The sequence below is a fragment of the Barbus barbus genome (assembly GCF_936440315.1).
Source record: "Barbus barbus genome assembly, chromosome: 37".
Classification (NCBI taxonomy): domain Eukaryota; kingdom Metazoa; phylum Chordata; class Actinopteri; order Cypriniformes; family Cyprinidae; genus Barbus; species Barbus barbus.
This window is the reverse complement of record NC_136715.1, coordinates 18,310,457-18,598,814: the sequence shown is the minus strand read 5'-3', so window position 1 is coordinate 18,598,814 and position 288,358 is coordinate 18,310,457. Positions and strand designations below refer to the sequence as shown.

The window sequence follows — 288,358 nt, the reverse complement described above, 5'->3', positions numbered from 1 at the left end:
ATCAGCCTTCTGAACATTGGAGAATTCCATATCAGGTAAGTTTCCATTTTCAGCAGGTTCTTTCGGGCTAGGACATTCTTTATCCTTTTCCATCACAGGTTCAGCACCAGGTAAGTGGACGGTCCTTCTACTTCCAGTGGAAGAAACAGGTTTTGGGTTTGACAGAACTCGGGTTTCAATCTCGAAGGACCTTTCAGGAGCATAATGGTCAACTGGATCATAGTCTGACTCTGAACACTCGCTCACACTCTCAAACTCCTCAGGTTCCTCAGCACATCTGGCTCTGGTTCTGGGTTTACGAATCACTTTTCTTTCAACAGACTCATCAGATATCCACAGGAATCCACAGGGCAACAGCAGATCCCTGTGCAGAGTCCTCAGAGGTCCATTCTTTCTTTCTGGAGTCACCGTGTAAACAGGTAAATCTCCTGCCTTCTTGATTACAATGTAAACGTCAGGCTCCCACTTGTCTGCTAACTTGTGTTTTCCTCTCAGGCGTATGTTTTTCACCAATACACGATCACCAACTTCAAGGGTGGAGGCAACAACATGTTTGTCATACCTCTTCTTGTTTCGCTCCGCTACCTTTGAAGCATTTCCCGTTGCAACCTTGTAGCTTTCTTCAAGTCGCTTCTTGAGATCTTGTACATACTTGGAATGGGATCCAGACTTATTATTGACAGGTAACCCAAATGCCAGGTCGACCGGTAGTCGTGGTTGTCTCCCAAACATTAGTTCGTATGGAGAGAATCCAGTCACATCACTCTTAGTGCAATTGTATGCGTGCACAAGTGGTGTGACATAATCTTTCCATCTTGATTTTTCCTTGTTGTTCAGGGTTCCCAACATCTGCAGCAGCGTTCGATTGAAGCGTTCAACTGGATTGCCTCTCGGATGGTATGGAGTGGTTCTGGTCTTGGATATTCCAGCACATTTGCACAGTTCTTTAATGGTGCGAGACTCAAAGTCAGTACCTTGGTCACTATGGAGTTTTTCTGGGAATCCGTAGTGCACCAGAAAATTGTCCCATAGACATTTGGCTACTGTCTGAGCTTTCTGATTCCGTGTCGGTACAGCAACAGCGTACTTGGTGAAATGGTCTGTTATTACCAGTATATCCTTGGTGTTACTTTGGTCAGGCTCTAATGACAGGAAATCCATACAAACTAGCTCTAGCGGTCTGCTAGTTCTAATGTTCACCAATGGAGCGGCTTTCTCTGGTAGGGTCTTTCGTCGAACACAACGTTCGCAGGTTTTGACCTTCTTTTCCACTGCTGAGGCCATTTTAGGCCAGAAGAATCTTGATCGAACAAGGTCGAGAGTCCGTTCGATGCCCATGTGACCCATTTCATCATGGAGCTCCCTTAAGACTGCAGAACGAAGATAAACAGGTAATGCCAGCTGGTATGACGAGTTTCCTTCCTTTTGGCTTCTCCTGAATAGCACACCATTTTTCAGTTCCAGCCGATTCCATTCTTTGAACCATAGAATTAATTCAGGTGGAATGGTCTTGAAACAGGGCTTGTCATTTAACTCCAGCTGTCGGATAACTACTCCAATTTCTGGATCCATTCTCTGTCTTTCCCGCAGGTCCTCCTCAGACAACTGGGGAATCTCCGTGAAATTATAAGTATCCTCTTGTTGGAAGGCTTGTGGTAAAGCTTCCACATCAATAGCAAGGGATTCCACCAAGGTCACTGGAAGATGTGAAGAACCAGGGTTACCACACAACTGACCGAGATGGTGACGTTCACAGATAGCTTCAACGGCTTCTGCAGAAACAACCATTGAAGGGTCTTCTGTCAGATGATGGTGAGTGAACTGTTTAATTCTCTCCATCTCTTTTTGTGTCTCCAGGTCATCTAGAACTTCCTCTTGTGGCCTTCTAGATAGTCCATCCGCATCTTGATTTCTACTCCCAGCTCGGTATTGTATCTTGAAAGTGAATGTTGACAAACTTGACAGCCACCTATAGCTGGTGGCGTCTAGTTTTGCGGAGGACAGGATGTAGGTCAACGGATTACTGTCAGTTATCACAGTGAAATCAGTCCCGTACAATTAATCGTTGAATTTGGTGGTCACGGCCCATTTCAATGCCAGAAATTCTAACTTGTGGGCGGGGTAATTTGCTTCACTCCTGGTAAGTCCTCGGCTTGCAAAGGCGATGACTCTCATCTGTCCGTCTTGCTCTTGGTATAATGCTGCACCAAGCCCGGTGGTACTGGCATCTGTGTGCAACACATATGGGAGTTTGGGGTTAGCAAATCCTAATACTGGAGCAGAAGTGAGTTTCACAATGACAGTATCAAATGCCCTTTGACTTTCTGGCGTCCATCTTTCACCAAACTGTTCCTTCGAACTGAAATACTGTTTTGCTTCGTTTGTCTTTTTCTTGCGAACTTTCTGTAATGGAGGATACCCAGCAGTGAGATCATTAAGAGGCTTCACTATTTTCGAATAATCTTGCACAAACCTTCGGTAATAACCAGAGAATCCGAGAAAAGCTCTGAGCTCCTTAAGCGTTTTCGGCCTTGGCCAGGTTTTGAGGGCTTCCACTTTCGCTGGATCAGTTTCAACTCCACTCTGCGAAACTATGTGGCCTAAGTACTTGACAGAGATTTGGCAGAACTTGCACTTCTCAGGTGAAAGCTTTAGCTTGAACTCACGCAACCTTTTGAGCACTTCTTTCAGACGAGCTTCATGTTCTTCCAGAGTTCTTGAGAAGACTATCAGATCGTCAATGAACACAAGCACTTCCTTCCGATTGAGATCTCCCATACAACGTTCCATCAACCGTTGAAACGTGCTAGGTGCGTTCGTGATTCCTTGTGGCATCCTATTAAATTCCCAGAAACCTAATGGGCATACGAAAGCGGTCTTCTGCTTATCAGACTCTTCCATTTCAATTTGATAGTAGCCCGACTTTAGGTCGAGGACTGAAAACCATCTTGATCCGGTCAAGACTGAAAAGGCTTCTTCCAAGTTAGGAAGGGCGTATGCGTCTTTGATTGTCTGGGAGTTTAATTTCCTGAAATCAATGCACAATCGCACAGAATTGTTCTTCTTTCGCACCACAACTATAGGAGATGAGAATGGAGACTCTGACTCTCTGATAACCCCAGCTTCAAGAAGCTCTTGGAGATGCTGCCTGACTGCATCCACGTCTTGAGGGTGAATTGGTCTGGCTCTGTGCTTGAATGGTGTCTCATCACTAAGCTTTATCCGATGCTTCACTTGGTCAGTGTGTCCGTAGTCCAGATCGTGTAATGCAAAGACATCAGGCATCGAATTCAACAGTGATGTTATTCTCGCTTTCCACTCTGGCGTTAATGGAGACTCTCCAAAGTCAATTGGAATCTTTGACAGAGGTGGCTCTGTCTTCTCACTTCCAGTATCCACTTTAGAAGAATCTTTTTCCATCACTCGCTGGACTGCATGGATTTCAGCTATCACAGCCTTTGATGGAATTACTAGATCAGTTTGGGTGTCATTCTTCACTACTACTGGCAACTGAGCAAAGCGATGCCTTGAAGGTAGGCTGTGCAGACAACTTGCCACCATAAGACCACCGGGTAAGGAAACTGTGGTGGGCGGCTCCACTACGACCCATTTTTCAAAAAGAGGACTTCTCACTTGGACTAGTCCATCCAGAACTACAGTGCACCCTGCCGGTACAACTTCTTGTTGATTCCCTTTCAACTTCACACATCCCACAGTTCCACTGGAAGCGTGCAATTTCCTCTTCTGCAGCACATTTATCACAGCTTGATAGCCATAATAAAGTGACTTGATAACACCCGTGCCCCTTTGAGTGCAATCGGCATACAACACATCAAGCGAGTTGGTACCAATTAGAATCTGTGGTATGTTTGCCAGGTCTGGGACTATCAGAGCTAGCGTCGGGACCTCGGCTTGCACCCCCAGGAAACTTTCGGGAAACTTTAAGTTGAGCTCGACATAACCCAAATAGGGTACGGCTTGTCCGTTGGCTCCTTCTACTTCAAGGAGATGCTCCAAGGATTTCATGGGGTGCTTGCACAGGTATTTATCATAGTAGGACTTGGGAATGGTTGTCACCTGCGATCCAGTGTCTAGAAGGCAGTTCACTTCTCTTTCTTCAATTTGGATTCTGGCGGTGCACCTGGTCCCTACTAATCCAGTAGGTAATTCACAATGTGGAGATTCATGAGCATGCTGGTGCAACAGATATTCATTCTTATTAGGGCATTGTTCTCTTCTTCCCGTCTCTGTCCGCCCCGCAACTGAGACGGATTTCAGTTTAAATGGTTAGTGTTGGAGACGTTCTGCAGATCCCATCTGGCCTGTCGCTCTCTTAACTCACGGCGCTTCTCTTCAACCTTGCGAGGGTTTGGTTCATTTTCACAGTTAACAGCAAGATGTCTATCCTCTCCACAATGGAAGCAATAGCCAGGACGGGGTCTGCTGTGCGATTGCCAGGTGGGTCTTGAATTTCTATCCATCTCAGGTCCCATCGGTGTGGGTCGGTACTTTTCAGGAAAAGTGCTCAAAACCGGAGACTCTTGATATTCCCTCTGCGCTCTTGGGACAAGATGAGCTTGAAGTTCAGCTATCTGCTGCCTCAATTCAGAGAATTCCTCAACAGTAGGACTGATCTTTCCTTTACGAACTGGCTCTGGTTTCATCGCGGAGATCTGGGCTTGGAGTTTTGCAACCTCCTTCTTCAGGGTTTCGACTTCAGACTTTTCAGCTTTACTTTTGGACTTGGTTGACTTCGGCTTTTCACTTGACTGGCCTGACACCTCGTAAGTGGAATCTTCAGATGCATCACTGTAGCACACAACCTGTTGATGGGTCGCTGTTCGTAATTTAATTGGAACAGTAGAATGTCTGGTTATTCCGAGATGCTTCCTCATCCTTTCTTCTTTTAAAGTCTGTTTGTCCTCTGCAGTACGAATGAGAACTACCAGCTCAGCGAATGAAGGGGATGTGACTCTCTTTCCTTCCAGCTGCAACTCAGTGATTAGGCTGTTGTCCCAGCAACCTCTGCAAAATTGCTTGAGAAGGCAACGGTTCCGTTCAGCTTCAGCAACACCACCTCGTCTAATTGCCACACTCAGCATTACATGAAGACGGTGAAGGTAGGTGGAGGATTTTTCCCCTTGATTTTGCAAGGTGCTAATGAACTTCGCAAACAATTCATCTCCATCTTCCACTGAGCCATATACTGACTCCAACAGTTCCAAACACTCTAGTGGCAGGGCATACGGACCGATGTGTTTGACAACATCCGAGGCTGGAGGCAGTAGGCTGTCGAGAATCTTCCCAGTCTTGTGTAGATCAGAGAGAGACTTGTCATTCAGTAGGAAATCCACACTCGCACGCCAGGTGTCGAAGTCTGGTTCATGGCTTGGGCGAGGGATTCTTCCTGAAAAGGATTTCAGTCGGAAAGTAGCATGCGAAGAGGACAAGGATTCACTGGTCTTTACTACATGCTCCATCACTACTCGTTGGATTCCTGGTGGACTCAAAGCACTAACAGGTAGGTTCAAGGAAATGGTCTCTGCAACACTGGCGTCAGAACTCTGTATGTTATGAGGGGACTGTGCCAGGGTGCTCCCCTTGGCTGGGTTTTCAGGTCCTTGGGTTGGAACACTCAATAATGGAAAGATCTCTGGTGAGGGTATTGCAGCTGTTTCTGCTTGTCCCTGTTGCGCATTAACAGATAGTCGACATTCCGGATTCAAATTTGTGGGGGTACTCACTCGCACACAACTGTCATCTGCAGGCTGTTCACTTTCTGGAAACATCAACGCAGATATCTTCTGCAGCTCGCACTGGAGCACTTCCTGCACAGTTCTTCCACTGCCTCTGGCGATGGCCTTCAATTCTTCCAGGTACTCTTCAGTGATGTTTCCACCCGTTTCAGAAGTGTATACACTACTCAGGCTGCGTACCTGGAACACAACATTAGCATCTAGTGTGCTTCTGATAGTCAAAGGCAGTGAGGCTTCTAAATTGTGCATGGCAGACTCGTGTGAGAATTCCACAATAGCACTGTGGTGATACTCTGACTTGGGATCGTCAATGATTACGTTGCGTTTGATGGACCCATATTTTAGCAAGCAGTCTTCTATTTCTAAATCTGGGTCAGGAAGTGTTAAGCCACTTACAATGACTGCTTTCTGGACGTTAATATTCTCACGTTTCACTATTTCCATATCTGCCTGTTTAACTGATTTCCTATAGAGCAAGGGAACGTATTTTTCTTACTTTTCACTTAAGCTCTTTGTCTATTTGTGATTATCAAGTTTTAACTTTTACACTTTGCTGCAATTTTGCTCCTGGCTGGCTCTCGCCAAGTTTTACATGTAGCGCATGGCTCGGTTTCTAGCTCTTACAATTTCAGATTTTGGACCAGACTCAGAAGATTTTTGGAACGACTCACAGAAGCAATTATTAGCAAAGATGATAGTAAGAATTAATAAAATGAATGAACCACTCAAAGTATTGGTATGCAGCTAGTTTATGAAAAGGTAAGTGTATTTTTTTCTTTGTTTGATGTTTTGCATATGTTGTATTTTCTTTTCGAAATTGGCAGAAATGAAATAAAAATAAAAACAAATGGATAACAGTAACACACAGTATTTGAAATGGATGATAAACACAGAAACAGTTCCCACACACAATTCCCAATGTCAGTTTCTGAAATTTGACCTCAGTGTCTGAATTTCAAGTTCTCAATCTCAAATGTCCCAAAAAAATATTAATGTTCATCAAAAATGAACTAACGAGCTCAGTCCATGAAGAAGGAAAAAACTTGAATTCTTGACTTCAGGAAAATCCAGGTAAATTGGAAAAAATATGCAATGTGTGTAGTTTTGTCCTACCCACTCAGAACTTTGTTTCTCACAACACTTTTTACAGGTTTCCAGGGACGAAATGATGGGATGGCTCGCCAGTCCAACCTGGGATAGGAAATCCACAGCAGGACAGAAATCTCGGAATCGGAATGGAACGGAACGGAATCTCAGCAGCAATCCAGGAACTCTCAACAGAGAATTAAATCAAAGGAAAAAATATACCAAAACAAAAAACCCGGCCTTGAAAACAAAGCCAAACACAATTATTAGCATCTCATTCAAATAAACCTTTTTAAACAATCAATATGACTCTCTTCAATCATTTAAATACATATGCATGCTAATCACCATGTGCTCGATTAACACATTAATCTATATACAGAGCTAGCAAGCTAGCACCGCATGGCACACACTTCCCAACAGAGAAAAAAAACACAATCTCAACAAATAATACATCTCTGCATTATTTAACGTAAGTACATACAATCACATAGTATATTATAAAACATTTTCACATTTTTTTCATATTATTACCCACTTTACCAATGCGTTGTTCACATTACTATTACAAAACAATATTCTCATTAGTCAAACACACTTCTCATAAAGAAAATAGTACTCACCAAGGAGAAATATGGATCAAGGAACAAAAGAAAAACTATTTTCCAAAGGAAAGATTTGAAAATTTCTCCTATCTGTTCAGTTCACAGCGCGCTCAGTTTTCACGAGGCACTTCTCACACGCGAGCTCTCTAAGAACTAATAACTCACAAATCTACTGTGCTTGTTAATAATTTATTGATAAATTATCACTGTTCATTCTTTACTCACTCAATTGATTTAATATCACTCGTGTCGTTCACAATCTCTCTCATCTAGTCTCAGCTTGATACCGATCTTTTTCTGGAAGCTTCTCAACTGAGGGCGGAGCTAACCTTTCACCTCACCAATCAAATTAATTCAGAAACGTTTTTATATTCTTTGAATTATTTATAATAAAATAAATACAATTTATGTCTTATTCTTCACTTACTATTAGTTTCATAACGATATGAATAAACTAATACTAATTAATTAATACTAGTGATCCAAACTAATGTACTGGGTTACACTTTCCTCAACAGACATTCAAACTAATGATTTATTGTGAATATGAGATCGAGCTGAAGAATGAATACTGTATTAGATCTCTTTCTCATAATATACTGTACTCTAAATAATACAATAACCTTTCAACTTCAAAGAAGCAACTTGGTGTTTTTGAATTCATAACGCTTGGGCTCATCTGTTAAGGGCCGTTCACACTGAACATGTTTTTCCACTCCGTTGCGCTACTTTTCCAATGTTTTTCCTGCGTAAATGCGCTTTGCGGTACTTATCTCAAGACCCTGTGTTTTTCCACGTTCCACTGCCCCTGTCTCGCATTTTTCAAAGTAAAAACGCATTCTGCGTGAACCGGCAATTAAACTGTTAACTTGAGAATCTGTTGCGGAAGGAAGTAGTTCCTCACACTCCATTGTTGTTTCCTATTTATTTACACTCTTATGCTATCAAACTGTTATATAAAAACAATATTGTTCTTATAGCCATGCAATATGGCTCTATATCAGCATGGCTGTGTTTACCTCTTACACCACTTGGCTTGTGGCCAAATCACAGCCAATATAGGGCGATATGGCACCTATAACAAGGAGCAATATTTTTTATCAACCACCATTTGCCTTTTAATACTGCTTCCGATCATCTTGGACTATAAGTTTTGAATAGTCTCCAGTTGAATGTCATCTATGTATAAAAACATCTGCTAGTTGGTTTAGAGATGTTGGGGAATTAGGATGTTGTTACCTAGTTTTTTAGACATGTATATACTCCATGACCGAGAGATACCATCCACATTAAACCTTCACTTCTAAAAAAATAAAAGCTCTTTATTGGCATTGGTGGTTCCATGAAGAACCTTTAACATCTATGGAACCTTTCCATTCCCCAAAAGTTCCTTCAGAATATTACAAAGTTTTTCACACTAAGAAAAAAATGGCTCTTTTAAGAACTTATTGCTGACAGGTTCTTTATTGAAACAAAAATGGTTCTTTAATATTATCTCTGCAAAAACCACCTCTTGGAACATTTATTTTTAATAGTGTTTCCAACACAGCTAATATTGGCCCACACATGCTAAAAAAGTCAAATATCTGTTTCTACTTGTTGGATCATTTAGTTAGGTTACCAGATTCACATTTTTGAATCTGTCAATGTTTAACCTGACCTCTCACATTATTTGCTTTTGTATGGATTAAACCATGTACTTTGGCCATTCCAAAACATCTGCTCTGAGTTCCACTGCACAAGTCCTCCTTCATGTTTGACCTACTAAGACGACCAGAATAAAGCATTTAAGCATGGGAAATCATCCCTGTACTCCATCTCCAGCAACTATAGACAGTATTTACAGGGTTGCCCAGGACAGTGGGATCATTCCTGACATCACTCTTGATGGCACCGTGGCAAACCTCCTGTCCATCAATTCCAGCACTGCGCTCAACCTGCAGTACGCAGCCGTCCAGCAAAGCTTGACCACAGACCAGCTGGCAGCTTTAGACACCAACCTCACCTCTATTTTCGGACAGAGCACCAACGTATCTTATGGAGGTGTTGGAGTTGTGGCGCTCGCTTTATCTTTCCTTTTAGACGCTCTAGTGTCCAGTATTGTCAGTCAGATGGATGGAGTGACCACGGACCCATTTAAGAAGCCATTCGGATTAGATAACTCTTCGGAAATCTGCAGCATTGCAAGTGAGTACCTCAGACTGGTGTCTAACAGGGCCAATGACATCGATGAAATGGGAGAAATAACCGAACTCTATGACCAGAAGCTGAAATACGCTCTGATCGATCTCTATGAGAGCATGACTGTGGATCATCAGCTGAACACCTATAGCATTAAGCAGTGGATCAATGGGGCAGCCATTCACCTGCACATGAGGATTCATGGGATTCGTTTGGCGTCCGTACCTAAAGGCACGGCCGAATCGCTGCGTTTGTCGTACCGAACGGGGTTGGTGAGGATAATGCAGCTCTACACAGCTTACTTGAGGCAGTACGTAAGAGAAAGGTCCACCATGCAAGGTCCTCCGCTAAAGGCGGGATTCTTAATCATTGAACCCGGAAAGAAGGTCAGACACCGCGTGGTCCACAACACCTGCCAATCACAGGCTATTGCCTCTGCGGTTGTGGCACGAATTTTATCTGTGCAGAATATTGGAAAGATAGAACGATTTTTTGATGAAGCTGGTCAAATCTTAGACAGCTTGCTTCAACAGAGGGACACATTTGAACTTCACAGACGACAGCGAATCAAATCTTAATTCTGTCTGAGGTGATTTATTGAGCTGGTTTTTTTAATGCTACATATATTCAGTTGTTTAAACACTACAAACTTTCGGAATAGTTACATTTCTGTTGTTTTTGTTGAGTTTAAATAGCATTGCCATTGTATGCTAACTATGTGCTGGATGTATTAGCATTACTTAATGAATAAGCTTGCCGTTAATAAATAAAGAAGATAAAAGCAGTATCATGGTGGTGTTGTATTCAATAATAATTGTTACTTTTGTGTTGCTTTTCTTGAAATATAGCCTATATTTAATGTGCTATTAACCCACTGAATGATGCTAATAAAGATTATACATATCATTTGTAAAACTTTATAAATTAAAGTATATCTTTCAAGTAATGAAACAGCCTTACCTTAATTCTTGACAAAGAATAATATACTTGTCAAGGACATTTACTGTTGCTCATACTTAAGCAAACAGCTAAACTAAAGGTGCTGTAAGTGTTTTTAGCCATTTTGCTAACTTATGCAGTTTTGTTTATTTCCACCCCACAGAAGCACTGTCTAAATCACATAATCAAGTTTTGATGTTTTGGCCGGTTAGTATGGGGTTAGAATTGTTTTGTATTTCTAAATAAATAGATTACGATCCACAAATTCATTTGAAAAGATTCACAAAAAATAAGAAAATTTACAATGAACAAGATGCACAATTACATAGGAGTTTCCCAATAATCAAAATCAAATGATATTTGCAATAAAAAAATGTAGAATGTAATATGATTGGTCAGCATATGTGGCTGCCATCTGATTGGCTTGTGTAGAGGGTGGGTGGAGTCTACCAGTTTGTGACTTGAAAGGTTTCACAAACCATAAATGCACAGAAAGTGTGAAACTTTATATATATATATATCCTCATAAATGAGCCGCTGCTGATGGATGTAAAAACTGCACCAGCTGGCAGTCAAGCATCTTTCTCTATTGACAACCATTCAAAAAATATCTGCATTCTGATTATTTTTAAATATATAACTGTAAATATTGAATATAGTACATGCTTTATTACAGATTTTTGCAGGGCTATTAAAAGCACTTAATGGATTATTTGAAAAGGGACCATGTACAATTTTAACATAAATGTTTCCATTTCATGCATTGTACCGAATTTAGCCAATGGCTAGTTTTAATCCGTGGTCCCTTGGCAGGTAATAATAATCATAATTAGACATAAAAACATACAGTACAGTAATACTTGTACACATCATATCAGAGCCACACCATAACAGTGTCAATGTTTACAGAGTTGAGTTTTAAATAAGATTTTAGTTTCAATTTAAAAATGTGCCAATAGACGTGCACATCCTTATGTCTTCTGGTAGTGTTCCAATGAGTAATAGCTTTCACTGAGAAAGACGAACTGGAAACACAGTCACTTGTGGATGATGATCTAGTAAATCTTACAGAGACTGTAGAACGAAAGTGCACAAAATCACAAAGTATGGAAGGGGCCAAACCATTTCAAATTGTATAAACCATACATAAATTCGAGAAAAGTCTAAAGTTGTCAAAGCTCAGAAAATTGGATTTCTCCAAAACCCTACAATGGTGATATTGGTTAGACGTTTTGTCCAAAGTTTTTAGAGTCTGTTTGCAAGGAGAATTTAAAGGTTTAATAACAGTTTCTCCTGCTTGACCCCAACATGTCAGACAATATGACTGATGAGAAAAAATTGTAGCATGCATAAGAGTCTTAGCTACATCAGTAGGTAGACATTGTCTAATTTGTCTATATATGTCTAATAAGTTTATCAAACTATATTTTATAGTCCTCACCAATTTCTTTACATGTTTTTTAAAACCAAGGTTTGAATCCATTTGGATTTTGGATTTTAGCTTTTATTTTCCTTGTCTTCTGCCTTTGAAGTTTTAGCTCATGTCGCTAATAAAGGGTTAGAGATTGTGTACCTTCTTGTAGCGCTATCAAGTGTTAATATGATTCGTGTTTCCAGAGCAATTAATTACACAACATTTACACTCAGATTCTGCTTTTTATTTAGTTGATAAATGTTTTATTTGATAGTGCATAAATACATTCATTTTGCAATGAATACAACAAACACGTTTTTGTTTTCAGCATTCAGTTATTACAATGTTTTCTGTGTGTGTGTGTGTGTGTGTGTGAGATATAAACTGATACAATTATAGAAATGTACACTATATACTTAGAAATTAATTTTTATGCTGCATTTACTCGAAATTCAGTAAAAATATTTCTGTGCTAAGAAGGCATGGTAATCAGCCAAATATCAGCTGATTTATAATTAAATCTGGATGTTGGAAATCTTCTCTAGTTCTCACGAGTGCTGAATGTGAGTTTAGCTGATCGGCCCGCCGGTCGTGACAAGTTTGTAGTACGCACCCTTCAGGCCCATCAGATAGTCGTGCGTGCCCTTCTCGATGACATAACCTCGTGACATCACAGCTATAATGTCAGAGTTCTGGATAGTCGAGAGACGGAGAGCTTTCTTACCACACGTCCATTGTTAGGATCATAGAATCGCTCCAGTAGTTGAACGCTGGTGCTCTTACCACAGCCGCTGCTGCCCACAAAGGCCAAAGTCTGTCCCGGTCTAACACTCACACTCAAACCATTCAGAACCTGAATATCTGGCCGGGACGGGTATGTGAATTTGCAATCTATAAACTCAATGTCCCCTTTAAAATTATCCTAAAAGAAAGTGAAAGAGAGAGTGAACTGTCACTTTTTATGTCTTTACAGTCCCTTTTAATCAATTTCATCATGTGACGCTGAAGACTGGAGTAAAGACTGATGAAAATTCTGATTTGCATAACAGGAATAAATTACATTTTAACATATAATCCAATAGAAAACAGCTATTTTAAATTGTATTAATATTTCACATTATTACTGTTTTGAATGTATTACCCATTTGTCTCCATCATTGCTGTAGACGCTAATTTTGGGAATGCGGTCGAGTAACTGGAAGAATCGTGCGGCAGAGATCTTGGCTTTGGCGTAGTCTGGAGTGTATGATGATGCTCGGCCAAGCGCTGTCCCACTGGTTACAATGGCTGAAATCACCCTGTAGTGATAGAACCTCACCTAACTATGCCCTCCAGAAAGGGCAGGAAGCACAGGATGACCAGAGTGAGCTTCCAGCTGAAGTAGAAGGAGATGATAATGGCCACACCGATGCTGGTCAAAGAATTCACAATCATGCCAATCTGAGAACCTGTGGCCTGGGGTGAGAGTATATTTAGTGTAATTAAGCTTCATTTTATTGAAACGGACCATCTAGAAGGCAGTAAAAAAGGGTCTGCTAAATGTTTTCCTTACTCCCTGGACTTGTGAGGCATCGGTGGCCAGTCATGTGGTCAAAGCACCTGGGCTGTTTTTGTGGTCATCAAACCAGCCGATCTCCTGTCCCAACATCGCCTGAAAACCCAGACGCCTCAGTCTACGAGTCAGCAGCTCCCCAGATTTAGAGAACGCATAGCCCTGAAAGTAAGAACAAAGAAGTAGCTGTAATGAATACAGATCAAATCTAGATATTGTGAAAGCAAATGTAGACCCAAGGTGCTACCCAGCCACATGAAAGCTAACACTTCTAGCAATTCTAACAATTCTGAAATGTGCTTGAAATGTAATTCAGAATGGAATATGTGTTGCATTCTCAGTGTGGCCAAAATAACGTATATTAGTAGCCCCCTACAGTTTTGCCTTTTTTGGTCAGCAGCTGCAGAGGAACAGTTTGAAGAGAATCTTGCGAAATAAGATGCTATGGTAGAAACTTCCATTTGCTATGGAAGAAACTAACTGAAATCAACGGGGAAAGGGATAGTTCACCCAAAAATGAAAATTCTGTCATTAATTACTCGTTCCAAACCCATAAGACCTTCATTCATCTTCAGAACACAAATTAAGATATTTTTGATGCATTCTGATAGCTCTTTGACCCTCCTATAGACAGCAAGGATCCTTACACGATCAAGGCTCAGAAACGTAGTAAGGACATCGTTAAAATAATCTGTGACATCAGTGGTTCAACCGTAATTTTACAAAGCTACGAGAATACTTTTTGTGTGCAAAGAAAACAAAAATAACGACTTTATTTAACAATTCGTCTCCTCCACCTTATAGCGCCATTTTGGAGAGTATCACATACGTAAACAACATATGCTGTTCTGTGTCAGCAGCATCCTACGCGTATACGCTGTTTATGTTGTTTACGCTTTGATCAGAACGTAAACAACATATTGACGTATGTGATATTCTCCAAAATGGTGCTATAGGGTGACGCGGAGGAGACGAATTGTTGAATAAAGTCGTTATGTCTATGTCACATGGATTATTTTAACAGAATTTCAGAATTTTCATTTTGGGGTGAACTATCCCTTTAATAACTTGCAACAAACTGAAATCCAAAAGTTTAAATAGTAAAATTACTAGAATTAAAACTGAAATAAAAACAAGTGAAAGTTGAGTAGAAAAAAGTACAATAAAAATGACAGAACCACATAAAATTAAAATCAAAGTAAAAACTAAAAATATAAAAATAAAAGCTATTTCAAAATAGGAATTAACGCTATATAGTATGTAAATAATACCAAAATAACATTGCATCCTATTTCCCTACCCCAGTTCCCTTTGTATTTAAGTTAGCCTTCAGTCACGCTAACAGTTTAGCCTAGTTGCTGAACACATTAAGCCTAACACATTAAGAAATTTGTAAAATTAAAAAGAAAAAAAAATAAGATATTAAAATAATGTGCAATATTTATTATTATTATCAAGAATGGAGACAGTATTGTGCATGAGACTGACTTATACTGGCCCAGGCATTTGAAGGTAATTCTGTCGCCCCCTTAAGATTTGGTGCTTCCACAATAAAATCAAAAGAGCGCATAGAATTGTTGATCCATACTCTTAAAAATTAAGTTTTAAAAATGGGTTTTGACTGCGATGCAATAGAATAACTATTTTGGGTTCCCCGAAGAACCTTTCGGTAATCAGTTACTAAAAGAACCATTTTTTTCTTAATGTGAAGAACATTTAATCTAATGAAAAATGTCCAAAGGAATCTTTCCATAGATGTTCTTCATGGACCCATCAATGCCAGTAAAGAACCTTTATATTAGCTAAAGAGCTGATAAAAATGTAAAAACTGTAACTTGACTGCAATGTAAGTCGCTTTGGATAAAAGCGTCTGCTAAATGCATAAATGTAAATGTAAATATTTAAGAGTGCATCTGTAATAGTTCACAGTCATTTCATGAAAAGGCTTAATATGAAGACAAACCTGTCAAATCTGAGTGAAAAACCAAACCAAACCAACGACTACAAAAAACAGACAGATTCCATTAATTTCCCTCCGTTGTTCAAGAGGGTCAGGCATCGAGAAGGTCTGCGGGTAAAGAGAAAGTCACACTTCATGAAAACACATGTACTATAGGAGAACAGCGGGCAGAAACCTCACCGCCAGGATTTGGCTGAAGAGGAGAGAGTAGACGGGGTTCACCCCTTCATTCACAGCTGCCCCAAAGCTTCCAAAGAGCATGTAGGGCCATTCAGGAGCGTTGTATTTCAGAATACGAGCCACTGCAGCTGGTTCCACCCCTTCTGAATCATCATCAGGAAGGCCGCTCTACACAGACATACAGTACACACATACATGAGATGTTTATGAGATACTCTATGTCAGGCCAATGGGGTTGGAGAGCTCTAACCTTTCCCTTGATCTCCTGAGGAACGCGGGTTTCGGAGTATGAGCGAGGGCCCAGCTCTCCAGCGATGGCCACAGACGATTCTGGTACAATGTTTGACAGCTGCGATCGAGATCTTTGGTGAATAGAAGCTCTGCAGAAATAGTGAAAGAGAGAGAGCGAGATAGAGTGAAACACTATAATATTGATATTTCCATATATCTAAGTTCTTACCATTGCATTACCAATGGAGCTACCATGTTTTTAGACATTAAAAACACTGTTAATGCTAATGCAGCTAATTAGTTGGCTGCTAACACTCCTAATTCCAAACAATAGGAAACAAAATTAGATTTTCAGGTTTTCTAAAGAAAATATAGAGCATGACAGTTGGGTTCTAAAAGTAAAAACTCTATTCAATTGCTCCTGTTGATAGCTCTGGGATTGTTATTTGATTTTATGTGCTTTTGTTGAATCTGTCTGTATTAATTCAACTTGTTTTCAAAACAATCATGTTTAACAGCACAATTTGTGGTGAACAACTACATGACCCATGATGCTCTACAGAAAATTCCACCAATCACAGAGTCGTACGTAATCAGAAAAGTGTGCCAGAAGAGATCTTTAGCTCTGCCCGCTCCCATGAATTTATGCATACACATTTTGCATATTGTTTCCATAGATACAACCAACAACTTTAAATGAATAATTTTATATTTATCCATTGTTTATTCGATTGTCATTTGCAGTGCTTCATGGGATTGTAGTTCTTTCCCTCACTGAAGCTGTTAAATACACATCTTGTACCTTTGTCTTTTTGTCTGATATTCATATTCTTTTTTGATTCAAATCATAGTTTGTAATGTTGTAATTCTCACTATTTGTACCTTAAGCTAGCACGATAGGTTCCTGCCATCACTCTGGAAAGTGTCGAAGAGATTCTGGTGTAAGATAGATGTCAGACATGCAATAATACAGCTGTTTTCTTTTGATTTGCTCCTGCATTGAGCTTGCTGGGCGTTTTCATTTCACACATGCTAAAATCCAGCACAGGAGGACTTTAACACTCATTTGTCATCTGTGTTATATCATTTTTTCATAATGTGGTCAAAAAGTCAAATCAGATTTTTCTAAATAAATATAGTTATTTTTATTATATTTCATTTTTTCATTATCAGACAAACATTTTTGTTAAAAACTGATTTTTTAAAGTTAATTTTGTTAATGTGTTAATATATCTTATTAATTTTACATTACTATCCTTAGACAAGCTGATTATTTACAAGTTTAAATTAGATTTTTAGTATGATTTTAAAAATTACTTTTATTCTACAATTATTTGTGATTATAATAGTTATTATTATTTTGAATAAGCTTTTATTTTTCTACTTTTGGTTTTAATTATTTCATTAATTTTTGTTACAAACAGACTAAAAAAATAAAGAAAATAAATTTACAGGTTTAAATTAGATCTCATTAAAGATTTTCAGTGTGATTTTTATTTTGCAAACAGTTTTAGATTGTATCAGTTTTATTTTAGTATTATATATGTATGATTATAGTATTTATTTGTATTTTGAGCTTTTATTTTTCTTCTTTTTTTGGTAACAATCAGTTTAAAACGTAAAGACGTAAAAAAGAAAAAAAAACATAAATGTGTTCATATTTCTTATTCATTTTACATCACTATCCTAAAACAAGATGATGATGTCAAGTTTAAATTAGATCTCATTAAAGAGTTTGTGTGATTAAAAACAGATTTTAGATTTAAATGATTATAGTATGATTAAAGATTATTATTTTAAATTAGCTTATATTTTTCTACTGTTTAAATTTTTTCATCAATTTTAATTAAAATTTTAGACATTTTTATTAGTTTGTTTTTATATTTCTATTTAGCTTTAATTTACATTAATTTACTTATTTCCAATTTTCGCTCAGGTTTTTCTTTCTTTTTTTTTAAATATATGTGACCCTGTCTGAGAAAACCCAACTAAAGTCATTTTTTGTGATTTATTGTTTTCTACATAAAATCATCCTTCATAAGGTAAAGAACATTCTTTGAAAATGTGTGTGTATATATATATATATACACAACCCGAATTCCGGAAATGTTGGGACGTTTTTTTATTTTTATTATTTGAATAAAATTAAAACTAAAAGACTTTCAAATCACATGAGCCAGTATTTTATTCACAATAGAACAAAACAAAAAGTTTAAACAGAGACATTTTACACTTTTATCCACTAAATTAGCTCATTTCAAATTTGATGCCTGCTACAGGTCTCAAAAAAGTTGGCACGGGGGGAACAAAGGGCTGAAAAAGCAAGACATTTTGAAAAGATTCAGCTGGGAGAACATCTAGCAACTAATTAAGTTAACTGACATCAGGTTTGTAACATGATGTCTTAGAGAGGCAGAGTCTCTCAGAAGTAAAGATGGGCAGAGCCTCTCCAATCTGTGAAAGAGTGCAAGAAAAGATGGAATACTTTTTGTGGAATTGTGGAATACTTTAAAAACAATGTTCCTGAACGTCAAATTGCAAAGGCTTTGGAAATCTCATCATCTACAGTGCATAACATCATCAAAAGATTCAGAGAAACTGGATAAATCTCTGTGCGTAAGGGACCTTTGTTGGATGCCCGTGGTCTTCGGGCCCTCAGACAACACTGCCTCACTCATCAGCATGATTCTTTCATTGACATTACTAAATGGGCCCAGGAATACTTCCAGAAACCACTGTCAGTAAACACAATCCGCCGTGCCATCTGCAGATGCCAACTAAAGCTCTATCATGCAAAACGGAAGCCATGTGGGCCTGTGAAGTCCTGTGGGCCAAGGCTCATTTAAAATGGACTGTTTCAAAATGGAAAAGTGTTCTAATGTCAGACGACTCCAAATTTGACATTCTTAGTTGGAAATCACGGATGCCGTGTCCACCGGGCTAGCATGTTCTCAGCGTTCAGTTCAAAAGCCAGCATCTCTGATGGTATGGGGGTGCATAAGTGCATACAGTATGGGCAGCTTGCATGTTTTGGAAGGCACTATGAATGCTGAAATGTATATAAAGATTTTAGAGCAACATATGCTCCCCTCCAGAGGACGTCTATTTCAGGGAAGGCCTTGTGTATTTCAGCAGGACAATGCAAAACCACATACTGCAGCTATTACAACAGCATGGCTTCATAGTAGAAGAGTCCGGTGCTGAATTGGGCTGCCTGCAGTCCAGATCTTTCACCTCTAAAGAACATTTGACGCATCATTAAATTAAAATTATGTCAAAGACGACCACAAACTCTTCAGCAGCCTATATCAGAAACCTATATCAGGCAAGAATGGGACCAAATTCCAACACCAAAACTCCAGAAACTCATAACCTCAATGCCCAGATGTCTTCAAACTGTTTTGAAAAGAAGACGAGATGCTACACCATGGTAAACATGCCCTCACCCAACTATTTTGAGACCTGTATCAGGCATCAAATTTGAAATGAGCTTATTTTGTGCATAAAATTGTAAAATGTCTCAGTTTAAACATTTGTTATGTTATCTATGTTCTATTCTGAATAAAATATTGGCTCATGTGATTTGAAATTCTTTTAGTTTTCATTTTATTCAAATGTAAAAAATGAATATATATATATATTAGGGCTGTCAATGTTAACTCGTTAATGCATGCGATTAATCTAAAAATTTTAACGCGTTAATATTTTGTTTACGCAAATTAATCGTTTGATAAGGTTTGACCCCAACTTCTTGCAGTCATCGCAGCGCGGAAGGTAATCATTGCCTGCGTCCCAAAGTGCACACTATCCATCCTAAATTCTATGTGATATTAGTATTTTTCAATACTATTTAGGACAGATAGGGTGGATAGTATGCACAATGGGAAGCAGGGATTGTGTGATTATGAGGCGCCGTGCTAGACAAAAGTGAAGTGAACGCGGAGAGAGAGAGCGAGTGCCCGAGAGAGAGAGAGAGAGAGAGAGAGAGAGAGAGAGATGTATACTCATATTAACAAGGGTACTGCGAACCAGTGTTGCCAGGGTTGCAGTTTCCCTGCACAATTGGGCTATATGGAAAATACAGTCGCGGGAAAAATTACAGAGCCGTGGGTTGCATTTTGGGCTACTTTTATAATGTACTGCGGCCGCCCAAAGTGTATACATATGTGATCACAAAAGTAAGTTACTCCAAACACTCGATGGTGGTTTAAAGTGAGTTCTGTGTAAAAGTGTTTTAATTTAAAGAAATTTATTTAGAAATACTTTTGATAATAGTTGGGTAAATGTGTACTGGGATTGAAGCGATGTGGCTTAGTAAACGTTTTATTGCCAGAATAAAGGACTGTGATTAACGCAATAAAACATTTTAATCGATTGACAGCACTAATATATATATATATATATATATATATATATATATATATATATACACAGTTGTAATAATAGCAATGTATTTAAAACAGAGAGTAAAGCTCAAAATCCTTATAATAACGTTTACTTCAATACACACAAATGCATTGGGAACATTGCACATTCTGTTCTAAATCAAAACATATAGAAAAATTTAACAAATTTGTTATTACTTTACAGAGAGTGAAGAAAAATGAATATTAGGCTGTTCAAAAAAATAGCAGTGTCTGCATTTTTCTTTACAAAGTCAAACATTTACTGTATAAACAGAAAAATGCTTGAAGATTTAACTTTCTTGTGAATAACTGAACTAACATTTAGTTGTATATCCACGGTTTCTGAGAATCTTCATATCTGTTTTGCATGGAGTCTGGCACCTGTGAACAGTATTCCAGCCCAGGATGATTGCACTTCAGACCACAATTCCTCTGCATTTCTTGGTTTTTGGTTTTGCCACAGAAATTGTATTGTAAAAATGTATTTCATCATGTATATTTTTTATTTCAGCTTTTTGCCAATTGGCTAAAAACATTTTTAATAGTTTTATTTTAATTTATTTTAATTTTAGTTGACAATAACAACAGATATTAGTATTTTTTTTGTGATGTCAGTACTACATGCTACTGGTTTGGGTGATGTGGGTTGTCTGTGGGGGTTCTTACGCGGTCTATGGTCTCAAAGATAATGGTGGCTGCTCCTCTTCCAGCAGCAAAAGCCTCCAGACAAGGAGACGCCTGGCCCAGATTCAATGCAGCAATGAGCACTCCAAAAAATACCTGCAAACAAAACATGTGATATCCAAACAATGAATAACAATACCGTCAACCATGATGGTGAGTTCTTTTGCATGAGAGATTATGTGTGTGCACCTGCAGCAATGTCCCTGGACTGTACTCCTGTGTGTCCACTACTAGGCTGGATCCATACCAGAAGGCCAGTGCATAACACAAGAAGATGATAAACCACAAATACCCAGTGAAAAACCCCATGATCAGACCTTTTCTGATGCCCCATCGCTGATCAGATTACGGTCATACCTGCAGAAAATGCACATTTAAAGAGTTCAAGGCTTAAATTATGGTATCAGTTCAGAGAAAATAGCACACAATCAGAAGTGATTACAGTGTAGTGTGGGAGTCATTATGCGTGAAGATGATGGTTACCTCTGCACCTCTTTCTTCTCACCGCTGAATGCTGCCACCGTGCGTACCGAGGACAAAACCTCATCCGCCACAGCACCTGCTTTAGCGTATGCCTGCAGCTCCATTCCCGTCAGCTTTGCCACAAACTAGACAAGCACACGTAAACAAAACAAGTATTAATGTACTGTAATTAAAGAGATAGTTCACCCAAAAATCAATCATTTGTCATCATTCCAAACCTGTATGAATTACTTTATTCTGTTGAACATAAAAGAAGATATTTTCATAAAAGAAGGTTATTGGTAACCAAAAAATTGTTGATCCCCATTGGACAAAAATACGTAAGTCGATGGGGATGGTTACCAGCATTCTTTAACATATTTTCTTTTTCCCACAAATCTTGGCAGAAGAAAAAAGTCATACAGGTTTGGAACATCTAGAGAATCACAGAATTTAAATTTTTGTTTGAACTATCCCTTTAAATTAGGCTATACGCCAGTCATCCTGTATTAGTTGTGGGGATCTTTAGTTACTTTTTCTGCAGACGTTATGACTTGTTCATTCAACGGATTCATGTTAAAATCATTGATTGACCAAACACCACTTATATTTGTTGTTCGGTTCCCTCTGTTTTGATTTCGTTTTAAAGCCATTTTCATTTACGTTGCAAAAAAAGATGAAGTAAAGGGCGATAATAACAATAGCTATCATGTTTGGGGATTGAGAGCTGAGATTGGGTAACTGTGCTGCAGTTGTACGTTCGATAAAGGGCAGACCAGCCACTGTTTCTTGTCTATTTAAGCTTTATACTGTGGTTTAGTATCTTTTTTTTATTCGATATTGATGATTAATGTGATTATATTACATATTGTGTGTGTTATTTGCTTTTTTTGTTTCTGTGGTACTGCTCTCCTCTTTTTGTGTGTTACAGTGCTCAGTGACTTTGTACAGGGCCGGGCCTGCATCGATACTAAACCTCCTTCGGTGTAGGTGATTTAGGTGGAGTGGCACTGTTGTGTGGCGTGTACTAGAAGGTTAGCACTGAAATGGTTATATATTTGCGGTGTATGCTGTGGGTTTTCTTTTGTTTTTCTTCTTTTGTCAGAATCAAGTATTGTGATTTGTGAAGGGCTCCTCCTGCCATTAATAAGGAGGTGGCGTAGTCAGCTTATATTTTCTACACTACAGTTATATAGATTTTTCGATGTTCACACAGCCATAACGATAATGGTGAATTTGAGTAACGACAATACATTGACAGCCAATCAGAATTCAATGCAATATATCGACAGATGAAATAACGACAGCACACGCATATAATCAACCGAGACTTAAAAGTAGGCTACGTCGGTCACATTTTGTTTAAAATTCACGAGCAAAAAACGGTACATTGTCTACTGTCAAAAGTGTGGCGATGTATGAAGCACTTGTCTAAATGGTTCCATAAAGAACCTTTAACATCTGAAGAACCTTTCTGTTTCACAAGAGGTTCTTTGTGGTAAATGAAGGTTCTTCAGATTATAAAAAGGGTAAGAAAGAGATGGTTCTTTAAAGAACGTTTGACTGAATGATTCTTTGTGAAACCAAAAATGGTTCTTCAATGGAATGGCTGTGAAGAACCTTTCAAGCACCTTAATTTTTAAGAGTGTACCTATATCATCTGAATTGGGAGTCCTGATGAATTTTCTTTTCTCACCAGAGCCATGAGACCTGCTCCGAGCCCAATGAGAGGAGACACTGAGATGATGACCACCGCTAGTTTCCAGCCCCTTGCAAAACCCATGAGGAAGCCGCACACGAGTGTAGTGAAGCGCTGGATGAAGATCCCCACCTGATCAGCAATGGCATCGTTTATCTTGTTGATGTCACTAGCATCATATGGAGGCACACATGAGACTACACAATATTAGGTAACTTGTGTTTACTTGGAGTGTTTGTGCTCTGGAAAGTGTCTCTAAATTAATTATGCATTTAAAAAGTTTGGTCTATCAATTAACATTTTATGATTGTCTAGTCTAAATCAGTATAAATATACACTGTAAAAAGTGATAAATTGCCTTAACTTAAATAAATTGAGGAAACCAGTTGCCTTAAAATGATTATGATGAATCATAATGTTTGTTTCCCTTAAGTTAAGTTCACTTAACTATTTTTTTATAAAAAAATGTCAAAACTGCATTTTCATAGATGTTTCTTGATTTATCATTTGTGTCTGTGTGTTCCCAGCTTTATGCTTTGACAGCCCTGTTGGTGGTCCTATTTTACATGGATAGATGGTACCAGGACGCTTGAGAGAGTTTGAGTCTGTGAGTATGAGTATGTTTTCATCACAGGCGGTGGCGTGCTTCAAAACGCTCCTTGCAAGCCATCTGGACATGTGCGAAGCGGCAGCGTGCTTGAGAGGAGGAGCTGGGAAACCATGTTCATCAAGTGTGTCCACCATCCATCTGGATGACATGAAGGTGAGAATATTGATAAAGCGTGCTAAAGTTCAAAAATTAGGGATTATTTAATGTTTTAAAAGAAGTGTCTTATGCTCATCAAGGGTGAATTTATTTGATCAAAAATACAGTAAAAACAGTAATATTGTGAAATATTATTACAGTTTTCTGCTTTCATATAATTTCAAATATAAATTATATTTTATATTTGATACAAAGTTGATACAAAGTTGAATTTGTATTTCATGACAAAAAGTTTTTTTTTTCCTATTTGATTTTTTCTTTTTTTCCCATGTTTGAGGAAGAACTGTGTATTTTTCTGGTGTGGTGTTCTTGTGCATGTAATGTTCAATATCAGTGTAAATGTGTACGTAATATTTCTATGGAATATTTTTGCATATGAAGCAAATCCTAATTTGTGCATTGTGCTTCCAATGTGTCTAACTGGAAAGGTGATGAAAGAGAATTTCTCTAAGGTGCCAGATGGTGAACTGCATTGAACATGCCGTCTCAGATGTGCAGCCTGTACCTGTTACTCAGGGTGAGATGCACGATTCCTGTTGCTCTTATTTTCCCACCTGCATCTCTGACTGTTGGGTGTTCAAAGGGGCTGTTTTTGCTGTATATTTACTATTGTTACCATCAAGACGACTTGCTGTACAGTATTAATAGTAAAAAAAAAAAAACACATTAGGATTTTCCAGATTATAGTCAACTTCAGAGACCAAAGATGAAACACTGATGAATTTGTATTGTCTTAATCTACTGATTGGAGGACTTCTGTTTTGATGTTGAAGTGTTTAGTTGCAATATAAAGTTGTGTTCCACCTTTCAGTGAGTGCTTATGCAAAGGTGAGTGAGCTGATATCCAACATGGCATACTGCTGATTTGGATTTGTTATGGGAGATTGACAGTAGCCACTGCCACATTTCGGTGTTGCGCAATAGCGTCACCACGTGGCCAGTTGTTAATAAGGCTCATAGTGCAGTAGTCACGCTTTTACCGATTTGAGCTCTGCTGGGGCACATTGCGAATCCAGATTTAGACAGCACAAAAACATTTGACTTTAGCAGAAGATCTGCAAGGCCTTGCTAGTTATGTACACATATGAAGAGGTTGCTGAAACTATAGATGTGACTTGTTGAAATAGTGGTTTTCCAAACATATTCATTCTGAGAAGAGATTTCATGCAAGAGAAGGCTTGTTTAACATGAGTCCACATGGGACTTTCAGTTAGCTGTTCTTTATATATCTGGTTTGTCAAAGTCAAATATATATAGTTGTGCAAAAAAATGTGGTGAGGGAGAGCGATTCATCCAAATAGGTTCAAAACTGGCTCTTCCTTATTTTAGGTTTATTTATCCCAGCATGCAATACAGTTCAATTTTGTTCCACTTTGATTAGAATGGTGTCTTGCATGTATAAAAATGACTTCACAACAAAACACGGTAACAGGTTTCTTATGCAAGTCAATACTTAAATCTTTTTAAATTTTGGTCAGGAATCAACACTGGAAGTATTTTTAAAAACTAAAAGAATTGTTTTAGTTGGGTTTTAAAACCGTTAAATCGATTCAACTTTGGTTAAAGTTCAGCAGCTGCTCTTGAAATATTTTAAATTAAAGCATTTAATAAATATACATTCATGACACCAGGCTTTTACAGATAATTTAGCATGATATTAAATTGTGGTCATACTCAAACAATATTGTGCTTTCGATGTTAGTTAAGGTGATCAACTTAAAGCCTTTGGGGGGGGGGCGCGAATGTAGGGGGCACGTAGAAGAGGGTGTATGTGTTTTTAGCCACATTTTGATAATTTAGAGGCCTTAATGTATTAAATGTGATAGTAGGCTTTATAGCGTTACACAGTTAGAAAATACACAGGACCAAGAGAAATGGTTCACGGTAAGAGTTTTATTTCCATCTTCACAAATTGGAAACATTAAATAGAACTTCAGAATTGTTTTTGAATGTGACATTACAAACCAAGTTGCTCCCTTTCATTCAACCCACCCAGACACGTTTAAACCGACTCGTTTATGAATGCTCCTCAGCCAGCTTCTCTGCCTTCTGGACGACCTCCTCGATGGGGCCCACCATGTAGAAGGCCTGCTCGGGCAAAGAGTCATACTCACCTAGGGAAACAAACATTGAGCAACACTGAATAAAAACCAAATACTAGATTACCAAAAGTGGATGTAAATCGAAACGGTCAAGACAAAATAGAAGGACTTGAGGACTGACCACCCAGAATGGCCTTAAAGCCTTTAATGGTGTCTTTCAGGGGCACCAGCTTGCCCAAGTGTCCAGTGAAGACCTCAGCGACTTGGAAGGGCTGGGACAGGAACCTCTGGATCTTACGAGCACGAGCCACAGTCAGCTTGTCCTCCTCAGACAACTCATCCATTCCCAGAATAGCAATGATATCCTGCAGGGACTTGTAGTCCTATGATGAAGAAAAGTGGGAACAAGGTCACTGATTGAGATTCAAAAACAGAGTTAAGTGCTCAGATGAAGCCCATATTTGTTGGCGCTCACCTGGAGAATCTTCTGGACGCCACGGGCTACGTCATAATGCTCAGATCCCACAATGTTGGGGTCCATGATACGGGAAGTGGAGTCCAGTGGGTCCACAGCGGGGTAGATGCCCAGCTCAGCAATGGCACGAGACAACACGGTGGTGGCGTCCAAGTGAGCGAAAGTGGTAGCAGGGGCAGGATCAGTCAAGTCATCAGCAGGCACATAGATGGCCTATGAGAGAATGACACTGTAGAACATGAAGAGATCCAGGAAGTGCAAGAGTGTGTGCCATGCAAAGAAAAGGAAGCGTACCTGCACAGATGTGATTGAACCCTTCTTGGTTGTGGTGATTCTTTCCTGCATGGTACCCATGTCAGTGGCCAGAGTTGGCTGATAACCCACAGCAGAGGGGATACGGCCCAGCAGGGCAGACACCTATGAGAACAAAAGCCAGTCAATAAACCGCTCAATTTAGGGAAAAAAAAAAAAAAAAAAAAAAAAAAAAGGGTCCAAGTAATCCTGACACTGACCTCTGATCCAGCCTGGGTGAAGCGGAAAATGTTGTCGATGAAGAGCAGCACATCCTGTCCCTCCTGGTCACGGAAATATTCAGCAACGGTCAGTCCAGTCAGAGCCACTCGGGCACGGGCACCTGGGGGCTCGTTCATCTGTCCGTACACTAGCGCCACCTAATGGGAACCAAGAGGACCTTGTATCTTGCTGGTAGAAGATTTGATCTGGTGTATCGGAGGAATTTTAGATGTACCTTTGAGGTGGTGTCCTTCAGGTTGATGACACCAGACTCGATCATCTCATGGTAGAGATCGTTTCCCTCACGGGTTCTCTCTCCCACACCAGCGAACACGGAGTAACCGCCATGAGCCTTAGCCACATTGTTGATCAGCTCCATAATCAATACAGTCTTTCCCACACCGGCACCACCGAAAAGGCCTAAGGAAATGAGATGATGCCTTTAGTTATCTAAAGCATAGCGGGGTTCAAAACAAGCACAAGCAAATTATAAGAGTCCTTACGCCAGCATTTCATTTAAAGGAATAGTTCACCCAAAAGATGACAATTGTCATTTACTCAATCACATTGTCACAAGCCTGTAAAAATTCATTTCTTCTGCTGAAGACAAAATATTGTTTTGAAAAACACTGGTAACCAAACAGTTTCTCATCCCCATCGACTTTCCCCCTATACTATAGAAGTCAATGGGAACCAGCAACCGTTTGGTTAGACATTCTTCAAATATCTTATGTATAACAGAAGGTAGAAACTCATGCAGGTTTAGAGCAACTTGAGGGCGAGTAAATGATCATTTCATTTTTTGGTGAAATCCCTTTAAGGCACAGAAGTTTCAAATGTTCTTGAAAGTTCATTTAGAAGACCAAACACAATAGAAACCGTACTATTGTGGAATCACTATAATTTAAGACAACTTCGCATTTAATATGCTTTAAAATGTAATTTATGCCTGTGATGTCAAAGCTGAAGTTCACGCTAGTCTTCAGTGTCACATGATCCTACAGATATTCTAATATGCTCATTCAGAACTCAAACATGGAACTAGATACATTCTCAGAATTCTATGATGAATACAAATCGAATTAAAAACAATTTATAACACCATGAATGTCTTTTACGGTCACTTTTGATCAACGTAATGCACCCTTTCTGGATTAAAGTCCTAATTTTCAAATTAAACTTAATCTTTAACAGTAGCATATACACACATACCGATCTTGCCACCCTTGGCATAGGGTGCCAGCAGGTCTACGACCTTGATTCCTGTGACCAGAATCTCCTGCTCGACACTCATGTCTGTGAATTCTGGGGCCTCAGCATGGATGGGGGCAGTCCTTGACAACAGATCACATACAACTTTCAATTACCTACTTTACAAGAGGACTAGCGCTCCTTAAATGAGCTTGCAAACATTTACTTCAATGTTCATAATACTCACTGTTTTGTGGTAATTGGTCCTCTCTCATCAATGGGCTCACCAATGACATTCATGATCCTGCCAAGCGTCTCGGGTCCCACAGGGATTCTGATGGGGGCACCGGTGTCAAGAACCTTCTGGCCGCGCACCAGTCCCTCAGTACCATCCATAGCGATGGTGCGGACAGTGCTCTCACCTAAAGAGCAAAAATAGTTACTTTGCAAATCGGTCATGACTTTACCATTCAGATTTTCTTGAGTGGGTAAATCTTCAGTCTCGTTACCCAGATGCTGAGCCACCTCCAGGACGAGCCTGGTGTCACGGCCGGCCACTTCCAGGGCATTGAGAATTGGGGGCAGACCCTCATCGAACTGGACGTCCACAACGGCACCAATGACCGCGACGATACGCCCGCTGGCGGCGGCAGCAGCTGCGGCAGGAGCGACATAATCCCTGCCTGTGAAAGAGAGAGAGAGGGGAAGAGAAACAGCTGAATATCGCATGAAACTGACCATCTGTAATATAAACATGCATATATGCATACACACGCACGAAAGCTTAGATTGATTAGTCACTATAGTTTGTTTGCTCGGTGTCCTGAGAAATCAAAACAGGCTAATGAATGAACAACGCAAGTCGATGTTGTGGATTTTAAAAATAAAAATCTAAATCTGTTGGGACTTACCTGCAATCTGCACTTCTAGCTTGTAAATGTTTATAAACGTGTTTGCATTAACACGTGGTCTTATTCCATATATTTATCTGTACCATGACCTCGCGAGATGCGAACAAGCTAGCATGACATAAAGGTCATTCCGGTTTTCACACCAAACAGACTTGGTTGTTGTCCTCAAATGAAGTATTCCGCTATGGCAGGTTATTTCCAACAGGAAACAACATACATGTAGCACATCTGACGAACGCAATCATTGAAAACGTTGACGGTAACTTTGCGGCCTTGCTGTCCGCATGCTGCCATTTAGCGGTGACGCTCCTGTCTGAAGAGCTGCTTTAAAACCAAGCGTTTCGAAAACCAACGAACTCTACTTACGAGAAAACAGTGCCGCTGGAGCTCCGTTGAGAGCCTTCAGGGGGGTCACCCCGGGCTTGAGAGCTTGCAAAGCCCCAGTGCAGCAGCGTCCCACAGCTCCCAACATCGTTAAAATGGCTGAAGGTGGAACGGGGCAGAGGCTCGGCAGCTTATATATAGTGCCGCTTGAGTCCGACAATGCGCATGCGCAGCAGACATGGCGACACCGGAACTGAGCGTCTGCGCATGCGTCAGTGTTGAAGGACAGACTAGGCATCGTTACAATGAACTGAAATAGCTTTATAATGCATGTGCAGGAGGAACAATGATGTGGAAGATTTTGGCCTATAGATGTATAAGTTTGCATTTACGTAAAAACAATGGATCAATACCAAAACGCTTTAATATTATTATTATACAGAATGTATTATACAGGTGGCAAGTATTTAGGCGTGGTCCTCATCTGTTTTAGAGAATAACAAATATGAAATGCTTTTTAGCAGATCATATATAAACACGAAACACTATAGTTTTGCCAATGTCAGTAGTGCCGATTATTATCGTATGTTTACCAGTCTGTGACCTCTAGGTGTCGTTGTTGTATAAACGTTATTTAGTCATCAACACTGAACATTTATTGGTATAGATATGTATGGGTGACAATTGTTAAGTTGCTCTCTCTGTCAAGAAACACCTTACATCTTATAGTATGCATACTAGAAGTAAAATGTTGTGGTTAAAGGCCAATAGGCCCGTTATGATTTGTTCTGACAAAGAAATTATTATATATATATAATATAATAATAATATTATATATATTATTCTAATGTTTTGTTTGATGTAATACATACAAATGATTCTAAACTCAGTGTAGTTTTCTTTTATTCATATTTAGATTAAAACAGGGTTACAGAAAAGTCATACAAAAATGTCAACAAAAAAATTAATATCAGAGCAAATACTTCAAAGGCATAAGAGACAGCACATTACAAATGAAGCAAAAAATAATCATATTACATATATTTTTGATTAAATACATTTTTATTGATGAAACTCATTCAAATAAATGTTAGTGGGGGTTAAATTGGTTCAATTAAAGTTTACGGACTAAACTCATGCAATTATGCGCATCTGAGTAACATGCTTTATGATAAATTTTATGTAACTTATATGAGATTTCGCAGTAGGCTGCAAGCTGGTAAAAAGAATGCTGTTCTTTGATACTGTTTGGATATATTTTATAATGGGTAAATCTTCATATGTACTTATGTGTAGGTTTCTGTACTTTGTATAAAATGAACTTAGAACGGCTTGTTTTACTCTCTATAATCATTAATTAAACTTAATCAGCAAAAAACACCTCCATCACCATCATCACTAACATCAGTTAGTAAGGAATGTAATTAATTACTAATTTCATTGTGTATATAGTTTTAAAAATTATATTTTAGTATATTAAAATTGTGTTTACTGAACAGATCATACCACACTCTTCTTGAACGCATAACCTATAATGCTTCAAAGTGCTGATCTCATTAAGACTGTTTAATGATGCAGAACAAGCAATTATTGGCCTGTGAACTATAATGCCATTTTGTAATGTCATCCAGCCATTGATTGTGTGCACAAATATTCCACACAATCCAGAAAGATGGGTGAAAATCTCTGCTAAGTAGGTCAACAAACGTTTCAGTAAGCCTCATGATGAAGGGATCAAAGACACATAGAAGTCTGTTACATTGGCTGTACCCTGAAGTGCACATGTAACAAATATTGATGTGTCTGAAGCAGCAGTAATTGTGTTGTGTGCACAGATGGTGCAGCAGCACAACTGAACAAACAGGCCTGAGCTGTCATGGCAATGCCTATTCATATTTGTGCTGTCCGATAAGAGATTTCAGTGTTCGGTGTGATATAAATCCATTAGGGACAGGTAGGGTTTAAATAATCCCTCTCATATCAGAGGCTGATTTTACAGTAGTCTTGTTATTTGTGTAGATCTTTGACTGGTGTGAGGTTTTTGTCTGTCAGGGTTATCAGGAGGAACAGCTGTCTTAGTCCTTCCTCACTTAACTTAACCATGCGCTTATCATTTGTTTCATCACAGTTTATTCAATCAGGTACTGAAATCAAATTTTGCCATTGTACCAGACTCATTAACAGTAATTACTGAGTAAACAGACAGACAGGAAGAACAGCAGATATAGTGTTGAACGTGACACTGAAAGACACAATAAGACAAACTCACTGAGATGATTTGAAATGGGTTACAAATCATTAACAATTTGGAGAGACATGGCCTAAGTCAGTTTGAAATGTCCATTATATTTATTAATTACGATATACAAAATGAAACAACAGAAAAAATTATAAATTCTTGTTTTACACTAGCTATATTTGTGGATTTAAGTATAAGGATGCACAATATATTTGCACCTAGTTGTTATCAGTTGACAGAATCTTTTTTACATCAGTCAATAATGAATCTTTAATTGGTTATGTTTATTTTCTCTATTTGCACAGTTATATTACATTTACCATCAGTTAATGCTCGCTTAATCTTTAATAACACCGTTAAATGTAATGTTTACTGAATCTCAAAATGAATCTCCATTTTTCAAACTGGACATTACAGTGTTGCGATGCTTGAATTCACTTGTAGCATTTGCTATTAGTGTGTTTTATTTGTAATTTATGTAGACTAATAATATCGAATTTTGATATACCGCGGCCACAGCATGAAAATATTAGCAGCTTATTAGTATTGTCAAGAAATGTAAAATCTGTGCATCTCTAGATTCAAGTGTTTATATCATTACATATTTCATAAAATAATAATGTGATAGGTACAACTAAACAATTTTATCTTCAAAAACAATACAATCAGACACGTTCCACATTCACACAGATAGAAATGTTCTTTAAGTATACATGTGATATGCATGCAAAAAAAGGGAATGGAAAATGCATGCACGCATGATAAAAAAAAAACCCAGAGGATTCATGTAAATAAGTAAAATCAAGCATTTCCACTGCAATCTTGCAGTGTATACGGTTGATCTTTTTCTGCATGAACTAAATTCATCTCTTACCAGCCAAAATTGTTCACGATTTCTAAGGGACAAACTTAAGCTCACAGTCAATTTGCCAGATCTGATTTGTCAGAAAGGATGGTAGCGCTGGCTCAAACACTTTCAAACTGATCCTGCAATAATCCTTTATCAGCCAGTTTTCTTTCTCATATTATTCAGAATCAGAATGAGGTTTTATTCTGAGCCTGAGATGATGACATTATGATATGCTTTTCTTATTTCACCACCAAAGTCTTCTTCCAAAGGTCTGACTGACCCTGTGAGCTGAATTCATAACCGCCTCCATCAAATAATTCATCCCAAAGTGGTTTATCACATGTCTGCTCATGCACACTAAGAAACGTCTCATTTTAAGACCGTTATGTGACCGTGGACCTATGCAAATTTGCAGAGTTAGATGTCCAAACTATGAGTACGAATCATCTACTATGGGGTTTTGTAAACTCACATTATTTCCCATTGAGGACACACAGGTTTCTGAAGAGTGGGGCGGAGCTCCGGGAAGGTGGGTGGGGCTGCAGCGGTTGGAGGAGCTTGGAGAGTTTGTTGGACTGAGCTGAATGGCTGTGGTGTCCTGTAGGGTTGGCTCACTGGTCTCTATCTCCAACACGGCTCCGCCTATCCTCATCAACGGCCAACGGTCCCGTCCGGCAGACATGTGAGAGCTTTGTCCGATGGGTCGCCGACTGCAGATGCAACACGCCCCAAAGAATGAAAAGGCCACTAAGAGGAGGATGGGCCCGATGATGATGGGAGGGTTATTTAAGGGGAGGAGTTTGGTAAAAGCGAGAGCGCCCACCAGGGTGATGTTAATGCCTGCCAGCATGATGCAGAGCCCACATGCGCAGCAAAGAGCCGGCGAGGGCAACCCCTGAGAGCGGAGCGCCCTCCTCTCACCTGACTGCGCATCTTCATTAGAGAAAACCATCCTCTCTAAATGCTGCTGAACTTTTCGGCCACTGCATAAAAAGGGGAAATTAGAGAGAGAGAAAGCAGCGAAGGAGGCGGAGAGCAGTAATGAGTATTATAGCGATGTGCTGGTCCTCCAACATCCGCCTGCCTGTTTGTGTGTCATCAAAATTTAATTAGTGCCAGCAAGACCAGATGAGTCTGATGATGTTAACGCTTTGGCTGAGGAAATTACACTACTATAAAACTTTATTACTCAGTATGTTTGCATGACAAAGTGTAACGGTTATGTAAACGTTTTAATCGGATGTTATGTCTGCATAAGGAATTTAATCATGAACATCGTGGTTATTATTTATTATATTTACATCATATACACCATGTATATTATGCTCGGCTATTAAAAATTCTGAATTATCTAGCAAATTTCACAATCAAAGTTAACATTCTTATAAACTGTTGAACTGATAGCAATAGACAGACAGATAGATAGATAGACAGACAGACTATAGTGAAGTGACATTCAGCCAAGTATGGTGACCCATACTCGGAATTCGTGCTCTGCATTTAACCCATCCAACGTGCACACACACACACAGCAGTGAACACACACACACCGTGAACATACACCCGGAGCAGTGGGCAGCCATTTTATGCTGCGGCGCCCGGGGAGCAGTTGGGGGTTCGGTGCCTTGCTCAAGGGCACCTCAGTCGTGGTATTGAGGGTGGAGAGAGCGCTGGACATTCATCCGACCCGAGACTCGAACCCGCAACCTTCGGATTACAAGTCCGACTCTCTAACCATTAGGCCACGACTTCCCCTTAAATCTATCTATCTATCTATCTATCTATCTATAGACAGACAGACAGACAGACAGACAGACAGACAGACAGAAACAGTGGCATGCGAAAGTTTGGGAACCCCTTGCAGAATCTGTGAAAATGTGGATAATTTTAACAAAATAAGAGCGATCATATACAATGCATGTTATTTTTTATTTAGTGCTGTCCTGAGTAAGCTATTTTCCATAAAAGATGTTTACATATAGTCCACAAGACAAAAAAATAGCTGAAATTATTCAAATAACCCCATTCAAAAGTTTGGGAACCCTTGGTTCTTAATACTGTGTGTGGTTACCTGGATGATCTACGACTGTTTTTTTGTTTTGTGATGGTTCTTCATGAGTCCCTTGTTTGTTCTGAATAGTTCAACTGAGCACTGTTCTTCAGAAAAATCCTCCATGTCCTGCAGATTCTTCAGTTTTCCAGCATATTTTGCATATTTGAACCCTTTCCAGCAGTGACTATGATTTTGAGATCCACATTTTCACGCTGAGGATGATTGAGGGACTCAAACACAACAATTAAAAAAGGTTCAAACATTCACTGATGCTCCTGAAGGAAACACGATGCATTAAGAGCCGGGGGGGGGGGGGGGGGGGGTGAAAACATTTGAACAGGATGAAGATGTCCAAATTTTTCTTATTTTGTTGAAATATCATATTTTTCCATTTAGTACTGCCCTTCTGACGCGACAGAAGATACTTGCATGTTTCCTGGAAGACAAATTAAGTACAATTTACCTTGAGCTTCAAATTCAAAAAGTTTTAACCCCCGGCTCTTAATGCATCTCTCTTATTTTGTTAAAATTATCCACATTTTCACAGATTCTGCAAGGGGTGCCCAAACTTTCGATCCCCACTATAGATAGATAGATAGATAGATAGATAGATAGATAGATAGATAGATAGATAGATAGATAGATAGATAGATAGATAGATAGATAGATAGATAGATAGATAGATACACTCAGTGGTTTAGAGACGTTTTGACATTGGCCTACTTTTAATAGCCTATATTTAATCTAAAACGACATATTAAGAGATACAATCAATATGAAAACATTCAAAGTCCGTAATTGAACTGCGGGCGGCATTACCCTGAAAATGAACGACTTCCGGCTCAACAGGTAAACATAAATTCTTTAAACTCACCAGAAAACGAGATTTCGTAGAGTTGGCTTCTGTTATCTTCTATTTTAGCGAATCTTTGGGAGTTTCAGGTGATTCTTCTTCAGGCTCTTCAACCTCAGCCGCTGGAGGAGCGCATCTGGGCGGTTTGAGATGGAGCGACTCTGAGTCATTCCGCTCATCACCGGCGGGAGGCGCTCTCGAGTTCCGCTTCATCACTCCAACATACAGATCATACACGAATCCCGTTTCTGTGTTAACCTTCAACGCTTTCAGGTTCGGCTAAAACATTACAACTTACACGATGCACAATATCTAATCAAACACGGCTAGTAGAATATAAATTCACTTGGAAACAATCGTTAACCTCCAGGTTCTCGTGACACTCATATCCAAGGACACAAGTCCTGTCTGCTCACAGTGCTCAGTCTCAGGAATAAAAACACGTTCTTTTCAGTGCAAGAAAGCTTTGAGAAAAGGTTTAAAGATAGTACAGTGTGCTTTTCTTTATTAGTGTGCTCATAGGCGCTCAGATGCTCGTACCATGGCTGATCATGTTCATTCAGGCCTTGTACACGAGGATATCACAATCATTACATTTCTGTTGTTATCCACAACAACAATCCACAATATTGCTGTATAAAGTGCATTGAATAAAGACCCAAGTGTCAGTGTAAACTACTTTATTTCTCAAATTGGAAAAACAAATTAACACCCCTGGCCTATGATCTGTCCCAGAGTGTTTAGGGTTAAATGACCACTCCATAGACAGCATTTCTGAAATATGCCTTTGGTACTTCATTAGAGTATCACACAAGCACTGAATAATGAGAACATTGATGTGAGGTAGCACCCTCTAGTGTCATCCCTGGTACATGAAATGCTTCCAAACACTTACTCATAAATGTACAGAATACATGGACAACCACTAAATTCTTACCATTTCATCTTGCCTCTAATAGCATTTTAAACAACAAATAACAGGAAAAAAATAACGTGCATGTTTTATCATTTGAAAGGCAACTGAGAGGTCATTTAGTTGTTTTGCACATTAGGAGCTCTGCCCCCCCAAAATGGCACAATTTACACTAAATACAAATAAAAAAATAAAATGTACTCCATCTTGTAACTGAATCGGCTGCAGGACATGCTCATCACCCTTATGCATAGAAAAATAGTTCACTTTTACAACAAAATAAAATTCAATACTCTAAAAGACATAAAGCGGAACCATGAAAAAATATACATAAAATGAAAAATGTTTTAAGTATAAAAATGCTAATGTAGATTAAAAGCCTCACTGATGCGTCAACATTAAAATCAACGTCTGTAAATTCCCTCAGAGCTGAACACCCTTTTTATATCAGACTGACAAACACTGCCAGCCATAAATATTTGTTAATAAATATTTTTAAAAAGCACAACTTCTGATGCTTAAAATACACAAAACTCACATTACACAGAGTAAAAGACCTGTAAATAAATGAGAAAGGTCTGAATGTTTTTGGTTTGTATATATAAGGTTACTCTGTGCTACAAGTTGGTAGCACTGAGCCTGTGATGGATATACATGCGTGTTTGCTCAAGAACCCATTCAGTTCACCAGAGAATGTATGCATATGAAGGCTTATAACGCACTATGGTGTGCAGGAGTATAAGCGGAGCACCTGTCGGGTGGGCGGGTGTCAGGTATTGGTGCGTAGTGCTTGAGACTGTGCTCAGCGACGGGCTAATCTAGAGAGATGGAGGAGAGAGCCTCATGGAGCAGACCACGGCACCGAAGTCCTCCTGCTCTTCCTCCTTTTGAGGGTAGCAAACTGTGTCAGATCTTTAGTGCTGCAGTTTCTGTGGGTTCAACCAGAGAGACGGTTAGAAACATTACAAAGACCGGAAAATATACTTAATCTACAGCATCAAAATCAAATACCTGTGTAGAACACGAGGGGTTCGAAGAACTCTTTCAGGTGCATTCTGAAAATTTAAACGAGTAAATAAAAATGTAATAAAAGTAAAAATATACATAATAAATTAAGTTTTTTAAATGGTTTTGAAAAACTGTTTTGAAAAAAAAGGGAGTATGTTTTTACCAAAAAAAGAGAAAAGACTGCATTAAAGAAACAGTAATATTGTTACATTATTACAATTTAAAATGTTTTATTTTTTAATATATGTGACCCTGGACCACAAAACCAGTCTTAAGTCACTGGGGTATATTTGCAGAAATAGCCAATTAATAATCAAAATTATTGATTTTTCTTTTATGCCAAAAATCTTTAGGATATTAAGTACGGTACTGTGATAACTCGCGCGCCCTGAATGAAGTAAAGTTACAAGTGTTTGTTTTTTAACGATTCATTGGCGCGACTCGTAAAGCCACATTATGATGAGCTGACCTTAGTAGCTATTTGAGCTCCTGTAACAAACCAGTTATGTACACAATTTATGAATGTTTAAAATATATATATATATAATTAGTTTATATTTGTATATTTCCTAAAATTTGTAATATTGAATACATCTTCATGTAGTTGTTCTCACAGTATAAGCAATGTCATAAATTAATATTTCATTGTTATGAGAAACTTATGTTTTGGATTTTCCAATCCATTTAAAAAAAAAAGTAAATAAATAAAAATAAAGAAGAGAGAAATATCATTTAAAATGTTTGTATTTAAAACTTGCATGCAAAAATACATCGGCAAAAACATCACACTGTCAGAACAAAATGTCTGAAATAAGAATAATACCCTTATTCATCATCAGTCACTAGCTATGGTAATAGTTTCTTACTGCACACATGCCCTGGTTAAATAAAGATACTAGCAAATGCTTCTGCCCCTGCACTGGCACAGAACAGAAGTTTTAGACATGCCATTTCCAGACATGTTTTCCTCAGGAAAAAATATTTTAAAAGGTTCTTTGAAGTCACGTGGAGAAATGCTCAAAAGTGTTGGGTGAAGTCAGTTAAAATGGCCTATATCAGGTAAAAGGGACAAATAAGGTTGTAGCATCATATCTCTTTACATTTTTACAGAAACTCACAATGATCTTGTATTGTCACTTCAACACTTGTTGACATGTAACAATCATTTTTATTGGTCTGAGTTTTTTAAGGCAGGCAGGGCAGAGTATTACATGAAGCTTGTCAGAGAAATTATAAGGTAATTGAGCCTGACATAGAAAATTTCATGAATCACTAGTAATAAGGGTACTAAGCTTACCAACAAAGCAAAGGTTTATGAACAATGTTTTGACATGCATACACACACACACTTTTAGACAGAAATTGATGTTGAACATAGGTTCATAGGCCTAGATATCTATCCATTCAAAATCTTAACAGTCTTTAAAAAAAATTGCATTGCAAACAGTATGGCAGGAGGACAAGCAAAGAAAGGAAACAGAGAGACGAGAAGAGAAAGAGAAAGAAAGGAAGATGTCAGTAAAATGGTCTGCATACACACACACACAGAAATTGAGGGTGAAAATAGTTTTATAGGCCTACTGTAGATATGTATCAATACAAAATCTTAACAGTCTTTAAAAAATTACAAGCGTACACTCATACATGCACACAAAAGACACCAATGCACAGAAACACACGTCTATACAATATGATCAGTTCATTTTTAATTGCATTGTTTAATTAAATATTCATTCAACTTTCTATTTAATGAAATACATTTATGGTGTTGCTATGGCACACTAAAGACAATAGTGTCAATTTACTGCGAAAAATAAAATGATTTAAGCTGAAATTACTTGTGTTGTTCTTTTTTTATTTTGGCCCATTTTAACTGAACAGCAGCCCATTTTATCTGAATATCGTGTTGTGGCTCAAGAAGGTACTTGCTAATACTCTAGCTCTCATCGTTTTAAAACTTATACTTTTTCACATTTTAAATATATAAATACATTTAAGAGACCCACGGATTTTATAAGAATATCATTAGATCTCCTGCATAACATATGTGATGGTATTATAAGTAATTTACCAAAACGTGGCCCATTTTAGCTGCCTTCACCCTATGCAGAATACTAAGCAATCGGTGCATCATTTCAGAACACAGCTCTAGATTTGAGATACAGTACATGATTTAAACATTTACTGTCTCAAGAACATGTGTTAAATTAAGTATTTCAGTAAGAAGCACAGATGCATTGCATTTTAGCTCATTTGTGAGTCTCTGATCTCGCCTTTGGTCTGAATGTTTGACATTTGGATTACCATCCGTTCTCCACATCTTTCAGTTACAGATCTTCGCTGTCATTTCTTTCTGTGAAGACAGAAAGGACAAAGTTATTAGGACATACATCACAAGCATTTGCAATGTGCTGTCAGCATCTAGTTGTTCATAAAACTTGCTAGTTAGCTAAAGCAGAGTTTAATCTGCTAACTGCCACTATCGCAATTTATTATTTTGTGTCTAATAACAGTAACACATTTGCAAGATACACACTTAGCTAAAACCGGTTGTCAGTTCACTTTCAGTGCTTATTACTGTTCTGTTCACACACAGTTCAGTAATTTACAGGAGTGACAGCCGAATTCTACAACCGTATTGACACCCGAAAAAGTGACAAACGCATTTGAAATTCTACGCAGCGTGTGCACAACCAAAGTGAACAATTAGTTGTTAATGACGAGTGTAAAATAGTCTAACTGATTGCTTTTAGATGGAAAAGCTGCCCATAACTCCTGGTCAAGGATCTCTTTTCTTCATAATAATAGCATAACGAAATAGATTTGGCAAACGATCCAGTGTATCTTCTGCTTTGGAAAGCGTCAAATGATTTTACAATGCATTTGCTCGCAGAAGGGAGCAAAGTAGCCAATCAAAGACATGTTTGTTTATTTCTACAATGCATTGGCCAATCAGAGGTGTTTAGGTTGGAATCCATGCACTCACCGCTTTTTGTCCAGCGCCAAGTTCTATAATGCTTGTAACTTCATTTAAAAAAAAAAAGTTTCATTGTGGGGTCACATTAATTGGTTAAAACGGAACTTTGTGAGATCGTGATGAATGAGTGACAGTTTTTAATAAATTTAAAGGGAGCGCTCTTGCTGTATACTATAATATATTCAGAATTTAAATAAATCTTTTTCACACTTGACAAGAGACCACGTACGACACAGAGATAGCTAACTACTAAACTATATAGATCAAGATAATAATTTCAGAAGTACAGAGTGACGTGATTCTGCAACCGACCCTGGTCCAAACGCTGGATTAGGTAAGGAAACTATTATTAATTATTATAATAACTATTTTATTAATTATTTGTATTGGCTGCCATGCCAAATCATGCTCTTGCTTGCTTTTCTGTTTAATTTAAGTGTTAGTGAATTATTGTAAAGTGTTACCCAAATAATGCATTTTGAGCGGTTTACCAACCGCACCCCTGATTCGGCACCCCCAACAAATATAAAAGCCCCCCTCCAAGTCGTGCGTCCTGGCCTGCTTGTTTGGTAAACTTCTTTTATGAAATAATCCCCAGGTTGCCATGTCTACTCATTATAAGCACTGCTTATTAAGTGTTTTAGGCCTTGTTGTTTGGGCTCAGCTCATTTTTAGAGATCTATGGTGTAGGTCATGATATTTTGGTATGTGGCTTATTTCCAAGATGACATGTTTGGATCTGGCCTTTTTTATAGTAATATCTGGCAACACGGAGTCTAGATGTACCTCCTTCCCTGTGATTTCTTGCACCACAACTCTGAATTAACTAAATTAGATCATTTAAAAAATTAACTAATTAACCGCATGCTTTTTCTGAAATTAATTGTGATTAATTTTATTCTTGATTAATCATGATTAATCCCACCTAACAATAAACTTTTTAAATATACTTTTATATTGCAATAATTTCACATTCAATTTTCAAATTAATGTAGAAACAACATAAATACAGTATATTTTTAATATTTGATTAATGGCATCTTTTTTTATGACTGAAGGCCAGTATCTTAACTTACCATGACATTGGTACGACATTAGGTCTTAAAGTCTCTACTAATTATTGAGCTGATGAGTTGAATCGGGTGTTTTAGATGACTAGAAGACTTAACTTACCATAACATTGGTACGACATTAGGTCTTAAAGTCTCTACTAATTATTGAGCTGATGAGTTGAATCGGGTGTTTTAGATGACTAGAAGACTTAACTTACAATAACATTGGTACGACATTAGGTCTTAAAGTCTCTACTAATTATTGAGCTGATGAGTTGAATCGGGTGTTTTAGATGACTAGAGGACTTAACTTACCATAACATTGGTACGACATTAGGTCTTAAAGTCTCTACTAATTATTGAGCTGACGAGTTGAATCGGGTGTTTTAGATGACTAGAAGACTTAACTTACCATAACATTGGTATGACATTAGGTCTTAAAGTCTCTACTAATTATTGACCTGATGAGTTGAATCGGGTGTTTTAGATGACTAGAGGACTTAACTTACCATAACATTGGTACGACATTAGGTCTTAAAGTCTCTACTAATTATTGAGCTGATGAGTTGAATCGGGTGTTTTAGATGACTAGAAGACTTAACTTACCATAACATTGGTACGACATTAGGTCTTAAAGTCTCTACTAATTATTGAGCTGACGAGTTGAATCGGGTGTTTTAGATGACTAGAAGACTTAACTTACCATAACATTGGTACGACATTAGGTCTTAAAGTCTCTACTAATTATTGAGCTGACGAGTTGAATCGGGTGTTTTAGATGACTAGAAGACTTAACTTACCATAACATTGGTACGACATTAGGTCTTAAAGTCTCTACTAATTATTGAGCTGACGAGTTGAATCGGGTGTTTTAGATGACTAGAAGACTTAACTTACCATAACATTGGTACGACATTAGGTCTTAAAGTCTCTACTAATTATTGAGCTGACGAGTTGAATCGGGTGTTTTAGATGACTAGAAGACTTAACTTACCATAACATTGGTACGACATTAGGTCTTAAAGTCTCTACTAATTATTGAGCTGATGAGTTGAATCGGGTGTTTTAGATGACTAGAAGACTTAACTTACAATAACATTGGTACGACATTAGGTCTTAAAGTCTCTACTAATTATTGAGCTGATGAGTTGAATCGGGTGTTTTAGATGACTAGAGGACTTAACTTACCATAACATTGGTACGACATTAGGTCTTAAAGTCTCTACTAATTATTGAGCTGACGAGTTGAATCGGGTGTTTTAGATGACTAGAAGACTTAACTTACCATAACATTGGTACGACATTAGGTCTTAAAGTCTCTACTAATTATTGAGCTGACGAGTTGAATCGGGTGTTTTAGATGACTAGAAGACTTAACTTACCATAACATTGGTACGACATTAGGTCTTAAAGTCTCTACTAATTATTGAGCTGACGAGTTGAATCGGGTGTTTTAGATGACTAGAAGACTTAACTTACCATAACATTGGTACGACATTAGGTCTTAAAGTCTCTACTAATTATTGAGCTGACGAGTTGAATCGGGTGTTTTAGATGACTAGAAGACTTAACTTACCATAACATTGGTACGACATTAGGTCTTAAAGTCTCTACTAATTATTGACCTGATGAGTTGAATCGGGTGTTTTAGATGACTAGAAGACTTAACTTACCATAACATTGGTACGACATTAGGTCTTAAAGTCTCTACTAATTATTGAGCTGATGAGTTGAATCGGGTGTTTTAGATGACTAGAGGACTTAACTTACCATAACATTGGTACGACATTAGGTCTTAAAGTCTCTACTAATTATTGAGCTGACGAGTTGAATCGGGTGTTTTAGATGACTAGAAGACTTAACTTACCATAACATTGGTACGACATTAGGTCTTAAAGTCTCTACTAATTATTGAGCTGACGAGTTGAATCGGGTGTTTTAGATGACTAGAAGACTTAACTTACCATAACATTGGTACGACATTAGGTCTTAAAGTCTCTACTAATTATTGAGCTGATGAGTTGAATCGGGTGTTTTAGATGACTAGAAGACTTAACTTACCATAACATTGGTATGACATTAGGTCTTAAAGTCTCTACTAATTATTGAGCTGACGAGTTGAATCGGGTGTTTTAGATGACTAGAGGACTTAACTTACCATAACATTGGTACGACATTAGGTCTTAAAGTCTCTACTAATTATTGAGCTGACGAGTTGAATCGGATGTTTTAGGTGACTAGAGGACTTAACTTACCATGACATTGGTACGACATTAGGTCTTAAAGTCTCTACTAATTATTGAGCTGATGAGTTGAATCGGGTGTTTTAGATGACTAGAAGACTTAACTTACCATAACATTGGTATGACATTAGGTCTTAAAGTCTCTACTAATTATTGAGCTGATGAGTTGAATCGGGTGTTTTAGATGACTAGAAGACTTAACTTACCATGACATTGGTACGACATTAGGTCTTAAAGTCTCTACTAATTATTGAGCTGATGAGTTGAATCGGGTGTTTTAGATGACTAGAGGACTTAACTTACCATAACATTGGTACGACATTAGGTCTTAAAGTCTCTACTAATTATTGAGCTGATGAGTTGAATCGGGTGTTTTAGATGACTAGAGGACTTAACTTACCATAACATTGGTATGACATTAGGTCTTAAAGTCTCTACTAATTATTGACCTGATGAGTTGAATCGGGTGTTTTAGATGACTAGAGGACTTAACTTACCATAACATTGGTACGACATTAGGTCTTAAAGTCTCTACTAATTATTGAGCTGATGAGTTGAATCGGGTGTTTTAGATGACTAGAGGACTTAACTTACCATAACATTGGTACGACATTAGGTCTTAAAGTCTCTACTAATTATTGAGCTGATGAGTTGAATCGGGTGTTTTAGATGACTAGAGGACTTAACTTACCATAACATTGGTACGACATTAGGTCTTAAAGTCTCTACTAATTATTGAGCTGATGAGTTGAATCGGGTGTTTTAGATGACTAGAGGACTTAACTTACCATAACATTGGTACGACATTAGGTCTTAAAGTCTCTACTAATTATTGAGCTGATGAGTTGAATCGGGTGTTTTAGATGACTAGAAGACTTAACTTACCATAACATTGGTATGACATTAGGTCTTAAAGTCTCTACTAATTATTGAGCTGATGAGTTGAATCGGGTGTTTTAGATGACTAGAAGACTTAACTTACCATAACATTGGTACGACATTAGGTCTTAAAGTCTCTACTAATTATTGAGCTGATGAGTTGAATCGGGTGTTTTAGATGACTAGAAGACTTAACTTACCATAACATTGGTACGACATTAGGTCTTAAAGTCTCTACTAATTATTGAGCTGATGAGTTGAATCGGGTGTTTTAGATGACTAGAAGACTTAACTTACCATAACATTGGTACGACATTAGGTCTTAAAGTCTCTACTAATTATTGAGCTGATGAGTTGAATCGGGTGTTTTAGATGACTAGAAGACTTAACTTACCATAACATTGGTACGACATTAGGTCTTAAAGTCTCTACTAATTATTGAGCTGACGAGTTGAATCAGGTGTTTTAGATGACTAGAAGACTTAACTTACCATAACATTGGTACGACATTAGGTCTTAAAGTCTCTACTAATTATTGAGCTGATGAGTTAAATCGGGTGTTTTAGATGACTAGAGGACTTAACTTACCATGACATTGGTACGACATTAGGTCTTAAAGTCTCTACTAATTATTGAGCTGATGAGTTGAATCGGGTGTTTTAGATGACTAGAGGACTTAACTTACCATAACATTGGTATGACATTGAGAAAGAGCGCACAGTTCCGTTTCCGCACTCGTTTGACTTGTGCCTGGTGCTGAGGCAAAGTGAAGCGCGTGTCTGAAACGTCTCCCGTCCCATTTGATGTGGACGTAAAGACGTTCTGTGACTGTCTAAATAATGCATTTCTTATCAAGAAAAAAGAGATGGAGGCAGCAGTTGTGAGTGGGTTGCCAACACTAGCCCTGCCCCTGTGTTAACGGCGTTAAATATATTTAACGCGTTAAACTGAAAAAATTAATCGGCTGCGTTAACGCGCTAATTTTAACAGCACTAGTTTAAATACTAGTTCGATTCAGTTCTGAACACACTGCATAGAATTTCTGTAAATGCGGTTGCCACTATCTGAATTTTTCTGGAGTCATTTTTTTTAACTGTCACTCCCGTAAATGACTGAACCGTCCATGTACAGAACAGGATTAAGCGCTAAAAGATGAAAAGGTAAACTGAAAACTGAATTTAGCTGCAGTGTGCACGTGGTCACAGTAATCAAAGCACAGCGCTCTCACAAGCGGCTCCAGCTCCGAGTGGTCGATGAGGCTGAACTCAGAGATGAAGTAGTAGTAGTGTTTGTAGCAGGTGTTGATGTGGGCCTCAGCTCCCATACTACAGATCATGTCAAAGTGATGGATGTACACGTGTACAAACACCCGAAACAAGCGGCTCAGTATCTTCTTGCACACCTGCTGAAAGTTCTTTGGAAAAGGGACTCCTAAAAACAGAAGAAAACCAGCATTACATTTAAATCACATTCACATGCCACAATGTCTCGAGGGTTTTCGGCCAATAGTTCAGTCTGTGGAATTATGAATTGTTGGCAGTGCTTATAAGTATAGCTTATGTAACTCTATCCAGTAATATTTTTCAGACAGAAGTATGTGTCTGGTGTTCTCTGGCCCCACAAATTATACAGCAATTCCTGAGAAACGTAACTGGATCATTTCTCTAGCCAGTTACCAATTAATATTTCTATGTCTAACTGTTTTTGTCTTATTTCCATTTATTTGTATCTCTGCTCATTTATTAATATACTAAGCTTTTCATAGCGATTTACTGAAAGAGCTTAAAGGTAAATGACAAATAGGAGTGTCCACGATAAAGAAAAGGAAAATCCAGAAATGCATATGTGCTATGTTCTTAGAAATGAGCTCTTTGTATTCATGTTGGTTTTCTTATGGTTTTGATGTTAATCATCACATAAAATGGAATAACATATTTTCCTTATACTGTAAATACTTGTGATTTAATTAATTGTTTTCAAAAATGTTATTATATATGAAGAGTTCATTTGCAAAAACCGATAACTCAGTTTTTTGCAATTCTTTTTTTCATTGTGCTTTCCAATTATTCAAACTGCCGTTGGGTTATTTTGACTAAGTAAAAAACTAACTTTAAAAAACAGCGAACTAACACAATGAAAACATAATAACATAATAAAAAACATGATTTATGAAAATTGGTAAAAATTTAGTTATGTATTTTTGCAAACAAACTTTTCATATATATATATATATATATATATATATATATATATATAGGTACTTTAAGTATTTAAAAAATATATGGCATTTTTTATTTTCATTATTAATTCATAAAAATATTATAACATTTTATTTATTGAAAAGGGTAAATTATCTGATATTTAACTGTATCTAAAATTTACCTTACAAAACTAAACTAAATAAACAAGTAATAATAATAATTTGTTACTTGAAATTAAATAAATGTTTACAGAAATAAAAAAAGTAAAAAATGTCCTATTTCAGGTAGCTGCCAAGGCAACATTTCTTATTTTAATTTAGTTTAAAGCTGCAGTCCGTAAGTTTTGCCTCTTTGTCGCCATCTCTGTTTGAAAACCTGGAATTGCAGCTCTGTGCAGAATTATCTTCCGTGCGTGGGGTTGTGCTCCGTCATGGCTCCAGTGCGGATGAATCTAAAGTTTTGAGGAGTATGTGTCAGTCTGTCAGTCACCGCACCGGTGTGGATACTGTACTTAGGAATCACAGATTCTAGCCTACGTCTTGGAACATATGACCCATATAAGAATTTTCACCATATATTGCCATCTGAACAAGTAACAAGTGTTTGTTCTGAGGAAAAAATTACATTACAACAAATCGCGCTACCAATGGTGATTAAGTGTAACGATCGGTTAGCTCATATCACATCAAACCGTGCAAATTATTATTATTGTTATACTTTAACTGGTTGTAATCAGTAACTATCTGTAATCAGAAGCATATTTAAAACCGGAATATAATTTAATTTCATTCACATGTGGATTACAATCAACCATCAAAATTATTTTTTGACATTTAATTATTCTAGCTGCTGTGAGAAGATAGCCTACTAGCCGGGACAACTTCTTTATGTTTACAGACGTGACGTAATGACGCAGTGCCATGCTCGAATTTCCCGCGAAAACCTACCCGTACCACTCAAATTAGAAAACATTATTATAAACTAACCGTTGTGAATCGGTCTAAAGTAAGGCTATAGTTTTGAACACTGGCTGGTTATGTACTTGCTCAGAATTTTGAATTTGTATAATTATTAACCAAAAAATGTTACGGACTGCAGCTTTATCATGAGGTACTAAAATAACTAAAACTAAAACTGAAATAAAAATTAATAAAAACTAAATAGACATATATCGCACTACATGACTTGAAGGTTTTTCAAATATCAATAAGCAGTGAAACAGTTTTGTTAAAATATTTTTATAAGAAATAACAATAAAAGATAAAGAATTTTGAATAAAGCATGTTTCTATATTATGATATTCAAACCGTTATCCCACACTGACATTATTTTAACTTTTAACATAATTTTTTAAAAATGAAAGTAATAATTTGAAAATTAACAAAACTGAGCCCTATCACAGTGATTTGATTAGTCTGGAAATCATATCTGACGTCACGCACCTACTCGTGTAGGAAAGATGTCCTCGTTGTTGATGAGGGACTCGATCCAGTTCATCAGAAGGTTCATGTATATAAGAGCAGGCAGTTTGGTGGGCTTCTTGTATTGATCCCCATCCTGCCACCTGTATTCATAGCGTGGCCCTCCAGACATGATGGGACAGCTCTTCTCAGTGCAGAACTCGCTCACGGTCCCGTAGATGAGGTTGATACGATTGAAGAAATCCACCACATGCACAGCTATCCAGTCATTAATGTTTTCCCCGTCCGGCAGCTGCACCACTTTCCTCAGGTCCAGGCCTGATTTCAGAGATGCCTGGGCTCTTTTGTACAACTCAAAGCGCTGGGTTCCAGGTTCAAATCGCTTTCGAGGCCGAAATGTTTGGTCTTTGCTGAAAACCTGACCCAAGCACAGAGCCATTGCTGAACTGAGCAGGGCGACGGAGTCGTCAGATCCAATCAGGATCTGGAAGATTAGGATTTTTCACTCGTATGATTCCCAGGGCCCTCGTCACATCCAATAGGGGACTTTCTAGAGAGCAGAAAAATATATAAATGTATATTTGAATAAAAATAATAATAATAATTTGAATAAATAATAAGTAAAAAAAAATAAAAACATACTTATAAAATATACTGATATTACACACACATATTATATATATATACTGTATAATACATTTAATGAATGATGTGCTGATTAGATTGGGTTTATGCAACTGGGAAACTGCAGTGGATAAAATTTATGACAATATTTATGACACGTGTGATAAATAAATAGGATTAATAGCTGTGCTGAGATCCTGACAGTTTATATAAACAGTAATATTGTGAAATATTATATTATTATTTAAAAGATGTGATGCAAAGCTGAAATTTCAGCTTTCAAGTAAGATTTTTCAAGAAACCTTTCTAATTATTATGAGTAATATTTTTAAAGTATAATTTTTTTAAGGATTCTTTAATAAATAGAACAGCATTTACTTGAACTAGAGATCTTATAACACTATGAAAGTTTAACTTTTTTTTACTGTCACTTTTGATCAACTGAATGCATCCTTACTGAATAAAAGTATTAATTTCTAGAACATAAATAAATAAATACAGACCACAAACATTTGACAGACCACCACAAACAAACATTTTTTCCTCTCTATGCATTCAGTTTCCCTTTGTGTTGTTTCATTTTCATAACTTCCCGTGTTTGTTTGAAGTGGCTGAAATGAGATACATTTTTCTGTGGATTTCAGAGCTATTCAGCTGTACACCCAAACCCTGACTCTGTTTCCATTTAACGTTCTGGCAGTGTATCTGTGTTTGAGTCCATCCTTTCTTTGTCTCTTTGCTAAGTCTTGTTTTTGTTTCTCTCTCCTCCCACAAATGTATTCACAAAAAAACCTGGCTACTATTTCTCTCACCTCACGCTGACACATTTTGCAGAAGGTCTGTTTCTGACACTTGTTGCTGTAACTAATAATGAAGTATTTCACACCATTAAAAGTCACTTAAAAAGCCTGCATTTCCATAATTGTTTTTCATATACAAAAAAGAAGATTTAAAATCTTTTATATATTTTTCAAAACCAACATATCACCGTTTCTAACCCATCTGTTAAATATCCAGCCACTTTTTTAGGTAGACTTTACACAAACAGAAACGGTCTCACTTTAGATGTTAGCCTTAACTCAATTCATTCAACATGTGTGGAAGCAAAGAACAGAGGAGTTATTTGTCCACAACAAACACTGACGTGTCTGTTCATGCTTTTTCACACAAGCTCTGACGTTAACTCAGACAGAAAAGTAAAAATGTAGACCTGGCTTTAGTCCTGCCGTAGACACTTGGAATGTTGTGGGAAACCTGAAAAGATCTCCGCGCTCTCCTGTTCTCTCCAAGAGGGAGCAGAGCAAATCCAAAGAGTCCCGTGAGGATCCTTTCTCGCACTCATCAGCCGGTCTTTTCCCTCCAAAACTCACTTAGGAATAGGGTTTAGAGTGAAAAAGCAAGACAAAAAGTTACTTGGCTTCCATTCCTGTGTTTGATGTCATATCCTGATCTTGTCTGCTAGGCCCCGTTGTCTGTTTTTGTGTGCCTGTGTGTGCGTGTCATGTGCGGTCAGGGGCAGCGTGAAGTTAAAAGGAAGGATTTGGTTGCTGGTGGGAGGAGCAGCAGTGAGTCCCACATCCTCTGGCCTGCCCACTGCCCAGCACCACACCCCCTCCCCAAACTCCATTGTGTTTGGCCTTTAGTACGAATGGAAACTTTAGGACTGCATCCCAGCCCGTCTCTAACTATAAATTTCACACTTTCCTCTTTCTCAGACCATCTAAATCTTGGATAGTATTATTTTTTTTTTTTACTAACTTTTAAAATATATAATTAATTAATTTATTATTAAATGGCAAAAAATAATATATAATGTATTCATAAAATATATAAAAATTAATTCAATAAAATCATTTAAAAAATCAATTTATGTTTATTATTTAAAATGTATTATGATATAGTAACCTACAGTTATTCATGATGATTTAAACAAATATTTGAAACTTTAGAATTACATTTTTTTCATTAAAATTAGATTACTATTCAAATTTGATGGGTGATTATACACTATTTTGTTAATAAATTGTTCACAGAATTGCTAAAACTGATAAATAAAGAAAATCTGAACACTATTAATTGTCAAGAAATATAATTACTATTAGTAACCACTAGATGGAAATAATGTTTTAATGTATGTGGGTACCATTTCCTGGTTAAATAACGGTTGAATAAAAATAAAATAAAATAGTTTCCTAAATATTGATAGTGGCACACTTTTTAAAGCGAATCTTTTATAAACTTAAAAACAGTAGCATATGGCTTTTAAGACCACTGGAATACCTTTCTCTCTTGAGAAATAAAGATATTGTACTGAAGTTAAAAACAAATACATAAATGTAAAAAATAAAACATTTTACAAGAAAGTTTTTCTAATTAATTCAATGTGTTACTTGCCATTTCTTTGTAACTGTTTGTGAAATTTACTATAAATTTCTGAGTTGTTCTTTTCAGAATAAGTTGAGATGTGGTTAATAGAAATTTATATAAAAATGTTTTGTGTGTTTGTATAGATTATTTATTTTAACATTTGTTTGTAAAAATGTGAAAATCAAGTACTACTGAGGCACAGAAATGAAATCCATCATCAATAAGGACATGACATATTTGGTTGATTTATTACTTGAAACCAGATGTGCGGTTGTGTCATCCTGAGCAACTATTTTAACTATTGCGCTGACACCGTTTCAAGCTTGTCTTATCTGTGCTGGTCATCTTACTTGTCATGTAACAATTTCCCTTTACTTAGGTGTATGTCATTCTGGAAGGAACGTGAATATGAGGTGTATGCCACTTATGTAACATGAATATGACAATAATATGTCATTTTAAATGCCAGTTCTGAAGAAAATGTACTTTGTGGTGTACTACCTTATATTTAATCAAGGGAATACATAAGAAACAATGACTGAGATATGTGAATGTGTGTAATGTTTTCATTTTCATATCAGCTGCAGACAGCACTCACTAAGAACAAGAATTCTCCAGAATGTGCCTCGCTGCCTCCAGGAATGAATAGATGGCAGAACAGATAGTTAGAACAGACAGATCCATAGACATATTCTAGCAGATAGAAAGACTGGATGGATGGATGGACAGACAGACAGACAGACAGACAGACAGACAGACAGACAGACAGACAGATAGATAGATAGATAGATAGATAGATAGATAGATAGATAGATAGATAGATAGATAGATAGATAGATAGATAGATAGATAGATAGATAGATAGATCAAAAAATTAAGTATAAAAGTGGTTTACCTGGCTGACTCGTCGCTATATGGCTGTGTGTCAAAACCTATGCTGCCTACTTAGAAAGATACGTAGAAAGAAAGTGTACGATGCCCAGAAATGCAGTCTAGGTAGGTAAGTAGGTTTGGAGACACAGCCAGTGCCTATGCTCGCTCTGTCTCATAGGGCTGGGTTGAGACTACAAAACACCTGAGGGGAAATGCGAGAGTACAGTTGGTTTTTAGGGCAGGACTAGTGAACCATCATTCCCACCTAAAGAGCTCCGAGACGAGCCCTGCTTCATAATTTCACAGGTTGGTCTTTCCCGAGAGATTTACATCGTAAAGAAGGTAATATTTGTGGAGAGCTTAGAAAATGAACGTGCTTTTTTGTGGTGCCGGGTTAGATAAACAATGCAGCCGTTCATTATAGCTTTTAATCGTGTGATGACTTTTAATTTACGCGACAGCTTTAAAGAGCGACCTTTCAGTTCACACGTGGTTTTACGCAGAAAAGTGACATTTTGTAAAAGTACAGCAAATTCAGTTTACTCCGCCTCTCAAAAGCTGCGATTGGTTTAATCTCGGCTCATGTTGGCGTTGTTTCCTGTCTTTTGTTCAGGTGTGTCGCAAGAAGTCGAGATCTGAAGGAGCCAGAAGCGTTATAACGATCTCCTGATAGCACTTGAACCGTTTAGAGGTGAGTCCTGAATGATTTTGACCTCTTGCGTTGTTCAGTTCTTTAAAACTACATCTGTATTGCCAAAACATGTGCTGAAGGGCTATTCGTAACGTTACAGTGACATTATGCATCGTAAAATACCAGAAATGCAGCTAATATTAACAAATGAAACGAAATGCAAAGTTTTATATAACAATAAAGTGAACAAACGATGAAGTAACAGTGCAGAGCACTAGGACAGTAGCAATTACATTTAAAAATTGAATGAATCATGAAGAAATTAAAAAAAAGATAAATGATTATGAAAAAGTGGTGTTGAGAGTGCGTTGGCAGACAATATTTTCTCAATTTCTCACTAGATATGACATATTTATAATTCTGCAACGTTGTGACATCAGATTTTCTTTGTTTTGAAGCACAAGATGCTCCTTGAATCATTCTGAAACCCTGCTGGAGAGCATGATCAGAAAATGACCAGAATAAGAAATGAACACTAGAAAATTATGAAGTTGATCATACATTATCGTATACGTAGCCCTTCAGTTTAACTGTATCATATTTATTCCTAGATGTCAGTGTATTATTTATGCATTGTGTCAAAGTTGCTTGGATGCAAGTTATAGGCAACCATGCTTTCACGTGTCTGCTTGTTTCCGTGTCATACTGGCTGTCGGTTTTATCACAAGCAACTTACGGTGCATTGACAGTATACATTGTAATGTGGGAATCAAACCCCCTTACTAAACCCGTGCACTTCAAGTAGAGCTGCAGGATCAAGAACATGAGTTTATACTAGTAAAACATCACGGTTTCATCTCTTCTTTCAATTCTGCTACTTGTGTCAAACTGCTAGACGATTGTTTTATAGACTACAAGTTATAAAGGATAGTTTACCCCCAAAAATGAGACTACTTCGATCATTTACTCACCCTCAATGTCGTTCCAAACCTAAATGATGACAGAATTGAATTTTTGAGTGAACTATACTTTGAAGCTCCACTTGTCTGTATTGTAATAAGTGATTTATATTGCATCTGAAGAAGAGGTGGCAGATGTTTACTACCAGGGTTCAGAGACGAAAACAGGTTTTCAAGTATCAAAACAATAAAAGTGTGTTGCAGCTTTAAATTTGTTCATTAGAGTGTGTCCCGTTTAATTTTTTTCCTTCTCTGAGCAAAAAATAATGACTATCATACATTTTTACCTTGATTTCGAGAAGGCATCCACTAAAATGCATTCTCCACCGAGTCACAGATAATGTTTTAACCAAACCTAAGAGAAGAGCTTCATCTCAGCTATGTTGAAAGACTGTTTCACTTGCTAAGTGTTTTGTAAGTTTCCTCTTTACAGTTTTGTTAGTTTCCGCCGAATGGATGAATGACACCTTGCCAAATATTTAAGCTAAGTAAACGCCCGTTAACATTTTGCATTCTCTTTGTGGGCTGGTAGGCACTTTGTTATTATAAGAGGAAAGATCACACCGTAACACTTATGTTAGTCAAGTTTCACTTGTTAGTGTATTGTTGTATGCATTTTTGGATGTATTTCAATGTTTATGTGCAACTTAATCAACTCAAGTCGTTTTCACCGGTCAAAGGTCTCTTTGGTTAGAGTCACGAGGGTTTTCTGGAACATTCAGTGTATAGAAATAGTTCAGAAGATAAATTTTTAAAATGTGCTATCTATTTTAGAAATGCATGTCTTATGCAGCTCTTATTGCAAACAGAATATGTTTAATAAAACATAATTTAGTCTGCTTTCTGATGATCTGTTACAATTGGATGTACGTCACAATGCAGAAGAAAAGATCTGTCGCTACTTCCGTTTCAGTGCAACGTTAATGTAAGATTCTCACTTCTTTATTTGTCATTTGCTTATGGAAGTGAGAAATGGGGAAGTTCTGGTTTGTAATAATTTTGTGTGATACAAAATCTGATTTAAATCTTGAAATAGGAAGGTTTTTAGAACTGTGCAAGTTAAGGGATAGGAATAAAGAGAGAGTTCACCCAAAAATGAACATTCTGTCATTTAATTTACTGATTTACAGGTTCTTCCAAACCTGTATGAGTTCCTGTCCTATTTTGAAAGCTGTTTGTAATCTAATAGCTGCTGGTTGACATCCATAAAATGGAAGAAGAAAAAAAATACTATGGCAGTCAGTGGAGACTAAAAATACTTTCTTTTGTGTTTAGCATTAGAATATAACTTATATAGGTTTGGAACAAGAGAATTTCCATTTTTGTGTGAACTGTTCCTTTAAAGTTGATGATGCAAAATAAACAAGAAACATGTAAGATTCCGAACAATTTCCAGATCAAAAAAGCTAAATTGTGAAATCTAAAAAGTCCCCCAGATGCTCTGAGTCATTCTGAAATCATTCGGGAGAACAGCTTTTAGACTTCATGCAGTTTGAGTGCAGTGAACCAGATTGTAAAGAAATTCTCAAATACATTTTTCACTTAAAGTATTATGCAGATATTATGATTTATAATGATTTTTGTATTATTGAATTAGAAACATGTTAAATATAAGCATTTTCTGTAGTGGCCTCAGACTTTTTGACCCCACTGTATCAGATTGCAATGTTAATATCAGTTACTCTAATGCTTTGTGGTGAAGAACTACTTAAGGGAGTAATGGGATGTTTGGTGCATGTGTCACTGACGGTGTTTCGGTGCATGAGGTGTAAGCGCTGACACTCCTGCACTCCAAACGCGTTTCTCAGTCTTGCTGAATCAAACAATTACATTGTAGTTAAATTCCATTCATTCCTGAAACGAGGCATTCCCCTATGACATACTCATTCTTCACTCATTCCTGTCATTGTACAGCACTGAATAAGAAGGATCAGAGCTCTTACCAAATGTGACAGCTCGCACGCTTTTTCAGTGTGTCCTCCTATAATCTGGTTTATTTCAGGGAGAGCACCTTTTAAAATATTTCTGAGTACTTTATTAATTTCTTTGAAAGAAATAATGGCATACAGGGGTGTTCTTTGTTTGTTTAAAAATTCAGTGCTTCCTTTTAATATTAGGCAACCTTAAAGGGAGAGTTCACCTTAAAATTAAAATCCTGGTGAACTATCCATTTCAATATTCTGGATTACGTTTAGAAAAATGGTCATGTACGGTTTTCACTTAAAGGGATAGTTCACTCAAAAATGAAAATTCTGGTCCCAGTTGTTTTCCATAGGTTTTTTTTTTTCCAGTGGGGACCGAAATGGTTGGGTTACCCACATTCTTCAAAATATTGTCTTTTGTGTTAAGCAGAAGAAAGAAACTCATACAGGTTTGGAACAACTTGAGGCTGGGTAATCGATGATAGAATTTACTTTTCAAGTGAACCATTCCTTTAATGCTCTGTTTTTTTGTGTTGTTTATTGGTCACTTCTTATTTTTGCCCAGTTCACCTAGAAATGAAATGTTTTTCAAATACTGTATAATCCTTTCTTCTGTGGAACACAAATAGATTTATATCCAAATTCCAAGCTGCTCTTTTCCATACATTAAAAACGAATGGTGACCATTGCTGTTGATCAAACGTTTAAATTACAGGCTATTCCTCACATAAAACTTTTGCATGTTTTGGAGTTTGACATTCCCTGGTCCCGATTCACTTTCATTGCATTTGGAATAAAAAGTCATAACTTTGAAACAGCTTTGGGATTTAATGATCCCATTTTTCACTTTTGGATCAGGTTTCTGTTACTAAAGAGTTCCTGCACTGGCTTTTGAATTGAGCACCTGTTTTCATAGATTAGTTTTGCGTTTTGGAGGCTTGACAGGGGCTAAATGTCAGACTGGTTGGGCTTTAGGTTATTTTGTTGCAGTGATGAAGTATATGTGTGAATTATTTTTCTTTCATGTACCACAGAAATGGAGAAATGCCTGTTTGCAAACACTCTTGGCTATGTATGTTCATATACCACTGACAGGTTGATTTAACCTGCTTAATGCAACAATGCCTGACGAAAGTCTTTGTTAAAATGTCACCAGACCCTTTATAGCAAGATTACACAACGTACATGTTTTTTGCCGTGTAAGCAGTCCCGCATGTAAGAGTGGTTTTGCTAACAGGGGCTGCGTTTATTAGTTCCCACCTCCCTCTGTTCATGCCTGCAGTTTTCTTAAGCACCCCTCCAAACTGAACACTGGCCTTTGTAACAGCACACGTTGACACAACTTATTACAATTACCTTATTACAATCACCATCTCATATTTATTAACCACTCTGTAAACACACACCCTTGCATTGTGCTAATTATTCTGTGACCTCCAGAGTAGTTCACATTTTAATGCAGTGCTGAAGTTGAAGGTAGCACCGGTGAGCCCCTCAATGCCCCCATTGACATAATGACATAGCATTTTAGTGAAAATTTAAGTAACTGAATATTAGCATAAGATATAATATAATATAGTCAGTAATATACCTTATATTTTATATGAAATATTATACAAATTCACATCACAGCCTTTTCTAACAATTGTAGGGAAAGGTTTACTAAATTCGTATTTGTTTATCTAAAAAGGTATTATGTTTTTTGTTTTCATTTGGTAATTTACTTTAAATAAACTAAACAATTTTATGTATGTTTGGCTACATTTACATTTACGCATTTAGCAGACGCTTTTATCCAAAGCGACTTACATTTTGCATTCAAGTTACAGTTTTTACATTTTATCAGCTCTTCAGCTCTTGTGAGTGCTTTAATAAAGAATGTTGATGTTTTTGAAATGATATTTTTGATCTAAAAATAGGCTTCTGTTGCATAATTGCCCTGTTTTAATGGAGTTTTTGTCATAATTTTGCGCAGCGATTATTAAGGTTTAGCCTCTATCTAGGGGTGCATGATTTGTGAAATTAATTTAATTTAATGATTTATTGTGATTTAAAATGTGATTTAAATTATTTAAAATAATAACAATAATTGTGGTATAAATGGTTGTCATTTAAAATGACAATACTGTTTTTTTCATGGCTGTCTTCATTTTTCAAACGTTAAACCATTGGTAAATTGCAGGGACCTCTTAAAGCTTCTCTTTTTTGGCAATAGTTTATAAGGGCTTCTCATCTGAAGTTTGGGAAGATGGTTGGCGCATGTTGTGTATAATTAAATCTTCGCCTTTGTAATTTGTTAATCACACTAAGCCATTTCACGATTTCTGTTCTACCTCTATCCCCACTTAGTCTTTAGTGATTGAAAACCTCCTTCCTTACTTGTGCTATAGAAATAATCTATAATAAAGTGAAAAATCATGATAAGACTTATGTTTTGTCAACATACCCTAACGGAAAGCAACTGTATTTTGCTAAGTTGCTCCTCAGGTGAACGTAACTTCTGTTTGAAGTTCAATGATAACCACACCCTCACCTCAGCAGATCTCTTAACACCTGCACAGAGACCATTTGTAATGGGATAGTCCCAGATTTCCATGAGTACAGTAAGTGGAAGGCCGGGAGTGTTTTTGTTTAGAAAGTTTGTGTAGAAAAAAAGGGGGACAGAGTTTCTCTCCAAAGCCTAGTTGAGATGTAAAAGGAATTTACAGATGAAACTTGTCATTTAAAAGCAGTAATAATGCAAATGCAAAAGCAATAGGAACTGGAGTAATGTCTCTTCTGTCAAGCCTGTCGAGTTTTTGGTCTTGACTGGCTGGAATGAGAGTAATTTCCTTGTTTCTGTGTCGTTACTGACGGGGCTCTTGATTCACGTCTTTGAAGGAGAGCTGTACTGTCTTGTTTTTGAAAGTCTCATGCTCACTAAGGCTTTATTTATTTGAAACTGTGAACAGTTAGCTATTACAAATTAAAATAACTTTTCTATTTGAATATGTTTTAAAACGTAATTTATTCATGTAATGCAAAGCTTTTTATTTTTTGCATTATTACTCCAGTCTTTAGTGTCACATTCACTAAAGACCGTTGTTTCTCAAGAAACATTTATTATTATTATTATTATTATTATTGTAATTGTCAGTGTATTATTATCAAATATTAAACCAGCACTGCTTAATATTTTTGTGGAAACTGTGACACATTTTTTCAGGGATCTTTGATAAATATGAAGTTCAAAAGATTTATTTTTAACAGATTATGTAATGTAAAAGGCTTTACCATCACTTTTGATCAAATTAGTGCATTCTTTCTTAATAAATGTATTCATTTTCTAAAATAATCAACACAATATAATTTACTGCCCCCAAACATTTGAGTGGGTTTTTCAATGGCGATATCTATATGTATTGTGTCAGTCAATTTATCATAAAAAGCATCAACTACATATGTAACTACAAACAAATATACATACTGAATAAAACAAAGTGGATAAAACAAATCTTGATGTTACCGTGTTTTGACTTTTTAGGGCAGCATATGTATCTTTATCACTACTAACTGTAGTAAATATCAGTTTTCTAGTTTGATGTGGTGTCCGATGCATTGCGTCTTTGCATGCAACTGTGGATGCTTCTGTGTTTGTGTGTCAGTTACAGTAGATATAAAAATAGGGTGATAAGAAATCAGGGCATACCCCAAAAAAAAGAGAATGAATTAGATGTTTTAACCTGATCTTTCTTCTTGTGACCTAGTTCTGTTTTAGAGCCGCTTGAATTCACACACTCTCAGCGGTGCCAGTGAGGTGAACCTTTCTCTGAAGAATTGATCACCTTTTACCACTTATGAGAGTGCAGATTCATTTGAGACTCAATGAAACCTCACATTCATGCGGGGGTGGTTAGATTCCATGTGCTGTGTGAACATCTTGTTGTTTCTCTGCCTTTGACTTTTTTTTCTAGTTCTGAGAAGATACTTGAAGGTTCACAAATTTCATATTTTACTGTGATGGCGATTTCCGTGCATTTCCAGTACGGCTTGTTTGGCTGAAAATTATAAATGCAACACTTTTGTTTTGCCCCCATTTTGCATGAGCTCAATGATGTATGACTTTTTCTATGTACACAAAAGGCCTTTTTCTCTCTCTATTGTTCACAAATCAGTCTAAATCTGTGTTAGTGAGAACTTCTCCTTTGCCGAGATAATCCATCCACCTCACTGGTGTGGCATATCAAGATGCTGATTAGACAGCATGTTTATTGCACAGGTGTGCCTTAGGCTGGCCACAATAAAAGGCCACTCTAAAATGTGCAGTTTTGGGGTCCGAAAACCAGTCAGTATTTGGTGTGACCACCATTTTCTTCACGCAGTGCAACACATCTCCTTCGCATAGAGTTGATCCGGTTGTCCACTCGTCTTCAAGTGCTGTGCGAAGTTGGTAGGGACTGGAACACGCTGTCGTACACGCCAATCCAGAGCATCCCAAACATGCTCAATGGGTGACATGTCCGGTGAGTATGCTGGCCATGCAAGAACTGGGATATTTTAAGCTTCCAGGAATTGTGTACAGATACTTGCAACATGGGGCTGTGCATTATCATGTCAAGTCAAGTCACCTTTATTTATATAGCGCTTTTAACAATACAGATTGTGTAAAAGCACTTAACAGTATCAAATTGGAGGATAGACTGTCAGTAATGTATAATAATAAGATTAAACACTCAATTTTCAGTTAAAGGCATTTCATTATTGAATTCAGTGATGTCATTGTCTAGCTCAGTTTAGTTTAAATGGTATCTGTGAAATCAAATTGATGATAATCGTTAAAAAATCAAGCGTCCCCAACTGAGCAAGCCAGAGGTGACAGTGGCAAGGAACCAAAACTCCCTCTGTGACAGACTGGAGAAAAAAAACTTGGGAGAAACCAAGCTCAGTCAGGGGGCCAGTTCTCCTCTGACCAGGATATTATTGTTTATTTATTGTTTAATTATTGATTTAATTAAAATTTTAAATGTATAAATGTATTATTTCTATTTTTATATTGTTCCCGTTTCTAACAATAATAGTATTATGTAGTTAGGTATTTTATTATATTTTTAGATTTATTGTATTTTTAGTCGTGGTCTTCATTTGGGATATGTCCCCGTGGCTAATCCAGGTGTCCGGCCTCCGCCGACGATCAAGGCCGCAGACTTATCATCTCCCGGCGCCGATCCACCATCTGATCCGGACACGGACTGAGAAACAGAATAGAAAAAAACAGACAAATATTAGCGTAGATGCCATTCTTCTTATGATGTAACGAGTACATCGTGTGTTATGAGGAGTGTTGAATAATAGAAGTGTAGTAGTGTGTTATGTGTAAGCCAGGTTAAAGAAATGTGTCTTTAATCTAGATTTAAACTGACAGAGTGTGTCTGCCTCCCGAACAGTGTTAGGTAGATTGTTCCAGCGTTTGGGTGCTAAATAGGAAAAGGATCTGCCGCCCGCAGTCGATTTTGATATTCTAGGTATTATCAAACAGCCAGAGTTTTGAGAACGCAGCGGATGTGGAGGACTATAATGTGATAAGAGCTCGCTCAAGTACTGAGGAGCTAAGCCATTCAGGGCTTTATAAGTAATTAACAAGATTTTAAAATCTATACGATGTTTGATAGGGAGCCAGTGCAGTGTTGACAGAACAGGGCTAATATGGTCATACTTTCTGGTTCTAGTAAGGACTCTAGCTGCTGCATTTTGGACCAACTGTAGTTTGTTGATCAAGCGTGCAGAACAACCACCCAGTAAAGCATTACAATAGTCTAACCTTGAGGTCATAAATGCATGAATTAGCATTTCTGCACTTGACGTTGAGAGCATAGGTCGCAATTTAGATATGTTTTTGAGATGGAAAAACGCAGTTTTACAGATGCTAGAAATGTGGCTTTCAAATGAAAGATTGCTATCAAACAGCACACCTAGGTTCCTAACTGATGAAGAAGAATTGACAGAGCAGCCGTCAAGTGTTAGATAGTGTTCTAGGTTATTACATGTGGGGTTTTTAGGTCAGATAATTAGCACCTCTGTTTTTTCAGAATTTAGCAGTAAGTTACTCGTCATCCAGTTTTTTATATCGACTATGCATTCCATTAGTTTCTCAATTTGGTGTGTTTCACCAGGCCGTGAAGAAATATAGTGCTGAGTATCATCAGCATAACAGTGAAAGCTAACACCATGTCTCCTGATAATATCTCCCAAGGGTAACATGTAAAGCGTGAAAAGTAACGGCCCTAGTACTGAGCCTTGAGGTACTCCATACTGCACTTGTGATCGATATGATACCTCTTCATTCACTGCTACGAACTGATGGCGGTCAGATAAGTACGATTTGAACCATGCTAAGGCACTTCCACTAATGCCAACAAAGTGTTCTAGTCTATTTAAAAGAATGTTGTGGTCGATAGTGTCGAACGCATCGCTAAGATCCAGTAGAACTAATAAAGAGATACAACCACGATCAGATGATAAGAGCAAGTCATTTGTAAATCTAATGAGAGCAGTCTCAGTACTATGATACGATCTAAATCCTGACTGGAATTCCTCTCAGATACCATTTTTCTCTATGAAGTAATATAATTGTGAGGATACTACATTTTCTAGTATCTTTGACAGAAAAGGGAGATTTGAGATCGGTCTGTAATTAACTAGATCCTTGGGGTCAAGTTGTGTTTTTTTTAAATGACAGGCTTAATAACAGCCAATTTGAAGGTTTTGGGGACATATCCTAATGACAATGATGAATTAATAATAGCCAAAAGAGTATCTATGACTTCTGGAAGTAGCTCTTTTAGTAGTTTAGATGGAATAGGGTCTAACATACATGTTGTTGGTTTAGATTATTTAACAAGTTTACACAGTTCTTCCTCTCCTATAGTAGAGAATGAGTGGAATTGTTCCTCAGGGGATCTATAGTGCATCTGTTGCGATACTGTAGTTGATGGCTGCATGGTTACAATTTTATCTCTGATGGTATCGATCTTGGAAGTAAAGTAGTTCATAAAATCATTACTGCTGTGCTCTTGGAAAATGCCAACACCTGTTGATGCTTTATTTTTCGTTAATTTAGTGACTATATTGAATAAATACTGGGGGTTATGTTTGTTTTCTTCTAGAAGAGACTAAAAGCAATCAGATCCAGCAGTTTTTAATGCTTTTCTGTTAGGATAGGGTACTTTCCTGCCAAGCTATACGAAACACCTCTAGTTTTGTTTTCCTTTCCTTAAATCAGGAAGATTACTTACAAAGCAGTCTTTTGTGCTTTGTCATGCTGCAACATGAGGTGATGGTCGTGGATAAATGGCACAACAATGGGCCTCAGGATCTCGTCATGGTATCTCTGTGCATTCAAAATGCCATCAATAAAATGCACCTGTGTTCGTAGTCCATAACATATGCCTGCCCATACCATAACCCCACCGTCACCATGGGCCACTCGATCCACAACGTTGACATCAGCAAACCGCTCACTCACACGATGCCATACACGCTGTCTGCCATCTGCCCTGTACAGTGAAAACAGTGATTCATCCGTGATGAGAACACCTCTCCAAAGTGCCAGACGGCATCGAATGTGAGCATTTGCCCACTCAAGTCGGTTACGACGACGAACTGCAGTCAGGTTGAGACCCCGATGAGCACGACGAGCATGCAGATGAGCTTCCCTGAGACAGTTTCTGACCGCTTGTTCAGAAATTCGTTGTTTATGCAAACCGATTGTTGCAGCAGCTGTCCGGGTGGCTGGTCTCAGACGATCTTAGAGGTGAAGATGCTAGATGTGGAGGTCCTGGGCTGGTGTGGTTACACGGGGTCTGCGGTTGTGAGGCCGGTTGGATGTACTGCCAAATTCTCTGAAATGCCTTTGGAGACGGCTTATGGTAGAGAAATGAACATTGAATTCACAGGCAACAGCTCTGGTGGACATTCCTGCAGTCAGCATGCGATTTGCATGCTCCCTCAAAACTTGCGACATCTGTGGCATTGTGCTGTGTGATAAAACTGCACATTTTAGAGTGGCCTTTTATTGTGGCCAACCTAAGGCACACCTGTGCAATAATCATGCTGTCTAATCAGCATCTTGATATGCCACACCTGTGAGGTGGGTGGATTATCTCTGCAAAGGTGAAGTGCTCACTAACACAGATTTATTCAGATTTGTGAACAATATTTGAGAGAAATAGGCCTTTTGTGTACATAGAAAAAGTCGTAGATCTTTGAGTTCAGCTCTGAAAAATGGGGGCAAAAACAAGTGTTGCGTTTATAATTTTGTTCAGTGTGTGTGTGTGTGTGTGTGTGTGTGTATATATATATATATATATATATATATATATATAACTAAAAGAATTTTAGATGTTGAGGGACGTTGTTTTTAACTCTTTCCCCGCCAGCGTTTAAAAAAAAAAGTTGGCAGCCACCACCAGCATTTTTGATGATTTTCACCTAATTTGAATGCACCTAACTGCATTCAATAAACAGAACAGACAGACGCAGACACACACCCACATTTATTCACACAAACACACACATATATCCTACATGCATACATATACATACTGCACGCACACACACACTCATTCAGATTGACTGGTTATCTTAACGAGAAACTTTGCGCATTGCGTTCATATTTTGCTGTTCTGTAGCCATGGATTTGCGGGTCTTGTCTTTTTCTCCTACAGATGACTTGCAGGACCCTGTTCGTTATTGTATTAAATTAGTTTTAATCGTTTAAGCACCACAGCATCTTTGTCTCCAAGTGACATTGTAATTTAGTTTCTTTTTTCTTGTCTTCACCACCTGGCTACTGTTGTAAAATGTTGAGAGAGTCAAACAAAAAATAATAAATAGAACAAAATAAAAAAATAAAAAAGACTGCAAGTGATGTCACCCACGGAAGTGAGAGTGCAAGTCTGAGCGTGCAAGTGCAAGTCTGCAGCCAGACCCTATTGACTCTTTCACAGATTGGAGAGCCTGTGCCCATCTTTACTTCTGGGAGAGTCTGCCTCTCTAAGACATCCCTTTTATGGCTAATAATGTTACAGACCTGATATCAATTAACTTAATTAGTTACTAGATCAAACAGATGATGAACACCATTAACAGCAATGAATTATATGTTGCAATCAAAATTTGGTAGTTATGTATGTTGTTTCATGGTTTGCATCATCTGAGGTCCTCTGAGGGGTTGGCATCATCTCTTCTCAGGTGTTCTGGATCCAGACTGGAGCTTGTGTAATTCCTAGTTACCTGGCAGAAACAGAGAAACAAATAGAGACATAATTAGCATAGCTGCTGTTCCAGCCAAGAAAAAATTATTTGTTCAACCCAAGCTAAAGAATAATAATATGCATTTGATCAGATATAACTGCAGCACAAGATTATGAGATGCATTACGTGAATGCTTGGCTAAAGAGATGTGTCTTTAATCTAGATTTGAACAGATAGAGTGTGTCTGAACTGCGAACATTGTCAGGAAGACTGTTCCAGAGTTTGGGAGCCAAGTGCGAAAAAGCTCTACCTCCTTTAGTGGACTTCGCTACACTCTAAAACAAAAATGCTAGGTTAAATAAAACCTAGTGCTGGGTAAATATAATTTGGTTGTTTTGACCCAGCGGTTGGGTTACTGCCCAGAAGGTTGAGTTAAATATTTAACCCAACTGTTGTTTGAAAACAACCCAGTAGCTGGGTTTGTCCGTATTTTACCCAGCACTGGGTTGTATTTAACCAAGCATTTTTTAGTGTATCCTAGGTACTACCAAAAGTCCAGAGTGTTGTGACCTTAGGGAGCTGGATGTATTGTAGCGAGATAGAAGACTAGTTAGGTACGCAGGATCTAAACCATTTAGGGCCTTATAGGTAAGTGGTAACATTTTGTAACTAATACAGCATTAATAGGTAGCCAGTGCAGAGATTGTAAAATTGGGGTAATATTATCATATTTTCTTGATCTGGTAAGGACTCTAGCCGCTGCATTTTGTTTATATCTGTTGCTTGTTTATTGAAGATGCAGGACAACCACTTTGCTAGAGGTCACGAATGCATGAACTAGCTTTTCTGTATCAGAAACAGGTAGCTTGGCAATGTTTCTAAGATGGAAGAATGCTGTTTATGTAACACTGGAAATATTTTCTCAACATGACATTCACAACATGGTCACAGTCTTTCTCTGAATTTACACACACACACACACACTATACATCCTTATTGATACATCCTTATCGTTGATACGCAGGTCCAACAGGCTTGAACAGTCTGAGACACCGCTCTCCTGTTTACAATGACTCTCTAAGTATTTGTATTGTACTGGTGAACTTGTCTCAAAGTCTAAGAGCCCATCTCCTCAGGCATCTCACCTTTCACCTACTTGACATCCAGCGGGCCTCTAATCCTGAAGAGCGGTTGTGTCCGTTTACATTCATGTATGCAGTCTTTGTGCATCTGCTAATGAGTAAAATGTTATTGATTTCCTAATAGACCATCCCCTGTGGTTTATTGAATCTGCTAATGATTACTCTCCAGCCCTGCACCATGGAACAAGACCAAACCTGACTATGTCTTCATAAATTTTATTTTCATATTTGGTGTGGTCTTGTGTAAAGCTTTCTGCAGTGAATCACAAGTTTGTTTTACCACTGGTCTTTGGTCAAATTAGATGACGTGGAAATCCTGAAGTTGTTCTGCACTGCTGTGTCTTAAGGCTCATGTTCACATAGTTAGTCATTAAATCAGATCAGTGTGTTTACTTTCTGGTGTGTAGCTGCATTGGTTGATATAGTATTGGTGACTGTGAAGGTTGAATAGCACATTATTTTGAGTGGCTCTCCTCTCACCACCATCTGTGCTGTGATGTATGGAAAGCTGAGAGTGTGATTGTATGTATTGTAGATCTAGGAAAATAGCTGCTGACATCTCATTCTTACCCACTATGTCATGAGGTTGATGAGATAAAAAATGCATGACTTGATAAAAACATGAAAAAGAATTGCATGAATGTTTCTATGTATTTCTGTTCACACTACATAAAAGAGATCAGGTCAGAATCTGAATAGCCTTGGTAAAACTGTTTACCTTGTAGACAATTTTTTTTTCTTTTTTTTTAATTGGTGCAAATATTAAGTCAAATAAAAGCATTTTATTTGAGTGTAAACATTCAGTCATTGTAAAATATATTGTTATAATTGTAAAAAATTATTGTAGTAGTTTTTTTCTTCGTATTTGGTTTTAAACACTTAGTTTCAGCCAAATATTTAAATGCTTTTTTTTTAGGATGTTTTTAAAATCAAGTTTGAAAGGAGTTTTGTGTTAATGTTGATTATCATATGGTTAAAAAAAACTTTTATACTGTTTTCAACATGTTTTAATTTTAGTTTTGATAATCTGTTTTTTAAATTCTTTTTAAAATTCCATGTAAAAGTATTATAATTTTACGATAAACGATCTTTGCATGCTGATCAATGGCACTAAAGGTCTGAAATTCTTGTCCTAAATTTCCGCACTTTAAAAAATAAATACGACCACACATTGAGTCAATCACGTTTACACACTGCCTCCGAAACTTTCATCCATCGTAAAAAAAATTAGTATCAGATTAAATTTTCTGCGTTTTCGCATCTGTAGCAAGCATTTGGATAGGAAAGGATGACGAATATGAAAAAACTAAAAAAACGCATACAAAAATTTCGAACTCAGTGTGCAAAGACCTTAAGTATTCATATTTGGCCCTGATGTGTTTTAGTGTGAAAAGCAAGTACATAGAAACATTTCTGCATTTAAAAAAATCATTTATGAAGCATATATGACATCATAAACATTTCAGTGTGCAGATTATTTTTCTTTGTTTTTTATTAATGTAAATTGTGACTTATTGCAGCATTAAACCACGGGGTCTGTGTTGAATGTGCCATGCCAACAGAATTGACTGTAGTGAAGTCTGCGTCTGTATTTGATGTTGCATATTCAAGATTAAGGCTAATATATTTAAAATCCTTTGGTTTTGAACACACCCTATACTACGAATGTTGCCTTTTTTCCCCCAAAAAGATGCATCTCCACACAGCTTTGCTTGTATGTAAACGGAGTAGGCCTATGCAGCCTGTTTATGAATCTTTACATAAACTAAAAAAAGGTATGCAGTCATGTATGGGTCTGTCCAAACCATCCGTATATGTGTCAAATTTTTATGCAGATTTCTTTTCCGACTGAACATAGTTCACATTATTTGCATGAACATGACAGCTTAGCTTTTAGATTTAGGTTCTACAAAGCAAACACTGGGTGTTTTTAATAATGGTCTGTGTATGGTTACTGAGGGCTGTGCTCTTGTTAGTCTGGAGGAGATTTTTGTATTTATGAGGGTTAGTGATGTTATAGATGCTGGCTTTGTGTTGCAGGGTGTGTTTCTCTGTTGTCCTTCTGGTTTGAGCGGGTGGTGTGCAACAATAGCCCCCTTCATCGTTACAGAGTCACACTGATTTCTCGCTGCGGCTTGTGAATAATATTATAGGCACGGGTTGGGGGGGTAGTGGTCTAGGCAACTTGCACTTCAGTTTTCAGTACTACAATAAACACACTATACTGTAGATTCGTGATATTACTGGTGATATCGTGATTATTTAGATTTTCCTTTTCATGTGACTAGTTGCATTGAAAATGAATTCAGTGTGAACTCCCTTAAAAACATCAGTAGTAAAATCAGTGTTATAGTTGGTATGTTTAATTAATCACTGAGTCAGTTCAAACTGTCTGATTCAAGTATTTGTTTGCATCATCACTCAGAATCGTTCACTGTATCTGCATTTTATTTTCATGTTTTAAAATGTGGGGGAAAAAAGCCACTTGTTTTTACATTGCTATATTAATCCGTATGAATATAAAGGATACATTTTCATGTTTACTTGAAATAATTTTTGGATATTATTTGTATTAAATAATTAAGCCATTTTAGAAGAATAGACTAATATTGATTAGAGAAAAGATCTTTATGTATGTCTTATGAAAAGCAGTTTGTTCATATACATTACCATTCAGAGATGACAGTAAAGACATCAAAGTGCATCTCAAAAGCAATGTGTCTGACATCACTGATATTTGCTAGTTAGTACTGATAAAGATAAATATTCTGCCAAAAAGGTGAAACACAGTAACATTTTTATTTTTTTAATTTGATAAATTTGACACAAAATTTTTTATGTTCTGTGTTATAGAAGTATAGTAATGTATATCTGTGCTTTTTGTGATGAATCAACTGATTTTTAGCTAGATATCGGTATTGAGAAACCTACTGAGAAGTTTGGGGGACAGTAAGATTTTTTTATTAATTTATTTTTCAAAAGTAATTAATAATTTGATTCAGCTAGGACATTGATCAGAAGTGGCGCTAAAGACTTTTACATTGTTACAGAAAAATTCTTTAAAGAATCCTGAAAAAAAAAGTTTCCACAGAAAAATTAAGCAGCAGACCTCTTTTCAACATAAGAAATGTTTCTGATTTCTGGAGGATCATGTGATACATGAAATGTAAAATGTATTTTAAATTGTACGAATTAACTGTTTTTTGGTAATTTGATACAGATAAAACTGTAAAACTCAATTAATTAGACCGGCTTTTTGATTAATAAAATTTAACAAAACTGACTTTGGAAATAAAACGGATTTCATAGGGCCCTATAATTATAATATTTTTTTTGTGGTAATAAAAATGGATTTAAGTGAACAACAGCTTTTAAAATGACTTAAAGTACATATATAATAGCAATGACGCAATAATAATTAGTTCAAATAAAGTATCAAAAGCAAGAAATCATATGGTTTTATTGAACAAAACTGTTAAAATACATAATGTATTATAAACAATAGAGCTAATGTAGATTACGCATCACAACAAAGGCCTGCAGGGGCGCTGACGGCCTGACGATTATTTTTACACACTACTGTTTAATATTGACCAAGCACCATTTAATTCAAACGTACACTTAATCTTTAATATTTGGCCATTTCTTTAGGACAGAAAGGCTACAGCCGCTGTAATTAAATGAATATGTGGACATCAAACCGTGTAAACTCAGAGTGAGGGGTTGAGCTTTTATTTTGAAATCACGATGTATTCTCCTGTGTTTGCATAGATTTAGAAATTATTTACCTTACAAACCTGATGAAATGGCGCGTGTTGCGTTCTCAGATGGACGTTATAATAAACCCAAACTCACAACAACATGCAGAGATGAGTTTGAGACGCTCCACATGTTTCTGTGGAGCCGCTGTGAGACGCACGTACTTAACTACACGCATGTAAATAATTAAAGAGCATATACTATGTGAACTGCATAGCATATAATTATTTAATTAAATCATAGCGTTTGTGAATTCACAATTCTGCTTAATTATTATTTTTAAATGGATTTAATATATCATGCAGCCTTGGAAAATAGTCTAATAATGTGTTTTATGGATTCTCGTCCGTGAAATGCGCCACTTCCAGTATTTTGCCGGTTAGTCGATGCAGCAAAATGAAGTCGACGATTTTTAATAATCGACGAATCGCAACAGCCCTAGTTTCTATGTAATATCTTTTCTAGTGCTGTCAAACGATTAATCGCGATTAATCGCATTCAAAATACAGGTACATCTCAAAAAAATTGAATATCATTAAAAAGGTCAATATTTTTTGTCACTCATTTCAGAAAGTGAAACCCATTTAATATATAGATTCATTACACATAGAGTGAAATATTTCAAGCCTTTATTTCTTGAAATTTTGATGATTATAGCTTACAGTTAATGAAAACCCAAAATTCAGTGTCTCAGAAAATTTGAATATTACATAAGATCAATAAAAAAAAGGATATTTTAAACAGAAATGTCAGGCTTCTGAAAAGTAGGTTCATTCCTATGCACTCAATACTTGGTTGGGCCTCCTTTTGCATGAATTGCTGCATCAATGCGGCGTGGCATGGAGGCAATCAGCCTGTGGCACTGCTCAGGTGTAATGGAAGCCCAGGTTGCTTTGATAGCGGCCTTCAGGTCATCTGCATTGTTGGGTCTGGTGTCGCTCATCTTCCTCTTGACAATACCCCATAGATTCTCTATGGGGTTCAGGTCAGGCGAGTTTGCTGGCCAATCAAGCACAGTAACACCATGGTCATTGAACCAGCTTTTGGTACCTTTGCCAGTGTGGGCAGGTGCCAAGTCCTGCTGGAAAATGAAATCAGCATCTCCATAAAGCTTGTCAGCAGAAGGAAGCATGAAGTGCTCTAAAATTTCCTGGTAGATGGCTGCGTTGACTGTGGACTTCAGAAAACACAGTGGACCAACACCAGCAGATGACACGGCAGCCCAAATCATAACTGACTGTGGAAACTTCACACTGGACTTCAAGCAACATGATTTCTGTGACTCTCCACTGTTCCTCCAGACTCTGGGACCTTGATTTCCAAATGAAATGCAAAATTTACTTTCATCTGAAAAGAGGACTTTGGACCACTGAGCAACAGTCCAGTTCTTTTTCTCCACAGCTCAGGTAAGAAGCTTCTGACGTTGTCTCTGGTTCAGAAGTGGCTTGGTAGCCCTTTTCCTGAAGACGTCTGAGCGTGGTGACTCTTGATGCACTGACTCCAGCTTCAGTCCACTCCTTGTGAAGCTCTCACAAGTGTTTGAATCAGCTTTGCTTGACAGTATTCTCAAGCTTGCGGTCATCCCTGTTGCTTGTGCACCTTTTCCTACCCAAATTCTTCCTTCCAGTCAACTTTGCATTTAATATGCTTTGATACAGCACTCTGTGAACAGCCACACCTTTCAGTAATGACCCTCTGTGACTTACCCTCTTTGTGGACCCTCTTCAATGTTCGTCGTCTTGATCATTGCCAAGTCAGCAGTCTTCCCCATTAGTGTGGATTCAAAGAACAAGAGATACCCGGAATTTATACTGTAGGGATGGTCATTAATTGAAACTTAAATATAAATATTCTAATATTTTGAGATACTGATTTTTGACTTTCATGAGCTGTAAGCTCTAATCATCAAAATTAAAACCAAAAACCTTTTGAAATGTTTTACTTTACATTAGGGCTGTCAATGTTAACTCGTTAATGCATGCGATTAATCTAAAAATTTTAACACGTTAATTTTTTTAATGCAAATTAATCGTTTGATAAGGTTTGACCCCAACTTCTTGCCGTCATCGCAGCGCGGAAGGTAATCATTGCCTGCGTCCCAATGTGCACACTATCCATCCTAAATTCTATGTGATATTAGTATTTTTCAATACTATTTAGGGCAGATAGGGTGGATAGTATGCACATTGGGACGCAGGGATTGTGTGATTATGAGGTACCGGGCTTGACAAAAGTGAAGCGAACGCGTAGAAAGAGAGCGAGTGTCCGAGAGAGAGCGACAGTGCGCGAGAGATATGTATACTCAAATGTGATAAGGGTACAGTGAACCAGTGTTGCCAGGGTCGCGGTTTTCCCGCACAATTGGGCTATTTTGAAAATACAGTCGCGGGAAAAATAACAGAGCCGTGGGTTACGTTTTTTTGGGCTACTTTTATAATGTACTACGGCCGCCCAAAGTGTATGCACGTGATCGCAAAAGTAAGTTATTACAAACACTCGATGGTGGTTTAAAGTGAGTTATGAGTAAAAGTGTACTATTAATCTCATAAATTGTCTTATGTAGCATGATGCTAATGTTAGCTCTAATGCACCTGCAGAACAAGTTCAATTCTTCTTCATAATGCATTTTATCATAATACTTCATGTAAGGTCGCGAGAATGTTTTGTTGCATTTATTTAGAAATACTTTTGATTAATAGTTGGATAAATGTGTACTGAGATTGAAGCGATGTGGCTTGGTAAACGTTTTATTACCAGTATAAAGGCTGATAATGGCTGAATAAAAACAAAAGAATAATAAGGATTATGTCTCATTCCTGGCGGAGGTGTGAAAGGTTCTGTTTCCTTAAACTAGTTTGTCATGCATTCCTTTTATTTCAACACATTTACAGGTAAATCCTAGTATTTTAAATTTGCGATTAATCACAGTCCAGGACTGTGATTGATGCGATTTTTAAATTTTTTAAGCGATTGACTGCACTATTTTACATGTAATGAATCTAAAATATATGAACGTTTCACTTTTTGAAATAAGTTACAGGAAAAAAATTACTTTTTCACAATATTCAAATTTTTGGTAACACTTTAGAATGTTGTTTCTTACTTACTGCATAACTAATAAGAAATGATTGAAGAACTAACAGGTAATTATTCATTAACACTTGACACACTACTGTTAACTACTAAGGAAGATGTGTTAACTAATTAGTATGTAATCAAATTTTATGATTGTGTTAAGTAACAGTTAGCTAATCAATAACTAATGTATTCATACCTCCTGAAGAACTAATAATAATTATCTACTAGTTAAGGTTCAAGAAAAATAACTATGAAATAATTGATGAACAGTTAAACGATAATAGTCACTATAATAATCAGGTTGTGGCCCACAAATCAAGTACTTGAGTAAAAGTACAGATACTCCAATAAAATATTACTCCAGTAAAATTATAAGTAGGCCAATTCATTTTCAAAATTACTTGAGTAAAAGAACAAGTAAAAAGTACTAATACAGTAGCAGCTTTGTTACAGTCCACTTCTACTATTATTAGCCTATAATGGAAATTAAATATGCAATTTTGTTTGCTGCACACCCAAAAGGACTCATTACTATAATTGTACATACTTTTTTGCCTGTATGGTAAATAATTGCTTTGTGCGCATATTCTGTAGGAAATCTGCTTCAGAAAGGAAGCCCAACTCCACTGTTTTGCCATAACTATAAGTGAAGAGAAGTGAAGTGACATACTGCCAAGCATGGTGACCCATACTCGGAATTCGTGCTCTGCATTTAACCCATCCAACGTGCACACACACAGCAGTGAACACACACACACACCGTGAACACACACCCGGAGCAGTGGGCAGCCATCTGTGCTGCGGCACCCGGGGAGCAGTTGGGGGTTCGGTGCCTTGCTCAAGGGCACCTCAGTCGTGGTATTGAGGGTGGAGAGAGCGCTGGACATTCACTCCCCCCACCTACAATTTCTGCCGGCCCGAGACTCGAACCCGCAACCTTTGGATTACAAGTCCGAATCTCTAACCATTAGGTCACGACTTCCCCTTATGTAGAGTTAGTAAAATGGTGGTTTGTTTATTTATTTAAACACTGGGATGAAGCTTTTGGGTCATATTTGTTTTTTAGTCTTGGGTAGTTTTTGTGTTGTGTTAACGCCTAACGGCAGAATTATTTGATAATTATTTATTAATTACTAATGGTTCCCTATATTTTCACTTTAGAATACTATTTCAGATTCTAAGTAAGTCTTGCGGAATTATCTAATAATTCTTTATTAATTATTAATGGGTTCCCAATATTTTCAGTTTAGAATAGGCCTACTGTTTCAGGTTCGAAATAAGTCCTGCAGAATTGCTTGATAATTCTTTATTAATTACTAATGGTTCCCTATATTTTCACTTTAGAATACTGTAGCAGGTCCTAAGTAATTCTTGTGGAATTATCTAATAATTCTTTAATAATTATTAATGGGTTACCTGTATTTTCACTTTCCCTCAGTACTTGCCTTACATACAGGAATTGAATTAATGGTAATATGGTATATGCTGAGGAGGCACACATACAGTACTGTATACAAAATATAAAAACTAAGGTAAATTATCGCAAGGCACTGGAGTGGTGGTGAGGTTCCTATTGGAAGCTGATTTCTTACAAAATACACTCACAAAACAATTCACTACACATGCAAAAACTCTATAAAATGTATTGCATTTATTAATATTGCATTTTCATGCTACTACTACTGCTAATAACATTTATATGAAAGGGTCACAAGTCTTTCCACAACAATGTAATTGTGTATGACTGTTCATTATTAATTACTTCATAGTTATTTCTCTTGAACCTTAACTAGTAGATAATTAATGTTGTTCAGGAGGTTAACTATTACTTAACACAAATCATAAAATTGTATTATACTGATTAGTTAACACATCTTCCTTAGTAGTTAACAGTAGGGAATTAAGTGTTCTAAAGTGACAATATTTTAAAAAACTTTAGACAATATTCTAAAGTGTTACCAAATTTGTACCTGTAAAAGTTTTATTTGCATAATATATCTGTGTGTACTGTGTATATTTATTATGTATATTTAGACACACGCGCACACACACACACATACAGTATATATTTAGAAAATATTTACATGTATTTACTTTATATTCATATAATTTATATTGTGTATATAAATATATTTAGTATATAAATGGAACATTTTTCTTAAGTATATACATACATGTGTTTGTATTTATATATACATAATAAATATACACAGTACACATACATATAGTATGTAAACAAAGACTTTTATTTTGGATCACAATTAATCATTTGACAGCACTAATCTTTTTCTTAATCTGCTCCAGTTCTTGGGCCACTAACGTATCGCCACAGCTGTTAAACTGCAGGTTAAAAGTTTTACCTTACTGGCAGTGAAGTCAAACATACACAGAGACTTGATCTCTCAGAGCCAGTTATTCATCCACCGAGTGAGTCAGGGTGGGAGGGACCAGGAGGCCAGCCGTACCAGTCACACCGTCATTTCTCTAACACACACACTTATCCTCTGTCTCTTTCCTTCCACTTCTCCTCCTTCTCTTTTCCTGCCCTCTCTCTCTGTCTCTTTGCCTCTCCCTCTTTGCACTCCACTGTCCTGGTTTCTTTCTCTATAAGCAGTGAGGGGCAGACGCTGAAAGAGAAGATAAGAGTCAGGCCGCCGGTGCTGATCAGGACTCTCAGAGAAGGCAGGAGTTTTTTAAGGTGAGACTTTTTCCATCAGTACTTTTTCTAGTGCTTTCGATTACAATAAAGTGGAGACGTCGCAAACAGCTTATATGGCACGATTCTTCTTTCTTTTGTTTATGATTAACTCTAAACGTGTTCCTTTTTTTCACTGCATGATTCACTCACAGGATGCCTGTTGCCGCAGACTGTGTGTAACCCCACCCTTACCTTTCGCTCTTCGCGAGCTTTGCTTTGACTACTTAAAACTTTCCCCTCTGCCCATAAATGGAAGTGTTATTCAGACGTGAACTTGTTTTGCAATCATAATTGAGTGATTTGTGCCGTGTCTCTGGCTGTGTAGCGAAGGGAAGACAGATTATGAGTTGTTAGTGATTTTCTGCTGTCTTTTTCTTCCTGTGGATTTTGACCTGATGTGTTCTGGTCACATGACAGGCGGACTGAGAGCAGGGTGGTTTCCCCGTCTCTACTAGCAACGGTGTCATTTTACGCCTGACCTCTAATTCTCACAGAGCAGACTTAAAGGGCCGGATATGGGTTTATGCTTTCCTTATGCTGAGAGATGGAGAGAGCGGGGGGGAAGTGTGATGGAGTAAATGAGAACGAGGGACTAGACCTCTGATCCTAAACGCTAACATACGGGGATTTATTTTTGCATTTGAAGAGCTTTGATGAGGGTGCTGTTACCATAAATGGTCATTGTGTTGGTCTCTTTTTCCTGTCTTATCTTTAGGGACCAGTGCTGTGTTGTGATGTTTGGCTGTGGCTTTCACTCAATGACTAGTTGATTGTAATCTGATTTTGTTTATTCGGGTTCAGTACAGAATGACAATGAAGTTGCCAGTTGGTCTAGAGACATTGAATGACACTGAAGTGAAGTTCATTCTGGTGAAATGTGTCTGGGTCATATTTCCCTCAAAAATCAATTTTTTGTCTAAAAAAATGAGTCTACTTTAGAGGAATTAAGATTTTTTTTAAATCATTATTTGCATGAAAACTAAGCACTTTCTCTGTTCTCGTCACCATAACGTAACAATCTCATTACCATTACTGTAATGTTGAAAAAATATATTATTTTAACCAAACATTTCAGAGAAGGTAAAATATTGTAGTAGTATAGTAATTTTACTGTAATAAAATAAAAAGCTATTACAGTATTAAGAATTACTAGAGGGAATAATCACAGATTAATAAAGAGTTAAAATGTACAAACTCGTTACAATGAATGAAAATGCAACAAGGAAATGTGACTTCATTTTTAAAAGTCATGACAGTGCTAATAAAAAAAACTATTATTAACTGAATTTTATCATCCATTACGTGTGTTCTTTCTCTCCTGTGTTTTCATCATTTTGTTATAATTTGATTTAATTTGTATCAGAATTTGTCTTTTCTCATGAAGACACATTCACACCTTTCAGTGAGTTTGTGTTCGGTATAGACCTCTTAAACTCACTGTTTCTTGTGTAAATTAGAGGTTTACTAACCCTGAGTTTTACTAACATTGTGGCCGCTCATAGTGTTGTCATTATGAAGCATGCACTCCTCCCAAGAACATGTTTGCACAACGTTTCATCAGGAGAGTCAATCCAGATGCAAATACAAATACAACCCACTGGGACATAAACACCAGTTAGACCCGGCCAAAGCAAAGCTCTTTTGTGTGTCTAGATGTGGCTTCCATGAGTTTCCATTGTTGGACTATTTAGTTGCTGAGGCATGTGTTCCATCAGCCTTGCCAAAACCTCACAATACATCCACACAGCCATTGACAATTCTGAGATGTCTTACAGATGCCTCTCATATCTTGCACAATTAGATTACCCCCACACTGGCAACCGTGATCAGACACTGCTTGCATTCAGGTTTTTCCCCCTATACTGTGGGGTGTGTAAATGTTCAAGCAGGTTTACCATACGTCCTCTTCGGCGAATTTAGTTCCTAACGGATTTCTAAATTCCCTATTGTCTAAGTTTGACTTTGCTTTCCTATTGTCACTCTCTCTACAGTCCTCATACAATGCATTGCTTCCAAAGAATATTTCTCTGTAGATCCTGCTTTCTTTGCACTCCACAACTGGTCAATTGGGCACAATGCCTGCACACTATTAGTCAAACTACTTTTCAGCCATTACGCTCCACAAATATGAAAACAATACGAAGACAAATCCAAAAGCATGACCGAACTTAATGAATCATTATTTGTGCCTCCCATCCAGAAAAATCTACTACTTTTGATATGAAACAAAGTTTCACTACATCTTTACAACAATTACATCACAAAGTAAACATGAATGAACATCATAAGGTGTGTTTAAAGAAACTGAAGTACTTACTGAAATGTATAACGTCTCATGTCATCGCTAAATAGTATTTCAACTCCAGAAAAACGTCAACGAAACGGTTTGTAAACCTCATAAATGCAGTTCAGTGATCATGAACTTGAAAATTTGCTAGAAAAATGAACTCTAGAAAGGACTAAATTGCTAAATATATAAAAAAAATCAAATATTCACGTTATGAACTCTTGTAGAAATGTATTATATAACACAGATGTATTGATAACCTAATTTTACTATAAAAATGTGCAGTTTAAATGTTTGTTTGTGAATCACGTTAATATAGTACTAATTGGTTTTATTGTGTAGTTTACCGCATAAGAGAGGTTTTTCTTTCGTTAATTGACATGTACTGCACCTGATTGCCTGTATTTCCATATGAATCGATTTTGAATTGCGGTCAGAACTGAATCTTGTAAATCGAAATAGAATCGAATGGTGAAATTTGTCTCAATACCCAGCCCTAGTCACTTCATGTGTTTTGCACAAGGATGATGTTACCGCTCTGTGTACAGAAACCAGTATGGACCGTGTTCTGTTCCTCCTGGTGCCTCTTATCGTTAACTGATTTTCCTCATTTGATGAACTGAATGTTCGAGCTCTACCACACCTGGCTGGATGAAGGCTCATTCCAACACACATTCTGAGATAAGAACCGCTCTGAAACTGCTGGTTTTTTACTTTTGTGCGAACTTCAGTGCAAAGGCTGAAAGGAAGGAATATTATGATATCGGTCGGTCAGTTCAGATGCATTTTTGTGTGCATTCAATCTGCGTTTCCTTTTGCTGAACTCAGTTCTGCTCTAATCTTATCTCAGGTCTTCCGCTCGCAGATCAATATGATGCAATAGTTTAAATTCTTAGATTTTCCTCACAAAGCAAAGGAATGTTATCATCTTTTTACAATCACACTGACTCCGTTTAACCTGAAGGTCGCAGCACGTTTCCTACGAACCTCTCTGTGTGATACGAAACATGGCCCATGATTCCAATCAGCATCTGTAGAAACCTATTAGTCTGTGAATGTACTTGATAGCCTACAGTGGCCTATCACTGCCATCTTAAATGACATCTGTGTGCTCCATTCAAGTAATATGTGAGAGAACCTGTCTGGGTATGTCAGTTTTCAATCTGAAGCATTGAAGACATGTTGGGTGCTATTTAAGAGAAGTTTCCACCATTGCTTTAGAGCAGGTGTTGGGCGGCAGGGAGGCAGAGCTGTTTGTTCATGTGTTTCCTTGGAAGGTAAAGCATTTATTGACCTTTTATTTATTGTTCCCTCTGGTTGCTAGATTAAATCTTACCTTTGGATTAAACTAATTTTTTGGACCAATGAGAGACAGTCGTTCTGTGTATATATGTTATCAGAAGGATAATGTGTCAGTGGCTCATATTTCCCAGCTGATATGGGCACATCATTGCATCTCTGGGCTGTAAATGAGTAATTTACTGCTAATCTTATCTAAATGTACAGTTATAAAATTATATTGTCATATACATAACTACTGAATGGGTCTGTGAACTAAATTTGACCAAAAAGTAGCCTTAGCTTTGAGTGTTTTTCTTTCTGGTTTTATTTGACTGTTGTTCCAATATTGTTATTAGTTATTAATTCTTTATGGTTTATTTAAATATTATATGAACTATAAATCTTTTTATTTTGTAAATATATGACTAATATGTAATTTTCTTAAATGCATTTTATAGTTTATGTAAAATCTCATGTTTTATATTTATTTTTAAATATTTGATTATACACATACACAAAAAAAGAAATTATATGTATATGTGTGCATATACAGACACACACGCATGTTTTCCATGTTTTATGAGGACTCTCCATAAGCGAAATGGGTGTTATACTGTACAAACTGTATTTTCTATTGCCCTACACCAACCCTACACATAAACCTACCCCTTACAGGAAACTTTATGCATTTTTAGATTTTCAAAAAACTTAATTCTGTGTGATTTATAAGCTTGTTTCCTCATGGGGACCAAAAAATGTCCTCATTTGGTCCCCATAACATGATAAATGCAGGTGTACACACACACACATATTGTACAATTTTTCGTTTTTTTTACCCAGACTCTTGGATTCTGTTTAGTGAGGACAGAGCTAAGGTGATTTTTACACCTCTTTTCACTGCATTTGTTAATCTTTAACATTTGGTTGGTGAATAAACCGTGAATGTAGGTAGTTTGCTGTAGTGTTTTCTGTAGTTCATTGTACAGTCCTTTCCTCACAGCTTACTTTAGGAAGTTCTTTGTTTTGTTGAAAAGAAAGACTTCAAACTGAAGTGCACGACACACCTGAATCCCTCCTGTTCAGTCGATACACAGATCTGCGATAAGAGCAGTCTCTGCTTCCTCCATCTGTGTAGTCAGCTGTATAAATCCAGACGTGTGTTTACAGCATCAAAGCTCAAGCAGTGATATATTCAGTGGAGGTGACTGAGCGTTTCATCAAGGTTAATGTGAGGCAAGCATTACCTCACTGGTGCCGCTCCACTCCCTTCTGCGGCCACACCTCCAACATCAGACCATATCAGCCAAGAGAAAAAAAACACATGGAGGAGGGAAATAGGGAGACGGAAAATGATAAAGAAACAGAATTTGGAATAAACAAAGTCGAATAACTCTTATGTTATCCATGTCTTGGTGGTAGTAGTAGAGTAAGTGGATTCATTGTTAAGGAAGCATCTGGCTAGAGGATTTTAAACGGCAACGAGATGAACATCACATGTTTCCAGCGTGAGGTTCAAGGTCTTTCATTTTCACTGGCTCAGCTGTCGAGGTCACCTGATACAGTGAATTCATTCCATCCCTTACAAATACTAACTGCATTTTATTTTCAACTGCATTTAACTCAGTTAGCCAACTGCTGGTAGAAAACCCAGTGTGGAGATGTACTGATTGAGGAATCACACTATCTGCATTCATGCATGTTTTGCTCCACGAGACATTACGCACTGAACTGACAACATCTCTGTTTCTGCCCTCACAGGTGCTTTTGTGTAGTCAAACGTGAAGCTGACGTCAGTGAAAATGCTGGAGACGGTGAAAGACAGAGTACTGGAGGTCTATGACAGTCTCTTAGCAGGAAGAGGTAAAAATGCATGTTACATGAAATGAGTCCACAGTCAGTCCTGAAATAATGTATGCCATTCAGACTAGTGGTCAAATGATTTGCCTTTTTTATTTTATTTTCTTCTTTTCTTCTTCTAATGGCCGATGATCTTGTTAGCCAGAATACCAGGGAGGCAAACTTGACACCTTACAACAAAAATCACTGTTTTCGATTCCAAATGGGTAATTTGAGTTGTCAAAACAGTCTACCTGAGGTTTTCCACCCAAATAAAAGCTCTATTATTTAATAATTGAAAGTGGAGATTTTTTTTATTACGTTTTATTTTACAGTGCGATAGTATTATTATCAAAGTAATGTTTGTTATAATTTATAATCCAATAATTATATATTATACAAGTGTGTGTGTATGTATGTATATATGTATGTGTGTGTGCGTGTAATTAATTGCGATTAATCGCATCCAAAATAAAAGTTTTTGTTTACATTATATATGTATGTGTTCTGTGTATATTTATTATGTTTATATAAATACACACAAATACAGTATATATTTTGAAAATATTTACATGCTTATACATTTATTCATATTATATTTTATATTATATATATTTCATATGTAAACAACATTTTTCTTAAATCTATACATGCGTGTGTGTGTGTTTATATTCATATAATTTATATTCTATATAAATATTTAATATATAATCATAACATATTTTTCTTAAATATATACATGCGTGTGTGTGTGTGTGTGTGTATTTATATATACACAGTACGCAGATACTATGTAAACAAAAACTTGTATTTTGGATGTGATTAATCGTTTGACAGTACTTATACAATGTGTGTGTATATGTGTATATATATATATATATATATATATATATATATATATATATATATATATATATATATATATATATATATATATATATATATATATATATATATATATATATATATATATATATATATATATATATATATATATATATATATATATATATAATACACATTATGTAAACAAAAACCTTTTTTTTTGGATGCAATTAATTGTTTGACTGTGTATATGTGTATATATATATGGAAGTCGTGGCCTAATGGTTAGAGAGTCGGACTCGTAATCGAAAGGTTGCGAGTTCGAGCCCCCGGCCAGCAGGGATTGTAGGTGGGGGGAGGGAATGTCCAGCGCTCTCTCCACCCTCAATACCACGACTGAGGTGCCCTTGAGCAAGGCACCGAACCCCCAATTGCTCCCCGGGCGCTGCAGCATGGCTGCCCACTGCTCCGGGTGTGTGTTCACGGTGTGTGTGTGTGTGTGTGTGTGGATTTGTTCACTACTCACTGCTGTGTGTGTGCACTTGGATGGGTTAAACGCAGAGCACCAATTTCGAGTATGGGTCACCATACTTGACAATACGTCACGACTTTACTTTTTTACATACATATATACTGTATGTATGTGTATATATATATATATATATATATATACACACACATGCATGCATACAGTGCCGTACAAAGTATTGTAACAGTAAAGACAAAATTGCTCTGTTGGCTGTGGAGTCAACACATTTACAAATATGATTAAAAGATGAATATGAGACAAAACTACAGAATGTCACATTTTATTATTGGGTGATTCAACACATAGATGTTTTACCAGCTAAGAAGTTCAGCACTTTTAGAGTTTCATCCCTCTATCTGACGTGAGCATAAGTATTGAAACAGTTGCCTCACAGGTCTTTCTAAGTGATCAGCTGTGTCCTGTTGCATTAATTCTTCAGATATTAAAAGCAGGGAATGTGTCGTATCAGTTATATCCATTACTTCTGCATTCTGAATCTTGCATTCGATGATGACACACACAAACCAGGATGAAGACGAGAGAGCTGACTTTGAGAGAAAAGCAAGCAATTTGAATGCTAAAAGAAAAGAGGAAGTCAATTAGAGCTCTAGCAAAAACAAAGGGCATGGAGAAATCAAGAGTTTGGAAACCAGCAAACAACAACTACCTGATCGGCTTGATAGTTGATGACAGACAAATCATAAAAGCTGTGAAAAATGAACCCTAAAACACGTGTCTGTAAAATCACCAACAACTTCCAGAAAGCTGAGGTGATGCTCTGATAATCTACTGTCCTCAGGAGACTTTGACAGAATTACAGATGCTACACAGCAAGATACAAACCTCTGACCAGCACCAAAAATAGAAAGGCAAGATTAGAGTTTGCAAAAAAGCACAAAGGTGAACCAGAAGAGTTTTGTAACTGTGTTTATGGACCGATGAGACAAAGATCAACCTTTATCTAAGTGATGGGAAAACAAAAATATGGAGAAAACAAGGGAACTGCAAATGATCCCAAGCATACAGCCTCATCTGTAAAGCATGGTGGAGGTGATGTCATGGCCTGGGCATGCATGGCTGCCTCTGGAACAGGCCCTCTCAACTTTACTGATGACTTAATGTATGATGACAGTAGCAGAATGAATTTGGAAGGGTACAAAACCATCTTTCCTACCAATATTCAAGAAAATGCCACCAGATTCATTGGGAAGTGCTTCATATTGCATCAGGACAATGACCCAAAACACCCTGCCAGTTCAAAAAGTCTTAGATTGGAAAGTCTTAGATTGCCCAAGTCAATCTCCAGATTTAAATCTGATTGAACATGAATTTCACCAGCTGAAGAGGAGAGTAAAGGCAGAAACTCCCCAAAACAAGCAACAATTGGGATTGTCTGCATTAAAGGCTGGGAAAAGTATTTCAAAGATGAGACCAAGAGTCTGGTGATGTCTATGGGTCACAGACTCACTGCTGTGATCGTGCGCAAGGGATCTGCAACTAAATAATAGCTTTTAATCTTTTATATCTGCCTCATGTTCAACTGTCCCAATACTTATGCTCACATCAATGAGTGGGATCAACTCTAAAAGTGCTGCTCTTTTTATTTGGTAAAACATGTTTGTCTCATATTCATCTTTTAATCATATTTGCAAATGTGTTGACTCCACAGCCAACAGAGCAATTTTGTCTTTACTGTTCCTATACTTATGGAGGGCACTGTACATACATACATACATACATACAACAGAGTTGTTTTGGTTGATTTTTCCCTATTTCCTCAAGCTAAAATCCCTGGTATACACAATACAATTTGAACAAATTGGTAAATGTTAGCAGGAAACTAGCAAACTATAAAAATGTCAGCATGTTTAACAAGATTGTTTTAAAACCATTTATCCGCCATGATATTAGCTCTTGTGAGAGGGAAAACTGACTGTAATAGAAGCAACAAAATTACCAAAGTCTTGAGTTGTGGTTTGACACATTTCCGAACACAATGCAACTTGCTGCTGACTGTTGCTAGAAGTGTTAGTATTCATGTGCTTGTCTAAAATTAACATTTATTTTAGACAGTATACTCTATTTGCTAAAAAAATTGAAATCAGAAATTGTTAATCTTATACAAGAAAGCTAAAATTGCTGCTGCCAAATAGTCAAAATAATCTAAAAATGTTGGTCAGTTAAGTGTATTTCTCCATCACTAATTCATAAAAGTCAGATCCATGTGGGAAACTACTATCAATTCTAATAAATGAATAAAATATAGAAGATTTTAAGTAATATTAGCTGTTACTATGTGTAAAAGTGCTGTGTTTTGTGTTCCTCTCTTTTTCTAGACCCACGGTTGAAGGACTACCTCCTAATGGAGAGTCCAGTCAACATGTCTGCTGTTCTGCTTGCTTATCTTTTCTTCGTACTGTACGCTGGCCCTAGGTTTATGGCCAACCGCAAACCCTTCCAGTTGAAAGAAGCTATGATCATCTACAACTTGTCCTTGGTTGGCCTGTCTGCATATATTGTATATGAGGTGAGAATCAGGAGATGTTGGTTCTGTTAGGTGGTGTGATCTGACTAATGTGTTTGAACTTGAGTGTTTGTTTGTCCGCGTTGACTCAGAGAGAGGTGTGTTATATTTTTATTCATTATGGAGACACTATTCAGGTTTTGAGTTGCTCCTTAAAACCAGTTCCTGAATATAAATTGATATATTAATTGTTTGACGTGTAGTTCTTGATGTCGGGTTGGGCGACAGGATACACGTGGAGATGTGACCCATGTGATTATTCAAACAGCCCTCAAGGACTCAGAGTAAGATTTGCTTTCCGTTTCCTGTAATATGCTCCAATATTACTGTGGTTTGTGCACAAATAATCAAATGGAAGCATATTAAAGATGTTTTTTTGTTTTTTTTTCCCCAGATGGCAAGAGTTGCCTGGTTATTCCTGTTTTCAAAGTACATTGAGCTTATGGATACGGTAAGATTTGAATAAAACGGCTGATTTTAAACTGGTTTAAAGCAGATTGGTTGATGTAGTGATGCATGCTGCTGTCGTCCTGTTCAGGTATTTTTTGTTCTGCGTAAGAAACAAAGTCAGATCACCTTCCTGCACATCTTCCACCATTCCTTCATGCCCTGGACGTGGTGGTGGGGCGTGAGCTACGCACCTGGTGAGTCCATCCGAGTCAGTCAGCAGGTATTTACATGATATGCACGTGAAAGCTCAGTGACGTGAAGCTGTTAATGGAACCTGACGGATTTCTCTTCCAGTCAGAGATGGGTTTGCTGTTCCACAAGCCAAGAGATTTTGCATGTGCTAATGGTTCTTGTAAATAAAGCTCTTGGTGTGTTGATGGTTATTGGAGTCTGTTATTGTTAAACTGCCTACAGCATAAAATATTATATTTTTTTCCATATACAGTATGTTTGTATAATAATATTCATTTACCATTAATGAGTAATGACTAATGTAATGCCAAATGACTAAATTTAAATAGGAAGGAAATGCTTTCCAAATGTTTATTATATCTTGAGAATGAATGTCAACTTTTCAAAATTAGGTTTTATTTTCCTCAATTCTTTTTTTTTTTTTTTTTACTGATTTATTACAAATGTATCAAATGTGTTAATTTCATTAATTCATTAGTTCATTAAACAATTTAAGCAATCTTTTCAAATTGAATCAAATGAAAATATGATTTCCAACAAAATTTAACAAAAATCTGACTCTGAGAGCAGCTCTGGAGATGAAGTTTGTGTGTTCATGTCTCATATATTGAGACGCAATGCTGAAAACACTGAGCATCGTGTGTGTTTGAGTTTGTGTAGTATATGAAGCTACACAATTCATTCACACAGAGACACACAGAACATGCAGACTCAATAGCAACATGCACTGATTAACAGATGCCATGTTTATTTCTACTGTGATCAGCTGTTAGATTAATACATATCAAGTAAAAATGTTCAGAGCTTACCATCATTAATGTCATAAACGTAAGCTATAGTAATGTCATATTAAGCTATCTTAATGATATTATCACCATGTGTGACTTTAAGACTTGTTGTAATGTTTCTTGCAGGTGGAATGGGCTCCTTCCATGCCATGATCAACTCTTGTGTCCATGTGATCATGTACTTCTACTACGGCCTTTCTGCTGCAGGACCTCGCTTCCAGAAGTTCCTCTGGTGGAAGAAATACATGACTGCAATTCAGCTGGTATGTTCATTCGGTCTGTAAAGCAGTATAAATCTCACCCATGATAATGGCGAAGGGTTAGTAAAGCCAAAAATGTGTCATTTACTCATTTACCCTCATGTTGTTCCAAACCCATTTTCTTTTGCACAAAACGATCAATCTTCAAAATACAGCGACTGTTGTAAGTGACCATAGTTGTCAGGCTCTGTATTTTTGTGTGTGTGTACTTCAGATGCAAAAACCTCTTCAGTCCATCTAAGATTTTTCTTTTACATGAGACATAACATTGGACAAAATAAGGCATGACAAACGGACTAATAACCTTTTCTTTGCCATTCAATTTAAATGACTGAACCTAAACATAGGAGCCTGATAAAAATGAAATATAGTTCACTGGTTGAAAAACCTCTAAATCAGTCTCCAATTTTTTAAGACTTCTGAAGTTGAGAAGCAAATTGCAATGCAAGTCATTATTCATAGACATAATCCACTCAAGTGAAATGTTGAATTTAAATCTTGGTCTTAAATGTTTGGTCTTTTAGTATGTATTTATTATATGTCAATTATTAAAATATAAGGAATTAAATTTTATAAATGTTTATTAAACAATTTTAATTTTATTTTTTCAATGAAATTAGATGTAAATGTTATTTCCTACAGACACACTACAGCAAAAGAAATAACTGACTTAAAACCATTTTTTAGTTGGTAAAAATACTAGTGCTCTAATAATTTTTGGTACCTCTGTGTGTGTGTATTCATTCATTTTATTTCTATAGCACAAATGAATACAACCATTGTTGCCCAATGTGCTGCACAAAAATAAAGAAAAACATTTTCATAAATATAAATAAACAGTAACATCACACCACACAGAAAAAGACACAAAGAACATAACTCAGCACCCAGAGAGATTAAAAGCCTGCGTTAATAAATAAGGTTTAAACAATGATTTGAAACTAGAGCTAGTCGGAGCTGATCTAATACTCACAGGTAACAAATTCCACAGTTTCGGTGCAGCGACTGAGAAAGCATGATCACCCTTAAGTTTTAATCTAGATCTGGGAACTGTTAAAAGTTGCGCATCAGAAGAGCTCAGGGAACTAGCAGAAGTGTGACCTTTTACTAATGCATCAAGATATGTTGGAGAGAAGCCGTTTAAGGATTTAAAAAACAAACACAAAGTTTGTATTCTATTCGGAAACGAACCGGCAACCATTTGAGAGAAAAGTAAATCGGTGTAATATGCTCATGCTTGCGTGTACCTGTCAGCAGCCTAGCTGCCGCATTTTGAACTGCCTGCAAACGCGCCAAAGCTGTCTGGTTAACTCCTATATATAGTATTACAATAATCGAGTTGTGAAAAAATGAAGGCATGGATGAGTTTCTTAAGATCAGTAGCAGACAAAAGTTTTTACTTTAGCTAGAAGTCTTAGATTAAAAAAGCATGATTTAACAACATTGTTAATTTGAGTTCTCTGTCAAATCAGACACCTAAATTTTTCACAACTACCTTGTTGTAAACAGCCAGGGGACCCAAATTTACATTTACAGAGGCCAGATTTTCAGTTTGTCCAAAGAAAATAATCTCTGTTTTATTATCGATAAATTTCAGAAAATTTGAAGCCAACCAGCTTTTTACGTCCCTTAAGCAATTCAGAAGTGGAGTTAAAGCATTCGTTTATTTATAAATATATATGCACACACACACACACACACACTCTCATACCTTCTTACTCTTTATTACAGACTCAGTTTGTGTTAGTGTCTCTTCACGCAACCCAGTGGTACTTCATGGAGAGCTGCGGCTACCAGGTGCCTCTGTTCCTCCACCTCATCTGGATGTATGGGACCTTCTTCTTTGTGCTGTTCTCTAACTTCTGGTACCAGGCGTACGTGAAGGGCAAGAGGCTACCGAAGAACACCGAAAAGCTCGCCCAGAACGGCACGGCCAACAGATCCCCCACAGTCGCCAACGGCTCATCGGTGGTTTCAAATGGCCACAGCCTGCACAAAAACGGCCTGAACAATGGGAAGAAACACCACGAGAATGGAAGCACTCTCAACGGCAAGATGAAGAAAGCCTGAGAACTCAGGAAGAGAAGACCCAAAACGGATGACCAGGAGAACCTGCGCTAAGCACTATGTAGTTCAAAGAGTGTTTTGGGACTTTTCATTTCAAATCTTTTTTTTTTAATGTGTACGTTAAATAAGTACATGGGGATATGAATCCATCTGACCCCGTTTGTATATTTTTTTTTTTGTCATTAAAGAATTATTATTGAGCACAATGTATGAAGAGAAGAGGAAGAGTACTGACTGGATCCATCCTCCGCTGATGTTGCTCATGACATTCATCTCAACAGAATGAATTCACAGATGGGCACAGACACACACACACGTGTGTGCGTGCGTTTCATACTCCCCCCAATAGCAGACACTGTACAGCCAACATCAGTAAACTTGAATTACACCTGTAAATAGTTTTACCTTATAAACTAACGGGATTGATACGGTAAAAAATATCGTTACTCTTGAATTAAGTGCAAAAAATAAATTCCATTTTAAAATACACAGTTATCCGTTTATTTCACGTTATGCGGTTTGATGGCACATTGTAGTTCCTTCTTGAATAAAACCAGTGCAAGTCATCTGACCTACAAGTCCAGCTGAAATTTGCATGTGGCATCTCCGATGCAAATGCTTGCCATATTAAAATACTTTTTAATCATTTACAAGAATGCAAGAGTACCTCTGCGTCTTCGCTCTTGTCGTTTCTCTTGTTCTGTTTTCAGTCGGTCAGCTTTCATCGGATGCGCTTTATAAAGAAACGCAGTGTGTGCATGCCGCATTTCTCCTTCATAATCTGCATTTGTCATCTCAAGTATGTTCAGCATGTTGAGTGTAAACAAAGTCCATTCAGTTTCTGAAAAGCAACAGAGGAAGACCAGATGAGCAAGCATCCTACGCCGTGTGTGTGTGAGGGAGGTCAGAAGAGAGTTCAACAAGGTTGTGTAGGAACAAATGACTTCGAGCTCACAGTGCACGAGAGTTTGTGTGTATAATACGCGCTCCTGTTTATCCAAGCGTCATCTTTGTTTGGCTGAATACCTAGCGCCTTTTTTTCCAGGCAGGTGTGCGTTAATGTAGGGCAGAGGTCAGGGCGTTCCTCTCGGCAAGCTGGGGGAACGGAGGAATTACATGGGATTTGTACAGTGACTCAGGAGGAAATCATCCTCACGCCTCTATCGGGAAGTACAGCAGAGATTGCCAAGGCTACAATGAGTTATACATGTGGAAGACTAGAAGAAACAGTCTCTCTCAATATCATGTCATGCTCATAAATCTCATTCGCTCTGGAATCAGGTTTCATGTCGCACTTTGGTCCTCGTTTGTCAGCATGTTTCAGGCCTCAAGTTTCAAATCCTGTTTCTGATCAAGCCGAGGTCTACAGAAGGAGTCCAGACTACAGTACAAACTACAGACAGCTACTTCAATTTGTCACAGATGAGCCTTTGGCCATGACTAGAGGTCGACCGATGATGGGTTTTGTGGTATCGTCGCATTTAAATTTTTTAATTAATAGAATGTTTCAACTGTGAGATATATTCATAATTAAGACGGTTAAAACACTTTGCTTTGCTCTGAGGTGGAAATAAAATCATAATTTTGAGTAAAAACGAAATAGTCAAAATAGCAAGATATGAGGCTGCAGTTATAAGAAATACAGTCATAATTGCGTTATTTTTTTACTCTGGTGGAAATAAAGTAGCATTTATTAGCAATAAAAAGTAGCAATTAAGAGATTCAAAATCGTAATTATGAGAAATAGTTTTATAAGAATTAAAGAACTCGCAAAAAACCTGAAATTACAAGTCACAATTGACCCTTCGCCCACCTTCGTTACTGTTGCTATGTCCGACACGCCATGGCGCCCTCACTCCACACCTCACGTTCTCACGCAGTGAAAAATACACTGCGGAGCAAAGAGGAAACTGACAACACACAGACAGACAAGATATTAGGCATGAAACAAAGTCTCAGCTTTCCAAATTTGTCACTTTTTAAAGAAATTCCAACAATAAATACCGTTTTGTGGCTCTTTAATGCGTTGTGACAGATCGATGTAGCGCCTTCAAGCGGCATGTGAATCAATCATCTTTTCATATTTAGTAGTTATAGCATGAAATGAACATCACAAGGTATCTTAACTGTAGAAAGACGTAAAAACACCACGGTGGTGTATCGGACTTGAACTTGAAAAACTGTATTGATGTCTTTCTACGGTTGATACCGTCTGATGTTCATTCATGTTTATTTTGCGCTATATCTAGTAAAGAGAAAGAGATGATTGTTTCGCATGCTGCTTGAACTGAGGCAATACAACAATCTGTCACGACACATTAAAGAGCCACAAAACGGCATTTATTGTTAGAATTTCTTACAAAATGGCAAAATTTGAAAGCTGAGATTTTTCAAACCAAAAGTAACCTGCTCCGTCTTACCTGTCGGCACATTGTCACTGTCTTCTTTGCTCTGTGATGTATTTTTCACCGTGTGAGAACATGAGATTGCCATGGCTTGTCGGACATAGCAACAGTACGTAAGGTCAATTGTGAGCTATAAAGCTATAATTATGAGAAATAGTTGCAATAGCAAGATATGAGGTTAAAGTTGCAATAACAATTAATAAAAAGTGACGAATTATGAGTCACAATTATGAGAAATAGTCACAATATGAATATGATGCTGAAATAAGAAGAAATAAATTTGCACACATGAGATAAGTGCAACTGAGAGAAATGGTTGCATTTTGTTTCCAAATTGTGAAATATTAGGTTTTACGAGAAATCAGTTACTAGAAGTCATTGCAATAGCGAGGTTGCAGTTATGAGTAATACCATGAATTACATTTTTACAATTCTGAGGCAGAAATAGGCTTTTGCAAGTGTTCATTTTTGCCGTTATTCAATATTTCCAAGAGCTGTTACTGGTGTCGATTGATCAGCTAAAATGATACATCAGTTGGCCTCTAGTGATGACTGAGAGATATTAATAATTGTTGTAACCCCAGACCCTTTCACAGTGAGCAGTAGGGTATCGACTAAACTACTAAAATAAGCTGCCCCATGGGGACGTCTACTACATTCCACTTTCAAATGATACTGAACTCAAAGGTTTTGCTCATGAAGTTTCTGGGAGTGTTGGCACATGTGACAGTGGGTAGTCTCTACGATGTGTCCTCCAGAATATAGAAGATGAGCTCCAGCTGGCAGGCGGCGAGACCCTGGTACTGAGAGTTACTCTGCACCATGGACGTTAATGATTGGTTAAGACATTCCTGGTACGGAGCTGGAAGGCGCTGCCCATTACTGCCTGCCAAGAACTCCATCTGAAAGATTAAAGAAATGATAAGAAAACTTTTGTCCTTTGGTGTCTTGACCTTTGCTCAAAACCCCAGAGATTCAATCAAAATACAGCACTAATAGTAAAGCAGAAGGTTGTCGTAATTGAGGAGAAAGTCACGCAGATTACACTCACATGCTAGACTCCTGACCAGCCCTTACGCAATACTGAACAACAGTAATTACAACAACTGAAAGTCTACATGTTATATCTGAGATCCAATCTGAGATTGAGAATACAGTTCTGAGTGCATAAAGGAGTAATAAAACTACAAAAATCTAATAAAGTCTAATAGCCTTGGAAAAGTCAATAGATGAGGTATAAGTGCATGTGATGAGGAATAGGGAGTATTTTTTTTTTTTTTTGAAGGACAGAGGTAGAAAATGTGTAAATATATACTATAAACTCAATCGCGCGCACACACACATATACATATATATATATATATATATATATATATATATATATATATATATATATATACATACATATATACAGAGAGAAATGTGTAACTGAGTAAAATAAATGTATGAGTATTTTGTACCAATATATCTAGTTTAAAAATATTATACACAGAGAGCGAAATAATTCATATTCATAAAACCAATATATTTATTAACTTTAAAAATATTTATAATTATGATAAAAATGAGTACAATTAATTGTATCAAAATCTTTATTTAGTCTAACATATATCTCACCTTCTGGCCGTCCAGGATGACTCTCAGTGCCAGTTTGGTCATGCCATCCTCCTTCAGTAAACAGAGAGACTGACACAGTGCCAGGCAGAACGCCCGCGCAAGACACTCTGTCAGACGGTTATGGCTGGTGTGGTTATTAAGACCATTTGGATGTTGATCTTTCAGCAAGTAAAACACCTGTAAAGAAATTCAAACGGGAATTAACCGGTTGTTGAAAGTGGTTTTTAAAAGCATTTTCAGTAACTGAAATTAAATCAAATTCAGATTAAACCACTAAAATGCAGCAAGCACTTAATCCATAAGCATAAATCCAAATAAAGGCATTAAAAAAGCCCTCTATGTACTCTATTTTCCATGTTTTTACCTCTATAACACTCTGATTTGACTCTAAACTAAGCCGAACGGCAGTGCTGAGGGTCAGATTAAAAATTGTGGAAAGAATAATATAATATAAATATTATAATTTGATATATGTTTTATAATTACATATCATAGTGTTTTGTTTGTTTTTATGGAAAAATATATTAAACATTAACTGAAAATATATATATTTTCTATTTTTTATGTTTATATTATTTTTTTTAATTAATTAATGATGACAATGTTCAGTTTTGGGTGAACAATCCCTTTAAGATTCAAGGTTTCTAACTATCCCTAACTCTAAAAATGAGCAAACTAAAAACACAAACACTCCACAAGTCACAGGTAAACCTGCTTGCCTCTGTCCAGCGTATGAGCTTCCCATTGGCTCTGTATTCCAAGCGCTGATGGGTCTTGATGTTTGTGAGAGACTCCATAGACTTGCCATCGATGGGGCTGATGATGCTGTGAGATACAGGACAGAATGAGAGGAAACCAGCACAGATTTAGACTAACTGTATATGTATATATATTTGTTTCTAACCCTTTATTGAAGCGCGGCTCTTCGTCCTGCCACTGAATGTGAACATATTCCTGCCTCTCTGCTGGGGGGAGTTTTCCACAGGTGACGGTGAAGTCCTTCATATCCCGTAGAGATCGACGTAAGTCAGCCATGGCCTCCATGGTTACCTGCACCATCAAACCATCTGTAACATTGAGCAGATGCATGGAATCTTAGCACATGCACATATACTGTATACAGTACACCTAAACTCCTGCACATTCAGTTCATGTGTATTGATGATAACTATATATTTTCTAACAGTGATTTCTTTAGAAATATCATGTTTTATTCGTTAAGAGAATGCATACTAAAATCACACATAGGCTATATTTTGCGCACCCCATTTATCAATTTGCTTGAAATTGCCTTTAAGTCCCTTAAATTACAGTTTTTGTCTGCTCGAGTTCAAAATGATGAATTAAAATATTTGAAAAGTCAAGACATTACATTTATTTCTACAATCTAAATGCCTTAGAAAAATAGATTGGGTTTAAATTAAATTTTCTTTAAAATAAGAGTTGTGCTGCTTTAATGAAACACAGAAATAAACAAATCATAACCTTCCACAATGCTGGACTTGGCCAAGTACCCTGATGAAGATTTGAGCGCTCCACTGAACACAAAAAAACAGGAGCCAGTGACTGAAAGGTGAACAGAAACAGATTTAAATTCAGTGAGAGAATCCAGCCAACAAACGACCGAAAGACTGTCAGACAGCACCCTCAAGTGAACGTTTAAGGAAAGACACAAATTAATCAGTCCTTTGTTGATGTATATAGTGTATTTAGAATTTACGGTTTTGTTTGTCATATTAAATAATGTAATAATATTAAATGAATTATAAATTAACCCTTGTGCATCAATTAAAAAAAAGGTACACAGAGTTCCTTGGAAGACAAGCATGTCTGTGTCCAAAAATAGTCAGAAAAATATTTATATTTCTACTTTCCCTGACTTTTTTTTTTATCCTGATCATAACTGCCAAAATTCTCAGGATTTTATCCCTTTAAATGCCATTTAACACAATGCAACACAAAGGGAAAAAAAACACCATAAAATTAATTACCATATACTAAATGCTAAGCAGTTTTTTTTTTTGTTAGTTTGTTAGTTTGTTTTTGGAATATTACAGTTGTGTATATGTCAATTATTAGCAACAACATTAATTTAGAATTAGACAATGTCATCATCAGGTGGAAAATTACAGATCGCCAAGAGAGCTCAACGCGTTACAACTTCAGAAAACACATGCAAATGGAAAAAGCACCAGCAAATAAAGAAAACATCATCAGTTTGACAGCAAATGTGCTGCAAATACTCGTAACACAACTAAATAAAGAAATGCACAGCAAATACTAACTACCCAAATACAGAAACGTGCAAGTAGCACAGACCACAACAGAATTACCTCAATAAAATGAAAATCAAACATTTTTTTTTTTGACGGATTGATTATAACCACAGTTGTACAAATACCATGGTTACTATAGTAACCATTTTTTGTTTTTATTTATTTTTTTATATAATAAATGTATTCATTCATTTATTTTAATACCCTAGGGCCTAGGCTATGGTTAATCTTTGTGAGGGAAGTTGTAAAATGATGTGAAAAACCTTTCACAGTTACAGTAATTGTGTATTTCGTCAGATTATTTTTGAAAAATATGTCTCAGCCATGTTCGTCACTTTGTTGTTCCCTTAAACATTTCGATGTGGTCTGTGCCTCTTTGCAGCCTGCTTGTGCAGCGTGTTTCTTTATTTGTTTGTGTTGTGACTATTTGCAGCACGTTTCTGTTTTTGCAACGCGTTTCTTTAAAAATAAAAAAATAATTTGAAAAATAAAAGGATGCATAAAAAGATTTCTACAGGTGCCACAGGTACTCAGTTCAATGATTAATCATTAATCAGTTCCAAAAGGAAACACAAAACCTGTGCTAACTGGAAGAAAACAAATTGACAGAGAGATCAAATCCAATATTTCATGATAAGAGATTATACTTTTTTCGACCACTGTACTAATACTCAAAACAAAACAATCAAGGAAACAACAGATATTTGTTTGCTCTTACCTCTGCGTGGCTGGCTGTGAATGCTGATGGCCTGCGTCTGGTACTGTCCATCTGCAGTCTGCACGCAAATGAGATGAGAGTCTGCCTGCTCATTAAAGCAGGCGCCCAGGGCCAGCACTCTCTCATTAGACTTATTCAGAGCCTTCAGCAGCTAAAACAACAGCGGAGACAGAGACAAGACCCTCATTACCCGAAGAAATTAAAGAATTACTCTTTACCTCAGGTGTGCTAATCTATTCAACTCCATTTTGATGATAAACCTTCTGATACTCAAGTTACAAGCAACCAAAAGTATCATGATCTTACCATCTACTTTGGAAATGATACATTGGTGCTCCTAATGCTTTTTCTATTCGAAACCATTCACGGTTATATTTGAGATGATTTTAGGTTGTAATACACTAAGGCCGTGTACACACTGTAAAGTTTCAGGAGTGACAACCGCATTTAAATTAGGGGTCGACTGATTATCGGCACCGATATTAAGCATTTTTATGGTTATCGGTATCATCATTTTCAAAACGATATGCCAATAAAATAATTTAAAAGCATTTAAATTAGGGGTTGACCAGTTACCAGCCTGGCCGATTATCGGCACAGATATTAAGCATTTTTATGTATATCGGTATCGGTAATTTTCAAAACCAATTTGTGGATAAAATAATTGAAATGCATTTAAAGAAAGTTTTTGTCAGAGGCCTTATCCACTAAATCCACAAATTTATCGATTTGTGTGTGTACGGAACAGAACGTGCTTTAAAAATTGCAATGAAAGCATGGTAACTTTTGCAATGTTCTGTCGTCTCACATGTTTGGTATCCGCCATTTTCAACCAAAGTAAAATTACAGCAACCAAAGACTTGTGGTGTTCAACAATTTAGACTAAATCACAGTGAACAGAGCCATTGTGTTTTGTTTATATTTGGAAGGCTACTTCACAGAGCTTACTCTTTAAGGGTTGCCATACTTATTATAAGCAACACGTATCAAGCGGCTCATAAAGCAAACCATTTTATGGAGTTAATAAAGTGGGCCGGTGCAGGTCACTATATTGTGGGATGTGGCTTATTTCCAAGATTACATTTTGGATTTGAGTTTATTATTGACTTATTCTCATTTGCTGTTTATTTTTTCTAGCAAGATCTGGCAACTCTGATTCAAAACGTATCCTGTGCACCAACAGAAAATACTAAACTGACATGTTTTTCAACTTGTCATTAACAACTAGTTGTTCAGTTCAATTCTTTACACACTGTAAATTTCTGTAAATGTGGTTGTCGCTACCTGAAATTTTCAAGAGTCGATTGTAGAATAAGGTTATGACTGTGTGTGAACAGAACAGGATTAAGTAACTCAAATCTGCTGAATGGCTCTGACATTTTGTCAACTAGCATCAACTTGTCCAGACTTGCAAAAATCTGTGCAAAATTTGTATAATGTATTCCAGCGTATAGTGATATAGTACCTCTGGATGACGTGTTTTAGGGATCCTTATACAGCTACTTCTAGCCTCTAGATCAACCACGAGCCCCGGCACTGTTGGCAGTGTGTAACGGTAAAAACGGAAATCCTTTGAGAATAAAAAATGGAAATCAATTAAAAGACATCAAATGAACTAATCAGGAATCAGTATGACAAAAAGAGTAATTGAAACGGGTCACAAGTCTCACCACTAAGAGTCTCATTATACTGTTGTTGACAGGTCCAAAGAGAGGCTCTCTGAAGCGCACACTGAACAAGGGACAGGGATAGACTACAGGACAGCAGAAAACACAAAAAACTCAATTGCTATGCTTCCTGAGACCATACAATAATGCTCACAGAGAAAATGAATGCTTTTCACAATTTTGTTTTTATTAATTTTGTAATTACGACAATGAACAAATAAGACCAAAAAATTAGAGCTGTTAAGATCTTAGAAATCATAACTCTGCATCTCAGTTTACGTATTTTCACTAAATAGTCTGCCAAATACGTAGCTGTCCAAAACCATAGTATGCTACCATTTCAAAAGTCTGGGATCAGTAAGATTTTAAATGTTTTTGAAAGAAGTCTTTTATGCTCATCAACACTCATCAAACAATGCAGTAAAAACGGTCACAATTTATTACAGTTTAAAATGCTGCTCAAGAAACATTTGATATTATCAATATTAAAAACTGTTGATATTTTTACATATTTTATTCAGGCTCTCTGATGAACAGAAAGTTCAAAAGAACAATATTTATTTGAAATAGAAATCTTGTGTAACATTATAAATGTCTTTGTCACTTTTGATAAATTTAATGTGTCTTTAAAAAAACAAAAAAGAGCATTAACTTTGAACATGACTGGAGTAATGGTTGCAGAAAATTTTGCTTTACCATCACAGAAATTAATTACATTTTAAAATGTATTCAAACAGAAAACAGGTTTATAAGGTATAAATATTTCACAACATTACCATTTTTACAGCATTACAGTGAGACTTCTTTCAAAAACACAAAATCATAAAGACCCAAAATTTTGAAAGGCAGTGTATATTAATCTTAGTTTTATTTAGTTTTCTTACATCTGTACTCCGCTCCTAAACGCAGCATGAGTCTCAGGGGAACGGCTTTGGCCCATGGAGCCTCTGCACGGAGCATGAGGAGCCCAAACAGGAAGGGATGCGCAGGTAAAGGCAGGCCCTCCAGAGACTGGAACGTTGGACGCACGTAAAGAAAGCCAGCGTGCTCGTTATTACCCAGAAACCCTCGGGATACCAAAGAGTGACTTAGGTGATTCAGAAGCTTTCCTGCTGCTTGAAGAAAAAGCAAGATCAAGAACTATCAAGACATTGCAGATGTCTGGTCTTAGTTTTATGGTTGAGTAACATCCTGTGCAAGGTTCACCTGTCTGGGCATCCCAGTAGATCTGAATGAAATGATTGAAAATATCCGTCGGGAATCTCTTCTCTTCAGGCAAACACTGCAGTAAAATGACCACCTCTGGCTGTCCCACAGCATGCATGCCCTTCGACATAACACACCAACACCGCCGGTTCACATCTACAGGAGCACAAAAACACCTTAGTGATCACATGAACACACTAGCATATTGTTATCAGAAGTTAGGGCTGGGCGATATGGATTTAATTATTATTTTTTTTTTATCATTATAGCTTTTCCATATCATAAAATATAAGCAAATGCTTTCCACAAGTTTGTTCGACCTTGAGAATGAATGAAAACATTACTTGTTTGTTCACAAACTCCACAGAGCTTTAATTTAGGGCCCCGTGAAATCAGTTTTATTTTTCCCTAAATTCTTCCATTTCCGTTTTCCATTTTATTTTTTCTGCAATCTGTGCTTCATAATGTAATAGAAATGTATCATAAAAAATTGTGTATAATAAAAATAATAAAAAAAAAAACTTACAATTCACAATTCAATCAACCTATTTATAGATTGAAACTAAAATATAATTAATTTACAACAAAAAATTGCATTTTAATTTTTGTCAAATAAGATTATAAATTAAACTCTATAAATTAAAACATGATTAGCATGATATTCCTTAAGAAATAATAACATTATTATCAGTAAATCTGTAGTACACAATAATATATTTCTGTCTTATAATTTCTTAAACCAAACTTATTTAGGCAGTTTGTGAGTTTCAGTGTGTGTTTGGTAGTTTTTCTCAAATGAAACAATGAAAAACTTGTGAAGTGACTGTCAGAGCAGCTCTGGAGATGAAGTTTGTGTTCATGTCTCATATATTGAGACGCAGACGATGAAAACACTGTGTGTTTGAGTTTGTGTAGTAGATGAAACTCATTCACACAGAGACACACAGAACATGTAGACTTAATAGCAACATGCACTGACTGACAGATGTCACATTCATTTCCACTGTGATCAGCTGTTAGATTAATACATACCAGGTAAAAATATCCAGAGCTTATCATTAACACACATGCACACACACACACACACACACTCAGTGACAGACTACAGAACAGGTTCAATCACAATATAATATACCATACCGATTCACACGTCCACGTCAAATCACCAAAACCAAAAATGCAGTAGAATGAGACATTACAAACATACAGCTGACAATCTTCACAACGGCCAGCAGGTTTGCGTTGAGCACAAACACCAGAGGCTCTGCAAGACCTCTCTCCAGCTCCTCTAAGAGCGACGACTCCGTTCTCTTCTCCTCCAGAGTGTAGTCTGCAGAAATAAACACAAGAACCAGTATCTGAAATCTCAAAATCACTCATGAAATGATTTAGAAGTATCGATAACATCTCGTGACTCTCTCTAGCGATGGTTTACCCAAATATAACACTTTTGTCATTGTTTACTCACCCTTGTGTTGTTCCCACCATAAATGGACTACTTTAATGGCATTTTTGGTGCATAGCTGCTTGTGTTCACTGTATGCATTCATTATATGGAAAATCTTTTTGTTCCATAGAAATAAGTAAGGAGGGTTTGGAAAAATGATTTTGGGTGAAGCCTAATTAGTCAGAAATAGTGTGCTTATTAGGACCAATACCTCCTTTGACCCCTGTTGATGTCAGAATAGGGGGGAGGTCCTTTGGTGGATTGGGTTTTGTAGAGTTGCCACTGACTTCATCTCCAGCTCTAAGGTCAGATACTTCCTACAGTATAAAATCATTGACAATCATTGTGCTAATAAAAAGTAAAAATTTAATAACTTTTTTTTTCTAAAGGTCACTTCACAAAATTTAAATAACAATAAAATAAAATAGTGATTAAAATAAACATCCTCTCAATAGGGCCATTGTAAAAGTGTAAACAAATAAAAAATAAAAATAAAATCATACAATGAATAAAATAAAATATCCTCTCTATAGGGTCCTTATAAGAGAATTTACTTTTCAAAGATTAAAGGGAATTTAAAATAAAAATAATAAACAAATAAAATAATTATTAATATAATGAATAATAAAATATAATTAAATTAAATTAACATTTAATCAAATAAAATATCTCTATGGTGTCATTACAAGAGTATATAAGTATTTTTTAAAGTTACTATACAAAGACTAAAGAAAAATTTAAACTTAAATGAAAAAAAATATATATATACACCCTATAAAGTCATTATAAGAGTGTAATTTTTTTTTTAAGTTTCTTCACAAAGACTGAAGGGAAATTTAAAATAAAAATAATAAAGAAATAAAATAATGATTTAAATAATGAATAATAAATGAAATAAAATAAAATATCCTCTCAATAGGTTCATGACAATTTCTTCATAAAGATTAAAGGGAAATTAAAATTAAATTAAATTAAATAAATAAAACATCTTCTCTATAGGGACATTATAGAAGTGTTTAAGTTACTTTACAAAAAATGAAAGGGAAAATAGAATAGACAAGCAAAGAAGCAGAAACATGTCCGGTCATACTGCCTGGGCGAGCTCAGCCCTCTCTGTGTGGGACACACTCCTGTGAATGGGAGAGCTGTTGGCACTTCTACTCTCAGACTGAGGAAGGAGATTATCTGCAAACCAGACCTTCTTCTGGTCCTTGCGAAGTGTCCCTGATGAAATAACATCATTGTAACCGTATAACTAATGTGTGAAAGCTCATAAGCAGAATCCACCACAACACTCACGGTTCATTAAAGTTGAATGACAGGTGACACAGACACGTCCCTCTTTTCCACCGAGATGAGTCAGTTTGAATCTGAGGTCACAGCACACCACACAAAACACCTGCAAAACAAACAGATGTTCATGTTAAGGAGAATGACATCTTAAAGGGATAGTTCAAACAAAAATTAAAATTCTGTTATTTTATACTCACCGCTTTCCAACATTGTAAACCTGAATAAGTTGGCAAAACTCAAACATTTTAGGCAATCAGTTACATCATACAACCCTATTTTCAGTAAAAAAAATAATACTTCTCTCTAAAGACATTGGAAGTTAGCATATGCAAGTTTTCCTCCAGTGTACAGTGCAAGTTCTCCAGTGTTTTACCACCTGAATAAGTTTTCATTAAAGATATAACTCATTGTCATGTTCTAGCCCTAGCTTTCAATAAAAATATCAAATTTTATGCCCTTAATGTTGAGGCAGTTTTTCTCTGTGGTATCAAAAAAAGATATCTAATATCAGTATTTTTTAAAGATATATCAAATTTAGAAATTCCAGTATCCTAACACCACAACCAGCTATAGCTAATTCAGTAATTGTGAACGTGCTAATTGGTAACACAATGCTTTGATTAGCATAGCAATCGCTGAATGCGTAAAGCAATATAGAACATTTAACATATCTGTTCTCACCATGATGGTAACCCCATAAAAAACCCAACATAGCAGAAACTCTTAGCAAAACATTAAACTATACAAAATCTCCCATTAACATTAATCAAGTACAGAAAAGGTTTATATAACACTTCATTTGAGCATTTACACTCCCTTTCAGTTTCAAAAACAAGTTCATTAAACTCAAAATAATGAAACAAGTCCAATTATTTAAAATGTGTCAGTTGTGTGAAGTCAAAAGGCGAGTAAATGATAGTTTCATTTTTGAGTGAACTATCCCTTTAAACTTTGTTAAATTTCCACATGCATCTCTCACCTTCCCACACGCTCTGCAGTGATGACGTCTTTTGGTGAAGGAGAATTTGGATCCACATTTCATGCATGCTGGTGCCTGAGAATCAGGGACCCACTGTGGGGCCGTCGTGCCCAGAGAACTGCAGCGCTGCATGGGCAAAGCACCAAGTGAACCTTTCCTCCCACCACACACTAGTGACGCTTCCATCCCACCACTCTTCCTGCAGTCCAGCATGGGGTCTGAGGGTTCTGTGCTGCCCGTTTGGTGGGTGTCCTCCACAGGAGAGGATGGAAGTCCCAGCACAGCCTCCAGCTGCTCCTGCTCATTCTCGGCGCGCTCTTTCTCTTCAATGACAGAGTCCTCTTTCAGACCAGGCCTCAGCTTGCGCTCGTCCAGCAGTGACTCGCTGGAGTCCTTGAGGGTGGAGTATCCGAAACGCCTCTCACCCAGCACAGACAGAGTGGCGGTTACTGCTTGCCTCATAGTCTCAGTGGAGGGAGCTCAAAGCGAGAGGGTTACTGATCATACTTTAGCCCACCCTGAGCTTTGTTTTACCCTCAAACCATCACGACGTGGCCCACATAATGTCCTGCCAAAAAATGAGTCAGATATATTCATTTCCAGCAGCCCAGTGGATTTATCAGGGATGCTTGGCTTTTTTTATTTTATTTTAAAAACGTAAAATATTAGAATCCATTTTAATATTTTTAAGATGAACATGCTGGACTGAGTCAACTTTGGTGTTATAATTTTTTAGAAAAATCATGCTAAAATGTGAGCCCAAAAATCAGGTTTTTGAGAAACGGTTATTCGTTCCTCTCTCAATTATCATTGAACTGCATTGCATTATATGTTTTGAAACTACAGCAGTGTTCATAGAACCAAGCATTTAAATATCATCTTACCAAGACATATTATTAGGAGATAAAGAGTGACAAATAGTCTGCTATACTGTTATAAAAAAATCTCATTGATTTATATCACAAGCTACCAGAATTTCATCTTCCTTTTCAACCATATACATATCAGCTTCAGTTTCAGCCTCTGAATAAAACTGGGGTGCTTTTTCCTACGTATGAGCCTTACAAGCCTGATATATCAAATAGGATGCAAACTTTTGCTTTAGATTTTGTCTAAAAATTAGAATTTTGTCAGGCTTTACAGGGTTGAAATATAAGAAACTCCCTGTGATGTATATCCAAGTGTATATTTAAGCTGAATGTTGCATCTCAAATAAAATTAGTAAATAAATATATTACATATTATAATAAATGGTAAACATGAAATGCCAATTCTTAAATATTAAACTGAATTAAACAATATTAAGCAATGTTCAAATGTGAAATACATGACTCTGTACCTAAATAATGACTCTTTTTTTTCCCAGTATAAACAACATAACATACTACACTTAAATATAAGTCGTATACTAGGCCTATACGAGTTATTATGGACCAGGCTTTGAACACTTACATTTATACAACATGTATGATGCACCATCTATTTATCTACTATGATAGTCTACTTGGCCTCAAAGGGGTTGGTGTTTATCTACATGGTACTACCATGTGTACAAAAACTTAAGGCATTTCAGCATTTGTTTTATGCCACACTCTCAGACACAGATTCTGCATCACTATTTCACAGGAGGATTTGCTGAGTGGACAGAATCGATGGATGCATATGCAGATACACATATTCATAATCATGCATGAACGCAACTAAATGCAAACACTAATGCATTTCAGTGTATATTATTTACACAAATACAGATACATAACTACAATAACAGTTGCCAAAAAAAAATGCTTTCTGATTTGGAGTCCGAGTTTGTCGCCTCACCCCATCTCCGCTGCCAGCGACGCGACAAACTAGCAATTATATGAGCGTTCAAGCCTGCGAAGTGTCACAACATCCCAGCATTATATAGTCTATTCTCGGGAATTGTGGCCCAAAAGTTAGTGTAGCATCTGTTACCGCAGAGAGGACTGAATACGCGTTTGGTTATTATTCTCTCAGCACTGCATTGCAGAAAAGCCGCCGCAACCTTCACACAAGACAACATCTTCAATGCGTTTGACATGGACACAGATGCCCGTGGTAATTCAGCATCACTTCTGGTTAGCAACAATGCAAACGCACATGTGTTCATATATAGCTGATGTGCATCACTCTCGCCTGTAGCTGGCTGCTGGTGACTACAGCAATGCGACACAGTACCGTCAACACTCACTTACAATAATGATCTCAGAATAAAACCCCGACAACTCCCACAAGAACCAGAGATTATTTTAGCGCTAGATAGTGACACAACGAAGGAATAAATATGATAAATGTAAGTAAATACCAGGATCTCTGTATCCCATCGCCACCTCTGTGTGCTCGTCGTCAGAGGTCTGCGCGAGGCTGCACAGCGGCGCGAGATCAACGCGCGTTCACAGGGGCGTCGCAATCACTCGAGAAGTCAGAAGGACACAATGTTACGATACGAGTTTTTATCAGCGCTGAAAGCACGTTTAGTATTTTCTTAGGTCTCCTATTTATTTCACATTATTAATATAACCAGTCGTTGTCTTGGTATTTCTATTACTTGTGTTTACAAGCTCTCATTATTATAGATAAACAAGTCTTTAAATCAACCACAGCATGGTCACATTAGAGAAATAAGCGACCATGAACCACAAATCATAAGGATACATTTTGTGAAATTGAGATTTATACATAAAAAGATTTTCATTGATATGGTTTGTTAGGATTGGACCATATTTGGCTGACAACTATTTGAAAATCTGGAATCTGAGGATGCAAAATAATCAAAATATTGAGAGAATCGCCTTCAAAGTTGTTCAAATGAATTACTAATAATAGGAAACTTATAAAATATCTTCATGGAACATGAGCTTTACTTAATATCCTAATGATTTTTGGCATAAAATCGATAATTTTGACCTATACAATGTATTGTTGGCTATTGCTACGAATATAGGCCCTATACCCGTGCTACTTAAGACTGGTTTTGTGGTCCAGGGTCACATGTGGAAGGCAAAAAGGTCCACAATACAGCACAACTCACAGAGAAAAGTCACTTTAATCCAAGCAAATTTGTGTTGGTAAGCGTCGAAATCGTCTCTGCAATTTACAGCGAAATATACGAAATGGATTCCTATTGAAATGACTGGATTTCGCCTGCGAAAATTTGCAGAAAAACTGTGAATGTGAACACCTTAACTCACTGTAAATGTTATGATTATTGAAACATCAAATAAAAATACAGCCAGTTTGCAAACATTGATCATGGGTCAACATAAAAAAAACAAAAAAAGTATAGAAATATCAGGTAGGCATATTATTTTTAATCATATTTAGATCTCAAATGAAGCCTATTGTTAAGGTGCGGTTACATTTACTGTCAATTGGCAAAATCCAAGTGATTTCAATAGGAATCAATGCAAATGTGAATTTCTTGAGGGGAAAGATTTCTACATGCACATCTTGCATTGGTTCAAGCTATGAATATCGGCATTTGCAAATTTAATGATCATTGACCATCTTTCGTGACTTTGCTGACATTTTTAAAATAAACAGTTTCTAGGTGGCTGTTATACTGCAAAAGTAAAAATAAAAGTGATAAAATTTCAAATACATAGGAAATTATTAATCAATTGTACAACAATTTTGGCCAAAGGAACTAGCAATAGTGTTTAGATGTAACCTAGTTAGCATTTCAAGGGTTTCAACACATTTTACTCTTGTAATAATAATAATAATAATAATACGACGCCTAATGATACTACAGACCCCATGACAAATATTTTCAAGCATCTAGAGGAAAAGCAAAGCACCATATAGAAACGTTTTATGAGCTTTATTTTTATTTAACAGAAAAAAAATAATTAAGACTCCTTTTTGCAGCCATCGCCTTCAAAACTAGCAACATGATAAGATTTATAACCGTTAAGCATTCAATAAACCGTCCATCTTTCTGTATAAATGCAGAAGAAAGGTCAAGAATGGATCTGGAACAACCAATTTACGATATAAAAGTCTCTGGTTTCACTGAATAGTGTTGAAATGATATGCCTGTCACTCAGTAATTTAAAAATACTGCAGGAGACTTTGTCCTGAACAGCAGTTACTGAAGGTTCAATGCTCAGTTTGCCTCGTTCTTTGATGCCTCGTCGAAGTTCTCTACAAGATCTGCGAAGAAAGAATAATGTGACTTAAATTAGTATTGTACAATTTACAGCTTGTTCAAAAGAAAAAAAACTTCAAACTTCATACCTGGGACATCATCATCTTCTTCATCGATATCTTCTGCTTTTGGAGCTTTGTTGTCGAGAACTTAAAAAGCAATGAAACAACGATGTCAGCATCAACACTAAACTGTAAATTCACCCCTATTTCAAAGCCCCCTCTTTACCCACCCTGTCTGGGAAACTGCTCGGCGAGTTTGCGCAGACTTGTAAGACTGTCAGCCCCGAGCTGACTGAGGATCCCTGGGAGCATTTCCGTAAGCTGTTTGGTCTCTGCGTGGCCTGTGATGGCGAACGTATTGGCAGACAGAGACGCCTGCACTTTGGGGTTATTGAAGTGAATGACTGTGCCATCATCTTTAATCATATTCACCTGCAAAACAAGATCGAATTCTCAATTCTCTCTGAACAGGACAGAATGAGATGAGCGGAGAAAGACTAGAGAGCTATGGATCTACCTCTTCAATGCCAGCTATGTTATTGACTGCAAGCTTCTTTAATGAACTTTGAAGTTTCTTGTCATCAGCTGTTGCTGTTCTGTGCACCACCTTCTTCTTCCTGCGTGCTGTTCCCTATAGAAAACGAATCGAAACAGAGTAAAGAAACAACAGCAAAACCACAATGTGTCCAAAATCATTATTGTTTAGGGTTCATTGGCGATACATCTTACCTTGCCCCCTATCCGGACCTGGGCTTGAAGTTTAGCCAATTTCTCCTGGTTCATAATGACTTCTAAAAACAAACAAATCCTTCATTATTCAAATGCTTTAAAAATCTCAAAAAAAAAAAAAAAACACTATATACCAGGGGTGTCCAAACTTGGTCATGGAGGGCTGATGTCCTGCAGAGTTTAGCTCCAACCCCAATTAGACACACCTGAGCAGCTAATCAAGCTCTTACTAGGCATACTAGAAACTTCCCAGCAGGTGTGTTGAGGCAAGTTGGAGCTAAACTCTGCAGGACATCGGCTCTCCAGGACCAAGTTTGGGCACCCCCGCTATACACTATCCTCCGATCTCAGAGAAAAGGCTTAAAACTAGTCCCGGATTAAAATGCAAGTTTGAGTTCTCTACTGAAAATATCTTGTTCTGACATATCTTAAAATACGTCAGTGCCTTTGTTCTGTCTCAAGATGCACACCTATAACATTTCCTTCCGAGGCATTTTTATAAAAGCTGCTTAAACGCCTTCATTTGACTAAGGCCTAGTCCTGGTTTAAGCTAAGCCCCATCTGTGAAACCGGGCCTAAATCTTGTAAACAACTAGAATGATAAATATAAAGATAACGATAAAGATATTACCGTCCACACCAAAGCATGATAACATTGTTTATTGTAGCATTTCCTGCGGTTTTGTGGTCTGCCACTTTAAATGTCTGAGCTCTTTAAAGCAGTAGGGATTCTGATTGGCTGTCAATGTTTTGATCATCAATTAGGTAGAAAGTGATTTCAGTTAAATCATTCCTCTATGCCATTGTTATATTTGTGCCATGGACTATTTTTATAAACTATATCTTTGTTATAGTTATTGTCCTTAGTGTGAATTGATCAGTTCAGATCAGATTTACTATAAAATGTTCCATGGATGTTAAACGTTCTACATAAAACCATCACTGCCAATAAAGAACCTTTAAATGAATGTTGAGCATGGGTAGATGACAGAATCTTTAGTTTATGGGAAATCTGATCTGGATTTGCTATAAACTAAAGATTCTGTCATTTACCCAGAACCTTTGACATCCATAAAACCTTTCTATTCCACAAAAGTTTCTTTAGATTTTTAAAAAGTGTCTTTTTTTTTTTTTTTTAGAACTATTCACTAAAAGGTTCTTTGTGGAACCAAAAATGGTTCTTCTATGACAGTGGTTTTCAAACCTGTCCTGCCAGCACCCCTGCCCTACACATAATCGGTGCGTTCCAAATTAGATATATCGCCCTCTGAAGGGCACTTCGGAGTGAAAACAATCATGGCTGCCATATTGAAGTGTCGTTCCAAACCGAAGTGATCAAAATTAGCCACTTCAAAGGGCCCTTCAGAATGAAGGATTTTGAAGGGTACAACTGATGGACACTTTGGGCCCCCATGATCCTTTGTGCTGATTCTTTGCATGATGACGATGCCTCCATGTAATGACGCAGAAGGGCACTTCAAGAAACAGTTGTTTGGTCCCCTACACCCTTCGAAGCACTCACTCCAGAGGGTAAACTTTTTGAAAGGATTAAGGCATAGGGATGAGCCCTTCCGAATGGAACGCAGGGTTTGTATGTCTCCCTTATCAGACACACCTGCTTCAACTCATCAGCTCGTCAGTAGAGACTGCGAGACCTGAACTGGGTGTGTCTGACAAGGGAGACATACAAAATGTGCAGGGCAGGGGTGAAAACCACTGTTCTACGACATCAATGAGAAAACCCCCTTTTGGAAATTTTCCAGACCCCCAAGGAATACACTATCAGATGACAAAATAAATCTATATAACTGAAAAACATGGCGATGTGTTGCTGGTTTACTAAAAAGACGGCATGTACAGTTTGGATTTCCCCCTGCAGGCTAAATGAAAGCTGTATTATTCAACTAACAGATCTTATATGTAAAGCTGTGCATTAAAATCCAATTTTGCCTAGACGTGGAGGCAAAGCAAAAAGAATACATTTCTTTAGATTAAATATTTTTTTTCCCCATTTGGCCATGTGCTTTCTTGACTAGAGCACCAAGAGAGCCAGAATTGCCACACACACCCTCCAGACAAACAGATAGTCAGGCAGATTGAGAACAAGAATCATTAGATGACATTAATAAAAAAAACTATTTACTTTACCAATCTATGGCACTACCTTCAAACCACTAGTATATCGTTTCATTTTCACATGTTACGCTGCGAATAACAATATTTCACCCATATTTTGACATTTTTTCACAAAAGTTATTTGAAACTTTAAATTAGACGTTTGCATTTAGTGTGCTTTTTATGTATAAAAAAATCATTTTTGTCAATTTAATTGTAGCAACAAAATGTATCGTCTCGTCTTTGACTCATATATATATATATATATATATATATATATATATATATATATAACTTATATATATAAAAAAAACACATCACCAAGCCTGGCAATTATATTTTGGGTGAGGATGCCCTGCCTGGAAGGTTTTTTTTATGATTCATCTGTCTAAAAGACATTTTCAAAAAAAATGGTTATTACTTTAAAACAAAATGGCACACGTAACGTTACATCTAAACTGTAACTAACTACACCAGCACACACCGTGCTCTTCAGTGGAGTGAGATGCGCCTGTCAGCAGGCTACAAACCCTCAGATGACACGGTATATGGGGAAAGTATCTCGTAAAAACGGCTCAGTCGTCGGATTGAGGAATTTACCAGGCTATACTGTCTTTATCGCCGTTTCTGTCCCTCGCACATGTCGCAGTGAAGGAGAATAAAGACAAATCCTGACGGTGCATAATCTGAGTGAGTGCATCACTCCAGCATAACACACATCTCACAATCATCCTGGATGTAGTCTATTTAAGATAAACACATAACGGTGTTCATTACTGACCTGATAAACACAGCTGCTCAGAGAAGCATGCGTTGAATGAACAGGGCGGAAGTGGTCAGACTAAACCCGTCACGTTGTTTTTGTTGTTTTAAGGGTGGACAACAGTGATGCTGCCCTCTAGCGGCTCGGCTTTAATAATAGAAAGAGTAAAAGACCTGAACCTGTTGCTTGCATGGTGTGACAGTATGCATATTTTATATAGGGGAGAGGGGGGTGATTTGATCCTGCGGGAAAATTGAGCCTCCCCTTGTTTCTAGGCAACCTTAACCAAAATTGGTGATATGACCACAAAATATGAAGATTAATCCATTTTACTCACCCTATGATGAAGAGAGGCCCATACATTTAGGTTTTTGTAGTTCAAAGTGATTTTTTAATGTTCAAGGACTCACGCATCTGAACAATTGCATGATTTGTGCTTTAGGAAGTTTACATTTAGTCATTTAGCAGACGCTTTTATCCAAAGGGACTTACAAATGAGGACAATGGAAGCAATCAAAACCAACAAAAGAGTAATGATATGCAAGCCTATAACAATAGGCTCAGTTAGTTTAACGCAGTACGCGTAGCAGTATATAACAGTAGTATATATTAAATAAAAATAAAACCGATAGAATAGAAAAAGAATAGAGCAAGCTTGTGTTAGAGGCCTATAATATGAGTTATAATATGAGGCTATACTGTTAGCTCTAAACTGCTGGATGATACAAGTTTGTTCAAATGGTGGGGTAATTTGATCCAGTGGATCAGCCATTCTTATAATTATAAAGTATTATTTTATTGTATACATTTCATTCATTTTAGACCAAACATTTTTTATTTTATTCTGTATTTTATTTTTTTCCTGAAAAGTTTAAATAGACCTTGTTTATGAAAATTGGCCATTTAATTTTTTATGCAATTGCAAGGCTCCAGTCCATCATAAGGCACACACACAGATTTTAACAAGTCATTTTATTGAATTCCTTTTCATATAGCATGAGCTGAACATGTTCAGCATAATCAGTGGCATCATGTGGCAAGTTGAACCAAGAGAACACTTTTTTTTTTTTTTGGAAAGCCTTATTTTGAAAGCAGTTTATTTTAGACTCAAAGTGATTAAACCTAAACATGCACCACATCCTGAAATGTATGTACATATTTAAATTGGACTCATTACTGTCATGCGCTCACTTTAAACACACCATAGGTAAAAACTGGCTCAACTCACCCTGCTCTCTCCTACACTCTTAAAAATAAAGGTGCTTTTTTAGTTCCACAAAGAATCATTCAGTCAAATATTCTTTAAAGAACCATCTCTTTCTTACCTTTTTATAATCTAAAGAACCTTCTTTCACCACAAAGATACTTTTGTGAAACAGAAAGGCTGATGTTCAGATGTTAAAGGTTCTTTATGGAACCATTTAGACAAAAGGGTTCTTCTATGGCATCGTGTAGCACCTTTATTTTTAATCATATTATATACATACACATAAATTATATTATATATATATATATATATATATATGGACAAACATATACAGTTGAAGACTGAATTATTAGCCTCCCTATGAAATTTCAGTTCTTTTTCAGATATTTCCCAAGTGATGTTTAACAGAGCAATTTTAATACAGTATTCTACTTATATTTTTCATCTGCAGAAAGCTTTATTTTTAGTTTGCCTGGAATAAAATAATTATTTTAAAAAACAAAAATAGCTAAGGTCAATGTTATAAGCCCTATTAACTAATGATCTGTTTGATTGGCTACAGAACAAATCACTGTTGTTCAATGACTTGCCTAACCAACCTAACTTAACCCTCTAAGCCCAATTACACTGTAAACTGAGGATTAGTATCTTTCAAGCAATTAGTAAAATCTTTTGTACTGTCATCATGGCAAAGACAAAAAAAATAGGTTAGACTAACTATTAATGCTCACATAGGAGGAGAAGCATATACACGTTTATCAAAGCATTTTCAAGTGTCAAGAACAGCCGTGAGAAGTATTATCAAGACGTTAGAAGAGACTCACACTGTGGAGAACAGCGGCAAGAAGTGAAAGATTTCAAAAACGTTGTAAAGAAAACTATTGAGATAGGTTTCTGAAGACCCAAGAACAACTGCCAAGACACTATAGTGAATGATTTAGTCAAGTCTGGGATTGTTATCTCAATGAAGACGGTCACTAGAGGCCCGGACAGGAATGGACTGTGAGGTTGCAGACCAAGAACACCTCCAAGCTAGATTGAAGTTTGAAGGACAACCTGGAGAAAAACGTGTCCTTTGATCGGATGAGACAAAACAAGAGCTCTTTGGCCATAGAGATGTTGCCTATGTTTGGTGTAAGAAGGGACAGGCGCTCAACCCAAAGAACACCGTTCCCACAGTGAAATATGGAGTTGGGAGTATAATGCTGTGGGGATGTCTCAGTGCATTTGGAACTGGGAATCTCATCAGAGTCAAAGGAATTGAGAGAACGGAAGACTATGAGAAGATTTTGAAAGAACCTCAGGCAATCTGCAACAAAAGATGGTTTGGGTTGACATTTTGTCTTCCAGCATGACAGCGAGTCAAAGCACACCCCATTTCTGGTGTAGAACTACCTCCAAATGAGCAAAGTGAATGTCCTTGACTGGCCTGCACAAAGCCCAGACTTCAATCCAATAGAAAATCTGTGGGGCTCACTGAAGACCAGAGTCCGGAGACCAACAAATCTGGAGGAGCTTGAGAGATTTGCTAAAAGGAATGGGGTTGTGACTCCTCAGGAGACATGCCTGAAATTGTTGAGAACTACAACAAACAACTAAAGGCTGTTATCAAGCAAAAGGGATACACCATTGACAATTAACATCAGAGGGCTAATCATTTTGGCCTGTAGTAATAATATTGTTTCTATTTGTATTACAAACATTTCAAGCTTCCTAAATAAACTATTATGTTTAGAAATGCTGTGTTGAAAAAAAATCTTCTCTCTATTAAACAGCACTTAGGAATTATTTAAAAAATAATGAAATATTTGATAGGGGGCTAATAATTTTGCATTATATACATTATATGTAACAAAAGTTGTATATTTATTCTGACATGTTTATATTTTGTAGTGCTTTGAGACAGACAAATTATGGATTTAAACAGTTCTTTACAGCAGCAAATTATGTTTACATTTCAAGACACTTTCATAAAAATGCTCAAATCTATAGATACCATAAAATACAAACATCATGATCAGAAATGTGTGTGTGTGCTGTTAATGAGACAATGAAACAACACATATCATGTTTGAAACATTTAACCATGATCATCTTTTAAACTTGATTTGTTTTTTTTTACACGAGGCCTCAAAACCTGCTTGCTTGAAGCAATAGACTAAAAACAAGCCTTCAAAAGCACCTATACACCCCACTTATTTGAACAAATTGATTAAACTTTGGTATGCATTACATTTGTATTAAATTTTCTTCTGGCACATTGTCCTTATGCTAATGAAAACCACTCTGTGATTGACCTCAGATTTCAAATGAATGCTGATTTCCTCTTCAAGACAGTCTCTTTTTCCACTGTAATGATCAAATATCCTAACCCCCTTCAGCGGAGGTTATCTGACTGGATGGCAGTGTTTGGCAGGAAAGGTCCATGCAGGCAGATGAAGTCTGGTCTGCTGATCACTGAGCTGCTGGCCTCCATGCTGCCTTGCCACTGGAAACGAAAATTGGAGTAAGGATAGCAAAGTCTCAATGCCACCTGAAAAAGTTTCCTCAGAACAGCTTTGCGCAGGAGGATGTACACCCACGGATCGAGGATCTGGTTCCAGGTCGCCATGCGTACAACCAGGAGCATATGAGTGTATGATGTCTGATCCTCACCGTGATCCTGCAGGCTGAAGATGATGCCTGTTATCTGGGGAACAAACCATGATGCATTAAACATTTCACACAAGAATTATACATCTGCATGTGTGGCTCCAAACAGAAATAAATAATTTTTCAATATGCTCAGTCAACCAATCATATACATTGTATTTGACTTTTTCTGCATTCTGCAAGTGAAGGGCGCATTATAGTGCCACCCCAAAGAGGCACAAAATCACTTTCACAGACTCAATCAAAGCAGCTGAGCCCTTATCCATCTTCAAGAAACACATCTCCTCCATCTACACTTGACCCTCTAACACTATTCTTTTTCTATTCTATCTAGCTACGTTTTCTTTTTATTTATTATAAAAATTACCCTCTAACAGTAGTGTTCTCTATTCTTTTTTTATTCTTTCGACTACAAAATGCTATTAAAAAAAAAAACCTTGCTATGTGTACTGCGAGGCTTGTCATGGTGCTTACATATGCTCTTTTGTTGGTTTTGATTGCTCCTATTGTCCTCATTTGTAAGCTTCTTTGCATAAAAGCAATGGCAAATTTAAATGGCTAAATATAATGTAATATTTCATTCAATAAAAAAATTGTTGATATTTTTTAAAATGAAAACACCGAAAAATACTGTTTATTAAATTACATTTTTTACACATTTATTTTTATTACATATAGATTTATATACGTTTACATACAGTGCCCTCCAAAAGTATTGGAACAGTAAAGACAAAATTGCTCTGTTGGCTGTGGAGTCAAGACATTTGCAAATATGATTAAAAGATGAATATGAGACAAAACTACAGAATGTCACATTTTATTATTAGCCGTTTCAACACATAGATGTTTTACCAGCTAAGAAGTTCAGCACTTTTAGAGTTTCGTCCCTCTATCTGATGTGAGCATAAGTATTGGAGCAGTTGCCTCACAGGTCTTTCTAAGTGATCAGCTGTGTCCTGTTGCATTAATTCTTCAGATATTAAAAGCAGGGAATGTGTCGTATCAGTTATATCCATTACTTCTGCATTCTGAATCTTGCATTCGATGATGACACACACAAACCAGGATGAAGATGAGGGGGCTGACTTTGAGAGAAAAGCAAGCAATTTGGATGCTAAAAGAAAAGAGGAAGTCAATTAGAGCTATATGGTGGTTGGGGTGTCTAGGGCCTCAAATTTAGGCCCTGGCCTGAGACGCTCAGGCCCTGGCCCGGCACGTGTCCAAGAGCTTAACAGAATTACCGGCCTGAGTCCGTCCCGAGCCCGTCTTTTCCCCCTTCTCCCAAATCAGATTATACTGTTTCAGCTATTAAAATAGTTCAGTTTTGTATGTAATGGCAAAGTGATTATATTTTGTTTCGGTTTTTTTTTATAAAGTTAATTTAGAAAAACGTTTGGAGCATTTTTTTGTTCGTTAAATACGTTTTTTTCTTTCTAAAAGTAAAGACCAAGCGGCCAGCGGCAGACCGGTGGGCTGATCCATGTTTGATCAATTTAGCCTTCTCAAATCATCACGACTTGCCTAAAATAAAATCTATAGATATACTAAAACAGTTCAAGCATATAACAATGTTTAAACGTTAAACCTAGATAAATGTGCGCTGCATCCAGTTTGTGCAGAGAGTGGAAGTTCAAGCGCAGGACATGGAGGCGCCAGCGCAATCAATTACATTTTTTTTTAATGGAAACAACGCAATTTTTGCTCATAGAATTAAGAGTAATACATCATTCGTAACTGTAAAGGGTCTACTTTTATTTGTGTGCACTCACAATATCAACAAAACCTTTTATAAAATATGTAAAATAAAGAAAATGATGCGCCGTCTCGTCTTGAACAGGAGCGCTTCACAAAAATAAACCGAAAGTCAGCGAATACATGCCTTACAGACATGATAAATATATCTATATAAAGCTTTAAATTACTAATTAACGAAATAAATCTAATCGAAAACAAAAACTCTTTCATTATAATCCGTGAAGATGCACTTCTCTCTAAAAGCACGTCTAATGAGGAGATGGCGAATCAGGATCATCATCTTCATCTTTGCAACACTGACACAGAAAAATCTAGTTTATTAGTGAATAATTCTTATATATATTCTTATATATATTAGTGAATAAATATCTCCTTACTATTTCCCCCCGACACATTCATGGTAATTACTTTTGCTGGGGCTTTGCAGCAAGTTTCAGCCTATTGCTATAACTCTTCATCTGTGCAGACGGCACTCGCTGCTGCTGCGGGACTCTAAACACCGTCGAACCGCTCTTGACAGTCGCGGCACGGTCTCGTGTTGTTTCCACCAGGGCGGCAATTTTTTTCATCACTAATTGATGGATGCCTAAAATATAACAGCCAGAGGCCCGGCCCGCGTCTGAACTATGACGTGAAAATTGGCCCGAAGCCCGGCCCTAGAGGTGTAAAAAAGGCTGAAATGCAGAGCTCTAGCATTCCCCTCGGTAGAAATCATGTTTCCCCCTCGGGGGGCCCCTGCAGATGCAACAAAGCAAGATGCAAATCTCTGACTAGCACCAAAAATAGAAAGGGAGGATTAGAGTTTGCAAAAAAGCACAAAGGTGAGCCAGAAGGGTTTTGGAACTGTGTTTATGGACCGATGAGACAAAGATGAGATGAACCTTTATCTAAGTGATGTGAAAGCAAAAATATGGAGAAAAAAAGGGAAGTGCAATGATCCGAAGCATACAGCCTCATCTGTAAAGCATGGTGGAGGTGATGGCATGGGCATGCATGGCTGCCTCTGGAACAGGCCCTCTCAACTTTACTGATGACTTAATGTATGATGACTGTAGCAGAATGAATTTGGAAGGGTACAAAACTATCTTTCCTACCAATATTCAAGAAAAGGCCACCAGATTCATTGGGAAGTGCTTCATATTGCATCAGAACAATGACCCAAAACACCCTGCCAGTTCAGTCAAGGAATGTATAAGGGCAAAGAAATGGAAAGTCTTAGATTGCCCAAGTCAATCTCCAGATTTAAATCCGATTGAACATGAATTTCACCAGCTGAAGAGGAGAGTAAAGGCAGAAACTCCCCAAAACAAGCAACAATTGGAATTGTCTGCATTAAAGGCTGGGAAAAGTATTTCAAAGGATGAGACCAAGAGTCTGGTGATGTCTATGGGTCACAGACTCACTGCTGTGATTGTGTGCAAGGGATCTGCAACTAAATAATAGCTTTTAATCTTTTATATCTGCCTTATGTTCAACTGTCCCAATACTTATGCTCACATCAATGAGTGATGAACTCTAAAAGTGCTGATCTTTTTATTTGGTAAAACATGTATGTGTTGAAACGGCTAATAATAAAATGTGACTTTCTGTAGTTTTGTCTCATATTCATCTTTTAATCATATTTGCAAATGTCTTGACTCCACAGCCAACAGAGCAATTTTGTCTTTACTGTTACAATATTTATGGAGGGCACTATATATATATATATATATATATATATATACATACACATACATACACACAGATAGATGTATTTGTATTTTTTATTGAAAGTCATATATTACTTAATACATTTATATTTATTATATATATATATGTATATATATATATACTGTATGTATATTTGTGTAGATAGATAGATAGATAGATAGATAGATAGATAGATAGATAGATAGATAGATAGATAGATAGATAGATAGATAGATAGATGTTTTTATATTTTTTACATTTATTGAATTGAATTTATGGTGAATAAATCTAAATTTACTTAAATTTGACTTACATTTATTATTTTTAAACTTTTTGATTAATTTTACCATTTAAATAAATTTATATTAATAAATACATCTATATAGTTACATCTATATATGTTATGTTGAATTAGGATATTATTATTAGATAGAATTAATTATTTATTCAGTGGGAGGTGATTTTTTTATTCTCACGTTTATTGATAAATAATAAAAATATAAATAATTACAGAAACTTTTCTTTTTTTGCTTTTTTATTTGTGTGTGTGTGTGCGTGTGTGCGTGTGTGTGTGTGTGTGTGTGTGTGTGTGTGTGTGTGTGTGTGTGTGTGTGTGTGAAAAATAGGACACATTTTCTTACCAAAATTGGCCCCCAGCACACACAAGAAACCAGCATGATTGCCAAAAGCTGGCAGACCATCTCAGAATGGTGTGATGTGTTACGGCAATGACGATGATGATCTCGGTCAAGTTGTACCCTACTCCGCAGGAGAGTGAGAAAAGTCACAGTATTGCACACCAATGAGACGAGGAGAGCCAGCAAACCCAGTGCAGAGAACAGCATGGGCAGAAGCACATCCACCCAATCGCGCAGCCCCTGCAGGCGGAAGAAGCACCAGCTTCGTGAATGCTGCACCTGGTAGGACCGCTGAAGCAGGAGGGGCAGCAAGGCCACCAGCAGACCCAGCAGCCAGGTTAAACCCAACAACCTCCTGACGTGATGGGACCCCTGCACTGTGACGTGGAAGAGAGGACGGGTCACTCCGATGCAGCGCTCCACCGCCATCAAGCCTCCGAGCAGCAGAGGAGTCAAGCCAAAGAAAGCCATAGAAACTCCAAAAAAGTCACACAAAGACTTGTGAGGGTCAAATGTTTCCCAGTCTTTCTGTGAGGCGTATACGTAAAGAGCCAAAGAGCCATTGATCAGGTGTCCGAAGAAGTCAGTCACCACCAGACCACTAGCAAACATGAGGAAGGCTGCTTTAGACTTCAGTCTGAACCTGCGGTAGGCTTTGATCAAGATGAAGAGGGCCAGAGTGTTGGAAACGATGCCCACCGTCATCGAGATGGCAGTTGGGGTCACAGAAACTTCCTTTTTGGTACAGCTCCCATTACTCACATCACTTGACACCAAGCATCCAGCATTAGCCGAACCATTATAAAGCATGATCAGCACTTCTCACTGCAAACAAACTAAATATTAGTGATGTCATTGGTGTTAAACAAAACTGATAAGAACTGTAGACTGTCCTTATTCACAGTATAGAAACCCAAGTGTGCAATTACAATGTTCTCAGTGCAGCCAGACTCCAAAATCAACACTAAACAGAATATGTGTAACTTTTGTTCAGTTTTATTTCCACAATTAGTTTCACATGTATGTGAACATTTTTAAATTGTTCCTAACATTATACTATTCTAGATTTCTACCCATTTATGATCAATCTGTTGTGAAAAGTTAAAATATAAATTGTGAAAATATAAGTAGGCTAGTGAATAGATTAGATAGATAGATAGATAGATAGATAGATAGATAGATAGATAGATAGATAGATAGATAGATAGATAGATAGATAGATAGATAGATAGATAGATGGTTAACAAACTATTTATACAAATATTGTTTATTCAAAGTTGTTAAATAATAATAAATTGCTCTGCAAAAATAATAAAATGTTATGTCACTCTAAAGATTTCCAAAAAGTTTAGTAATTTTTATACACAATCTAAATCTTCATAAATATCCTATATGAACAGGTCTTGAGTTCAGAATTTTATTGAAAAGTAGTTCCATAATTTGAACTCAAAAAATGATTGAACAAATACATCAAATCAATACTGCTTCACTTTGTAAAACTATTCTTTCCAAACAATTATTCCAGTTTATTACTCACCGTATTCTGCTAATCAAATGAGTCTCAGTGCTCCAGGTTCATTCACTCTTCCCGTATAAATAACGGCTGCTGGGGAAATCCACGGACTGTGCTGAAAGAGCAGTCTGTGATGAGCGCGCTCTGAATTCACCACAGTAAATGTGAGTTCCCCATCGTGCGTGGTGGTGGTATGAGATGATGTTGCGATATTGCAGTCCTATGGGTTTTGGTCTACCATTATAATATAATGACCCGAACAGAGATGAACACCCGTTGCGCATGCCAAATCTGCCATTACGCACTGGATATTTCCTGGGGCATTAGCTATTATGAAACGAGGTTTATTTATTCATTCATTCATATTTATTGATTGATAGAATTTTATGTTTACGTATTAATAAACTGCATAGAAATTGCATAAAGGGCCATTTGTTTTATGTGTAAAGCAAGTCATTGTCATTATGACAAAGTTTTGCTTTCTATCTTTATTTAATTCTTTCTTTAATATTAAGGGGGAAGGTGATGGTAACAGGGTTGACGCACAGCCTGGGTGGTAATAATGACACATTACAATTAGTGCTGTCAAAATTAGCGCGTTAATGCAGGCGATTAATTTTTTCATCTTAACGGTTTAAAAAATATTTAACACAATTAACGCAGGGGCGAAGCTAGGGTTGGCCACCCCACTCACAACTGCTGCTTCTGTCACAATTTCTCTTGATAAGAAGTGCATTTATTCAGTAGCCGAAAATGACCACATCAAACAGGAGACGTTTAAACGCGATCTCCAGCTTCACTTCAGCGCAGGAGCGAGTCAAATGGTACTGCGCGGAAAGGTACTGTGCTGGCAGCGCGTGCTGTTCAATTGCAAGCACAAAGGCGCCTGCGCGCATGTATCATTTCATATCAAAGCGCGAAATAAACTACGTGCATGCATTGTCGTGGTCAGTTAAGTCATGAAGTTACCAAACAGGCGAATAAAGCTGCCATTAAACGGAGCATGCATGTAATATATTTTACATGAGTCACATTTAAGAATGTCTCTGAAATGGTTTTCAAAATCCGTCCTGGAGCAGCCCAGCACTGTCTCCCTCATCTAACAGTTCATTACTGAAAAGGTAAGAAAAGGTAAAGAGAGTTGAGAGAAAATACAATGCGTGTCAGATCCGTGTCAAGTTCAGCAGCAACAGCTCTTAAAGAAATAGCAATCAAATAACCTAATAACCAGCTGCTGTGATGTCATCAAAAGAAAAAGGAGGAAGTCAACTTTTGTAGCTTTAAGGATTCATCTATATTTAGGGATTAGAATTAAATTATTGTTTGATAACTTCAATTAAATTTTTTGTAGGCTATATTTCTGCTGAAGGGCACAGGTAAATATATGGCATTTAATATAATGGGTTTATAGACTGTTTTAAATTCACTTAAATTAGAAGTTATTTTTATAAGTCTAATAAATGTTAAAAATGATAGCTCTCAGTTATACTGTAATGTCGAATGGCTATAGTCAATGGTTAAATATTAGGAGGAAAAACTATTTTATAGAGAAACCTGTAGTACTGGTATCAGTGATACTGGCCTTCCATCATAAAGACGGCAGTAAACAAATATTAAAAATATACTGTCTTTATGTTGTTTGTACATTAATTTGAAGTTTTAATCTGAAATTACTGCAATATAAAAGTATATTTAAAAACTTTTATGTTAGGCGGGATTAATCACGATTAATTTCAGAAAAGAAAATGTGATACATTTTTTTTAATTGATTGACAGCACTATTTACAATATTTGTTTCATTTGTTAACATTACTTAATGCATTAACTACACTGTAAAAAAAAAGAAAAAAAAAAGAAAAGTTGAGCCAACTTAAAATTTTAAGGCAACCAGCTTCAGCAGATTTTTGAGTTTTCTCAACTTGCTGTATTAACAAAAAGTTTAGAATCTCCTACAAAAATAAGTTGAGAGAACTCAAAAATCTGCTGAAGCTGGTTGCCTTAAAATTTTAAGTTGGCTCAACTTTTCTTTTTTTTTTCTTTTTTTTTACAGTGTAACATGTAGACAATGAGCAATACATTTGTTACAGTATTGTTCAGTGTTAGTTCACAATAAATAATGTAATTGACAAATGTTAACAAATTAAACCTTGTAAACATGAAGAAAAAGACAGCACTATTTCTACATATTTTTATTTCATCAAAAAGCACAGCAAGATTTTTTTAATGAGGAAGACAAATGGCACTTTTTTGTAGAATGATATGGAATATTTTAGTTGACTAAGTCAGCAGGGTAATAAATTATTTTAAGTTTAAACAACTGTTTCAAATTAGCTCAAAGTGAGATGAACATAATTAATCATAATAGGTTGTCATCAATTATATATTAATCTTAAGGAATTATAGCATTAATAGTACAATAAGATTATTTGTTTGTCCGCAGTATGGACAGTTTTAATCGTCTATTGACTCAAAGGAAAATTATTTCTCTGGCCACGAAAAATAATTTCCTCCCTAATACATTGCTCATCATGTAACAAAACCGGAACGTGGAAGTGTCCTCGTTCTGTGAGAAGCAGACACCGACAACCAAGCGTGAATACATATGGATGTTTATTAAACTACACTACAGGGGAACATGCAACATCGAACTAGACACAAACATAGACACATTAAACATAGAGGCCAACGCAAGGAAGGTATGGAGAGAGAGAGAGAGAGAGAGAGAGAGAGAGAGAGAGTTGCGTGTAATGGCAGGTAAACACATCAGCTAAACAAAACCTGTTAGAACCATCAGAGAATCACATCACCTTAATTAAAAGGGGTCGAAGCCTAGAAGCACATCTAAATAGTAGACAAGCGGTTACTTGCATATTGGTTTTGTTGGTGCTGTGTAAAGTGTCCTGGTGCATGTATAATTCGTAGCTTCATCATTCCAGCCATGGGTTGATTGGTCCGAAGTGAATCGACAAAGTTACTGGACTTAAAACTGTCTAAATAAAGAAAATTTCTCTACGTGTGTGTATGTTATGTATCTTGTAATCGTGGGTGTAGTCCACTGGTCAGCCAGGCCTGGTACTGAGGCTCATTTAGTTCTCTTTGGAATTTGTTTGAAGTCCGATGGAGAGAAAAGATAGTCAATCTGTTTAGCGTCTTTTTGACAGTGAGGGGACAACCATTGGCAATTTAGTATCCATATAAATGTTGAATGTGGGGCCAGGTCTGTGAATTATATGTAAATGTTAAAAGGCTAAAAGGAGTATCTTAAGACATAAAGTCCCAACGACCATCAAGGATCATAAGCAGATGTTACACAACTTTTTTTTTTTTTTTTTTTTTTTTACAGTGTTGGCAATTAGCAGGCATTTTATATGAAGGGACTAAACTCAACCATTACTGTTCTTTGAAGTGTTCAGACAGCAGTATTTTATAAAACTGAAACACATGAGGAGGTTATAGATATACATAGCTACAGACCTCTCTCTCTCCTTCCATTCATAGCAAAACACTTGAACGCGTTTTTTTCAACCAGGTATCATTATTTCTTTCACAGAAGAACCAACTAGACATTAACCAGTCGGGGTTCAGAAGTGGCCATTCAACTGAGACTGCATTACTCAGTCACTGATGCCTTGCGGGTTGTGAAAGCTGATTCCAAATAATCAGTTCTTATTCTGCTGGATCTATCTGCTGCTTTTAATCTGCTGCTTTTCTCCTGTCCACCCTCTCATCACTGGGCATCACAGATTCCATTTTGCTGGTTTCAATCCAATCTCACAGGTAGGTCTTTCAGGGTGGCCTGGGGAGGGGAGGTATCCAAAGAATATCAACTGGTCACTGGGGTACCTCAGGGATCAGTTCTTGGACCCCTCCACTTCTACATATACACTACACAACTGGGACCCACCATACAGGCACACGGCTTCTCCAACCATTGCTATGCTGATGACACACAGCTCTATCTTTCATTTCAACCAGATGATTCAATGGTAGCTGCACAGATTTTAGGCTGCCTGGCAGACATCTCGGCATGGATGATAGAATATCACCAACAGCTCAACCGAGCAAAGACTGAGCTTCTTGTCTTCCCTGACACCCCAACACTTCAGCACGATTTTACCATCCAACTAGGTTCATCAACAATTACCCCACCAAGTTCGGTCCGAAATCTTGGTGTAATCTTTTATGACAACCTGAGTTTCAAAGACCACACTGCAAAACCGCTTGATCTTGCAGGTTTACATTGCACAATATCAAAAAAGATCAGACCCTTCCTAACGGAGCATGCTGCACAACTTCTTGTCCAGGTCTGCTAGTGAATAAATGTAAATGTAAAACTAGTTTAACATAATGCTTAAATTTACATTTAACAGATGCTGTTGTGCAGAGTGAATACAGTATAAGTATGAATATTATCAGTATATGCATTTCCCTGCGAATGGAATCTATGACTTTGGTGTTCCATTTGCTCTGTCTGATGTTTTTGAAATTATTATAAAAAAAAATGGTACAGAGTACAATTTTGTTTTAAAGGTTTATAGCCTGAGAAGCAACACATTTGAATACTTACATTATAATAATGGTTAAACAAATTTTTATCATTTTAATTTACCAGATTCAAAAAAGTTAAAATTTTAAAGGAACAGTTAATCTACAGTGGTGTGAAAAAGTTTTTGCCCCCTTTCTGCTTGAACGATCCAGATCTTCAAACACATTTTAGTATTACACAAAGATAACCCGAGTAAATACAAGATGCAGTTTTATTTATTAAGGGAAAACAAGCTGTCCAAACCTGCCTGGCCCTACTTGAAAAAATAATTGCCCCCTAAATCTAATAACTGGTTGTGCCACCCTTGGGAGCAACAACTGAAATCAAGCGTTTGCCATAACTGGCAAGGAGTCTTTAACATCGCTGTTGAGGAATTTTGGCCCACTCCTCTTTACAGAACTATTTTAATTCAGCCACATTGGAGGGTTTTCAAGCATGAAAGGACTGTTTAAGGTCATGCCACAGCATTTCATTTGGTTTTAAGTTCGGACTTTGACTTGGCCACTCCAAAACCTTAATTTTGTTTTTCTTGAGCTATTCAGAGGTGGACTTGCTGCTGTGATTGGGATCATTGTCCTGCTGTATAACCCAAGTGCACTTGAACTTGAGGTCACAAACTGATGGCCAGACATTCTCCTTCAGGATTTTCTGATAGAGTGCAGAATTCATGGTTCCACATTCATTTGGTTTTAAGTTCGGACTTTGACTTGGCCACTCCAAAACCTTAATTTTGTTTTTCTTGAGCTATTCAGAGGTGGACTTGCTGCTGTGATTGGGATCATTGTCCTGCTGTATAACCCAAGTGCACTTGAACTTGAGGTCACAAACTGATGGCCAGACATTCTCCTTCAGGATTTTCTGATAGAGTGCAGAATTCATGGTTATAAGAATATGAATACATTTATTCAGCAATTTTTAAAATTGATTTAAAAAAGGTTTAAATGTTAGGGAATATTTCTATAATTTTGCAAATCCCTGTCAGGATTCAATCAATCAATCCTGTATAAAGTATCACAGGTTCTAGAAAAAATATTAAGCAGCGCAATTGTTTCCAACACTGACAATAACCTAGTATCAAATCAGCACATTAGAATGATCTCTCTGAAGGAGAACAGATCATTACAGAAGTAGAAAAACAATTATTTTATTTAATGTACAATATTTACAAATAATACTATTATTATTTAATAGATCAGTACATATTGGAATTAGCATTAGACAAGCATAAGTGGCTTACTGGCCCTAGCCCCCAGGAAAAACCCTCACTGGATGGAAGAGGGCATGGCCATGGGAATGGTTTGCAGGAGAACGGTTGTCACGGCAGATGCCTTCGACAAAGGTTGGGGGGCGCTGTGCGAAGGCAAACCGATTTTCGGCCATTGGTCGAAAGTGGAGAAAAGGCTTCACATCAACTGCTTGGAAATGCTAGCAATATGTCAAGCCTGCCAGTTCTTCCTGCCAGACCTGAAGGAACACCACGTGCTAATCCACTCGGATAGCATGTCTGTGGTGTCCTACATAAATCACCAAGGAGGTCTCTCCTTGAAGTGCCTTTGCCTACTGGCAAAACATCTTCTGGAATGGGCTCAACCTCATCTGCGCTCGCTGAGAGCGGCGCACATTCCGGGCAAATCCCGGAGAAATGTTCCCTCAGAGGAGTGGACGCTCCATCCGCAGATCTTTGGCGAGGCCGAGGTAGACCTCTTAGCCTCAGGAGCCAACTCTCACTACCTGATTTATTATTCGAAGATCGAGGATGCGTTGGCCCACGAATGGCCCAAACTCCTCCTTTACGCGTTCCCCCCGATCGACCTGATTCCACAGGTTATCAGTTGAATCAGGGAGTGGGGACACAAGGTCCTCTTGGTGGGCTCCCTGTGGAAGAATCAACCTTGGTTGTCAGAGCTGACTCAGCTGCTCATAGCAGCCCCGTGGCCCATTCCTCTGAGACGGGACCTCCTGTCTCAAGCAAATGGGACAATTTAGCACCCTCGGTCCGATCTGTGGGCCCTGCACCTTTGGCCGCTTGACAGGAGCCCGCGAGCTTCTCAGAGAGCGTGCTAAATACCATTTCTTAGGCTATATCACCGTCTACGAGATGCCTCTATGCCCTTAAATGGTCTGTGTTTCTCCACGTGGTGCCTAGACCGTGGTGAAAACCCGTTTACCTCTGACTTATCGGTGGTTCTGTCCTTCCTGCAAGAATTGCTGGATAAAGGACATTTCCCATCCACACTCAAGGTCTATGTAGCAGCTATAGCGGCCTCACACGCCCCTATAGCAGGCCAGACAGGAACACTTCGGTTGTCCGCTTCTTGAGGGGTGCCAAGAAGCTGAATCCGCCTCGGCCCCTCACAGTCCCTACGTGGGACTTGCTCACGGTATTGAGGGCCCTCCCTTTGAGCCGCTATAGTCCACTACCCTTCGGTCACTGTCGCTATAGACTGCTCTGCTCTTAGCACTAGCGTCGGTCAAGCGAGTAGGAGACTTGCAGGCGCTCTCCATTAGCCCTGCCTGCCTGGAATTTGGGCCTAACGACTCCAAGATCGTCCTGAAACCAAGGAAAGGTTATGTGCCCAAAGTGCTTTCCACTCCATTCAGATCTCAGGTCATCGCGCTCTCCGCGCTTCCTCCCTCTGATGAGGACTGAGAGTTATCCTTGCTCTGCACTGTCAGAGCCTTGAGAATCTACTTTGAGCGTTCCGCCCCCTTTAGGAAGTCGGAACAACTCTTTGTTAGCTTCGGTAACCGTGCCAGAGGGCGTTCGGTTACGAAGCAGAGGCTCTCCAGATGGATAGTGGATGCCGTTATGCTAGCGTACTCATTCTTGGGCCTACAATTCCCCATTGGAGTACGAGCCCATTCCACAAGAGGCATTACCTTATCGTGGGCGTGGTCTAGTGGTGTGTCTATTACAGAGATCTGTGCGGTGGCCGGCTGTGCCTCGCCGTCCACATTTGCTAGGTTTTATAATCTGGACATACCAGCCTTACAGGCCAGGGTCCTCTCTGCTTAATGGCACATTTTTTACATGTGATCTTTCTGACGGAGAACTCTTGGCCGCACGGCGCTCAAGCTCTCTGATTGGTTACTTGTATGTTTCGGCCCAGGGTGCCGAAATGCAAGAAGTTCTGGAACGATTATCCAGGCCGGGCATGACCTCTTTGAGTTCAGCCTGCTTTAGCCTTGGAGTTACTGTTATGCTTCCCTTAAGCATTGATGCTTGAGGAGGTATAAATTGAGTCGTTCCTCTATCAGCACGAAGTGACTGAACTGTGTTCATAGCGTCTTTAGACAAGATGCAGTACAAAGTGGAGTATCTCAGGGAACTGAGGTTACGACAGTAACCGAGTACGGTTTCCTTTTTAGAGCTACCTAAAATCAAATACAAAACTGGTCATATATGAGTTTTTAGAGGGCTTTCATTTTTTTAATGAAACATCAGATTATCTTGAAACTGGCTGAGTGACACCCTGGGACAGTGGACTGTCAATCTGAATTGAAATTGTTCTGTGGAAACAGGGCATTTCCTTTTTAGACCCATCCAAAATTACAGGCAGAACAGGTAGAATATAAGATTTTGGAGGGCTTTAATTTTGTAATGCAACATCAGATCGTCTTGAAACTCGTTGGGAGACACCCTGGGGCAGTGCACTATTAATCTGAATTGAAATTCTTCTGTGGAAACAGGGAGTTTCCTTTTTCGAGCTACCTAATATCAAAGACAAATCTGGTCATATATGAGTTTTTGGAGGGCTTTAATTTTGTAATGCAACATCAGATCGTCTTGAAACTCATTGGAAGACACCCTGGGGCAGTGCACTATTAATCTGAATTGAAATTCTTCTGTGGAAACAGGGAGTTTCCTTTTTAGAGCTACCTAAAATCAAAGACAAAACTGGTCATATATCAGTTTTTGGAGGGCTTTAATTTTGTAATGCAACATCAGATCGTCTTGAAACTGGCTGAGTGACACCCTGGGATAGTGGACTGTCAATCTGAATAGAAATTCTTCTGTGGAAACAGGGAGTTTCCTTTTTAGAGCTACCTAAAATCAAATACAACACTGGTCATATATGAGTTTTTAGAGAGCTTTCATTTTTTTAATTAAACATCAGATCATATTGAAACTGGCTGAGTGACACCCTGGAACAGTGGACTGTCAATCTGAATTGAAATTGTTCTGTGGAAACGGGGCGTTTCCTTTTTAGAGCTACCTAAAATCAAAGACAAATATGGTCATATATGAGTTTTTGGAGGGCTTTAATTATGTAATGCAACATCAGATTGTCTTGAAACTCGTTGGGAGAAACCCTGGGGCAGTGCACTATTAATCTGAATTTAAATTCTTCTGTGGAAACAGGGAGTTTCCTTTTTAGACCCATCCAAAATTACAGGCAGAACAGGTAGAATATAAGATTTTGGAGGGCTTTTATTTTGTAATGCAACATCAGATCGTCTTGAAACTGGCTGAGTGACACCCTGGGACAGTGGACTGTCAATCTGAATTGAAATTGTTATGTGGAAACAGGGCGTTTCCTTTTTAGAGCTACCTAAAATCAAAGACAAAACTGGTCATATATGAGTTTTTGAAGGGCTTTAATTTTGTAATGCAACATCAGATTTTATTGAAACTGGTTGGGTGACACCCTGGGACAGTGGACTGTCAATCTGAATTGAAATTGGTCTGTGGAAACAGAAAGTCTCCTTTTTAGTGCTATCCAAAATTACAGGTAGAATGTGAGTTAATTTTGTAATGCAACATCAGATTGTCTTGAAACTGGTTGAGTGACACCCTGGGACAGTGAACTATCAATCTGAATTGAAATTGGTCTGTGAAAACAGAAAGTTTCCTTTTTAGAGCTATCCAAATTTACAGGCAGAACAGGTAGAATGTGAGATTTGGAAGGCTTTTATTATGTAATGCAATATCAGATCGTCTTGAAACTCGTTATTTATAAATTAATGTTATTTCCAGGCCAGAGGGATCACCCAACCACCGAGTAACAAGGATCTAATTTTAATTTCGACTTTTTAAACAGCAGGATTAAATTAATTACATACTGTGGGGTATGTAAACCAGTGTTTAAGAAACATCACTTGCTGTGCAAAATGTACCTGCAGTGCAGTTCAGTCAAGGTGCTTGGACCAGCATAGACATACCATTGAAAATGTTTGCCTTTGCAGCTTTTGGTCTTCTCCGTAAACGCACAGTATGGCCAAATTCAAATCCCATGACAGGCCTTCCTTTGGTCTTCCCTTTCAGCTGAAACAAAGAGAAATATATACATGTTGAGATAGTGTGTTAAAAATGATCTGTGACCAAAATATTTAAGTTATTATTAACACATAAAATAAGGATGCGTTCATTAAAGCAAATCAGTTAAAGCTAAATGTCTTCAACATTACTGTGAAGGGTTGAACCTTTGAAGGACTTGTTCAGCCTCCTTGACAGCTTCTTTAAGATCAGCATTGGGAGCTTGGTCAGAATTTGATTCTGAAATTTAAAAATATGTCATGATGAACCATAGAAAGAGAGGGAGTAAAACTATGTGTAAATGATTTATAAATTACAGTTCGGAAAAATAGGAAAGGAAAAGCTGAGAGAGAGAGTCTCCAGCACAGCCTGGCCCTGCTGCAACAGTACTGTGAGGAATGGGCACTGACGGTCAACCTGGACAAAACCATGGTCATGGTCATGGTCTTCCAGAAGAAGGCCAGGTCTCAGGGAAAGATATACCAGTTCACTTACAGAGGAGAAGTTCTCAGGCACAGCACCAGCTACACTTACCTGGGAATTGAGGTCTCGGGGCTTCAGTCTGGCTGTGAAAGCCTTGAATGTGAGGGCCCATAGGGCATTTTATGCCATAAAATCACGGTTTGGCCAACTAAAATGACCAATTAAAACATGGATAAATTTATATCACACAATCATTAAACCAATTCTACTGTACGGGAGTGAAATTTTGGGACCAATATTAAAGTTTGAAAATTGGGATAAAACTTTAACAGAAAGAACACAATTGGAATAAAAACATTCTAAGGATAAACAGAGGCACTTCTAACAATGCCTGCAGGGCTGAACTAGGCTTATACCCCTTACACACTGAAATTAAAAAAAGAGCTATTCAATTCTGGCATCACCTGAGTCAATCTCGCATTGAATCTTTCAATATAAAGCTCTTCTTGTCAATGAAACCCCCACAGTGACTCATCCTCTAAACACACTCGTCCTTCAACTAATGAATGACGCTCAAGCTGAGTCAAACTCCAACCACAACCCCAACATTCATAAAGAAATTGACAAAAATCTGAAGTATAATTATGATGAAAAATTAAAAAGCGAATTTGACCTCCAAACCAAACTCCAGTGTTATTCAGCCCTAAACAGAACCACACAATTGGCAAATTAATTATCAATCAAACAATTAAAAGAAAGACAAATCCTTTCAAAATATCGACTCCGCGACCATGACTTAGAAATCGAAAATATCCTGGATACCAAGAGAACAATTATTATGTAAACACTGCAACTTAAATCAAATAGAGGATGAGAAACACTTCCTTTTCTGCCCCAAATACACCACCCCAAGGGAAAAATTCTTTCTACAATTTGAAGTATTGAACTGTTTGTTTTTTTCTCTGGATGACTACGCTATATACTCGGAGAGCATGAGATGGCAGTCAAACTAGCTGCAAAATATGCATACTCTATACACACCATATGAAATGGTTAATTTATTGTATCCATTTGATTTATTTGACATTCTTCATTGTATATAATTGTAATTATTATTATTAATAATATTAGAAATACTGTCTGCTATTGTTATTTGTATTTTATTGTATTTATCCATTTATTTTCTCTCATTTATTACTCATTTATTGTCTCCTTTTTTACTTTGAAGGTGTACTCATATTCTATATTCAAATGCTTTGGTAATACTGTAACACAAATGTCATGCCAATAAAGCAATTTGAACTTGAACTTGAGAGAGAGAGAGAGAGAGAGAGAGAGAGAGAGTATAGTAAGTGTTGTTTATTGTGCTCCAACTACAAATACCACAGTAAAACTATGGTTACTCTGGTAAGCCCATAGTATTTATTGTGGTTATTGTGCTTTAACTACTAATACCACAATAAAACTATGGTTACTGTGGTAAACCAGCATATTGTTATGGTTATTGTGCTTTAACTATAAATACCACAGTAAAACTACCGTTACAGTGGGAGAAGCATGGTAAATATGCTGTAGTTACTGTGCATTGGCTACACATGACATGGTCGAGCAACAGTTACTATGGTAAAAAATATGGTAAATGTGTGGACTTTTTACATGATAACGCTTATCACGCGATACTGGGTTGGTTGATTTGTAGAGCTGTCATCAGCCACGTCTAAAAGCTGAAGGCCTATTTCACAACATGATTAAAAATTTTTTTATTTATTTATTTATTTAAAACGGCAAAAGGTCTATATATAATCTAAGTTAGCTTAACCTGTTAACCTTCACTGCCATTTGTGGCCTCGCAGGTGAAAATAACCTACCTAAATTAAAATGGTAACAGTTTGTGACAAAGTGTGCTTACACAAACAAATTAGGTATCTTTGGAAAGAAGAGACTCTGGGCTTTACTATCTATCATCCAGAGTTGATAATGCTCAAAAAGATAAAAAGTTATAGGCACTGACGTGCCTTGAAAAATATTTTTCCACACTGAATGTTTTTTTTATTTCATATACAAATACATGAAATAAGTCCTGGAGCAATCCAGAAAAGTAATGGATCGAAAGCCACTGGTCTCATGAGTTCATATTTCAAATTTGAAGAAGATACCATGAAAAATGAGATTCCTGCAATATTTTTTCTGAAACTATTTATAGTGCCCCCCACCCCCCTGTTTGAGGAAAAATAACCACCAAATGGATTGCAGAATTATACAAGCTATTTTAGTCATTATACATGTTCCTGCATAGTTTTTCAATTATAAAATAATAGACAGATTTATTTGAGCACTAAAAAATACAAAAATAATTATTTGAGTAATAAAAAGGAAAAAAAATAGAAAAAAATGCTTTGTATATAGTATGTATACTGAAGTATTCTTCGTTATTCGTTATTACAATGATAAATATCACTGCCAGACGTGAAGTGATATTGCCAGACATGGTCATAGAGTCAGTAAACACACGCTGATGTGCTTCCATTCAGATTATAATCAAACAGATGGGCCATATAATCAATAGCTGATCAATGAATCACAATGATAGCCGTCATAGAGTCGCTAATAAACACGCTGATGTGCGTCCATACATATTATAATCATGCAGACACGGCCACATTCCCCACACAATACACACACACACATATAAAAAATGTAGAAGAAAAAAAAAACAGTTTTTTATGGATAAAGCAGATCGCTAAGTTACGCCCCGCTCAGATGACAGAAGCGTCATAGCCCGCGTCAGAGCTCGCAGGAGGGAGCGCCAAATTCAAATAATCTATATTCCGCTTTTCTGAGACTTTTTTTTCCGTAGACGGTCTCATTATTTTTGTAAAACCGTATGCTGTAACATCGTTTTGTTTTTTTACCACCAAGACGCTGTTTTTGAGCGTAATTTATTCCATAACGGACGCGAACAATAACTCTCTGAAGAAATGAAACGTAAACAAAGGAATATTCATCCTTATTACAACGTTACTGTTTCGCTGGACTAAAAGTGCTCGCTGGGATGTTTTTCTGTGGACCCTTACCTCTCTAACTAAACTGGGATTTCAGCAGTGGACGCGTTTGTGGCTCGTTATTACAATGATAAAGGTACGTACTGCTTTTTTATTCTGCGTGTTTGGATGTGTACTGCTTACACAAATGTAGCAAATTTGTGCCACTCATTCCTTATAAGCTTTCCATCGAAAAACAGCGATCTGTCGTCGATGCTTGAGGCTTAGACCCTCAGAATGATATATAGTTTGACAAGATTAACTTTGTCCCGTTTCATTTATTCTATTAGAAAACAATGACACATGCAAACAAAGATCGTTCAGTGCGAGGTCGCTCTGGTGAACGTTAACTTAATGTCAATTGTAGGCTACCAGCTGTGCTAACCATAGACTGTAAAAAAAAAAAAAAAAGATGGACAACACGTCTCCAATTCCTTCCACTATAGAAAAGGGAAGCCAAAGCATCTCAGTATGGCCGCTACCATCTTGAGAAAATGACATCATTTGGAGCCAGAGTCTACTCAGTAGTGTTGTGAGGTGGACCCAATCAACCATAACGACACGCCCCATTTTATAGCATTAAATTACTAGCTAAAATTAAATTTAACACAAAAACGAACAATTGAACATAATATCAGCATGATAACAACCCATTCGTTTATATGGAGAGATCGGGGTTTATGACCTGTACTGCAACCAGCCACCAGGGGGCAATCAAAGAGCCCAATAACTGTTGTTAGTTTCGTTTCGTTTTAGTTTTTCAAATATTTTGACACTTTTATTTCAGTTTACGAAATTGTTTTTTCATCAATCGTTTTCGTCTTAGTTTTCGTTTACGAAAATAACCTTGCTGCAGAGGATCCAACGGTGAAGTGATATGTTACATTTCTCCAAATCTGTTCCCATGAAAAAATTTCAGCTAATTTAACATTTTTCATGAACTGTTCCTTAAATCATTGGTCTCAAACTCAATTCCTGGAGGGCCACAGCTCTGCACAGTACTAGAAACTTCCATGCAGGTTTGATTTAGAGCTGGTGTGACCTAAACTCTGCAGAGCTGTGGCCCTCCAGGAATTGAGTTTGAGACCACTGCCTTAAATGGCATGAACAAATGTCTTTCTAATGGTTCTCAGCAACCTCTAAAACAACAGGTGTATCCATGGACACAGCATATACTGGAAAGGCCATTAGGTTCGCATGAAAAAGCAACCAGTTGTTTAATCCTCTGCCTCAAGTCAACATTATCTCAGCTTTTTTAAAACTCCCATGATGAACCAAAGTCCAAAAAATAAATTGTAATTTATTCTAATCAGGGCTAAATTGTACTGTATAATCTGTATAGATTATAAATATAATCTGTACTGAAAAAACCTGAGCTGCAAATTGTTTTAATGACTACTTTATGATAAGTCATCCTGATGTGTCCAAAGAAGGACAATCTCAGACGAAATGCTGGACAAGGCAATATATTTCTTGTGGCAGGTTGTATTTACCAGAAAAGGCTTCTAAGTGGCCTGATACAAAAACCTAAAAATAAATCTATGGAGGTCTCCATACTTGTGAAAGTTAGGCCATTTTACAACATTAACTTGATTGCTTCTGGTAAAACAGCGTGGCCAAAAACCAAATAAGAAGTGGGAATAAAAAGGGCAAACATAAATAAATAAATAAATAAGACACCTCTGGCTCTGAAATATGTAGGCTATAACACAGAGCACAAAGAGAAAAGAGAGGATACTTGTGCCTTAGCAGAGAACAAGGTTTGTAATACTAAAATGAATCATGACCTAGAAGTTTCAAGCCCTGAAAACGAGAATGAAGAGTGTCTCTCTCTCTTTAATGTAGCGAGGCTGTTTTTCTCAGGGCAGGTCAGAAAGAATCTTTGAATGAGCAAAAGTACACACTGAGATGAGCTGCATTATACTCTTTGTAACACATAAAACTGCAGTGTGGTTTTGTGCTGTTCATTTCTCCAGACTCTATTACTCTAGGACTCTAGAAGAAGAAAAGTTGTGTTAATTAATCTTGCTGGAATCCTATCGTGTTTGTGCACTATAAATCATTTAAACATAATACAAGAAAAATGCAAATCTAAAATACATTTTTAAAATGTATCCGTTTCTGCCGGTCAAAAGTTTGGTATAGCTAAGATTTTTAATGTTTTTGAAAGAATCCTCTTATGCGCACCAACCAAGGCTGCATTCATTTGATCAAAAATACATTAAAAACAGTAATATTGTTAAATATTATTACAATTCGAAAGAACTGTTTTCTATTGTAATGTATTTCTTCCTTGTGACACAAAGCTGAATCAGCAGCATCATGCCTCCAGTCTTCAGTGTCTTGATCTTTCAGAAATCATTTTAATATGCTGATTTGCTCAAGAAAAAATTCTTCTTATTATTAACGTTGAAAACAGTTCTGCCGATTTATAGTTTTGTGGGAACATTTATGTCATAACCCATCTCTTGCCCCACTCCGCTCAGTGGTCTGTCTGTGATTTCACAGGTTCTCTGCATACCTAAGATGAATTTTCACATATCGCTGCTCCGAGTGCTGTCTGAAAGCATGAATATGACAGTAGTTATAGAATCTTTTTCATCTAATAATATCTCTGAGTGTCTGTCTGTAAATTATACTGCAATACGATCAGGTTCACAGTGACCAAAAAGACGTTAGAGGTTCTCGAAAATTAAAATGACATTTTGATTTTACAAGACGCCTCATGTCTAGATGTGAAAAATATTCTTACTCCAGTTTTAAAGTCATGGACAGTCGTAGTAATTGATGAGAAAGTCTTTCACTTTAGGCTGGTGGCCTACAGATCTCCATTACACAAAGAAGGTTTAACTGCAAAGTAGAAGTTACACTCTTAAAAATGAAGGTGCTTAAAAGGTTCTTCACAGCGATGCCATAGAAGAACCATTTTTTGGTTCCACAAAGAACCATTCAGTCAAAGGTTCTTTATAGAACCATCTCTTTCTTACCTTTTTATAATCTGAAGAACCTTCTTTCGCCACAAAGAACCTTTTTGTGCAACAAAAAGGTTCTGCAATGTTAAAGGTTCTTTATGGAACCATTTAGACAAAAAGGTTCTTCCATGGCATTGTGAACTTAGAATTTAAGAGATACTAATGACAATCCTGCTCTCATTTTACAGGAAACTTGAAGGAGGCATGTCAGTTAAGGTACTGTAAATCACTTATATGGATAAAATCAAATGGTAAATAATAAAACTAAATTTATAATTAACAGGTCCACTTTCAGAGCTCTTCATTCCTGTAAGCAAGTCAAGAGCCACTAGAGGGCAAAGTCTGTCTATGTAACAGTCATGTATGCAGAAAATCCAGCCTAACCTCCTTTTCTTGATCACCCCATTATTTCACACTGCTTTTGGAACAGTACTCTAAAATACTACTATTTCTACAAAATATAATAGGCATACTACAGGATGCAACCAGAGCATAGTATGTAAATTGTCTAAATGATCCACTGCATTTGACAAAATATGTGGGACATAGCAGTGCACACTGCATTAAAAGTCTCCGAATTCAAGAAACTCGACGAATGATGAATGAACCGAATGAAACAATTACAGCTGTTCTTGTTTTTTTCTTCTTTCTGACACTAAATGATAAATGATACCACTAGTAATTCTACTATATCTAGCACTGCATACACACTGCTGCACTTACTAACTTTAAATCCCCTCGAAATATAGCCAGAGATTGCGTAATCAGATTTAAAGGAATAATTCACCCAAGAATGAAAATTGTCATAATTTACTCAAATTTATCCAACAGTTGTTGGTCCCCTCCCCACTGACTTCCATAGTATGGAAAAAAATACTATGGAAGTCAATGGGGAGAACCAGTCTGGCTACCAACATTCTTTAAAATATCTTCTTTTGTGTTCAGCAAATGAAAGAAACGCATACAGGTTTGGAACAACTTGAGAGTGAGTAAATGATGACAGTATTTTTATTTTTGGATGAACTATCCCTTCAAAAAGGCTGAGCAGACTTTCATTTATGCAGGAAATGTTTTTTTTCAAAATTGTACTTTCAGGTTAAAACTTGAAGAGGATTTTGTAAGATGAGAACAAAAGTGGTGTATAGAAAAAATAAATGAGTTTAAAAAAGACTAATAAATCACATCCACCAATTGTCAGTAGTGATATTCCAGCTGCTACCTTCAAATTCAGAATGCAATCAGAAAGGAAAAGAGAAGGGCCTTACACAGGACATCTTGAGCTTTTATTATACAGCGCAGCAGTGTAAGAACTTACACCGCAAACGAAACAACAACATCCAATTTTGTCATTTAATTAGATAGTGGAAAACCATATTATAGGAAAACAATAAGAACTTTCAGAAGCAGCATCGGTGTGGGTTGTGCAGGTGTGTTCTTGAGCTGATATTGCTTTTGTTAAAAATATGTCATACTTTTAATCTGTGGGTGGCCAGATCTTATCCATATCTATTTCTGTTTCTTATTAGGGCAAGGAAAGAAGCACCTCTCCGAGACATCTGTCACCACTGTCAAAAACACAAGAGCAAAGACACAGAGTGCACACTGCTCAGCCGATGCTCTTCTCCGACCAAACATCTTACAAATCAGCCACCTTTCACTCTCTCCTTCCTTAGTGCATTTTACGCTCGCTCTCTCTCTCTCTCTGTCTTCCTCTTTGTCTCTTTACGTCCTTGCTGGGTCATTGCACCGCTATTGGAATCAGTTACATGAGAGCTCTGGTATTTGCTGACTATTGTCTGGCGGGATATTGGAGTCAACGACCCTGCAGATTCGCCAGAGGTCATCAGGAAAACCCGATGCCTTTTTTTGTTTAAATACAACGAAGCTGGTTAGGATATTGATGGTCATATAGCGTAGAGCAAAACCACTGGCAGCTCATCCATCACAGATATCCTCAGGGTTGCAAATATATTCATCATTTATTAAAATAATTATATATAATTGATAATTAGTGGACTCTGATGGCGATCCACTTTCCTTGCCTTTGGCCACTCTTATTTTGATATGTTTTCATATATAGTGCTGAAATACATTATAGGCCTTCTGGCAAATTCAGTTGGCGATTCATGAGTGTAGACCAGGGCTGATGTTAATGAGTCCAGCTGAGTTTGACAGATCCCTGCTGTCTGGCACTCCAGCGTACTTAGAGCAGGAATAATAATATACAAAATAATTCATTGTGGTGAACCCATTCATGGCATCCTAAAATAGTTCAGGAAGCAGGTTAAAGTTAGTCTGTTATACTGTATGATTATTTTTCTGACTATGCATTATGGTTGCAAATGAACACCCCATTTGGCTTTTTTTTTTGACAAATCACAGTAATATTAATACTTCACTTTTGTTTTTCAGTGAGTCTTAAGTTGAAGTCTTCAACTCATTTCCAACACAGTGGCTCAACAATATCGTGAGTTGACACTTCACCCGTTAAAGAAAGCTTAAGATAGCAGGACTGGGAGTTTGATTAAATGTCTTCAGTGTTGGTTTTCACCTGTGGTGTTTGATCAAGAACTGTTTATCTGGTCCTGATTGGAGAAATAACAATTACATATTGCAGTTTATCAAAAGTGACCATCTGAATGAGAATCCTAAAGCCCGTAATTTGGTTTGTCTTCACTGTCAGAAGAGACCGTGCCGTTAATGTCATTTGTCAAGGTCTGGAAAGCATCCAAAGCCCACACTGCATAGCCTAAAGCTTCAGAAAGACACTCCTCATTTGATATTTGGGTCTGCAGCTGAAAGATTCGAGCTAAAGGTCTTAAATAGTGTATTCCTGCAATTATCACAGATGTATTTTCATAAAAGTCCCACTGGAACCTTAACTAACAACCTCATCAGTATTACAGCAGGTGACCATACTTTCATCACATGCAGGGGAAAGATAAAAAGGCATTTGTGATGCTGATGCATATAAAACAATCTGCTGAAACAGACTTAAATGCATTATGCACTTATCGTGTGTAAATGAAATCCAAGAGTATCTACTGAGCCTAAAAGACCCAGCAGTTATACGAATTAACATCAAATCAAAAGATACGTCCTGAATAATGAAACTCTAATGAAATTCATTAAAGCTTCACATGTATTGTATGAAATACATAACAGAATGAAAGGCAACCAAATAAAATTATTCATTAATATACGGAGTGTTTCAGATTGTATCATAGAAGGCAGCCGATTTCTATACAGAAGCTCTTGCATTATTTAAAACTTTCGGCGGAATAAAGAAAATAATAATAAGTATGAGCAATAACAATAGTGAGTGCCTTGCCTTTGGCAAGCACCCACTAATAAAGTGCTACCGCAAATTTAAATGTAATGACTATACATATTCTGTGTGGTGTGGTGTAGCCTAAACATCAAGTATTGACATCATTATGTCTTTTGATGTAAAACATAAGTTAATTAATTTATAGTTCATTAATATTCAGAAATATTCTTAAATTTTCGGGTAGTCAGGGATCCTCTTTTTAATATAGATTCCAGTTTTGTTTCCTTTTGTGGTTGTTTTGCACACTTAAACACATTGGTTGCACCACATGATTTTGAGTTTGCGTTATTTAATTTGCAAAAAAATCTATTTTTAACAATTCTCAAAAATCATGTTTTTTTTTCATTGTGCATTCCAATTAATCTCAATCAAACTGCAGTTGGGTTATTTTGAGTAGGTCAAAAAATAACTACAAATAAAGCTAACTACAATAAAACACAATAAAAAAAACATGTTTTTTTAATAGAGACTCTTATGCTCATCAAGGCTGTATTTATTTGATCTAAAATACAGAAAAAAACAGTAATATTGTGAAATATTTCAAAGATTGGTTTCCTATTTTAATATACTTTAAAATATAATTATTTCTGTGAAGCAGCACTTATTATCAGTCATCAGCAATTTTCCTCAGCTGTTACTCCAGTCTTCAGTGTAACATGATCCTTCAGAAATCATTCTATTAAGCTGATTTATTATTAGTACTGAAATTGTTGTGCTGCTTAGTATTTTTATGGAACATATCTTTTTATTGGAACCTGTGAATGTTTTTTACATTCTTTGGTGGATAAAAAGTTTAACAAGAATAGCATTTATTTGAAATAGAAATCTTTTCTAACAATACTTTACTATGTCTTTACTATGACTTTTTGTCCATTTAACACATCCTTGCTGAATAAAACTATTAATTTCTTAAAAAAAAAAAAAAAGAGAAAAAGAAAACATTTACTGACCCAAAACCTTTGAATAGTAGTGTATATTGTAAAAACAACATTTTTATTTTGAATAAACACTGTTCTTTTTAACTTTTTATTAGTGCTGTCAAACGATTAATCGCATCCAAAATAAAAGTTTTTGTTTACATAATATGTGTGTGTACAGTGTATATTTATTATGTATATATATAAATACAAACACATGCATGTATATATTTAACATTTAACATATAAATTATATTAATATAAATATAAACGTGTAAATACATGTAAATATTTTCAAAATATATACTGTATGTGTGCGTCTTTATATATACAAAATAAATTATACAGTAGACACACATATATTGTGTAAACAAAAACTTTTATTTTGGATGCGATTAATCGTTTGACAGCACTACTTTTTACATATAAAAGAATCCTGAAAAAAGCATCACAAGTCCCAAAAAATATTAAGAAGCACAACACTGATTATAAATCAGTATATTAGAACGATTTCCGAAGGATCATTCTCAAGGATGCTGAAAATTCAGCTTTGCTTCATAGGAATAAATTATATTTTAAAGTATATTAAAATAGAAAACTGTTATTATAAATTGCAATAATATTTCAAAATTTGTTGTTTTCTGTATTTTTGATCAAATAAATGCAGCCTTCATGAGCATAAGAAACTTCTTTAAAAACATTAAAACCTCAATGATTTGAACAGCACTGTATGCATATATATATATATATATATATATGCATATATATATATATATACACACACACACACACACACATACATATATTCTTATATTTTTGTGTACGTGCAAAAAAATAATTATCAAAATGAATTCTGAATAATTAAAAGCACACAAAAATGAAAATTGTGCCATCATTTGCCTTCATGTCATTCCAAACCTGTATTCATTTTTTTTATATAATGAAAGGGTTCAAAAACAACAGTAAATCTCATGAACCTTCATTTAAAATGACATTTTTCCAAATATCTTGTTTTATTTTCCACTTGTTACAGAAAGTCATATGTTGTTTGGAACAACATATGGATGAGTAAATGATGGCAGAATTTGAAAGATCCCTTTAACAGACAGGACAAAAGATAAGCGTCATGTCACTGACCCACATGTTCAAGCATACAGTCAGAGAGTATGGAGTGCTGCTGAGGTCAGAGGTCATACATGGACTCAGATGTGCTGCTTGTATGTAATTCTGATTCCATAATGCAGAAATAACCGTGATGAATTACGGAGGGCTGACATGTGAACAGGTGTTGTGACTGGATAACCCATCTACAATTATTAACAATGATTAACAATTAGTTGTAGTTCAGTAAGTTCAAGGTGAACATGACATTCAGTGAGTCCACTTACTTTATGAGTGTTGCTGTAAGCTTGGCCATGAATTTAGCTTTATATGATGCAATTCAGTATATTAAACTCATATTTCTGTCTATTAAAGCACCATTGAATTGCTCTCTCTTATGTAATCCTGGTTCAAGTCATATCCGCCTATTGATCAAAGCTGACATGATATTACAAGCGGTTACATTAGATAAGCATTCAGGGTGTGGAAATTTTAGATTCAATAGGATGATATTGATCCTAAATGTCTGATTTTAAGTATATGTGAGTGAGTGAGTGTGCGTTTGTATGTATGTGTGAACAAGAGAGAGAGAGAGCGAGAGAAGGATATCTCAGTCAGGTCTTTTCTCTCAGCACCTTAATGAAAGTCTGGATATTGCGATTCAAGGTTGAATTCATTCGCGTGGAGGACAACATTCTCTGTGGGCATTTGCAAATGGCATCTGATGAAACAAATTATGAATATTGATGACCAGGGACGCGTTCACAGCCAGAAAATAGCTCTTCGCAGCTGGTTTGTGTCCAACAATTAGTGTTTGTAGGTAAACAAATAGGTTACATGGTCTTGCTATTAGGTCAAGTGATCAGTCAGCTGTCAACTGTGAGGGGAAAACATTTCATTTGTAGCATTTGAAAGTATTGCAAGCTTTCCCTGCATGTCCAGTTCATATCTTTATTATTCATAAGGAAATTGTGGGTCATCCATGGCTGATTTATTGCCTCTCCAGACAGATGGTTAATCAGTCTCTTGGATAGGCTCTTGGTGGATTGCAGGTGTGTGCTGGATTGGAAACAGCATGGATAAATATTTTATTTACTCTCTTTTAAAATGCTAATCTTCACCTGATTTGGTGGTTAGTTCTTTATAAGACATGCATCATGGTTTTCTTAAAGGGCCAGTTTACCGAAATATGAAAATTATGTGATCATTTCATTATATATTAATATATATGATATATTTTAATATAATTGTAATAATTTGCATAATAATTTAATATTTTTATTTGTATTATCAAATATTATTATAATAATAACAATAACAATAATATTTTTGGATGGGGCAGATACTAATAGTATATATTATATATTAATATTATATATTTTCATATATTATAAATGCAAGACTTTGTATAATAATTTAATAATTGTATACTTTTTATATTATTTAAAACATAATATCAATAATAATAATAACAGATTTTTTTTGGGGGGGGGGCAATAATAAATACGTATGATAAATGTTTGTCATGCATAACAGCCTTGCAATTTTCTTAAAGGGCTGGTTTACCCAAACATGACCATTCTATACATTTAATTATAATATATATATATATATATATATATATACACAATGCCTTGCAAAAGTATTCATACCCCTTAATTTGTTTTCACGTTTTATGTTGCTGCCTTATGTTAAACTGCTTTAAATGACTTTTTTCCACATCAATCTACACTATAATAACTATAATCTACATAAACTATAATGGTAAAGCAAAAAAAAAAAGAAGCTTTTTAACATCTTTGCAAATTTATTACAAATAAAAAACTTAAATGATTCCATTGCATAAGTACTCATACCCTTATCTGGGACAGTTGGAATTTATTAAAGCATTCATATTGCTTGTAGGTGTTACTAGACTTTGAGTGAAGGTAACCTGTGGCAAATTCAATTGAATGGGTATGATTTGGAAAGGCACACACGTCTTAATAAAAGGTCCAACAGCTGATAATGCATATTAGAGCAAAAACCAAGCCCTGGGGTCAAAAGAACTGTCTGTAGAGCTCAGAAACAGGTTTACATCAAGCCACACATCTGGGGAAGACTTCAGAAAAAAACAATTCTCCTTCATTGAAGGTTCACAGAAGCATGTAGTCTCTGTTACCCTTGATGGAAGAAGTTTGAAACAACCAGGATTCTTCTTAGAGCTGGTCTCCTGGCCACACTGAGCAATTGATGGAGAAGGGCTTTGGTTAGAGTGGTGACGAAGAACCTGATGGTCACTCTAGTTGAGCTCCATGATCATATGTGGAGATAGGAGAAATCTACAGAAGGACAAACATCACTGCAACACTCCACCGATCTGGGCTTTATGGTGGTGTGGCCAAACTCAATCTTCTCCTCAGTGAAGACAAAAGAAAACACACTTAGAATTGACAAAAAAATCACCTAAAGGACCCTCAGACTGTGAGAAACAAGATTCTCTGGTCTGATGAACCTCAATTCTAAGCATCATGTTTGAAGGGAACCAGCCCTGCAGAGTACCATCCCAAAAGTAAAGTGTGCTGGTAGCAGTCTCATGCTGTGGGGCTGTTTTTCAGCAGCAGGGACTGAGGGACTCATCAGAATAGAAGAAAAGCTGTGCACCAAAATATTGAGATGATGAAAACCCAGTCCAGAGCATTCAGAACCTCAGACTGGGCAGAAGGTTCACCTTCCAACAGGACAGTGACCCTAAGCACACAGCAAGAGTAGCTTATACACAACACTGTGAATGTCTTTGAATGGCCCAGCCACAGCCTGAGCTTGAACCCAATCAAATATTTCTGGAGAAACCTGAAAATGTGCGTCTGCCTCCATCCAACCTGACAAGAGCTTGAGAGGTGAAGAGGTGAGGAGACAAATGGCAGATAATTGCCAAATGCTGATGAGCAAAGCTTGTTGCATCAAACAAAAAAGACTTGAGGCTGTATATTTAGTTAAGGGTATGAATACTTATGCAATGTACTTATATGAGTTTTTTTATTTTTAATAAATTTACGAAGTTGTGACAATTCTGTTTTTGCCTTGTCAACATGGTGTATGGAGTGTAGATTGATGTTTGGCAAAAAAGTCATTTAATGCAGTTTAACATAAGGCAGCAACATAAAATGTGAAAAAAATTAAGGGGTATGAATACGTTCACAAGGCACTGTATATATATATATATATATATATATATATGATATTACTAACGGATAAATAAATGTTAAGCTCACAGTCTAACAGCACAGGTTCATCCTATCAGGGACAAATGCTGAGCGTCTCTTGTAATTCATAGGCAGAAAGCATCCTGAGTTTGGCTGCCACTGCTCATCTGCACCGCTAGATCACTTCCAGACACATTTCAGTCTGTTTACGTCTCCTTTCCTTTGACTTTCCATCCTCTCTCTCTCTCTCACGCACACCTGCTTGCTCTTTTGATCCTGGATTTTTGCTATCTTAAATTTCTTTAAAGCCTAACATAAAAAACATTAATAGAGAAATGCAATTAAAAACCATTCATGCTAATGTAAACATATCAAAAACTTTTAAATAAGGCATTTAGCCACATAATTTTAAGGATTTTGTCCTCAGTCAATATCTTCTGCCCTCTCTCTCCCTCTGTGTGACACATTCTTATGTATAAGGCAGAGCCTCCAGTGCATAACATCTACTCAGCGTAATAGGCAGTGATTGGAAGGTGGAGGGGCCGGAGAGGAGAGATACTGAGAGTGAAACAGCAAAACACAGAGAGAGAGAGTGAGAAGGTAAGAGAGAAAGGGGAGGGAAAAGAGTCTAATGACAGCTAGAGAGGCATTCTGAGGAACTCCTCACTTTTACAAGAGGTTTGGACACTGAATGACTTTTTGTGGCTGCTTTCAACTTGCACTTTAGGGGTCTTTTTTCTGTTTAAAGATAGATGATTTTTAAACGGAATTTTGACTTTTATTAGCGTAATTGGAAATAGTCTTCTGTTCCAGTGGTGAAATTATTGCAGAGTGGGCTATTATCTGGAATCAGGTGGACAAGATGAGAACAGCGTGGAGTGTCTTCTTTCTTCTTTCTGTCTGTCGGCAGCTGGTATATGGTAAAGTCTGACCTTCAGTTTAACTTTACAAGTAACTCGCTGCAGTTACACAATACCTGATTTCCTGTTTATGTATTGATGCCGTGTGAATGAGGGGGTGTGAGCAGCTCAGTGGCTGTTTTGCCACAACAAAAAGACAAAAAAAAGAAATAACTGTAACTATAAAAATAATACTTATAATAATACTATATATACTATACTATAATAATAATATACCATAAAACTAATACTATATCTATGATAACAGAATTAATATTACTTATAATTTTGATTATAATGCTAAAATAATAATAAACGGCATGTTCTGCATGTTTAATGATTGCTTGGAATGGAAACAGCTTTTATCCAATTGTCATGATGTAGAGAAGATTTAATCAGCGCTGTGGAAACTTAGCTTTTTTTATCCTCTCACCAGTGTTTTCCAGCACTCCAGCTCGTGCCCATGCGGAAGAAAGACTTCTCCAATCTTTGTTTAGCAAATACAACAAGCTCTCACGTCCAGTAGCACACATCTCAGATGTGGTTCTGGTCCACTTTGGCCTGTCCATTGCTCAGCTCATTGATGTGGTGAGTCTCAGATACACTCCAGCACAGCAACATCCTAATTTTACAAAAGAAAAAAAAAAGTGAACGATGCTGTATTTTTCTTTGAAAATGTGCAAAGTATGCTCACTGTAGAGTTACCCACCTCTCTTATTACTCTCTTCTGCATGGATGTCCTATTTTGCTTCATAATAAACCAGGATGAGAAGAATCAGATGATGACCACAAACGTCTGGGTGAAGCAGGTAGGTTTTCATCAAAAAAACAGCCCATAATTGTGCATTAATGAGATTTTTAATTGGAACTGGGCTCTTGTTGCTTCAATCTCCACCCCTGTCATTCCTGCTGGTTGTGAGCGGTGATGAGCGCACATGTTTCCCTGCAGGAGTGGAACGATTACAAGCTGCGCTGGAACCCAGAGGAGTATGAGAATGTCACCTCCATCAGGATCCCCTCCGAGATCATCTGGAGACCAGATATCGTGCTCTATAACAAGTGTGTGAGGCTTTTAATCTGGAATTCAGCCAAATCCATTTCTTAAAAATCTACATCCTCAAACACTGTTAACCTCCCGCAGTTCCAACATTGTAAGGTGTTCACGCTATTCTGTTTGATGGCAAACTGCACTTTGGGTGCCTGTTAACGGATAACTCTTTTCCTCAGGTGCTTCTTATAGAGGAAACGAGTGCATAATATTTGTACTCTTTAATCCCCCTTTAATCTTAATTCTGTAAGTCTTCTGTTCATGTAGTGATAACTAGAAGACATGGGAATTAGACTGTGAGGGTTTATATGAATATTGATCTGTGCTGCCTTTATAAGATACCAGGTTGAAGCGAGTGAAATTACAGACAGTTCAGATAAAGGTGCATTGTGTGTGGATTTTGCACTAAATGAAATATTAGGTTTTAACGAAAATCTTATTCATACATTACAATTACTGATCAGAAGTGGGGTATAACTGGTTGCCTGTTTTAGAAATCTACAGTTAAAATGTGGGTCATTCTTCAATTGGGGTGGCAAATGAATTTGTAAAAAAAAAAAAGGCAGAATTTGTAAAAAAAAAAAAAAAAACATTTTTTCTAATAAAATATATTGCTATGCATTTAAAATTAGTTTAATATACTATATCCATTCAAATTAAAGCTTAAGAACATTTTGATTTTTAAATAATTTCAATCAAACACTTGTGACACAGCCACTTGTCTGTCATTTTGAAGTAACACCACAGACTTTATATTGCAAGTTACTATATAGGCTCTGTGGTGTTACCAGAAAAGACAAATCAACCTAAATCCAGACTTTTCTAAAACCGAGGCTGCCATCATGATGATTTCATGATCAGGGGACATTTTGGAAATATTAACAAGTATGTATTTATCAAAATTTTGATTAAAATATGTCAGATCTGCAAGTTATCAACAACACCACAGACCAGTGTGACACATGAAATTGTCAGGCATGTAGCTAACTTTAAACAAATGAATAAAAAATAATATACTCCCCATGGCACGCACCCCTCAGATCAACCAGCACCTGCAGTGACCTTTACACACAGGAAGTAGTCCAAATAGAATTCTCCCTTTTCTTAAAGGGGTGACATCCATTGTTGTAACACCACAGACATGCATTTGGGGGAGAAAACGTTTTTCTTAAATATAACAAAATATGTATTTTTTAAAACAATTTAATAACATTGTACATGTTAAATGAAATCTATATTCACAATATAACCACTTTATCTGTGTTAAAAATGTTATATTGTTGCAATTACATTCCATGATAAGGTATGGCGGGAACATCCATATTTTGTTACAAATGCAATCTCTAAAACTCAATTAAATATGTATTTTAAAACAAAAAATTTAACTATTAACAGTACACAAATTGTGTTTACCCTACAGAATACAAACATTTTATGATTTATTGGTATTTAAAGTTAATTTCAACTGTTGTAGCGTTCTTTGTCAAATCTACAAAATTAGCATAAGGTAATGTAAAGTAAGGATTTTTTATATAAATATATATATATATACCTTGATGTTACACTGACTTCATAATAAAACTACTAGAATTATTACTTTCAGCTTTTTGATCACACAATATTTAAAATTCTGTCATTTTTTACCTGGTATCGTTTGCAGTCTGGATTGAACGACAACAACATGAGATAGAAAAAACACCGCGTGACACTAAATAATGACAAGAAAATAAGCCTTTCGTTCACGCAGACCAATTCCGTCAAGTGACTCTGAGGCGGTTCTCTTACAAAATCTTCCAAAAAGACTCGTGAAATCAGTAGTTAGCAGATTGAATCAGTCTGAGTCGTCTTTCTCGGAAATGACTGAACAATGACTCACTTCAACAAAGTTACCGTTTCTTTCATTGATGAATGGTTGTTCATATGGCGTGTAGTTAAAGATAAGTTAACCATATCATTTAGGCTGTATGTTTGTTTGTTTGATGAAATGATGTGCTGAAAATCCTTTTCGGTTTTTTAAAAATTGCTAGTAAATCAACACACAGACACACACATAATTTAATCATTTTTAATGGAAAATAAAAAACTGAGTTTCATAAGCTCAGATCAATCAGTTCCAAAATAAAATACAAATCCTGTGCTAACTGAAATAAAAAAATTTGGTAAAAAAAAAAAAAAGATTGAATTCAATATTATATTTTTTGGAGGCCAATAATTTTTGACCAGGAACATCACAAGTGTATAACAAAGTGGGAGGAAAATATATGCTTTTTTGGGAGTTGTAATATGCTGTGTGAGTGAAGTCAGAAGGTTTTAGTCCATTGATGTGATAATATTAACTTGTATTTTTGAGAAACTTGATACAAACAATGACAGAATTTTTAGTTGAACTGTTCATCTGCATGCGCTCTAATTGCACATTTGCATTTTTAGTGAATATTGAAGCTATAACAATTACAAACTCTCTAAAATTCTCTTGATCCAATATATTTGCTCTATTAGGAAGAAAGTTCTGAAAGTTGAATGGTTAAACAATTCTGTCAAAGGCTTATTGATGGTTTGGCTCACTGTGATGACACCACTAAAGCTGTCTTTCACGTTGCTCCACCGATATTTCATTGCAGGATCTGTCTGATAATTTTGTGTTTAATCTGCAGTGCGGACGGAGACTTTGCGGTGACTCACTTGACTAAAGCCCAGGTGTTTTACAACGGCAGGATCAAATGGAAACCTCCTGCCATTTATAAAAGCTCCTGCAGCATCGATGTCACCTTCTTTCCCTTCGACCAGCAAAACTGCAAGATGAAATTTGGCTCTTGGACGTACGATCGGGCCAAGATCGACCTGGTCAGCATGGCCAGTGACGTAGACCAGATGGACTATTGGGAAAGCGGGGAGTGGGTCATAGTAAACGCAGTCGGCACTTACAACATCAAGAAGTACGAGTGCTGTACGGAAATCTACCCAGATATCACCTACTCCTTCATCATCCGACGTCTGCCTCTATTCTACACCATCAATCTAATCATCCCCTGCCTGCTTATATCCTGCCTGACGGTACTGGTCTTCTACCTTCCCTCAGAGTGTGCGGAGAAAATCACGCTGTGCATCTCTGTCCTCCTCTCTTTGACCGTTTTCCTCCTGCTAATCACGGAAATTATTCCCTCGACCTCGCTAGTCATCCCGCTCATTGGCGAGTACCTCCTCTTCACCATGATCTTCGTCACTCTCTCCATCGTCATCACTGTGTTTGTGCTCAACGTCCACCACCGTTCGTCCCGCACGCACAGTATGCCACACTGGGTCCGCCAGCTGTTTCTAAACCTGGTGCCCCGTTACCTGTTCATGAAACGACCGCCTGCCTCGGGTAAGAGGAACTGTGGGAAACTAATCGAGATGATGCACAAGCCAATGGCGTCACAATCCATGTTTCTGAGGAATAACATTCTGGATATTTCTCCGCAAAGTCCACTGCCCCATTTGGATGTGACCTCAGTTGCCCAGTTGGATCAAATTCAGCAGGACTCTTCCCCCAAACCCATGTTTTTCTGCAGTTCTCCCAGCAGCCAGTATTCCATCCTGCAAGAGGAAATGTCGCAAACACCTGCCCTCGGTTGTACATTCACATACACAAACAGCATCTTTGCCTCAAGCACAACTTCATTTCCAGATACTATCCTTGGTACTCTTCTACACACCATCCCACAGGAAGGAGCCGAGTGTACAGACTGTGATATCCAAGGCCAGAGTGCTGAGAGTGTCTTCATGGAAGCCAAAGAGAGCGTTCTGAGAGCAGAGAGTTGTCAACACAGTCTTGCACCTGAGGGGACGAGTCTGCAGAAGCTTGATCACGAGGAAGCCGAGAGGTGTACCAGACATAACTTGCCCAATGCTCAGATCTTCAACTCTGACAGCACTACTGATCTGAACGCAGCGCAGTCGGGGAGCAATCTGTCGCAGTCCCTGCTCAAAGCCTTGGAAGGAGTTCAGTACATTGCTGACCATTTGAGAGCAGAGGATTCAGACTTTTCAGTAAGTTTTACATATTAAAAGAGTAATTCACCTTCAGGACAAATGAAAATTCTGTCACCATTTAATTACCAACATGTCATTCCAAACCTGTGTCACTTCCTTTCTTTGGTGGAACACAAAAATGTCAACATTAGGGCAGTCAATTTAACACGTTCATTTGATGGAAAACAGAAAATTGATGGAAAAAAATGACTTGTTAAAATGAACACATTTAATGCACCCTGTCCCGTCCCGGCCCAGACCTGTACGTCATCCATGCAGTTGCTGAAAAAGATGATGCAGAAGATGACTGACTGCATGCTATAGCATATGAGAATGCAGTTATGCGCCCTTAAAATTCAAGAAAAATGAGGGCAAAGAAATTGAAGAATTGTTTGTCTTTAGCACTAATACACGAACACACGTGTTGATTTTCCAAAATATCTGCTCAGCTGCGCGTGGTTATTTCAAACAGCAAGATATTAATATTATGTTAAATTTTAGACACAATATTGTCAATTTTTCTGTTTTGCCAAAAAACAGTTCCAAACACCTGAACTCTTGAGTTTTCAACAGTGTTTTGTTACTGACTGAATATATGTTTTTGAACAAATCAAGTGAGCCAAGGATTCAGTGAATCATTCATAAAGACATTTGCTTCATGATTTATTCAATCAGTCTGAAGAAATCAGTTGAATGATTAACTGAATCACACATTCACTCTCGTTCTAAAGCTACTTTTTGTAACACAATAAGGATGTTTTGGGGGGTAATTCTTCAGCCAAAATTGATGCGGGACTAATTAATCGGCACATCATATAATTAATTAGATAAAAAATTGTAATCACTTGACAACCCAAGTTCACTCTGATCTTTTCTATCCAACAAAAGCAAACTGTCCAAGGCCTGTGAAGATCCAAACATGACAAAAAGCACAATAAAATATTCATAAAAGTAGCCCATATGGCTAAAGCTTGTGTGACAAACAACTGAAATGTGATAATCTTACATATAAAACATTTTTACATTCCTCATTGAAAAAACCTGCAAGTTAGCAAGTCAGATTTTGATTCAGTAACAATGATCACTTCAATTCAGTTATTCAGGATAACTAAAACTGGTAACTCATATTTGTAAACTGTTCATTAAAACAACCAACCTATTAATTCAGGAATCAGACTACCCTGATTGTATTATGTATTTATGATTCACTAAAATGAACCCGCTCATGTTCTTGAATCAGACGATACAAACTTACAGCTCAGGAAAAATATGATTTCTTCAGTCGTTGTGCTGAAGATTAGATATAAAACAGCAGGAAAACCCTGCTGTATGGTTACATTCTTGTAACCGGAAGTCGTGGCCTAATGGTTAGAGAGTCGGACTCGTAATCGAAAGGTTGCGAGTTCGAGCCCCCGGCCGGCAGGAATTGTAGGTGGGGGGAGGGAATGTCCAGCGCTCTCTCCACCCTCAATACCACGACTGAGGTGCGCTTAAGCAAGGCACCGAACCCCCAATTGCTCCCCGGGCGCTGCAGCATGGCTGCCCACTGCTCCGGGTGTGTGTTCACGGTGTGTGTGTGTGCATTTGTTCACTACTCACTGCTGTGTGTGTGCACTTGGATGGGTTACCAATTTCGAGTATGGGTCACCATACTTGACAATACGTCACGACTTTACTTTACTTTTTTTTACTTTACTTTAGTTTCAAGTCATATGGGTTTGGACTGATATGAGGGTGAGTAAATAAATTTGTTTTTGGATGACGTATTCCTGGGAAAAAATGCAATACAGAAAAAAGTAAAATAAACACAAAGACAAAAGAACTCTAAAGGTAAACAGACTGTAAAAAAAAAAAAAAAAAAAAAAGAGTATCCAGGATTGAAAAATTTGCAATAAAAACCTTGAAACATTAGATTCCTCTTTAGCAAGAGATTCTCCTCAAGTTCTTCTGAGGCACTTTGAACTGGCCTTTGATATTGGTGTTATTTTTTTATCACTGTTTTTGCTATGCTACAATAAAAAAAAAAAAAAAAAAACAGAAAACACTGTGGTCTCACAGGAAAGCAGTCATCCAAAAAAAATCAATTCTGAGAGGGAAAGACACGAGTGGAAAATATATCATGATATCTGAAACGAATGAATCTCCTTTTTCCCCACCAGGTGAGGGAAGACTGGAAATATGTTGCCATGGTGATTGATAGAATATTCCTCTGGATGTTTGTGCTGGTGTGCATTCTGGGGACCGTCGGACTCTTCCTCCCACCGTGGCTAGCTGGAATGATCTAGATCCCGGTGTGAAGTCTCTGATTGGCTCTTTGTGGATGGGGAATGGCCTTGTCAATCACACTTGACTTCAGTGACCTCATTAAACATCCGCTGTCATGGAAATTAAGTCATGTTTAATGTCAGTGCTTCTCGGTTTAACAGGAAGTTAGTAGTGGGATTCTGTGCACTTAAAGGACTGTTTTGGGTTAAATGCAAGTTAAAGAAAAATTCAAATGAAACTGATGTGAACATTTACTCTTTCAAAATCAATGTGGAAAATATGGAGGAGTTTCGAAAAGGATTGCTCTTTTCCATCCAAATACAATGTAGCTTTGAGATTTAACAGTTCACCCAAAAATTAAAAGTTTCCTTCTTCTGCTGAACACAAACGATATTTAGAAGAATGTGGGAAACCAAACAGTTGGTCCCCATTGACTCATCATTAATCTTTTTTGAATGAACTATGAATTTAAAAAGCACACAAAAGCATCATTAAAGTGGCACATACGACTCATTTTCTATATTCCGAGTCTTTTGAGGTCATCAGTTTGTGTGCAGTAACTTGCCCTATTTCACCTGGAACCTTCCTTTAAAGAAAACTGAGTGAGTTGATTCAGTCTGTCCCTATATAAATATCTAAAACATAGAAATAAACAAAGAATATAAAGTTAATATAAAGAGATGATCCGTTTATGTGCCGCTTGAACTGAGGCACTACAGCGATCTGTCATGACACCTGAAAGAGCCACAAAACTGCAATTTCTCATAACAAAATGATGAGTTCTGTCTTTTCTGTGAAAAATACATCGCTGAGTAAAGAGGACACTGACAATGTGATGACAGACAAGACAGAGCAGGTTACTTCTGGTAAGAAACAAAGTGTCAGCTTTCAAATTTTGTCATTTTTTAAGAAATTCAAACAATAAATACCATTTTGTGGCTCTTCAATGTGTCGTGACAGATCGCTGTAGCGCCTCAGTTCAAGCGGCATGTGAACTGTTCTTTTAATATTTACATTAAGCATGAAATAAACATGAATGAACATCAGAAAGTAGTTTATTTAAACTGTGGAAAGACGTCCACCATTTATCGACTTTAAGTCCACCCCACGTTTCCTGTCTGGTTTGTTTCCCTGTTGAAAAAAAACAGCATATGCTGGTTAGGTATATTTTGAAGCATGGCAGCTGGTCCTGAGCAGGGGCTAACCAGCTTAAACCAGCTCATGACCAGCTTAAACTTACTCAAACCAGCTGCCATGCTTCAAAACATACCTAACCAGCATATGCTGTTTTTTTTCAACAGGGCTGTCAGACAAAATGGTGGATTCGACATTATGATTGGTTAGATCGCCTGTCAATCAAGCTCCCTGCGAAGGGTGGCACATGGATTTCAGTGTGTGAGAATGACTTGCAGATTTCAGCTGTGAACGGTAAAGTAGGTGACAGCAGATACAATTGTGCAAGAGTTTATTCAAGTCTGTCTTGAATGTATTCATTAAGATCGTTTCCCAAGGACTGCTTGTACATCAGCTGTTCACCTTTACAAACACTGAATACATAAAAAATGAAGATGCTCTAAGAAGCAGGTCCATCTTCATTTGTACCGACACTATTTATGTCCATATTTCGGTAACAGCTTTTAAAGGGATCATGGTAACACTTTAGAATACTGTTCCATCATTAATGAATAACTACACAAGAACACATGAGTAACGCAATATTAGCAACTACTAGTAACTAACAAGAAACTCTGATTAATGAATTAGTAAGTAATAGTGCTTAGTCGAATGTGGTAGTTCACTATTAGCTAATTGGTAACTATTATTTTTTCACACCTCCCTAAGAACTACTAAGAACTACTGTATACAGGTTCATAATTAATATGAATAATACATAATGTATAATTAATTCTAAAGTAAAGGTCATGGTAACCCACTAGTAATGACTCAAGTATTACCAAATTCTTCAAAAGGAATTACTAATTATTTGTATCAGTATTATAAAGTGAAGATTATGATAACTCCCTAGTAATTACTGAAGTCATTGTAAACTTTTAAGGTTTTTGTAAGGTTTTGGTTAGTAATTCATTTTGCTAGATTTGGTAACACTTAAATCATTACTAGTGGGTTACTGTGATCTTCACTTTAGAATACTGATCCAAATAATTAGTCATTTCTTCAGAAGCATGTAGTAACACTTGAGTCATTACTATCCAAAACCTTACATATATCTCAAAAGCTTTAAATCACGTCAGTCAGTATTAGGGAGTTATGATGCTTTTCACTTTAGAAAACTGATCCAAGTAGTTAGTAGTTCCTTTAAAAGAATTAGATAATTCTTGAGTCATTACTAGTGGGTTACCATGATCTTCATTTTAGAATTAATTATACATCATGCATAATTCACATTAATTATGAACCTGTATACAGTAGTTCTTAGTAGTTCTCCAGGATATATATAAAAAAAAATAGTAGTTATTGATTAGCTTATAGTGAACTACCAGTTTCAACTGAGCGCTATTACTTACTAAATCACTAATCATAGTTTCTTGTTAGGTAATAGTAGTTACTACAATGTTAATAGTGCATTAGTGACTTGTTCCTGTGTAGTTATTCATTAACAAAGGATCAGTATTCTAAAGTGTTACCGGGATCATATGATGCAGAGTTACAAAGTCTCCCACAAAAGGATTTATTCTATCTAAAAGAGAAGGCTGATCCAGACCAGGCTAAAACGCCTCATTCAAACACACCCCCATGTGGAAATATTTGCATAATGCCACCCAAACGCAAAGAAAGAAGGCGCAACCGCAGTTAGTGTTGATGCAGCCATGTCAGGGAGACATAAAAGCACTTTATTTGGCCTTCCGAAAGTAGATGCAATTAGGAATCATTGGGGAGGGGTCACATCACAGTGGAGTCAGCTGTCTTAACCACGGCTTGTATACTGCAAATACATAGGAGCATCATCACTGTGTCTGTCACGCGACTCTGTTCCCCTTTCGGGCTTGAACTGATGGTAAAACTAAGGACATTATTAACTGTCTTTACTTTTACTTTGAAAGCTGAAGCTCGTGATTATGGAAAGGGGCGTTACATTTCCAATGTGTGCTTGTGGTGTTCGGCCAATCACAATGCACTGTGTCAGCTGGCCAATCAGAGCAGACTGCGCTTGTCGGAAGGAGGGGCTTTGTAGAAAACGACGCGTTTGAGAGAGGCTGAGCATAGAGGAACTACAATAATGAACAGTATTTGAAAAATAATGTGTTTTTTGGACATTAAAGCATGTCAACATATTCCGTTACACCAAATACACAAAATAATGATCAGTGCTCATCCTGCACTGTTCCCCTGCTGACTCAAATGTCTCTCTTTGCACATGTACAGTATTTGTGAAGCATTTGTATAGTTTGTATTTTTTATCTTCTATTTTTTAGTTTGTATAGGGTAATATTTATGTGAAGCATTCGTATAGTTGTATTTTTTTATCCTTTATTCTTTTAGTTTGTATAGGGTAAATACTTATATATAGTATACTTATAGTTAAATCTGTTAGTAGTGTATAGGTTTATAGTGTTTTTTACTTCATTGTTGTATGTCTGTATTTATGTAGCACCGTGGTCCTGCGAGACACGACATTTCGTTCCACTGTATGTCCCCACATGTAGCGGAATGACAATAAAGCTCGACTTGAACTTGAACTTTAAAAAAGCATCATAAAACAAACACTTTTCACAAACAATTATGTCAAATGTTGCTAAATTATTCAATTCAATTAATTTGCATAGGCTATTTATAACAGGCTATTTATAACTATTTAAAATGTGAAAATTAGCATTAATAAATGTCAGATGATTTAATAACTGAATGTTAAGATGTCCACTGAAAAGCCATATGGACGAGTGATGAAACGTCTTCAAAAGACAAGAAATGAGTCCAGTTATAGCAAATGAAAACCACATGAGATTTGTGTTTTAAGTCTGTCTTTCAAATATTTTGTGATGGATTTAAGATTGTGCCATTAAATGCTGACATTTCCCAATGAAAGGTTTAGTAAGACATGTTCCGTTACCTTCCTGAGAAATACAGAAATACCTGTCAAGGAAAATCTGCTCTAATACCACTCTCTCCTCTCTGGTGGTGGATGAGTTGACCTACAAGAGGAGAGGTCACAGGTTGAGTTAAATCAGTGCCTCAGGGCAGATGGAAAGCTCAGGCTGTCAGAATGAACCAATGCTGTCGTCCTCTTCAAGAGCATCACACACCTGCAGCACCAATATTGGATTTCACCATCCACACCATAATGAAAGCTGTCAAACAACTGAGTTAGGCTGCCACTTTAAAACATGTACTAATTTGTATTCCTTTATCTATTGGGTATGTCTTTGTAAATAAATATATTACTGATTCAATAATATTCTTCATCATTTCTGATTCAAACATTCAATACCCATGAATTTTTAAATGTAACATACCAGAGATTCAATTTCATATATATAGCTTCATATAATATACATATATACACATATACATACTGTTCCAAAGAAGAAAATTGGTTGGATGAATTAAAGCAATACCAATATGCATAGGCAGTTCATCCTGCTTTGGTTCATAAATACCTAAATGTCCACCAGCCAAATATAAATGATCTGCATTAAATTTAATGATTAATGATTTAATTAATAATAACTATTTGTTTAGATTTTGAGAAAACTGAGCAATGTTGTTACTTATAAATACATTAATGCATTTTCTAAATGACATTTCAAGTCTGATTCTAGGAGATCACTACCTCTTACCAGGGCTGGACTGTATAACCCACAATTTCAAAAGGGAAATCCCCTTTATCCTGCTGAAAGACCAATCTGCTCACCAGCATGTCATGTTTTGGATACTGGTGTGCTGGTTTCTGACATTTACCTTGGTCAACCGGTTTCAGAGGTTACTGTAGGTTTTTCTAGTTAAAGGAACAGTTTACCTAAAAAGGTGTACCAAGATGTAGATGAGTTTATTTGCTCATCAGAACAGATCTGGAGATATGTAGCATAACATTACTTGTTCACCAATGGAACCTCTGCAGAGAATGGTGCCGTCAGAATGAGAGTCCAAACAGCTGATAAAAACCAAGTGGTTCGGGGCACTGACAACATACAAGACAAAGCTTGTAATGGTTCCTTTGCTTTTAAAACCAGTTATTTGTTTTGAATGACCTATGGTCATTTCTCTCATTCACTGTGACAATAAAATTTCAAAAAGGTCTAAAATCAAAATTTTTACTAAGTGTAATTTTGTAAAGCCATGCTTTGGAAGGTGGATTTCTCTCTCGTCAATTTTGTTACTTTTAACAAAGTTTTAAATAAAACTGAAAATGTTAAATATATACCTTCAGTTTTTTTCATTAAGTTGATGATCGTCTCCATAATAAGCTTAACATTGAGCCTATCTAATAACACATAACAGCCTAATATTTATTATTCTGGAAGCCAGAAAAGCTTTGATGGGGGCAGTGTGATAATTTTTCAGCATGCAAAAAAACGAGAGCCCATGAGACTGTCTGCAGAAGGACAATGCACTAGGTCAGTGTGAAAAAAGACGGCAGTGGTTCATTATTTTCTCCCATTCACAAGTTAGACTGTGATCATTTCGAATTCCGTCGTCTTCTGCCCCTGAGCATTCAGCTTGCAAACACAACAGAATCCCAAAGGAGAGAAAAGAGCCAGAACAACTCATTCTATAGTGTGAAAAGGAACAGCAGACTGCAGAGGAACTGGAAGAAATAATGAGAGAGTAGTGAATAAAGAGAAGGGTAAAAAGAGGAGAGGTGTAATGAAGGAGGTGAAAGTCTACCTTCTATTCCATCTGCTCAGGGATTCAGTGAGCAACAGGACGCGTCTCTCCACCTGAGCAACCTGGAGGAGTTGTCTCTAGTGTTGTTCTGCTCCTTGTTCTGATCCAGTAACGGATCAGTTTAATGAGTAGAAAAAGGTAGCTTGAGCTTTATAAGTTCAAGTCACTGAGTCTCATTCTAATAAACTCACATTAAAAATTGCATGGATTATTCCTATTTATATGCACAGGAGAACTTATCAAAAAAACTTCTTAACCTTGATCTAATATTAATTTAGCTAATTACCCAAACTGCCTCGATATAAGGGCTTTCCACAAAACCTTTCCTAGTTTCCCGGCTAACGGATGATATTGTCAGAACTTTGACTAACGTTCTGGCAAGGTTCTCTCAAAGTTACGGATTTATCAAATGAAATGTTCCTTTTAAGTTTGCGAGAACCGGAAGTTGCGACTGACTTCAGTTAGTGAATGAGACTCGCTGTTGTTATATGGCTTGTCAATGCAAAGCATTAAAGTGCACCAAAGACTATAGATATACAAAAATGGGTCCGTTACTCCTATTACTTATGAATGGGAGAAACTGCAATGCGCAATATGGTGGATTATGCCCCGCCTTCTAAATGAATGAGTCAATCGCTGATTAGTAAAGTCATTGCATCACTGCAGCAGCTGTTAGAAGCTCCCACAGAAACCAGAGACTCGCGCTCATGACTGCACATGCACATTCACAAAGTTTTATAATGATGTTTGAGCATAAGGAACTACATTTATGGGGCAGTTCATTTCATATATTGCTGTGAGTTCAGCAAGCAGTATTTTAGATTTCAGGATCCCCCCATTGATTTAGATGGGTCTTGGTCTTGAATGCCTGAAATAGCTGTCCGAAGGCATGGCTGCCGAGTAAACAAACTTTACTTGACCGTTTTTGGCCGTTTCTCAAACGGAAGGCTGCATCCTTCGGAGGAAGGCATTTGTAGGCTGCATACGTCATAAAGATCATCTCGTTTTAGAATATTGACAGTTATAAATTTGACCATTATTCTTAGTTAAGCATAAATTGTTGTAATATGCTTATGACTCACGAATATAATGCTTAGTTAAATGAAATAAACCAGGCTTGATGATGTATGCAGCCTGCAAATGTGACCTCCGGAGGATGCAGCCTTCCGTTTGAGAAATGGCCTTTGAGTGCACTCAGTAATATTTATGCTGCACTGGCCAATATGGTCATCTTAGACTTATACTGACACCTGGTGGTGTGGATGAAATGATGAATTATCAAATAACATTCACAAATCCCACCTGGACACAAGACCCGCAATAACCAAAGGCATCTGACCAGGTTTGAATGTGTACAACCATAAGTGAGATATAAGAGCTATACTGCAGCAGCCGTAAAATATCACTTTTTACTGTTGTCGTTTGATTGTGGGGTGAAATATGACACAGCCATGCTTTTGACAGGCTTCGTGAGCTTCACCCACACAGATCTGTAAGGTGTTGAGGTAGGAGGAAGCTGATCCAGAGGCTGTTATGAAAACAAGTGTCAAAGTCTTGAACTAAACTCTACGTACAAGCCCAAAAGTCAGCAACCTTAGTTTGAGCCAACGTTTTTTTTTTATATTGTAAATTTTTCATGGGGTGTTTTAAGAATTGCTTTTTTGGGGGGTTAATTTCACATGCTAAGAATGACAAAAAAAAAAGGGTCACAAATGTATGATAATCAGTTTTCTCTAAAGAAAGATAAGTTTCCAAGGTAAATATTTTGTAATAATGCTATACTATGAGCAGATGTTTTCCTCAAAGGGTTTATTGTAAGAGAGTACTAGTTAACCTAATACGCCTCATAGCGCAGACCATTGGATCTAACCTTGTTGCAAGTGGAACATGGATGATAATATTGTCATCAGACAGATCCTGACCTCCATCTGCAGTGTGTTTGTCTACATACAGGGGGCAGTAGTACAGAACCTGGGATGAGGAATTACAGTGCAAGCTTTCAGAGGAACAGATCCTGTCACCTCTATTCTCTTCAGCACTGACCCAAAGGAGTGGAAAAGGGGAAGGTTTGGGGGACTCATCGTCTTTAAGAACTCCAGATCCTGGATCCCACAGCGCCCCCTGCAGCTCCAGTCCAGACAGACAAACACCACTTTTGGGTGGAGAAGTGGCTGATACCGTATCATGAAGCACCTGAGTAACAAAATGAGAAACAAGCAGGGTAAATCATGCATTAAAAGTAAAATTCTGTGTTTTTTTTATTTTGAAGTGAGAACTATATGTTGGATAAACTATTACATAGTCTCATGCCTATGTACCATTGGCTGAACGTTTGCTGTATAAGGCACCCAAAATGGGAACCATTTCAGAACTTTCAAAGTCATTATCTGGTTCGATGAATTATACAGGATTTTTGGGAGATGTATGTGTTTGTTGCATTCCGAGAACAAAGGCCACCTGGAAACAAAGCTACTGAAACAACAAATCCGCTCATGGAAGAAGAAAGCTGTCGTGTTTACAACTGTGACAATAATCGCTAATCAGGATCAACAAAACACTGGATTTTCAAAAATATGTGAAGTTTACAGAATAGGCTCTGAGCCACTGTTGCAGTAAACTAGCATGACATTTTTGAATAAACAATTTATTGGTTGTGTGGCGGTCTATTATTGTAGGGATATCAACTATACATTTCCATGCCCCTAAACATGGCGCTGAACAAAACTAACTGTGAATGGTTGTTTTATATGTCTGTCAGACGGCCCTCTGGTCGGTCCTTGGCCAATGAAAGCTGCGATGAAGTTCAGACCTTCTGCTGTCATTCTAAAGGTCTAGCTACAGTATATGAGACTAACTTATAAAATAACATGAATTTATTCTAGTATAAGGAGTTGCTAGATTCAGTTGCAGTTCAAGCCCTTTTACTAAAGTTATTGTGAGTGAAAAAAAAAAAAGTATTTAATTCACGGTAAATACAAGTTTATCGATTATTAGTTAAGTCCCAAACTAGCCATCCCTTGCTAAGTAAATTTAATAAATACAAATTTGCTATTTTGTTATACACTCTGGCACAGTTTACTTTTTAATTTTATACATTGTGCTATTTAATTTCGATAATCAGAATAAGATAGTAAGAATAATATATTTCAGATTTCTAGAAATGTAAAGAGCTAAATATTTACCAAATGAATGTTAACCACCTTTTTTTTATATGACTTTATATGAATTTATATGACTTTTCCAGTCGGATAAGGATTTGGTGACAAACAAGCAAACAAATATTTATCTGGTGTATCTGTCCAGTTTGCGTTTGAAAAACTGAGATTTACCTTAAAATTCAAGCCATAAAGACTGATATCCTTGTGTTGGATGTGGGCTGCATGTCTGATCAATGCAGCCAGAAAGCCTCTGGGATTGAGAAAGGCAGCCAGTCGATAAACACGAGGTGTAATACTGGATGACTCCTCCCACAGGTATGACCTGAGCTGGTCTGCTTGAGTCTCCAGACGTGAGAGAGCTGATGATGTTAGATACGCAGCAGTGGAGCGTGTCATGTTATATTTAACTGGCTGAAAACTGTCTAAAAGGAGAGAAGACACCAGCGCATCCAGACGCTCCCGCTCTGCCTGGAAGAAACAATGCAACGGACAAAGAGAAGCAGATTCCTTTCCCATGCCAATGTTCATTTTCCTCAACTTGTCTTGTAAAGTTAGCAGCCTTTCCAAAGCTGTCCTATAGTCTGGATGCTCTTGAGCTTGCATGAAAAGACTGGTGTCTCCTCTGACATCAGCAAAGATATTCTGTGATTGATGCAGAAGAATGTTGAGTCTATGACTTTTTAGTTTCACCAGTTCACTTGCCATACCTGGACTAAAGCCCACAATGTATGGGTCTGTACTGCTAGTAATGCACTGAATACGACATCTCAAGTCTTTCAACTGGCCCCCAGCTTCTGCAAAAATATGAGTATGTGACAGTTAAGAGAAGCATTTCAAGTACAAAGTAAATACCTATATCTATATCTATATATATCTATATATATATATATGTTCACAACATTTTTGACTTTTAGGCCCACCAGTGCCCCATGCAGGCTAATATGTAATAGGTTCCTCTGGTATGTCTGCCGTAATGACAAAGTTTTGATTTTAAGAAAACAGAAAACTAGAAGCATCCATAGATAAAAATATCCAACTAAAATAATTATAATTTAAAATAATACAATTTCATAATGTTTTAAATATTTAGCAAATTAATTTGAAACACTTTTAACCAATGAATTTATGACTCTACCAATCATTTATGGCCTAGGATTAAGGAGAATTTAATTTTTATTTTTCAAATTTCCACCCAACAAAATATATATACGAGAATGAGATATGAGAAATGTTGCCTTAATAGCTGAAATAAAATAAGCTTTATATATTATGTTATTTCAGTTAACATTTATTTTATTTCAAGTAATGAAAATGTTTTTTTAATGGTTTTAGTTAACTCTAATTAGAATGGGCTGTTTAAGACTGTATACTTAAAAAAAATAATGATAATTTTATTTATTTTAAAGCTTGTTTTGTCTTTATTTTTTAATTGCTAATTGCTGGTTCCCAGGTCTTCTGGTTAAGAACCTCTGCTATATAGCTTATTATGGAATTTTAAGTGATAGAGTGTTTGCATACCAAATATTCCTGTAAAGTTAATGATATCTGAGAGAATGTGTTGGCCACGCCCCCATAATGTAGATGGATCTCTTAGAGAAGCACTGATCACACTCTGTACAGCTGCCAGATCAGCATGGTCTGACACGTGGCTCCCATAAACCAGGTGACCTGTGGAGAGAACAGAACAACTAACATCATCAAGTTCGTATTGAACCAGGCCGATTAATTTAAAAGCATTTCATGTCCCAGCAGTACCTGCTAGGTAATCCAGTGCTGCAGTGGGGTCACTACAGTGTTTGGTTATGCGACCATGTGCATCATTCAGAGCAAGTAGGTCTTCCTGAGTCCTATAAATGTAAAAAAGTTTGAGTTAGAATGTTTTAGAACTTTCTCGCACCGATATCTGTTGAAATCCTCACCAATGGTAAAGCCGCCCTTGGCCCAGGTGTTTGAATGTTTGTCTCTGCAGCAGGACAGAGTGCAGGACGGCACACTGAGTGTTCACGGTGTATTCATGAGAGGAGAAGGGGTGTGTCTGTTTTACTGAGGACCACAATTCATCCCTCAGGTCCCAGGAGGAATCACACACCAAGTGCAGGGCTCCAATCCTAACAGCCACTGTATCAGATGATAGATCATACACATCAGAGAGCATTTGTATGCTGCATACGGAATCAACTGATTTACTTTCTCTTAATAGGAACACAAGCTTTTTTTAAAAAAATTTTTATTTAGACCTGCTCTTGTTACATTTCCAAACATTCAAAAGTCTGGGGTCGGTAGGATTTTAAAGGGGACATCCCCTTTAAAATGTTTTTGAAAGAAGTCTCTTTTGCTCACCAAAGCTGCATTTATTTGACTAAAAATGCAATAAAATGTGTAATATTGTGAAATATTATTACAATTTAAAATAACTGTTTTGTATTAATGTATTTTACTCCTGTGATGCAAAGCTGATTATTAAGCATCATTAGCAGTTTTCAGTGTCACGTGATCCTTCAGAAATCATTCTAATATGCTGATTTGCTGCTCTAGAAACATTTGTACTATTATCAGCAATAATAATTCTTCTTATTATTTTATTTTTTGAGGATATCTTTATGAATACAAAAAGCATTTATTTGAAATAGAAATCGTTCATAATATTTTAAATATTATAAATGTCTTTACTGTCACTTCTTAAAAAATAGAAATAAACTTCTGTATTATAATTGCAGTGATTTCTCTCATTTACAGTCTGGGAATATTCTGAGAAGCTGAAGTGAGGTCTATAAAGATCAAATTAAATTTTGTCAGTTTTTGGTTTTAAAAGAACACTCCACTTTTTTTGGAAATAGGCTCATTTTACAATTAAACAGTTGAGTTTTACCGTTTTTGTATTCATTCAGCCGATCTCCGGGTCTGGCGGTAGCACCTTTAGCTTAGCTTAGCATAGATCATTGAATCGGATTAGACCATTAGCATCTCGGTCAAAAATGACCAAAGAGTTTCGATAATTTTCCTATTTAAAGATTGACTCTTCTGCAGTTACATCGTGTAGTAAGTTGCGATTTTCTAGGCTGATATGGCTAGGAATTATCAGCCTAGAAAATCGCAACTTTTTATTTTCCATCGGTCTTAGTTTCGATAATAGGAAAATTATCGAAACTCTTTGGTCATTTTTGATGACCAAATGCTAATGGTCTAATCCGATTCAATGATCTATGCAAAGCTAAGCTAAAAGTGCTACCGCCAGACCCGGAGATCGGCTGAATGGATTGAAAAACGATACAAATGAGCCTATTTCCAAAAAAGTGGAGTGTTCCTTTAACATAATATGATATGATATTAAATAACTGTGTTAGCTATTAAAAATATCTTAGAACGTCTACATTACCTACAGCAACAGCCTAAACAGTGCTTAAAAAGATATTATGAGAAATATTGCGGAAACAATATTATATTATTTTTATATATTTTTTTTAAATAACTTTCACTCATGAATTATTCACAGTAAGTCTAAATGCACAAAACATGCATTAAGGAAATAAATACGGTTCACGTTGACAGTATTCATTATAGCATAATCCAGACGTTTCACCCATCATGATGTGTAATGAGCAGAGCATTGCCTACCTGGGACAGAGTGAAGTCTGTCACCTTTGGTTATGAGCCACAGTCTAAACTGGGGATGCACAAACCTTCCTGTACTTCCAGCATTTAGAAGCCGGCCATCTGTCTCCAAATCTGTCAGACACCCAGGTGGTTTAGAATGAGTTAATGAAGTCTTGTAGGTGTAGCTTGCATGGTTATTAGAGTCACCTTTTGTAGTGCTGTGCACTACTTTTGTTAACTTGTTCACAACTCTGACATCCCAGCAGTCCAGCAGATGACAGTTGTTCAGGACTAACCAGTGGCCATTCTGGACAGCGCTGTCTAATGCCGAGAGAACAGCATCTTGATGACAACCAGACCCGAAAGAAATAACACTCAGCTTCACCTGTTGACAATAATGACAGGCTGCTACATAATTTAAAAGTACAGTTATATTTCATAAAAAAATTATTATTTTATGATGAAAGTAATGATCACCCCTAGCATTATAGCATTTTATGACCATGTTTGGATAGAGAGAGAGAGAAAGGTCAGGAAATGATGAGGAGAGGAGGGGAAATGTCACAAGTTGGATTGAGCAGTGCAGAGCACATGTGTGTTGACCACTAGGCACTTTTAAAATTAGATTTTATTCTTTATTCAACTTTCACGTGACCAGGCCAGTTAAATATGTTTTCACGACATAAGTAGAATAGTGCCATGACCTTATTACAATAACAATCCCCCTGAAGCAACCTGGTGGTAAGTATCTTGCTCAAGGGCACAATGATGGCTCCTCAAAGGACCAAGCTTCTGGTTTCCAGTCATGAGCCAAAACCACTAAATCAGGAAGGGAACTATGGTTTTATATGGTTATATATGGAGTTTATGCACTAGCTGTATATGCTAGTATTTGCATCAAAGATAACTTTAATTACTTTTGTTTTTGTCATTTTTAGTAGTTTTTGTTTTATATATTTTAAAATAGTTTTTCTTCATTTGCACTCCAGTTTTGGGTTTAGTTATTTTAGTATATCAAATTACAGTAAATTAAAATGAGAAATGTTGCCTTGGCAACAAGCCAAAATATAAATGTTTATTATATTTAATTATTTTTCAGTAAACATTTACTTCAAGTAATGAAAATGTTTTTTTTTTTTTTTATTTGTTTAATTTTAGTTTCTGGTTTAGTTAACCACCCTGGCTAGACCATCTGATCAACGCAAGGACACCACATCAAATTTCAATTATAGGCCTGTTAAATACAAGTTAGTAACTATATTTTCAGGTTTATTCAAAATAAATACCTCACTGAGCTGATATGCAATTGGAAAAGAGAGAAGCATGGGATCAGAAAAGGCAGACTGAAACCTGGGTCAGTCCCTTTATTAATATATTTAGTTTTAATTTATTTTTTATTTAAATTTTAGTTATAGCACTTGGTTAGTTACCAATACAACATTTCTAATTTTCATTGAAGTTTTCATCGAATATTTATAATTTATTTAATTTAATCTTTAATTAACAACAACAATATTTAGTCATCAAAAACAAAACTGCTGTGACAGTAACTTACCATTTTATATTTTCTGCTTTCATTTTATTGTATGTTTACATTTTATTCATTTTAAGTCATTTTTATTTTTTCAATTTAACTTTGGTTTTATTTCTTTCAGCTTTAGTCATTTTACTACTTTAACATATTTTATTTTAGCTAGTTGCCAAAACAAGATTTCTAACTGTCATTTAAGATTTTATTTGAATACTTATATATATTATTTCATTTCACATTCATTTTATTTAGCAAAAACATATTTTAGTTGTTTTAGGTATCAAAAACAACACTCCTGTTACAGTAACTTACCCCTTTGCTGTCCGCTTGGCTCTGTGCAACTTGTTTAATCAAGTGGAGAGGGTGAATGCTTACTGGCACTTCTTCATTTTTCTCTGGTAAACATACAACAACAGGACCTTGATTTTTGGACAAAAGGCCGGAGATCATTTCTGCAGAGCTCATTAGAGGGTCTCCAGGATATGAATGCAGCAAATATCCCTGTGCACAGGCTGAAAGATCCTCTTCCACCGCTGCTAGCCAATGAGGACACAGCGTCTTCCAGAGAATAGCCCGATGCATTGTGGACAAATGAGAGTGAGATTGACAAGGGACCGGTCCAATCACAGTGGACGAAGGAAAGCGCAGATATTCCCGCCATAGCGTGGACGAATTCACCAGAGATGATACAAGGCCCCAGAAGGGTTCAATCCTCTCTAATAGATAAATATCATCTCGAGAGTGAGTTTGAATCCAACTTGGCAGCTCGGGGACAGACTTTGTGGACGGTGATAAAAAATGCTCTGAAGACTTCAAGTTGCTTAATCCTCTGAGGAAAGTAACTCGTTCTACCTCAGGGCATCCCTCATTGTGCACAATAACGGCAACAGATACCAATAATCTGAATAAAGCGGAATGGCTCTTGAACAAGCGAGGTTTATACTGAGAAAAGACATGAGACACAATCCTGTAGGTTATCTCAGAAATGACTTCTGTAGGCTCCATCTCTCTATGAAATCTCATGTCTGGGTTCTGCAGGGCTAAAGCTGACCGTAAAGTGAGCAGGAAACCGTGAAGAGGGAAAAGATAACATGGGGAAAGTCGGGCCATGTCCTGCAGAGCGTTGTAAAGGGCTGTGGTGAGCTCTGCTATTCGATAAAAATCAGCCATCAGGGCTTTGTGCTGATCTATCTCTTGGGATAGATCCTTGATTTCAGTCTCAAGTTCAAGAGAAACACTCTGACATGTACACACATGTGGAAGGAACTTGGGGTCCTGGAGAAGAGCTGTGGATGCATGCATGACATAGTCCATCAAGGAAACCTGCAATCATAATAAAATGGACATGTGCTGTTAGGAATATTTCATGAAGCTTAGCTTTCCAAAAAAGATCTAAACTTCTTCACCAGCCAACCTCGTTTTGAAAAAGTTTATACTGAAGTGTCTGTTTTTTTGTCTGAATTTGGCAATGTAGAGTCCACAGAGCTGAACACTCAGTCTGCATCAGTTCTGTCAAAAAAAGGTCCTGAACTTCAGATGTGCTTGGAGACAGATCAATCATTTGAACCTCCTCCAGGAATGAAGTGTGAATTTCTAGCAGAAAATGTGGAGAAAAAAAAAACATAAGGCAACATCTTATAGCTATTCATACTAGAGTCCGTGAAAATGTGTGAGTGAAAAAAACGATCAAAGTTACCATGAATACATTTTCATGAGATTAGTTCAAATGTATTCTGTTGACAGTTTTTACAACAAAAAAGTTTTTTTTGTTTTTCTAAAAAGGCATTTGGGAATGTCTTGTATTTGTGTACTTTTCTACAAAGTTTCTCCTAACCACAGTTGCCTTAATCGTGCTCAGTTGAGGGCTGAAAGGCAACATTCTCTGTACAAATGCTTTTTGAACTATATTTATTGTTCAAACCAGATGAATAATACAAGACAGGTGATATGAATGAACGAAGATTCAACAGGAACTACCAAATAAGGGCAAACAGGAACAAACACGTAACAACATGTATGTGTACTGTATATATTTATTATGTATATAAAATACACACACATACAGTATATATTTTGAAAATATTTACATGTATATATATATTTATATTCTTATATTATATATAAATATATTTAGTAGATAAACATCATATTTTTCTTAAATATATAGATGCATGTGTTTTTTATTTATATATACATAATAAATATACACAGTATACGTATATATAATGTAAGCAAAGACTTTTATTTTGGATACGATTAATTGTGATTAATTGTTTGACAGCACTAAATATAATATATTACATGTATTTTAATATAAATGAGGTATACATGAAAATACATAGATGCCTTTTTTAGGAAGGGGATCCTATAATCATCAGCAGATTTGGGGGTCTTGGTTGGAAACTTTTTTGTAGACCCCTGCTTCAAAGACTTCAAAAAGAATCATACTATGAGTATCCTGCAGAATCAATGCATAACACATACTTAATCTCTCACCATGTATCAGCGTTTTGACCGGAAGGGAAGTACTCATAATGAGGCGAAAGTCCGGATGAGCAGGTTTAACTGGGCAGCTCTGACCAGGGGAATTTGCTGGTGTAACAAACGTCTGAAGGATTTGTAGGTTTGATGTCGCTCGTTCAATATGCATCACCAATACTCTTAGACCTGAGGTGGATGAAAGCAAGGTGAGCTTAAACCATTCACAGTGTAGATTTGAAAATGAAACTGAAGATCAAAGCAAGATTTTACAGATGGCTGACCTTCTTTTGCTCCATGATTTAGTTTATCAAGTAACTGTGGATCATCAGCAGTAACTTTAAGTCCATATTTATCCTCCTCGTCGGCTTTTTCTTCACATCTTGTAAACTGACCTAAAAACAAATCTCACCAAGTAATTGACAGAGATACTGAATTTATGATCCATATTGTTAGTTTTTCAATTATTATTTGGGTTTATGCCCAGTCATAAAACATACTGTCCATTCACAATGGCTATTGTAAAAAATATATTTTTAAACATCATTAAGGTCCTATACATGTTTCTTTATGGATTCTATTTAACACAAAAACAAGTTCAGCTGTTGTTACACTCTTAAAAATAAAGGTTCCAGGTTTTTGCAGTGATGCCATAGAAGCATTTGGGCAACTTTCAGTGATCAGTTTTTAAGAGAATATTTTTAAGAAAGTATATTTGAGCAATCTAAAGAACTGTTTGCAAAAGGTTCCATGGATGTTAAAAGTTTTTCAAGGAACCTTCAATCCCAATAAACAACCTTTATTTTTATGAGTATACAAGCTGAAGAACCCTATTCTGGTACTGTTTAGAAACATTTAGTTTTTTTAGTGTGTAAGATATATAAAAACACACACTGTCATACTGACCAGGAGGAAACAATGTCTGAGAACTGGGTTCCTCATCTTGATGATGACCTGCCAGTAGAGGGTAGTGCTGAGACCAAGCAAATCGGTGCCCCCAGAGAAGAACACTTCGGACCAGATCAGCGAAATCTCCATGGACTTGATGCAGATCTAGCCCAAGTATTCGATTTAAGGCAAGTTGAAATGTCTTACTGATGGGAATAGCCACACAGCGGTCACAAGTGAGTGAAGCATCATTGAAAATTGTTGCACGTAGGTCCTCCAGTTCCATATTCATTTCACCAGTCAGACAAAGTTTGTGCCACTTTTGGAGCAGCTTCTGTCGAACATCAGGCCCGAATGGACCCAAGTATGTAACAGCAGCCGCTAAAATCAGGGCATCACCTGGAATGCTGCTTTTAGCCAACTTTCCTTGCTGTAATACATAAAAATAATGGGTTACACACACATATTGCTTGAATAATTCTGTTAACCATCAAGAATTTTAGCTACCTTTCCTGCTGACATCCAATCTTTAATGTGACGTCCAACCAGTTTGAGAGCAGCACATGACTCCCTTTCTTGAGCTTCTGAGGTACTAAGCTGTGCCTTCAGCATCTCCATGTCTTGTCTATTGAGCTCCAGCCTTATCTCCAATTCTTCTAATCTTTCCCTCTCTGACTCCTCCTGCAGCCTCGCAAATCTCAACCTCGCTTGACTCTCAGCCATGAGCTCATCTAAACTGTACTTTTTAGCATTTTGAGGTGAAATGCGGCGCTGTATGCAAGCACACTGGTGTACCGCTCTCACCCAGCGACACAAAGACTCACAAGCCCGGCTTGCATCTCGCACAGACCTTGGCTGAAAGCTTGGTGTCTGTATGATCTGACCCAACTTATGAATCATTTCATCAGTTAATTTAGAGCAGTCGAAAAATTCCAGATCCTGGTGGAGCATAAAGTGGAAAGCATTTAAAAAATCTAAAAAAAATATTGGGTTCAGTAGGTTATTTTTTATTTACCTGAAAGAAGCTGGATTGCATCAAAAGTTGTCTGCTACTCTCCCACCCACAAGGATGGTTGAATAACATGCATATAAGATCCATGACCATGACAACTCCATCAGGTGGCATCCTGTAGTGCCGTATCTCATCCAAATCAGACTGGCTCAAAGCCTGCACAGCTGCTCGGTGCAGCGGACTTACCTGCACAAAACCAGCAACAGTGAAAATCCCATACCAGTGTCCAATGTGTGTTATAATAATCATAATAATCAAACCAGACCTGTTTGAAGCCCTCTTCAACTTGTTGCTGAACTCGGTGTGAGTGATCCTCTAGATTGGAAAGCCATTCTTCTTCCAGTGAACTTTGGTGGTGGGTTTGTTCCCAAATTTTGTATGCCACATCCACCGATTCCTGCAGCTGGTCTAGACACTACAACAGACACATCAATGCATGCAATAGTGAGAAAAAAATTATGATTTTGAATTTCGGATCTGACCGATTGACACAAAGACCAACCTTTGCTCCATTTCCTACCAGTGTCTGAGCAAAGTAAAATCACTAATTTTCATCACATCCTATTGCTGCTCTATTAACCATTGCTTCTGAGACGTACCTTCTGTTTTTCCTCACATTTGGCCCTAAAGCTCAGAACTTTCTGAGTGTGCCTTGCAGCTGTGTCGGTCATGTCCTTCACATGTGCTAGAACCGTTGCCAACCTGGTATGTTAAAAAAAATGTTTTGAACATTTCATACACAACCATGTTAATGTTTTTGAAAAAAGTCTTTTATGCTCACCAAGGCTGCATTTATTTAATAAAAAATAAAAATACAGTACTATTTACAAGACTATGAAATATTAATATTACAATTATGAACATTTAAAATGTTCTATTTTAATATATTTTTTAAATATAATTTATTCCTGTGATGTAAAGCTGAATTTTCAGCATCATTACTCCAATGTTTAGTGTCCCATGATCCTTAGAAATCATTCTAATATGTGATTTCATTTCAATATTGAGATTTGCTGCTCAAGAAACATGATGAAAACAGTTGTGCTGCTTAATATTTTTGTGGAAACGGTGATATATTTTTGCATTCTTGATGAAAAAAAAAAAAAAAACTGACACAAAAACAGTAGTGCATGTTTAAATAGATTAGTGGTATTAGAAGTCCCCTCACCGGTTTTTCTGAACTCTGCTTTGCTCAAAGAGGTGGCAGCAGAGGAAGAAGAACTGGACCATCAGCTCTACGTAGGCACGAGGGCCAAACGGTTGAAAATTAAGCAATATGAAAGCATATTTTGTAGCCGATAAATGTATTCTTGCCATCGCCTCAGAAATACTAGCCATTAAGCTATCCTTGGCAACTGGAAATGCAACAACACACAGACACAAACTCTTTCAAAACATGAAACAGATCAATTAGGAGTAGAATTAGGATTATAATCAATAGATTCACCTGTTCTACCTGTTTCGGGTATGTGCTGATTGGCTTTTAAATGATACAAGGCACTTTCAGCTAAAGCCTCAGAGGTCCAAGGTTGGTACACTTCTACACAACAGCAGAGACTCAAAGCCTTGGTGATATGCATCTCCAAAACTGAAGATTTTACCGTTTGTCTTTCACAATTATCCCAGAGCAGAGGATAAAGAAGGAATACGTGAATATTTTTTTGGATGTTTTTGAAATACCTGCACAAAAAGGGACACACAATATCAGTACTATATAGGTTCTCTGCTGATATTAGATCATTTTTAATTTAACACTGTGGGTTGATATTGAATATTTAACTGTGCATGCTCAATTCTCTTATTTTTACCTTTGCCTAACACTAATTTAATCTATTAAAAAATATTTTAATAATACTTTATTAATCTTCAGCAAATCTCCATTTTTCATACTACCATAACATGTAAAAATGCAAAAAGATTTCTACAGATACAAAATGATGAGCACAAATGAATAAACATAATTAAACATTCAGTTGAAAAAACATCAGTAACTCAAGTGAAAATAAATGGAAACTTATACTCTACATTTCAAGAGCTTTAGCATCCTTCGTAAAATTCTTCAGTTCCTCATCTGAATACAGTAGAGGGAAACTTCCATTTGCCATCATTACCAGCAGCTCATCCTTAAGAGCCTGGCTAGTATCTTCGTGAACCAGTAGAACCAAATGTCCACCCACCCCAATTCGGCTACAAATCCCTTTTAACATTTCCCACAACTTGGCTTCATTTCCAGGATGAACCTCAATTAGTTGGTATCCCAACAGAATAGCTGCTAGGCGTACAATGGACTTTCTGCCTGTTTTCTTTGCTGCTCCTAACAGAGCCCCGTGTCCACCAGGAATGAGAAATGCACGGATGATATGCACAAGTTGATGTACGTTTTGGTGATGCACAGTCCATGTAGGATTATAGTAAGTGTCATCAGACTTCTCTTTATTTTCCTCTCTGCATTTAAGAGTATTAAATAGTTGGTCTACTAACATATCTATGTCTCTTTCTTGATACACACAGTTATGATCAAAATTATGATGCTGAACAATGTTGTTCAATGGTTTACAAAATTCTGGACTGAAGACCATGCTCTGGATGGAAGAAGCTGCTTCCTGTAGAAGCTGAATGAATGTTTTAGCTGTGGTTGTCGATAAAAGTATATGTTGTGTGGTCAACTTTTCATGTGATTCTGGTTTTTGATTAATGTAGTCATGTTTGTTTTCACCAAAATGAGAAGAAAACGGCATTTGACATGAACAACTTGAGAAATCAGTAGCAGATTCAGATTTACATTCTGATGTTCCTGGTTCACTCTCCACATTTCCATCATCTTTACTATATGAGAATCCATCTTCATCACTTCCTGGGTTATACAAGCTGGAGTCATTCTCTACTGCATAGCTCTCTTCCCTCTCTGTCTGAACTTCTGCCATTCCAAGCACGGGAATCACATTGTTTTCTAATTGGGAAGGGGTGGAATCCAGGTGTAGGTTTACATTATCTGTTCTTGATGGTTGATCTGTAGGGCTTGATATACCTTCTGTAGATGTTTGGGATTCATTTGATAACCTAGCGCCAAAATTCTTCTCAGAAACTTCAGCTATAATTGAGATAATTGTTCGGCATGCCTCCTCTGAAGCTAGCCTATCACCAAAAGTGCGCAAACACTCATGCATCCACAAGCGGGTGATACTGAGGTCATGAGCTGGATGACCAAGAACAGATGAAGAGAAATTCCTACAACCCAGACTCCTACGAAGAGCCTGCTGGACATTAAGTCTTGGCCTCCAGAGGTACATCCCTTGAAACACTTTGTGAACATCATGCAAAGAAAAGATGAAGATTGGACTGTGTAGGGCAGAAGTAAAACATTCACGCACAGCAAAATACACGTCAAGAGTTGAGGTTAGGATGCAGTTTGTTATATCTGTAACCCTCTGTATGGGTTGTATTTCTTTCAGCCATGCTTGCAATTTCGAGGAATGGATAGAAAACAGGATTTCAGAAGTCATGCTTGGGAGAGCCAAGACAGTGAACAGTCGAGAGAGACGTGGAGAGATCTGATTGCTGTTGACTGCATTAGGAGCACTGCAAGAGCCTAGGTAATTAACATCTCTTGATTGAAACAGCTTGAAATGAGAGCTGTCTGATATCAACTCTTCACCTCTAGAAATACACTGACGCAATGTCTCTAGAGTCACTGATGTTTTTTCATCAACATCTGCAAAATAGAAGATAGAAAGACTTAAGCTGTTACTTTAATACACAACAAAATTACAAGTGATTAAAGGTGCTGTATGGAATTTGACTCTTCTAAAGCCAAAAAATAACATATGTTTGTAGATATTAAGGAAGCATGTTACGTTTACATAGCTGTTTCTCTGAAAAATAATGCTATAGCCAGTAATTCTACTCTGAAATGTGCGTTCCGGGCAGGTTCCGGGGCGGAATGCCTAGGTTTTTGCAGCACCTATTTCAACCGCTAGCTGTCAATATTACATACTGCACACCTATATTTCACTGCTGGTTATACCCTGTATAAGTGTGTGTGAGACAAATAAAAATCTTGAATCTTAAAAATCTTGAAATGCTCTATGAGCAGAGGAACATTAAAGGGGTCATATTTATTTTGTGTATTTGGTGTAACAGAATATGTTGACATGCTTTAATGTTCAAAAACACATTTTTCAAATACTGTACATTATTGTAGGTCCTCTATGCCCCGCCTCTCTCAAACACTTTGCTGCTCTGCTCTGATTGGCCAACCAGCACATTGCATTGTGATTGGCTGAACACCGCAAGCACTCGTCGGAAATGTAACGCCCCTTTCCATAATCGCGAGCTTCATCTTTCAAAATAAAAGTAAAGACAGTTAATAATGTCCTTTTACCATCAGTTTTACCATCAGTTCAAGCCCGAAAGGGGAACAGAGTCGCGTGACAGACACAGTGTTGAAGCTCGTATGTGTTTGCACACAAGCCGAGATTAAGAAAGCTGACTCCACTGTGACCCTCTCTCCCTCCCTCTCTCACACACATGAACACACACACAACGCGCAACTCCGCATTTGAACAGTCAATAGCAAATACTTAAACTAATAACAAAATATACAGTCGCCGATTCAGAAGCGCCAGATTGTCACAGCAAAGTCAGAACTACCTCCTCTCCTAGGTTCACGAAGCGGTCATCATAAATGCATCTACTTTCGGAAGGCCAAATAAAGTGCTTTTGCCTAGAAACACAGAGTCTCCCTGTCATGGCTGCATCAACACTACTGCGGTTACTGAAACCACGCCTTCTTTCTTTGTGTGAACATTTGGGTGGTGTTATGCAAATATTTCCACATCGTGAACTAGACATGTGGGGGCATGTTTGAATGAGCTGTTTTAGGGGGTGTGGCAGAGTCTTAACTTTGATAAAGAATATCTTTGGTTTTGAGACTTTAGTCTTTGCAACTTCATGGATCTTATCTATGCACAAACAGCTTGTAACACTCCAAAGAGAAAGGAAAACTAGATATCACATCATATGACCCCTTTAAAACGCAGTAAATCAACTCATCAGCTTACATTGCAAGGTTTGTTGCGTGTCCTCAATCTGGAAAACCCGTGCAAGTGTTGAGTCTGAGTAAGAGGGAGCTGAAGAAACGCTCTCTCTAATATTTTGAATTTGGACTGCAGTACCCATTTCAACCGCTAGCTGTCAATATTACATACTGCACCTTTAATTGTTAATATTGACAACAAAATTACTGAAAATGTTTGATAAGAAAAATTTTAGAAATTTTAGAACAGAAAATTACGATAATTAGTTTACATTAAAACGTACATGTTTTATAACTTGATCTCCTGAAATAATTAGAGTAATTAACCCTGTAAAAAATTATCAGTTATGGTGAATGAAAGGTCCATGAAAGGTCCATTTTTTTTTTTTTAAAGAGACCCTTCAAGCTGCTTACTCAATCCACCTCTTTTAAAGACTCACCAAATGGTGCTTCATGAAGGTCATCAATGAACAAAAGAAAGTTAGCTTGTTTTGATACCTCCATGCTCCTCACTTGAGTCTTCTGGTATCTAACTCTCTTGAGTACCTTGCACAATTCAGAAGGGTGAAGGCCTAGACTTGCTGCTAAATGCATGTGTGGTCTTGCATTTGACATTACAGACTTGCACAGCATTGTTTTGCCAGAGCCAGACTCTCCCACAATAAGGACTGGCTCATGAACATCCAGTAGCATATCCAGGAGATATGCATGTTTTTCGTACTGTATCGGGGCAAGAAGTACAGTACAATTTATTCATCTGCTGAATAAGGAAAACATAATTCTGAAGTTAATACGCACTCTATGAAATAAAAGGCAAACCTGAGGCACAGATGTGAAGAAGAGCTGTGGACTCTTACGCATGCTGCAGTTGATGAAATTGGTTGTATCTCTCATTTCCTCACTGAATTCAAAGAAATACTCAAATACTGTGCCTTCTGGTGGAGTCTCCACTTTACAATGGCTCATATACAGGGCGTCCCGTACAAAAAGATCAAAATGTGGCCAGTGTCTACAATGAGAACAGGCATATTCTTTCACATACATCATAGCAACATCTAGGAATGAGAACAGGCATATTCTTTCACATACATCATAGCAACATCTAGGATTTAGTATTTTCACTTATGAATTACATATATACCTAGGGTGCAAATGTCCTCCAAACCCCCAAACATAAGCTACAATAAAGAGGTTTCTTGCTTGTAACCCCCATTGACAAGAGGAAGCTGTGGCATCAGTGCAGGGTGACTGGAAAACGTGTGCATCTAGTGAAGAGAGAATGTGGAAGCTAAATTTTAACTGTTAACAAAAATAGTTTGAATCAAGTAAATAAAACTTTTCAACAGATCAAAAAGCAGTTCCTCTGCCTGAAATCTGTTCATTTTAAAAAGATCTAATCCCAGGCTATAAAAATACCCAAAGCTGAAGTAACATATATAAATGCATAGATTTGTATAATTGATTATGTTATTTGTATAACCTACTTTTTGTTTCAGTTTTTCTTGATGTGTTTTTCAAGCCTTCTCCCTTCCCAGAATGCTCCAAAAGGGTGTGAAGAATCTTAATGAAGGACATTATTTCCTGCAAACCATCTGTAATCCTACATGATTGTCTGCCTTCACATCCATCACTAGCCATCACTGAAGAAAGTGCTTTGTTTTTAAGAAATACTAGCGTGTTAGGAAAAAGGTCTTCAGAAAGGTGACTCCACATTTCCAGAGTAATGTGGTCTACATTATGCTCAGTTGACAGCACATTCATTTCACTCTTCCACACAGATCTCCACAGATTCTCTCCAGAAACATATACCAGACTGCAGTGTGTCACTACAGAGGGGGTTGAATCACCAAGGTTTGTTATCTCAGCAAGTATTTTCAGTCTTGATGGCTCAATTTTCTCTCCTGATGAAAGGTAGAGATGGGGATGTTCAAGATCGCAAAGAGTAGTCAAAGAGTCCAACCAACTAGGTCTGCCAAGTGGATCTCCATCCAGAACAATCCACTTTTCTTGCTGTTTTTGCACAGTTTCCACACTCTTGGAAGGAGCAATGGGCAGAGGCTGTTCTGAGTGTCTTAATGCTTTGGTGAAAGCTCCATCAATCCAGGAGTTGTCCTGACCAAAATATCCGCCAAAAAACTGTTTGTGGGACAAGGTATTAGGAAATATAACTTCTGTGCTCACAGAAGTCCAACATGGTTTAGGGAAATAATGATAAATGTCTTTAAAATCCCCTTTAGGATCAACCTCCCAAGTCCTGGACAGTTTCTGAAGTGCACTTGCAAGGGCTTGATACAAAGTTGTTTTTCCGCTACCTGCTGGTCCAACAAGCACTACAACATTGGAGAGCTTCAAAGCTTGATGCAAGATCAACACGTTGTGAGGTATTTGCATGTCTGCATAAAGTCCCTGTTGCTGCAATTCATCTATCACTAAAGTTCTAACAATCTTTTGTTCCTCTTCATCAATGAACAGTTGTGGACTTGAAAAGTACCTCGCTTTCGGAAAGATTTCCTCACATATTTTACAAAACTGTGATGCTCTCTTTGGATCCGAGACAGTATACTGCATGACTGACAGAACTCCTTTAATTGCTGCTTGCTCTTCTAAATCTGCAGTCACATTAGACTGATTGATAAACTTTAAACGTGATGAATAATGTTCTTCGACCTTCGCTGGGATTGTTTCAAGTCTTGTACAAGCAGATCCTGTCTCATTCTGACAAGAAAATGTACCTTTATCAGTTCCTTTCAAATGACGAGAGAGATGTAAATGTGCTCCAGAAACAGCAATCACATTTCTGAGAAGGACAAGCCATGAGGTCTGATGACCACTGACAAAATGAGGGAGGCAATATGAATCCTTAGCAAGGCTAAAGAGAGAGACCAGGCGGCGACTCATGGTAGCTGCTTCAGAGAATCCGAATGACGTCAGCATCACTTCTGCAATAATTTTGTAGTGTGGCTGCATAAATGCAACAGGCCTCATTGCAATTCTAAGATTTTCTGGTATCTCGGTTGAGTAGCCGTTATCTGAGATTGTGACGCATCCATAGCTTAGCTTGGCCCGAATATTTTTCCCAGTAATGTGACATACCACCTCATTCATTGTCAACTCATGTGCTTCCGCTTGTTTTTGTCTTTGAACTGCTGCTAAATTTTGATGAATTTCAGCCAAATGTTGTCCCAACTCAGACAATGTCCCTTGTTCCAACAAATCCACTGAATCAAGCACAAGCCAAGCCCCAGTTTGAAGAGCACCTAGAATCATTTGGGAAATGACCGAAGAACCAGTGCTTGAACAACACTTCAAGATGACCACTTGTCGTCCCAATGCATAACCCAACTGCACAGCGGCATGCTGCTTGCCTGACATGTGGGGTCCACTAATGAAAGCACACTTGAAGCTTGATACGGCAAGAATTATGCCCATGTAAGCTTGTTCAGTTGAAGGAGTAGTCACCATTGTCCAGTTATCAGGTCCAATGTATTCATAGCCATATGGCAATTGTGTGCACAGAATATCAACACAGACAGTCTGATTCTGTTGAGACTGAAGTAAATCAGAAGAAGGTCCATTATCATTTGGGATAAGGTAATATTTCATAAGCTTATGCCATTCAAAAGAGGACTCCAAGTCTCCTTTTACTTCAGCAAGCCCATCTGTTTGGCCAGAGTGTTTCATAGTAAGCATAACCAAGGCACGCAGAGCTGTCAAGATTTGGGATGGTTCTTCATTTGAGTGTTCTTTTAAAATCTGGCACAAATAGTGCAGTTTTGCAGCATTTTGGGACTTGATTCTTGTCCACAAGCCAGTAGTACAACAATGTGATGACGTCCGGATCCTACTACACCATAACACCTCCTCTACCACCAAAAGGCATTGCAAAGGATACTGAGATATTAGATACAAAAGTGAGGGAGGTTCATGAGCTACTTCTGAATTGTTCTCCTTGCCATTCCCAATCAGGTCTGAGGTGCTGGGTTGCATTTCGATGTTTGAATTTTGCTGGAGAGCTAAGCATTTCAGAAATGCCTGTTTCATGGCTTGATTTAACTTTTGCTCAAAAAGACTAAGCCAAGCCACGGGACTGAGGTTTGACTCAAGAGGACAGATGAAGGGAACATGTTCACCAAATTCTCCATATACACCGTGTACGCACATTCGCTCATTACTTAGAGCCGTCAAATCATATGCACAACAAACATCACCTTCAACTTGAACATCAAGCTGCTTCACTCCCTTGAAGCATTTCTGCACCAGTGGTAAAAGGGAGGAAGGTGCTGGGAGCTGTAAAGTGAGAAGTTTCATCACCTCTCCATCACTGAGAAAGTAGAGTCTGGGGAACTGGCTTCGTGGTGACTCCAAGACGTAGAATAAGTGATTAGAAATCTCCTCCATTGCTGTAAGTCCATTCATAAAGACAGCACGTAGACTCTGTCCTTGTAAACTGTCACTGCCCTCTGTTGTTGTACCCAGTCGAACAAAACTGGATACATATGGGTCATTAACAGTGATCTGAATGATATCACGAAACATCTTATCCACCGGGTGAAACTTCTCTTGCTACAATAGAGAAATTGATTAGTCAGAGAAAACTGCTTCACTTAAACTGCAGTAAACATACTAAGCATTCCATCAAAAACATACCAACTCAGACTTTTGAGTGTGCACTGTGTCATTAAATGTTCTGCTTAAAAAGATCCATTTTTGCTGATATCGTTCAAATATATAAAGCAATTCATCTGTAAATAAAGAAAAAAGAAAACAATAAATCTGTATTTCTTAACACCTTCTACAGTCCAAAAATAAATTTGTTGACACATGTTTAATATACCTAGCTCTTGTAAATGCAGCAGCCAGTGTTCAACCTCTTGCTGAAACTCAGCAACATGAGGAGAACGCAGCATATCAGAAAAGGTCAGAACACTTTCCTTAGTCTGAGCCAAAAGTGCCTCCAATCCTGCACAGAGAAATTAGAAAAAAAAAAACTCAAAATGTTTTGCAAAAGACAATTGTACCATCTGTACCAATGGTTGAGATCAGTTGTATAGATGAGAGTATATATAACTCACCAATGATCGTGAAGGTTTCGCCATCAATAATGTGATGGTTTGGTGCATTCTGAGGTGAGGAACAGGAAATAAATATATTTTTTTCTTTTACTTCACCTTGCTGTTTCTGGACAGCAATAATAAACCTTTTATGATGGAATTCTGCACGTTCCCAGTCCCTCTGGAGTGCTCTGAATGTCTGTTCCATGTCTGCCTCAGCTTTGGCATCTAGATAGATCTGGAAGCCAATGCACATCCACACTCATAGTTCACAATGATCCAAAAACAGTTAATGTTAGGTATTCACTTTAATAAACAAATGAGAACCTTATTGATTTTATTTTGATGCTTTTGTAGCTCTTTGGACATGAGATCAGCCAGCGTTAATTTCCATTCTGGGTCATACAGCAGGCCAATTCCTACAGAAACAATTGTAATGATGGTATATATGATACTAGAGGTTCCAAAACTAACCTGGCACTTGCATATGTTTTTGTAATGTCATTTATCTTACCCTTTAAGATGCTTCTCCAGTGCTTGTGCTTCAGTGTTGGACTGCTCAGCTTACTTAAAAAAGTGAGTAGCTGGTTGAACCCCTGCAAAATCTGCAAGGTTTTATGCAGCAAAGTATCATGGGAGGGTATAACTTTTGCAAATGCTTCTGCCTGTTGTAGCCATTCGTTAACCTTGTCTTGGGCTTTAGCCACCACAAACTGCAAAGATATGAATGCAAAAGAACTGTAAAGCTGTATAAATACATGCAAAATACAAAAACTGTTCAGTTTCAATAATTACATACATTCTTGAATGTTAGTAGCTTCCACTCTTGGATTTGTGTGGACAACACACTCATCAGCTCCCAGAGTCCTTTCCTTGCTTCCATATTCTGCTGTGCTACAGTCAGAAAAGTGAGATCCAGTAGGTGACCTGTAAGAATATATTAAATCACTGACATGAAGCCATTGCATTAAAACCATTGGAAGGGAGGTGCTTAGGATCCTGGGTGTATATCTTACCTCTAAGAATTTCACTGACTCTGCTCTGATCATTCAGCTGCTCAGCAATCACATAGAATTCCCTGCACAATGTTGTCAGCTGGACAAGCATTTCCTTGGGATTCTGGTCAGGGTCAAGATAGAGTCCAGAAGTGGCTTGCGCAACCAAGTTGTCTAATTTGTTCACTAATGAAGAAACATTCCAGTCCAATGTTTCAAGCATAGAATGAAGCTTCTGAGTAACTACATCTGCAGCTGGTTTTAGGAGCTGAACAAACTGATCCCACAAGTCAACTACCTGCAGAAATAACTGTCTGTCAGATTTTGAGACTCAACTGAATTTGTAATAAAAAAATCAATGACCACATTTTCACATGTACCTGCTTCATTGAGAGAATGTTGTTTGGATCAATGTAATTCCTCCTCACAGTCTCCTGTAGGGAGTGGAGGTCTTCCAGCCTCTTCTGCATATCATCTGACATTCTCTCACTGCGCTTTACCTGCATATAATCATGCTGATTAATTACTCCGTAGTTCACAGTAATCGACCAGTACTGACAAAGCAGTATGTCAAAGTCAATACCATGTCTGAAAAAACTGTGAATTGGTGAAAGGTATTTGGCTCAGACTTCATGACTTCCACAGCTCTTTTCAGCTCAGAAATTAGGTTTTCAGAGCGTGTCTGCAAATCTTCACAGAGTAGCTTTAGCACATCCTTGTCAATGGTGCCTAAAATGAAGCCTTAACACAAAAACAGGACATGAAACATTTATACTAATGCTTGATATACAGACATGATCTCTCCATTTCTAAACTGTACGGGAGACTAATATTTCTGTATACAAAAATTAATTTATTTTCTTCATTAAGTAATCATCTTTTAGCAATAAAATACAAACTACGTGACTGACCTACCATGAGGGTTAAGACCATTAAGAGGAGGTATATGCTTCTGTCACAACTACAGGTGCATCCAAAAAAAGTAGAATATTGTGAAAAAGTTCATGTTTTCTTGTAACTTATTTCAAAAAGTGAACCTTTCATATATTTTAGATTAATTACATGTAAAGTAAAACATTTCAACAGTTTTTGTTTTAATTTTGATGATTAGAGCTTACAGCTCATGAAAGTCAAAAATCCAGTATTTCAAAATATTAGAATATTTCCTAAGATCAATCAAAAAAAGGATTTGCAAAACAGAAAAGTTGAAGTTCTTTAAAGTATGTTCATTTATGCACTCAATACTTGGTCGGGGCTCCTTTAGCACAAATTCCAGCATCAGTGAGGTGTGGCATGGAAGCGATCAGCCTGTGGCTCTTCTGAGGCACTATTGAGCCTTTAGCTCATCTGGTTTCTCATCTTTCTCTTGAAAATATCCCAGATTTTCCAAAATATCCCAGATATAGATTCCATATGGGGTTCAGGTCAGGCATGTTGGCTGGCCAATCAAGCACAGTAATATCATGGTCAGCAAATCACTTGTAAGTGGTTTTGGCACTGTGGGCAGGTGCTAAAGTTCTGCTGGAAAAGTAAATCAGCATCTCAATAAAGCTTTTCAGCAGATGGAAGCATAAAGTGCTCCAAAATCTCCTGGTAGACGGCTGCATTGACTTTGGACTTGATAAAACACAATGGACCAACACCAGCAGACGTCACGGCACCCCAAATCATCACTGACTTCTGAAACTTCACACTGGACTTCAAGCAGCTTGGATTCTGTGCCTCTCCAGTCTTCCTCCAGACTCCAGACCTTGATTTCCAAATAAAATGCAAAATGTACTTTTCTCTGAAAAAAGGACTTTGGACCACTGAGCAACAGTCCAGTTCTTTTTCTCTTTAGCCCAGGTAAGATGCTTCTGACGTTGTTTCTGGTTCAGAAGTGGCTTGGTAGCCCTTTTCCTGAAGACGTCTGAGCGTGGTGACTCTTGATGCACTGACTCCAGCTTCATTCCACTCCTCGTGAAGCTCTCCCAAGTGTTTGAATCAGCTTTGCTTGACAGTATTCTCAAGCTTGTGGTCATCTCTGTTGCTTGTGCACCTTTTCCTACCCAATTTCTTCCTTCCAGTCAACTTTGCATTTAATATGCTTTGATACAGCCCTCTGTAAACAGCCACACCTTTCAGTAATGACCCTCTGTGACTTACCCTCTTTGTGGAGGGCGTCAGTGTTCGTCTTCTGGATCATTGCCAAGTCAGCAGTCTTCCCCATTAGTGTGGTTTCAAAGAACAAGAGATACCCGGAATTTATACTGTAGGGATGGTCATTAATTGATACTCAAATGTAAATATTCTAATATTTTGAGATACTGATTTCTGACTTTCATGAGCTGTAAGCTCTAATCATCAAAATTAAAACAAAAAAACTTTTGAAATGTTTTACTTTACATGTAATGAATCTAAAATATATGAAAGTTTCTCTTTTTGAAATAAGTTACAAGAAAAAAAATGAACTTTTTCACAATTTTTTGAGATGCACCTGTATAAGTCAGTCTGATCATATTTTTTTTAATTTATTGTTAGTACATTTAGACTGTATTATTGTGGCAATCATAATGCCTTTATTGGATGAGTAGCTAATTCTCTCAGAAAAATGTGATTGTTGTGAATTTATGTTGTGATGTTTTTATTAAAGATATTTTTAAATTCCTAACAATGAATGCTAAAAACATGTCTCTGAAAAAGTGGGCAGCCATGTACACTAATAAACACAAGAACATTGGACACATATATAGATCATTTTAATTAAATGGAACTAATGTTATTAGTTTCCTGTATTGACTAAAATATAAGTAAGCATATAATCAATCATCGAGTCCTGTGATTGCTTAATGTAACTGCTTTAACTACACCATTCATCTTTCTTCATTGACAGCCATTCAAGTAGCCGTTTTCTCATGAATTAACAGAAACGGGAAGCATACAGATCACAAATTTCAAATATACTATAGTAGACTGCAAATTACTCACTTTTAAAAGCATGCAATTGATGTGCCTATGATGCTGTAGAAGCTTAAATTGAGCTCCTTTTTAATTAAATTTCAATTTTAGAAACTTAAAAACACACACCTATATCCTTTTGGATGTTGGAGATCACTACAGTGAACAACTTATTTGATGTGGTGAAGGATGGCGGCAAGCGGTGAACTCTGTCCATCCAAGAATGAAGTTTCTTGATCAGCTCCTCATAATTCAGGGGGGAAGATCCATGCAAGGTTTCTAGAGAGGCTGAACTCCACTGACTGGTGAACAAATGAACATCTGCCAACCAAGAGTGGCTCTGACACAACTGGTGTACCTCTGTAATGGCGACCTACACAAGAGAAGCGAGGGCATCATAACCACAGTGTTTTGTGAAATAGTAATGCTACTGTACATATTCATACTCTTCTAGGCATGGTGTTTATTTGAATCTAATGTATACAGATTTTTAAAAAAAGTCAGAAAACCTGTGTAATCTTGTCCTGCTCATTTTGAATCTCTTGTATTCCGACATGGACTTTCAAGTTCCACTCCAGCAGTCTCTGGGGCAGAGACTGATAATGGCTTTGCACTCTCTGTCCCTGAACTCTGAGAGAGTTCATTTTGACTGGCACTAGGGTTTTGAGTGACATATCATGCTCCTTTTGTGAGGAAACACTGACAGGACCTGTTACTTCACAACCTTTGGCTGTAAATTTTGAAACGGAAATACAAAACATGAGAATGTTATGCTACATGTTGTATTTGCTTAATATTAAAAAGAATGTTACTTTTTATTTAATGGTACATGCTCTGCTGGGTACCTCCAATGAGGTCTTCAACACAACTGGCAGACAAACAGCCTTTAGAGTCACAAGACAAACTGCAGGAGTCAAAAACCTGTAGATCATATCAACAGTTTAGCACAACCTTGTGTAAAAGAATTGTTTGAATGAGCACTTGTAGTGTACTGTACTTCAAATCTAAAAACTATGTTTTTAAAAACTGTACTTGCAGATCATTGGTCTCAAACTCAATTCCTGGAGGGCCACAGCTCTGCACAGTTTAGCTCCAACCAGCTCCAAATCACACTTGCTTGGAAGTTTCTAGTGATCCTGAAGAGCTAGATTAGCTGGATCAGGTGTGTTGGATTAGGGTTGGAGCTAAACTGTGCAGAGCTGTGGCCTTCCAGGAATTGAGTTTGAGACCAATAATTTAAATCAATGTCCACTTAAGAGTACTTAAAAGGATAATTCACCAAACAAATTATATTCTCTCATGGTAACCAAAGATTTGCTGTTTCCCATTGACTTACATAGTAGGGAAAAAATATTATGGAAGTCAATGGCTACCAGCAACTGTTACCAACATTTGTCAATATCTTTTTTTGTGTTCAACAGGAGAAAGAAATTCAAAATATTAGTACATGACGTACACGGCTCAATAGAAATTAGTTCTGACTATTAGTTTACCTTAAATACTAGTACACTTTAACCATATTTCAAAGACTTATTTATGAAATTACATATAAAAATACTTAAGTGGGTTAAACACTTTAAAGTTCAGCTTTACAAGGTTCTTTTTTCCAAGGGAATACTTTTCAATACATCCACAAATGCAGTGAAAAGAGTAATTATTTGTAGCAGTAGATTTGTACCAATAAAAGTATTTAAAATAATAACACAAAGGTTACAGATGGAATAATAAGAATGGTATGAAAAACATCTGAATGAGAAATAAATAACTGTAAAATTTGAAAAATGATTAAAATTCTCGCACTATAACAAGACCATGAATAATCTACTCTTTTCTCACCTGCAGGACAGAATCTGCAACTGATAACAACGCTCCAAGTAAAACCTCTTGAAACAACTGAAATGGAGGAAAAACAGCAAGCTGCCCATCTGCTCCAAGGATAATTTCTGCCTGGAAGAGACCACCCTGTTGTTCCCGTTCTCTCTAAAAGAGTGTTTAAAAGTCAGATCATCAAAGAGAAATCAAAGTCCAGACTATGATTGATTCTCAAATCAAATGACAATTCAGAATTAAAACATTGTCCCTCACTTTTAAAACATTGTTTTGGAATGCAGTGATCTCCCGCTTTGAGATGGTGACAAGGTTTTGAACAGTCATGCGGTCAGCTAGAGCAGCGAGATTTCCCAGCCACTGTATGGCTTGCTCTGCCTGAATGAGCTCTTTCTGTAGGTTTCTATGGTAGGCAAGCTGAAGGTGTAGGGATTGACTGCTCTGGTAGAGCTTTGAGTTCTCCACTTTCATTTGGAGCTCCTGATGTGCTTGGTAACTATTATCCTTCACCTGCAATAAGATGTTGACGATACTAAGAGCAGTGTATATTTATTAACATTAACGATATACTTCACCCAGAAATTAGTATTCTGTTATTCTGTGCAAAACAAAAGAAGCAAGCCTGAAGAATATTCAAGCTTCTCTCTTGCATACACTGTGGATGGAGATCAGGGATGAATTCCAAGGACAAGAAAGGATTATTATATTAGTCCATGTGCTATATTCCAAGTCTTCTGAAGTGTGTGAGGAATGTAAATCATTATTTACTGAAAATGCTTGACAGCCATGGTAACTACTTTATTTCAATATATGGAAAAGAGTAGCTTGAACATTACGCTAAATAACTGTGTTTGCATCACATGAAAGAAAGTATGGTTTTTGAATCATTCATGAGGGAGTAAATTAATTTAGAATTTTGAGTGAATTGAAATATAATACCCTACTAAGTATATACTAAGGAAATGTATAATAAGGAAATATATATTTACCTTACTAAGTATCGTAAAGCAACAATGTAGGAAACTATTTAAAGAAACTTGAGCTGCCTGATTCTTTTCCAGGAGTGCAGTTTGGAAATCTAACAGTGTATAAGTCCTGAAATCATCATGTGGCAGCCAGCTGACTTGCTTTAGCTCCTCAATTAATCTAGGAAAAATAAAAGAAGCTTTTGAGATGAGCAAAATTTGAATATTTACAGGTAAGGTCCTTGCACACTGAGTCCGAAGTTCTTGTCCAAAATAAATAAATAGAATAAAATACTAATAAATAAAGAATAAATACTACCTCACTTTGTGTTAATCACGTTTACACATTGCCTCCGAAACTTTTGTCCGTCATAAAAAATTCGGATCAGGTTAGATTTTCTGCGTTTTCGCATCCGCATCAAGCATTTTGATAGGAAAGGATGACGAATAAAACGCAAATGCAAATTTCAGACTCAGTGTACAAGGACCTTAAAACTCATTGTTAATTTAACTCTGTAAAGCCTGACATGTGAAACAATGGTTAGACAAATCTAAATTCTGTGAAACTTTTTGTTTTTTGGCTTTTATGGCTCATATTGAATAATACAGTGAGAAAATATTTGTCGAGGTTGATGATACTGATACGGCCAAAAATTAACAATAAAATTCTGATAGCTTGTAATGTAAATCAATGCAATCTTTATAACAGTATAACAGACTATTTACATAAAATGCATATAAATATCAGTTGTCACTCTATATCTCCCAATAATATTCTTAGTAAGATTATATTTAACTGTTTAGCTTTATGATCAAAGCGCTGTAGTTTCTAAACATATAATGCAGTGATGATTGAGAGATGACCAAATAAATGTTCCTCAAAAGCCTGATGATCATATTTGACTTTTTGAATATTAAATATTTACAACAAAAAGGCGTGTATCATAACCTGATTTCTGGAGTATATTAAAAGGTGTTTTACTTGCCAAAAATAGTTTGCATATTAAACAGGATACAGTAGGCTTTACAGGGTTAATTTAATTTTTAACTAAACTATTTGGACAAATACCTGGTGAGATGTAATAAGGCATCCCTGAACTGAGGCACTGCTATCAACAGCTGAGATGGAAGGAATTCAATCCTGCGTTTGACAGTAGCCTGGTGTACATTCCTGTGCCACCTGGAAAAGTTGTCAAAGATACAGATAGAAAAACTGCTTGTATAAACATCTATATAATCAGACATTCCAAAGTTACATATATTAAGACTGAATATAAGTCACCTTTTGAAGGTCTTGCGCAGTAAATAGTCTCTGAAAAATGGGATGTTTCTCAGAGCACCCCAAAGCACAGACTCTCGTTCCCACTCTTCCAGGCTCCAGAGTTCAATGCAGCACCCATTCTGAATGTGTGTTATGGTTGTGAAGGTATTGGTATAGTAATCTGTGCCTGCTTCACTGCGCGAGACAACTCGCAAATCATATGGTCTGACAAAAGAGCATTAGTGTTAGTCAACACGTCAACCATACATCCAATCTCATACAAAAAAAGGCTAAATTTTGACCTGGGGAGGTTTATTGTTCCTGAAAATGCAACTTAAAGGGATAGTTGATGGTGAGTAAATAATGACAGAATTTTAATTTTTGAGTGAACTATAACCTTTAATATTATTGCACTAGATTAAAACTTACTGACTTTGCTCACACAGGCAATAACGATTTTGCACTTTTTGGTGATTTTTTCAACATCTTGTTGCACTCCTTCCCAGACCAAAAATGTCAGGCCTACGATAATCGCTTATATAAATGTCTATAAATGTCTATATATTTATCAAAAAATCAAAGTGGGCACACCATAGCTCCAGAAGTAGAAAAATATTTATGTTCTCACCACAGGTGACGTTTCGAGCGTAGACGCTCTTCATCAGACGTCTGAAGAGCGTCTAATGTCAAAACGTCACCTGTGGTGAGAACATAAATATTTTTCTATTTCTGGAGCTATGGTGTGCCCACTTTGATTTTTTGGTTCATATTATTGTGGTGGAGCACCCACATTGAGCGTTTTGCCTATTGGATGTGCGCTCTTGGACTGTTATATGTTAAATATTTACCAAATTTTGGATTCATTTTTTTCGTACAATTAGAAGAGGTTATGTTTCTTTTTGGAACTAACTGATCACAGGTCTCATTGATCTGAGCTTATTTATTTCAGTTTTTGAGTGAACATTGACAAAATTATTTAAAAAAGGCTTTTTTTACTCGAAAACTGAGGTGCATACGCTCAGATCAATGAGGCTCACGATCAATCTGTTCCAGAAAGAATTACAAAACCTATTCTAACTGTAATAAAACAAGTTGATAAAAATATTTAATTAAATATTTGGTGATAATAAAGCAAAATGAGAGACCTACAAACAATTTTTAAAAGGATGGTCCTTTTTGACCAGGAAAACCAAATTAGATAAAGGATTTTCAATAAAATACAACAAAAAAATTACTGGCACCTGTATGGACCATCTTCAGAAGTCTTCAAATAATAAAATTCATGTTCCCCTAGATGTTTTTTTCCGGCTAACATCTCAACTACCTCAGTTCCAGTGAGTGGTTTGTATTTGGGTTTTCTTTTTTGCTTGGTTTTAGTCTTTTCCTTTGGGACTGCAGGCTTCTCATGTTCAACACTTCAAAACACAGATAAACTGTTTACAATCTTACAATATTTACAATCAAAGAAAAGTGGACGAATGGAATAAGCTGGCAATACTCAACTTACTTGAATTTTCCGACACTTGAGGGCTTAATTACTCTGACATGCCTCACAAAATTTGCTCCTTCATTCCACAAAGTCTCTCTGACTGTGCTCACCTGCAATGATACTAACTGAGGTAGTTTAACAAAAGACAGATCATATTGTGGTGGAGACAACAGAGGGCTGAGGGCGCGAAAAGGTGAGGGTTCACACTTAAATGCTGGTGTCGCAGTATGAGATTTACGAAATAGCAGTCGAGGCTGAGAAGCTGCAGGTTCAAGACTGCAATCTGAACAGTAAAGCTGGTTTCTTCTCTTGCTTTGGGTGTTGGCGGTTTCTGAGAAGCCATTTCCTTGAGGCTCTTTCTTGGGTGATGACATGGTTAAAGTCAGTTTGAGATATCACCAACTGCACTGTGAGACTTCTTCAAACCCATCTTCTGAAGAAAAAAACACATTCAATGTTTCATGAAACATGAATCAAAAAGTAGTATGCCTGTTTGTCAAGATACTGAGCACAAATTTAGATTAAGAAGACCACTTGATACTGCATTACTACAAACAAAGCAGCATTTGCATGTCTAGCATTATTATTTAGGCCTATGGTAAGTTACCTTTTATTAGAGAAAATTAATTTTGTCTACTAATTTTTCTAAAATAGGTTTAAACCGTGTAACTTAAGCCCAACAGTCCACAGGAGCACATTAATTTAACCTAAAAGTACACGTATAAGTAAACTTCACTTGCATTAATAGAAATGTTATATTGTCGTTTTCAATATTTATACTCTATAGTACAACCGCACCGGAACGAGAAATGATAGCCAAGTCAACAAAAACACAAATACGACGCTGTTTTGCTAGATATGTGAAAAATAAGCGACTTACTGTTTTAATAAGTTCATATAAAGAGACTTGTGTAAATTTGTCCTACCTGGAATCAAATCTCAACGCATCTGTTTGCGCGCTTTCTGTTGCCATGGGTACAGTAGCAAACTTTCACAATAGAAATCTTACAAGGCAAACTTCACGTAACCATATGGAACGGGTTACATAATGCAAGGAAATTAAGAACAGGATAAGGCCCCATGAAGGCAAAGGAGCTTCAAGTCAAAGCCTTATGGTAAAAGCGGACAAAACATAACGTGCCAAGAAATGCATTAACAAGACAATGCCAAATATTAATCAAAAGGGCTCTTAATAAATATTATATTTAAGATTTTGACAAGAAAGTCAAAAGCCTCACTGTAAGGTAGTCTACTAACGTTAGTTGCAAATCCTTATGGGGGCAAACATCAGCCCATGGAGCTTGCTGGTCTCAGGGTTATTATTATTAATTTAAACTGAAATTAAAACCATTACAAAGTTACCTGAAATAAATATAAAATAAAATGTATATAAAAAAATATTTCAGCTAACCTGATGAATACATAAATCTATACAAAAACTACTAAAGGTGTCAAAAATGTAACAAAATTGAAAATGAAAAGAGAAAATATAAAAATAAAAGCCAATTCAAAATAATAATAAAAAATATAATAGTATATCAAAGATACTAAAATAACACTTGCTGGTTTGTTAAATTGGGTTCAAGTTGGTCTCCTAGCCTTCCTAAGTTGGTTAAGCACCCCAAACTCCATTAAAACCAGCCAGGAGAAAAACTTTGGTGTTTGAGCAGTTTCAGAGCGGTTTTCTCTGTGGTGTCCCATTCATTAAACTGCATTATCAACCAACACACTGCAGATTAAGATTAACAATGATAGACTCTGCCCTCGCTTTCAGTTTTACACCTATTTTCCAGAAAATGGACTTCTCAGGAAACGTGTACTATATACTAACCACATTGTTTCAAAAATGTATTGCAAGTAATGTCTCACACTGTCCTTGTGTGTCTAAATGTACTGGATCATTAAAATAAACATTTAAATGAATCTGAGTTTAAAAATGCCATTCTTTATGTCAGAGAGTAAGATTTTGATGGACTATAAACAAATAAAAATGCATTTCACACATACATTATCGTATAGACATGTTATATCAAAACTTTATAAACCGATAGATGTATTAATGTTTATACACACTAAACAAAATCCCAATTAACAGCATGAAAAGACAGTAGATTTGTCAGAATTCAGTCATTTTCTTATGCGTGTCTGCTTTCTTCTGCTCTCTCTGAATGGTCTGTTCCTGAGCCTTCAGCTGCTCCAGTAAATTGTGGGAAGCAATGAGCTTCTCTTCGATTCGACTGACCACTGTCGCATCCCTGTGGACAGAGAGACAGCAAAGAAAAACAAACTTAGAAAGAGAAAAACAATGAGTGTTGGAGAGAAAGAAACCTCTATTCAGCCAAATTAACAGCACTGCTGCAACAAAACTATTCATTGCTATTTTTGTATAACTGTATTGCACAAGCAAATGTATGTCAGAGCAAACGGGTAATAATGAAAAGTGCTCTCCAACTGTACATCTTTTTTGCTTTTTTTGTACAAGCAGCTTTAGAAGATAAAATGGGGCTAAGATTTTGCATGCATGAATATCTTCAAAAGTCTGTTTCATCCAGTAGATTTGTTTAGACAGTTCATTTAAATTGATAATTTATTTTTAAAAAATTGGTTTTAAAAAAGCTGCTGGTTCATATAATTAATTTGGTCAACAAATATTTTAAATTGTTGAAAGTTTTGATAAAATAAGTCTTCAAAAAAGTGATTCATCGAATCAGTTTGAATGGACAACTAACTTAATTTTTTCAATTCAAAAATGATTTGTCTAAAGGTCTGATTCATCCAAGAAGTTTGTTCAGACTGTTCATTTAAAGGGTTAGATCTCCCAAAAATGAAAATTAGTCCCAAGTTTTACTCGCCCTCAAGGCATCCTAGGTGTATATGACTTTCTTCTTTCAGATGAATCCAGTCGGAATAATATTCAAAACTGTCCTGGCTCTAAATAGCCATAAAGGCCTCCTGTAGCAAATCGATGCGGTTTTTTTTTTTTTTTTTTACAAATCCTCGTTTTGTGCTTCTAATTTGTCATAGAGATGCAACTGTATGAAAATTTCTGATCATGAATATAGTGACCCAAATTATCACAGTTATCAGTATTATCATGGTATTGTTAAAATGTGTAAAAGTAAAAGTACTGACTCATAAATCATTTCACTAAGTTTTGTATTTAAAACCAACAAACAATAAATAAAGTTACCTTTGGTTTGCATAAACACTAAAACAATAAAATTACAAATGATGTCTGAATTTTAAATGACAACATGACTGACAACAGTTTATCTAATTGCATGTACAAAATGTTTGAGTAAAGTTTCATAAAATAGTAAACCTCACATTTCAGCCTTTCAATAGTCAAAATGATCTGCTCCATAAATAATTCTAGATACCTTATCTAAATTGTTTAAATGTGTAGAATCATAACTCGCATAAATTGTTTTTCATCAACAGGTCAAAATGTACAGCGGGGCATGCAAATTTGGTCTGTTTTTGCCCAGACAGAAACTGCACAAAGGCTGAATGTGAATGCAAGTTTCTGTAAATCCACTCTCTGACAGCAGGTGGCGCTGATGGAGCAGCAGAATTACAGCTGTTTCCCGTAACCTCTGTGAACAAAGCAGCATTGCGATTAAAACACTACTTTATTAGGCATTACATGGAGCGAAGATGAAAACAAAATGCCATCAAATCTTTTCTGAAGACAGTCAGAACCTTCAGAGGTAGATTCATGTAATTCATTCATAGCTTCATTTGTGTAATTCTATTAGCACTCTTTTAAACCCTCTCAGCTTTTCTGCCATGTTTTCACATAAAACCAATCTACTGACACGTGACACTGTTACTGAAAACTGCTATATGCTGGACAAAATTTATTTATCAGTTGTTCAAATCGTGATAATCTAATACGGTTTTAATGATAATTAAAATATGAAATGGTAATACTAACCGTGGGGAATATTATCATGATTTATTGTCAAACCGGTAATTGTTCCATCCCTAATTTGTGACCGGTGTTTTGTTTTGTTCTCTCCCCACATTCGTCGCTAATCACACAACGCCGACCTCCTACATCATCCACCGGAAGGGCTTCCGCTTATGAAAGTTAGATGAAGTGAGAGAGATGTGTTTATCATGTTTGAAACATGGATATTTTTCTTGCAAAAATGCATGGATTCGCTACAGGGGGCCTTTATTCATCCCCCGGAGCCATTTATGAATATGCGCACTTTATTTTGTGTGTTTTGGACCGTGTAACAGAAACACCCACTGACTGCAATGATAGAGCTTAGAAGAGCCAGGACAATTTTTAATATCACTCCGATTGGATTCGTCTGAAAGAAGGAAGTCATATACACCTAGGATGGCTTGAGGGTGAGTAAATAACAGGATCATTTTCATTTTTGTGTGAACTAACCCTTTAAATGGTTTAAATTCACAAATAAGCCTTCAAAAAGTCTGATTTATACAATTGGTTTATTCTGACTAAATTGTTTAAACTAAATGATTTGTTCAACTGAAATGAGCTTTTGAAAAAAATTAGTGTCCATATGTCCCCAAACAGCATAACATTTTCAAGAGCAGACGGTAATTTAATTACTTAAAGCTGCAGTCCGTAAGTTTTGCCTCTTTGGCGCCATCTCTGTTTGAAAACCTGGAATTGCAGCTCTGTGCAGAATTATCTTCCGTGCGTGGGGTTGTGCTCCGTCATGGCTCCAGTGCGGATGAATCTAAAGTTTTGAGGAGTATGTGTCAGTCTGTCAGTCACCGCACCGGTGTGGATACTGTACTTAGGAATCACAGATTCTAGCCTACGTCTTGGAACATATGACCCAAATAAGAATTTCCACCATATATTGCCATCTGAACAAGTAACAAGTCTGCCATGATTGTTCTGACCAACTGAGGAAAAAAGCATTACAATACATCACGCTACCAATGGTGATTAAATCTAACGATCGGTTAGCTCATATCACATCTAACCGTGCAAATTATTATTATTGTTATACTTTATTCTCAAATTATTAATGTCAACAACATCAGCATTATGTGACAATGAGTATAGTGTGTATTAAGGCCTTTCCACACTGAGCACGATGCGAAAAGACGAGGCGAATCGCCCGCGAATGTTGCTTTCACACCAAGCGCGAAACGAACATTCGCCTTCTGCTAATTCACTCCTGCACGCTAGGTGGCGCTGACCAACAATGTATTTTTCCTCGGATATGTATCGCATGGATTTAACATCTAAATTAAGATAAACAAAGTTTAGTTCTACACCAGAAACACAAACTATCTCTAATGCTTACAAGAATAGGCTACATCCTAAAATATAATTAGAAGTACAATTAGCATCAAGCTACACTTGAAAATGTATTTATTAATGTATTTGGTTACCCACTTTAAACCATCATCGAGTGCTTGTGACTTCCGATTGTGATTTATAGTTGATTTTGATTCCATAATGATAAGCACAGATGTACTCTTTGTTGCTATAAAAAATAAAATGAGCTGCATACAAAACACATACAGAAAATATCGGCATAATCATGTCTATTTGCTTTCATATTTTCATGTGTTTTTTTTAATATGGAAGATCTAGAGAGTGAATGCACTCTGAATCATAACACTCGCGCATGTGGAAGAAAACGGACGGTGCTCTACAGATCACATGATTCAGTGGAGAATTATTATAAATGTTATTCTGTATGAAGAACATGCGAGAATAAATCTGTTCTCAAATACCAACGATAACAAGAATTCAGTATCCACTCTTATATCCAGGAGACTCTTCGGTGTTCGTTTACACTGGTTTTCGAAACATTCTCAACTTTTGTGCAACAGCAGCTGCTCCGGTCATGTGATCCCAGCTCAAATCTTATTGGATGGCCCGTGTTTTCGCTTTGCAAAACTGAAGATTCGTCAGACTGAACGAAAAAAATAAATAAAAATAAATAAATAAAATTGCATTCTCGGTGCGCGAATGTTCGCGGTCTATGTGGAAACATCCATAGGAAGCTGTTGTTTTATTCCAGCGCATCATCGCGTGCGAAATTCATTTTGCTTTTTCGCGCTCAGTGTGGAAAGGCCTTTAGCGTGTAGATTTCAATTCCTGTACAGTCTAATCTAATTGTCATGCCATTCGAAAAACATATTAAGAAATTATTTTAACCCAAAAAGCAAATTATGCTCTCATCGAACTGGTTGTCTTTAAAATACAAATCTGGTGTAATCCCAGACTCTGTAATAATCAGAGGCACATTTAAAACTGGAATATAATTTGTTTCATAAACACACAATCCTTTCTGGATTACAATCCGCCATCAAAATGATACATTTAATTATTCTAGCTGCTGTGAGAAAAGGCTATAAAAAATACGTCACCTGCAGGATCCTGACATGCGATAGTCTAGTAGCCGGGACAACTTCTTTACGTTTACAGACGTGACGTAATGACATGACATGCTTGAATTTCCTGTGACACCTACCTGTACCACTCAAATTAGAAAACATTATTATAAACTAACCGTTGTGAATCGGGCTAAAGTAAGGCGATAGTTTTGAACACTGGCTGGTTATGTACTTGCTCAAATATTGATTTCTGATCATTTTTAACCCCAAAAAAAAAAAAGTTACAGACTGCAGCTTTAAGTAGCTTCTGCAACACTGGTAAGGGTAATATCAAGAAAGATACTGATGATAAGGAAAAGATAAGAAAACTGGCCAGGTGCAAAGAAAGTGAGTAAAGTATACCTTCCATTTCGTCTACTGAGAGACTTTGAGAGTTGCTTAATCTCTCTCTCCACTTGAGCTACTTTCTCTGTAGTCTGGAACAGACGAACATTCAGGGAACGTTTGGTGCTCTTTCCGCCCCTGTAGGCCTCTGCACCAGTGACTGATGAGCTTGATGAATGAGACGCAGACTGAGCTCTATCACCAAGCTTAGTGTTCAGGAAATCAAAAACATTGCGGCGTGTCGATGTGGATGCTTTTCTCTTTTTAGCCTTCGGTTTATGAGGGGCTGGGTTATCCTTAGCGATAGCGGCTGCAGTCTTTCTCTGCGTGAGCTCAGCACATATGTCCAATGAGCTGCCTTTCGGAAGAACCACTGCCTGAACCGGCTCTACTCGTCCAGACAGGGTTTTCCCCAAACCTACGCACAAGATATAAATAAGTGGTGAAACGATATGGATATTTTGATGGCCAACAGCAGATATAAAGCCTACAAATAGCCTACATAAATTTTTTTCAAATAAAGACAAGGTAGTACTAATTCTACATACAGCACATAGTGAATATGACATATATAGCATAGATATAGGGCAGCATCATTTAAAATCAATGATCTAAAGTTTGTCTCTTATGCGTGTTCTGTGACAGCCCAACACTTATTTCAGCATTCAAATGCACACTCTGATCTTTAAACCTAGAGCGCACACACATTTCTACATGCATTCGACAAATCCACACTTCAGAGGATCTCAAAGTTGAATTTGACAAGTTTACAAAATTAAGGAAGTTAAAAAAAATTGATATTTAAGTATTTTGAAAGCATTATAATATTACAACCTTTGCTTTACAGTTACAAATAATAGAAAAATTAATGTTATAATACTTTGCGTTTAAGAATTGAGTGTAATAATTTACTTGTCAGAACTGTTAAACGGAGACAGTAAACTAATGAAAAAGCAAAATGGGAACTCTGTGCGCTCAGGCGTCTATGAGCTGACAAAATAAAAGGCCCACTTCCACCATGCTGATAATTAAAAAGGTACCAAATATCAGCTGATATATATCGGTCGACCACTAAATTGCAAACATCTGTTCTTATAGTTTTTAGACTAATGTTCACCTACCTTTACCAAGCTCATAACCCATTTTCAGCAAGAGCTTGGAGCCAATGCCACGCGTGAGCCTCCCAACCACAAAACTCTGCACTGTTTACCTGGGCCATGTCCTCGTCCCTTGATGTGAATACTGTAATGAGATACAAAGTCAGCTTAATTTCAACAGTACCCTGTGTTGAAGAGCTCTAAACCTTTGCATCTGTATTTGTGTATGGCCAGTGAATGAACTGCTCTACAATGCAGGCAGACATGTTAATGTGGAGTTAATTCATTTGACCTATGAACTGAGCTGATATTTTAAAGATTAGTCTTTATTGAAAACAGCTAACAAGCACAATCAGTTAATTTTAATCTGATCATATATTCAGTCCACATTTAAAATGGAACAAAACAATAAGTAAACATTTTCCATAAAGAAATGCATATTTTAGTATCCATGTTTCATTTTTTATAACAATTAAGAACATTCTCTACGATTCCCCTTTATTGTGGTGTGTCTGGATGTTTCTTTTTTTTAAATTCCCATTTTTCTCAATGGAGATTCTCAATACTTTAATAGTTTTTAACTGTATCTTTTACTTATACAATAAACACTACCAATCAAAAATTTGGGGTCAGTAAGATTTTTGTTTTTGAAAGGAATTTTTCTAAGCAAGGATGCATCAAAAAAGCAACAGTTAGGACATTTATAAGGTAACAAAAGATTTCTATTCCAAACAAATGCTGTTCTTTTGAACTATTTTCATCAAAAATGTATCACAATTTCTATAAAAAATATACAAAAAAAAAAAAAAAACGTTGACATTTACAATAAGTGTTTCTTGAGCACCAAATCAGCATTAGCTTGACTTCTAAAGAATCATGTGACACTGAAGACTGGAGAAATGGCTGCTGAAAATTCACAAAAATAAATTACATCTGAAGATATAATAAAACAATATTTTAAATTTCAATAATTTCACAATATTACTGTTTTTAATAAATAAATTCCGAAAAGGTGCCATGGTATTGTGGTTTAAAAAAAAAATCCCCCAATTTCTTTAATGGTATAGATTGAAATATATATGTATTACAGTAATGAGAATTGACAGGAATGGGGATAACTGCGATGAAAATAATGTCACAGTGGAAAATATTCTGAAGGTTTTAAAAAATATGCTGTTTTTTTTTATTTTCTCTCAATTACTAAAGAATATAAACGGGTCTTTTAAAAGATTGACCCAGATATACTTTCCTCAGACTACAGTATACTGTACAGGGCTCGCAAAATTTCTAAATCCCTGGTAGCCCTTCGGCAGGTACTCTTCAGATTTTGGTAGCCCGAAAATTATTTAACTAGCCCAAATAAAATAAAGACCATAAATGTCAATCAAAAACATTTTCAATACACAAATATCAACGAATACCAAGGAAAGAGTTTTATTTTACTATTTACAAGGTATCTGCAGAATTGTTAAAAATCTATTTATGATTTATGATTTCTTATACCATTTAAAGTATTTAAAACTGTCTAAGGCCTTAAAAACTCTTCAGTTTAGTTGTATCAAATTTAAGGACACGTGGGAGCAATGTTCCCTCTAATTTTTTTTCTTGCTGAGCAAAACTTTTCTCTATTGAGCGGACATTTCGGTCACCTGGGCAAAAGCATTCTTTATACCAGACCTGTACAGCATGCATGCACAAAAAAAGTGTGTAACTAAATGATGTGACCCTTGATGTAACTAAATGATGTACATTTTAGGTTAAATGAGAAACATTTTTACTGTACAATACACTGCAGTTCAAAAATTTGGATCAAAGTTTTTTAAAGAAGTTTCTTATGCTCATCAAGGCTGCATCTATTTGATAAAAAATACTGAATATTATTTCACAAAATAATAATGTGAAATATTATTACAATTTAAAATAAATGTTTTCTATTTTAATATACTTTAAAATTGTATTAATTACTGTGAAGCAAAGCAGTATTTTCAGTCACATGATCCTTTACAAGTAATTTTAATATGCTGATTTTTAATCAATGTTGGAAACAGTTGTACTGCTTTTTTTTAATATACTGTATTTTTTGGGACCCGTGATATTAAAAAAAAAAAAAAAAAAAAGTTAAAAAGAACAGTGTTTAGTCAAAATAGAGATTTTGTGTTACAATATAAACGATTCAAAAGTTTGGGGTCAGAATTTTTTTTCTTTCTTTTTTTAAAGATACTTTCTAAAGTTTAAAGCAAGTTCAATAAACTTTATTCAGCAAGGATGTGTTAAATGGATAAAATTGATAGTAAAAACTTCTGTTAGAAAATATTTCTATTTTGAATAAATGCTGTTCTTTTAAACTTTTTATTAATCAAAGAATCAAAGAAAAAAGTAACACAGGTTCCAAATAAATATTAAGAAGCACAACAGTTTCAACACTGATAATAAATCAGCATATTAGAAAGATTTCTGAAGGATCATGGGACACTGAAGACTGGAGTAATGATGCTAAAAATTCAGCTTTGATCACAGGAATAAATGCTATTTTATAGTATAGGTATTAAAATAGGAAACCAATATTAGAAATTGCAATACTATTTCACTATATCACTGTTTTTTCTGTATTTTTGAAATGAATACAGCCTTGATGAGCAAGAGACTCAAAGTCAAAGACTCAAAAACAAGGTCAATTATTTATCAGGTTTATAATATAGCCCTAACATAATATATTATCAAAACAAACTATTTAAACTGATAGAATAGAATAGAATAGAATAGAATACAAACTGAAGCAAAACTTAATCTGAGATCTGCAAGTTAAATATATAAAAAAACGTGAACATATGAATTCTTCTATAGCAGTCTAAACATGGTTATGAAGAACAGTTTGTACAATACTCGTGTGTGACTGTACATGTTTCAGAGTTTTGCCCATCCTCCGCTATTTCCAGCACTTAATCAAGCCACTCTTCTTTAATACACGAGGACGTTTTATTTCTCATGTCATTGCGTTTGTGTTGTCTCTCGTGTTGAGCGCACCGCAACCATTGAAGTATTCAGTTTCACGGTCGCGGTTGCTCAGCTTAGAGGGAACACTGTGTGGGAGCCCTGTATTTAAGGTAGCCCGTCGGGCAGGGCAGTGATACATTTTGGTAGCCCGACTGGAAAACACAATAGCCCTGGGATGTCGGGCTAGCGATTTTGCGAGCCCTGCTGTACTGTACTGCAGTACACAATATTCCAGAGGATGTTGTAATTATGCTTTAGGCACCTTTAGCATAGGCAGCATCACACTGGTCTGTATCATCCTCAGAGTCTGATGAGGAAGAGGAGGAACCATCATCTTGACGAAGAGGAGGAATGATCCCATCAGCCTCCAGCACAGCCTCCTTCAGCAGCAACGAGTCAAATTTCACTGTGTGCAAGCCACCTTCAATCTCTGGAAAAAGAGAAGCACAATGTCTCATGCACACCTCTAATGTATTGCTCTGTTTTACCTGATCGAGTGCACGTACTGTTGTGTTTTTGTGCAGTCTATGTTTGAAGCTGCCGCTATATCCCATTAAATCTCCCCTTGGGGATCAATAAGGAATCTCTCTGTCTTCTAAATTGTAGGGAAGGTAACACACAAATGATATCATGTAGCAATCTTTGTTCTTCCTTTCTGTTAATGGCGCTGAAAGAAATGAGAAATTGTACCTGATATTCTGGCTGGGTACCAGATGCCATCTTCATGCTTGGCCAAACACGCAGAGCCCGACTCCATGTTACTGATGTCAGCCTCCAGGAAGTCCCTGAGCTCTGATACACACACCACCTCCCCATGAGAGTACCTGAAAAACACACACTAGTCAACAAAACAGCTACATAAAACAAAAATACCACCATAGTCCAAAGAGAGAGAGAGATAGATAGATAGATAGATAGATAGATATGTGCTCTCAAACGATTTATCGCGATTAAGTGCATCCAAAATAAGTTTGTTTACATAATACAGTATGTGTGTGTATTTTGTATATTTATTATGTATATATAAATAAACACACATACAGAATATATTTTGAAAATATTTACATGTATATATTTATATTCATATAGTTTATATCATATATAAAATATTTAATATATAAAAGTAAATTTTTTCTTAAATCTATACATGCATGTGTGTATTTATATATACATAATAAATATACACAGTATACACACATTATGTAAACAAAAACATTTATTTTGGATGTGATTAATCACGATTAATCATTTGACAGCACTATATATAAAATTTATAAACAAATAACATTTTAAACAGGAAAATATAGTTTTATGATAAAACTATAGTTATAATAATAAAACAGTTTTGGTTAATTATTAAATGCATTTATAAATGACATTTCCAAGGAAAAAACATTTTCTTATAATTATTAAAAGATCAGTTTAAAAAATAGATAAGATATTCATAAAACTACTTTTTACATGAACAATATCATTAAACTGTTTTAAAATAATACTTAAGTATTTTATGCATATAAATATATGTACAATATATTTTAAACAATAAATGTTACCTGAAAATATGCAACTTTTAAGAAAATAATTAAGATGTGCACTCACATGTATTAAAAGTGTAAGAAAAAATTGATGTAATTTAAAATGTCAAAATTGATGTAATTTTAACTTTTGTTAAAAATGGTATAAAAGATTTTCAAATTTGTATTCTTTAATGTTTCCTTTTTGCGTGAAAATTATAATATCTGGCAGTCAAATGTCAAAGCTCCACACTTTTTTGTTCCACAAAAAAAAAAAAAAACCCTGAAGACGTAAAAGACAGCACCTGCAGTTGTCCATGAAGCGGCACTTGCCCTCAAGGTAGAAGCCGCAGGGTTTCATGCATTTGTTTGTGGGATGAAGGTAAAGCACCCGGACTCGAGCCTCTTCTCCTTCTGGCTCTTCAGGGCACACTACCATGGCGTTATGGTACTCTAGGGTTCCCCATGAGGTACGGTAAGGAGCACATACCTTAGTTCCACTTATATCCACCTCTTCCTCCTCATCCGGTTCAGTGTTTTGTTTTACCTCAGCAGAGTCTTCTGATAGTTCAGCATAGAAAGTAGCAAACTCACCCTCTAAAGCAGTTTCTTGAGTAGCAGATGTGGCATTTTGGTTTGCCGAAGGCTGCTCCAAAGAGGCCAGCAACTGGCTTTTTTTGACAGACACCAGGCTGGACTCTGTGAGCTCAATGAGCTGCTGCAGGTCCTCCTTTAGCTTCAGGAGGTCAGCCTGCTCTGCTGAGCCCAAACCAGCAGATAACGCCACCTCCACCTGCTGAAGCTGAGCGCTGTAGGTCTTGATGGCTTCTTCCAGACTGCTTTCATCCATAGTGAGGATCAGGTCCTTACATGACAGGAGCTCACTGAGATGAAACTAAAGGAAAAGAGCAGACAAAGAAAGGTCCCGCTACATTATGCAGTATAGTTTTCACATATTTCAGAATCAGCACCTTAATTAAAATATATTTAATGTTCCTGTGTGATATATTTGTGATGTAACGACTATGCAATGATGCCGGTTAGCTTTCAAGCTAACGTTACAGCCTAAAGTTAGCACTCTCTGGCTAGTGTCCTGCTGTCTTAATGCAGATAAGTTACATGGTTTTAAGTTTTTACCCGACTAAAATGACTTAAAAATCACGACGGACTTACATTTGAAATCTGCCGTTGGTCGTGGCATTGTTTTGTTTCTGTTTGGACAGATACAGCACCTCATTAGGAGTCGCTCAACTTTGACCTCACTGTCGTCATCGATCAGCTTGCTTCCGATTTTTTTTTAAAAAGTTTAAATAAACTTAAAAATTATACGTAAACCGTGCGGTTTCAAAAACACCTAAATGTATTTTATTTTTAGCAGCTATGGTGTGTTAATAATGTGACTATGTAATACCTCCTGTTTTTGTGTTGTTAAAAACAAGACTACGAATTTAACTTTGTATTCAGTATTTTGTATTGAATTCCCACTATAAAAGTACATTTTGTCCATGTAATTGTTGTAGCTTTAATTAAAAAAAAAAAGGCCGGGGAAGGAAAACCACATTTGTCTTTAATATCAGTTAATCCATTTTATTTGATTAATTTATTGCTTGTACATTTGAATTTATTAATTTTATAAATCTTTTACTGTTAGTAATATTTCATATTTCCTGGGGGAAAAAATAACTAACTAGACACCTTTACTGATCCAATCAAGCTTTGTTCAATAACACACCTGGGCCCAGTTTCACAGACAGGGCTAGACTAAACCAGGACTAGGCCATAGTTCAATTAGGACATTTAGGTAACTTTTATAAATGTACTTGAAAAAAAAACATGACTGGTGTGCATCTTGAGACAAAACAAAGGCACTGATATATTTTAAGACCAGTCAGTGCAAGTGTCTTTCAGTTGAAACAGCTCAGATTTACATTTTAGTCTAGGATTAGTCTTAAGCCTTGTCTGTGAAATCGAGGGCTGGTCTAATGTGTTTTCTCAAGAGAATACATTTTAATCATTAAGAATAAAAATATAGTAAATAAAATAAGAATATAGTGATACAGTAAAATAGTGCTAATTAAATAAAATGTTAAATTACTGAGATGCCAAATTACTCACTATTTTTATTTTTTATTAATAAAAAAGAACTGGGGAAAAAAAACATTTAAAAGTATAAAGTTCATTTATTTATTCAAAACTTTTAAGCGTTTACTGACAAAATATAATTACATAACAAATATCAGTTGTGCAATCTCCTGCTTAAATGTCTTCATGCATGGTATATGTAAAAAAAAAAAAAAAAAACGTAATATATAATATATGAAGATACTGATATCTTAGAGCAGCTTATAGCAATATCTTAGAGCAGCATTCATGAAAAGAAGGATGATATCTTGCTTTGAGTCTTTCCTGCAGATAACGGAGATGCTGCAATGAAAAACAACAATTAAGAATGATTAGCAAATTTATCTACCATCCCAGTTCCAGAATACAATATTTACACACAATTATTACAAAGAATACCTTGATTTAGTTGACTTGACCCCATGTCTGAATCCTGGTTTGCAACAGAATCATTTCCGGTCAAGGATTTTAACAGCTCACCGAACTGCTTCCTGTGCTGCGGTCGAATGAGCACAGACAACCCTAGACCAGACCCAACAAGTTCAGCCTCTTTCCCAACAGATACCCAGTTTGATAAAAAATGTAAAAGGTTATGATGAATCTAAAAGAAACAGACTAACGTTCTAGTAGAGCGATGTCTTCATCTCTCTCAGTCAATAAACTCACAACAGTTGACACCATCTGTTCGTAATTGTGTGATGTTTTATAGGCCTGCAAGGCCAAAAACATCTGACGGGTTTTTTCTGCACCGATGGCCTGTTTAATGTCTGACAGCAGAGAGGAGCACGACAGACCCTCTTTGATGGATGTTTGTGGCTTCTGGACTTCACTTCTCACATTCACTGTAAAAATGTCAAAAAACAAGTTTGAAATGTACAAATGTCTGCATCAGGAATAGGGTGGCAAATTCTGTAAGACCAAAAAGGAGAACACTATGCAGGATTTGAAGCCAGAATAAAAACTGAAAAATAATCCAAAAGCACTAACAAAAAATACACTTTTCCATTAAGAGACAATATTTTCCCCCTTAAATTTATTTCTAGGGACATTTCTAACCTTTATGAGGGCAAATGTTCTAATCTTATTAAATTTATGCATCATCGTTCATGTAAATTCAATAAATTCAGTTATAATAATAAGACAGTAGGGCATCAAATCAACAAAATCCATCTTTGTACCACAAAAGTGCATCTAGATTTCTACATTTAGATGCATTTACACAGACTGTTTAAAGGAACACTCCACTTTTTTTGGAAATAGGCTCATTTTACATCTCCCCTAGAGTTAAACAGTTGAGTTTTACTGTTTTTGTATCCATTCAGCCGATCTCCGGGTCTGGCGGTAGCACTTTTAGCTTAGTTTAGCATAGATCATTGAATCGGATTAGACCATTAGCATTTGGTCATCAAAAATGACCAAAGCGTTTCGATAATTTTCCTATTTAAAACTTGACTCTTCTGTAGTTACCGGCAGAAAAAGAAAAGTTGTGATTTTCTAGACCGATATGGCTAGGAACTATACTCTCATTAATAATCAATGAACTTTGCTGCCGTACCATGGGTGCAGCAAGCGCAATGATATTACGCAGCTCCTGAAAGTAGTCCCCAGTTAGGTAACTAGTTATGACATAGCTGGGGACTACTTTCAGGCGCTGCGTAATATCATTGCGCTTGCTGCACCCATCCAAAAAAAGTTGAGTGTTCCTTTAATGCTGATGCCACAAATGCATTTCCCCTGCAGTTAAAATTCATAAATAATGTTAGGAGATGAATGCGTTAAATATAAAATAAACTGAATACAGAATTATGAAACTTTAAATATGAAACTAAAACCATCAGTAGGTGGCGACAAGTCATATTAAGCCAGTCACTGATTCACTCATTCAATTTGTTCAAAATGGCCAATTCAATTAGAAATTACGCAAGTGACTTGATTTCGGAACTGCATACTAGCATACAACTCTTACTATTTCTGCCATAGAAGGATAAGCTAAAATAGTAAGAGAGGTAAACTAGTATGCAATTTTGAATTTAGCAACTGTCTTCATGAATGGCTTACTGAACCACTGACTCACCTGATTTGTTCAAAAACTCTGAATCATTCGAATACGAAATCTGATACTGTGTTGATCAGAGATGCAATGTTGGCAAAATGGAGCAAAACAGCCATACTGAAAATATAGCGTATAAAGTGTATGTCGCTTAATTTGAATATAAGCCATTGTATACAATATAAAGGTAAAGTAAAGGTAAAGTCGTGACGTATTGTCAAGTATGGTGACCCATACTCGAAATTGGTGCTCTGCGTTTAACCCATCCAAGTGCACACACACAGCAGTGAGTAGTGAACAAATGCGCACACACACACACACACACACACACACACACACACGGAGCAGTGGGCAGCCATGCTGCGGCGCCCGGGGAGCAGTTGGGGGTTCGGTGCCTTGCTCAAGGGCACCTCAGTCGTGGTATTGAGGGTGGAGAGAGCGCTGTACATTCACTCCCCCCACCTACAATCCCTGCCGGGTGGGGACTCGAACCCGCAACCTTTCGATTACGAGTCCGACTCTCTAACCATTAGGCCACGACTTCCCCTAAAAAATAAAACAGTAGTCTTAAAAAGAGGATAAATGAGCAGCTCCAGCATTCGCCAATAGACAGAGATGGTGTTTTAAAACTGGGCCGTCCGATCTAAAACTGGACAGATGGCCACCCTATACAAGACCTTTTTAATTGCAATTTTAATTGCAACATACCTCCAATTTTACCGTCCCCACCATTGAGTTCTGCAGTTCTCAGGTGAGAACCACCTTGGTTCAGCTGCTGACTCGAATTCAGCTGCTCACTGGGTGGATTCACAGGTGGCATCTCACTTTTTGCTAGAAAAGGAAAACATAAAAAATTTTATTTATCATTATGGAGAGAAAAAAAAAGTTCTAAATGTTTCCTGCAACTGTTACACACAATATTTACAAGTCAGAGGTTACCTGTGTTCTGCCTGAGAGCCTCTCGCTCCTCCCTGGGCAGCGAATGCTCTTGTTTATAGCCACAGCCTTCACCTGTTAACTCCAAACAATGCTCATCGAACTCTTTCTTATGGTGTGGTCGAATAAACTGATAAAGACCTTGAGAAAAAGATGATGGTGCTCTTTATCTGCCAGTTTTGATTTCAGTCACAATCAGTAAAGGGAATTCAAATGTTAGAAGGCATATTAGTTGAATTAGCAGTGGAAATGTAATTCGCTTGAAAGATGTGTTGTGATTCCGCACCTCTGAGCAGACAGTGTGTGTTGTGGTCTTGTATGAGTGGTTCAGTCACATTAGCAAGAAGGTCCTTCAGGTCATCGGTTGTCTTGTAGGACTGCAGCGCCTCCATGATGAGCTTGAAGTTCTCATGACTCAGGCATCGTCTCAGCTCCATCATGAAAGCTTTGCCTGTTTTTGCAGGACAGGAAACCACTGTCTTCTGAAGCACAGCCAGCAGAAGACATAAAATGCATTTCATTTAATACAAAAGAACAAAGGAGATGCACAAATCCATTTTGGTAATCCACTAAATTTAAAGGTGAAGTGTTTAATCTCCATGCCATCAATTCTCTACCATTCAAATATATACACATATATATACACACATATACTGTAAACATATACATACATATAAATTGTCACTTTTTAAATGAATATGAATCTAATTTTTTAATTTCAATTTTTGCATAGTCTTGTAATCAACAGAATAAGGTCTACATACACCAAAAGCATACAACACGCAAAAAATCAATCAAGATCCCTCACCCACTCTTGAACCACCTTAATTTTCCGTTTCCCACCCCTCGATTCATCATCCAGACGTTTGTCATGCTGGAGGGAAAGAGTCGACAAGCGACTCGCCTGCAGGGTCAAAGACCGATGAGAAAGGGAAAATTATCAAAAAGATTTGATCACAGTTATTTTACGTCATAAGAATTTTTTTACAGACCTGCACAATGAGCTAAAGTGTTGAAAGATTTGAGAAACAGATAAAAAGAGATCATGGTGTCATTCAAAACCCCGATCATGATTTATGAGGTAATTTCTTATCATTCATATCTCATTTATTCAGCAAAAAAAATAATTTTCTGGGTTATTCACTTCCAATTTCTCTGAGAAATGTGAAATCACTGCCTACACCAATGTTTCTCACACTGAACAGTCGTATGAATTTAAAAGACCTGGAAAAAGGGCGAACATGTCGCATGTGACTACTTTTATTATACTTGTCCTCTTTTGGACCATTGCCATATACATCCCCGTGCACTTTCATTATATGGAAAACAGCTGCTCTGACATTCTGCATTACATCTCGTTTTGTGCTAAACGGCAAATAGAAAATAAAATTGGTTTGGAAAGAGAGCAACTAAATGATTTCTCTAGTGATTTCATTCTTGTCTCACTCTTTCTTCCCCAGGCATGGAGTCTTCCCTCGCTCCTTTGTTGGTTGTGTCATCCAGGGCATCCAGCAGGCTGACTGGTTTCCTTTTACTTGTCATCTCCATCTCATATTGAATGCAAAGTCTGGCCGCTCCATCCCGCCCAGAATGCTCTTCTGAATCTAAAACATCACTATAATTTTAACTGACTCGCACTGAATGTACAAAAACATAGTTTGAAAACATAATGCTTTTTTAAATACTTTTAATGTCTCTTATGCTCACCAAGGCTGCAATTATTTGAACAAAATACAGTGAAAACAGTGATATATTATTACAATTTGAAATAACTATTTTCTATTTTAATATATTTTAAGATGTAATTTATTCCTGTGGTGCAAAGCTGAATGTTCAGCATCATTACTCAGTCTTCAGTGTCACATGATCCTTCGGAGATCATAGTAAAATGCTGATTTAGTGCTCAGTTATTAATAATAGCACTTATGACTATCAATGATAAAAAAACATTTTTGCTGCTTAATATTTTATGAACACTTTTTTCAGGATTTTTTGACGTATAGAAAGTTCATATAGCATTATAAACGTTTTTAATGTGACCTTTGATCAATTTAATGCATACCGGTATTTGCAAAATAAATGCTTTAATTTCTATTAAAAGCATGCACACAAACCCCAAACATTTGAATGGAAGTATAATCATGGTTTCTGCACATATATTAAGTATGAAGAAATAATAATAAATGCTGCTTGAGCACCAAATCAGCATATTAGATTGATTTCTGAAGGATCATGTGACACTGAAGACTGGAGTAATGATGCTGAAAATTCAGCTTTGCATCACAGAAATAAATTACATTTTAAAATATATTACAATAGAAAACAGTTTTATATTTTAATTTTCATTCTGTAAAATTGACAAAAACAATAACACAATTATTGTAAAAACGATAACAAAATTGTTTTACTGTATGTTTGAGCACATAAACGCAGCCTTGGTGAGCATAAAAGACTTCATTTAAAACATTTAAAAAACACCATATTTCCAAACTTTTGACAAGTACTGTAACTGACAGCAATTAAGTAAAAAATCAATGTCAAAACATCCTTCAAATGATCAAATCTGTGGATTCGTTCTCTGTTAAAAACAGAATTGTCTCCTAGCATTGTCTAATGTTAATGTTTAATTGGCTCAACTGGGCTGTTTTATAAATCACAGTCTCAGAATGAGACCAAATTATAATTCATTGCTTAATTACTTAACTGTTTAAAAAAATAATAATAATACAGTAGTAGTCCAAGCAGGACATTTATAAGAGGTGGAGAAATAAACCTCCAAGATGTGAAATATGTCTTAATGAACAGTCATCCAAGAGCCTCAGACCTCATTAAAAGGCCAGAAAAAAGGAGGAATAGAGGTGAGCTCACCTAATTTTCTCCTCTTTAGGCTGGGGACATGTGAGTCTAGTGTTTTGGCCTTTTGAGAGGTGTCATTGAACCAGGCACTCTTAGCAGGACAGCTGGAGCCTGTGTTGAGCGGCCTGGTGTCTGCCTGATTTTTACAGGCCTCTTTTTCTTTCCTAACAGGAACTGGTCTCTGATACACAAATAGACCAAGAAATGTGCATGTCAGCTCTTATTAGTGTAAAAACAGGTTCATGGAACAGGAAAACATAAACAAGAAATGGACTTACAGTTTTTTGCGCCGTCCGAAAGAAATGAGCCGCATCACGGACCATGGTACCAAAGCCATCATAAATCTTAACATACGGCCTCACCCATGAAGGAAGCTGATTACGGGCTTCGGTGCCTCTGAACCTGGAATTGTAAACTCTGAACATTAATATCTCATACTAGATCTCCAGTCATTGCTGTTGTAGTAATTAGCACTGACCTGTGATCACAGAGGAAAATAGCTCCGTAGTCTTCTCTGTGCCGGATCACTCTGCCAATGGCTTGATTGACAGCTCGAGAGGCCTGCTGTCTGTACCACTCTTGCCCAGACAGATACTAAACAACCAGACACACCATAAGAACACACTGTTCTACCTGAACCATATGCAGTTCACTGCAGGTTTTCTTTACACCTTGAATACATGTGAGTGTAAACATTGTCATCTTTACTTCCCAAAAGTAAAAAAAATAAAAAACGTTACATATGTACTAAATAATACAATATTCAAATAAAATATAAATATTTTAAGGTATTGGTAAAGTTTTTTTTCTCACAAACATCTTGAATTATTAATGTGACTATGGACCATAAAACCAGTCATAAGGGTCAATTTTTTGAAACTGAGATTTATACATCATATGCAAGCTGAATAAACCAGCTTTCCATTGATATATGGTTTGTTAGGATTGGACAATATTTGGCCGATATACAACTATTTGGAAATCTGAAAAACATTTATTTCATAATGATATTTCCCCCCATTTTAAATTCTTATTATCCAATGAAAGGTTAGCTTTTTGTGATTTTTTTAAATAAAATAATTATAGGTTAATTTTCACAGTCTTCTTTGATCATATTTACCAAGGGTTCCAATAATTCTGACCACAACTGTATTGTTGGCTATTGCTACAAATATACCCCAGCGACTTAAGACTGGTTTTGTGCTCCAGGGTCACAAATATCATTTGGGGATTGTATGACGCATTTACAAACTGAACTAACCTTGCCATGTCATAAAAGGTCAAAACAGGACATTTTTCCCTGAGAAATAATAAATATAATATTCAATAAACTACTTTTCAAGAATTTGATCCTTTTACTAAGGAATTTCTCTTTATTATGATATCAGGACAGTTGTACCATCCTAATATTTTCACTTTATGCCCCAAATATCAAAATGAATTCATTCAGAAAAAAAAAGACTGCATTTATTTACATTATATGTATGAATTATATCTTCAGTGCATTTCAGAATAAATTAATAAATAATTCATATTTTCACTAGTGTTAAAACCTTTGGGGTGAATACAGTTTTGTTGTTTATCAACATTTACATAATGTTTCTGCAATTATTTGATCCAAAAGTACAGTAAAAATAGAAATATTGTGAAATATTATTACAATTTACAAAACTGTTTTCTATATTAATATACATTTAAAATGTCATTGATTCCTGTGATTTTAAAGCTGAATTTCAGCATCATTACTCCAGTTGTCATTGCCACATGATCCTTCAGAAATCATTCTAATATGCTGATTTGCATATATTACTTTTAATCAATTTAATGCATTCTTGCTAAATAAGTATTCATTTCTAAATTATACATATAAATAATAGGTTTGAATTATTAATTGAATTAAAATTGTAATAAACATGTTAAATTGACAATGTTAATATTAAATCTTGAAGAGCAGGTACCTTCACTCCACTAATTTTATTCTTGCACATCTCGTCCAGATACTGCATTTTTAGCACCACTCTGGGGTCCATCCTGGGGGGGAAGGGAAGCCCAGTGATCACAACCCCTCGCCCGTACGTGTCTGCAAAATCCAACCCCTCGCTTGCCTTGGACAACAGAAAAAATGTGTTTATTACTGGTCTTGGTTCATAATAAAGTATTTTGTATTGCATCAAATATTTATAGTCTCACCTTTCCTCTGCATACGGCGAAGAAGCTGCCTCCGCTGGAGTTTGGGTCGTTCACCTTGTCATAATAACCATTAATCACCTGCAAGACAATCCAATTTCAGAGAGGCACTGACTGACAGCTTGTGCACATCAAGCTGTGTTAGCATTATGATAGCATCTATACCAACTCATACTGAGTGAACAGTTATTATAAGACTGATAACAATAGCGGTTACCTCTGTAAAAGTGCCTTTACCCCTCGGTTCTACAAACATGGGCTTCACATGCTCAATGCGATCGGCATGTCCATTATCCTGAGAGAGTGAAGGGAGTGGTGTATAATGACTTAAATGCTACAGCTGACAAAAGAGGAACAAGGTAATCAATCTTTCTACATCAAGTTTACCCTTTAAAAAGGAAAAAAGTGCTTGTAAAACAGTCTTTCATTTATTTCACAATGAACAGGGTTTCTGCAGGTTTTATGAAGGTAAATTTAAGACCTTTATAACCTTTTTGAGGCCAAATAAAGCTACTTTAAGGAATAAATTGAATGGAACGCAATTTATCAATATGGCCTCCATATGTAAATGTCTTGTGATAACAGTGGCGAATTAAGACTTTATAAGACCTGCAGAAAACCAATGAATCAGCAGAACCAGTTCACAAATAGGGCTAAACAATGTTGATCAAAATCACAGCTTATTTGAATTGTTGAGTCGGCTACATATTTTTCTCACATGTAACTGCAGCTTTATTGCGGTCAGACTGAAATACACACTCACCCTCCAGAACTCCAGAGTCTTATCCATCACCGGATATGAGGGGAAGAACACCAGCAGTCCATGAGGCACCACCCGTGCCAGATTGACTGCAAAGCCAATAATAATCATTACATTGATAGTCACGCTGACCATCAGATTATTACTGATAAGTGATCAGACCAGCTTTTGTTTTGTGTAAGGATCTCTCACCCAGAGTGTTTCCCATGGACGACATGTTTTCAGGAACGAACCTTCAAAAACCAAAGAGCCATGTTCACATACTAAACTGAACCTTGAAATATAGCAAACATGTCACATGAACTGCTTTTATGGTGCTTTTACAGTAGTGTTATTTTAGTATCAGTGAGTTTTTATTAATAGTTTGCATTAGTTTTTATTTTTATATTTTCTGTTTTTACCTTTTTAGTTAAAGTTTTAGTAATTTGTGTTTTTGGCATTTTTATTCGTTTTTTAATGTTCATATAGTTTTTATTATTTTTATTTCAGTTGTAGTTATTTTAGTAAATACAGCTAAACTAAACAAAAATGAGAATTTTGTACCTGGAATTTTATTAAAATATTAGATAACATTTATTTTATTTCAAGTAATAAAAAAATGTTTTTATGGTTTTAGTTAACTATAATAATCCTGTTTTATAGTGCTTTTTTGGGCCTTGACAGCCCATGGGCAATACAAATATCACATCTCAGACAAAAATTACAGTATCAGACACTATTATAGTTTTTAATTAATATTTTGAATCAGTTTTTACTTTTTCCATGTTCATCGTAGTTACAATTTATATATAAGACAAAATGTCTATATATTTTTTTATTAATATTTCAGTTTTTATTTTAGTACATCAAGTTAAACTAAATTAAGAAATGTTGCCTTGGCAACTAGCCGAAATAAGATTTAGAAATAACAGTTTTAGTTAACTATAATAACATTAACATTTAAAATGCTGAATTTTCAGCATCATTACTCCAGTCGTCAGTGATGATCTTTCAGAAATCAGTCTAAAATGCAGATTTGCTTCAAGAAACATTTCTTATTATTATCAATGTTGAAAACAGTTGAAAGAACAGTATTTTTAATAGAAACCTTTAGTTGCTGTAAATCTATTTCCTGTCACTTTAGATCACTTGAATTTGTCTTTGCTAAATATATGTACTAAATTACTGATGCCAAACTTTAAATGGCACTTCGTCCCCTTAAGCAGAGGATGTTAATGTAACTGAACAACCCTTGATAAAACACTCACCTCCTGTTAAAGGCTGTGCTCAACTGCACGCCGTCTGGACCTTTTTCAATGATACTGACGAAGATCTGATCACGTTGGATGACGTGAGGATTCTCCAAGGATACAGGGAAAGGACTGCAGAAAAATCAGTAGAGAATTAGCACCCAACCCGCATCAACTCATAAACCTCAGAGGGGACAGCTAGAGGAGAAGAGCACTAACATTTGCATTTCACAGGTGAAGGATGAGAGCGGTGAGAGAGTTCCGCTGGTCAGAATGATGCTGCGTACTCCCTGTCTGAGCAACTCCTGCATGCTGAACCCCGGAGAAAAACACCAGTAACTCAGCACATTCCCTATGAAATATGCAAACACACTTTCAGTCTATTATAGCTCAGGCATACAAGTTTAATGTGCAAGTTCACTTTTTTCAGCATTTCTTTGTGGAAGCCTTATGTATGTGCGCCAAGGCAACAAAGACTTCTAATATTGAAGCAATAATAACTCTCAGATTCCATGACTTGGAAACACATTTACTAAACATGAGGTTTCTGAGAGTAAGAGTGTCATACCTTGTTTTTTGGTAGAGGAGGAAGCCCATACATCAGTCATCTGTTTCTTCTTGAAGTTGCTGGTGTCTGGATGAATGTGGACCTGATATGAGACGGATTCAGGAATCAGGAGCAGAGATTGGAAGAGAAACACAATGACTAGAGAAACATATACCATCCAATAATTTGGGGTCAGTACGATTATTTAATGTTTTTGAAAGAAAACTTATGCTCAACAAGGATCAAACATACAGTAGAAACTGTAATGCTGTGAAACATCATTACACTTTAAGATGACTGTTTTCTATTTTAATATATTTTCAAATATAATATATTCTTGTGATGCAAAGCTGAATTTTCAGCCTCATTACTCTAATCTTCCGAAGATTAGAAAATCTGGAAATCATTCTAATATGGTGATTTGCTGCTCAAGAAACATTTATGATTATTACCAATAGTGAAAACAGTTTTGCTGCTTAATTTTTTGTGGATTTGTTTTATCCTGGCTTTTATCCATTATCCGAAATAGAAATCTTTTGTAACATTCTAAATGTCTTTACTATGACTTTTGATCAATTTAATGCATACTTGCCGAAAAAAAAGTATTAATTTCTTTCCAAAAAGTTGGATGGAACGGGATGGATGCATGACGGAATTTCACATTAAAACTCATGACAAAACCACAACTTGAACTGGCCTTAGTTTTAAAAACAGCAACATTTCCACTCTTAAAATAATCATAGATATAAATTTGCCATTTGAGTTGACTAGGGAAAACCTAAAACCTGATGCGCTCAGACAACTTCATGTACTGATGAAGCATGAATATGAACATCAATTGGAGCAAACCTTAAACTCCTTCATGCTGTTTCCCTTGTCTGATTTCATGCTGCCCTCTGGAGGTTCATCCCCAAACACCAGCTGAATAAGGATAAAGAAACAAACATCATAAATATAGAAAAAAAAGAAAACAGCCAACTGATCTCTTTAACATGCTCCTGACCTGGATTATATCCGCCACTTTCTGTAGACCACTAGTGTTCAGAAAGACACCAGGCCCTGCAAAAAAAAAAAGACGACATATGTGCATCAAAGCTGCACTAATAAACAAGAAAAAAGGATTTGTAAAGAGTAAAGACCATTTCGTAAACACTCACTCCCTGCTAAATATCCTGTGATCTGCTCCATGGCTTCCACCACAGCTGTTTTAGTATCAGAGTTCACATGAGCGGTTTGAAAAAGCTCATATATGAAACTTTAAGAGAGGAAGAGACAGAATATTAGCTGTTGTGTATTTTTACTGTCATTATATCAAGGTCACGGATACACATTCACAGCACTGAACTCCGCTGACCTGCCGGGTTTGGTGATTCCTTGATTATTTGCTGGCATCTCAAAACCGTTAATGGAAGATTCCAGATCCATCAAAATTTCTGTAAGATTATGAAGTTGTGCGCTGAGGAAAATGTTTTTCTTTATACTGAAAAATGGATTCCAAACACCTCTGTAAGCATTATACTGTACTACAATATTAACTTTTAAAATGCAACGTACGTTTTATTTTTGCAATTGTGGTAATATCCAGTTTCAATCCTGCAAAATAAAACATAGGGTAAAAACAAGGGAGTTCATTATTGCGTGTGTGCATATATAAATAATTTATATAATATTTTAAATATAAACAATATTTTAAATAGAAAGAAAATGCAAAAAGAAAAAGAAAATCTTGACAAATATAAACAAACCAGAGTTCAGCGATTCCACATTAAAATCTTCAGAAGAATCTGCTTTGCTGATGTCTGAGGCTTGTTCCCGCAGCAGTCGATCCACGGCCTCAATAGCAGAAATCAGGTCGTAAGGGGTAAGGTCAAACGAGGTGGACTCTTCACACATCTTCTCCTGATAATGTAGCCAAAAGGAGAATATAAATATATAAAAACAAGAACACAGAACTGCATAATTTCACATGCTGAATGACTTTGAGATCTCAAAAAACATTAAGATACTTACAACATTATGAGCCTCATCAAAAATGACCACAGCTCCTTTCAGCTCTATGTTGTGTGCTCTTCGACTCTGTGAATCAACAAAAATCAATTTAGAATAAAATCAAATGAGTCTATCCCAGAAACACACACAACAAACAAGAGGAGTTCTAAACGTAGGTTCGGGAGGAGCCTAGCGTAACGTAATCAGCACTGTTTACGTTCAGCATGTGCGCGCTTTCTACTGAACGTAAACAACGTTGAATATCTTGATTACGTTCTGGGGTACTTTCCGAAATGGTGGAAGACGGTAACTCGGGGAGAAGAACTGCTGAATAAATTATGTTATTATTGTTTTCTTTGCACACAAAAAGTATTCTCGTAGCTTCGTAAAATTACAGTTGAATCCCTGATGTCACATGGTCTATTTTACCGATGTCCTTGCTACGTTTCTGGACCTGGGAACATTGCAGTTGCATTGCTCTCTACGGAGGGTCAGAAAGCTCTCGGATTTTATCAAAAATACCTTCATTTGTGTTCCGAAGATGAACGAAGGTCTTACAGGTTAGGAATGACATGAGGGTGAGTAATTAATGACAGAATTTTCATTTTTTGGTGAAGTAACCCTTTAAATGCAGTCTTGGTTAGTATAAGAGACTTTCTTCAAAACCATTGAAAAAAAAAGAGAACAGTAGTGTATTTAAAGTGATGATATTGGCAGGATAAATGTCTCACCTTTGGGTCAAGCAGGTAGTTGTATGGCATGAAGATGACATCAGCGTGTTGTTTAAGTGCGCGTGACAGGTAGTATGGACAAACTCTACGAGAACAAATAGTCTGATCAATGTCACTATTTACAAACACTCAAAAAGAAAAGACTCATGCTGGAAACATGTCGGATGCTGCATCAGCAGATTTAAGATGTTTTAAACGCAACTATTTCTTTCAGTGCTGCAGTCAAGGCCATGCAGTGTCTCACCTTTGCTTTTTGCCTGTTTTTACAAGATCTTCCACATCCAGAATAGAGTTCATGATTTCTTTGTCAGTGCTTTTCTCTAAAAAGCAACAAAACAAAGAAACAGTCAACAGTTTCTATTTAGAAGCAGATTCACAAATTAACAATCAAAACCATTATATAACTAACACAAAGCCCTACTGGTATGTCACGAATGTTAGTCTTCATACCATCAACATTGTTGTAAAAGACACAGGAGCGAGACGATACTTTTGCTCTGCACATGTGAACCTTGAAATAAAACAATGCTTTCATTAATATGATGCTGAGATATAGCTTTAACATTTATTTATATATATGAAGAGTTCAGATGCAAAAGCGTAAGTGCTGTCTGACATTTTCATCTAAAATTAGCATTTTTATCAGGCTCCTATGCTTAGGTTCAGTAATTTTACTCTAATGGCAATGTATAGGTCCTTTTTCTATGCAATTAATGTGTAATAACTAAACATAAATATAGGAGCCTGATAAAAATGCTCATTTTAGAAGAACATTTTAGACGGCACTTGGGCTTTTGCATCAGAACTCTTCACATATACACACATGAACATATCTGACAATATTCAGCTGAGATACAACTATTTGAAAATCTGGAATCTGAGGGTGCAAAAAAATCTAAATATTGAGAAAATCGCCTTTAAAGTTGTCCAAATTAAGTTCTTAGCAATGCATGTTACTTATCAAAAATTAAGTTTTGATATATTTACGGTAAGAAATTTACAAAATATCTTCATGAAACATGATCTTTACTTAATATCCTAATGATTTTTGGAATATTTTTTTTGTTGATAATTGATTGTTGATAAGACCCACACAATGTATTTTTGGCTATTGCTACAAATATACCCCAGCAACTTAAGACTGGTTTTGTGGTCCAGGGTCACATATATGTATGTGTGTGTGTGTGTGTGTATGTGTGTGTGTGTGTGTGTGTGTGTGTGTGTGCATTTAATTTTTTTTTTTAAATGCAAAATACAAAAATAAACTAATTTAAAATATTCTTAAAGCCTATTATAGTATCTCACTTATACTAAAATAACAGTGGATCACACCTTAATGTGGTTACTTTCATGACGCATCACTTCCTGGTTTATGCAGAGCTGTTCTCTAGATCCCAAAACACAAATCTTTGGCCTGCAATCAAGAACAATACAATCTGTTATTGAAAAATGAAAATGAAATAATTTTTTAATCAGCAAGAATGCTTAAATGTTTCTCCAGCAGCAAATCAGCATATCAGAATGATTTCTGAAGGATCACATGACACTGAAGACTGGAGTAATGATGCTGAAAATTCAACATTGCGTCACATGAATAAATTACATTTGAAAATATATTCAAATAGCAAGAAGTTATTTTAAATTGTAATAAAATTTCACAATATTACTGTTTTTCTATTAAAACAGTAGTGTATGTATTACAGAAAATGCTGAAAAACCTTTTAGCAGTATGTGTTTTATTATGTTTTCATATTCTTAATGTGATAATAAATGGCTGACTGCACAACACCCTTTGAATATGTTATATTAATTCAGATAGCTGACCTGTATGATGTGTTCTTCAGTTCACTGATGACTTGTGTTAGCTGCGAATGGGTCCTGGATGCATATATGATCTTGGGGATGTCAGTGTAATAAGCTAAAATATTAAGGAAAGACAAAACTCAGGATTATGAAGTACAACTCCTCACGTCGTCCAGCAGTTAAACTGTCAAAGGAATTTAGTTTATAAGTCATATGAGTGTAAGGACAATACTTGGAGTGTCTCCATCGGTGGCTGCTGTTCCCCATGATGACATTGGCCTGTCAGGGAACAGCTCCGCACCTCCCATTCTCTCTGCTATCTTGCGAGCAGAGATGGTGTCTTTGAAGTTCTCTCTCCACCCCAGCGCTGAACACAGCAGACAGAGCGTTTTACCTGTGCCAGTGGGACTTTCAAGAACTCCGTTCATTTTCTGAAAGAGTACAAGGGCATGTCATACCATTAATAGGCAATGAATGGAACAATGTGACCTTACAGGAAGACTTTAAAACCTTTATTGCATTAGATTAAATTGTACTGCCTTCATATTATACATGAATCATAGGGTAAATAAAACACAAATGTCATTCCACCTTCAGCAGAATGTCATTCAGAGACACTTAAAATGATATTTTACCTCTAATGGAAAAAAGTTATTTAACTTAAATGTGGCAGACTTTTGTCTTTGTTGAGAAGACTATAATATGATGTTGTACAATTTCGGCGCTGTTTTATCTTTAAAACCCCTTAACCTTGTGCGTAATTAATTTTGGTTGTGTTACTGCAAACAGCATAAAATTTCATATTTTACACTTACTAAGGATCCACACAAAAACCCATTAAAACTGCAATTTTATTTTATCCTAGTGCCACTGAAGCATACAAGTATGCATTCTTTGTTAATGGGCTTTCAATCTTATGGCAAGGCTACAACATATTTACAATTTCTAAATTTTTGAGTATTTTCCATCGGATGAAACCATTTTCTCCGGTTCTCTGGCCTATAAAGAACAGCCTCACTTTTTACCTGTTTTCTGCTTCGGCTGGGAGAAAAGAAAAATTAATTTATGTAATTATAATTCTGTGGATGTCTGAGTGTGTTTTTTATGTGTATGGTGTCTACTGAGAAAAGTGTGTATGAATTGCGTTTATATATATATATATATATATATATATATATATATATATATATATATATATATATATATATATATATATAAATCTGACACTGCACAAAAATAATAATGCATTAAAATACATGTTGTTCCTAATCACTAACATATACACAGCTTCAATAATCCAAAAGAAAATCTGCTTCGCATTTAGTATGACAACAGTGAAATATACCTGGTTAAAAAATATTGAAAAGAAATGATTTTTTGTTTGTTATGATCAAGCTGGTAACAAGATTCATATCAGTGAAAACGGAAGAAAAAAACACTAATATATTTTATATATTGTGACTGTTTTTGACGGACATTTTTGTCCTCTAAGGATCTCTGTGTAACTTTTTTTAACTGACGCACAGGAGTTAAACTTAAAGTAGTTGGCAAGTCAAAGCAAAGGGTATTTCAATGACTATCAAGACTGTAAATGTAGCTGGGATTGTATACACTATATGGACAAAACTAAAGCAAAGTGTTCTAATGAACATGTTTGACTACTTTAGTAATTTCCATGAGTACAAATCTTAATGTTACAGCTTATAATGATATTCTAGTGAATTGTGTGCTTCTAATTTTAACAGTTCGGATATGATGAGTTTTTGGCTCAAGGTCTGCATATAAAGTCACACCAGAGGAGTTCAGCTGGGATCAGGACTTGGCTTTCTGCAGACCAGTCAAGTTCTTCCACACTGACTGAATCAATCATGTCTTTTTGAACCGTGCCTTATACACAGAGGCACTGTCATGTTAGAATAGAAAAGGGTCCTGTCCAAACTGTTTCTATAAAATTAGAAGCACACAATTCCCTAGAATATCATTATATGCTTTAACATTAAGATTTGTACTCATAGAAATTACTAAAGTAGTCAAACATGTTCATTAGAAGGGGGCGACCCAATACTTTTGTCAATATATATATATATTGTATGTTCTTACATTCTGCAGGCACTCGATGACTTTGCTCATGTAGTCCTCCTGGCACGGGTATGGAGTGAAGGGAAAGTCCACAGTGACTCCTCTGAGCTTAATAAGAGGCATTTTCCTCCAAAACACGCTGATCACATGTAAAGAGCTGCACCAAGCACTACAATAGTCACCCACTCTTAACTATATCCCCAGAGACAAGCACAATCCCTTAACAACGCTCGAAGAAATAATTCATTCTGGTCGGCTGGGGTACAGTGGAACACGACAACATGAAATACACTAAATTGACATCTCATCAATGTGACAACTCCAGGAACGCGCCATTTGTTTTTCTTCCTCTTCTTTCCCGCTTTGCATGCAGACTCGGGCCGATCTAAGTGTGATGCTGCCCCCTGCAGGCCGCGCTGGAGAAGCGCAGCCAGTAACTCACAGCAGGTCAAGCTGGCGATTTGTTTACTTGTTGCCACAGTCAGTCTAAAAGCGATCATCCAATAAGATTACATTTAATATAGCCTTCATTTAAATAAAAAAGTATTAAAAAATATTAAAACTGTTTGGGTGCTGTGTTGTTTACACATTTGTCACACCCAATTATTTTTCAAAGTTTCTCATAAGACCTAAAAATGAAGAAATTGGCATTATTAAGATATATAAAGAAACATGTGACCATAAAAATATGACTTCTAAAAAACTTATTACTCTTATTATTTCTCCTCTTTCCTGTTATTTGTTTCACTTCTGTTTCTTATGTGTTAGTAAGTTGTTGTTTTTAAGCATGTGTGTTTGGCAGTCTTATTTTTTTTTTTTATTATTATTATTTAATATTCTTATAATATAATTCTTATTATTACTGATAAACTACTGTCATTTTATTTGTATTTGTTATCTATTTTAATTTTAGTTCAATTATGTCTGAATTTATTATGTCTGTATAGGTCTTTTATTAAGTTTTAGTTTGATTTGAGTTATTTTAATACTTGAAATGGAAATGAAATCATATATATATTGAATTTATAAATGTGTATGTATATATATGTGTGTGTGTGTGGCTGTACTGTTGTTTTTTGGTGTTTGGCTTAGTGTTATGTTAGAATCGTTATTATACTATTTTGGATTGTTTTTAGCTTTTTTCATTTAAATGTTAAGTTTTGAAATATTTGCTGTATGCATTTGTCATTTTTATTTAATTTCTTTATTTCTAAAGCGTGTATAGGTAGTATTCATAAAGTTTTAGCTTTTAGTTTTGGATCTGTTTTTAGTTGTTTTAATGCTACAATTGATTGCTTCTGTTGTCCTCATTTGTAAGTCTCTCTGGATAAAAGCGCCTGCTAAACGACTAAATGTAGATGTAAATTTAAATGTATCTAGTAAAAATCTGGGATAACATTATGATAAAAATTAACAAATAAAAAAAATGTAATGATAATTCAATTTTTAAGGAAACAGAAAAGAAAAGAAAAATGGAATTCAAATAGAAGGGGAAAAAAGTATTATGTTTACAAAAAACATACTAGTCTACACTCCCACCATAAACATTGCCAGAAAATATGAATGCTTTCTTCCCAGCTTTGAAAGGCAGAGGCGTCTTCTGCATTTTCCTTGAAAGCAAAGAAGGATTTTGTGTCACCAGTACCAAGATCAAACCAATTTAATACTGTTTCCTGCATTTGGCTGAAATGTTTTCTATATTTCCCTGTATTCAGGTCTGAATAGTCTGGATCACTTCTCTCTTTCACTGTTGGAGTGTCTAGTGTCCCCATAAGAGCTTCATGGAACAAGGTGGCTGTCAACTCCTAAGCAGCAACTAAACACAAAGGACTGTGTGGTGAAGACTACAGTGACAGAACAAAAACTGGGCCTCATTTGAACAGAGTTAATACAGAATAAAAAAAAATAAAAAATACAATTAAAGCAATTTAAAAAAAAAAAAAAGCTCTGCCCAGGGAGGGACAATAATAAAGACGCTATTTTTTTGTAACGATGTATGCATGTAAATGTAAAATGTATTTGTTTATTTTATTGATATATACACATAATAAAAGGATTATAGGCTACCTGAAGAAGCACGTCGAAATAAAATGACTTTAATAACAAAAAAAAAAAAAAAAAAAAATTTAATTAATAACAGAAATATTAAATTCTTATATTTAAAAAATACAATTACAAATCAATTGATAATAAACATGTTTACTGTTTATTTATTGTAGAACAAAGACAGCATACATGGCTTACAATAACTATATACAAGCCAGGGTTTGCATTAAAAACACTCAAGCCACATTTATACACATCTGAAATACTAACTATTTATCTTTCACTATATTTTTGTCTATCTAGTTATCATATAAGAAAGTATAATAAACATGAGTTTTATTTGCATTCATCCAGTCTTGGCTCTTCTCGGTGTTTCGTCATAACATGGCGACGCGCTCAGACGCCAGGCACAAAAACACTGAAAACACACAGGTACTGTACCTCAACCTGCTCACTGTTCAACATTTATTTGAAATATAACATCATTAACACGTCTAACGCCACGGAAGACTTGTTATACACCCACGAAGGGAACCTGTGTTATTTACGGAGGAAGTAGCTTTAGCTTGCTAACGTTAACCAACTTACAAGAGCACTTTCATCTCTCGTTATCCAAATATCAAAGCTAAACATCGGGATCTACAACCGCGACGTGTTTTATTTCTAGACAGAAAAGTGAGGGTAAGGGTTTTGAAATGGATTTAAGATGATAGAAGTGTTATGTGTTTGTTGAACCGGGAGTTAGCCTGAGGTTTACTGCTTTATCGCTTTACAGACTTCACGACAAAATGATTTCTGGGCTTCTTATTTTATCTGAGCTGTGATATGCTTCATAAATAGCCTCTTTAAACTTTTAACCCAGGGAAACTGATCAATGTGAGGCTCATTTGGGGAGTTAAATTAACATGTGATTAAACATAAGAATTACTTTGCGTGTTTCATACGTCTGTCAAGAAAATTAAGTATTCTTGGATAAATATTTTAGTCATTCCATACTGATAAATTTATAGTGTCTACTGTAATTGATCAGTGCTGACGCATTTAGTTTTGCACAGGTTATTAGTTGACACGTGCTTTGAATAAATGCCTCGGTGGTCTCATTGTGTTCATGTCTTAACGCGTTCCCTCTCACTTATTTGCTTGTGTGGATTTTAACGTAACTCTCTGAATGTGGCTCTAAACTGAGCTTCGTGCCTAAACAGCATTTTAAACTTGTATGGTGCCCAAAAATGCTGCCTAGGTAGGGAGCTCACTGGGATTTGAGACACAGCCTCTGTTTCGCGTGTGGCAGCTCTGACTGCAACACGTGCTCAGTTCTGTCTTTCCATGTATAGTGAGTTTTCTGTGTTTGCAGTAAATATCTAGAATTAGAGCAGGTTTTGTTGTATTGGTTATGATGCATGTCACCTTAGTGCAGGGTTTAATGTCGGTGTGAAAACTACACAGACTCGGCTTGGATAATTTAGACTCATCTCCTTTGACGGTTTTTGTGTTTGCATCATCAGGGCACTGAAATCATGGAGGAAATCAACGGGGTCTGTGGTCTAAAAGCCAGAGGACTCGTTAAAGGGAGCAGTTCATCTCCAGATGTGGATACCCCATCCCAGGATAATGTGGAGGAGTTTGCAGGGCTGGTGATCAGTGAGGAGGAGCGAGGGGAGACGCCCGGAAGGGAGGATAGTAACCCTGACCCCCTCGATGGGGACTTGGACCCTAATGCTGAGAAAACCAAGGACCAAAAAGCATTTGGTTAGTGTTCGCCATTCAAGGAATCTTTCGGGTTCAATATAAGAAATAAACAGAGCCCTGTATTCAAGAGATAGTTATACAAAAGATACAAGTTATACAAGATGTTCCAAACACAAAAGAATATATTGAAGAATGTGGGTAACCAAACAGTTTCTGGTCCCCATTGACTTCCATAGTATTTTCTTCAGTACTATGGAAGTCAGTGGAGACCAACAACTGTTTGGTAGGGCTGTGCAAATAAATGAATGTGATCATGCGCATCTAGTCAGTAAAGCCGGTTTTGTGATTAGTCGTAAATCTCCTTCACGTGCTTTTAGATGGAGCAGCATTTAATACACAGAGCTATAGTTTGCTGACAAGCTACGCAATATCGCGTTCAAAATCGAATGCGATTCATCTGCGATTTTGAACGCGATATTGCGTAGCTTGTCAGTGATTTACGGCTCTGTGTAGTAAATGCCACTCCGTCTGAAAGCACGTGAAGGAGATTTACTACTAATCACAGAACCGGCTTTCCTGACTAGATGCGCATGATTATCACATTCGATTATTTGCTAAAATCAAGAGGGTGAATAAATAACAGAATTTTCTTTTTTGGTGAACAATCCCTTTATCTTTCTGTTTTAATGTGTTTTTTGTACGTTGTGATAGGATGACTTGTTTGTCAACAATAGGCTATTCTATGCATAATTCGTCTTTTGTTGTCATAGGCAAAGAGGTTTTGTTGCTGATGCAGGCGCTTCATACTTTAGCCACCCCAGAAGAAAAACTTGCTGCCCTTTGTAAGAAATATGCAGACCTGGTATGTATTTGAGGCTACAGAAATGACATTGAACGACAATTGATATTACACTTTATACTTAATGTCCTTACAGAGAGAGGTCACAAAACAATTACAATCCAATCTTGTACGATTTATATGGAGAATTTACTCCAAGCTACTCATTTTCCATGCAAAGTATTATGCAACTCGTGGTATGAAATACTAATAGTCATGCACTGAAATGAATTAATCTGGTGCATAACAATATAGGCAGCTAATATTTATCAGGAAAAGTAAGTATGCTTGAATAAATATTTGAATGAATTCATATATTAACAAGTTTGTGGTGTATACAGTAATGATCAGTGTTTACATCAGAAAATTTCTTCGGTAACAAACTGCCTCTCGAAATTTCAGTTGAACTAATTTGACATTTCTCTTGTAGCATGATTTTTGCTCCGCTTTGCTGAGGTTTACCCATTGTGGCTTGTCCATATTGTGTACATGAATCAGTTAAAACGTCTCATCAGAGAAGTGTTAATTAAATGTCACTGTTTCAGTTGGAAATGTATGACAAATCGTCTTTTAATTGTGATCATGAATTCTGCTTCTCTTGATTTAATTAGCATAATCATCTGCGATATTTGCCAACCGGTTATTTATCGAGAAAATGTTTCATTGCAATTTGGCATTTTCGTTATTTTGCATTGGTAACGAGCCTTCACAAACTTTAATGGTTGCGGCTGCCAGATTTTCAATAAGTTTTTTGTTGTTGTTGTTGTTTTTTCCGCATAAATGGATACGTTTTCTGCCCAGTGGTTTACTTAAAGGGGTCATCGGATGCCCATTTTCCACAAGTTGATATGATTCTTTAGGGTCTTAATGAAAAGTCAATAAGACTATACTTTGGTTACAATTTCTCAATGGTAGTGTATAAAACACCTTCTTTACCCTGTCAAAATCAGCTCTGTTTTCAGCAAGCCGTTTTTAGTCCATGTTGCTTTAAATGCTAATGAGCTCTGCTCAGAACAGCCTGATTTGAGAGGCGGTATTTTAAAAAAACACTGTGTGGATTTTTATCATTATTGGATGGATGTGTACACACACTTCCAACACACATTTATGTTCAAACAACTTGAAAGTGAATTTTGCATCCGATGACCCTTTTAATCTTCCCAACCTGGCAATACACTCACTGTACAGTGTTATGGAAAAAACGCTGATGAGCTGAAAAACGTATAAATTGGAGTTTAGCGATAATTGTTTAACTGTTATTGTGCAAACCCTAGTTTTGGTCTATGATTTTGGCCCTCCGAAACCAAAAATGTCTTTTTTTGTGTGTTATTCCAGCCGTAGATATTTCAGTGCATCACTAAATACTAATGTGTAATTCTTCCTGGGACAGCTGGAGGAGAGTCGCAGCATGCAAAAGCAGGTGAAGGTGTTACAGAAGAAGCAGAACCAGGTGCTTAAAGAAAAGATCCACCTGCAGAGCGAGCACAGCAAGGCTGTCCTGGCACGCAGCAAACTGGAGAGCCTTTGCAGGGAACTTCAGCGCCATAACAAGACCTTAAAGGTAAAGCCACCGGAACTCATGCACATGCGGGATTTGATTTGAAGATTCATATTGGCCTTAGTTTAACCAGATAACTGTTGTGATGGCAGGAGGAGAATGCTCAGAGGTCCAGGGAGTACGAAGAGCAGCGCAAGGAGGCGACGCTGCACTTCCAGATGACACTCAACGAGATTGAGGCCCAGATGGAGCAGCACAATTTGCACAACAGCAAGCTGCGGCAGGAGAACGTGGAGCTGGCTGAGAAACTCAAGAAGCTCATCGAGCAGTACGAGCTCCGGGAGGAGGTGAGGCAACATCTGTCCAATATGCAGACTGGCTGTTATGCTCTGGTTGAGTCCCTCAAGCCCTCAGAGAATTGTGAGGCGTGAAGATTTAGTTTGTTGTATACTCTGTAACAGTCGAGATTATATAAGATTTTTGTAGTCATGGTAGACAGGAATTTGTCTGCTGTTTTATTACATGGTTTTACATTTTTATTTGTTTAATTTTAAATGTGTTCCTCAGGCATACTGGGTATTTTGCACGTTGAGCTCATTTTAAATGTGCATCCTCAAATGAAACCATTAGGCTATGACTAATCACATGACTTTATATGTAGGAATATGCATATGTACACTACTGGTCAAAAGTTTGGAATAAGTTGTATTTTGCATATATTTTAAAATATAATATATCCCTGCGATGCAAAGCTGAATTTTCAGCATAATTACTCCAGACTTCAGTGTCGCATGATCCTTCAGAAATTATTATAATATGCTGATTTGCGGCTCAAGAAACATTTTATATTATCAATGTTGAAAACAGTTGTGCTGCTTCTTTGTTTTTGTTTCTTTTTCAGCAAAGGTGCATTACACTGATCAAAAGTTACTGTAAAGACATTTGTAATGTTACAAAAGATTTTTGTTTTAAATACTGTTCATTGAGCTTTCTATTCATCAATTCATTATTTCTGAAGGATCATGTTACAGCATAGAGTGGAGTAATGGCTTCTGAAAATTCAGCTTTGCCATTACATCTTAAAGGGGTCATATGATGCGATTTCAAGTTTTCCTCTCTCTTTGGAGTGTTGCAGGCTGTTTGGGCATAGATAAGATCCCTGAAGTTGCAAAGACTAAAGTCTCAAAACCAAAGAGATATTCTTTATAAAAGTTAAGACTCGATCACGGCCCCCTAAAATGGCTCATTTAAACACGCGCCCACATGTCTACGTCACGGTGTGGGAAGATTTGCAAAACACTGCCCAAATGTATACGCAAAGAAAGAAGGCGGAACTATTATTCTCGCTGGAGTATTGTTTCTGCCGTCGGCGTCATGTCCTGGAGACGCTGTGTTTTGTAGTGAAAGCGAAAGTGTTTTGTTTGGGCTTCCAAAAGAGGACACAACTAGAAATCAGTGGTTAAGTTGTATTTACAACACTGTTCCAGAACAGTTCAACCCAAATATTAGAGTGTGTGCAGCGCATTTTACGGAGGACTATTTCCTGAACCTGGGAGTAGCCTGCCAGCAATGCACAAAGGCTGTTTCTATAAAGTGGGGCAATTCCAATTTTGCAAGGACAGTCTGGTACTTCTGACTCGCAAGTACGTTTTCTTATTTAAAGAATTTGCCACTGACTATTCAAACGCAAGTTTTGAGCAGTGTAGAGTAGTGCTGGTTTTGTCGTTTCTCCGATCACAAATACAGACATGGTAATGATTACACGGCGCGATGCAACGAGACGCGTAAAAAAGACAGTATAAGTCATTATAATCAGTAATTATGTCCCCACTGGATGCAACAAATGCCTCATTTATAATGGGTTTTATTGTTTTTGTGTCGTCGCGCTGAGACACGGCATCACAATACGGTGAGGGCATAACATTTCTGTCTCATGCTTGAGGTATTCGGCCAATCACAACACACTGGATAGCTGGCCAATCAGAGCACACCTCACTTCTCAGAATGATGAGCTTTGTAAAAATCAACGCGTTTCAGAAAGGCGCAGCATAGAGGAGCAACAATAATGTACAGTATGTGGAAAATAATGTTTTTTGAACCTTAAACCGCATAAACATTGCATTACACCAGATACACAAAATAATGTTCTTATTAGCAACGTCATATGACCCCTTTAAAATATCTAAAAATAGAAAACTGGTATTTTAAAGCGTAATTATTTATAAAATAATATTCATATATTATTTTTATTTTTTTATTTTCTATGGTTTTAGTTAACTATAATGTAATAACAGCAACATAACACGCTGTTTTTGTACATCTACAGTAATTTGAAGCGAAAGACGCTGGAAGTTAAAATTGACAAGCTAAAAGTTAAAAATAAGGTTGATTAGGAAATGTTGCAATTTTCCAAGCAATTGGGAAGAATACTGTGAACATGACATTTATCTTTACCCAGCACATCGACAAGGTGTTCAAACACAAGGAACTGCAACAGCAGCTGGTGGACGCTAAACTCCAGAGGACGGCTGAGCTGATGCGAGAGGTGGATGAGAAACAGCAAAGAGAAAGAGAGTTTGTGAGTATCGTTGTCATAATCCTAATCCTGTTTCTGAGCCTGTTGCTAATCCTAAAGTATTGGCTCCTGCAACCAAGCAGATCTATAATATGTGGATTAAGCATTCCCATTTATCACAATGGAATGGAAGTTGCTTGCTGACGTGAGACCTTCTGAAGTATGAGATTTGAAATCTGCCATCTTTGCTCATTGGCACCGAGTTCTGCAGCCAGGCTGATTTGAGCCAATCACCTGTGCTGTAAATGCCATGTGACTAATCACTTCTGGAGCTGCAGGAAAATGATGACATCTAAAAATTCCAAAAGTTGATCTGGGTTCTCTGTTCAGCTCCTGAAGGACGCGACTGAGTCCAGACATAAATGTGAGCTGATGAAGGAGCAGGAACATCAGTTAAAGCAGCAGCTCACTCTGTACATGGACAAGTTTGAGGAGTTTCAGACCACCCTCGCCAAGAGCAACGAGGTCTTCACCACCTTCCGACAGGAGATGGAGAAAGTGAGTGTGCAGGAAGTGTGTTCAACAGAAGTCTCGCGTGCTCACCGAGGTGGCATGTCTTTAATCAAAAATACAGTAAAATTGTGAAAAATTATTACAATTTAAAATAATTATTTTCCATTTTAATACATTTTAAAATGTAATTTATTCCTGTGATGCAAAGCTGAATTTTCAGCATTGTTACTCCAGTCTTCCATGTCATCTTCAGAAATCATTCGAATATGATATATGCTGCTCAAGAAACATTTCTTCATATCAGTGTTGTAAACAGTTGCGCTGCTTAATATTTCTGTTTTATGATTCTTTGATGAATAGAAAGTTTAAAAGAAAAGCATTTATTTGAAATACAAATTATGTAACAAATGTCTTTACTTCCAATTTATGAGTTTCAGTCATCTTACGGTCACTTGACTTTAAACTATAAAAAGACAAATGATTTAATTACACCTAATTATAATCTTTAGCAAATCTCAATTTATGTGCATATTTCTTACTATACATTATGTTGTGATGCCAAAATTGACTTTTAGCATTTAAAGCAATTGATTTAAGTTATTTATTATTATTTATAGTTTTATTTATGAAAAATAGCATAATTCTTATCTTTAAGGATTTTAATGTTGTAGTATTTCTACATTTTCATCTTCACGTAATTCTAAATATAATGCTTTCAGACAATGAAATGATAAATTCGGATTGTTTAAAAGACAAAGTCAAACTAATATGATCTTTTAGTTCTCAGTGTGGAAAGGCTGATTTTTTGTGACTCATTTTTATTTTCTGACACTAATCAGATGACGAAGAAGATCAAGAAGCTTGAGAAGGAGACCACGCTATGGAGGACCAAATGGGAGACCAACAACCAGACTCTTCTGCAGATGGCAGAAGAGGTGAGAGGAATAATAGAGCAGTTGTTTTTAAAGCATGTATAAATTCACATTTCTAAATTCAAGGTAGAACTGTGAGGAGTTTATGTTGAAGAGCAATGTACATTTACATAACAAAAGTGACGTCACAATTTTTTTTAGTAGCAGAGATACTATAATAGTTTTATTAATAATCAATTTTTATTTTTAGATTTTCTGTTTTCATTTTTGTTAAAGTTTTAGTATTTTTTTTTTTGTATTTTTGTTTATATAGTTTCTATACATTTATTTCAGTTTCAGTTTTAATAATTTTAATAGATGTTGCCTTGCAACTATGGAAGCAGAATAATGACAATAGTTTTTGAAACAAAGCATGCTGAATTCCACAAATCAAAAAAAAAGATGCATTGCCATTAACAGTGCTTGCATTTTAATGCATTGTATTTCCAGGACTTGCATTTTTAACATAGTTAACATAGTTGTTTATTTAAGATGTGAATATTTCAATTTAAAATATTTCACACACATTTTCGTAATTAAAAATTCAATAATTCATATTCACCTTCCAGAATTCACTTCCAAAATATTCAGGCAAGGCAATTGTGTATATATATTATATACAGAAATCAATATACAAGGCATTAAAATGCAAGCACTGTTAATGGCAATGCATCTTTTTTTTCGATTGGTGGAATTCAGTATGCTTTGTTTCAAAAACTATTGACATTATTCTGCTTCCATATGCAACAACCTAAAATCGGTTTTTACATTTTATTTCAGTTAATATGTTATTCCAAGTAACATTTTTTCCCAACTATAGCACATATCATTAATCATTAATAAAGTTTAGTGAGCGTGTACAGTCAGTTCAGCTTTTGAGGCAAAGTCCAATATAAATGTGTCTTATAAATAAGAGATAGGTCAAGACAGATGTACTCTACTGCTCAAAAGTTTGGGATTTGGATAGGGTTTATGTTTTTGAAAGATGTCTCTTCTGATCACCGAGGCTGCATTTATTTGATCAAAAATATAGTAAGAACAGTGATATTGTGAAGTTATTACACTTTAAAAGAACTGTTCTATTATAATATATTTTAAAATGTAATTTATTCTTGTGACGCAAAGCTGAATTTTCAAAATAATTACTCCAGTCTTCAGTGTCACCTGATCCTTCAGAAATCATTCTAATATGCTGATTTGCTGCTCGAGAAACATTTATTATTATTGTTGAAAATAGTTGCCAACAGTGATGCATTTTATTTTTCAGAATTGTTTGATGAAAAGGAAGTATTTATTTAAAAAAAAGTCTTGTAACATTATAAATGTCTTCACTGTCACTTTTGATCAATTTAATGCATCCTTGCTGGATAAACTATTGTTCTTTCCAAAAAAAAAAAAATCACACTGGCCTCAAACCTTTGAATATTTCATATTTCAATCTGTTTTCAAGTTGCTCTTCTTGTTTGTCTCTTAGAAAACAGTGCGAGACAAGAATTACAAGGCCCTCCACGGGAAACTGGAGCGTCTGGAGAAGCTTTGCAGGGCCCTGCAGAGAGAACGCAACGACCTGAACCTAAAACTCCAGGCCCTTCAGGGCCCAGCGAAAGATCCGGAGGAAGAAGATACGGGGCCTCCTGACCCTCAGCCGCAGGGGCTTAACCAAGAGATGGAGGGTTTGGTGCCTCATACAGAGAAACTCAGGCTTCAGCTTGAGGAAGAGGGCACCACATCATTCACACAACTCACTGACGACTGAGCCTGGCCTTCTGGTGGCCTTTCTTTTCCTTTCTTTTTGTGGAGGTATATATTTTTGTCTAACAATTATCATAAAAAATATGTGTGAGGAAAACGCAGGACATTAGTGAAGACGCTAACTGCTCTATATGTTGGTAATCCGCTTTGTGGAAAGCACTTTTTAATCCCTGTTTTCTATCACATTGTATTTTCGTAGGAAATGGTCATGTGGTCCAAGACGGCCGCCATACAGCTTTGTTTTGTACGTTTTTTTTCTTTTTCCTTCCCTCTATTCTCTGCTCAGCTGTGCTGTGCTTGCACGTTTTTCGTTTCTCTTGAATAAAATGTAGCTCTTCGCTCTGACCTCTAGAATCTGAATAAATCATTTTAGATGCATATAATGTTTAATACTGCCATTTTAAAATAACCGTAAATAGTCAACAAGCTAGTCCAGCTCTAGATGACCTTGAAACAGGGCATTAATAACAGGGAAGATACAGTAACTCGCTCAGCTACTCGGCACTTTGAGTCCGAGCCAAGACGGGTCCATGACAAATTGTTGCTTTGATTAAAATGGACTTTAAAGGAAGATACATGTCTTATCAATAGGAGAGGGGTCAAGACTCCTCACCACCTGGGAATGGGTTTCTAATGGGAATCTGATTAAGGGCTAGTTTGAGTTTGAAAAAGGCTGCTACATCTCCAACAATTATGTGAAATCCTAAAACAGGGTCGAACAGTCTCGCTCCGCTGAAGTTACAGAACTGTCTATGGGAGGGACTATTTTGTTGCATGACAGACGAAGAGAAAGCATCTTAACCAGCAGAAAAATGCCACATGCATTTATATTTCATTAAAATTCACTTCTCAAGCCCTTTTATTTAAGAAACAGGGTAGTTGTTTTTGTTGAATCTGTTGGATTACATAACTGAACCTGATTAAACTAAAATCAATCTGCTTTTTTACCAAAATTATATAATTGACTCATTAAAAAAAGATTTGAATATATTTCCTAATTTACTATAAACTCCTAAATATTTTTGAATAAGGAGGACATAACGTTTGCTATTAGGACGAGATGACCTTCGTTTGATTTGCTTTATTGTCTTGATGCTGCTAATTAGTCCTGATGACAGCTATCGTTTTAATTGGATTTGTTTGTGTTTTTTTTTTTTTTTTCTTTAAATTGTATTTCCCCTAAATATATCAATTCACTCACCCTCATGTCGGTCCAAACCTGTATGTCTTTTTTCTTCTGTGGAGCACAAAAGATGATATCTCAAATAGTTTTTGTCTATATGAAAGCTAGTGGGGTTCAAAACAACATTGGACACCATTGACTTTCATAGTATGGACAAATATTTTTAAATGCATTATTTTGTCATACAGGTTTGGAGCAACATGAAAGTGAGTAAATTTTTGAGGTGAACGGTTTCTTTTTGGTCTGTCTAAAATGGACAGGTTGCATTATTTTTGCTCTTTAACTGGACACAAAACTGATACATTTTCAACGGGGCCTTGACGTATTTGATACTGGATATGCTGAATGTGATTTCTCTCTCTTTTTCTTTTTTTTTTTGGACTTTGTAATGAACAAGAATAAAATGTCTGTAATTCAGTGCTAAAATGTTCTGAACTGCAAACATTCTCAATACTGCTAATGTGAAACTATGTCAAGAACTGAACTGATGAATGTAGAAGCTGCCAAATCCATGTCTAAACACGGCCTCAAAGCCCTTGAGATCTGGTCATTATCATGCTGCAGGAACACAGGGTCTAGAAACGCTTGCCCCCTCAGGTCCATTACAACATCTGGCTCTGTTCATGTCCTGATCTGAACCTCTGACGCTGGCCAGTACATTCCTCAATGTTGAATCCAACAAAACACATCCAAGGTTTTCATTTAACATGCACTGAACACGATCATCTACTTGTACTAAAACTAATCACATTAATCATGTTTTGTAATAAGTGCAGAAGGACAAGGCTTTGCGGGCTGAATGTGTTTAAACTTGCCAAACTGTAAAACTCAACAGAATGGGAAAGGTATATCTTCACCAGCTTTTTTTTTTTTGTTTCCTAAAAAAAAAAAAAAATTTTTTCCCTTTCTAAATTTTGGATAATGTTTAGAAGCACTTGATTTCCTCGTAACCGTTTCACCTCGCTGTCAGATTTTATCTAGTCTGCAGAAGTTAGTTTGTGTGCTCATTTTGATAAATACATCTGTAATTGGGGTCATGTTCCTTCTAAATTTGTTGGTACTGTCATTAGTATCGCTGCCCCTTTTGTTTTGGCAATGCCCCGGTTTGATTCTCAGGTTATGCAAGAAATCTACCTCTTTAGGTAAGACGTACTGTGAAAGATGCTCAAGAGAGCTTTTCTTTCTCCCCCAGCTCAGCCCATGACCCCTCTGAGATTGTACAACGCTCTTGTAGTTCTGTCTTGCTTTTCAATAAAAACATTTTGTAGAATTTTCCTTACGGTGTTGTTTCACTGCGTCTTCACATCTCCAGATACAAAAAGTAGTGATATAGCTGAAAATGTTTTGGAGGACCAAAAATCATTTGTGATCATTTTCACTGCATCAATTTCATAAAGACAACGTGGATAATCGGGCTCAACTCAACATGTCAGCTGTGTGATGGATGATGGTGCTGGATTACCAATATTGATTTCTCGTTTTTAATTGATACTGATATGGATTCTTAAATCTCGCATTAAATCTTTGTCTGATGTTTTCTGTTGATGCGTTAACTTCACTGAACAATATGTTGTAGTGCCTTCATAATCACAATAAGCTTTGTGCTTTGCTTTCAATATGAAACATTCTCTGCTTTCAATTTTATGAAATACAAAACTAGTTTTGCCGCTCTTTAATCTGGTGTCACAGATCACTGTAGTATCTCAACCGTAGTGTGCAAGTTTGTCTTGTCCACTTTACTACTAGTTATAGCAAGAAATAAACAGGAATGAACATCAGAACGTGTTGAAAGAAACGGAACTACTAACTGAAATGTATTGTAGAAAAACGTAGAAGTACCCGTAGAAATTATATGTTGTCTGCACTATGTTTGTACTTTCTGTACTGGAAGCTCATAACACCAAGACAAATTCCTTGTGTGTGCAAACACACTTGGCAATAAAGCTCTTTCTGATTCTGAAAGACGTCAGTAAACAATGTAACAGTTTTCCTCAGGAAAGACCTTCATTATTTAATTTGTTTAAATAAGTCTCATAAGTATGTCATTACAGCCACCATTTAAATGTCCATATTTCAACACTAAATTGTAGTAACAATTCTGTTATTAAAAAGTTGACAAAACTGCCTCACATGTGCAGTTCACATGTTTGAACAACTCTGTTTTTATTTTAGTGTTGATTATTTAATACCATTTCCCCCCCTGGTTTTCAGCCAAGTGCATCTTGAATTTTTAGTTTACGATTTTCATTTTCAGTGCATCACTAATATGAAGTACTATTAATGAACTTAAAACTTTGTTATAAGAGAAACAAAAATCTAACAGTTGATCTGTACTTTATTTTCACAAGTGTTAACAATTTAGGATTACAAAATCATTTTAAAAGTTATTACAAAAGATTTATTGCAAATTGACACCAGGTTTATGCACAAAAACTCAAACTGTGATAAGCCACACCAGGCCGTAACTTCTCAGAAGTGATTGAACAAGTGGTGCAGTCTTTCTCCAAACCATCCGAGGCCAAACTTCTCTACCACAATGAATGAGGGGTGAACCTTTTAGAAAAGTGCCTACAGAAGGACCCTGTGATGGATGAAGTAACTGGTATATATGGAGAAGGAAGTAAGAGTATGGATTTTACTGAATAATACTGCAAAGCAAAAGCTGAGTAGGAGGAATTCATGAAAGGGTTGTAGATATTTAATGAGATCAGTTACGACGCCTGCCCTTCCAGCTCTGACGCAGGGGTGTCCGGCTCTTCATCATTGTAGATGTTTTCAGCCTAGACAAGAGATGTTTAGTCTGAGATTATGACATTAAGTCTTAGTATCAAAGTTCATCAAAAACTACAAAATCAAATCACTTTATTAGTGACTTTAATTACCAAAGGAAGGTAAATCTTTAATGTTTTCGCTGAACTTACCATCTGCCATACTTGCATAATGTTGTCCTCTGACACAGAACAGATTACCCAAGGTTCATTTGGGTTCCAGGTAAAATCAGAGATCTTAGCTGTGTGTCCACCATGAATGAACTGCCAAAACAATCAAAATGTCCTTACATTAGAAGTAAAAAAACATGTATGTATGCATGCATGTGCGCATATATATACACACATATATACACATACATTATAAAATAAAAAAGGCATTAATAATTTTATAATATAAGGATCACGTGACACTGAAGAATAATGATTCAGAAAATTCAGCTTTGCATCACAGGAATAAATTACATTTTAAAATATAGGCCTATTACAATAGAAAACAGTAATTTATTTTAAGTTGAAATATTTCAAATTATTACTGTTTTCCCTATTTTTGATCAAATAAATGCAGCCTTGGTGAGCATAAGTCCTTTTAAACAAACTAATTAATCAATTCACATATTAATTGTCATATTAACATTTATCCTTTTAAATAAAATACTGCAAACTTAACATGTTCTTGCTTTGGTGCTGAAATAGTTATCAAGAGTCTATAGCTCTATCGGTCAGATTTTTTTGCAAGTCCTTTACTCACCAGCAGCTCGGGTGGCCCATCCTCTGCGTCCTCTGCAGACTGCTCTTCTCCAATTTTACTAGAGGACATACATGTAACATTGCAATCAATACATATTTAAGGCATCCATGGATCTAAATATAGTTAGATGTTCACATTAACATCAGGAATGTGCATTCAGATAGAAAAAAACCCCCTCAATTTTCAGGAATGAAAATCAACAGAATAGAGAGAGTAATAAAGTCTTACCTTAGATCCCAAACATTGAGGCGTCTGTCTGTGCCACTAGAAGCCAGAATGGTCTCGTTATGGGGAGACCACTGGACCTGTCAAGAGCATCAACATTATTATTGCAATAATCCGTTTATATTTTTCTTGGATTAAATATAGTTACATTGTAACAGAATCTTGAGTGTTACCTGGAAGATTTCATCCTTGTGTGACTCAAAAGAGTGAAGCTTCAGCTTCAGGTTACGCAGATCCCACAGTGCAACAGTCTACAGCCACAAACAAACACAAACCAGGGAGCGTCAAAACTGAAGCATACTTTGGGTTTTAAGGGTTCTCTTCCACATGGGGAAGGATCTCCAAAACAAAACTTCTCACAGATGTGTGTGCATGTGTGATTATGCAGATCACGGACCTTGTCTGCTGAGCCAGTGGCCAGAATGAACTCGCTGTAGGGGTTGAAGGACAGGCAGTTGACTTCAGCCGTGTGGGCGTCCACAGAATGACTAGGCTTTGAGGTGTTATTGGATCGGGTGTCCCAGCTGTAGTAGACAGACATTTCATCGTGTAATCCATCTTAGTTAAAAGTCTCTCAACAGTTAAAAAAAAAAAAAAAAAACATCTATAGAACATATCTGCTTCTCTCAATTTATTAAACATGATTATCTCTGATAACCTGACACCCATGCGCACATGGCCTCTCCACGTTATGCAAAAAGTGCTAATGAGCTGAAACCACTGGCAAACATGTAAGCTGGAGTCTCTTGAGATACTCTGCTCAAGTGTAATACAGCCAGTCTATTTTCTTTCATGTGGCCACTTGCTGCGACTAAATCTGTGAGCAAATGAGCATGCTGTCGTTCTCTTGATTTGTGCTAATGTGAAAGTACAATAATTCTGATGAAAAAAGTAAAATGACAAATCATGATTAATGATTGTGATTAACCGTTTAACTGCACCGGTTACTCACATCATGAGTTTCTGGTCATCAGCCACAGAGCCAAACAGCGATTCATGTAGAAGATGCCAGGACACGTCCTCCACCACAGCTGTGTGCCCGGTGAAGATGGTCTTGGCATCTACTATCTTTCCCTCCTTTGGAACAGCACTGATGTCCCATAGACAGATCGTCTAAAGTTGAAAAACAACACGTGATCTTACAACATACAAATACAAAGTCTTATTATATTGCTAACAAAAAACAAAACATTACTTGAAATACATGTTAAGTGAAATAAAATTTATTTCATTTCAGCTAGTTAAGGCGGCAACATTTATCATTTTCAATTAGTTTCTTATATACTATAACTAAAATGGAATAAATAAAAAATAGACAACAAACACTAATAAAAATGACAAAAAAATAAAAAAGCATGTTGTATATATTATAAAATATACAAAAAACCTAATAAAAATCAAACTCAAAATATTAACAAAAACTATAATAGAATCTCAGTGATCCTACAATAACACTGCTTTGTATAGAGCTCGCTCACATGGTCGTCCGATGCACTAAGCAAGTTTCCACTCAGGTTGGAATTCCAGGACAAACCGTATCCCTCCTTCTGATGCCCCCGCAGTCTCAGGTCTGGATTACACTCTCCACTGGGGTCTGCAAATGGACAACTTGCAATTATTATTCATAGCAAGCGTCTTCATGCATAGAGCGAATATAGGGCTGCAACAAATCTGTCAAATAATCGCATCTGTATGTTGTGTATGGAAAACAACCGCCGGACGTCACAGTTTTAAAGGAGTCATTGGATTTAAAATCCACTTTTCAAGTTGTTTGAACAAATGTGTGTTGGAAGGGTGTACAAATCCATTCTTTCGTTTTGAAGTGAATGCGCTGATCCCGATCTGCCTAAATGAGTCTGTTCGCGCGAATCATGAGCCAGCTTCATACGGTTTATGAATCTTTGCAAATCGCCCTTCCTAAAAATGTGCTACTTAGTTTCACAGCTAAAGCAAACAGCACTGCTCGTCACTCCACGGAAGAGAGGGCTGGAGTCAGCAGAGCTCATTAGCATTTAAAAACTCACAAAAAAAAAAAAAAAAAAAAAAAAAAAAAAAAACTGCTTGCTGAAAACTGAGCTGAGTTTGTCATTGGTAGTGTAAAAAACCTTTACCACCTTTACCCTGAGAAATTTTAACCAAAGTATGTTATGGACTTTTCATTAAGACCCTAAAGAATCATATCAACTTGTGGAAGATGGGCATCCGATGACCCCTTTAAATGCAATACTATGGACAAAAGTGAGCTTCTGTGTTGAATCTCCATTGAGCTTCACACTTAGCGTTTGTTTACTACTTTGAGCAGGTTTTAGATGGTAATGGATATATTTAAACCCTTTTGCGCAGTGTATGACATGGTCCACATATATTCACCACTTGTTTTCATAGCCTTCGATTTGTACGTTTTTTGGAAGATAACATTGTACAGAAGCAGAATAATGGTTTACTTTATATTAAAAAAAAGAAAAAAGTTGGAATCCCTTTCAGAACAATTTTTTCCACCTGATGAACGATACAAACTTTGAATCCATCCTGCTATAATGAGCTCGAGAATTTAAAGCGGCAGACGCGCATACAGAATAACCAGATGATATCCTTCGCTGGTGTGGATGCTAATATTGTGGTAGCACTTTATTTTATAGTGTGTGTACTTCCCTGGTACATACATTGTAAATATCTTGTACCTACAGGCAAATGAGTTGTAACAAGGTACTCACCTGAGGTGTATGTCCATGGTAACAGAAGAAACAACTGTACATGCATCGTAATTAGTTTGTACATACAGACAAGCATGGGTAAGAACGGTCACTTACAGGTAGTGCCCGTACATTGTAACCAATTAGATACTTTACTGTACTTCCTAATGTATATACACATGGTAAATATGTAGTACTTTTGGACAAGTGGGTACAAACATATGGATACTGTAAGGACCTGCCTATGGTACACTAAAGGTATGTACATGGTAAGTGTGTAGCACCTATGGAGAAATGTGCTATTATGCGGAAACAAACAAGACACATACTGTACTTGCTATACACGTGGTAAATATGTAGTACTTACAAACAAGTGTTAATGTTAAATTGCGCTCCACAACAGTGCTTACAAAAGTTTGAAGAATTGATAATTCCTGTGTAAAGTTTATCTAAAATATAATGGTAAACTTTATTTTACAATCCTATTTCCATATACTTACTACGTACCATCTACTTTGGTCCATGTTTATACCCCCAACTTGAGTACCGCATACTGTACATTAACTAATAGGTACATACACCAGTACTTACATAGTAAGTATACAGAAATAATAGGACTGTAAAATAAAGTGCATAATTTTACACAAACATTACACCGGAATTACCAGTTCTTCAAACTTTGCAAGCACTGTTGTGGAGAGCAATTTAACATTAATACACTTGTTTGTAAGTACTACATATTTACCACTTGTATACCAAGTACAGTATGTATCTTGTTTGTTACCACACATCACATTTTTCCACAGGTGCTACACACCATGTACATACCATTAGTATGTACAGTAATGTGTCTTAGTTACCATATACGGATACTGCAAGGACATGTACCAAACCTGTTTGTACCCACTTGTCTGCAAGTACTACATATTTACCATGTATATACATTAGTAAGTACTGTAAAGTATCTACTTAATTACCATGTACGGGCACTACCTGTAAGTGACCGTTCTTACCCACACTTGTCTGTATGTACAAACGAATTACCATGCATGTACGAATGTTAAGTACAGTCGTGTTTCTTATTTGTTACCATGTACATACACCTCAGGTGAGTACCTTTTGCCTGTAGGTACAAGATATTTACCATGTATGTACCAGGGAAGTACACATACTGTCAAAAAGTGCTACCGTTATCTTTATAGTTATCGTTCTTGGTGTGAACAGGGCTTAAGAGTGTGTATGCATGAATTTCGGCATAAAATCTCTGAATGTTTTAATAAATCAGTATTCACCAACAACTCCTAAATTTACAAAAAAAAAAAAAGTTTGTGGGTGACCTAAGAATCGTGTTAAATATACTTGGATATTTCATCTTAAATATTTCACCATATACAGTGATAAAGCTGTGTTATAGTGCGCGCTAAGTGGTTACTCTGTATAAAAATGCAGATACGTGCATGTACAGTTGGCTAATAAGAGGTCTGTATAAAAGATGTTTAATGTGTCTGAACTGGTTTTGAGGACGGCAAACTTGCCATTGTTCAAGGATCTTGCATCTTTCAGAGTAGAGCGCATCTTTTGAGAGTGTCATGTGTTTTTTGACAGTGACAGAGCTGTAAAGGAAAGGTTGTGCAGAAGGCCTGTATAAGGAGATGGTTTGGGCTTGCTTTATGCAAATGAATAAGCTTGCACACTTATTCATTCAAGTTCACTAACATTAGAACAAGGTTCAGAACCTTGTGTGGCAATTTCTTCTGTGCGTAGAAGCACAATATAATCCACACAATTTATTAGTGACAGACCCACTGACCTGGCTTGGATGGATGTTTGGTGTAGTCAAACACCAGCACGTCACAAGTGGGGGTCTTGGTTGCGATGATGCAGGGGTTTTGTGGCATGTATCTGGCTCTGTTCACTTCTCCTTCATGGTTGATCTTAATTTCAATCTCGATCTTTCCGCTCACCGACCCAAACCCTCCAAACTCTGGGAAAAATACAACCATTAGTAATGTCCAACGTCTGATCTCTGTCCCAGTTTGACTATTAAATCATCAGTTTGTATCATTCAAAAAAATAAAAATACAATTTACATTAGGTTTCAAAAGACATTCATTAACCTTTGAAACACAAAGCCATTTTTCATGAAACCTGAAAGACTTGTCCCTCCACTCAAAATCCATTTCATTTCAATCCGTGTGGAAGAACTGACTGAATCTATCATGTCTTTTTGAACCGTGTCTTATACACAGAGACACTGTCATGTTAGAATAGAAAAGGGTCCTGTCCAAACTGTTGCTATAAAATTAGAAGCACACAATTCCCTAGAATATCATTATATGCTTTAACATTAATATTTGTACTCATAGAAATTACTAAAGTAGTCAAACATGTTCATTAGAAGGGGGTGACCCAATACTTTTGGCAATATAGTGTATAATATAGGCTTTTATTCACAAACATTGATCAATGCACAAAGAACATAAATTACAGTCAACGAAAGCTCAACTGTGCTTGCTTTGTTTATATGGATTACTTTTATTATGTCTTAACTTTCGGAAGCTTAAAATTGGACGCATGTTATTTTCAAATGGAAGGACACAAATCTTTCAGGTTTCAATAAAAAAAAAAAAAAAAAATATTAGTTTGTATTTTCAAAGCTTTGGAATGACATGATGGCGAGTAAATTGTGATAATTATTTTGGGGGGGGGGGGGGGGGGGGATTTCATGATTTTTTCCTTTTTAACTGGACTATCCCTTTAAAATCCATCTAAATCAGGGGTGTCAAACTCCGTTCCTGGAGGGTCGCAGTCCTGCAGAGTTTATGCTGCCTTCACGTGCAAATAAACATTCACCGCGCTATACATGCAGTTTACGGTCAATTCTGGAACTTCTGTCAAATACATGCTTATTTAACTGCTTATAAAACATACAATATGCTTCGAATGATCGTTCATATCTAGCCTATAAATACACTACTTTTGCGACAAGACAAAGGGATGTAGTTGTTGTGAGAACATCATTGACAGCAGCAATGGTTGTCCCCTCCACTATGTTTAAAGTTTATGACCTGCCCAAGTCAGAAACTCTGGTATCAGAATTATTTCAGAATTTCCCAGTAGTAAATACGACTTGAGAGGCCGTTCACGTCCAATTTCCGATTAGGAAACTCGTATTTACGATAATTCTGATAGCACACGAAGGCAGCATTAGTTCCTCCAACCCGCAAACCATGTAGTTTTCAATTGAGCCTGAAGGACTTGATTAGCTGGATCAGGTGTGTTTAATTAGCGTTGGAGCTAAACTCTGCAGGGCTGTGGCCCTCCAGAAATTGAGTTTGACACCCCTGCTCTAAATAGAAGCATAAACATGATCCAGTCCACATGCATGAGGTTGTCGAAAACGCATTATATTTCTGAAACGATTCCCTCTCATTCATCAAGTCAATCTGTGCTTCGCCCCAATGTCCTGATCATACCTGCTGAAGAAACAAATACATAAAATAAATTAATATAAATGGCCTCAATGTGAACAAAATACAAAATCATCTGTTCAGCTCTTACCTCCTTTCTCACTGTCGTAGTGGGACGCATCAAACTGAGCATCGTCATTAGGGATCTGAACACTGGCAATGACCAAGTGGTTCTGCTCATCTGAAGTGTGTGTGCCCAACACCAGCCGATGAACCACGTAGTCCTTTCCCTCAGGCCTGCACAATGATAGACAATAGATTGTGGAGTGCTAGTCATGCGTTTCAGTAGGTGGAAAGGCTAGTTACTGGATTACCTGTTCACATCAGGAAGCCACTGCACCGTCAAACTTGGCCACTCAAGTGCATGCGTCATGACTAGATCATACAGGAATGGTGTGTTTTTCTTCCAGATCTTGTATTCCTCATTTATTACTCTCTCCTCCACAGCATCGTCGTACACTAAGAGAAACCAGATGGATAAATTCGGGCCAAATGCATCCAAATGAACACATTTCACAATAATTGCACTGCGGGAGTTCATTGAGCAGTAAAAAGTTGTTGTATTCTCATATAAATGAGCAGAAACTGAAGAGTAACACGATCAAGTTCCTCAACTAGTACGTTAGTTACAGCGCAACATACGAATGATGGAGGGAAGTCAAAAACAACATTTCGTTCTGCTTTGAGGACACTATTATTCCAGTCAGAAGACTCATTTAATAACGCCAGTAGCTTTAACCTAAAAAAAACTGGCTCAGACTGGGACACTCATTCATTCTCATGTCAATATGTGGGTCAAATCCATTAGCACGTTAGGCTAAAGCTAACAAACTCTGCCAAAAGAAAAAAAATACTGCACGAAATTCACTGCGCAAAAACTTTACCTTCTTTGTCTGCCATTCTGGCGCGCTTTTTTGCGGAGTAGCCACTTAACGAACTATGGGGTTTACAGCCAAAAAGCAGAAATAACAGCTTTGCGGGGTTTAACGCTCGCGCATCCCACTATACACGCGACGACGCAATGCAACTGTCCGATTCCCAATCGAGTCGCGCTGCTGAACCGACTCTTTTATGAATCGGTCAAACTGATATGTCTAATACAGGGGTCCTGGAGGGCCGGTGTCCTGCAGAGTTTAGCTCCAACCCTAATTAAACACACCTGAAGCAGCTAATCAAGCTCTTACTAGGCAGACTAGAAGCTTCCATGCAGGTGTGTTGAGGCAAGAAAACTGTCATTTATAATTATCATCATCATCATCATCATCATTATTAATACAGGGAACAACAGTGATGAAAGAATAATAAAGAACACAGTGAATGTTTCAGATGAACAGGTTCATTTAATGGTTTTACAAAGGAAGTAGTTCATTGAAACCGTTCAAATGAACCGATTCGCTAAAGTGAATTGACTTCTGAGCACGCGCACTCACGAGCTTTACGACATTAAGTGTGACGTCATCTTTGCGCGCGCGTTGTATGATTGGTGTGAACAGTGCTGCTGCCTTTATTGAGAGGAAATGTGTAAATAATGTTTTAAAATGACGGATAATAACAGTTGCTCGTTTCAGACGGAGCCACAGGACTCTCAGAGTCGGTTGAATGAGTGTGAAACTGCTTCGGTTGTGCTCAGGTGTTATTCTGTAGCGGTGCAGAAATTAATAAGCAAACATTTTAAAAAAAAATCTTTGCTATTTATTAATCACTCTTTATTTAATCTCTTTTTTAGTCAAAAACAACGACGAGCTATTCTTAAACGAGAGAGAAGGAAAAGGAAACGTCAAGCTATTGCTAAATTAAGAGAAGCAGGTAATTTATAATAATTTGTAATTTCATTATAGTTAAACTGTATTTACAGAATTTATTTTGTGTTATGTATGTTATAATCTGCATATATATATATATATATATATAGCTGTCATATTAGATAAACACATCTTTTTCAGCTCTTGATCATTCACAAAATGAGGAGCACGAAACTGAAGATGAGGAAGAACAGATGGCTGATGAGCAGAGGTTTGTCCTTTAAAGTTCAGTATGATAAGCTATTATCAATAGGACAAATTATTATTAACTGGACAAACTGTAAATTTGTCACACTGTTTTACAATCTAGTGAGCGATTGCACCAGGAATGGCTGGAGAGAGAAAGGATTGCACAGGAAGAATTCAACCTGAAGAGGGAGAGAGAAGAGGCGGCACAAAAGAGAAAGGAGGAAGAAGAGGTGAGCAGTCTGTGAAATTAAATATGTCACATTAAATCCATGACGTTCTGCAATGACCTGGCTGAATCTCAGTTTATACCTATAATGCTCTAATATCTCCTTCTGTAACCACAGAGGAGGATCAGAGAGGAATGGGAGGAGCAGCAAAGGAAAGATGAAGAGGACCGGGAGCAGAAGGAGCAGAAGAAGAGAGAGAGAGAGGTGATCCCAGCACTGGGAGGATAAAGATGCAGATGTCTACATATATCCTCTATTGCTCTTACACCTTGTATCAACATCATATATCAAAACATCTCTTGCTACCTGAGACAAATCAGCCTTTAAAGGCTTCCAGTTTGTCAGTCATGGTTTTACATACACGTCATGTGCCATAAGTCTATTTTTCATGTGTACAGTGTGTGATTTTGTTTGTTTAGCAGAATATTGTGTCTTCATTTCCTTAACTAAGATACACAAAAATGATTAATGCAGCAAGTGTCCACTTCCAATGAAGAACATGTATCTTTTCATGTCACTTGGGTGTATAGTGATAATGTTGCTTGTTGATGCTACAACAGAGAACATAATTATTATGTGCAGTAAACCAGGGATTCTCAATCCTTACAACTTTTAAATGAATAATCACAATATCTGTTTTAATTTGAACATTAAACCCATGTCGTGCATCACTTTGCTTGCCAAAAAACAATGAAGAATTGGGAATTGTTACATTTTCATTTGATTACATTTTAAAAGAGTAATTTGTTAATGCCACAGTTTTTAAGAACTTTATACTATATCACAAATCCATAAATATTAAAACAGGCAATTGCATAAATCAATAATTAAAATAAAATAAAAACATTTCATATTGTAATATTAAGTTTAGATTAGACAGAAGAGATAAAACAGAAGAAATTTATTTCATCTTTATTTTTTGAGAAAAAAGTAAATTTCACAGGGCCCTAAATATACGATTTTTATTCAACTTTCAGAAAATTGTTCAATTGTATACATTTATGGTTTGAATTAATTAGATGTGCTTTTTGATTACTACAGTTTAATTTAACCATGCATGTGCTTAATGACTGTTATAATTATGAGGGTGTCCTAGGAAAATTTCTCAGCTGTAAGGCCCCAAAGTTTTGAGAACACCTGCTGTAAAGATTTGAATTACAAAATACCTACAACTTTAGGCGACAATGTACAAATGATCTGACAGATTGTCTTAACCAATTTTAACAGACATGTGCTTGCACACCACAGACTTTCACACACCATACTGTGTATGTTTGCACCATTTATAGGAAGCTGTACAAAAAATGCTGGATCAAGCAGAGAGTCAGGTAACATCTTGCTTTCCATGTCAAATTTAAGTTAGAAAATGCAGTTTGTTAAAATCATGCAAAGTCTCCTTTATTTTGTTGCATTTAGCTGGAAAATGGTGGTCCTTGGAAAAACCCTGATGCCCCAAAGGATTATGGAACAGAAAAGGACAAGGCAAACTGCCCCTTCTTCCTTAAAACAGGCGCTTGTAGGTTTGGAGACCGGTATGTATTTATAAAGCAGTTTGGTTTTGACAGTCAAAATGACATTTCTGGTCAGGTTTTAGATATTAATGATGATTTTTTTGAGCAGGTGTTCCCGAAAGCATGAGCACCCAGCATCCAGCACAACTCTGATGGTGAGGGGGATGTTTGTGACCTTCGGGATGGAACAGAGCAGACGGGATGACTATGACACTGATGCCAGTCTTGAGTACAGCGAGGAGGAAATGCACCAGCAGTTCCTGGATTTCTATGAGGACGCTCTGCCAGAGTTCAAGAACGCAGGGAGGGTGGTGCAGTTCAAGGTAACTAAAATTAAAAACCTAAAAATCATCAACATAAAAACAATAAATTAGAATAAAATGTTTAATGTAATTTAATATTTAAATCAGGGTTATTATTGTTAACTAAAAGTGAAACTAAAATGTTTCTACTTGTAATAAAATAAATAACAATAAAGTATATAAAATATAATATATTTTTAATCATATTTACATATTTCTTGACTCCATAGCAAACAGAGCAATTTTGTCATTTACTGTCCCAATACTTATGATATATATATATATATATATATATACACACACACACACACACATACATACACACATATATATATATATACATATATATACATACATACACACATATATATATATATATATATACAGTACCTTGCGAAAGAATTCATACCCCTTCATTTATTTCACGTTTTATGTTGCAGCCTTATGTTAAACTGCTTGTTAAATTACTTTTTTTTTTTTCCCCACATCAATCTATACTCCAGTCTATACACCATAATGACAACGCAAAAACACAGCTGTCACAACTTTGTAAATTTATTAAAAAATAAAAATAAACTGAAATAAGTACATTGCATAAGTATTCAAACCCTTAATTCAAGCCTCAAGTCTTTTGGGGTATGATGCGACAAGATTTGCACATCGGTATTTTCAGATTCAAAATAAATAATTGCATCTTAATGATACTAAGATAGCGCTGGTTTAAAATTCACTTTTATAATTTAATCTTTTTAAATTAAAAATAAATGTATTAAAATAAATACATATATTTTTTTATTAAATGTGATTTATTAAATGTTTCTAAATTTGTATTAAATCAAATTAATAAATAAATTAAATTAACAATCATTATTTCCCCCAAATTTTAATAGGTGAGCTGCAACTATGAACCTCACTTGAGAGGAAATGTTTACGTTCAGTACGACAGGTAAGTCCAGTATTATTATATTAGAGACATTGCTGCAGAGGAGAAATTACTATTGTTGTATCTTATTTTGATATCTGTGTTTACATGCCTGCAGAGAGGAGCAATGTAGAGAAGCTTTCATGATGTTTAATGGCCGCTGGTATGCTGGAAAACAACTGCAATGTGAATTTTCCCCAGTAACAAGATGGAAGACAGCTATATGTGGTAAGGAAAGCATTAGTCTAGATAATAAACTTTCTTCATTCTATCACTATTTTTTAGCCTTTCTTTGTATGTACATGTATATTCTTTAAATACCCTTATATTCTTTTTCTTATGTTTGCAGGACTTTTTGACAGGCGGAAATGTCCAAAAGGAAAACACTGCAACTTCCTCCATGTGTTCAGAAACCCAGATAATGAATTCTGGGAGGCGGATCGTGATCTTCATATGTCCCCTGATCGCAGTGGAGGCTTTTCTAGTCGCCATTTGAGCAGCAGAGATGGAATGCGTTCCCAACGTGGAAATAGTCCTGAGCGCATATCCCAGCGCAGGGGTACAGATGGAAGGAGCCACAGCCGCGAGCGGTACAGTTACAGGGGAAGATGGAGCCAGGAGAGGCGGAGTCATAGCCAGGAGAGGCGGGGTCACAGCAGAGAGAGGCGGAGTCGTAGCCAGGAGAGGCGGGGCCACAGCAGAGGGAGATATAGTCGAAATGGGGAAAAGTGTAGTCGTAGCAGAAGCAGAGAGACAAGGAAGTCAGAGCAATCAATGACAAGGAGATCGATGTCTCAGAGAGAGCAATCCAGAAGGAGCAGGAGCCGATCCCATAGCAGAGACCGGTTAAAGCAAGGTGAATGTACTTCAGCAGACTCAAGAAGACAGACGTCAAAATCAGACAGTCCAAAACGTTTGTCCAAAAACAGGTATGTGAAACGTAAGAGTCACAGGATGGAAAGCCAAAGCCCAGAAAACTCTGAACAAATGGATGCACATCACCACAAGCACTCTAAAAAGAGCAAGAAGAAGAAAAAGGGCAAAAAGAAACACAAAAGAAAGAAGAGTAAATCACGCAGCTCAAGCTCGGAGTCTGACAAAGACTCCCGGAATGAGGAGTGTGATGAGACGCCGGCTAAATCAGAAGAATGTACAGCTGTGGCATCCAGCACAGGTTCACCAGTAGATGGAGTAGAGACCACAAATTTGGAGGGCTGTCATCCAGAAGAGGAAATCCATTGTGCGCTTACAGATGCTACCAAATCCGATGACATCACACAGTCTGGATAGATTATAATAAAATACATAAACTGTGATTCTGTTGTCTTAAAGCAGCTGTTGTTATTTTAGTTTGCATAACAAAATCCCTAGTTTTCCTGATTTTGCTGATGAAAACGTTTCCTGTATATTTGTAATTAAATCTAGTCTTTTCTGAAAGTGTTGGTGAAAGAAATTATATTTTGTTCATTTTCAGCATGAAATTCCAAGACGTCACGTAAGCAGATCTTAGGGATCATTTTATTTAAAGTTGTGACAACGGACATAAGCAGCATATATTTTGTGTCCCTCACTTGTGGATTGGATGAAGGCAGATATGAATCTCACTTTAAGATCTGCCTCCATCCAATCTAAAGGAGCAGAGCTTAAGCAGATGAAATGATTAGAGAGGTCTTGCATTCATCACCAGAAATACTGTTTTCTGTATTTACATTTTCTGCTAAATAAATTCTGGTAAATATTCCTTAAAAAAATAATGTTGTAGAAACAATATTAATAGTAGTACTACCATTGGTCCGTTACTTTAAGTAATATATTATTTCTGTTACAGTTTCTTCAACCTAGCTTTTATGGAAGACCTTTAAGTTTCTGTTTGTATGGCCTATAATATGGGGATAGTTTTTCTCACATGAAACTGTCAAATGCTCATGAGGTCTACATATACAGTCCCCTCCATAAATATTGGAACAGTACAAAATTGCTCTGTTGGCTGTGGAGTCAAGACATTTGCAAATATGATTAAAAGATGAATATGAGACAAAACTACAGAATTTCAGATTTTATTATTAGCCGTTTCAACACATACATGTTTTACCAAATAAAAAGAGCAGCACTTTTAGAGTTCATCCCACTCATTGATGTGAGCATAAGTATTGGGACAGTTGAACATAAGGCAGATATAAAAGATTAAACGCTATTATTTAGTTGCTGATCCCTTGCGCACAATCACAGCAGTGAGTCTGTGACCCATAGACATCACCAGACTCTTGGTCTCATCCTTTGAAATACTTTTCCCAGCCTTTAATGCAGACAATTCCAATTGTTGTTTGTTTTGGGGAGTTTCTGCCTTTCCTCTCCTCTCCAGCTGTGAAATTCATGTTCAATCTGATTTAAATCTGGAGATTGACTTGGGCAATCTAAGACTTTCCATTTCTTTGCCCTTATAAATTCCTTGACTGAACTGGCAGGGTGTTTTGGGTCATTGTTCTGATGCAATATGAAGCACTTTCCAATGAATCTGGTGGCATTTTCTTGAATATTGGTAGGAAAGATGGTTTTGTACCCTTCCAAATTCATTCTGTTACTGTCATCATACATTAAGTCATCAGTAAAGACGAGAGGGCCTGTTCCAGAGACAGCCATGCATGCCCATGCCATGACATCACCTCCACCATGCTTTACAGATGAGGCTGTATGCTTGGGATCATTTGCACTTCCCTTTTTTCTCCATATTTTTGCTTTCCCATCACTTAGATAAAGGTTCATCTTTGTCTCATCGGTCCATAAACACAGTTCCAAAACTCTTCTGGCTCACCTTTGTGCTTTTTTTTGCAAACTCTAATCTTGCCTTTCTATTTTTGGTGCTGGTCAGAGGTTTGTATCTTGCTGTGTAGCATCTGTAATTCTGTGTCAAAGTCTCCTGAGGACAGTAGATTGTCAGAGCATCACCTCAGCTTTCTGGAAGTTGTTGGTGATTTTACAGACACGTCTTTTATGGTTCATTTTCACAGCTTTTATGATTTGTCTGTCATCAACTACTGTTGTTTTCTCAGCCGATCAGGTCATTGTTGGTTGCTGGTGTCGCTGGTGGTTTCCAAACTCTAGATTTCTCCATGCCCTTTGTTTTTGCTATAGCTCTAATTGACTTCCTCTTTTCTTTTAGCATCCAAATTGCTTGCTTTTCTCTCAAAGTCAGATCTCTCGTCTTCATCCTGGTTTGTGTGTCATCATCGAATGCAAGATTCAGAATGCAGAAGTAATGGATATAACTGATAAAACACATTCCCTGCTTTTAATATCTGAAGAATTAATGCAACAGGACACAGCTGATCACTTAGAAAGACCTGTGAGGCAACTGCTCCAATACTTACGCTCTCATCAGATAGAGGGATGAACTCTAAAAGTGCTGAACTTCTTAGCTGGTAAAACATCTATGTGTTGAATCACCCAATAATAAAATGTGACGTTCTGTAGTTTTGTCTCATATTCATCTTTTAATCATATCTGTAAATGTCTTGACTCCACAGCCAACAGAGCAAATTTTACTTTACTGTTCCAATACTTTTGGAGGGCACTGTATCCTCTATTGCTATTGAAGTGTAGGGAACGCGCAGCTGCACCATTCATTCACAGAGAGACAAACAGAACATGCAGGATATAAATAATCTTTTGTGGCCTAATATTCACACACTAGTCCATTTCACGTTTTGATTTAAGTATACTGACCTACTCTTGATTTGGCAAATTCTGTTGCATTCCGCGTTGTACAGCAAATTCCTTTATGACTGGATTCAGTGATTCCGTCTGTCGCGGAAATCATAGCGCCCTGTTAAAAGGATTGTTAGCCCAAAAATGTCAAATCTGTCATCATTCGCTAACCCTCAAGTTGTTCCATGTATGAGTTTTTCTTCTTCTGTTATTCATAGAAGATATTTTGAAGAATGTTGGTAACCACAGTTGTTGGTCCCCTTTGACTTTCATAGTATGTAAAAAACACTGTTAAAGTCAGTAGGGACCAGAAACTTTGGTTACCAACATTCTCCAAAATATCATAAATATCATAAAATATATGTTCAACACAAGAAAGAAATTCATACAGGTTTAGAACAAACAGAACCTTCAGTTTTTGGGTGAACTATCCCTTTAAGATGCACTTACGAGGAATTTCCATTTTATGAAGAGTATCAAATATTTTTATTAGTAAAAGATCATCAAAGATTTGCACAACATGCTGCAATTTCTGACTTTATTCTTTTGTTGTGATGAAGCTTCAAATACATTTTCAAGAGGAAGTCGGAAAATCAAAGTATAATACGACAGCATACGAAGATGATTTTAAGGAAAAAGGCATGAGGGTGGTGGAGAAGATTCTTTGGCATTGGAAATAAAACAGTTGGCTGTTGAATGGCAAATGCCTGATATGCCTGAACTAATTAAGTGTTTACAGGAAGAAATCATTACAGTGTTTCTAGTCAAGACTTCACTAATACTGATTTTTACTTGTGCCTTAATACAATCTATGAATTTATGCCCAAAAATTCTGAATGTTGCGTTTACATTATCTATCTCCCCCTTTGGTGCTGAATAAGAATGTTTGGTCCGTAACACTTCAGCAAGGCTTGGTCTTGAACAGTGACAGCCCATTGACTCGGATCTACTGAGAGCTGCATAAGATACTGGCAACGGTGTGAGCTGGAAATTAGTGTTTTAAGGCAGCTGAAGGTGAGAGGTAATGCTTAAAATCTACAGAGAAGACGTTGTGTGAGGATGTTGACACTAAACTTTGCTACACATGTACTGATCCAAACCTGAATCCAAACCGCTGAACACTATGGGAAATTGGCATAACTACTAAGAGATTGTTGCGTGAACATTTCAACATGCTTGATTCCTTCAGATGTTTGGCAGAAGAAATACAAGCGTCAATATCTAACTGTTTATGCAGGAAGTGCTGATCACTACTTCTGTCTGCAAGCTAACCTAAAATACAAATGTAGAAAAAATGCCCAAAGAAAAAAAAGGAAGAAGTGTGTTAGTGTTTGGGTAGGATGAGTTCTCATCATTTATGTCAATCCAATCTCCTCCAGAACACTACGTGGTGTCTCTGCTTCCTGTTAAGAGATAAGAATGAGAGAAAATTCATTCAACAACTTAGAAAAGGCCCAATTGTCACTTCATATACTAAAAAAATAAAAATGCAATATGTGTGTTCCTCACCTCTTGCAGCATGTCAGTCTGCTCTATGGCCTTCAGAACGTTCTTCTTCGATGTCTCCTGGGCTTCACCACCCAGTATGAACTCATCCAGAATGTAATAGGCTTTCTCAAAGTTGAAGATAATGTCCAGTTCACACACCTGGTGTTCAAATACAGAGTTTCACAATGAGTTATTGCTGTTAAATAGAGCAACAAATCTGGTCATTGGTTTAATATGATAAAGCAATAATGGTTAAAGGTTAATCACGATTATTTTGGTCATTACTATTAATCACAGTTATTGTAGTTCATTTTTTTTGTTTATGTTTCATCAGAATCTGATCAAGAGAAGGTCAACTCGCATGGTTTGCTCACAGATTTAGTCGCAGCAAACAGCAAAAATGACCTTGTAAAAGAAAACACTAACTGGCTGTATTACACTTTTATTTGAGCAGAATATTTTAATAAAACTTGCTAAACTCCAGCTTACATGCCTGATAGTGTTTTCAGCTCATCAGCACTTGGTTGCCAGGTTGGGAAGATTAATTAAGTCACTGGGCAGAAAATGTATGGATGGATTTATGAAAAAAGCTCTGATTGGGTGATTTTAACTTGAAATCTGGCCACCGCAATCATTAAAACTTCTGGAGGCTTGTTACCAGCATAAGATAAATTAAATGCAAAATTAAAATTAAACATTTTCAGGATAAATTGGCAAATATCACAGACAAGTATATGCTTAATAAATCGAAAGAAGTAGAAATGATAATCACATTTAAATTACGATTCATCTTTTTGGAGTCATTGCCATACAGGTTTGGAACATTATCAGGGCAAGTAATTGGAGAAAGATGCTATTTTTCTTGAGGTTAAAAAGCAAATACTGACATAAACACTAAATATTTTGACACTCACACTGCCAAAATATTTGTCCAGCAGCTCCACATATCTGTGGATGATTTCCAGGGTTATCAACTCATTTTCCTGGTCCTCCACAGCACAGCAAAAGTACAGGCTGGCATATCTGAAATACAAAATAAGCTCAATTCAAACAGTACAAAGAAACTGAAATGCTTTTCTCTGTTCCTCTTTCTGTCTAGCTGCAGTGTAAATCTACCTAGTACAAACCATTTAAAAACAAGATCATTTTGTCCCGAGCAATCATTCTCATCTACCTTGTTGACCATATCAAAGGATGTAGAACTGTGCAATATAATAGATCAAAAGTTGAGAACTGACAGTAAAAACATACATTTGTATCAAATATATAAAAAAACCCTAAACTATACTCAAATATAACATGACAGGTTCATTAGGGAAATTGATTTTTAATATTTAATTTTAAATCGAGGTTGTTAATCAATATGCTTTTGCTGAAGCCATCATCAGCCCATATTATTTCAACTTACATTTTTAAATAATCGTGTTTAACAGAGTGAATCCTGGTGTGTGTGTATATATATATATAGTGCTGTCAAACGATTAATCGCATCCAAAATAAAGTTTTTGTTTACATAATATATGTATGTGTACTGTTTATATTATTACGATTATATAAATACACACACATGCATGTATATAGTTTAGAAAAAAATGTTAAGTTTATATTAAATATATCTATTTATAATATAAATAATATGAATATAAATATAGACATGTAAATATTTTCAAAATACATACTGTATGTGAGTGTATTTATATATACACATAATAAATATACACAGAACACAAGCATATATTATGAAAACAAAAACTTTTATTTTCTATGCGATTAATCGTTTGACATCACTAATATATATATTAAATATAATTATATATATATATATATATATATATATATATATATATATATATATATATATATATATGGTAAATACACAATCTTATCTGATTTTCAAATACTTTTTTACTTCAAATCGAAGTTGTGATTCTCCTTATAGTGTGTTGGTTTGGTTCATGTAACTTTAAAATTCCCTACAGGAAAAATTAATGAGTAAAATGTACACTTCCAGACCCAAGGCACTTAAAAATTAAAGCAAAAGTTAAAATGAGTGTTTCTTGTCATTTTAATTTTGTCAAGATCTCTAATGTGGGACGGAGAATGTTTACCATTTCAAGAGCTTGATACAAACAATAAAGATTTTTGAAACTAGCTACTAATAGCTTGTCTCACAACACAAAAAAACAAGGGATTTATGCCTACATTTTTTTTTTCTTCTTTTTTTTTTTTAAGTCAGGGAACACCCAAGTCTATCATATTAATGGAAAGTGCCAAATACAGCGGACCTGTCCTTCCATGCAGTCCACATCACTCAGCATGGTTTTCTAACCTTTTGTAGACTATTTTCAGATCTCTCCATTCCAGGAAACTGCACATCTTGGGTTTGCGTGCCAGCACCATCTGAATGACCTCCCGGGAGATCTTCTTCTTCTGGGTGTCAGACAGCGACACGTACCACTTCTGAAGCCGCAGCTTTCCCTGCCTGCTAAAGAGCAGCATAAACTGCATCTGAACAGAGGAAGAAACAGAAAGAGACTCATGTGTCAAGTCAAAATAGCTTTCAGCGGTTCCAGTCATACAGCCTGAAAACGTTCGTCATGTTGGAAATTTAAAAGCAGTCCATATTTTTCATAACCAAACCGATGCATTGTCGTTTTGGATCAATTGCTTCTCTTTTTTGCAACAAAGCGGAAGGATCGCGTTAGCAAGAAGGCTGAGGCCGTGTAAATGTTAAACATATGAACTATCCACACTATTCAACCACGAGTATTTGCTCCAGCAAGTCTAAATAACCCATTAAAGTGCATTAATGCGTGAGATGAAATGCCGCTTTTACCTTAAAGTTGATATTACTCTCGATTCCGTGAGCATGGGCTTTGCGGCTGATGGCAGTAAACGCAGATGTGAGTCCCGTTACTACATCACTGGAATCCTGTCCTCTCATTGGCTCTGATTCTCACCGATGCCACTCTGTATTGGTCCAGACGGAGCCCAACGGGATGGGCGAGGCTCCTATACGACAACAAATAAATAAATAAATAAAATCGCATGCATTATTTTGGCCTAAAAAATAAAGTAGTGGGCAAAAGTGATTTCCGGAGAAACACAATAGATGAACAAACAGCCTCTGCTCATTTTAAATGGTTTTAGTGTAAATATAGCCTACACTGCCAGACATAAGTTTGAAACAATTCAGATTTTTATGTTTTTTAAAGAAGTCTCTTATGCTCACCAAGGCTGCATTTATTTGATAAATATACAGTAGGCCTAATATTGTGTCATTTTATTGCAATTTAAAATAATTGTTTTCTATATGAATAGGTTTTAAGTAACATGTAATGTTTTCCTGTGACGCAAAGCTGAATTTTCACCATCATTACTCCACTGGCTTGTGAAAATATACCAAATCTGTTTCAAAAAACTAATTTCTGTATGGTTGCACTAGCAGGTTGAACAGCAGCGCTGGTACTCTTGTCTCTCGCCGGGTTCAGTGGCGGAGCCTGTAATCCAAGCTACTGGGAGGCTGAGGCTGGCGGATCGCTGGAGCTCAGGGCTTCTGGGCTGCAGGGGACTATGTCGATCGGGTGTCCGCGCTAAGTTCGGTATCGATATGGTGCTCCTGGGGGAGCTCGGGACCACCAGGTCGTCTAAGGAGGGGTGAACCGGCCCAGGTCGGAGACGGAGCAGGTCAAAGCCCCCGTGCTGATCAGTAGTGGGATCGCGCCTGAGAATAGACACTGCAGCGCAGCCTGAGCGATACACCGAGACCCAGACTTTTGCGTTTGTATCGGCATGATGACAGTGAAAGAAAGGTTTAGAGATGAATCATGATTAAAAAATCAATCATAATAAAATCTTTTCACTCTTGCCAATTCCAAATAATGGCATTGTCTCAATTTCAAGTTGTTAACATTTAAAAAAAAAATAAAAATAAAAAATATATATATATATATATGATCAGTAGTGGGATCGCGCCTGAGAATAGACACTGCAGCGCAGCCTGAGCGATACACCGAGACCCAGACTTTTGCGTTTGTATCGGCATGATGACAGTGAAAGAAAGGTTTAGAGATGAATCATGATTAAAACATCAATCATAATAAAATCTTTTCACTCTTGCCAATTCCAAATAATGGCATTGTCTCAATTTCAAGTTGTTAACATTTAAAAAAAAAAAAAAAAAATATATATATATATATATATATATATATATATATATATATATTCAGCGGCGTTGCACTTGTTTATTAACAGGGATACACTACTACTGTGTTGACTACTACAATGATTGTTACTATATCGCCTCCCTCTGGATGATATGTGATATTTCTGTTTGTATGCAGCGTCTGCATTCCTTGACCAGACGGAGGCGCTGTTTCACACTTTAAATTAAATATTTTAAAACATTTTAATTATCTCTTGACTGGGACATTATCCCATTAATTATCCCAGTGTCTGCACACTGAATCATCATTAATTAAAATTTCATTCGTATGTAATATCATTTTCACTGATCATTTAAAATGATTATAGAAAAATTAAAGATCAAACTAATGAAGTTCAATTTAAAGCTAATGTAAAAAAACAATACTGCAAAATACTTGCCTAATCTGGACACTGTACTTGCTTTAAAAGTACTTAAGTACCAAAAAAAGCTAATTTCCTTTTTTTGTCAATGCACTGTTTTATTATTGTTGTAATAATTGCAATAGCCTACCTCTAAAGCAGTACAGTGCAATACAGCTACAGAATACACTGACTAGCTTGTAGTATCTTTGGAATAAAGAGCTTTTAGAATTTTAAAAACCTATGAAACAAGTGAGTTAACAAAAAACAAACAAAAAACACCTCCAAAAAAGCTACTTGATACTGACCTCACACAGATCTGACAGTATGAACACACATCTAGTGTAGATATTCATCCACATTTGAACTGAGTGGACAGGGAAATTGCTGTAAATACAGATTGATAAAAAATTAAACCTGCTTTAAAACACAGCAACACAACTGTAGCTGTATAACTTAACTCTTGCAGTAGGCTGTATCAGCTATAAAGCTGCTGAGCAGGAAAGAGAGCAATGATCTCTTGGGCAAGAACGCTCTAAGCATCTTGTTCATGTAGTTGTTTCAGAACATTGCCTTGCAGCTGCATGAGTTTCTCCTCTTCTTTTTTCACATTTTCTTCTCTTTCTCTCAAAAACTTCCTCCTCATCTGCAACTCTTGAAAACAGCACATAAAACGGAGCTCAAAAACACCACACTCATTTAAACCACGACAGCTAAAATGTAGATATTGTTTTTCATACAACCACCTCATTCCACAAGTCGCATTGCGCTTGGTGAGCTTGATGTCATGCTAAACAAGATAAATATATACACTAAACAATATCTGTGTCATTCACACCGGAGGCCGGAGGGCACCCTCATACTCCAAATATGCCTCACAGAAGTAATAATTTAAAAGTAGGGTAGGCGATTTCGGAGAGGCTAGCAATAGCAAGTTAGCTTTGAACATAAGATCCAACCCTCCCTGACTCAACTAATAAAAACACGTGCACGTGCACTATAAAATTTCAGTAAAGGTTGAGCCAACTAAAAAAATAATAATTCAGGCAACACTTTGAAGTTAGAAATTGACTGAACGTAAAATTTCTGTGGAACTAGTTACTAAATAATAATGAAACCGCTTGAAATGTTTTACAGTGCATGAGCATGTACAGATAGGCCAACTAACCAGCAACACTGAATGCAACGCTGTCAGATTACGTCATGTCTCATTTACCGGTGAGAAAACATTACAGTAAAGTACATAATATTACACTAATAACGCCTTCTATTCTCGCTCAGTCTGCAATAGCGTAATGGGATGCGCTGATGACGTATCATGTCTGTGCAAACAGGTTTGGAAATAAATTACATACGTTGACAGGCCGATAGGACAGCCGAGGGATATGATTGATCAAACATTTTATGGTCCTACGCATTTCAAATACGATATAAATACATGCATTTAAACCTTAGTGATTGCTATCAGGATGTGCAGAGACTTTAAACCAGCATAACAAAATGTTTCTGAATTATATCATCCAGTCCTGCCTTTAAGACGTTTCAGTAAATCCTTAAAATGGACAAGATATCCAGATATCGATGTATCTCGATAAAAAGAACACAAAAACACTTTCACTGATGAAACACTAAGACTAAATACACTACATATATATATATATATATATACACACACGTACACAATGGTTGGTTTATCTATGTTCTTCAAGCCATCTTGGGTAAAAGTTATATTCATAATGCAATACTAATCGACATAGCATTTATCTTGGTAAAAAATAAATAAAAATTTGCCTCATTTTATAATAAGAAGCCACATCAGATCACAGAAAGAAGTTATTTAAAAACATGTGTAATGTTGTAAAGTGAGCTTGGAGCGAAAATACTGTTTCAATGTGTTTTGATCCTGTGCTAAGCTAACATGCTAGCTATCCCTTTGATTGTTTTATGGCAAATTTTGAGAAGTAAATCCAAGATCAGTGAAATCTGAATTTTTTTTTAAATGACTTGTGAATAGAAAGCTGTTAGCAAATATAATAAAGACAAAGAATAATACTTTGCAATATATCCTAGCCAGATAGGGTGAAATCAGCTAAACTGGGCCACATTTTGGTAAATGACTTCTAATACCATCAAATAAGCTATGCATGAGATCTAATAATGATATTCTTATGAATTAGCATGGGTCTCTTAAATATATTTATATTTTTTAAAAGTGAAAAAGTATAATAGTTTTAAAATGATGAGAGTTAGAGTATCAGCAGGTACCTTCTTAAGCCATGGCACAACATTCAGTTAAAATGGGCCAGTATAAAAAGGGAACAACACAGATCATTTCAGCTTAAATCATTTTATTTTTCGCAGTAAATTGACACTATTGTCTTTAGTGTGCCATAGCAACACCATAAATGTATTTCATTAAATAGAAAGTTGAATGAATATTTAATTAAACAATGCAATTAAAAATGAACTGATCATATTGTATAGATGTGTGTTTCTGTGCATTGGTGTCTTTTGTGTGCACGTATGAGTGTATGCTTGTATTTTTTTAAAGACCGTTAAGATTTTGTATTGATACATATCTACAGTAGGCCTATAAAACTATTTTCACCCTCAATTTCTGTATAAAAGTGTGTGTGTGTGTGCAGCCCATTTTAGCTTAACCAGCCATTTCTACCTAAAATGACCTTTCTCACAAAAATCAAGGTTTCTTTTATAAATTAAACCCTTTTTAATTTGAAAGAGCATGTCAAAACATTGATCATAAAACTTTGCTTTGTTGGTAAGCTTACTTTTTGCTTTAGTACCCCTTATTAGTGATTCATGAAATTTTCTCTGTCAGGCTCAATTACCTTACAATTTCTCTGACAAGTTCTGTCCTGCCCGCCTTTGTGTTGAAGCAACAATGCAAGATACAAGATCAGTTATTGTGATTTTCTGTAAAAAAATTTAAGAGATATGATGCTACAACCTTATTTGGCCCATTTTACCTGATAGCTCCTTTTAGCTGACTTCTCCCTATATGTGTCAGATCACAGGACGGACCATATGTTAATGTGAAGAGGGGAGATGAACATGAATGGGGCAGTACAGGACAGTAAAGACTGAATGGATGCTTAGAAGATGTGAGTAAATAGCCTATTAGTTAGCATTTTAGAGCCTCTTCTAAATATAATCTCATGGCATGGTGTTTTTAGAGAGATCATTCTCAGATTTAAAATAGATCATGGTCAAACGTAACTACATTGGCATTCTGAGCATTGGGTTTGTATGTCACCTGGGTTCATTGGCTTCACTAATCACAAATGATTTATTATGTATGAAACTCTGGCAAAAAGTGTTTAGCAGTGGAAAATGAGCTCAAGGAATATTTGATCAGCAGAATTTCATATTAAGCTGAAAATGATGGTTTCACTTACAAATTGGTTGATACTTTCTTTCACTCGAGTTCAATTATTTCGACAAGCCGTTAAACATAAAGACTGTGTAGCAACAGAGAGTAAAAACGAGGAAATAACCATGTACGTATAATACACCTAACATTTTCCTGTTTGATACACCTATGATTGTTTGTCATTTCATACAGATATTTGACAGTTTATTATCTCAATTAAAAACTTAATCATGCATGCGCACACAAAGTCAACAATAACCTACTTTAATGATTACAACCCTGTAGCACTCTGACCTACAGTATCATCATGAGCTTGTCATGACCAATACAAATGCCACTGTCCCACCCATACAAGACCCTTTACTTAGATACAACTCTCCACCGCAGAAGCCATATCACACGATTTTCTGACTAACAGATCACAGACGCTATAGGATCTATGATCATACTCCCTTCTAACATCTGGCTCAGGAGCATCTGTGCAAGGACCACAACAATCAACTTAAAGCACTAATAAGAGGACTGCCTGACCCCAATACCACCCCAGTTAGTGAATGAATAACAATAATTGGCTAAGCTCTAATTTCTCAGTGCCGGCAAGTATTTCTCAGAAGCAAAAAATAAATAAATCAAAATTACATTTAAATGTAGTCATTTAGCAGATGCTTTTATCCAAAGTGACTTACAAATGAGGACAATAGTGCAGTGGCAAGTCCTGGATAGTCTAATGCAGTACATGTAGCAAGCATAAATAAAAAGAAAATAAGAAAGATAGAATATTAAAAGAATAGAGAATGTGAGTGTTAGAGGGCCAGTTTTTTAAGAAAATTCTACAATAAAGAACTAACCTACAAATGTAGTTCACATAAATGTCACCGATTTTGATAGACATGGTCATTGTATGCATTTTGAATCAAGCAGTGAAAATGACTTAAAGTTGAATTCAATGCAGTTGATAACTAAAACATTCTGCAGAAATGTACAGTTCGATGGAGGAGATGCAGGAGCACATTTTGTTTTAATGTCTTTGTTTTGTTGTACTATGTGTCTCAAATAATTTTATATTGATCTACTAGAAATTCAAGGAGACATTACACTTCATGTCAAGTACAGACAGTCTTCTGACTGTAGTTTAAACCTACTTCATAGGGTGGGTTATAGTACATTAATCTTTGTTTTTAATCTTAATGTACTATTAACCCGAACACATTTAACTAAATCAACAGCACATTGTTAATCTAGCCCTAGTGACTCTTAACAACGTGATCAATTAACTATTCAAAACTATTAGCATTTAACTCCACTAAATCATAGCTTAATTTAAAAGCAGACATGGGTGAGGCTATAATTTTCTCTACAGTCACTGAAGTAACTGGCTATTCTCATAGCCAAATAAAAGCAGATGCTCGACTACACAGGTCAGACATTTTAAAGGGGTTTAGTCAGCTCAATCATATAAAAGAGAGAATAAGGTGACCTCAGAAATGAGCCACTTGAGTACATCAAAGAAAGCTTCAGTTCGTGACTTTACCCATGATGCTTCCACACCAGCTCCATAAAGCGGATGAGTTATTATTTCAATGGCTTACAGATAAAATACAGCATGGCCGGTTATCAATAACTAAATTCGCTTGTAAAAAATTGATTGATTTTGCTGTGTATTGGATGATTTCTCAAAAGAAAATAAAATCACAATAATTCTCAACAGAACAAAATGAAACCCACTGTGCCATTTAAGGAATTAGTTAGATATTAGTTTTCATTAATTTTGTACTTGTCCACAAGCAACCCCAAATGTAATAATTCTGATATTTCTCTCAAACACTTATGGCCTTATGGACACTTATTGGATACATATTTTAATTTGAATGAATGCATTCAAGCCGACAAAACATTTGCATGCTGCCATTGGAGCACACACACACACACACACACACACATATATATACCAGTACGAACCAGTAAAAATATCTCTTTTGGTCACATGCCCAGAGCTGCTGCTGTTACATAAAACTACAACTTGGTACAAACTATTTGTCTGAGACCAGGAGTTTTAGCAGGACAGATCAGGTAAGTATAAACCACTATAGCACTGTGAGGAAAATACAGTAGTCAACATTTGAAGTGGATCAAAACAGTTCATCAAAGTTGTCCTAAGACAAGAACGCATTTTGGTTTTAGCTTTTAGGACAACTTTGATGAAAGGTTTTAATCCACTTCAAATGTTGACTAGTGTATAATAAAAAAGGAGATAAATAATTTTAAATGAACAATAAATAAACGAAAGTGTCATTCAGCTCTCACAAAATATGTTTAGAAAATCTAATCTTGCGTAACCTTAAACATGCATAACCTTTTTCTGAGCTTAACTGTCAAAGGACGTAAAGCTGGCACAGAACACTTCCACACACACACACACACACCCTGCCTCCTCCCACAAAGTGCAGGAGCCGCCCTGGATCTTCACCTCTATAAAAGGTCAGAGCTTGGCTCAAAGGTTCCATCTTCGTCAGGAGAACTCTAACGGTTTCCTCTCTGGTCTCATCTCATCTCCATATCCACACACCATGTCTTGCTCTGTCCGTACATCATCCTGCCTCAGTCCCAAGACCGTGGCTTCTAAGTGTATAGTCAAGCCGATTCGAAGAGGAAGCACCCGCATCTCTTCCTCTTGTTATCGCAGAGTTGGTTGCTATCCAAATTTGCAGTGCAAAATCGGTGGAGGAGCGCCTACTGGAGCACCATCAACTGCCTGAAGGAAAAGGTACTCCTTGTACTTTTTTAAGGGATGGAGTGATGGAAAACATTTATAGTATGCACTACATTAATATATTTTATATCAATGTTCTACATTGTAGATTGAAGCTGCTGCCATCAACAATGCCAACATCCTTCTGCAGATCGACAACTCTAAACTGGCTGCCGATGACTTCAAGATAAAGTTAGTTCTCTCAAATAACATTCCTCTGTCTGTAACCATAGCGTGATAGCTTTAGCATCTTAAAAGGATAGTTCACCAAAAAATTAAAATTCTAATTACTCACCCTCATGTCGTAGCTAACCCAGAAGACCTTTGTTCGTCTTCAGAACACAAATTAAGATGTTTTGATGAAATCCAAGAGCTTCTGACCCTCCCATAGACAGAAACACAACTACCACTTTCAAGCCCCAGAAAGGTAGTAAGGACATTATTAAAATAATACATGTGGTATCAGTGGTTCAATCATTATTTTACAAAGTTATGAGAACACATTTTGTGTGCAAAGAACAAAATAACAACTTTATTCAACCATTTCTTCTCTTCTGTGTCAGTCTTCGATGCACATTCACATGAGTACCACAATGCATGCATGTGGTGCGGCTAAAGCAGGAGTGTAGCACATCCAACTCTCTTAGTTCATCGTTTGTATATTCTGGTTCATATAAGTAAGGCTGAGCAAAAAATAGCATCTTCCTCTGCTTATAAACTAGGGTTGCTATACACTATATTGCCAAAAGTATTGGGTCACCCCCTTCTAATGAGCATGTTTGACTACTTTAGTAATTTCTATGAGTACAAATCTTAATGTTTAAGCATATAATGATATTCTAGGGAATTGTGTGCTTCTAATTTTATAGCAACAGTTGCTATAAAATTAGACCTTAGACTCTCAGATCTCAGAAAAATATCTTAATTTGTGTTACGAAGATGAACGAAAGTCTTACAGTTTTGAAACGACATGAAAGTGAGTAATTAATGACAGAATTTTCATTTTTGGGTGAACTATCCCTTTAGGAGATTGTGTTTCATATATGAATGGTGAGTTTTTTCGCCTTGCTTTACATCCAACATTTAGATATGAGCATGAGTTAGCAGTGCGACAGACTGTGGAGGCCGACGTCGCTAACCTGCGGCGCTTGCTGGGCCAGATGACCCTGACAAGGGCCGACCTGGAGATAAAGATCAAGAGTCTGTTGGAAGATCTAGCATGTTTGAAGAAGAACCACCAGGAGGTTAGACGTAGTTTGTCTATCTCAGATTAAATTATGTGTAACTGATCTTTGGGCCATAAATGAAGCCTACTATGAAGAGCTTGGTGTGGAATGATGTTTTAAATTAAAATGCAAATTGATGGTTAGTCAAGAATTGATGCCAGAGTCATGTGTGTTTATAGGACGTGGCAGCACTACTGTGTCAGCTGACAGACACAAAAGTGTGTGTGGAAGTGGATGCTGCTCCTCAGCAAGACCTGAACAAGGTTTTGGAAGAAATCCGTTGTCATTATGAGACTATCATAGAAAAACACTACAGAGAACAGGAGTGCTGGTTCAAAAAGAAGGTGAGACTTCATCCGTTGTTTCTTTGAGTCCTCCAGAGGTGGATGGTAATTTGACGTCATATATTTCACCAGACTTCTGAGACTACATCACAGTACAGTATAACAGTGGTGTGTGTTTATGACTCTCTTTAAGACGGCGCAAAGATGTGGCCAGCAATACAGAGTGCCTAGAAACCTCTAGGTCACAGATCTCAGATTTGCGGCGTACCTTGCAGTGCCTGGAGATTGAGCTACAGTCAGCATGGTGAGGAAATCATCTGTTTGTTAGAATGCACAGGTGCATTAGATGGACTAGCATGACAAATATAAACATTTTGTGTGACTTGAGCTCATATAGGCTGGAATACACTACATGATTTTTATAATCTAAACAGATTTTAAAACACTAGGGCATCATATATTTGCCAACTTTGTAAATGGTTACTTATTAATTACTTATGAATTAATATAATGAGTTTTCTTTCTGCCTCTTTACCCACACAGAAAAGAGCGCTGGGATGCTCACTGTTGGAAACAGAGGCTAGGTACAGCACTATGCTAGCAGGTTTCCAGAAACAGATCAACACATATGAGGCAGAGCTTTGCAAGGTGCGCAGTGGCATTGAGCAGCAGGGCAGCGACTATGCTGCACTCCTGGACATCAAGAGCCGTCTGGAGCAGGAGATCGTCACCTACAGGTGCCTCCTGGAAAAGCAGGACATTAAGTAAGGGTATCTTTTCATTGAGCGTTGGGTGAAATAGCTGTGGCATTATGTTTTTCTGAAATGACTCCACTAATGCACTAATCTTTTTCCCCTCTTACAGGACTCAAGAACAGGGTAATTCAATATCTCTTTTTGCAGTATATTGAGGTTGTGGGGGTTGTTTGGGTCAGCTTCAGGATGCATGTTATTCATTAATCTCTTTTTCTCTGCCTTTCAGGTGGGGTATTTGTGTGTATGACACCAGCTGACACAACGGGCAAATGTACATAAGTTAAATGAACAATTTTAAATGTAAACAAAGAATCTAATGGAGGGTCCTTGTAGTACAATTGTATTTACTGACTGTCTAACAACTCACCATTAAAGACTGATAGAGAAACATTTCTTGTATCTCTTATTGAAATAGGAATTTTGGGCATCTGCAAAGAGTTGATTTTGACTGTGTTTATGAGTACATTAAACTCAATGAGAGTCAATATGCAAGATTTTGTATAACTTTAACTGTAGAATCCATAAATCAACGATAGAACACCACTTGAGATTATGATTTAGATGAATTATAGATATTTTGTTGGTGGTGGTGGTAGACGTTTTTAAAATAAAGTGTAAATGATATTTGCACATGATTTGAAAATGTTTATAGGTTACAGTAACAGATAACACTAAAGTTAAGTTTACATATTTAACATTTTAAAGGGAAATTCTGTCATTATTCACTGAATAAACAAAAACATTTCTCACATATTCTCATTTTATGTTTAAATGAAGAAAGAAAGTCTTACAGGTTTGAATTGAACTATCAATTAAAGCATGACAACGCAAATATTTTGACAATAACATTGCACCTAAAACATTTTAGGGCTTTCTTAAATAGGTGGAATTCATATACAGCTGATTTTTGACCCCATTAATAAGTTATATGATGCTGGACAAACATAAAAGACTGAGTCTGCACAGACCATTATGTGTATTAGGGGGCATTTTTCTTGCTGTTTTGTTTTTTTGTTGTTGTTCATGAAGCATTGTTGCTGATATAAAGTTGTGTTGCTGGGTTTTAAAGCAGTTTTTTTTATTTACAGCTTATTTTCCACTCAGTTCAAATATGGATGACTATCTACACTAGATGTGTGCTCATACTGCCAGAGCTGTGTGTATTAATTATAAAAAACTATCTGTTATTGCTGACTGATGAGACTGCCTTACAAGAATGTCACATTTTAGTAATCAGCAGTATAGTTATGCCTATGCTGTAAGAATGTTTACAATAGATAATGTGAGAGGAGGAAGAGTGTCCTTAACAAATTGTCAAAGATAAGATGGTGGTTTGCAGCTTGAAAAGGTTTGAGAACCAGGTTTAAGGTGTAAAAGCAGTATAGCTTAATGAGCAGTATACACTTATTAAAAGTTTATTTCAGTATAAGAAAAGTGTGTTCAGAACAATTCACAGTTTGAATGACACTTGAATGTGTAGTAAAAATTCAGTTGTTACCACATACTATGCGTGACCTCTATCCATTTCAGTAGGCTATACATACATATTAGGCCTATTGTAAATTTGCCCGCATTCAACATATGTTTACACATGATCGCTAAATGGAAAAATGCAGTGAATGCATGTGAACATGAAAAAATAACTAAACAGACACCAAAATATTGGAACTGAGCTTTAATATGGAATGCACACAATACATCTCCAAATCAACTCAATAATTGTCTTACAGTGAATGGTAATTAAATTAAATAAAATGTTGCATTTAAAACTGAACTTTTACTAGGACACGTCATTACATTCATTGTTTACACCGCCCACCTGCAGGGTAGAAAAACATTCACATATATTCATAGAGAGAGGGAGAGAGTAAATATAGAGAGAGATAACCTTTTTAGGACCTAGAAATGAAAAAAGAAAATATTCAAATAACATAAATTATGTAACGTAAAAGATTATACAATATTATAGACCTACTATCTGTGACACTGTCATAAATGAAAAGATACACTTACTTAATGTCCTGCTTTTCCAGGAGGCACCTGTAGGTGACGATCTCCTGCTCCAGACGGCTCTTGATGTCCAGGAGTGCAGCATAGTCTCTGCCCTGCTGCTCAATGCCACTGCGCACCTTGCAAAGCTCTGCCTCATATGTGTTGATCTGTTTCTGGAAACCTGCTAGCATAGTGCTGTACTTAGCCTCTGTTTCCAACAGTGAGCACCCCAACACTCTTTTCTGTGTGGGTAAAGAGGCAGAAAGACAACCTCAGACAACAGCTAGCTAAAAATTGCTCATATCTAAAGATCAATGCTGAAAACTTGTGCATAAGAATAGACACTTTGCCTCAACTTAATTTTGGAAGTCACGGATTAACACATCAAGCTATCACTTAACAGTTAACTTTAGTTAACCCTTTGTTAACTTTCAGACAATGTATTACCAAAACTCTCTTTCCACTGCCTCTCGCAATCCTTTTCTATTTTTGTACTTGTCTATCACATCCTGTGTTTACTGCATCTCACCATGCTGATCTGAGACTGTAGCTCTATCTCCAGACTCTGCAAAGTGCGTCGCAAATCTGAGATTTGGGATGTGGAGGTTTCTAGGCACTCTGTGTTGGTGGCAGCATCTTTACACAGATTTGCCATCTTAAAGAGAGTCGCAAACAGGCACATCATGTGAGCTATTCAACTCATGAGTCAATGAGCTATATTATTTTACATGCACTAATACCAGACAGACAGAAATCTCACCTTCTTTTTGAACCAGCACTCCTGTTCTCTGTAGTGTTTTTCTATGATAGTCTCATAATGACAACGGATTTCTTCCAAAACTTTGTTCAGGTCTTGCTGAGGAGCAGCATCCACTTCCACACACACTTTTGTGTCTGTCAGCTGACACAGTAGTGCTGCCACATCCTATTAACACACATGACTCAAGCATTTTGGTTTAGGAAACTACTGCTGTTCTTAATCTTCAATTAAAATATTCAAAATTTAAAAAAATGATTGTGCTACAAACCTCCTGGTGAGTTTTCCTCAAATACACCAGCTCCTCCTGCTGAGCGCAGATCTGCCTCTCCAGGTCTGATTTTGCCAGGCATGTCTTCTCAAGTATGCAACGCAGGTTATCGACGTCAACTTTTACACACTTCTTTATCACTGCCTCATTCTCGTATCTGATTTGTGGAAAGATCAGAGAGGAAAAAATTATCATTTTTAAACATGACTATGATCTATGTACAAGCAAAAAGCTATACAGACCCTAATCAAGTTAGATGTCATATTGACTTTTATGATAACAAATCTGAAAGGGTTGGACTTCAGAGTTTTTCCAATGTAGGCTACACACTGTATAAAGGTCCTAGATCACATAATTTCACAACTTTCAAAACAAAAAGACGTTTCATCAGCTAAACAATCGGTGTATGTATAGCTAAACATCTGTATATGTATGTACATACATTCTTTTGCATCCATACATTTGTGTTTATATATTTGCCAGCCAAAGGCTGACTGACTAAATTGTTCCATAATATTGATCATAAAAAATTGCATTCCTTAATGTGGGATTTTTTTTAAAGGGACACAAATTAGACTTTACTATTGATAAACAGAATTTGGTTTGTTAACCCTAATTTATGAAAATGTTTGTAAATGTCAAATGCTCCAAAAAAAACCTCACTTTATCTTGAAGTCCTCAGCAGCCAGTTTAGTGTTGTCAAATTGCAGAAGGATTTTGCCATTGTTGGCAGTAGCATCTTTAATCTATAATGAAGATCATTGACAAAGAAAACTATAAATGTAGATCATATATAATAAAACAGTGAGTATTTTTGTATTATATTTGTTCATAGTAAAGTAATTTTTACTAATTTTGTACCTTTTCCTGGAGGCAATCGATGGTCTTGAAGTAGCAGCTGTAGTCCCTCTGGCAGATCAACCCCTTCTTTTCATAGTACTCCTGGATCTGCTTCTCCAGAGTAGCATTGGCAGCCTCCAGAAAGTGCACCTTATCTAGGTATGATGCCAGACGGTCATTCAAGTCTTGCATGGTGGCCTTCTCGCTCTTCTGGAGGTAGTCATAACACCCTCCAGTCATGATTCTTGTGCCAAATCTTCCACCTTGTCCACTATGACAAGGGGAGCAAGCATTCGAATGATAAGAGGAGGTAGAGATGCGGGTCTTTTCTCCAAAACCACAGCCATAGACACTGTAGGCTTTAGGTGCAACTGTACCACAACGACGAGGACCGATTATGGACTTTGAAGTCATGGAGAAAGAGCTGAAGGAGGACTTGGGGTTGGAGACAGAGCAGGGCTTGGGGTAGGTCTCAGAGCAAGTCTTCACATAGGTATCGGAGCAGGTCTTGGGGAAGGTGAAGGAGGAAGTCTCGGAGCAGGTCTCAGGGCAAGTCTTCACACAGGTATCGGAGCAGGTCTTGGGGAAGGTGAAGGAGGAAGTCTCGGAGCAGGTCTCAGGGCAAGTCTTCACACAGGTATCGGAGCAGGTCTTGGGGAAGGTGAAGGAGGAAGTCTCGGAGCAGGTCTCAGAGCAAGTCTTCACACAGGTATCGGAGCAGGTCTTGGGGAAGGTGAAGGAGGAAGTCTCGGAGCAGGTCTCAGAGCAAGTCTTGGGGAAGGTGGAAAAAGACATGGTGGATGAATGCAGAGATAGATGAACGCAAAAGGGGAAGATACTAAATAAAATGCTCAAATTGTCGTGAAGCGTATGGTGCCTTTGAGGCCAGCTCTGTCATCTTATATAGCTGGAGCTTTAGGGCGGGCTCAACAATTTGACAAAGGGAGTGTGTGTGTGTGTGTGTGTGTGTCACTACCAGTAGTATTAGAACTCAAGAACCAGTGTATTCCACCCTAATGAGGAAGCTGCAAAAGAATTTATGTGTGTGTGTATATATATTTGTGAATAAAAGTTGGTGCTTAACTGGACAAAGCAGACAATTATGAGTAAGTTTTAACAATTTAGTCTTTTTAAAAACAGCACAAATAGCTAAATGTGGGTGGTGTTTCAATTATACACATGACTCAAAGGTCACTTAATAGACTAATGCCTTCACAACAAAGATAGACTTGGGCACAAGATCAGAAAGACCTATTAAAATAATTTTAAGATAAAATATGGTCATTTTGAAATTACTGCTATTATTTTTTTCCACATACATCATTGGGGTCTCTTGGGCCCAAAACATAAAACAGTCAACACATAAGTCAGAAAATGAGGCTTAAGTTTCTGATTTAACCTTGGATATTACAGTAAAACCTGCGCCATTCAAAAAGTCTTTAACCTGTTAACTGTCACCCGTCCCCTCAGCGGGACACCTAAATTTACTTCACTATTTTACAATTAAATCCTAATCTAATCAAACTATACAAACAATATATCATTGGAAAGGCTAAGACTCCTAAATAGATATTTTTCCACCTTTTTTGTTAAAAAATTATGTAGGCAAATTAATAGATTAATTTATGACAAGAGTGCACCTGAAAAATCTACATCAACAGGAGTTCTGACATTTTTCCTAGTTGCCTTTTTCCCTATCACGCTTTAGAAATCATAAGAAATGATATAGTTGAAAACTTAAAATCTCAAAATTCATCCTTTTCACCCATTTTAAAATCAGACATTGCATTATCATGGAAATGGTACATAAAAATCATGTTACAAAATGTTTTCGTTCATGAATTATAAACATTTAAGTTTGAATAGTGCTCTATAATCTCTATATGTTCAAAACTGTGAGTGACAGTTAAGGGGTTAAGACTTCTTGAGGTATCTTTTTTACACAGATTCCCCCCTAAAATTTTAACTTTTAAAATATAATGTCTTATGAGAAACTTCAAGACTTCAATCAGCTTATTAATCAAAATCATCAAGCAAGCAGGTCACTTTTAAGATAAAAGCAATAGACAGACAGACAGACAGACAGACAGATAGATAGATAGATAGATAGATAGATAGATAGATAGATAGATAGATAGATAGATAGATAGATAGATAGATAGATAGATAGATAGATAGATAGATAGATAGATAGATAGATAGATAGATAGATAGATAGATAGATAGATAGATAGATAGATAGATAGATTTTTTCTGTTTTTCACTCACTTTGCTACAATAGCATGCCCTATTCAAGTTACAAGACACAATAAAACCTTGTAGTTTTGAGTGTTACAAAGCTCTATTTTTTAAATGTATAATGACCATCAGTTGTCCAAATTTCCCAGTTTTAACACGTTAAAAGAACTCATTGGGTGTTACACAAATTTACCAGTATAACTATTAGACAAGAAACAGTCTGCTGAAACTACATTTACATTTATTCATTTAGCTGACGAAATGAAACTGTGAGAATGCTGTTTGCAGGCTCAAATATGGGGACCGTATTACATTATTTCATTATCACATATGGATTTATTTACTTGCAGCACTATTTTCTTCAAGTCAGGTGGATTCAGAATTTCCAGATAGATAAATAACATGAGTGCCAATGTGTGGCCAGCCTGACAAAGCACTAATTGGCTACTTAATGACAGTTCAATCATTTAGCTGTTTTAGAGAAAGGCATGAAAAGCAGCTGAGTGTCTTTAAGTAATAATATGACTTAATAGAACCATAATTGTGTAATTTTATGTGCAATAATTATATTCTTTTAAAAAGACTGTGTGAGCGTAGCCTAAAACGTGATTAGGAGCTAGACTCACCTGTTCATGGTGATGCATGTCTCTAGATCACATACCATAAAAAGGCATAAGACGAAGGCAAATACATTTCTGTTCAATCTGTCACAGTTTCATTAGGGAGGGAAATAATTGTGTTTACTCTTCTTTTAAAAACACTCACATTTCTAATAATGCTCTGGCCTATATGCCTATATTACAAACATATAATAATCAAAACTCATTGAAAATCAGGTTCGAACCAAATAAATCCTCTCAGTTTTTCAGAGTCGTGACTGCTATTTCTATGCTAATAATGCCTGTACTTCAACAAGCTAGTTTCAAAATAGCTTAACCATCATGGTAGCCTACATGCTGGGATCCATAGTCATTTGTCATCACGATATTAGTTGTGCCTCAAATGACGCACTATACACTAGACTATACATTTATTCATGATTACATGATCTATTACATGATCTAGGGACCTAAGAAGGGGTGAACCGGCCCAGGTCGGAGACGGAGCAGGTCAAAGCCTCCGTGCCGATCAGTAGTGGGATCACGCCTGTGAACACATTTACATTTACATTTAGTCATTTAACCTAGTCTTAGGGTTTTTTTTTTTTTGTTTTATTTTTAAGAAAACAAGCAGTTAGTATTTAAATGAACAGAGTGCAAGTCTAAAAGGGGCAAGTGTTTTTTAATATATATAGAATACAGGTCCTTCTCAAAAAATTAGCATATTGTGATAAAGTTCATTATTTTCTGTAATGTACTGATAAACATTAGACTTTCATATATTTTAGATTCATTACAACACAACTGAAGTAGTTCAAGCCTTTTATTGTTTTAATATTGATGATTTTGGCATACAGCTCATGAAAACCCAAAATTCCTATCTCAAAAAATTAGCATATCATGAAAAGGTTCTCTAAACGAGCTATTAACCTAATCATCTGAATCAACTAATTAACTCTAAACACCTGCAAAAGATTCCTGAGGCTTTTAAAAACTCCCAGCCTGGTTCATTACTCAAAACCGCAATCATGGGTAAGACTGCCGACCTGACTGCTGTCCAGAAGGCCATCATTGACACCCTCAAGCAAGAGGGTAAGACACAGAAAGAAATTTCTGAACGAATAGGCTGTTCCCAGAGTGCTGTATCAAGGCACCTCAGTGGGAAGTCTGTGGGAAGGAAAAAGTGTGGCAGAAAACGCAGCACAACGAGAAGAGGTGACCGGACCCTGAGGAAGATTGTGGAGAAGGACCGATTCCAGACCTTGGGGGACCTGCGGAAGCAGTGGACTGAGTCTGGAGTAGAAACATCCAGAGGCACCGTGTACAGGCGTGTGCAGGAAATGGGCTACAGGTGCCGCATTCCCCAGGTCAAGCCACTTTTGAACCAGAAACAGCGGCAGAAGCGCCTGACCTGGGCTACAGAGAAGCAGCACTGGACTGTTGCTCAGTGGTCCAAAGTACTTTTTTCGGATGAAAGCAAATTTTGCATGTCATTCGGAAATCAAGGTGCCAGAGTCTGGAGGAAGACTGGGGAGAGGGAAATGCCAAAATGCCTGAAGTCCAGTGTCAAGTACCCACAGTCAGTGATGCTGGTGTTGGTCCACTGTGTTTTATCAAGGGCAGGGTCAATGCAGCTAGCTATCAGGAGATTTTGGAGCACTTCATGCTTCCATCTGCTGAAAAGCTTTATGGAGATGAAGATTTCATTTTTCAGCACGACCTGGCACCTGCTCACAGTGCCAAAACCACTGGTAAATGGTTTACTGACCATGGTATTACTGTGCTCAATTGGCCTGCCAACTCTCCTGACCTGAACCCCATAGAGAATCTGTGGGATATTGTGAAGAGAAAGTTGAGAGACGCAAGACCCAACACTCTGGATGAGCTTAAGGCCGCTATCGAAGCATCCTGGGCCTCCATAACACCTCAGCAGTGCCACAGGCTGATTGCCTCCATGCCACGCCGCATTGAAGCAGTCATTTCTGCAAAAGGATTCCCGACCAAGTATTGAGTGCATAACTGAACATAATTATTTGAAGGTTGACTTTTTTTTTGTATTAAAAACACTTTTCTTTTATTGGTCGGATGAAATATGCTAATTTTTTGAGATAGGAATTTTGGGTTTTCATGAGCTGTATGCCAAAATCATCAATATTAAAACAATAAAAGGCTTGAACTACTTCAGTTGTGTTGTAATGAATCTAAAATATATGAAAGTCTAATGTTTATCAGTACATTACAGAAAATAATGAACTTTATCACAATATGCTAATTTTTTGAGAAGGACCTGTAGACACTGCAGTGCACCCTGAGCGATACAGTGAGACTCAGTCTTTTGTGTGCACTTTTGAGGGAATATCTTAAGTGTGTTTACTGCAATTTAGTGACATATTTACTAATTTAAAACAACTGCAAAGAGAGCTTTATAACAACTTTGATAGCCAATGTGAATTAAATATGTGGCAACCAGTCTGTGGTGGCCACTAACAGGTCAAGATGCCTGTACTCGTAAGCCTGTTTATTGGACTGTCTTTTGGAAACAACTTCAAGGCCTAAACAACGTGATAAGAGCACAAAACTTCACACATCTTATCAAAAACAATACATAGAGTAATGTCCAGAAGTGTTCAAACTTATGCTCCATATTTCCATTTATACTCATTCTGTCCCATGGTAGTCTATAATTTAAATACGTTGTCTAGTGTATTATGTCTAAATAAAAACTATTAAATGTTTGATGCAAATATAGATCACAAATGAGGCTTATGACTATCAATTATTCTTCAGAGACACACAGTCACACAAATAGCGTCTTCTGTGTTTATTTTAAACTGTCATGTCTCTGTTATATACCCATGTTCATATATTTAAAATTGTGATTAAAAAAAAAGACTGTCAGAATACACAACCAGGCTACTTGTGAATGGCCGTCAATAAATCAGTAGCTAATATGAGTGTAGTGTAGTGTTGATCTGCACTAGAGGTCTCAGTGAGCAGCAGGTTGAGCAGCAGCAGCTGATACTCTTGTCTCTCGCCGGGTTCAGTGGCGGAGCCTGTAATCCAAGCTACTGGGAGGCTGAGGCTGGAGGATCGCTTGAGCTCAGGGCTTCTGGGCTGCAGGGGACTATGTCGATCGGGTGTCCGCGCTAAGTTCGGTATCGATATGGTGCTCCTGGGGGAGCTCGGGACCACCAGGTCGTCTAAGGAGGGGTGAACCGGCCCAGGTCGGAGACGGAGCAGGTCAAAGCCCCCGTGCTGATCAGTAGTGGGATCGCGCCTGAGAATAGACACTGCAGCACAGCCTGAGCGATACACCGAGACCCAGACTTTTCTTTAATAACTTACAGGATAACTAACGTTTTAATGCATCCTTCATAAATGTAACACTTCTGAAAATGCAACAAAGATATTTAATTTCTTTTAGTTCACTCTGCTCAGTGACCCCCACAGCACAATAAAATATAGCCTATATGAAGTGTTACATAGAGCATTACTTTTAATGCTATTACCTAATATTACTACCTATATGATGTTTAAGGATCATAAAGTTCATAATCAGTCAAAAGTTAAAAATGCGCCACAAATACCCTGCAGGACCTGCAAAAGACCACTAGGAGGAACTCTGGACTTGAAATAAAAACACTTGGTCACATAGGCCTCTTTTTATGCATATAAAATATCAAACCACATTTTATGAAAACTGGCTGTGAAGTGGCATTATATAATATTCATGAAGTACATCACAATAATTCTTAGTTTGTTTCAGAATAATGTAATTAAACATGTTTCCACTTCTAATTAAAACCCTACATTTATTTAGTATGAGCTTATTATTTGGTGCATTACAATAGCAATTCTTAAAATAGTTCAGAATTTAATTAAAAATACCATTTATGGCTTCTTTTACAGTGACGTCACAAATTGCTTCACAATAAATTCTCCACAGGTCAGAGTTCAGAATATGAGCTCAAGAAAAAAGCCCGTCCACCAATCATGGCGGAGTGTTTCCACGGCTGCTGAGGCGTCTGGTCTAGTAATTATCCCCACAGGAGCTCAGCGCTTATGAGAGTCAGGCATGACCCCAGGGCAAAGTTCAAAGGAGACATCTTGTCCTGACATAAACTAAATGTTCTCCAGAGGGTGGCAGTACCTGCTGAAACCTCCTGTGGAGAGATATGGGGCGTGACACAGATACAACACCTAATTCAGGGCAGAGCATGCAGCTTTGCTAGCTGTGAGTCATGATGCGTGACAACCTAAAGCCTTGTAGCCTTTAAATCGTGTTTAGATTAGATCAATATCAGCTTCTTGTGGGAAACTCTTTCTGATGTGAAACTTGAGCAGCTTCCTCTGCTACAGCCCCCAACAGGAAGTGGTACAGTGAGAAGTGTAGGATGACTTCCTGTGGAAATGGATCTCTCTTCTAATCGAATAAGATATGCTGAGCCTCGGCCTCTATCTGAAACACCTGTCAATGAAGCTAGACAGCCTCTCTTCCTGTTTATCATTCAGAAGTAGTCAGAGAAAGTACTCGGTGCTTCTCAACTGCTTTTGCTTCAGGACAGATTTAGCTCTGTAGGACAGAGTGGCAAATCAACACGGTATCAAAATGCTTTTTATTCGAAATAATACTAATCATCTTGTTGTTGTTGTTGGTTTCTAAATGTCTGTCTTGTGATGGTTTCATGCTCTCAACAGCCAATAATGTAGTAAATTAATTATATGATGTTAATATAATAATAATAATAATTATTATTATTATTAGTAGTAGTTGTAGTAAATAAATATTAATTATAGAACAACAACAATAATTATTATTATTATTATTATTTTAATAGTATTTATTTACTACATTAAATACAATGAATATAATTTACTACAGTTAAATAAAACCAGTGTTGACAGCTGAGAACATGAAAATAAGAGAGAAAGCAATATTGTTATTATAATTATTATTATTATTGGTTTGTCTCTTTTTTGGATGGTTTCATGCTCTTAGCAGTCGATAATTCACTGAAGCCATGCAATTCCTTGTTTCCTTTTGCAAACATTTGTACATTTACTTTTATCCATTGCAACTTCAAGTATGTTCATGCAAACAAACGCATGTAACCCATGCAAACCCTGTAACCGGTTGTGTGCTCATGACTACATGTTTTCTAACACACATGTAGAATGAGGAGATCTGTTTCATGATACCCAAATAGCACAACATGGAGAAAAAACAGAGAGAAACATAGGATATGTAGCACGTGAAAACAGCAAAACTGACCCTTCACCTAGAACAGCACTTCCTTGTCCAACTTCTTCTCTCAGCACTCAAGAAGTGATACGATACAGCTGTAAGATGTAAATGTGAGAAACCAACACGTTCATAACCACAGACTCCATCGAGCGTGTTAGTCATTCACCCAAGGGGTTCATCTCTTTTACCAGCAGAGATTACGAGTTTAAGCATGTGAAAACGATCTTGCATTAGCACATGCAGGAATGTGTTAAAAGCAATCATAAACCCCTGGCGGGGGGAGAGTAAGTGGCAGATATCATACAACAGTTAGCATGAGAAAAAAGGGGGGATGGTGCGCGTGAACGAGAGAAGATGGGAATGGTTGTGAAAACCAGACCTCTTCACTGGTATGTCAGTAATGCGCTGTGCCCCCCCCCCCCCATCCCAAACACACACTCCCTTTCTCTTGAACACAAATGAGACCCCCCTCCCCTCCAGTCCAGTGAGGGGGTTCATTCGGTGGAATCTCAGACCCCTCGGCCATAAATGCCTCCGGCTTCTCTGACCACCCACCTACCCACCCTCCTGCAGGACAAGATCCCGTTACAGCTTTTCCCTCTGGCCAGCTGGAGATAAGGCTTAAGACTACAACTAACGATTGCAGATCAGCCCTAAACTGGCTCAATATGCGAGCAAGCTTGCGTTCTGCGATCATGTTACTGCTGCATTAGTGTCTGGGCCTCTCGAGTGGATAAAAACTCAGCGCTATATTATGCAGTTCGCCTCTGTGGACTCGCTAATGGAGCTGCTCAGGATCAGAACAGCATTATTGCAGTTCCCCAATGTGGAAGTGATTGGAATGTGAGTCATTTGGTCAATATGTGGAGAATTTCATCACGGCCGTGCGGTGGAGGATGTGTTTTGATGGTGCTGGTTGGGGGGGGTCGTCATTCCTGGAATGCTGAGAGTAAAAGTTCATAGATCAGATTACAGGAAGGAAACCACAGGGGGAAAAAAAACATTGAGAGGAAACAGGCATCAAACTGCCTTCTGGTTTTTAACCAGTGGAAATTCAGTAAAATGCTTCAATTCGATTTCCTTTTTGTTATGTGAAGGCCGTGTTATTGTAGTTCTTTATTTTTGCTGCTTTTTAAATGACTTATATTAAATAACTGTAAGCATTAATTATACATTTTAAAAATGTATATAAACCAAGTAAAATATTCACAAAACTTTGAATAATTTAATTAATTTAATAATTTTAACTTTTTTAATTATTCCTATACTGTACATATACACAGTATGTGTGAATGTAATAATAATATGGACAAATTAAATACACTAGAGCGTGACTATTGAGTTTCTTTTTTAAAAATCCACAAGTTGAAGAAACACCTGAATACAGGATGTCTTTTTACGACTAATAATACTCTTTCCCATGCTGCAAACAACCCCAGATTCCTCTTTTCCTTCCAACCCAGAACAGTTTGTGTGGTTTGACCAGGTCTTTGGAGCAGTAAAAAGGGACATCAGTGGTGACTGGGATCCATTTGGCCAATAAGTGAACCGTGTTCAGGAGCCTCCCAGTAGGTGATCGCAGTGGGCCTGAGGGAAGAGGAAGCTCCTCTGGGAACAAGAGAACAGCACATCCCATCTATTATTCAGCAATGGAGTTTGAGATGACGCGGGCCCAGAGCTTACGGTGAAATATACCCCGTTCCTCTGCTCTAACATAGATGCAGTTCAGGTTTTGCTGACCGCTACAATCTAAAAAAAACAATGTGCAATTGAATAAAAATAAATACATCTCAGGGGACAACTTGTGCATGATTTTCTTTCATACCATGTTTAACAAAAACGCATGTTGATGGCGCCATACCTATGAAGTATGATCGGTGCCTTTAACAATCCAGACTTTGTTATTTCCAAGACATATTTTAAGATCCCATTCCCCATTTATGAGAAGCAAATGAGTCAGGCCTATGATGTATGTTAAATTGCTTTCAGCTGAGTACAACCGTCTCCTTTAGGACTTTAACATGGTGGTTGCAAAAGCATCCAGTTCTCTTGGCTCAATATGCCTAAACAGGCTTTACTGTTACATGCTCGCCTGGCTCAGATCAGTCATTACAGTTCATGCATGTTTAATGCAACAGAATTGCTGTAGATCAATCGCTTTCAGAAAAACTCCAAACCGCAGTGTTTTAAATAAAAAAAAAGAGAGAAAGAGAGAGAGAGAGAAAAGTAGATCCAGCATTTCCAGGCAAGGCCTCTGAACACGAGCCAACAAAGATGTGCCATAAATGTACAACGTGTGGTCGCACAGCTCTCCATATCAAGATTTGGCTGGGCAAATGGATCGTTTTCTAAGACTGAATAATTAAAGAGGCAATGCAAGAACATCCCCACCGTCGGATATAAGCTATTTACCCCCCTTTGTGAGAAATGATCCATCCCATCAGACATAAAAAGCACCTCCAGCTGATAACAATGAACAAGCCAAATTCAGTTTGTCTTTGAAATACTTTCTGTCTACAATATAGGCAAACATTATCAGGCTGTGCATCAGTTAAATCTCCCGATCAACATACTTGGGACTTCATTCTTGAGACACATATCTGTGGATTTTGCTGATGCACATGATGTAGGCTACCGTAGGAACTGTTCAGTTCTGTGACCTTTGATGGTGGTTGAGTGTGTTTGTGTTTGATGGTGGTTGACCAAAGTGTTTGTAATTGCGGCTCTTGACAGAAAGCTGTGACAGGCTACATTTTATGACTGATGAACTAGATTATATAAAATGTGCACAGTAAACCTGATAGTTGTACTGCAGTAATGAGAGGAATAAACTAGGGGTCATTTGGCTTTATGCAATAGAACAGGTTATGAGGTTACAGAAAACAAAATGAAATTTTAAACTTCATAAGTTAAACAATATTTAGCTCTGATTAAAGGCACGTTCACAGCATATCTATACAGATAACTATATTAGGTTGAATTTATTATTCAGTATGGTCGAATAACTTGAATACATCAAGCTACACTAAAGAAAATAACTTTTAAAGATGCACTCATGTTTTAAGTCATCTTTAATAATGACACTTAATGGTTTAGCTGTAAATTAGCAGTCAGCCATGGATAATTCCTCAAATTCCTTGTCTAATAGCAGTTGTATCTTTTGACACTTCCTGCTTCTTGAACACAATATAGGTCAGTTTCATGTAACATTTTTCTTTTTAAAAGATTAATTTTAAAGCTTTTATTAGTCTTTAAAGTCTGAAGTCTTTACCTCATGTGAGAGTACAACACCATTTTTAACATTGTTATTCTTTTATTATAGGTGTAAAATGAGGGGAAATTGACTAAGAGGGCAGTCGTGGCCTAACGGTTAGAGTTAGGCTTGTAACCCAAAGGTTGCGGGTTCGAGTCTCAGGTCTGGCAAGGATTGTAGGTGGGGGGAGTGAATGTCCAGCGCTCTCTCCACCCTCAATACCACGACTGAGGTGAGACAAGGCACCGAACCCCCAACTGCTCCCCGGGCGCCGCAGCATTGGCTGCCCAGTGTGTGTGAGTGTGTTTCACTACTCATTGCTGTGTGTGTGTGCGCACTTGGATGGGTGAAATGCAGAGCACAAATTCTGGGTATGGATCACCATACTTGGCCACAAGTAACCTACTTTCCTTCCTTCCTTTCCTAACTGCAACGTTACACATCAGAATAGTTATAAATAGGGCCTGTCCACATTTCAGCAGCCTTGTTTCTAGAAGTATTCTTCTATCTTTACAAATTCTTCTTGTTATAAACCATATACCAAAACAACCAGCAATGAGGTGAATTACAACACTGAAGCCAAAAGTGTTCAGACATATTAAGTCGTAAAATTAAAAAGTAAAAGGTACAAGACTATGCAATTAAAAAACACAATCCCATGAAGCACTGTGAGTGACATAATCAAATTAAAAATCAAAAATAAACAGTCTGTAATTAGCCTAAAGATGTTGTTTGTGTATATAGAAATTATTTATTTGATGTTTATTGCAAAATATGATTATGTCATTTTCGGTGCTTCAGGATAGTGGGTGGGTGCAGAATCATGGGTAATGTAGTTTCCAGAAATTCTTTTGTTAAACATGATTATTCCAAAAATAAATTGAAATAATGTGGATTGTACACTCTGCGAAAGCATATACTGTACCATCAATTATCAGACTCGTAGCTCATAGGCCTGTCTTCTCGGTTTAGTTTTAGTTCAAAATTAATTCCCTTGTGGAGAAAATGAAAGAGATTTTTAACCCAACCCAAAGTTGTGTGTCTATACTGTGGGCTTGACCTTTCTGCTGCCATTTATGAGTGTGTCATGGGAGATTAGAGTGCTGTAGACAGAGAGAGAAAGAAAGCACATGCTCGCTGAACTGCTCTATTTGTGTCTGGGCATAAAGCCAAGCGTTCTGACTCTCTACACCTCGGCCTTGAGAGGGGCCACCGGCCCTTTAAAATACGCCATTGTCAAGTATCTCCAGTGTATGTGAGTCCGTATTGTGAATTTGTTGGTGTGTGAGTTTACCTGTGAGCGAACTCTATTAGCATAGCATGCTTGTTGTTTGTGCAGCCCTGCAAATTTATGGAAAAGGACATGAATGCAACAGGGGATTGCACAAACACTAGAGCCGAGACTCTCGCTGCACGCAGACTCAACACACTGTTTACTGACTCCGTTTGGACGGTTGCATGGCAACGGCAGCAGCCCAGTCACTATGGGCCACTTTTGCTTTGTTTTGCAGCATTGTGTGGAAAAGTCTCTCTGTGTGTGTGTGTGTGTGTGTGTAATGGAAGAGGAATGCATGTTAAAACTCACGACTTTTGGACAGGAAGTGACTAAACACGCACATGATTCTGTGCATGTTTTTGTGTGTTTGTTTAATGGCTGTTTCAGTAACATTTTTAGTGTAAATCTAACTATAACATTAAAGATTATGTGGAAAAAAATGTTCATACTATCATGAATAATTTACTAGTTTAATGACTAATTAAGCCATTCATAGGTTGACTTCCTGAAAAGTGTGGCTCTGTTGTGCTTCAACACATTGCTTGATGTTCTGGCTGAACCAATGAGGTGAGGAAAGACGAGAGTAGTGTTTAGGAAATCTGTTTTGAAACAGTCATTATTGGTTTTTGGGAATAAATCACCTAATAAAGTATCATTAGATACACTATTTATTTATTATGTATTTAGATACATATTTTTATAGTAAAAAAATGGATTAGAACAACAAAAAAGCACCTGGAGGTGGCACATGTGAGTGTGAGGGGGTTAAAGGGATAGTTCACCCAAAAATAAAAATTCGTAAGACCTTCGTTCATCTTTGGAACACAAATTAAGATACTTTTGATGAAAGCTGAGAGCTTTCTGATCTTCCATAGACAGCAAGGGAAGGACATCGTTAAAATAGTCCATGTGACATCAATGTTTCAACGTGACACACTGAACAAACTGTTACTGACACAATCTGCTGTTCTACTTGATTCTCCTCAATAACCTCCTGCGATGCTGAATCAGAGCTTACTACCTCTCAATTTCTCTCCCTCTCCTTTCCCATCTCTGTTGACCTATTGAATTTTCCCCTGCAGCTTCATGGACTGCTGGGCTTCATTCTGTTTGACCTCTGGTGTTCAGTGACTGACCCTGTGCTGTGCAGGCACTCACCCCAGGAGAGATACAAAGCCTGGGCTGAATTTCCCTTCATCCGTCCAATGGAGACCTGACCAGGCCAAACAAAAGCCACCTCACTGAACTGAACTCGGGGACTCGCAACAGAGAATACAGAACATGGTTGGCTTTTCAAGCACTTTAAAAGAGCTTGTCTACATCAAGTACCCTAATTGACACAGGGGTGAAAAGAACTGCCTAATTGCATGATTTAGACTCACAATACGCCCTAACAGATGACACTAATCACAGTGGGAATTATTAAGCCATGTTTCTTGCTTAGACAGCAAATGAGACGCTATAAAAGGTCACACATATTGGTCTTATGATATGAATGCAGATTGTGGTTAAAATGGTGCATACACAGCAGGGGTCGTGTGTGTGAGTGTATTCTTACTCATTGAAATGGATTCAGCAGAGCTCAGCGTTGCAGAGTCAATATTAAGCTATGTTTAATGCAGTCCTTTGCACCTGCGATGTCCCAAAAGACTATAATGACACACAACTAACAAAGATTGATTGGAAGTATTATATGATTGTCAGTATAAAGACAGTCACTGAAAGTATTTTATTTTATTTTTTGCTATATTGGTTAGCAAATTGTAACTGAGTGCCAGGCTTTTTTATATATACAGGTACATCTAAAAAAATTATTGTAAATTTCGTTCTTGTAACTTATTTCAAAAGTGAAACTTTCATATATTTTAGATTCATGTAAAGTAAAACATTTCAACAGTTTTTTGGTTTTAATTTTGATGATTAGAGCTTACAGCTCATGAAAGTCAAAAATCAGTATCTCAAAATATTACAATATTTACATTTGAGTTTTAATTAATATATCTTGTTCTTTGAAACCACAATAATGGGGAAGACTGCTGACTTGACGAGCTCCACAAAGAGGCTAAGTTGCAGAGGGTCATTACTGAAAGGTGTGGCTGTTTACAGAGTGCTGTATCAAAGCATATTAAATGCCAAGTTGACTGGAAGGAAGAATTTGGGTAGGAAAAGGTGCACAAACAACAGGGATGACCGCAAGCTTGTTAATACTGTCAAGCAAAGCTGATTCAAACACTTGGGAGAACTTCACAAGGAGTGGACTGAAGCTGGAGTCAGTGCATCAAGAGTCAGCACGCTCAGACGTCTTCAGGAAAAGGGCTACCAAGCTTCATGGAGATGTTGATTTCATTTTCCAGCAGGACTTGGCACCTGCCCACATTGCCATAGGTACCAAAAGCTGGTTCAATGACCATGGTGATACTTGATTGGCCAGCAAACTCGTCCTGACCTGAACCCCATAGAGAATCTATGGGGTATTGTCAAGAGGAAGATGAGAGACACCAGACCCAACAATGCAGATCACCTGAAGGCCATTATCAAAGCAACCTGGGCTTCCATTACACCTGAGCAGTGCCACAGGCTGATTGCCTCCATGCCACGCCGCATTGATGCAGTAATTCATGCAAAAGGAGGCCCAACCAAGTATTGAGTGCATAGAAATGAACATACTTTTCAGAAGCCTGACATTTCTGTTTAAAATATCCTTTTTTTATTGATCTTATGTAATATTCTAGTTTTCTGAGACACTGAATTTTGGGTTTTCATTAACTGTAAGCCATAAGCATCAAAATTTCAAGAAATAAAGGCTTGAAATATTTCACTCTATGACTCTATATAATATATGGGTTTCACTTTCTGACACGAGTGACAAAAAATATTGACCTTTTTCACGATATTCAATTTTTTTTAGATGTACCTGTAAGTAAGCATACAACTAAAATCAAGTACTGAAACATGCAGTTTGTAAGTTGTGGTTTGTTTCTACGCTAGCGGCAGGGATTGTCAAGTTGACTGTGGTGTGCTGGTGTGGTTTTTGGTTGTTTTTGTGGTCAGTGGTGGAAAGTCAGATTGTGACTTTATGTTTGTCAAGATCACCTAAAAAAGTTTTACTTTTGCATGCATATAATCAGTTTGAGCTCTGGCCTCTACCCTGATTCACTCTGGCTTTCTGCCTCACTAAACTCTCACACAAATCATACCGCAAGTGAAGCTAGAAATCACACTCAGCAGGTGTGTGATGAGATAAAATCATCCTCAGTCCACAACAGTGTCTTTGGGCACCAGTAATTAGCAATATCACTGTAACAGCTTTCGCTACAGAGTAAACATGCAAACTGTAATGTGGCACCCAGGGAAAAACAATTTAAATCACAGAAGCACTAGAAAAGACTTAGGGACTAACTTAACAAGCCACTAGTTGAGTGTGCTCTCAACTAGTGGCTTGTTAAGGTAGTCACTAAGTCAACGTTCGCATTCCCTTTCAAACACCTGTGTGGCATTTCAGTTCATTTAATATCTGTCATGCACCAAATTGCAAACTGTTGAATAACACTAGGTGTTCCTTGAATCGGTACATAGCTGTGAAGTGTGATTACAGAGGAACATTACCATGACAAAAAAGTAGATAAGACATGCCCTGGGCAACCCTCTAGGAGGTGTCATTTAATTTTAGTCTTGTTATTACTGTTGCAGTTCACACACCCCTGCCATTAAATACCACAAGGGACTTTTGTCTGTTTCTATCAATTTCACAACGTTAGAAAGTTAGTTTTTCGCAGTCAATACATAATCAGTTTTGTTTGGGTGTAGCTGGTGTTCATTTCTATATAGTAGTAGTACATATGATTTAGGATTGTTTATGAACACCTATCTGGATGCATATAAAAAATGGCAGTGCCCATAAGGGGTCGACCTGCTCTCTATGTAAACAGAACAAAACACGTATTTTTTCTTAAAAGTGCTATTCATTTTTTATGTGTGAAACTTTTTGAATAAGCAAAAAATACTGCAAG

At 36.9% G+C, this 288,358-nt stretch overlaps 15 protein-coding genes and 2 pseudogenes across 29 annotated transcripts; 5 read left to right on the top strand and 12 right to left on the bottom strand.

The window, feature by feature from the left end:
* Nucleotides 1-25,794: 25,794 nt before the first annotated feature.
* On the bottom strand, nt 25,795-29,623 carry LOC306857203 (ATP synthase subunit beta, mitochondrial). The gene is made up of 10 exons (XM_079397010.1): nt 29,420-29,623; nt 28,652-28,825; nt 28,390-28,564; nt 28,164-28,285; nt 27,187-27,371; nt 26,951-27,109; nt 26,733-26,855; nt 26,439-26,651; nt 26,145-26,346; nt 25,795-26,035 (listed from the first exon to the last, which is right to left on the bottom strand). Exons 1-10 carry the CDS (start codon nt 29,523-29,525, stop codon nt 25,938-25,940), a joined length of 1,557 nt encoding a protein of 518 aa, XP_079253136.1. The 5' UTR covers nt 29,526-29,623; the 3' UTR covers nt 25,795-25,937.
* A 6,231-nt stretch (nt 29,624-35,854) lies between these two features.
* On the bottom strand, nt 35,855-50,224 carry LOC306857230 (MOB kinase activator 3C-like). 2 transcript variants are annotated; one of them, XR_013783079.1, is made up of 6 exons: nt 49,901-50,201; nt 48,088-48,616; nt 45,673-45,875; nt 39,598-39,646; nt 37,297-37,340; nt 35,855-37,214 (listed from the first exon to the last, which is right to left on the bottom strand). XR_013783079.1 is itself a non-coding variant. In XM_079397059.1 (4 exons), exons 2-4 carry the CDS (start codon nt 48,503-48,505, stop codon nt 39,617-39,619), a joined length of 651 nt encoding a protein of 216 aa, XP_079253185.1. In that variant the 5' UTR covers nt 48,506-48,616; nt 49,901-50,224; the 3' UTR covers nt 38,021-39,616. The 2 variants fall into 2 exon arrangements, 1 of the variants encoding a protein (XP_079253185.1); XM_079397059.1 differs by lacking the exons at nt 35,855-37,214; nt 37,297-37,340 and having other exon boundaries at nt 38,021-39,646; nt 49,901-50,224.
* Nucleotides 50,225-51,764: 1,540 nt separating this feature from the next.
* LOC306857223 (very long chain fatty acid elongase 1-like) lies at nt 51,765-88,688 on the top strand. Of its 7 annotated transcripts, none has more exons than XM_079397049.1 (10): nt 51,765-52,272; nt 52,544-52,621; nt 75,267-75,350; nt 80,677-80,778; nt 84,445-84,635; nt 84,836-84,916; nt 85,027-85,083; nt 85,171-85,276; nt 86,189-86,325; nt 88,054-88,688. In XM_079397049.1, the coding sequence occupies exons 4-10, from the start codon at nt 80,718-80,720 to the stop codon at nt 88,390-88,392; spliced, it is 972 nt and encodes a 323-aa protein (XP_079253175.1). In that variant the 5' UTR covers nt 51,765-52,272; nt 52,544-52,621; nt 75,267-75,350; nt 80,677-80,717; the 3' UTR covers nt 88,393-88,688. The 7 variants fall into 7 exon arrangements, with proteins under 7 accessions (XP_079253175.1, XP_079253174.1, XP_079253173.1 ...); XM_079397048.1 differs by having other exon boundaries at nt 52,047-52,236; nt 75,264-75,350; XM_079397047.1 differs by having other exon boundaries at nt 52,047-52,272; nt 75,264-75,350.
* Nucleotides 88,689-91,534: 2,846 nt separating this feature from the next.
* Nucleotides 91,535-99,828, bottom strand: LOC306856634 (zinc finger FYVE domain-containing protein 9-like; the record flags this gene model as incomplete). The annotated part of the gene is made up of 12 exons (XM_079395992.1): nt 91,535-91,696; nt 92,412-92,588; nt 93,131-93,236; nt 93,316-93,478; nt 93,897-93,977; nt 95,406-95,556; nt 96,871-96,975; nt 97,076-97,158; nt 97,957-98,184; nt 98,279-98,434; nt 99,486-99,636; nt 99,778-99,828. The coding sequence occupies 12 exons, from the start codon at nt 99,826-99,828 to the stop codon at nt 91,535-91,537; spliced, it is 1,614 nt and encodes a 537-aa protein (XP_079252118.1).
* Nucleotides 99,829-99,901: 73 nt separating this feature from the next.
* LOC306856633 (uncharacterized protein) lies at nt 99,902-102,565 on the bottom strand (the record flags this gene model as incomplete). The annotated part of the gene is made up of 4 exons (XM_079395991.1): nt 101,998-102,565; nt 101,025-101,124; nt 100,816-100,949; nt 99,902-100,042 (listed from the first exon to the last, which is right to left on the bottom strand). Exons 1-4 carry the CDS (start codon nt 102,457-102,459, stop codon nt 99,902-99,904), a joined length of 837 nt encoding a protein of 278 aa, XP_079252117.1. The 5' UTR covers nt 102,460-102,565.
* A 2,481-nt stretch (nt 102,566-105,046) lies between these two features.
* Nucleotides 105,047-109,863, bottom strand: LOC306857235 (transcription factor BTF3 homolog 4). The gene is made up of 6 exons (XM_079397063.1): nt 109,796-109,863; nt 106,900-106,961; nt 106,688-106,801; nt 106,401-106,602; nt 106,258-106,317; nt 105,047-106,173 (listed from the first exon to the last, which is right to left on the bottom strand). The coding sequence occupies exons 2-6, from the start codon at nt 106,951-106,953 to the stop codon at nt 106,127-106,129; spliced, it is 477 nt and encodes a 158-aa protein (XP_079253189.1). The 5' UTR covers nt 106,954-106,961; nt 109,796-109,863; the 3' UTR covers nt 105,047-106,126.
* Nucleotides 109,864-113,361: 3,498 nt separating this feature from the next.
* On the bottom strand, nt 113,362-118,528 carry LOC306856632 (prostaglandin F2-alpha receptor-like; the record flags this gene model as incomplete). Its single annotated transcript, XM_079395990.1, has 2 exons — nt 113,362-113,673; nt 117,722-118,528. The coding sequence occupies 2 exons, from the start codon at nt 118,526-118,528 to the stop codon at nt 113,362-113,364; spliced, it is 1,119 nt and encodes a 372-aa protein (XP_079252116.1).
* Nucleotides 118,529-137,880: 19,352 nt separating this feature from the next.
* Nucleotides 137,881-152,473, top strand: LOC306857199 (neuronal acetylcholine receptor subunit alpha-4-like). The gene is made up of 8 exons (XM_079397000.1): nt 137,881-137,937; nt 144,485-144,604; nt 144,818-144,924; nt 145,340-145,491; nt 145,668-145,712; nt 145,853-145,962; nt 148,606-149,980; nt 152,122-152,473. Exons 3-8 carry the CDS (start codon nt 144,867-144,869, stop codon nt 152,245-152,247), a joined length of 1,866 nt encoding a protein of 621 aa, XP_079253126.1. The 5' UTR covers nt 137,881-137,937; nt 144,485-144,604; nt 144,818-144,866; the 3' UTR covers nt 152,248-152,473.
* A 3,865-nt stretch (nt 152,474-156,338) lies between these two features.
* dnhd1 (dynein heavy chain domain 1) lies at nt 156,339-191,246 on the bottom strand (the record flags this gene model as incomplete). The annotated part of the gene is made up of 43 exons (XM_079395988.1): nt 191,219-191,246; nt 190,311-190,725; nt 190,045-190,218; nt 188,825-189,028; nt 188,612-188,722; nt 187,567-187,723; nt 186,836-187,087; nt 186,587-186,730; nt 185,596-185,671; nt 185,260-185,480; nt 184,880-185,123; nt 182,397-182,554; nt 182,194-182,313; nt 181,835-182,111; nt 181,618-181,745; nt 181,333-181,531; nt 181,146-181,237; nt 180,840-181,056; nt 180,602-180,727; nt 180,415-180,509; nt 177,252-180,330; nt 176,909-177,032; nt 176,587-176,776; nt 176,208-176,487; nt 173,536-173,928; nt 172,758-173,046; nt 171,332-171,434; nt 170,998-171,147; nt 170,736-170,918; nt 170,228-170,659; nt 169,928-170,150; nt 169,117-169,227; nt 168,851-169,021; nt 166,667-167,640; nt 165,031-165,208; nt 164,845-164,955; nt 163,149-163,347; nt 162,985-163,076; nt 162,748-162,897; nt 161,401-162,023; nt 160,115-160,264; nt 159,942-160,042; nt 156,339-156,378 (listed from the first exon to the last, which is right to left on the bottom strand). Exons 2-43 carry the CDS (start codon nt 190,664-190,666, stop codon nt 156,339-156,341), a joined length of 11,697 nt encoding a protein of 3,898 aa, XP_079252114.1. The 5' UTR covers nt 190,667-190,725; nt 191,219-191,246.
* A 1,133-nt stretch (nt 191,247-192,379) lies between these two features.
* On the bottom strand, nt 192,380-203,908 carry LOC306857204 (zinc finger CCCH-type with G patch domain-containing protein-like; annotated as a pseudogene). Its single transcript, XR_013785894.1, has 7 exons — nt 203,794-203,908; nt 202,926-203,515; nt 201,797-201,930; nt 201,369-201,536; nt 198,137-198,257; nt 197,034-197,433; nt 192,380-192,547 (listed from the first exon to the last, which is right to left on the bottom strand). The product of XR_013785894.1 is annotated as a zinc finger CCCH-type with G patch domain-containing protein-like (transcript).
* A 281-nt stretch (nt 203,909-204,189) lies between these two features.
* On the bottom strand, nt 204,190-222,285 carry LOC306857187 (regulator of telomere elongation helicase 1). Of its 3 annotated transcripts, none has more exons than XM_079396975.1 (33): nt 221,930-222,285; nt 220,062-220,260; nt 219,851-219,944; nt 219,359-219,440; nt 218,477-218,537; nt 218,271-218,346; nt 218,027-218,111; nt 217,317-217,382; nt 217,052-217,205; nt 216,861-216,899; nt 216,661-216,739; nt 216,464-216,561; nt 216,310-216,365; nt 216,156-216,227; nt 215,328-215,409; nt 214,979-215,111; nt 214,778-214,891; nt 213,723-213,763; nt 213,534-213,619; nt 212,988-213,065; nt 212,774-212,851; nt 212,542-212,688; nt 211,062-211,177; nt 210,862-210,985; nt 210,596-210,764; nt 209,174-209,331; nt 208,536-208,631; nt 208,014-208,209; nt 207,731-207,868; nt 207,500-207,622; nt 205,362-205,583; nt 205,141-205,263; nt 204,190-205,044 (listed from the first exon to the last, which is right to left on the bottom strand). In XM_079396975.1, the coding sequence occupies exons 1-33, from the start codon at nt 222,029-222,031 to the stop codon at nt 204,989-204,991; spliced, it is 3,543 nt and encodes a 1,180-aa protein (XP_079253101.1). In that variant the 5' UTR covers nt 222,032-222,285; the 3' UTR covers nt 204,190-204,988. The 3 variants fall into 3 exon arrangements, 2 of the variants coding, with proteins under 2 accessions (XP_079253101.1, XP_079253102.1); XM_079396976.1 differs by having other exon boundaries at nt 208,014-208,206; nt 221,930-222,268; XR_013783076.1 differs by having other exon boundaries at nt 204,784-205,044; nt 205,408-205,583; nt 221,930-222,268.
* Nucleotides 222,286-224,308: 2,023 nt separating this feature from the next.
* Nucleotides 224,309-236,131, top strand: LOC306857205 (alpha-taxilin-like). Of its 3 annotated transcripts, XM_079397012.1 has the most exons (10): nt 224,319-224,386; nt 225,460-225,703; nt 226,414-226,505; nt 227,872-228,042; nt 228,132-228,326; nt 230,438-230,557; nt 230,885-231,052; nt 231,847-231,942; nt 233,393-233,718; nt 233,870-236,128. In XM_079397012.1, exons 1-9 carry the CDS (start codon nt 224,339-224,341, stop codon nt 233,672-233,674), a joined length of 1,416 nt encoding a protein of 471 aa, XP_079253138.1. In that variant the 5' UTR covers nt 224,319-224,338; the 3' UTR covers nt 233,675-233,718; nt 233,870-236,128. The 3 variants fall into 3 exon arrangements, with proteins under 3 accessions (XP_079253137.1, XP_079253138.1, XP_079253139.1); XM_079397011.1 differs by having other exon boundaries at nt 224,309-224,386; nt 233,393-236,131; XM_079397013.1 differs by having other exon boundaries at nt 224,381-224,635; nt 233,393-236,131.
* Nucleotides 236,132-236,835: 704 nt separating this feature from the next.
* LOC306857212 (histone-binding protein RBBP7-like) lies at nt 236,836-245,822 on the bottom strand. 2 transcript variants are annotated; one of them, XM_079397021.1, is made up of 12 exons: nt 245,645-245,822; nt 245,075-245,219; nt 244,852-244,997; nt 243,101-243,274; nt 240,076-240,191; nt 239,550-239,710; nt 238,995-239,121; nt 238,771-238,848; nt 238,601-238,677; nt 238,373-238,430; nt 237,775-237,885; nt 236,836-237,633 (listed from the first exon to the last, which is right to left on the bottom strand). In XM_079397021.1, exons 1-12 carry the CDS (start codon nt 245,658-245,660, stop codon nt 237,565-237,567), a joined length of 1,278 nt encoding a protein of 425 aa, XP_079253147.1. In that variant the 5' UTR covers nt 245,661-245,822; the 3' UTR covers nt 236,836-237,564. The 2 variants fall into 2 exon arrangements, with proteins under 2 accessions (XP_079253147.1, XP_079253146.1); XM_079397020.1 differs by having other exon boundaries at nt 236,843-237,633; nt 243,101-243,277; nt 245,645-245,799.
* Nucleotides 245,823-246,223: 401 nt separating this feature from the next.
* zrsr2 (zinc finger (CCCH type), RNA-binding motif and serine/arginine rich 2) lies at nt 246,224-251,457 on the top strand. Its single transcript, XM_079396997.1, has 11 exons — nt 246,224-246,390; nt 246,487-246,566; nt 246,704-246,773; nt 246,873-246,981; nt 247,096-247,182; nt 248,268-248,306; nt 248,395-248,510; nt 248,599-248,812; nt 249,682-249,737; nt 249,832-249,941; nt 250,063-251,457. The coding sequence occupies exons 1-11, from the start codon at nt 246,299-246,301 to the stop codon at nt 251,001-251,003; spliced, it is 1,914 nt and encodes a 637-aa protein (XP_079253123.1). The 5' UTR covers nt 246,224-246,298; the 3' UTR covers nt 251,004-251,457.
* A 1,731-nt stretch (nt 251,458-253,188) lies between these two features.
* LOC306857233 (AP-1 complex subunit sigma-2-like) lies at nt 253,189-258,676 on the bottom strand. The gene is made up of 5 exons (XM_079397062.1): nt 257,743-258,676; nt 257,236-257,414; nt 255,821-255,929; nt 254,928-255,065; nt 253,189-254,821 (listed from the first exon to the last, which is right to left on the bottom strand). Exons 1-5 carry the CDS (start codon nt 257,848-257,850, stop codon nt 254,774-254,776), a joined length of 582 nt encoding a protein of 193 aa, XP_079253188.1. The 5' UTR covers nt 257,851-258,676; the 3' UTR covers nt 253,189-254,773.
* Nucleotides 258,677-264,195: 5,519 nt separating this feature from the next.
* LOC306856629 (keratin, type I cytoskeletal 15-like) lies at nt 264,196-267,890 on the top strand (annotated as a pseudogene). Its single transcript has 7 exons — nt 264,196-264,199; nt 265,572-265,627; nt 265,722-265,804; nt 266,700-266,856; nt 267,018-267,182; nt 267,308-267,426; nt 267,671-267,890. The product of its transcript is annotated as a keratin, type I cytoskeletal 15-like (transcript).
* Nucleotides 267,891-269,886: 1,996 nt separating this feature from the next.
* Nucleotides 269,887-271,977, bottom strand: LOC306856758 (keratin, type I cytoskeletal 42-like; the record flags this gene model as incomplete). Its single annotated transcript, XM_079396196.1, has 6 exons — nt 269,887-270,111; nt 270,399-270,524; nt 270,630-270,794; nt 270,898-271,054; nt 271,561-271,643; nt 271,759-271,977. 6 exons carry the CDS (start codon nt 271,975-271,977, stop codon nt 269,887-269,889), a joined length of 975 nt encoding a protein of 324 aa, XP_079252322.1.
* Between the last annotated feature and the right edge of the window lie 16,381 nt (nt 271,978-288,358).

Excerpts from the sequence above, each read along its gene's own strand:
- zrsr2 (XM_079396997.1), top strand. The coding sequence starts at position 246,299 with ATGACGGATAATAACAGTTGCTCGTTTCAGACGGAGCCACAGGACTCT. Across the intron at positions 246,774-246,872 it reads CAGATGGCTGATGAGCAGAG|TGAGCGATTGCACCAGGAAT; the intron begins GTTTGTCCTTTA and ends TTTACAATCTAG. Across the intron at positions 248,511-248,598 it reads GCTTGTAGGTTTGGAGACCG|GTGTTCCCGAAAGCATGAGC; the intron begins GTATGTATTTAT and ends TTTTTTGAGCAG.
- LOC306857235 (XM_079397063.1), bottom strand. The coding sequence starts at position 106,953 with ATGAACCAGGAGAAATTGGCTAAACTTCAAGCCCAGGTCCGGATAGGG. Across the intron at positions 106,318-106,400 it reads CGAGCAGTTTCCCAGACAGG|TTCTCGACAACAAAGCTCCA; the intron begins GTGGGTAAAGAG and ends TTGCTTTTTAAG. Across the intron at positions 106,174-106,257 it reads AGAAGATGATGATGTCCCAG|ATCTTGTAGAGAACTTCGAC; the intron begins GTATGAAGTTTG and ends CTTTCTTCGCAG.
- LOC306857203 (XM_079397010.1), bottom strand. The coding sequence starts at position 29,525 with ATGTTGGGAGCTGTGGGACGCTGCTGCACTGGGGCTTTGCAAGCTCTC. Across the intron at positions 27,110-27,186 it reads TGAAGGACACCACCTCAAAG|GTGGCGCTAGTGTACGGACA; the intron begins GTACATCTAAAA and ends GGTTCCCATTAG. Across the intron at positions 26,347-26,438 it reads GCGTCCAGAAGATTCTCCAG|GACTACAAGTCCCTGCAGGA; the intron begins GTGAGCGCCAAC and ends TCTTCATCATAG.
- LOC306857205 (XM_079397011.1), top strand. The coding sequence starts at position 224,339 with ATGGCGACGCGCTCAGACGCCAGGCACAAAAACACTGAAAACACACAG. Across the intron at positions 228,043-228,131 it reads GCCATAACAAGACCTTAAAG|GAGGAGAATGCTCAGAGGTC; the intron begins GTAAAGCCACCG and ends TTGTGATGGCAG. Across the intron at positions 230,558-230,884 it reads AGCAAAGAGAAAGAGAGTTT|CTCCTGAAGGACGCGACTGA; the intron begins GTGAGTATCGTT and ends TTCTCTGTTCAG.
- LOC306857187 (XM_079396975.1), bottom strand. The coding sequence starts at position 222,031 with ATGCCTCTTATTAAGCTCAGAGGAGTCACTGTGGACTTTCCCTTCACT. Across the intron at positions 219,945-220,061 it reads CACCGATGGAGACACTCCAA|CTTATTACACTGACATCCCC; the intron begins GTATTGTCCTTA and ends TTAATATTTTAG. Across the intron at positions 207,869-208,013 it reads CACACACTGTCTGCTCAGAG|GTCTTTATCAGTTTATTCGA; the intron begins GTGCGGAATCAC and ends CTTTTTCTCAAG.
- LOC306857233 (XM_079397062.1), bottom strand. The coding sequence starts at position 257,850 with ATGAGAGGACAGGATTCCAGTGATGTAGTAACGGGACTCACATCTGCG. Across the intron at positions 255,066-255,820 it reads TGGACAAATATTTTGGCAGT|GTGTGTGAACTGGACATTAT; the intron begins GTGAGTGTCAAA and ends TTTGAACACCAG. Across the intron at positions 254,822-254,927 it reads AGACTGACATGCTGCAAGAG|GAAGCAGAGACACCACGTAG; the intron begins GTGAGGAACACA and ends ATCTCTTAACAG.
- LOC306857223 (XM_079397049.1), top strand. The coding sequence starts at position 80,718 with ATGCTGGAGACGGTGAAAGACAGAGTACTGGAGGTCTATGACAGTCTC. Across the intron at positions 85,084-85,170 it reads ACATTGAGCTTATGGATACG|GTATTTTTTGTTCTGCGTAA; the intron begins GTAAGATTTGAA and ends CGTCCTGTTCAG. Across the intron at positions 85,277-86,188 it reads GGGCGTGAGCTACGCACCTG|GTGGAATGGGCTCCTTCCAT; the intron begins GTGAGTCCATCC and ends TGTTTCTTGCAG.
- LOC306857212 (XM_079397020.1), bottom strand. Across the intron at positions 240,192-243,100 it reads CAAACATCCATCCAAGCCAG|ACCCCAGTGGAGAGTGTAAT; the intron begins GTCAGTGGGTCT and ends GTCCATTTGCAG. Across the intron at positions 239,122-239,549 it reads GATGACCAGAAACTCATGAT|CTGGGACACCCGATCCAATA; the intron begins GTGAGTAACCGG and ends TGTCTACTACAG.
- LOC306857199 (XM_079397000.1), top strand. The coding sequence starts at position 144,867 with ATGAGAACAGCGTGGAGTGTCTTCTTTCTTCTTTCTGTCTGTCGGCAG. Across the intron at positions 145,492-145,667 it reads TTGCTCAGCTCATTGATGTG|GATGAGAAGAATCAGATGAT; the intron begins GTGAGTCTCAGA and ends ATAATAAACCAG. Across the intron at positions 145,713-145,852 it reads CAAACGTCTGGGTGAAGCAG|GAGTGGAACGATTACAAGCT; the intron begins GTAGGTTTTCAT and ends GTTTCCCTGCAG.
- LOC306857230 (XM_079397059.1), bottom strand. The coding sequence starts at position 48,505 with ATGGCTCTGTGCTTGGGTCAGGTTTTCAGCAAAGACCAAACATTTCGG. Across the intron at positions 45,876-48,087 it reads CATCTTTCCTACACGAGTAG|GAGTCCCTTTTCCAAAGAAC; the intron begins GTGCGTGACGTC and ends TTCTGTTTTTAG. Across the intron at positions 39,647-45,672 it reads ACTCGGAGCTGGAGCCGCTT|AAAGAAATGACAGCGAAGAT; the intron begins GTGAGAGCGCTG and ends CTGTCTTCACAG.